This window comes from Cynocephalus volans, chromosome 16 (genome assembly GCF_027409185.1).
Source record: "Cynocephalus volans isolate mCynVol1 chromosome 16, mCynVol1.pri, whole genome shotgun sequence".
Taxonomy (NCBI): domain Eukaryota; kingdom Metazoa; phylum Chordata; class Mammalia; order Dermoptera; family Cynocephalidae; genus Cynocephalus; species Cynocephalus volans.
Genome location: NC_084475.1, coordinates 774491 through 1062848, shown reverse-complemented (window position 1 = coordinate 1062848; position 288358 = coordinate 774491). Strand labels below are relative to the sequence as shown.

Here is a 288358-nt window from a genome sequence, read left to right as displayed (position 1 = left end):
ATGCAGATGGACAGATGACCTGAGGATGGGTGCCCCTGCAGAATTTCAAGTATGTTTTCACCTGGTGAAAAGGTGGAAAAGTTAGTCTCCATTACTACGCACCTGTTTTTGTGGCAGTGGTTACAGAATAGCCACAGATATGTACAAGAGCAGAGCAGCTTCTCCATGATGGACTGGGTGAATGCAGCTGTTTGAACTGTGTGGGCAAACGCTACAGAACTGCTTGAGACTGAGTAAATAGCTGGTGTAAGCTGAGCTGATTCAAGTGATTCAAGAGCTGGGGATGGGGCAGCTAGATGCTAATGACCAAGGCAATGGGAGAAGGGCCCTGAGGGCATTTCAGAAGTTTGGAGGAGCACCCCTCCCATCATAGACCCCGAGACCTAGGAGAACTGAGTTTCTCTGGAGGACAGAACTGGGGCACTGCTGCCTTCGGGAAACTGCTCCTTGCATTCCCTCTGCTCTGGCTGGAGCAACCCTGCTCGGGCACCCCCAACTGTGGTTCATGCAGGAGCTCTGGAGAGCACAAGCCGGAAACCTTGGTGGTGTTCATATTGTGTTAAGTTTGCAGGCCAGCAGAACGTGAGAGCAGGGGAGGCGTGGCAGCCTCCACCCAGATTGTGGAAGATGTAAGAAAAAGCTGGGGGACTCAGGAAGAGACCTGCTGCAGGGGTGGAGCTGCTGCGGAGGTCATCTGCAGAGCAATGTGGAGCGGAAAAGTGGGGTCAGAGTTCCCACAGAGAACCCCCACTGGGGAAATGTCTAGTGGAGCCAGGATGGTGGGACTGCTGCCAGGAGCCCTGAACTGTGAGGCTGCTGGCAGTGTGCAACGATGGCCTGGAAAAGCCGCAGGCACCAGGGCAGCTCAATAGGCTGCACTTGGCGGAGCTGTAGGAGCGAGGTTGCCCAATGCTTTAGGGGTCCAGATGCCCCAGTGTGCCTAATGTATGTCCTGTTTGGGTTTTGGATTTGTTTGGGGCCTGTTTTTCCTTTCTATTCCTCCATTTTGGAATGGGAATGTGCACCTAGTGTCTGTCCCACTATATCTTGGGAGTAGATAAACTTGTTTTTGACTCTTTACAGGTTCACAGCTGAAAGGAGTTTTGCCTTTAGTCTCAGATGAGACTTTGGACTTTTGAGTTGGTGCTGCAACAAGCTAAAGACTTTTGGGACCGGGATGGAATATGTAGTATGTGAATGCAAGGGTCAGTTACCCTTGCTCACTAAGGGAACATTGTGGAAGATTATGAACTTGTAGGTTGTACGCCGAGGGACCCTGAAGGGGTGGATTGTTGGAAAAATATAGGAAAATGGTCAGGGCACCTCGGATGTTCAGAATCTTGCTGAGCACTTGATGTAAATATGCACGTGTGTCCAGGTGTTCCTTGGTTATTGTCTAATGTAATTGCACATGTGCACCCAGGTGTCCTGGGTTATGGACTTAAGTATAAAGGGTGAGGCTGTGGTCCATGGCACCCCCCCCCCCGAGATGCCCCTGGGGGGCCGTGGGGAGGCTGCTACTGTTGCTGGAGGGTGTTGCCGCTGCTGCCATGTCCTCGGGACCCTCTGAGAGGCTGCCAACACTGCTGCTGGAGGCTGCTGTAAGCTGCTGCTCCTGAGAACTGAGCTTGTGTCATCTGCCAGTAGCTCCCAGGATCTTTCCCAATTACCTAGAGCTTGTGGACCTGCATGTGAGGGGTCTGGTGAACCAGTCTATACAGTGGGTTTGAAGGGTCTGAGCCCTAGCCCTGACGATATAAATGGAAACTTAGTATAACTAAAATAATGAAATATTTTGGGTTTAGTTACAATTTGCCTTACTCAACAACTGGTGTATGCCACAATTATACTTTGTGTGTCACAAGCAACATGGCCAACTTCAGCCATCAGCTGGATAATTTTATCTAAATCAGTGGTTCTCACTCTTCAGCCTACATTAGAATTACCTAGAAAACAGAAGGGCCCAACTCCCAGAGTCTTGGAATCAATAGATCTGGGGTGTGGCCCCAGAATTTGCGTTTCTAACAAGTCCTGAGGATGATGGTGATGCTTCTGGTACAGGGACTACGCTTTGAGGACCACTGTTCTATCTATGCCTTTCAGCCAGGAGACTGCAGAGGTACTGAATGGTGAATTCGGTGAATGATGCAGGTGATGGTAATGAATTTGATTACCGCTGTTTTTTGCCACTTATGCCAGACCAAGAACAATTTCACCACACAGTAAACACTAACTCTTTGAGATCAGGGGTTCCCAGAACTTTGACCAGGAAGTTTGAGATTACCTGGCCCAGCCTCTGTCTTTGTGCAGAAAAGATATTATTCCCCTCTTTGTCCCGAGGATCAGAGGGGTGAGTTTTCTTGTTCATGATCATGTAGCTGATAGCAGCGCCAGCGCCAGTACCTTGGCTTCTAACCTCCCAGTGTTTTCCATTACAACAAAATTAACTTTGTGTGATAGTGACAGCTTCTCATTGCTTTCAGGACAGTCTTCCCAGTAAATGTCTGCCTGATTTCAAGTGATGGATATTCTTTGGTGGCCATTTGGCTGAGAGAATTAGAACATTTCATTAACGTCACTGCTGTTCAACCACAATGTGTCCTTATAATGCCAGTCAGCCATTTTCCAAATACGTTCAGAGTGTGAGATTAGAGAGTGTGGATATAGTAATACAAATCTGCTCATACTTTTAGAAAACAAGTGTATGTTTCACTAAATATTATCTTTGTATTCAAAAGGCAAACTATTATGTTACCTCTTCTGATCTAAATATGAAAGGGTAGAGAATAACCTGATGGAACTTGCTAGTGGTACAGGCAATGAAAATTTTGATCCCATTACCTTCAATTTGAATTATGTAGCAAGACGCCTGGTTGGATATAAAGGAAGAAACACCAGACCTCTTAGTCTCCTGCCTATCACAAGAATTTTTTTTTTTCTACCTTTTGCATCTTAAAGACAGACCAGACAGGCCTGGCATTCTACAGCCTTTTAACTAAGAGGGATGGATCATGAGCTCAACTTAAAGTAGTCAAGGTAACTACGTAGCCAGAAATCTAATCCATAATAGCTGTGTTGTGAAATAAACTTTTCAGCAACCCTCTCTGCAGTCCCCACTCCTGGAAAGAGATGACATAGCTTTGAGATTGGGTGGAATAGGGATGGTAGGTAGACTTATAGATTTCGTATATGGAGACAGTGTGGTTAAGAGTAGAGTCCCCTACCTTTTTAAAAAAAAAAAATGTCACTAGAGATCATACTTTTTAATGGGGTGTGGACCAACAATGAGCCTTACACTCACTAGAGCCCAGTGAAACTGAAATATAAGGGAGGTAAGACTCTGAAACAACAATTTTTCCTACAAACTTTTTTGGTGTTTGCTTTTTTAACCCACTAAATTTATGTACATACAATACAAAAACAACTGTTTGATTCAAGAAATCTAGGTAGATTTACTGGAAGAAAGGAAAAATAATGATCTCTTGAACTGAAAATCAAAGTAAATTATTTAGTATCATGTAGAGCTTACCATGATGTCAGTATCAAAATTTTTCACTTTTTAATGGGTTGTGTTAATATTTTATTGAGTTTGAGCCTTTTATTGACATACCTAACTACCTTCATTTTTGTCAGTTGAGTGAATTTTAGCAATTGTGGATCTGTTTTGGGGTTGTACAGACTGGCCCATGTATGATGTGGTTTTATCTGATCATCTGTGTGGTTATTGCACTGTTCTAATTTAGGAAAAAAAGAGAACAGCATCTGATTAGCCCTTGTGGGAAGCTATATTCTGTACTAGTTAGAGCTCCTAAATGATCTTCAAAGGGAGTTAAGGGGATTGTGGTGATATGGTTTGCAGGTCACCCCACTGGCTATTAAGATCAAACCATGCCTGGAGAGTTCAACTATTTTTGTTTACCCAATACTCCCAGGCTCAAACTCCCCTGCTGTCTTGGTTATTATTTTTGTTGTGTGAGCTTTCTTTTGGCTTTAGGAAAATGTTAAACTTTTGGTGGGGGGTTGCATGGGTCATGACTTTGACATATTTTTGACCAGTGCACTATTAGAAAACATTTTCAGAAATTTCCCATGCTGGGAGCAGTTACTGAAAAATTCAACTTAAAAAAAAAAAGTTGTAGGTGGATAGATAGATACATACATACATGTACATCTTTTTTAACCTTAATTTCCACTGCTGCTTAGATTGTTTTTTTCCAGTTTACAAAGATAACACTGCTTGTTGTAGAGAGATTAAACAATATAAAATGGGTTAAAGAAAAAAGAAAAGAAAACCCTAGAAATCCCATCATACTGTCAAAGAACAGCTTTGCATCTCTCTCTTCTATGTGTATGTTGTGTACACACACACAAACACAAGCATAATGAAAGCACATGCCATGCTACTTTTCCTCCCCACATCACAAATAGAAACACTGGGGCATAATCGAACATAGTAGTGGTAGAGTATCTCCGTGAGTTGGTGCTCAAAGATTATTTTTATTTTTAATTTAATTTTTATTTTAATTTAATTTTTTAATATCACAGTTGTGAAATCACAATTCACAATTTATGTATGTGAGTTCATGCTCTAACATGTTTGGGCATATCTTAATGTGTGTGTGTTTTATTACATTTAGGGTGATTATAAGATTTTCCCCCTTTAGGGCTTCTGGTTATTATATTGCTTCTTTGGAAAATATTATAAAAGAGATGAGGAAGACAGTGTGATGTGTACTTCATTTTTACTAGACAATATTTTATGGAGATCTTTCCAAGTTAGTATATACATATGTATTTCCTTATTTTACTGTTCTATACTTTATAATTAATCTTCAAATGTAAGTGTTATATTTGACTATAAAATAATATATGCTTGTTGTAAAACATTTTAAAACAGTGCAGGGCCAGCCCGTGGCTCACTCAGGAGAGTGTGGTGCTGATAACACCAAGGCCACAAGTTCGGATCCCATAGAGGGATGGCTGGTTTGCTCACTTGAGAGACCGTGGTGCTGACAACACCCAAGTCAAGGGTTATGATCCCCTTACGGGTCATCTTTTAAAAAATAAAAATAAATATAAATAAATAAATAAACAAACAAGTAAATAAATAAATAAAACCGTGCAGAAATGTACAAAGTATAAAATGTAGTTTTCTTCCCTCCATCTTCCCCACCCACTTCCAGGTGTATCTACTGTTAATAGTTTGATATGTATCCTTATACACTTTTTTCTACTTTTGATGCAAACAAAAGTAAGCAATATATAGTGATGGAGGGGGCTTCTTTGTTTTTTACAAAAACAGTGTCATAGTACGGTATAATATGATTCTGCAACTTACTTTTTTTAATGAACAATATGTCATCGTTCATATATCAAGGTATATGAGGGTTTTTTTTAAATGACCACATAGTATTCCAGTAGTATAAACCAATTCTCTATTGATTAACATTTAGATATTTTGTTCCCTAATTTTCACCTATTATTTTTTTCTTATGAACTCTTAATAATAAAGTCATAGTAGCAGGATTTATAGGCTAAAGGATAAACTTATTTAAAATGTTAATACGTGAGACAAGATTGCTCTCCAGGAAAGTTATACAATTTTATACCTTCACCCGAAGTGTAGAGAGGATCCATTGTCTGGGTATTATAATTTTTTTCTTTATCAATTTGGTAAGCAATACAATCTCATTGTTGGTATTATTGGTATTTCTTTGATTACTAATGAGGTTAAGCACATTTTCATATGTCTATTGACTGTTCAGAGTTCTTTTGTAAATTATCCATATTTATGCTCATGTTCAATAGAAGTGATTGATTTCTTCTTATTAACTTGTAAAAGTTCTTTATATATTGGAAAAATTAGTTATCATGAGGATTGCAAATACTTCCCGAATTTGCTGTTTGTCTTTCAACTTTGTTTATAGTAATTTTTGCCATACAGCACATACAGAAGTTGTTTTTATTTGCCGAATTTATCAATCTTTTCCTTTTTGGTTCCAGGCCTTCATGTCAAGCTTATAAAAATCCATCACCTCAGGATTATACAAAGTGCTGCCATATTTCCTTCTAGAACTCTGTGGTTCCATTCTTCTACATTTAATTCTTTCGTCTATCTGGAATTCATTTTGTATAAATAGTGAAATATGTGTGTAGCTTTATTTTTTTCCCAAATAGTTAGCCAATTGTTCCAGCAGCATTTATCCAACAGCCCATCTTTCCCCCACTGATTTAACTGTCTTATTTAGCATATACTAAATTCCCATAATTACTTGAACCTACTTCTGGACCTCATTCTCTTCCCTAGATCTATAATATATTGCTGAGCCACTAGCACGTTGTTTTAATTCCTGTAGGTTAAAACTAGGGCTACTCCTTTAAAAATATATTTTTTTAATTTCTGCATTTTTTTATTGAGGTAAAATTGATATAGCATAAAGTTAACCATCTTATTATTATTTTTGTGTGGTTTTGGGACCAGCCGCACCGCGGTGCCCCGGCCCGTCCTTACATAGGATCCGAACCCGCGGCGGGAACACTGCTGCGCTCCCAGCGCCCACCCTCCCGAGTGCGCCACGGGGTCGGCCCGAAGTTAACCCTTTTAAAGTGAACACTTCAGCGACATTTAGTACATTCACGTCATGCAATCATCACCTCCATCTAATTCCAATACATTTTCATGACCCCAAAAGGAAACCCTGTACCTTTTGACCAAACATTTTTAACACACACAAAATAAACTTTTATTATAAAATCGCAGGCTTCAGGTCCACTGTGTATTAGGAAAGCTAAAATTCAAGTCCTAGTTCAGAATCATAGTGAAGACTTTCCTGACTAAGGCCATCCCCAAGCATGCTTCTGCATCCCCAGTAGCCCAGCACACAACATGGATTCTGCTAACCTGCTGCTGAATTGCTTTGTGATTTTTTCTCAAGCATCTGTGACTTGTGCTATGTCTCCTTAACAACCTTGTAAACCTGCTCCTTTTTTTTTCTTTTCCTCAGTCTGCCCCTCATAGCATCTGGCACTAGCTTTATGCTGTCACATTCTCATTAAATTATTATTGACTGTTGTTATCAGACTTCTATAGTGGACTCAGCAGGGTATCAGGAGACTGTGTAGAGCACGTTTTAAATGGGAATTAAGAGGAAATTGAACACACGGTATTTTACTTTCAGATAATATGATACTACTAGATGGCATTTATTAAGTGCCTGTTAATTATCATGCCACACACATTGTCTCACTTAATTCTTACAACATTCTTCTGGGGTGGAGGTTTACTGATGATATTCAAAGAGGTTCAGTAACTTGCCTAAAGTCCCTGGACGTGTCAGATCCAGGCTGTGAACCCAGGTTTGCCTGAGTACACTGCGCTTTCTACCATGCTGTATTGTTTCCATATATTCTCTCTATCAAAGGCCATCCATCATTTTATCCCAGTTCATGTTTTTACTTCATTGTTATTGTCAAGTTTGCCTAGAGGGAGCGTCAAACCTTCCTGCTGAGGTATATGATTAGGATAATTGGGAATCTCCAAAGAATCATTGCTTCTCTCACTCATGATCTTACTTTGTGCCCTCGCCAAGCTATCAAGGATCAAGTTCATTCCTTGCTTTATTATGTTCTCAGTGCTGGATGGAGTCACCTTGGCTAGAGCTGGAGCTGGAATATGGAATTGAATCCAGGCTCAGCCTCCTTTAAGCATGGGAGACATCATTTTTTGTAGGGGGAGAATCCCACTGGGTGTCTTGGAGCTCCATCTCTTCCCAATCTGCCAATATTTGGCCTTTCCCTATTTCCTGTGTTCTAGAAAATGTATGAAGCTCCGGGATATCAGAGTACTATTAGGAGAAATTAAGTTTAAATGAATCAGAAACACATGGAGTGGCTCTCCCTCAGAAGAGACTCACATTTTAAAATGGAAGGGAAAATATGTGATCAAAGACCAGATGGGCTTTTAAGTATGGAAGCAGTGTTGGAATATTTCAGCAAATCCTAATAAGTTGGGCACACCCAGCCCAAACTCCCCCTCACAGCTGCAGAAAGACAGGCCACCTCTGGGATGGTGTAGTCCTGGATATATGTTCCCTGGATGTGGGATCAGAAGGCACGGGTTCATGATGCAATAATTCCACTTAGTAGCTCCCATGGCCTTTGCGACTGGATAAGACACTTGGCCCTTGTAAATTTCCTTATCAGTTAAAAAAAAGGAGGGGTCCCTCCTGCAACCAGGCACGCTGCCGCTGCCATCGGGCCTGTTACTCTTTCAGAAAGAGAGAAGAAATCTAGGGTTATCACAAGTGGGAGGAGGGAGGGAGAGTAGGATGGGATGAGATTGGATAAGGAGCATAAAGAATAAGTACGATTTGTAATAATATATGTGCTAATAATATTGATTTGATCAACATATGTTAATGTTGAACCCCAAACATATGTATAATCAATTATAATTCGATTAAAAAAATAAATAAAATTTAAAAAGGAGGGGAGTTTATAATGATAACATCTTTCCTATCTGCTGGTAAGGCTTTTGTGACATCATCATTCTAGTTTGCTGTAAATATTAAGCCTTTATCATCATTTAGTTGCACCATAAAGACTTTGGGCTGGTAATAAGTGATGGTAATAACAAAACTAGGTCAAATGGATTGATAATTTGTAAAATGCCTATAAGACTTCCTTCAGGCTGGCTGCTTAGCTCAGCTGGTTAGAGCATGGTGTTGGTAACACCATGGTCAAGGGTTTGGATCTTCTTACCAGCCAGCCACTAAAAAATAAAAAATAAAAAAGACTTTCCTTCAAGAGGATGTTAGATAAGACATCAATAACTGTTTTATTAGATGACCTTTTATCAGCCTGCCTCAGGCTGGACGGTTCGCTCAATTGGTTAGAGCGTGGTGCTGATAACACCAGGGTCAAGGGTTCCGATCCCAGTACCAGCTGCCAAAAAAAAAAAAAAAAAAAAAAAAATCTAAACCGTCATCCCACCACTTCCTAGGACACATAGTTATTCAATCAGTAATATAACTTTTAGATGTCTTGTGTGCAGGAACCCAGCCCCTGGTGCTATGCATGTGTGCTTTGAGGGTGGGGTAGGGGTGGGACGTGTGGAGCACTGGGCGTAGTGATGTGCTAGAAGACTAAATGCTGGAAGAAAGCTTGGGAATTATCAGTCCAGTTTCCTCATTTTCCAGATTAGAAAAATGAGGCCCAGAGAGGCAAAGTCATTTGCCTCAGGCTACACAGCTAACGGCAAAAGTAGAGCTAAAATTCATCTTGTAGTCCATATATACTTTTTAGTCCATATATACTTTTAGTCCATATATACTTTTAGAGCAGTTTTAGGTTCAAAACAAAATTGAGAGGAAGGTACAGAGAATTCCCATATACCCCCACCACATATATGCATAGCCTCCCCCATTAACAACATCCCCCACCAGAGTATTTGTTTCAGTTGATGAACCTACATTGACACATCATTATCAACCAAAGTCCGTAGTTTACATTAGGCCTTACATTTGGTGCTATACTTTCTATGGGTTTGGACAAATGTATAATGACATATGTCCTCCATTAAAGTATCATATAGTGTATCTTCACTGCCCTAAAAATCCCCTATGCTTTCACCTATTTATCCTTTCCTGCACCCCTAATCCCAAACTCCTGGAAACCACTGATCTTTTTACGATACCCATTCTGCCTTTTCCAGAATGTCCTATAGTTGGAATCATATAGTAGGCAGCCTTTTCAGATTGGCTTCTTTGACTTAGTAATTTGCATTTAAGGTTCCTCTATGTATTTCCATGGCTTTATAGCTCATTTCTTTTCATCACTGAATAATATTCCATTGTCTGGATGCACCACAGCTTATTTATCCATCACCTACTGAAGGACATCGTGGTTGCTTCCAAGTTTTTGGCAAATTTCAGTAAAGCTGCTATAAACATCCATGTGTGGGCTTTTGTGTGGACATAAGTTTTCAGCTCATTTGGGTAAATACCAAGGACCTCAATTGCTGGATCACATGGTAAGAATATGTATAGTTTTGTAAAAAACTGCCAAACTGTCTTCCAAAGTGGTTGTATCATTTTGCATTCCCACCAGCAATGAATGAGGGCTCCTATTGCTTCACATCCTCACCAGCATTTGATGTTGCTGGTGTTCTCGATTTTGGCCATTCTAACAGATGTGTAGTGATATTGTTGTTTTAGTTTGCATTTCCCTGATGACATATGATGTGGACCATCTTGTCATACGTTTACTTTCCATCTGTACATCTTCTTTGATGAGGTGTCTCTTAAGATCTTTGGCCCATTTTTATATCATGTTGTTTGTTTTCTTTTTGTTGAGTTTTAAGACTTCTTTGTATATTTTGGATAATAGTCCTTTATCAGATGTGTCTTTTACAAATATTTTCTCCTAATTTGTGGCTTGTCTTTCTCCTTCTCTTGACATTGTCTTTCTCCACGTGCCTTTTCACAAACTCATTAACAGTTTTTCAAATTGTAATTTACAATCCATTAGTAAGTTGCAAAATCAATTAGTGAGATGTTACTAGCATTAAAAAAAAAAAGAACAGAATGGAATAGAAAAGATCAGAGTGCATCACTGGTAGGAAGGATAAGTAATATCTTGAAACACGTTTTTTTCTTTTTGTATGAGACTATGTGACCAGAAACATATGTAAAATACATTGTTTACTATGGGTTATGTTTTTTAAAAGTGTAAAAACTGCTGTTGTAAGGAGAAATCAACTCTGCCCTCAAGTTCTTATATTCTAACGAGTCAATAAAAGAATAAATGTATATGAACTAATTGAAGAACCTTTTGAAAACACTATAAAATAGATCAGTTTATACCGTTTTCTTCTGTTCGCAGGGAATGCAGAGATAGCTAGGTACCTGACTGGTAAGTTAGGGAGGACTTATCTTGCACAAAATCCTCATCAGCCACCTGTAATACACTTAGTTGTCCTGCTTGGGTTCGGGCATTTCTCAGATTTCAAGCTTTCAATAATAGGGAGTACATCCCTTTGAACCGGTCATTTAGAGCATCGTGTAGTGAACCCATGAACCTGGACAACTCTGAATATTATCTCTTTCTAATTTGCCACCATTTCTCCTTGCCCTAGGAGATATGCAGGCTGATTCAATTCCTAAAGGAATGACCAATGATCCTTGGACTCAAACCAGCCTAGGGATAAATACTAGGAGTATATTCTTTGTGGGTATTTCTGTAAGCCATGAAAACATCCTGCCCAGGCACAAGGTATAATGCTATTGTAAAACCATTGTCAAATTATAAGAAACCTCCGCATACTGGCCAGCCAAAAATAAAAAAAGAAAAAGAAAAAAGAAATTATAAGGAACCCACACCCCGAGACAAGTCTGGATCTCGTTGAGAAATTGGGACTGCTCGACTTATAAAGCTTTGGGCTCCATTCTTTCTACTCATATCTGTTTGATGGACTTCTTGGCCTGAGTTGCTGACCCTTGACGTTTATCATTCTTCTTTGTGCCTCGACTGTTCCTTTCCAGTGGCTCAGGCTGGATTTCTGCTCCCTGACATTTGATTTCCTAGGCCATACTTTGATGTCTACCCATACTAAGCTACCTGCTTTTCCCTTCTGCCTTAGTGGACCCCGGATTGGACCTCTTGCTTCCTTAACCCATGGTTCATTCATGCTGCTCTTTTCATCCTTTACTTTCTTCTCAGGATCTGATTTGTCCTCCTACCCTTAACTCTGACTCCTCCTGCCACTGTGTTCTCGTTATTATTCAATTTCTGGGGATATTTTTCCCTGCCTCACCTTCATCTTACGTTCCTGATGTTTAGCTCCAAACTGACAAGAGGGTGATACAAACATTTGCCAGGTACCCTGCCTGCATTTATCACTTCCCAAGAGTCACTTGATGTCCTTACTGGGCTATGGCTGCTGCACATTGCTCAGTTCTCATGGCCTATGTTTCTTTTCCAACAGGAAGATTTTCAGACTTGAGTGCAACAAAGCTCCTCAATCTTCTCAGCTCCCCTGGACCCAGTGCTTGGCATGGGAGGAAAATGGAACCAGAACGATTCTCCTTCCTAGCCGTCCACAATGACACCAAGGAGAGCAAAGCTATAGCAAGCCGTCTTATACATTTGCAGCAATTACTTAAACTGCCCCCACCAGGAGCAGAATGTTTCAATGTCAAGCTGTCTGTGAATAGGCACCAGTGAGAGGGTTATTATAGCAACCTGAGATGTGAGGACGAGAACTTGAACTAGAGAGATGGCAGTGAACAGATAAGAGAAAGCAAGAGATAGAAATGAGAGATTTTATTGAAAAAGAGCAACAGGACTTGGAGACTAAATGGAGAGAAGGATCAATGCATGCCAAGGCCATTTTTGGAAGTAATCGAGTTATCTCCAGCTGGAGATAGCCAGCTGGGTACCTACAACCAACTAATCTAAAACTTAACAGCTTTCACCTCCAAGTCAGTACTGCTCATTTCATTCAGTGGTTCTATCACTCCTTCAGCCACCCACATTTGAAATCTTGAATGGTCTTTGACTCTACCCACATGGTCTTCCTTAAATCATGTTAAGCCACTAAATTCTGCTGAAGTTTCCTTCATAAGATCTCTTAAAATATACTCTATCCTTTTATTCCTAATTGTCCCACACTGGGTTAGGATCTCAGAGCTTCTAGCCAAGATTCTTGCCTTAGTTCTGCCTTCAGTCTTCCCTGCTTCAGTCCATGCCACACATGGCTGCCATGTAATCTTTCCAAAACACCACTTTGATCGTGCTACCTCACTGCAAAATACACCCATAACCTCTGTCATGTGGGAAACGATCTTGCTGCAGTGATAGGTTCCAACTTCATGAGCAGCTAGTTATCCCTGGGGCTGTAGAACAGAGAGCCTCCTAAATCAAGTTAAAATGCTCAAATCGTGTGGCTTATTAAGTCAATTTAAAATACACAGCAAGAATCAAGAGGAAAGCGATGGGGCGACTTAACCGACTTGGGGTAGGGTGCAAGCAGGGTGGAAGGATCGATCATACTACCTGAATCTAGGGTGTACAACTTTCATCTGTTCTGTATTTCTCTCTATTGCATCAGCCTTCTCTGCTGCAGATGTTAGAAGGGTCAGAGTTGACATTCAAGCAATGGGATCCACAGATGGAAAGTGCCCTGGGCCAATGACACACACTGGCTTTTTCAAACAGAGGAACAGGTTTGCAGGGCCATAGCTGTAGCTTGTTAATTGGCATGCTGAGCAGCCATGGAATATTTGTATATCTTGGGCAGAGGATACATGGGGCCAGAGTAAATGGCACCAAAGGGTTGAATTAAAACTTCATGAATATTGAGTGCTCATGTTTATTAATGTATCCTGAATATTAGTACCTTTGGTGTATTTAGTGCGCCATATGTCTTGCGCATGTTTAGGATCTTAGGAATATTTAGTACCTTTTGAACATTTAGTATACCATGGCTATTCAGTACCCAGGTACCTCATGAATACTGAGCATCTCTTGGTCTTTCCCATCTATGTTTAACACATGCATGCTCTACTTGCTAACCATTTAATACATCCTATGACTTCTGCCTATGTCTAACAAACATTTCGCTTAAATATCTTAAAATGTTTCACCCATGTTCTTCACACTACAAACTTATTTATCTTTTATAACAGGATTAAATATTCTCAAGACAAATTTACATTACCACCTCCTCTTTGCCCACATTGCCCTAAACTAAACTCCTGATCTACCCTCTACTGCCCCAGATCTGCTCCTCCTTCAGTCTTTCCAATCTCAGAAATGGCACTTTTTGACCTCAGAGTTAACTTTGACAACGAACTCTCCTTACCCCCTCAGACCCAACTCATCATCAACACCTCACACTTCTCCTAAAATACACTTCCACGGACTTCTTTCTGTCTCCATGACCACCCCAGTCCAAGCCATCATCAGCCTTCTGAGACGATTGAAATTTGCTTCTATCTCCACTCTTGGCCGCTTCAGTCCTGTTGCACACAGCAGCCCAGAATGCTCTTTCTCAGATATCAATCGGATCACGTCACTCCCCTGCTTAAAACCCTCCCGTGGTTTCCCACTGCACTTAGGATGACCTCCAAAGTTCTGGGGCCAGCTGGTTAGCTCAGTTGGTTAGAGCACAGTTTTATAACTCAGTTGATGAAGGATTTGGATCTCCATACCGACGAGCTGCCAAAAAAAAAAAAAAAAGAAAAAAAAAATCCAAAGTTCTTAGCGTGGTGTATGAGAATCTGCCTAGCACGGCCTGTGCTACTGCTCTAGCTAATCTCAGCAACCTTCTCGGCTTCACAACACTCCTTCACATGTTCTTCACTAGTTTCTTCCTCATAGCCTTCACACATTGTATTTCTTTCACTCGGAATGCCCCCTTGCTCAGGACTCCTCACCATACAGTCACCAAACCTACTCATTCTTCAGCTTTAGCTTAAATGTGATTTCCTCAGAGAGGCTTTTGCTGACTCCCCAATCTAGTTAGGTGCGACTTTATTCTCTCTCACAGCACCCTCTCACTTGTTTCCTTCATAGCATTTATATGGGGGTAAATTTATTTAAAATCTGTCCAGCCTTCCAAGCCATAAATCTCCATTAGGGCAGGGATCATGTCTGCTTTGCTCACCATAGCCCAGCTAATACTTAGCACGGTGCCTAGCATATAGTAAATACACAGTACATATAAGTTGAATGAATGAGAGAGTAAAATACAGATTTCCTTAGCCTGATATTTCTTTTCTTTTCTTTCTTTCTTATTTATTTATTTCTGTGGCTGGCTGGTGGTACGAGGATCTGAACTCATGACCTTGATGTTAATACTTTAATATTTCTAACTTTAGTCCCTTTTTGTGGTTTTTGTGGTCAGGGTTCTGGGTTGGAATTTTGATTCTTCCATTTACTAAGTGTAACCCTTAGCAAGTTATTTAGCCTCTTTGATTCTCAACATTTCTCATTTATAAAATGAGGGTAGAGATAAGTGCCTCACGAGTGCCATGAGGATCCAGTCAGATTAGGTGACCGACACCGAGCAGGCGCTCAGCAAACTCTTGCTCCTGCCCACTGCTTTCTCGGTCCGCACACTTCTCTGCTCTGCTCCACCTGGCCTGTACCTCATTGCTCTCAACGTGACTCGGTCCCTCAGATCATATCTTCAGGGAGCCCCCTTCAGCAGCTCAGCCCCTGCTGGGTGCTTACTCCTCAAACTCTTTACACTTGATCTTAGCCAAAAGGCCAGGAAGCAATCCTCCTCAAACTCTTTAGCTGTTCATTTCTAGTCCTTAGAATATACTATGGTGACCATTTTTTTGTTTGTTTAAATCTTTTATGCATCTATCCTGTTCCTCCAAACTAGACTTCAGACCCTTTAGCAACAGGGTTCTCATTTCAGAACTTCTGGTATCCTTTGCAGTACCTGGCTCAGTGCCCTACACAGAAATGTTCAACTTAAATTCAGCTTAAATTGTGAGTACCTACAGGATACCAGGCACTGTGCTTGGCTTTCGTATTCATTATCACCCAACTTCATTTTTCATGATAATCCTACCAGGTAAGTATTACTGTGCCTGTTGTAAAAACAGGTTCAGAAAGTTTTGTATCTGCCTAAGGACAACCAGTAAACAAATAGCAGTCTTTTAACTCTCTGTCTGTTTGGTTTATAGCCTGGCACGTAGTAGGTACTCAATAAATATTTGTTAGTGCTCATTCACTATACCACGTTGCCTTCCTTGAGAAATATTTATTCATAGTGAGGATGGTGACTATCATCATGTTCTCTGTTCCTGTCCCCCAAGATCTTTGCCCAAAATCCCCCATTCTTGATCCTCTACCCTAAAGTTCTTCCTCTACTCTAAAGCTATGGCCCTGCAAACTTGTACTTCTGTATGTCTGGAAAAGCCAGTGTGTGTCATTGGCCTGGGGCACTTTCCATCTGTGGGTCCCCTTGCTTGTACGTCAACTCTGACCCTTGTAACATCCGCAGCAGGGAAGGTTGATGCCTTAGAGAGAAATACAGAACAGATGAACATTGTGTACCCCAGGTTCAGGTAGTGCACCCCTAATTCTCAATCGGTTTCCTACTAGTGCCACATTTCTTTGCTAGATTCTCATAGATCCTGACACAGGATGCCCCCTTAATCTCCGTACAAACCTTGTCCTTCTGCCTATCTTCCTCCCCAAACTTCTCTTTCTCATGCTCCCCCTACTTCCATCCTCCATCCAGAACCTTCACTAATTGAGGTTGTAGCAGAAATACACCCCTTCCTGGGAATGCCCTCTGCACTAGAGCGCTTATGTCTCAGAGTTACCTAGGTTTTTTTGAAGGGGGAATTATTGCTACTCATTAATCCAGTGATTTGGGCAAGTCCTGTCTCTTCTCCAAGCCTCAGTTTCTTCACATATAAATGGTACTACATGCTAACACATATCAAGCACGTACATAAGGTACATAAGCATTGCATGTATTATGAGAGATTAGTAACAGCAAATGCTTACATAGTACTTACTGTGTTCCAAACACCGTACCAAGTGCTTTATATATTTACTCACTTAATCCTCACAACAACCCTATGAAATGTTATTATTAACTCTATTTCAAGATGAAAACCAGAGGTCTCTAAATTAGGTAATTAACCCTAGATCAACCCAGATGGTGGTAAAGCTGGGCTTCAAACTCTGGCAGTTCTGGCTCCAGAGTCCCTGTCTTAACTGCTGCCCTATATACTACCTCTTATTACCTCATAAAGTGAGGGGGGCTAGTTAAAATAATCCCCTAGCATTTTTACAGCACTTTTCTAATTCTAAAGCCTTGTTTACATTCTGTATCCTATTTGATCTTTACAATAACCCCAAGGGTAGGCATTATTAGTCCAATTTATGGGATAAGAACTGAGACTTATTAAGAAGGTCATGTGTCCATGGGCATGCAGCTGGCAAGGTCAGATTTGGTACTCAAACCCAGGACAGCCCATTCCCAGTGCCCCTTCTACTGTGCCTCAGATGCCACTTGGTACCTACTGTCCTTTCTAAGTCTCCTCCAGCTCCAGCATTGTATACTATTCCTTCTCCGTTTTTCTTTAAGAGGCTCCAGCATTCCTTCAAGGAATCCCCCACCCTGTCACGCCCACGCCCACTCTGCACAGTGCTCAAAACAGCAGCAGGGGGTGCTGCAGCCTAACACACAGGGACGGGCTGCCTCAGAGCCCCTGTTGGAGGAAACAGCCACGGGTTCTCTTCTTTTCAATTTGTTTATATTTTGAAAATGTTTTTAGTAAAACATAGTATAAAATCAAAGAGGGACAAATGAGTATACAATGTACCTATTCCTCAGCTACCCAGTTCCCTTTCCTGGGGGGCAAACCCAGGAAGTTTTCTAACGTTTCATTCTAGAGATAGTATAAGCAAATATGAATTTTTTTCCCCACACAGATGGTAGCATACAAACATGCACACACTGTTCTTTACTCTTCACATAAATGGTATCATACTATACACACGATTCTTGCCCTAGCTTTTTCCAGGTAATTTATCTTGCAGATCAGTCCATATCATAATTCAAAATACTTAATGGAATTAATAAAGCAGAATAAATTTTACCAGCCCCCTGCTGTTTGTTTTCTATCTTGCACAGTTACAAGCAAAGCTACATTAAATACACTCATACCTAGGTCACTTTGCACATGTGCACTTCTGCAGAATAAATTTCCAAAAGTGAAATTGCTTGCCTGCAAATTGCACACATTTGTAACGTTGATCAGTATTGCTGAATAGCCTTCCATATAGAGCTGCATCAGTGGGGCATGTAAGGGTCTGTTTCCCATACCCTTACCAACATAGAATCTTATATCAAGCTTTCTGATCTTTGCCTATCCCATAGGTGAAAGATGGTTTCCCATTGCACTTTTAATCTCATTTCTTTATAATGAGTGCTCCCTGACCTCTGAGATTCATTCATGCCATTCATAAATAATTAGCAGGTGCCTCCTGCATGCCAGGCACCATGCTGGGGCATTCTCCTCCAGCTGTCCCTGGTCTGACTTTGACTGTCATTTCCTCCCTGCCCTGTACTGTCCTGCCTTATCCTTACTGCATCCTCCAAGAAGCATTTTCATTGCTTGGCCATCCCCGCCAGCTCAAGCAGGGGTGACCTCACTTGACCTCTTCTTTAGAGGGTTAGGAGTGAGGAGAATGTGGTTTCTTGCCTTTTCTGTTTCTCAAGACTAATTCCTGTAACCCCATTAAGCAAAGCTGAGAGATGGAGACACATGTCTTCAGGTCAGAGTTAGCCCTGAGTCCTTGGGCTTCCCAGACCTACCTAGTCCAATGGCTCAGTCAGTGCTTCAATCTTCTCATGCTAACCCCTCCGGGGTGTTGGGCGGGTAGACAAAGAGCAGGTCCCTGGACACTGTCTGCGTTCAGTGGATATTGTTTGCTTCATGACTGCTTGTTGAAACTTTCTCAGATTAGGTGCCAGCTAAACAGAAAGTGTGTTTACTAGCAGTACTATTTAGATTAAATCGGGCCAGAGAAATAGTTAGGATCCATATTCTCTTCAACATGGGAAACTCCTGAACCATTTCTCAAGTCTCCCTTTCTCTGCAGCCTCAGAGCACTTCACCTCCACACAAGTGAGTCCTGACCTTCTGTTTCAGGGTCACTGCTCCGTTACCTGCCTTTTCTATAAGGCTGTGAACGAACTAGAGGCTCACCTCTTGTCATCTCTCCTCCAAATAAAGGTGGAATCACCACATGGGAATTTTGAGTGACTCTCTTCCTGCCTTCCGGTTCCCAAGAACGTCATCCTCATGGAGTCCTGCATCATTCTCTAGTAGCTTAACTACTGGGACCTCCAGTTCATCTGAAGCACACAGATTTCCTCTTAAACACACTTCTAATCCAGTCACTTATGGAGGCTCCCTGTGGCCTACTAAATGAAGTGCAAATTCCTTAGCTTGGAATTTAAGGGCCTCCATGATATGGCTTCAGTCTACCTTTCCAATCCTTTTTTCCACGGCCTCACATTCCAATCAAACCAAATGACTCAATGTTTTGCAAGCATGCCCGCATTCCCACTCCTGTGCCTGTGCCCATGCTGTGCTTCCTTTGCCTAGAACACATACCTCTTTTTTTTTTTTGGCAGCTGGCTGGTACAGGGATCAAACCCTGGACCTTGGTGTTATAAACACCATGCTCCAACCACTTAGCTAACCAGCCAGCCCCCAAACACGTTCCACTTTGCTGCCCTTTCACCACTGGTGCCTTCCTCTATCTCTCTTCCCACCCACTCTTTGTTTAGAAAGTAAGAGTAATATGTTTTTTGTTTTTTATTTGTTTAATTTTTTTTGAAAGAAGAATATAAATTTTGCATATCCTTCTGGTCCTTCTCAAAAGTAACTGCCCCCACAGATCCCTGTTCAGATTCCCAGCAGGATATACTCTTTCCCTTCTTGGCTCCCATGTCAGGCTCTGTTTATACTTCTCCCTTGTCACTGTATCTTGCATCCTCATTCCTTTCCCACCTCATAGAGTTCTGGAGAGTTGAGACGGGCAGAATCCATCTTTGTATTGCCTACTGTTGGTCAATGCTCTGAAGTGGGAGGAATGTTCCCGGCTGCCACCTTCTCTTTCCCACCTTGAGTATAAATGGGAAGAGTTCGGGACCAGTCCCTGCAACCACTACAGCCACCTATTTAGATTCTTCTCTAGGAGGGGTTCTCTCTTAGCTCAGAGCCACCCCTCTAAAGTCAGGAGATAATGTCAGCCCTGAACTCCAGCTTTTATTTTCTCACTGTACTGCTACAGAGGACAGTGGGAACCTGTGCCTGAGGCTTGGGAGAAACTGCTCTGCTGCTCCCCTCCTGAGGAAAGGTACCATGGTTATGTGTTTAACCGACTGGGAGAAGGAGCATTTGTTCACTTTGAGCTCTTGGAATGGATGCAGCCAGAAAAAGGAGAAATGGAAAGCCGACTCTCTTCCTCTGCAGCCCTGGTCCCCCCCAAGTGGGCAGAAGGGCACAGACACTTCTCTGCTAAAGGCCTCTCTGTGTTACTGGTGATGATGTGCGCACTGGTAAGGCTGGAGGAAGACAACCTGACCCTTCCCCAGGGCTTTCTTCTGGTCTCTGCTGCAGAGGAAAGAGTGGGACCTTGGAGTTAGAATACCTGAGTCTTGGTTCTTACTCTACCATTCAAGATGACCTTGACCAAGCCCCTTAATCTCTCCTAAAAACAGAAATAGCTGCACCTTCTCTACCTTTCACATGGGCTTTTCTGAGCATTGAAATAGAAAATATACATGAGAGTGTTTTGCAAATTATATATTTTTAAATGTTATTTATATCCTGCCTTGTTGTGGAATGGATTTACAGAGCTTTTTACATAAGATGTAAAAGAGCAGAAATTAAAGGTGGGAATAAAAGAAGAATAAAAAAAGAGTTAGGATATAATGGGCCAGAAATAAGGTTAAATGTATACCTTGTTTGCTATGGGTGGATCTCAAGGTTGTTGGTAAACCACAGTGTCTTCTGAATCAATAGAAGGGGTTACTTGAGGTGGTGGTGTTTCAAGGTACCTGGAATGGATATTGGAGGCTCATAGCAGGGCTGACAAATTCTCAATGAGCCTTGGATCTCCACGAGCAGGGACTGGCCCCAACCTCACCCTCTGCATAGATGTCGCTGCTTCAGTCCAAACCCAGATTCACTTGAACCTAGAGGCAGCCAGGACTTTTAACCATCTTATTCATCCCCCAACTCACCCCACACAGCCAGCATTACCTCCTTCTGGGGACAGACTCACTTGTGTTCCACTCAGAAACTCTTAAAAAAAAAAAGCTTTACCTATGTATATCTATATATCTATATGAGGGGTCTTCAAAAAGTTCATGGAAGGATTTGTATCATCTTTTAATTTAATTTTTCCATGAACTTTTTGAAGTACCCTGGTGTGTGTGTACTATACATACCTTAAAGTTCATCCTTTTAAAATGTACAATTCAATGGTTTTTAGTATATAAACACTCAAACTCTTGTGTTAAACACCATACCAATCTGGCCTACTTTACTACACAGACCTCTTCAGTTGCTTTTCCTTTGCTCCCCCCCTGCCCTAATTCTTAATTCCCTGGACTCAGATTTTGGAAAAGTTGCCCCATATTTCTGGCATTTTCCACCTCTGACCCATCTCTTTGGCTGGGCACCCCCTTTTGATTGACTATACTGAAAGTAATAACTGGAGCTGGGGATGGCAGGGAGTGCACAGAAAAGCCACCAGTATGATCCCCACATTTTGTAAGAGTAAAGAACGTCCAGTGAGAATCCAGGCTGCAAGAGGCTGTGGGCATGACCAGCCCAGGGAGCTGCAGCACTTGACAGAAACATTGTTAGACTGTGATTCACTCCCCGCCACAGTCTGGAACACTGAATCTCTTAGCTTGGACTTCAGGGGAGGGCCGCTCAGACTGAGCAACCTTCTGAGGTCCAGGTTGGGCAACACAGCTGGGGCCTCTCCGTTCTCGAGCAGGACTGTTTCATGCCCCTTTACCCCGTGTTGGGTTTCCCACATGTGAAAAAGTTATGTGTTGGGACCCTGAAGGGAGGGAAAATCTTGTCTTCTTTGTGCTTTCCAAGAAAGAAGAGGAGCCATCTGAGCTCCTGACCCTGCCCAGAGATTTGGCACCTGGAGCTCTTCTGACCTGCTGTGGAGACCCAGACCCAGGCTCCGGCGTTAGTGAGAATGAAGCAGGGCTCCCTAAGGACCCTCTCATTATTTTCTTCCCCTGTTGAGGGCTGTTCCTTGACCTTGGGGCACTCACATGCCTCTCTCTTTTCCTTCCCCTTTCCTCCCACCCGCTCTGGTTTCTCCCCATCATTCTGCTGTTTCCCACCAACATCAGCCCATCAGATCTTTCACAATACAAGGAAGAAAGTGGGGCAGGGAGTCTTCCTTTTCCATCTTACTGTATTGGCTTTGGATCTCTATTTTTAAAAAATTAATTATTTATTTATTTTTGTGTGTACAGGGATCTGACCTTGACCTTGGTGTTACAAGGTGGTGCTGTAACCAACTGAGCTAACTGGCCAGCCCTCCCTCTATTTTGAATGCCTGTTGAAGTCTGGACCTCAAAGAAGATTGTCCCACTCTGAAGGCACAGGGAGGGGCTGCTGAATTATTACATGTCATGCAGTCCTGCTGTCCTTGCATTCTCAGGCCAGGACCTGACTGGAGTAGTGAGAGGGTAACCCAGAACTCCCTGTCTGAGGGGGAGACAGAGTTTAGTCTCTGGCAACTGCCTTTCTGGTGGAGAAAGGTAGACTAAAACAATGAAAGACTACTTAACAGAGTAATATGTTCACAATTGCAAATCCTTCAAAATGCTGAAGCTACAGAGAGTGATGGGTATTATGGCAAGACTGCCCAGAAGCTAGCTCTGAATCATTCTGAATCGCAGAGGGTCCCCAAATCCTTCAAAAGCTCCTTCATTAACACCCTGGTGGGAACCATCACATGACTGTGGTCGCAATTTCGAAAACTCCCCTAAACGAAGCCAGATGGAGAGTGTGTCCCTATCGAGGGAAATTGTCCAGGGAAGTTAATGCTGGGCTGAATTAGGGGAAGTTGTGCCTTGGTCAGGTATCTTTAAGAACAGGAAAGTCCCCCCAATCCAGTGTCCTTCCACTACCCCAGGCCACTACCACCGTCTTTAGATGACAGCAGGAACGTTGGGAGTGGGCATTGGGGTGGGCAGCTGTTCAGGCACGTGAGAAAGCTGAGGATATGGTTCGCCCGCTCCATCTGATAAGGGCAGCGGGATGAAGAGCTGATCAGGTTTCTTGAAACAGTATTTTCTCTTTTGTGGGATTAGCCAAGTGCATCTGGAGGAGCAGAATGAGAACTACCTATTGGGGAGGGAGGTGAGATCAGCCACTCACACAGGTTGGGACATCATCTCCTAGCCAGCAGTGACATGGGTGTGGCCATTTTCCCTAGCTACACGAGCACAAGTCACTTACCACTCGTAACCACTCTGTAAGACATGTATTGTTACTACCCGCACTTTCTAAGTGAGGTTCCGAGAAGTGAGATCACTGGCAGCTGGCTCACTGCAGATTTGGGACCCAAGCCCAGGTCTTCTGATTGTAGGTCTGGTGGTTGTTCCACTATGCCACCTTGTCACTCCACGAGGCTGGTGTCTAGGATCATTACTGATTTTCAGGTCCCACTATACGCCCTTCCTTGACACAAGCAATTGCCCTGTTCAGTGTTTTGGGGGAAGGTGGGAAGGCTCAGCTCGTGGCTCAAGCTTTCCAGGCTCATCAAGCTGTTCTTAGGTTCGGTTTGACACCCTCCTTCCCCACCTGCTTACACTTCCCACCCACACCCCCATAGCCCCAACTGACTTAGAGATATAGTGAGGCAGGCAAGGCCAGAAAGCTTTGTTTTCCAATGATGAAGAAATGGCTGAAATCCTGGCATCTCCCACAGAAGACAGAGGCAGCTCTGGATTTCCTGTTGCTCCCAACATGGGCCGGATAATTGGAGACAGATTTTTGAGCTTGGGTTGGGAGGTGAAGCCTGAAATACAGTCATCGGGCCTCCTGTGAGTCCGCGTGTGTGTGCACGCGTGCGCTGCTTTGTTGGGGTTTCTTGCTTAGTACATACATGTGGTGTGAATGTGCACATATGTGCAGACACTTGTGTGTGAGACACTGTGTATATGTATGTATGTCTAGTGTATGCACGTGTGTTTGTGTGGCATGCCTGTGATCCTTGTACTATTTTGTTAATGTATAGGACTCTGTGCATGCATGTGTACGTGTAACAAAATGTATAAGCATGTGTCTGGGCCTCTGTGAGTGGCTCCCTTGTTTTGCTTTGTGTTTTTTCCTTTGAGAGATTCAATCCAGCTTGGAGAGACCTCACCAGCTCTTTTAGGATTTTATTACTCAAGACTTGGTGATTAAATGTAAAACAATAATAAAGATTTAAAAAAAAAAAAAAAGCAGGAAGGCAGATGGCTTTCAGGAAGACGATGTGAGGGATAGAAAACAGCCAGAGTGCAAAGCAGATAGCAAAGGGAGACCTTTGCACAGGGCACAGGGATGCTTTCAGAGGATACAAATAAAGCCCCAGTGTCCCCCACCTCTCTAATGGAGAAAGGCAACATACACTTCCAGAGTGGTTTAGCTTTCTCCACTGTTAAAAGTTGGGGCAGGGGAAGGGGTTCCTGTTGCTTTTCTGCCTGACTCTCCACCCTGGAAGGAGAATCAGTCTCCTTTCTTCTCAACCCCTCCGTGCACATTCACTACAATTGTGAATTTTGCTACAAATGACATACCGTCTAGTTATGAAGTAGGCTACAGCCTAACAATTACAGCTAGCTATTGTGTACCTGCTGCATGTTAGACCCGGACCCCAGGCTGGGCACTTTATATACATTTTTGTAACAGTGTATGTGTGTATGTGTGTGTTATATACTCATATATATATATAACCACTTATGAGCTGGGTATTACCTTTTTGCAGAGGAAACTGAGGCAGGACTTTAAACCTCCATGATTCCCCCAAGTGATGATTCATTTGTTCATTCAACAAACATGTACCGATTGCCTGTCTGCCTCAGGCATTGTGCTAGATATGGAGGGACACAGAGATGAACAGGACATAGTTTCTGCCCTCACAGAGTCCCCTCTCTAGGGAGGGAGTTGACGATGCTCCAAAGATTGAGCTTCTTCTCACTCTGACCGTTCTCAGTGCCAGCCCAAGGTGGCTGTTATGGGGCCGAGGACTTTTCAGACTAGGGCAAGATTTATTCCCCAAATTAGTTGTTCTTTATAAAGAACTTTGCAGTGAGGACTGGATGGGGAGGAGACGACATGGTGGAAGTGGAGGGCAGTGGATGTGTGTCCTGGGAGCTTGAGCGGGGAGCAGGGAGAGGACACAGCAGTGGCCTGACTGCTTACTAGGCCGCTTCATAGCCTGGCATTTGCTGGGTAGACATGGTGTCCTCAGATTGTCCGGCCCCTCTGGCAGGAGGTAGGAGGGAAGCAGGGCAGATGGACACACCCCTTATCTCTCTGGACTGCCCTCTGAGGTCCCAAGATGGCTGGTTGGATGGGAGTGGGGTGACGGTAGAGTCGCCTTTTCGCCCCTGGCAACCTGAATCAGTTCACCAGTGCCGCCGCCGCAGCACTGCTGCAGCCTTCCCTGGCCTAAATCGCTTCCAGTTTGTTTAGTCAAAATCCTTGGCCCCAACATCAAAGCCCCTTTGGAGTTTCTGGTGGTTGTTGTTCTTATATGGTGTTTATTTCAGAGATGGTTCTGCTGTTACTAGCTGTGTGGGGTGGGACAGCAGGGCCTCCTGGGGCCCTTGGGTTTCAGAGACACCAGGAGGGAAAGGTGGAGGTAAAATTTCCATGGCAACCACCCTCAGGACACTCTCTCCCCTATGCCTGCCTCTACCTGGGGCGCATGGGTACACAGAAAGGGAGGCTGCCTCTTCCCTTGCCCAGGGCCCCTCAGACGAGTCTCTATGCCCCTCAAATTTATGCTAGACCCCAGGGGTCAAGACCATGTCAGCCTCCCCCTCCCATGACAGCTCATCTTAGAAGCCATGAGCTCCCTCCAAGCAGTCAGCTCTCCACTCTGCACCTTACCGTCTTAGCTCCTCTGCGCCTCGGCCTGGTCCCCAGTGCCTTCTACACCTACACAGCCCTTCTTCAGAAGAGGCTTTCCTTCCTTTTCTTTGAACCCAATTAGCTGAACATGGACCTGGGCTGTTTGAACTTATGTTTGGCTCCATTTGGCTCTGAAATCTGCACCTTTCTTGCCTCTGAGTTTGTGCAGGTTCTAGCAGGTCCCTTCCTTCCTGCAAATTGTTCCCCAGTGCCTAGCACAGGGTAAGCACACGGAGAAGAGGGGATGCTCTGTCCAGGTGAGCTGGATGGGGCTGGTAGTGAAGAGGCAGAGCTCTGGTGGCCTCCACTCCTAGGAGGCAGAGCTACTAGGAATCTCTCTAGGAAAAAACCTGCGCTGGGTGAAGCGGAGGCCAGCTTTAGGCCACAGCCATTTGCTAGAACAGGAACAAAGGCAGGAAAGAGACATGCGGAAGGAAGGAGGCAGAGAGAGAAGAAGGGGTGAGGACATGTATGTGTAATGGGGCCAGGTCTTTGGTAACCAGTTATTGAACACAAAAGGTTACAACCATGATCTGCAGGGACAGAGTCTTTCTGGGCTGACTACCCTCTTTCCTACATTGTTCTAGGAGCCAGAGGGGTCTCTAGACTCCCCTTAGCCTCTTTACCCTTCCTCCACCACCTCCTTTGTTTCTGCTTTTTTCTCCTATCATCTTCCCAGGCTATGTCCTTTTTGCCCCTTAGCTTCCCATCTGCTCTCTCAGTGTTCCCAGACAAAGGCAACTTCTAGTGCACCGATGGCCACCTTTTAGCCTCCCCCATTGGATAATACTTCAGAGCTGCTTGCTAAAAATGGGAGCCCAGCTGGGAAAGATGGAGTTAAGACTAGGAGTGAACTCAGCTATTGTCCCTGCCGTGGGACAAAAGGAAAGCTCTGAGTCTGAATCTCCTGCACTTTTTCACACACTTCTGAGCCAAGAACTAGGTCTTTACTACAGGGAGTACCCATCTAGGAACTTGGCCAGCCACAGGTGAGCTCCCTGCTGAGTGGTCCCTCCCATGGGGAGCCTAACTGGATGTGGAATGCCTAGACATAGGCTCCCTGTCTCCAAACCAGCATCACTAATGCCCTAAGGAGCTGGTCTCCTGATTAGGAGGGAGTGCAGTTTGAGCCACCCTCTCCCAGCATAGCTCCTTTGGCTCAGTCGTACAGCAGGTGCCTCCCTCTGCACCCCAACCCCTTTCTCTATGCTCGCCCCACCTTAGCAGACTGCTCATTAGTTAGTAATGTTAATGCGGCTGCAGCTGGTGATTAAAACCATTGGTTAGACTGAGGGTTAGTGATCAACATCCCTGGCATGTTGCTAATCCCTTGGAAATATGTTTTTAATAACCATAGGGGAGGAGGTCAGGGTGGGTGGTCTTGGGAGCTGGAATCCAGTCATCTCCTGCTGCCCCAGCCCTCTGTTTCTGTGGTTTCTCCTGGGCAAGTACTCTGGGGTATGTTGGGGTAGGGGAACTGCTTGAGAAGACTGACCAACCCTGTAGCAGATGGAGGTGGTGCCTGGTACGCAGCTGCCTCTGCTAGTGGGGCAGGGACAGGGTTGTGCCAAGGGTGTGGCTGGGGAGGCCAATTGAAGTGCCTAGAGTCGAGAGGCTTTAGCTACATGTAAGGATTAATTCTGAGCCCTGTATTGCTCACAACTATGCCAAACGCCCAGGAAGGAAACTCGGGTTCCAAGGGTTCACTTGCCAAAACAACCCCATCCAGCTTCAGGCTTCCTCCAAAACAACCCCATCCAGCTTCAGGCTTCCTCTGTCTCTCTCTTTTCAGACGATCCTCAATTTGGAAGGTATCGATTTCCACTCCCTTAGGTTCCTCAGGCCTCCAAATTGTCCCGTTCAATCATTTAATTTATGTAATGCCTTTATAATATATAACTATAATGGTTATATTAATAATATAAGAGTGGGCACATAATAAATGTGAACTATACGTTAATATATTATGTGTAATAATATAATTATTATGCTTAACATTTTACTGACTGCCTACTTTGTCAGGCCCTTTATATATACCACCTCTTATGTCCAGAACACCCTGCCAAGCAAGCCTTATTATCCCATTTTATATATGAGAAATCTGAGACTCAGAGAGGTTAACTTACTCAAGGTCACAAAGCTAATAAGAGGCAGGGCCAGCATCAACCCTAGGTCTCTGGCTAACTTCAAACCCATTCTTTTCCAAGCCCATGTTCATGTAGGGAACGTGAAGAATAAAATAATACACAGTGCTTTTGAGACACTGATAATTCAGCTCCCCAGACATGGCATACACACCCTAAAAGTTAGATAACAGCACAAAATAACTTTTGTAGGGTGTTACCAGGCAGTGCAGGCAAGAGCTCGGGAGTGGTACTGGCAGTATATGTCACAGGTTTGGAGGAGGGAAAGGCCACAAAGGCAGTAGGGATCACTTTGTAGAGGAGGGAGACTTAAAGGAAGCGTTGGAGTTGCTGGTGGTGGGAAGAGCAGGAGCAAAGGTACATACTACAGGTGGCTATTCAATGGCCCTGAGCACACGGAACTGGCTTACTCCATCCTGATAACTTTTGTCCCCCACTCACAATGCCTGTAAGCAGGCCCGCCCTTCACATTTGCAGGACTTGGGACAAGAGTACAAATAAAAGGCCACAAACAAAATCTGCAAATATTTAAGAATTATAAGTCAAACAAACTGTTGAATAAAATATATCCTATCCTCTTACTGTGACAAATGTGCTTTCAGAATGACTTTGCAGTTTACACTGGAACATGGTGTCGCTGTCCCCGTCCTCTGGCCTACCTACGTCTCCTCACACCAGCAGCTCTTTTTTGCTCTGCTCCTGTGAGGACAGCTCAGTAGCCCACGCATGTATGCTCCACCACCGCCCCCACAGACAACCTTCCCTTGGCCATCTCAGTCCTAAGGGTAAGAGCACTTGCAGCTTGTTGTGCCCTCAGGAGAACTGATGGGGAAAAGGGCTCTGCAGGCCTTGGAAACAGGCTGGCTGGGGTCACTTGGGAGGAAATTCTGGGGATCAGGAGGGGACCAGGACTAGGGTGAGTCAAGCGGCCCTCACCTCAAGTGTAAAATTTGAGGGATACCAAAAAACTTAGTAATAAAGGCAAATAATAACTTTAATGCAATATTTAAAAAATCAAAATTAAGGCCAAAAAATCCATAATAAACAAAATATCAAAATTTTTAATAAAGACAGAATTGGTTTTACTGATTTCTTTTTCTATTTTTTGGTCTCAGGCTCCAATATGGCTCCACAGGACTCTGGGCCAGGAGAGCAGAGGGGGCTTTGTAAGCTCTGGGCAGGTGCCTCCCAGGGAGTCTGCTCTGTGGGGTGGGGGGCAACTGCAGGCTGTGCGAACTGGAGCAGGGGACCCTCCTGCCTGGAGCCTAAGGGTGGTGACAACTGGGAGCTCCATGAGGGCTGCAGCATCTAGCAGAGTATCTGGCACTTAGTAAGCCCTCGAGGAATCGTTCTGGAATAAATACATACATAACACTAATTTGTCCAACATCACCATCTCAGTCATCTTCATTCCATTACTGTCTAGGACAGTCACTCTCAGCACAGCCTCAGTGTCATCACGTCGCGGTGGGGAGCAGAGGCAGGGAACCTATCGAGACCTGGAGGAGACTGAGCCAGGATCCTGGAACAAGCCATATGGGGGGTTAGAAGACAGGACAAAGAGGGAGGGGATGGAGAGCAGGGAGGAGCTGGCTCAGGGAGCACTGCCGGCCGGCCAGGGGGTGAGCGCGCGGGGGCTGCGGGGCCGGGAACCGCGGGGCCGGCAGGGGGAGCGCGAGGACCCGGAGGGCGGGAGCGTGGTGCGTGGCGGGGGCGGGGGCGTGGTGCGTGGCGGGGGCGGGGGCGTGGTGCGTGGCGGGGGCGGGAGCGTGGCGCGTGGCGGGGGCGGGCGGGGGCGGGAGCGTGGTGCGGGGGCGGGAGCGTGGTGCGTGGCGGGGGCGTGGTGCGTGGCGGGGGCGTGGTGCGTGGCGGGGGCGGGGGCGTGGCGCGTGGCGGGGGCGTGGTGCGGGGGCGGGGGCGGGAGCGTGGTGCGGGGGCGGGGGCGTGGTGCGTGGCGGGGGCGGGGGCGTGGTGCGTGGCGGGGGCGGGGGCGGGAGCGTGGCGGGGGCGGGGGCGTGGTGCGTGGCGGGGGCGTGGCACGTGGCGGGGGCGGGAGCGTGGCGCGTGGCGGGGGCGGGAGCGTGGCGCGGGGGCGGGGGCGGGAGCGTGGTGCGTGGCGGGGGCGTGGTGCGTGGCGGGGGCGGGGGCGGGAGCGTGGCGCGTGGCGGGGGCGGGAGCGTGGCGCGTGGCGGGGGCGTGGTGCGTGGCGGGGGCGTGGCGGGGGCGGGAGCGTGGCGCGTGGCGGGGGCGGGGGCGGGAGCGTGGCGCGTGGCGGGGGCGGGAGCGCTGCGCAGTGCACGGGACCTGCGGGAGAGCCCGGGACCCGGAGGCACGCGCGTCCCAACAAACAGCCGCCGCCCAGCGGACTCGGGCCGCGCGGGCGTTTCCGAGTTCAGGCCCCGAGCGCTTGCGGGTTGCCCGGCCTGTCCCCTGTCCCGTGCCCCACGTTGCCCAGGGAAGGACAGACACACTCGACGCATGAGGCGCTTCCACCCAGACGCGTGGGGACCCACAGAGGCTTCGGCGTGTGCCGGCCCCTGCCCATCCCCGCCGCCCCTGCCCATCCCCGCCGCCCCTGCCCATCCCCGCCGCCCCTGCCCATCCCCGCCGCCCCTGCCCATCCCCGCCGCCCCTGCCCATCCCCGCCGCCCCTGCTCCTGCGTCTGGGAGTCTGGCAACGCCTCCTCCTGGGGTGTCACAGACGAGAGGACATGCGGCGAGGGGGACATTTCCTGTCCTCTCCAGCGCCCGACCACGGGTGGCCGAGTGTGGGTGACTGTCGGGGTGCGGAGTGATGGTGACTGGCTTCTCCGGCTTCCCGGGGGCTCGGCTGCGACACTCGCTTCTTCGCCCTCCCTGGCCGCCTTGTTCCTGGCCGCTGCGGCCCCTTCTCCCTTCTCACTGGCAGGGGGAGTGTCGCACGCTGCCCTTTTCTCCAGACGGGAATCCAAAGGACAAAGAAAACCGAATTTTCAGGTGCTCCCAACGTGCCAGGCATCGCGCTGGGCCAGTTCACAAAGTTCATCTCAGCTCTTTCCTGGAAAGCTTCGGAGGCGGGTGTTTCCACAGCTGAAGATGCAGTGAGGCAAGTGACGCTGGTGGCAGTAGGGCGCAGCGTTCAAGACCGTGGCCTTCAGTGGCAGACAGACCTGGCTCCGAATCCAGCTCTGGGCTCCGTCAGCTCTGTGCATGTGGCGAGCTTCTGCACCCCTCCCCACAAGCCCGAGTCACCCTGTCCCTAAAGGAAGAATGTAAGAGTCTTCAAGCGTTGTTAGAAGTCTTAAATAAGATATTGGGCACTGAATACCTGGCAAGTAGTACATGGTGGGTGCTGAGATTATTATTGATGGCAAGTCCTGTACCCGGTAGGGGGCCGAGCAGTCCCTGAGCACTCCCCACGAGGCCTGCCTCAGAGGGCAGGAGCCCTGGGTCCTGGGGAGTGGGCTTGGACCTGTATAGTCAGGCTAGGCTGAGGAAGTGTGTGCAGGGGACAACTCCATTCTGATTCTCAGGAGCCCTCTATGGGAGTACAGATGGCACACTTGACTCCGAAAGAGCCTGAAATCAGGTGGCCCTGAGGACACAGACATCCCATCTCCCATCCACAGGCAGTGGGAGGACCTGCTCCACCACAGTGGGTGGTCTCCCTGGCCAAGCAGCTCCCCCTCTGACTCAGGGAGAAGCTGCAGCTGGCCGTGGGCCACACCAGCCACTCACACTGCCACTCACACCACATGTGTCCATCACTCTAACTCTTTTTGCCACTAATGGTTCAGTGAAGAGGGGAAATGGGCATACTTGGGTATGTGGAATAATGTTTTATGTGTGAATGAGTGAGGTTATACGATGAGCATGCTAGTGCAGGCACCCAGGCACCCATGTGTAGGGTGTCTGCACGTTATTCTTATTCCGCATGTGGGGGTGCATGTATGCATACACAACTTTGGTCACACAACCCCCATAATTACCCTGGGGTCCCTGGGTGCATGTGCCTGCCATGTGCCAGGATATCTGCATGTGTCCACATGGGTGATTGCTTGTCAAACAAACTCCCTGGAGCTGGGGCTCTGCAGGAAGGGTCAGACAGCAGTCTGAGACACTTTTCATGGGTCAGGAAAACCAGGATCCCCTTTCAGGAAGCTTCCCAAGGAAAATAAACTAGCCCAGCTCCTGGGGCACCGGGGGAGGGAGCTGGAGGTGGAGGGAGCTGGAAGTGGGGAAAAAGAAAGAGCTGAGAGTGGAGGAGGAGGTCACAATGGAAGGCAGCCAAGTGATACCCCTTTGACACCACCCCATCAATCCCGTATTGATCTCTGGAGATCCTCTTCCCTTCACTATGTTCTAAGAGAGCTCTGTCCTCTTTCTCCTCTTCAGATTCTTCTTTCTTCTCTCAGATTCTTTTTTCTCTCCTCTCCATCTCTCTCCTCTCTCCCCAATTTCTTCCCTTCCTTCTCTTTTATCTGCCCTTCTCTCTTCCTCCCAACTCCCACTGCTCTGCAGCAGACTGCTTGCCAATCATCTCTGTCTCCTCTCTCACCTCCACTGCAGGAGACAAGGTCATGGTCCACCTATGAGAACAGGTGGTCAGTAGCAGTACAGGTTGTTTTTAACTTCTGTCCTTTGGTGCCACAAGTCCCTGGCTATTGCTTCCATCTATGGAGTTGATCTTTATTCACTGATGGGCTGCATTGTTTATCACATGCTTATTAAGCAGCTGTTTTGTGCTAGGCACTGTGGTTGGCTCTAGAGCTACAATGGTGGGCAATAAGTGAGAGAAACGAGTGGGCTCCGCCTCACAGAACTTTCAGACTAATAGAGAAGTCAGAAATTAATCAAAGCCACACACATAAATGTAAAATTAAAACAATTTAAAGGCTGCAGACAGAGGAATAAGTTATGTATATGAGAGCCTCTAATGGTGTAATTAGCATGGTAGGGAGATGGGAAAGATTCCCTAAGGAAGTGATTAGGAGAGCTTTGAGGAAAAGGTAAGACAGAGGGAAGGGAAGGCACAAGAAAAGGCCCTGAGGCCAGAGGGAGCAAAGTCTATTTGTGTAATCGAAATGAGGCTTCTGTGGTCAGAAGAGAGGGAGGTCTACAAGGCTAGAGCAATAGATTGGACCAAGCCATGCAGGTTCTCATCTTGACAAAAAGCCAGTATGTTCCAGAAGTGTGATGTATTTTATAATTTTTTTAAAAGTTAAAAAAGTATAGAGTTGGCGATTTAGCTCAGTTGGTTAGAATGCAGTGTTGTCACACCAAAGTCAAGAGTTTGAATCCCCGTGCCAGCCAGCCACCAAAAAAAAAAAAAAAAAAAAAAAAAAAAAAACGAAAAAGAAAAGAAAAGAAAAAAGAAAGTATAAATTCATTAAGACTTTTAAGTGATTTTTTGTTTTTTCACCACAACAGCCCCCACACATATTTGAAGAACAACAGAGCACAGACCTGGGAGACAATGGAAAATTGCAATCTACTGATGATGCTCGATCCGCTTATGAATTCCCAGGAGCCCCACAGGTTGAGGGTCATTGTGCTGGGGAAGAGATGAAATGGGGGAAGAGAATCATCCCAGTGTGTTGCTGTGGCCTGGGTCCGACTGAGGAAGCCTGGCTGAGCTCAGCACTCAGCTCCGTACCCGCCACGTTGGGCTTCCACATTACTCTCCCACTACAGGGTCTGATCCCAGCCTTCTGCCACCCAGCCATGTGCTTAGCCCCTAACAGCTGGGGTGGCTTGTGCTTAGGGAGAGGTGGGGGAGAGGCAGGCAGGGGCTGAAGAGGGATGAGACAGCTGAGCAGGGAGGGGAGAAAGAAGGATGAGTGCTACTCAAAGTGTGGCCTGTGGATCAGCAGCATTATGGGTTTAGCAAGTCCACCAAATGATCCTTTGGCACTGCTAAAATTTAAGAACCAGTGATGTGGAAAGCAAAAGGCAGGTGGGAAGTGCTCTAGGCTGAATCACAGAAAATGGGAGTTGTCAGTCTATTACCCCCCACTCCATATCACCCAAGGGCTTTTCATGTAAGCCTTTCTGATAGAAAGGTGCAGAGATGGAAATGGCCTGGCTTCTCTAGGCCCAGCCCCTCTCTAATCTCTCCTCAGTCTGTCTGGCCTCTTGTTCTGGATGGGAGGAGAGTACCCATCTCGTCTTAGCCCTGTGTGGGGTCAGGGAGAGGAAGCATCTCAGGATGGGGGTCAGGCAAAGCCTTCTGGCAGACACAGCTGTCCCTTCCAATCCTCTCCTCCCCCCAGCTCCCTCACAACAAGCACACCCAGCAGCTGCAGGAACCACCCAGCCTGGCCCAGCTCTAGCCCCAATGTCCCCAAGCTCAGGGGAAGTGGAGTTCAACCTGTTCTTCCATGACTGCCCCTCCCAGACCTCCACCAGTGACCAGACCCACCACAGCCCAAACCATGACATCTGAACCCTTCTCTCCCTCCCCAACAATCTTCCCTTCTGGAAGGTATGGGGAAAAGCTGCCAAAAGTCATGTCCTCACCCCAGGGCCCACCGCCTGAGCCCAAACCTGGCCATCAGCTCCTCAGGTCACAACCCACCCCCACCAAACACTGCCCCACACTGTGAGTGGGATCTCAGATCCACACAGGCCAAGCAGCTGGGTGGACCACCTGCCTCAGGAGAGACCAAATGCAAGGCCGAGAGGAAGGGCAGCAGGGGAGGAAGCTCTGACGGAGAGGAAGCAGGAGTGACAGAGCTGGGCCAGGAAGTCTAGGAGGTTAGAGCTGGAAGGTATCTTAGGGATCAGCTAGTGCAGTCTTGACATTGTAGAAGCTCAGAGAAGTTGTCTTGCCCAGTGTCACACAGCATATTGGTGTCAGAGCCCCGAACAAACCTGATCTCCCAGTCCAATGCTCTTTTCACAGCTTCTCCCAGAACAAGAGAGGTAGTCAAGGGTATCTGTGCGTAAAACAGTGCTCTCCCTTAACCCAGTGCAGCCCACTGCGTTACCTGGAGTCTTCCTTCAGGACGCTTCCTTTAGTTAACGCCTCGTTTCTTTTCCCCTATCACTCATTCCACTACTTCCAACTGCCTGTAGCTCAGTTCAGCAACTCATCTCATATTCACTCCATGTTTATGACTCTTTGTGTCTCAGGAGTGGGTGTGTGTGCATTTGCATGTACTGCCTCCACCATCAGACTAGGGGGTTTCCCCAAGGTGGAGGCTGTGTCTCTACCATCATACTAGGTGTTCCTAGAGAACAAATCATGTCTCCCTCCCATTAGAATAGGAACTTCCTTGCCCCAGGCTCTCAAGCCAGGCCGGTGGGGGGCTGAGGGCCTCGGCCATGCCCCCCCCACACCCACAACCAGACCAGAGATGACCACTGGGCAGGTGGAGGCCCCCTGGTCTCCCCTGCAGGAATAAGGGGTGTGGCACAGGCCTCAACCATGCCCCTCCTCCTCCTGCCACCCTATTTCCTTTCCCCATATTCTCTCCCCCTCCCTCCCAAATGCTCCGCAACAAAATCTTAGAATGTAACAAAAATAATATTAATAGATAAACTTACATAAAAAAAAAAGAAAAAAAGAATAGGCGCTTCCTGAGGGCAGCGGAATAGTGTCTAACAGGTCTCATAGTGTCTCACCGAAAAGACAGAAACTGAGCTTCCAGAATTTTGCTGGTCTCTTTTTCATCTCTACAGTTCTCTTCAACTGAGATAGCGCTGCTGTTAGTCCCTTGGCCATGTGGCCTGGGACTTAAGAGCAGGGAGGCCCTTGGATAAGGAGTGCCAGTTCAGAGACTATCTATGCCTGAAATGGCTGGTGGCATTTGGAGCCACCTTGAGACATGACTTGGGAATTCTGAGACAGCTGTTCCCATTCCTTGTCCATCCCAAGATTCCAATTTTTTGTCACAGTCATTACCAGCCTTGGTGTTCTGTGGTTCCTGTCCCACTAGCCCTATTAGGAAATTCTCTAAAGTTTTGAGGGGACCTCACCCTACCTAAACTGGAGACCCTCTGTACTAAGGGAGTCTTGTGGAAATAAAGGGTAAGATGAGAGGCATTTCTTCCTCCCCTTGGCTGAGAGGCCTCTGGGGATGGCTAAGGCAGGTGACTTCATCTCCAAAGCTTCCCAGGTCCTGCCCCTCCTTGGACTTCCCTCTTTCATATGCCCCAGCCCTTCCTCCTCACCATCTTCCATAAAGAGTTGGGACTGTAGTTCAGCAAAGGCCGTCAAAGCTAACCCTTTAAGAAATTGGTCATGGAGCTTTTCTCCCTGTTCTCCAAATAGAGTGCTGGGATTTTTGTCACAACTCTCAACTTTCTCAAGTCCTAGTAGGGTTTTTTTTTTTTTTTTTTGTCGTTTTTTCGTGACCGGCACTCAGCCAGTGAGTGTACCGGTCAGTCCTATATAGGATCCGAACCCGCGGCGGGAGCGTCGCCGCGCTCCCAGCACAGCACTCTACCAATTGCGCCACGGGCTCGGCCCCCTAGTAGGGTTTATTCTGGAAACTTTCTGGTATTATCACCCTGATCATCTAACAGCCCCAGCCCCCAGCTGCAGAGGTGACAGGGTCTGAGTGAGTGCTACAGGTACAAGGAGACTTCAGCTCTGTCCCAGGGGATCCTGCCACAGCTGCCTCCCACACTGTGCTGGGCTCTACAGTGTACAGGCACCTTCACAGACGTCATCCTAAGAACACATATTTAACAGGCTGGTGAGCAGTGCTTCCTCTGCCACCCTCCATAATACCAGATTAGAGCACTTTCCACATTTAAGTCTGTGTGTATGTGTCACCTACCCCACCCCACCCCACTCTATCGAGTATGAGCTCCTAATGGTCAAGGACCTTGTTCACTTGTGAATAACCAGCAGAGTGTGTGGCATATTGTAACGATTCAAGTGTGTTGGATGGACTGATAGATGGGTGCATGGTCAGACAAATGAACACGATCAGTGCAGTAGTCCTATGAGGTGCATAGGACAGACCCCACCCCATTTGCAGATAAAGGAAGAAAGACTCAGGGAGGTTAAGAAGTGGATCCAAGGTCCCACAGCTCGTCACTAGAGCTGAAACAACATTCTGGGCCCTTTTGTTTGGTTTCAGTGCCACTAACCTTTGTTCCACATCTTATAGCAGTGCCAGCTTAGAACCAAACCCAGTCCCCAGACTCCCAGCCTACGCCCAGAAGCACTGCGTGTGGTTGAGCAAGTTGTACACTGCACAGCCCCAGGAGGTGTTCCTCACACAGAGTCTCAGTAAATAGTGTTCCCTGGAATTGCTGCAGGACATAGCCCGCGTGGCTGTACTGGAGACTGCCTCCACACTCGTTCCTCCGCCCTCTCTGTGCACATATTCAAACACTTGGGGCAACAAGAATTCATCCCCTCCTTGTCCTGTTCTCCCGCTAGCCAGGGTGCCAGGCAGCAGGAGCTCTCGGGGGGCAGGTGAGGATCCCTGAGGAGTATACAGCACCCCCTCCCAGGACCACTGTGTGCCTCTTGCCTCCCCAGGTAGCAACACGTCCTGTCAAACCTCACCATGCCTCAACAGCCCCTCATGTGTGCCCACACCACCTTCTCTACACTCTTCTGCCCACTCATGTGGGTCCATACACCCACACACATGCACCAAGCAAGGTCGAGGGGCAGAGCCCCAGCTCTCCACGCTCCTGTCTGAGACTCAGCCACGCAGGGGGCTAGGGCTGGGGGCTGCCTCCCTTAGCAGAGCACCCTCCTCCCCCCTACTCGTGCGCAGGGCCCCTCCCGGGGAGCAAGGCTGGGATTAATAAGCGGCCCGGCTCCCTCCCCTAATGGGCTCCAGCTGCACAAACATTCCCAGAATTCAGAGCCGGCTCTGTCTGGGGCGGCCCAGGCCTCAGCCCCAGCATTCCTGGCCCCTTCCTCCCCCAAGCCTGGGACAGCTGCTCCGGAACTCTGGCAACTGGCTGGAGATCGAATCCCAATTCAGCTTTTCCAGAGGTGGGGGCATTGGAGCGGCTGGGGCTGGGGGTGGGGAGGGGAGGAGAGGAGAAGGGAAGAGACCGGACGAGACCGACAAACTCTGCAGGGACATCTCAGTTCCCGCGCCGCCTGCTCGCACGCCCACCCTCCCCCTGCTCGCACTGCTCCCACTCTCGTAGGTACCAGGGACCTGTCTCAGTCTTACCTGAACTGTCTCTGTAGGTTGAGCCCTTGGCTGGCAATTTCCAGGAGGAGGTAAGCAGGGCAGGGCTGGGAGAAGATATAAACATCTCCCCTTGTGTTTTAAGAGATCCAGCTGTGTCCCCCATGGAATCTATAGCCTGGCAGGAGCTTGTTCAAACAGATTCTTATTAAGAAGGGGGAAGGTGTGGCAAAGGGAGCAGGAAGAAGAAGAAAAGTAGAGTTCTCACCCTCCCATTATCCACCCAGGTAGGGACATTTAGGGACCCAGTGGCAGGAGTCCTAAGTGGACAAAGATGTGTCTGTGTTAATGATGGCTCTGAACCTGTCTCGTCTTTCCCATCTCTAGATCCAGGGCCAGAAGGGGTTGCTCGGCTGTCCTTGCCCTGTTGTCCCCAGTTATGGACAGCTGTGGACACCAAGGGCTGAGGCCAGGTGAGGAGTCCTGTGACTTGTGTTGTGGCAGGGTCCATCAATCAGAGTGGGGGACTGGTGGAGACCACAAAACCTAATAGAGGAGTGTGTGTGAATGTGTCTCAGTGCCCAAGCACATGCACCTGCTTGATGGTGTGTGCAAGTGGAAGAGCGTGTGTGCACACTCATGCACATCAGCCTCTCAAAGTTCCACACTCACTTGGAAAGGCTGCCTGCTGGCCTCGGAAAGGCTGCCCCAAGTTGGACGTGTCCCTACCATGGGGCATGTGCTAGAGAAGAGAAAGGATGGTAGAAGGAAAAGGGAGGTCGGTGAGACAAGAGCCCTGCACAAGGCTGTGTAGGCTGCAGAGGGCACCAACTTGGGAATTTAGAAATGTGCATCCTGGCCTCAGCTCTGCCATGAACCAGCTAGGGACTTTGGACAGGTCACTTCCTTGACATGAGCCTCAGTTCCCTTACCTTGAATTTGAGAAGGTTGGACAAGAGTCTCTCCTAAATCCCTTCTTAGATTCCACTCAGACAAGAGCTGGGTTGGGGGGCGTAGGGAAGATGCTCCCTCCCCTCAGAGCTGCAAGAAATAGGGCTCTGGAGAGGCCACCAAGAGAAGCCAACAAGGACTGTGGGGGGTCCCCAGGTCTCCGTGGCCCTGGAGGGGAAATTCAGAATTCATTCTCCCCCCGGGAACCCCAGTCTGCAAGGAGACCAAGTATACCATGACATGGAGACACACACACACACACACACACACACACACACACACACACACACACACACACACCCCTCTCCTCGGGCCCTGCTGACCTTCTCTCCTTCATGTACACACAGCAAACACACACACACACACACACACCCCTCCTCGGGCCCTGCTGACCTTCTCTCCTTCATGTACACACAGCAAACACACACACACACACACACACACACACACACACACACACCCCTCCTCGGGCCCTGCTGACCTTCTCTCCTTCATGTACACACAGCAAACACACACACACACACACACACACCCCTCTCCTCGGGCCCTGCTGACCTTCTCTCCTTCATGTACACACAGCAAACACACACACACACACACACACACACACACACCCCTCTCCTCGGGCCCTGCTGACCTTCTCTCCTTCATGTACACACAGCAAATACACACACACACACACACACACACACACACACACCCCTCTCCTCGGGCCCTGCTGACCTTCTCTCCTTCATGTACACACAGCAAATACACACACACACACACACACACACACACACCCCCCTCTCCTCGGGCCCGGCTGACCTTCTCTCCTTCATGTACACACAGCAAATACACACACACACACACACACACACACACCCCTCTCCTCGGGCCCTGCTGACCTTCTCTCCTTCATGTACACACAGCAAACACACACACACACACACCCCTCTCCTCGGGCCCTGCTGACCTTCTCTCCTTCATGTACACACAGCAAACACACACACACACACACACACACACACACCCCTCTTCGGGCCCTGCTGACCTTCTCTCCTTCATGTACACACAGCAAACACACACACACACACACACACACACACACACACACACCCCTCTCCTCGGGCCCTGCTGACCTTCTCTCCTTCATGTACACACAGCAAACACACACACACACACACACACACACACCCCTCCTCGGGCCCTGCTGAAGAATGCAGACAGACCTCTCTGGATATCTGTCCCCATCAATCACCGTGCCCATGCATGTCACATCACCGGCTGCCTCATGGGCCCAGCCATTTCCGTGGAGGCACAGAGGGGATGTTGTCTCACGGTGTTTGAGCTCTTTAACTCATCATCGCTATATATCTCAACCCCTGACTCCACCCCCCAACTATGGGACCAGCTCTTGAGTTGGTGGGAGAGGGTGAGGTGAGACCTTCTCCTTTGCATAAATGGAGAAACTGAAGGGCTTTGGGTAGGGACAGGAACTCAGGAACTGGACCCCATTTAGGACTCTATCCAAGTGAGCCTCATTTAGCCATTCATCTGGCATTTAGCAAACAGCTACTTAGTATTGAGCCCGGTGTTAGAAACTGAAGAATACAAAGAAATAACATTTTCCCCAGGGGTAGGAAGTTAGAAAAAAAAAAAAAAATTCCTTTCCTAAAGCCAAAGGAGGATTGGAACCAGCCCTAGGCTGACCCAAGGAAACAGAGTAATCAACATACAATTGGATTGTAGAGCTGTTTATACAGGCATCAGAGAAACAATAGACCAGGACACCTGCACCTCCTAGATAGAAGCTCTGGATTATAAAGCTGTAGGTGTTTAGCAGGGATACTTATGAAAGGAAGAAAAGCAGCAGACCATGGCTGTGGAACTCTAAGGTATAAATGGGCAAGAAACTGAGTTCAAAGCCTCTCTCCCCCACTCACCCCTCCCTCCCTCTTTGAGTTATCTGTTGAGTAACAATCCACCCCAAAACTGAATGGGCATCATTCAGGCCTGGCCGGTTAGCTCAGGTGGTTAGAGCGTGGTGCTGATAACACCAAGGTCCAGGGTTCGACTCCTGTACCAGCCAGAATTAAATAAATAAATAAACGGGCAGGGTTCAGTGTGGACAGCTTTCCTCTACGCCACGCAGTGCTGGCTGGGGCAGCTCCACTGGTCCTGGAGCATCCGAGATGGCTTCACTAACACGTCTGGCACCTTGGAAGAGATGGGGCTGGCTGGGCCTCTGTCACTCTCCTCTTTCTATGAAGCCTCTCTGTCCTCCAGAATGGCCAGACTTCTTTACATGGTCGCTGGCTTCCAAGAGGGCAAAAGCAGAAGCTGCCAGCCTCTTAAAACTTAGAACTGAACTACCGGGGTATCAGTTTTGCTGCATACTATTGGTCAAAGCAAGTGACAAAGTCACCCCAACTGTAGGAGAGGGCAAACAGGCTAAAGGAGCAGCAGGCATGCAAGGAGAAAGCACTGCTGGTGGCCGTCTTTGCAGACACCACCCACCACACTCCCCCAACTCTGCTTTCTCTTTGTTTCTCCTTGGCTGGATGAAAGGCACTATTCTCCTCCCACGTAACTCCCTCGTCCTTTGTATCCTACGTCTGATCAGTCCCCAAGTTCTGCTGTTTATGCTTTCTGCGTGTCTCTCAAATCATTTGCACAGTTACTACCACTCTCCTACCTAGAATGCCCAGCAGCTTCCTAGAAGGCCTCCTGTTTCCACTTTCCACCGTTCAGCCAGAGGGATCATTCTAAAGGCACCCCCGTGGAGAGCTGGGTGGCTGGGGGACAGGAGAGCCAGGGAGACTTGTGCTTCATTATGTGCCGTTTTGTACCATGTATATTGTAAAGAAAAATGTAACTTTAATATACGTAGTTTTGTAACAAATGCTTGCTAAAAAACATTTTAAGTAAAGCAGCTTCTAAGGGGCCATATAAAGGTCAGGCCTGAGCGCACTAAACATTCCAGGAAGGGAATGACCCCCACCCGGTTCCAGGAACTGACTAGTTCCTTATCTAAAGGCCACCTGGCCAGACCCCAGGGAAGATAAATGATTGAGAAATGCGCCGTTCCTTATCGAGGTACCAGCCTGCTAAAGCCCACCTGTAAATCTAAAGGCACTACAAATCTATTGGGGTACCAGCCTGCTAAAGTCTACCCATAAATCTAAAGGCGCTACAGATAACCAACAACTCATCCTGTCACAAGGGTCTGTCCAGAGAAACTGTATAAAAGGTGCTTGTATTGTAAACTCAGGGTTGCTTCTGTCCAGGAGACTAAGTGACCCCAGCATGCTGGAATAAAATCCCTCTTGCTTGATTGCATAGGTCTCAGTCTCACGGTCTTTGTGAAGTGAGCTGCCCCGGTCTGTGGGATTTGTGCATGGTGCACGGGTCTTACAGTATACCTTTCCAAACACTAAAATGCCTCTTAAAAATGGACTCAAACTCAAATTTCATAAAAAATAAAATAAACCAAATCCTCATTGTGTCACTCTTCTACTGAAAACTCCTCAGTGGTGGCCCATGATTCCCAGGAGAAAGTTTGGACTCCTTAATGGAGCTTACGAGGCTCTTCAAGATCTGCCCTACCTTGCACCGCAGCACTTCCCAATTTAGCACTCTATGCTCCAGCCAAGCGGAACTTCTCTGAACTTCTTGCAGTTCCTTGAAAGGACCATTTTCTCTCTTGCCTTGCAGCTTTTGCACAGGCAACTCCTCACAGCACTCTCTTCATCCTTCAGGTCTCACCTTAGATGTTGTTTCCTCCAGGAAGTCTTCCATGGTCCATAAAGTTGAGGTTTGACACCTCTTCTGCAGATTCCCATAGTGCCCTTGACTTGACTAGCATTGTGCTTATCGCACTGTATTGTAATTGCCTGGTTCTCCAACTGTCCCTCCCATTAGAGCATACGATTTCAACAGAGCAGGAACCAGGCTGCATTGTTCACTGCTGTTTTGCTAGCACCTGTGCTAGAATAGAGGGGAAAAAAGGAAGAATGGGAGGAAAAAAGAAAAGGAGGAGAGAGGAAGAGAAGCTGGTTTAAAAGCTGCAACAGCTCAGGAAACTAATCTTGGAGCATGAAGGGGGAAGTTTCACTGTAAGAAATTATGTGGGTAAATCTCACAGAAATTAGATACAGAAGAAGGCATATTTCATGATTCCATTTCTAGACATTCTATAGCAAGCAAAATTAATTAGTAGTAATAGAAGTCAGGATAGTGTTTACCTCTAGAGCAGTACTCCCTGGAAGGTGGCAGGAAGAAAATGTCCTGTATCTTGATTTAGGCAGTGTTAACGTGAGTGTAGACACGTGTAAAAATTTATTAATCTGGGGCCGAGCCCGTGGCGCACTCGGTAGAGTGCTGCGCTAGCAGCGCGGCGACGCTCCCACCGCGGGTTCGGATCCTATATAGGACTGACCGGTGCACTCCCTGGCTGAGTGCCGTTCACGAAAAAAAAAAAAAAAAAAAAAAAAAATTTATTAATCTGTACTGAAAATTAAAATGCATTTTATACAGTTTATGTTATATCTCAGTAAGTAAGTAGAAAGGAAAGAAAAAAGGAAGAAAGGAAGAAATTCTGTGGCCAGAAATTCAGGCAGACTGCCTAGTTGGGTGACAGTGATAAAGCAGTTATGATCTAGGATGGAGGCACAGAACTGGGATCTAGGCAGAAAAAGCTGCGTACATGTGTGTGTACATGTGTGCATACAAGTGAGTGAGGAAGCTGGTTTATATGGAAAGCAGGAAAGTAGTGCAAAAATTTGCTCATCCGTTCTTCATGTATCTACCTGTTCCCTCCCCAAAGCCTTCACCGTTTTTTCCCGTAAGTACAGCATAAAGCCCAGGCTGCTTGACTCAGCATTAGGACATTCCACTACCTGCCCCCCACCCCTGCCCATCCAGATTTACCTCCCGTGCTTCATGCTCGTCCTCCCCACATCCACTGTACAATGCATGCTTCCATGTGCTCTTTGCTTGTGTAGGTGCACCAGTCCACAGAGAGATCAGCTATCAAGGCTCTTTGCTTAGAAACCCCTACTCACCCTTTTATTTTCATGGCACTCTGCTCATCGCCAGATAGTATGTAACTTGCCCTCTTGTAGATCACAGCTATTTGTGTATGTTTCTGTCCCTGTCTATAACATAAGCTCTCCAGAAGGCAGTGGTAATGTCAGTGCCCAAACTTGCAGCTCTAGCTCTCAACTCTTCTCTGCATCAGAACCACATTTCTTTTCTTTCTTTCTTTTTTTTTTTTTTGGCTGGTAAGGGGATCGCAACCCTCGGCAGGGTGTCGTCCGCACCATGCCCAGCCAGTGAGCGCACCAGCCATCCCTATAGAGGATCTGAACCTGCGGCCTCGGTGCTCCCAGTGCCGCACTCTCCTGAGTGAGCCATGGGGCTGGCCCAGAACCACATTTCTAACTGCCTACTGGATATCTCCTCCTGAAATAAATGTTCAAAACTGAGTTTATGATAGAGAGACTAGAAATAAACCATTACTTATATGGTCAAATGTTTTTTGGCAAGAGTGCCAAGACCATTAAATGGGGGAAAAAATAGTCTTTTCAACAGGTGGTGCTGGGAAAGCTGGATATCCATGTACAAAAGAATGAAGTGAGACCCTATACACCATATACAAAAATTAACTCAAAATAGATCAAAGATCCAAACGTAAGACCTAAAACTAAAAAATCTTAGAAGAAAACATAGTGCAAAAGCTTCACTTCATTGGACTTGGCAATGATTTCTTGGATATGACACCAGAGACACAGGCAATGAAGAAAAAAAATAGATAAACTGGACTTTATGAAAGTTAAACATTTTTGTTAAAAAAAATCTTTAAAAAGGGCTGACCAGTTAGCACACTTAGAGTGTAGTGCTGATAACACCAAGGTCATCAGATCCCCATGCTGACCAACTGCCAAAAAAAAAAAAATAAATAAAAAATAAATAAATAAAATTTTTGTGCATTAAAAGATGATAGAAACAAAGTAAAAAGGCAATCCATAGAGTGGGAGAAAATATTTGCCAATCATGTGTCTGATAAGGGATTAATATCCAGAATGTACAGAGAACTCTAAAAGTCAACAATAAAAAAACAACCAAATTCAAAAATGGGCAAGGGAATTAAAAACACATTTTTCCAAAGAAGATATTCAAATGGCCAATAAGCACCTGAAAAGATGTTTTATAGCACTAATCACTAGAGAAATGTAAGTCAAAACTCCAATAGATAACACCTCATCCATTAGGACAGCTACTGTGACAAAAAAAAAAAAAAAAAAAGAAAAAAGTGTTGCGAGGATATGGAGAAATTGGAATCCTTGTGCACTATTGGTGGCAACATAAAATGGTATAGCTGCTGTGGAAAACAGTATGGTCATTCCTCAAAAAAAAATTTTTTTTAATTTATCATTTATCGATGATCTAGCAATTCTACTTCTGGGTATATACCCAAAAGAACTGAAAGCAGGGTCTCTGAGAAATAGTCATGCATCTATGTTCATAGCAGCATTATTCACAATAGCTAAAATGTGGAAGCAACCTAAGTGTCTGACGGATGAATGGATAAACAGAATGTGGTGTATACAGGCAATGGGATATTATTCAGCCTGCAAAAAGAAGGAAATTCTTTTTTTTTTTTTTTTTTTTTAAAGATGACTGGTAAGGGGATCATAACCCTTGACTTGGTGTTGTCAGCACCACGCTCAGCCAGTGAGCTAACCAGCCATCCCTATATGGGATCCGAACCCGTGGCCTTGGTGTTATCAGCACCGCACTCTCCAGAGTGAGCCACAGGCCAGCCCCAAAAAGAAGGAATTCTGACATAGGCTACAATGTGGATGAACCTTGAGGACAATATGCTAAGTGAAAAAAGCCATCACAAAAAGTCAAATACTGTGTGATTCCACTTATATGAGTTACTCAGAGTAGTCAAAATCATAGAGATGGAAAGTAGAATGGTGGTTGCCAGGGGCTGGGGGAGGGGGAAATGAAGAGTTATTATTTACTGGGTATAGTTTCAGGTTTACAGACAAAGAGTAACAGAGATGGATGGTGCTGACGGTTGTACTACGTTATGAATGTATTTAATACCACTGAAATGTACACTTAAAAATGGTTAAGATGGTAAATTTTATGTTATGTGTATTTTACCACACTAAAAAAAATTGGGAAAAACTGCTAGTTAATTCCTTGTGGCAGAAACAGTCAAGCTCACCCTGCACTTATTCCATGTGCTCCCCCTGCACTTTCCAACCCTCAGTAGTTAGGAGAAGCCATAGACTGATTCTGGCCAATGAAATGTGAGTGGAAGTGACATTCATCACTTCTGGGCTGGGGTAATAAAAAGCCCAAACATACTTATCTACCATCTCCCTCTTCTCGTATGTAACAGAGGAGGCAACTTGAGGAGGCCATGGATTCCAGACGGAGTAGCTACACCCTGGTGGTGCCTCTGACAGCTTGGATCCCTGAGTGACTGCATGGAGACCTCTGCTGACCACATGGGACCTGCAGTATGAGTGAGAAAGCCAATGAGATGTTGAGATGATGTGTTTCTATAGCATAATCTGTATGATCCTAATAGACTCTCCACTGCCCAGATCTGCATGTCATCCTTATTCCTTATGTTGGTGAATAGCTTATCGTCTACTCAGTCATCCCAGCTAAGAAACTACCTCAAGCTCCTTCCTCCCTCATCTTCCTCTTGATTCTGACAGACAGTGCTCGGTCCAGGCCTCATCATCCCTCCCTTAGATCAGAATTAGCATCCTAGGGGCCGGCCCGTGGCTCACTCGGTAGAGTGCGGTGCTGATAACGCCAAGGCCCCGGGTTCGGATCCCATATACGGATGGCCGGTTCGCTCACTGGCTGAGCGTGGTGCTGACAACACCAAGTCAAGGGTTAAGATCCCCTTACCGGTCATCTTTAAAAAAAAAAAAAAAAAAAAAAAAAAAAAAAAAAAGAATTAGCATCCTACCCGACCTCCTTGACTTCAGCCTCCTTTCTCTAGCCGTCCCCCACGTTGCCTCCAGAGTTCTCTTTCTAAAACAGAGTCTGATCACAACACTCATTCACTTAAAGACCTCCACCTGCTCTTCATATTCTATGGGGTAAAAGCCAAAAACATGAGGCTGGCACCAAGCACCTTCACTGCTTGGTCATCCTACCTTGCCAGGCTCCCCTGCCACCTTATGCTATCAGATCCAGCCACATGGATGACCTGTGATTCCTCAAACATTGGTCTTTGTACACGCAGCTCTTGCTACTTGTAATGTCCTTCCTCCCACTGCCGGCTTGGCAAACTCCTGCTCATTCTCCAAGCCTCCAGTTAAATGCCCTCTTTATAAGCTTTATTCATATCTCCAGGCAGAGTTATTTTCTTCCTCTTCTCTGATGTTCAGGCACCTTGAACCTTGCTCTATTAGCATTTTTCACTAAAATTTTAATAATCTGTTTACCAGTTTGCCTCTCCCACTAGACTGAAAGTGCCTCTGTGGCAGAAATGGTATCATTCTTCTTTGTACCCCTAGAGCCAAAGTAGGTAAAAGTGTGTTGAAAGAATGAGTGAATGAATAGATGAATGAATCAAAGAATTTTCTTATGTCTCTTACTTAATGTATACATGGTTTGTACCCTCACATTTCTTTAATATGCAGTGTATTAGTTTTTGCCTGCTGCATAAAAATTATCCCCAAATTTGGTGGTTTTAAACAACAAACATTTATTATTCTGCAGTTTCAATGGGTCATGAAGTTGGGCACAGTTTAGGTGAGTGCTCCTGGCCCAACATATCTCATAAAATTGCAGTTAAGCTGTCAAATGATTGTGGTCTCATCTGAAGACTTGACTAGGGTAGGGAGGCGGGGAGAAGGGAATCTGCTTCCAAGCTCACCCACCTGGGTATTGGCAGGCCTCAATTCCCTCATCACATAGGGAGGGGATTACACAATGACATTAATATCAGAAAGCAGGGATCATTGGGGGCCAACTTAGAAGCCGCCTACCACATGTAGTCATATAGTTTTTCCACTTTAAATAACACAAGGAAAGAAAAGAAAAGAGAAGGATGAGAAATTCCTAGTGCAGGACCTTGAACCAGGTTAATGTCTTTAGAAGCAAAAAAATCCTGATACCTGAGATGGTATCAACAGAAATTTTACCTGGCTCTGATGAAAATGCTGTGTGTGCACGTGTATGTGTGTCTGTATACATGCGCATATCCATTAGTCCTGAGAAGGAGCTAGTCATTTTTGTACATCTACAGAAAATGGCAGAGATTAAAACCAAGATTTTTGGTATGGTGACCTTGGGATATGAGGCAGGTATAGTGGCCTAGAAGGAAGGGGCTGTTGAGATAGAAGAATGTTCTGTTTTACGCGCAGACTAATAGTCAACAAACTTGGGGTCTGATCCTGACTCAGCACAAAGAGACTATGGGTCCAGGGGCTACTCATTCAATCCTCCTGGGTCTCCATTTTTTTATCTGTAAAATAAAGGAGTTCATTTGTGTGGTCTTTAAGATCCTTTTGATCTCTAGTATTGTACAGTCTAAGGGAGGGGTTAAGAGCATGACTCTGGCATCAGACTGCCTGGGTCCAACTTCCAAGTGGTCACACTTATAAACTGCTCTGGTTTCTACATCCTCTTCTAAGGAATAAATGAGTTAATACATGTCAAACATTTAGAACCGTGCCAGATACCTGAACTTAATAATTTTTATTACCATTTGTTTCAGTTACCTATTCCTGCATAGCAAAGTACCCCAAAACCTATTAGCTTAAAACAGTAATCATTTTATTATATCTCACAATTTTATGGGTCAGAAATTTGTGCAGGACTTGGCTGGGTGATTCTTCTGTTCCACATGGTGTCGCCGAGGATACTCAATGATATTAGGCTGGTGGTGGGCTGGCATGGAGGATTCAAGATGGTTTCACCCACATGTCTGGTGTGTTAGTGGGGATGGCTAAAAGGCTACACCCAGCTAGAACTATTAAGCAGAGCACCTACTTAAGAGACCTCTCTGGCATGGTGGCCTCAGGGTAGTCTGACATCTTACATGGCAGCTCAGGCAGCTTGAAGGGTAAGGGTTATAAGGAACAAGATTGTGTCTTCATGGGCTTTCATGACCCAGACTTGGATGTCACATAGTGTCACTTCTTAAAGAAAGTGAGCCGAAACGCTGGGTACCGATCAAGCTTTATTAAAGGAAAAGAATCTGCTGGGCTGCACTCAAAATGGAGAACAGCAGCTGGCATTGGGGTAGGAGGGCTTATATAGGCTGTAAGGAAGGCTGATGTAATCAGGAAGGGGTTTGGTGCTGTTGTGGAAGATAAGGCTGGCTGATGCCATCAGGTGGAAGGTTGCACCCATGTGGAAGTAGAGGAGTTTCTATTTCTCAGAAACCACGAGGTTTCTCGTAAGGGAAAGGCTGGTGGCCATTTGGTGCTCAGTGTGTGGAAAATGGCACAAGTCACATCTAAGATCCATCATTCCTGCCTTTTAAGCATAGGGAGAAGGGAAAAGAGGCAAAGGTCTCATTCTTCTGAAGCTACTTCCTGTTGGAGATGGGCAAAGATATGAAAAAAATAAAACAATTAGGTGGCAGGGTATTGCTTTCATGTGGGGGGGCTGTATTCCTCTGGAGAAGGGTTGGCGGTTCTCAGGGGCTGATATCCTCCTGCCAGGAACAATTCAGTGATCTTTGGTTGGTGAAAGCCTGCATCTGCTCCTGTAAGAAATTAGAAAGTCACCAAAAGAGGCAGGGACCAAAGAGAAGGATCAGTCCTTGAAGCGTTTGGAAAGTGGGGCAAAAGGGGTTAATTTAAAAGGTGCATCACCACAATGAAATTGCTAAGAAGCAGCCTACTGATAGGAAGTAAAGGAGTGCAGGAGAAATCTCTCTATATGGTTACAATCCTTTGGGGCAGCTGCCGCCAATCCTGTAGCAAGTGCTAGAACAAGTAGTACAATAGAGGTCAGGGACATGGGGTGGCATGTACTTATCACGTCCCATGATGGCAAACCCACGATAGCAGGTCAGGATAGTCTTGGAGTAGCTCTTGTGTGAGCGATGTGAAGCAGGCCTGTAAAAGTGAGAAGATGATCGCCAGGGGAAAGATTATTTTTCTTCTGGACTTGGGGGAAGAGTGGAGGTCCTGGAGATTTTCAGTTTTGTGGGTCCTAAAATGGGTGAAGTGTAAGGAGATTTGGGGTTGGGGGTTGACCAGAGGGACCCCTCTGGCTTGGTGTTAACAGATTCTTGGGGTAAAGTCTAAGGTGCGAGTTTTACCAAGGATAAGTGACACCAAGGGGCCTTTCCTAGTACCTTTACTGCCGTGGGAGTGGTGAGAAGTGCTGTATAAGGCCCTTCCCAACATGGTGAGAGGGGCTTTGAGATTTGGGTTTTAATATACACTTGTTGTCCCAGGCTCAGTTTAAAGTCTGAGGAGGTAGTGGGGAAAGGATGAGGTAATAGAAGGTTGGCCTGTTCCCAAAGAAGATCCCTAATGAGCGAAAGAGTAGGGAAATACTGGCCCAAAGGTGATGAGCTGGAAGGGAGAGGTGTGAGAGTGGAAGGGTCTGCCATACCTGAGTGAAGGGGCTGAAGCCAGTGGGTTTGCGGGGGGCAGCTCGTAGGTGAGTGAGCAGTAAAGGGAGGAGTTGTGTCCAAGGGAGGTGAAGTTCCATGGACAGTTTTGTGAGGTGTGATTTTATGAGGTGATTGGCCTTTTCTACCTTGCCCAATAAATGGGGCCGGTGTAGGTTAGGCCGTGTGATAGGGTGTGGGGAAATGTGTGGAAAGGAATTGAAAAAGAGGTCTAAAGCCTCCATGCAATTATGTTCTAAGGGTCGTGAGTGTTTTAAGATGAGAGTGGCTGGATTTAAGGGAGGGCAAGGTTTAAAGGAGAACTGGGAATTCTCAATGAAAGTAAGGTGAATAAGTTGTAAGCGAGAGGGGGAGAGAGTCAACATGGCCTTATGGCTGAGAAGATCTTGAAAATGATGCGGAGAACAAATAGTTGTTTTGTTGTCCAAAGGTCAGTTTGGAGATTTCTTGTGCTAAAAGGGCAGCTGCCGCCAAAGCCCGTAAACAGGGAGCCCATCCTCTAGCTGTGGTGTCAAATTGTTTGAAAGATATGCAACAGGGAAGAAGATATCTCCCGCCTTTTGTCCCAAAACCCCAACCACCAATCCTTGGGTTTCAGTGACAGTGATGTATAGGATAAAAGTATGAGATAGGTTTGGGAGGGATAGAGCTAGGGTTGCAAGGAGAGCGGCTTTTAATCTCTGGAAGGGAGAATAAATGGACTTTGTGGGATCTAAGGAAATGTCAGGATCCCCTTTGGCTGCCTCATAAAGTGGTTTTGCTAACACACCAAAGTTGGGAATCCACACATGGAGATATCCTGTAAGCCCCAGGAAAGAGAGAATTTCAACCTTTGCAGTAGGAGTAGGAAGTTCAGAAATTAAACTCTTGCAATCCACCGTTATTTCTCTGGTGTTGGGGGTGAGGTGGACTCCCAAATAGGTGACTGAAGGAGAAGAAATTTGGGCCTTGCTGGGGGGACACTCGATATCCCCTGGAGTTCAGGAAATTAAGGAGAGCAACAGTGTGGGCCTGTGAATCCTCATAGGAGGGGCTACAAAGGAGGAGGTCATCCACATATTGTATTAAAGTGCTAGAGGTTGGAGGAAGTTCAGATAAGTCTTGAGCTAAGGCCTGGCTGAAGAAGTGGGGGCTATCCCAAAACCCCCGAGGTAGTACTGTCCAGGGGAGTTGTTGGGAATGATGCATATCCAGATCAGTCCAAGTGAAGGCAAACAGGTTTTGACAGAAAGGGTGTAAGGGGATAGAAAAAAAGGCATCTTTGAGGTCAAGTTCAGAGAAGAAATATGTCGTTGTTGGGATTGTGGATAGAAAACTATAGGGGTTAGAAATGATTGGGGTTATGGGTAAAACAGCCACATTAATGGCCCTGACGTCTTGAACTAAATGGTATGAGCCATTAGGCTTTATAACTGGAAGGATGGGTGTATTAAAAGGCAAGTGGGTAAGCTATACAAGATGAGAAGAAAAGAGTTTGTGTTTGATGGTTTTAAGCCTATTAGGTGTTTGTTAGCAATGGGGTATTGTGAGACATTAGGGAACAAAGAAGAGTTCCACAACTTAACAAGGATAGGGGAATGGTGTGTAGCAATGGAGGGAGAAGAAGTGTTCCATACTATGGGATTAACTTTGTCCGAGGGGAAGGAGAAGGTGGAAGCCTCAGGGGCCAGGTCTGGGACAGCCTGTAACAGGAGTATTGTAGCTGGAGTTAAAGTGTTTAGGGTAAGGGTAGCTTTGAATTTTGAAAGGATGTCCTGTCCCAGTAAGGGGGCTGGTCATCAAGGCATTATTAAAAATTTGTGTGTGAATTTGGTGTGATGTAGGGTGTAGGAAAGGGGTTGTGTGATTCATGCGCAGTATTCTGATCCTGTGACCCCTACTATTGTGATAGAGGAAGGGGGTGTTGGTCCTGCATATTCAGGAAGGGCAGAGTAAGTGGCCCCTGTATCAATGACAAAAGAGGTCAGCTTACCTGCTATGAGGAGAGTTACCCTGGGCTCATGTGTAGTGATCTTCATGGGGGCTTTGGGCCCTGGGCATCATCAGTCCTCCTCCTAGGCAAAGCCAAGGAGCTCTAGTAGGGATGACCATGGAGCTAAAGGTTGTGGGTTGGGGACAAACCCCCAGTGACCTGGCTGTTTGCAGTGAGGACAGGGCCCGGGATGGGGCCTGGGACTAGGACAGGCCCGTGCCCAGTGGCCCAGATGACTACATTTTTTTTTTAAAAGATGACTGGTAAGGGGATCTTAACCCTTGACTTGGTGTTGTCAGCACCACGCTCACCCATTGAGCTAACTGGCCATCCCTGTATGGGATCCGAACCCGTGGCCTTGGTGTTATCAGCACCGCACTCTCCTGAGTGAGCCACGGGCTGGCCCAGATGACATTTGAAGCAGTTTCCTGGTGGCTTGTCCCTAGAGGCAACTGGCTTAGGAGTATGTGAGCCTCGGATGGCATTAGCCAGGAGTTGGTATTTGGCCTGATCTCTTTTGTATTGATCCTTCTTCTCCTCCTCCTCCCTGTTGTTAAAAACCTTGGGGCCAGCCCCGTGGCGCACTCAGGAGAGTGCGGTGCTTGGGAGTGCAGCGGCGCTCCTGCTGTGGGTTCGGATCCTATATAGGAATGGCCGGTGTGCTTACTGGCTGAGCGCGGTGCAGGAGACACCAAGCCAAGGGTTGCGATCCCCTTACCGGTCACAAAAAGACAAAAAAAAAACCTTGAAAGCTGCATTGAGGAGGTCTTGTTGGGTTGTATTTGGACCATCCTCAAGTTTTTTTAGTTTTTTCGAATATCAGGGGCTGATTAGGTAATGAAATGAAAGTGTAAGAGGACCATGCCTGGAGGGGAGTTTGGGTCTATATGTGTGTAGTTATGTAAAGCCTCAGAGAGGTGGGTTAGGAACTCGTGGGGATTTTCGGTGGATCTCTGTGTGATTTTTCTAAGCTTGTCATAATTGACTGACTTGTGAGTAGCCTTTTGGAGGCCACGAAGTAGCTGTGTGATCATATTATCCCAGAGATCCCAGTCCCTGTGGCTGGCTTGGTAGTCCCAATTTGGGTCCATGCGAGGGATGGCAACGGCTCCCACAGGCCGCCTATTATTTTGGGCATGTACCTCATCTGCCTGTTGTTGGGCCATTATCCAGACCTGCTCCCTGTCCTTGGGAGACAAAGTAGCAGTGAAAATCATAAAAATATCATGCCAGGTGAGATCATAAGACTGGGTGAGATATCTAAGTTTCTTAAGATGTGTCTGGGTCAGACTGGAAAGATCCCAGTCATTTGGGAGAGATTGGAAAGAGAAAAGGGGATATGGACCCAGACAGTTCCCTCTGTCCCAGCCACTTCATGGAGGGGGTATAAAGGAGCTGGAGCTGAGGCGGGGTTGTCACTTGACAAAGGGGAATAAGGAGAGGGGTTGGGTGGCTGAGGATGAGCATCTCAAGACCAGGTATGGGGAAAAGAGGGAAAAGGTGAAGGGGCTAGTGGAGGATCTGGAGCGTAAGGAGGTGGTCAGGAAGCAGAGTGATCTGATGGATCAAAAGATTGATCCGAGTCTGGATGAGGAGGTCGGGCATGACCTAGGAGATTTTGAGATGTAGGACAGTTTTGACAAAGAGAAGGATGCAATCAGAGATAGAAGAAGGCTTGAACATAAAGAATCTCTCTGTCTTTGCTGTTTCAGTGATAAAAGTTGTCTAAATCTCTAAGAGTATCCAAATCAAAAGTGCCATTTTCTGACCACTGGGATCCATTGTCTAGTTTGTATTTAGGCCAAACCTGATTGCAGTAGAAAATGAGGCATTTGGGTTTAATGTCTCCATGGAGGCCAAGAGGTTGTAAATTGGCCAGGAGACAGCCTAGGGGCATAGAGCTTGGCAGTTTGGATCATGAGGATCCCATGTAGAGGGTGAGAAAGGAAACGAGTAATCCTAGTAGAAGAAGGGTGGCAACAAGGTCTCTCTGGAGGCCGAGAGATTGTAAATCATCCAGGAGACAGCCCAGAGGCATAGAACATGGAGGTTTGGATTGTGGGGATCCCATTTAGAGGGTGAGAAAGGGGGTGATCAGTCCCAGTAGAAGAAGGGTAACACCAAAGAGCATCCTCATTGGTGTGCACCTTCTTTCGAGAGAGGAGCCACCAACTGGCTAGAGGAGCATCCTCCAATAGCTATGGGTTCCCCCAGCCAGGTGCCTGGTCTTTGGGAAGTAGACAGCAGTCATAGAAAGTAGTTGGGGAACCCATAGAAGTAGGAAAGACCCACTGACTCACCCTGAATTGAGGCTGATGGTGGATGTCTGCAGTGGCAAAAGGAGAGTCCCAGAGGTACCCGGTTTGGCAGGTCTGGGAAGGGCAACCAGGGGGGCCAATCACCCTAAGAGAGGGGATCATCTGAAGGTCCCAGTCAGGGCCCTTCCTGGTTTTTGGCACGAAAATGAAAGAAAGTGAGCCCAAATGCTGGGTACCGATCAGGCTTTATTAAAGGAAAAGAATCTGCTGGGCTGCACTCAGAATGGAGAGCAGCAGCCAGCATCGGGTGGGAGGGCTTATACAGGCTGACGTAATCAGGGAGGGGTTTGGTGCTGCTGTGGAAGGTAAGGCTGGCTGATGCCATCAGGTGGAAGGCTGCACCCATGCGGAAGCAGAGGAGTTTCTATTTCTCAGAAACCACGAGGTTTCTCATAAAGGAAAGGCTGACGGCTATTTGGTGCTCAGTGTGTGTAAAATGGTGCAGCTCACATCCAAGATCCATCAACTTCCACCATATTCAATTGGTTAAAGTAGTCCAGATTCAAGGCAAGGAGACATAGACACCACTGCTCAATAGGAGGAGCATCAAATTTGAAGTTATGTATGAAAGCCACCTCACTTCTTGTCCCCCATAAAGAAGTTTCCATATAAGTAACAGAGTTGTGTTAATGGAAGTTTATTCCTCTTTCTATGAAAAGGAATTAGGATAGCATCTCCTGAGACTTAGAGGCAACCATTTCATTCCCTTCCCCAGAGGTATGCACATATACACTCATGCATATGCATCCATATATACACATGCAGGCACAGTCACACAGATCTGGTGCATACGGGCAGTCAAGCCTGCCCCATCTCCAGCCATGTCTCAGGTCAGGAGAACCTAAGTACTGCCCTAGAGTTCTTTCCTAGGAAGTTAATTCACTGACCATTCCTCCTCCTACTGGTGTGAACAGAGGGTGTTGGTAGGGATGGAATCAGTCACTGACTGGGAGAGAGGACATATACCCAAAACCTGGTGTGTGTGTGTGTGTGTGTGTGTGTGTGTGTGTCTGTGTGTCTGTGTGTCTGTGTCTGTATGTGTGTAAATATCTCCCAGTTCTCACTGGCTCAAGTCAGTATAGAAAGGAGATCTAGAAGCCTGGCCAGTTAGCTCAATTGGTTAGAGCACAGCCTAATAACAACCCCAAAGTCATGGGTTCGGATATCTGTACCAGACAGCCGCTAAAAAGAAGAAATGAGATCAGGGCTTGAGAACAGACAAGGGTGGCTCAGGCCTGTGCTGCAGGGCCAAGGAAGCCAGTGTGGGACTTAAATTTTGCTGGGGATCAGCCCAAATCCTCACTCTCAGCCCTGCCACACTCTTCTCTGCACTCACTGTCCCAGGCACACTCTCCTTCTCGCCGTTCCCTGATCATGCCATGTTCTTCCATTTTTCCATGGCCTTGCCCATGTTGTTCCCTCTGTGGAATGCCCTTACCCCCTCTTTTTCCTGACAACGCCAGTGCCTGTCTTTTGTATCACATGATATTACAAGGATGTGTTTAGATGTCCATTTTCCTCAAGAGCAGGGACCATGCTCTATTTACTGCCATATCTCAAGTGCTTGGCACAGAATCGTTCTCAGCAAACACTGGTCAAACTGATGATTGAATTCATTCAGCAACTATTCTGATTCAGCAACTATTTCTCCTCTATGTCTCTGGGCTGTCCAACTCCACCCCAATTCCCTGAGCCCCTATGAGAAGGGGCAAAGGTCTCTAAGGCGAGGGTGGAAAGTTCGGGCTTGATTCTTGAGGCCCCAGGGAGACACTGCACTCTCCAAAAACAGGAAAGGATACAGTGCTGAGCTGTAGAGGTGTGGCCAGAAAACTCACAGGCCCTCACACCCATAGCAGGAAAAGCCAGAGAATTCTGCAAGGTTTTTCCAGTGTAGGTGAGGATGTCTTAAAATCTTCATGCCTTAATTGAAATAGTCCATAAATGCACATGGTTCTTCTGGGTTAAGTGTTAGGGTCTTTTGGGAATTTGTAGGCCTGGGTCTGAGCCAGCACCTTCCTGGTAGGAGATGATTCTGGGTGCTGAGGTGGGGGTAGATGCAGTTGAGAAAAGAGGCCCTCTAGACCAGTGCTCCTCACACTTGAATGTGCAAACAAATCCCCTAGGAATCTGGTTAAAATGCAGCTTCTGGCCCAAGATCCTGGGGTTTTTGGCGGCTGGCCCGTATGGATACCCGAACCCTTGGGCTACACTCTAACCAACTGAACTAACCAGCCAGCTCTGCATTCTGTTTTTCTAACAAGCTCCAAGGAGATGGCACTGTTGGAAGGGTGGGGCATGGCAGTCAGAAGGCAGTTGGAATCACACTTTGAGTAGCAAACACCTAGAAAACTGGCATTATGATCCAGATACTGAAGGCTTAGACCTTAAAGGCAGAAGTTGCCATCAGTCATGTCAAAAAAAAAAAAAAAAGGTTCAGGAGATGATGCAGGAGACAGTTTAGCAGTATAGCATGAGGGCAGCCTCACAAATACCTGGCATTCTTCAGTTCTGTGACTGTGGCAGACATGACTAGTGGATCCCAGCACGATCTCCCACTAAACCAAGAGGATGCCTCAGAATCCATCTCAACACAATACTCTCAGGTAGCCACCCAATTAATTATAGATGGCATGAGAAATAACCGCATTGGCTATTTCTGGTATTGTGGTTAAGAGTTTGACAGCCTTTGCTCTGCTCTGGCTAGTTTGATGCCCTTGGAACAGTAGTTTCCATGAACTTTGGTTATTTCAATATGTTGTAATTTGAGGTAAAGACAGCACTCATTTCATAGTTATTTTGAACATTAAATGATATTATGAATATATAGGGTCTGGCACACAGAAAATATTCAATAAATGGTGGCTACCAGATAGGGGGGTTAATATGTTGGCTCCACAAGTAGGGGATGTCAATGGCGGGGTGGGAAAGAGGAAGGCAAGGAAGAGAGGAACCAGAGAGCTAGGGGTGGAGACGAATAGGTGGACAAAGGCTGCGCCAGCTTGGGGATGGCTGGGGGATTTCCAGCTTTCTCTGGATGGTTCTGGGTTTCCTACTGGAACTAAAGCTCTTTGACTGAAAGGGGTGAGTGGCACTTATCGTCTTGAGATATCTGAGTTCAGAGCTTCTTGTCAAAGAAAATTGTGAGAGATTTTGAAATGGTCAATAAGATTACATGCATGTCCTTGCATGTTATCTCTGAGTTTTATTGTCCTTGAGCTGTTTGATATTAATGGAAATGATTTTTGTCCATAGAAATGCAAATTGACAGGTGGAGATGCAATTGATCATTGCCCAGTGGATATTGCCCAGTTTTGCATCTATTAAGCAGATTTATTTTGACATTCTTAATGGCTTAGATATGTCTCTGCTCTTTAGATTTTCCTTTGAACTTGTTGTTACATCTTACTGGTTCTTTCATTAATTAATGAGTTAAATGAGAATTTTGACATGTTTATTGTATATCTGTATGAAAGTAATTATTCTACCTTGCAGAAAGAACTTTTTAAAACACTCTTCTCTTTAGCAGTGGAGATTGGGGAGGAAGTTTCCAGGACTGTCTGTCCTGGGCAGGCTTTTCCACATGCTCCAAACACCGTTACATATGTCAGGTTTATAAAGGATTGTCCCCAATTTCATTGTTTGTTTTGCACCACCCAGACAGATATACCATGATTCCATATTTGGGCTGGACACATTCTCAAACACGTAGATGAGCTTGTCTAAAAATATACAACAAGGCTGGCCGGTTAGCTCAGTTGGTTAGAGCACAGCCTTACAACACCAAGGTCACGGGTTTGGATCCCCCTACTGGCCAGCCACTAAAAAAAAAAGTAAAAGACATGTAACAAATCCACAAGTACCACATGAATATTTATCCACTGATTTATTCAACAAACTAGATAGTAAGCTCCATGTGGCATATGAGGTTAGCAAGTGCCTGACTCATGGTAAGTACTAAATAAATATGCACTCACTGAGCCAACACATGAATGAATAAGCTTAACTAGCATTTATCAAGTGCTTACTACGTGCCAGGTACTGTTTCAAACACTTTGTTTAAATTAGTCTGTTTAATTCTCACACCAGTTGCAAGGTAAAGTACAGTTACTCTCCACATTTACAGATGATGCACAAAGACGTTAATTAACTTGCTCAAGGTCAACAGCTAGCAAGAGGCTGAGGCAGGATTCAAGCCCAGGTAGCCTGGCTCCAGAGCCTGTGATCTTGGGCATCTTGCTAGGTTCTGAGATACAGAAATAAAAGACTCCGCAGACTCTCCTCAAGGAGGTCACCCTCAAGAAAGGGGACAAGAAACTAATAAAAATGTGATCTGTTGTGACAAGTGAGAACCCAGTTCTGGGGATAGAGGGTGTCAGAGGATTGGACAGGGGTATGGCTGTCTGCAGAGGGGCCACCTGACCCGAGGTAAGTTCTGAGGCACTGGTAGTTAATATCCAGGCTGGAGGAAGGGAAAGGCATTTGGGCCACAGGAACAGCATGTGCAAAGCCGTGGGGCATGGCTGGTCTGAGAACATGAGTTCCAAGGGTGGAGCACAGGAACGTAGGGAAGAGCAGTGGAAAGTGAGACTGGAGAGACGGGAGCCAGGGCCAGATCTGGGAAAGCTTCATGTGCTGAGGGAGGGAGGGAGCTTGGATGCTCCTCAGAGGCCTGGTAGGATTTTAAGAAAGGGAGTTACCCAAAATTCTGCCTGCCACCACCCCTCTCAGGACACTAAACTCAGTACGCAGAATTCCCTAAAAACCACATCCCACTCCAGGGAGCTCCCTGGGAGGCCTGGACAGGAGGGAAATACTGACTGAATGTGGGACACACCCAGTGCCACCTGGGAGCAGTGGCAGGGCATTCTCTCTTCAGCCCTCCTACCCACAGTTCCTGAGGTCGCCCCCAGCCTGCCATGTCAGGCACACTCCCTCTTGTCACATTCCCTCATGAGGCCAGAGATAAGGATAAGGAACCTCCCTTCCCGCATCCCTTCCCCGCCCACCCTCCGACTCCACCATCATAAGCAGCTGCAGGGCCTGGCATATCCCGGACTCCAGCCAGAGGAAGGAGAACGGGGAAGCTGGAGCTTCCCGGGGGAGCCGTGGCTCTGGGCTGTACCCTCCCCTCCCACAGGGCTGAGGCTGGTGATTAGTTGGGTTAATTATATCCAAGCCATTTCCGATTGGCATAAGCCCACCCACCCACAGAGCCTTCCCAGAAAGCAGCAGGCCCAGCCCAGGTCAGGATGTTGGGGCGACAGTTACTCTGGGAGCGGTCTGACCCCTGTGATGGCTGAAGAGGGTGGCTGTCCTCCCCCTCCCCCAGGTCTCCTTCTCATCAGTTTCTACCCCCATCTTTCCTTTCGCTTGTCCCCACACACATCCCTTTCCCTCCCTCTCCTCCCCGCAGGTTTGGAATGAAATCATGGGGCTCTGAGTTCCGCACTAGGGCCTGACATAAACACTCTGATTGGGGCTAATTATAAGGGCCAGGTTGGGAGGCTGGAACCTTCAGAAAACTTTGGTTTTCAAAGAGCCCAGGGCTCAGCCCTCAGCCCAGGCTGGCTCCTCTCTGGGCTTCATTGGGGAAGAGGGGTCCTGGGCCATAGGCAGTCCTCTCTAAACCCAGTTGTCGGGCTGGCTGGTTAGCTCAGTTGGCTAGAGCATAGCCATAGAACCCCAAGGTCATCGGTTTGGATCCCTGTACCAGCCAGCCGAACACAAAACAAAAAATCCTAATGGTCTATGAGCTTGTTCCATGTCCTAAGTCCCATCTTATCCTTTCTCAGTTGCTTTTGCCTAGCCCTTCCAGGCCTCAAATCCTGGGGCCTTTGTGGATGGCTTGGAGGAGCCACAAGTCTGCAGTGGAAGGCAAGGCAGCTGGGACGGGGCTCTCAGGCTGTGAGGCTGGGAATGGGGCAAGAGCAGGGGGCGGCGCAGGGGAAGCCAGCTGGACAGCCCGAGCCCTAATTAGCCACTTCAAAGCCGGCTGGAGAGAGCCCGCCTGCGTCTGTGCCCTGCACACTCAGGCCAATGAGACATTTCTGTCCTAATCAGAGCAGAGAAAGGAAGAAAAACACTGCCCACCACCACGCTGAGGAGCCTCTAGACACTGGGATGGCACCCAGAGTTAGGCAGAAAAACTGAGAGCACAGGAAAGCAAACTCTCAGTAACAATAGGTTAAAAAGCCCTCAAGAAATGTATATCCTTTGATCCAGTGATTCTACTTGTAGGACTTTATCCTAAGAAATTGGAAAAATGCTACAATTTATTGAGTTCTCCTGTGTACTGGCTCTATATATGCATCCCCATAACAGAACCATCCCATAACAACCTTGCCTGACAGGTACTATCACCTTTTTATAGATAAGGACACTGGGGCTCAGCTGATACTGTCCCAAAGTCTTGCTGTCTGTACATGGTCTGTCTGTCTCCTTTTTCCCCACAACTACAAAAGTATTACACGTTCATTCCACTCTGCTGCATCTTGATAATTTGTTATCTGAGTGAAAGACAGGATTGGATAGAGTGAATAATCTGGTTCGAGGGTGCTCCTGGTTTTGCAGGCCCAGTGGTTTTTCCCTCCTGAGCCCCTTTCGTAGCAGAGGTGATTAGAGGCTGGGGGGTATTGGAGTCCGAGAAGGTAAAGGCTGCCCCTTGGAGAAAGGGAGATAGCTAGTAATCAGGACTAGAAAATGTCTAGACCAGGGATTGGAAAAGTAGTTTTGGGACAGGAAGAGGTTGGGGCGAAAAGGCACAGAGTTCCAGAAACCTCCTAAAGTTACATGCAAAATTACATGTGGGTTGGGCTATTTTTTTTTCCAGATGGAGGTCCAAAGATTTTTCAAAGTCTCAGAAGGTCAGTGGCCCCCAGAAGTTTACGATCTATTTAGAGGTGAGGAGAGTGAGTCTAGAGAAGGAAGGGACCCTGCTACAGTAAGCAGCAAGACTGCAGAAGGGACCACTTCCCTCAGGAAGTGGCAGGGATCCCTGACATGTACCCCATGGCACCCAGGACAGCATCTCCCCACTTCCAGAATACAGCCCAGATCAGGGGCCTCAACACCCTCTTGGAGAGTTTTTTGAAATAATCCAGAAGTCAGCAACTCCAGGTCCCACTGAGCCAAACCCAATCCTCACTCTTTGAGGATGTTCACAAAAATTTTGTCTTGGAAAACTTTAGTGGCCTTTTCTGGGACTGGTCTTTAAAAATCCTCTTAAAAGGGGCCGGCCCGTAGCTCGCTTGGGAGAGTGTGGTGCTGATAACACCAAGGCCTCAGGTTCGGATCCCTATATAGGGATGGCCGGTTAGCTCATTTGGGAGAGCGTGGTGCTGACAACACCAAGTCAAGGGTTAAGATCCCCTTATCAGTCATCTTTTAAAAAAAAAAAAATCTTCTTAGAGGACAAAGAGTTTATAACTAATGAAAAAAAATCAGGAGGGAAGTCTGCAGTGGGGGGAGGAAAAGCTGAAGTCTGATCAATAAGAGGGGAAGGGGCCTAAAGGAGAAACGCCTGGAACCTAGAGAACCCACAGCCATGCTTCTCTGTGGGATGGGGGTGAGGGCCTGAGACCTGCCCAGGCCCAGGGGCCTCAGGTGAGGGGATTTCCTTCTTGGTCCTGACCCTCCGCTAAACACACAGCCTCCCTCTTCCAGAGGGAGGGACCAGCCCACTTAACAGCACAGAAATGGCTTCCTGCCTATAGGATGACCTAGAAATCTGCAAAAGCAGACCTCCTAGCCCGTGTTTTTAACTGGGTTTTCAGAACAAGGAAGTAGAGACCCCCCCACTCTCCTGGAGTGACAGCAAGCTAGGTGGCTCACCTTTGGGTCTCCCTCCAGGGCCCTTTCTCCCCACTAGCCTGAATTCCTCACACTGTGGTCTAAAGCTTAAAGCCTCCCCTCCTCTAATAATTTCATTAAAGAAGTGGGAGTGGTGGGGAAGGGTCCCCGACTACTTGCGGTAAGACAATTCGGCCCTTGGCTATTACCGCCTTGGAGAAGGGGAGGGCACCTATAAGATCTATTCTTTCCGGAAGAGGCAATTATTTTATAATCTATCTTCCTCCCCAGTCATAAAACCCATTTTGGCAGTTTTTTCAGGCCCTCTTCCCCTATGCTGGCAAGAGACTTTGAGGTGGGGGGAGGGGGCTAGGAAGAAAGAAGAATAATCTTTACCAAAATTCCCACACCCACTCAGGGAAGGCGAAGGTAATTGTTGCTAGTCTACCAGTGTGAAGGCCCAGGGATAAAAGTACCCAAAGCACACAGAGCTGAGATCCTAGGGGGCTTAGAGGTGGGGGAGGCTCTCCCTAAACCTTCAGCAGAGACCACCAGTCCACTGGGCTCAGTCCCAGTAACTGGAAAATCCCATCGGATTCAAGGATTTTGCCATTATAACCAGGAGAGGCACTGACAATTTGTTTGCAATTTAACTCTTTCCTGCAGCCCTTGTGGGGTTCCTTTAGAATCTTGCAACAAATGGAGCTACCCAGCAGTGACACCTCCTCGTGCCTGCTTCTTTGATAGTTGAGGGAACCTCGGGTCAAGACTTCACTCATCATCATTTGATAAAAAGCTAGTTTTAACTAGCCACCGGCACAAATGATCTGGGGGGAGATTATATATTTGGGGAGGAGGGTTCTGCTGAAATCCCCAGGCTTCATACAATGCCAGACAAAGCCCCACATATGACTTCAATTACCACCAAACATTTGCAGTTCCCCTCCCCCAACATAAACTAACACACACAAACACTTCGAAGTAGGAGATCTAACTTTCTCCCTTGTCCCAAAGACACCAACAAAGGATGGTAAGGTACCATTTTCCCCATAGCCATATAGCTGAAAAAGCAAGGTCTGGGGCTGGGAGGCCTCTTCTCCACCGCACCCCCAACCGAGTAGGTAAGGGGGAGAAGGAAGGAGGAGGTGTGGGTTGGTCAAACTAATAAAATGTTACAACCCTGTTAAATACAATTAAAGGGCTAGATCTCTCAAAGATAATTAAATGCACTTTATTATTATGATTATTAGCTTTTAATTTGAACTATTAGCAAGAAACAGGAGATGGTGAAAATTGAGTTATGTGGCATACTTGTCTTTAAGTCAGTCCTTTGGAATTAAAATTCTAAAATATTCCAAATAGTTGAGGGAAATGGTGTGTGCTGGAAAGTGGAATTCTCATACCAGCAAAGGTACTTTATACATTACTTCTGAGGCAGCTAACTTAAGAAAAGTTTTGATTTTTATTTGTCTGGGGTAGAGGGAAGATAAGAAACATCTGTTATAAACATCCTATCAATCTTCTGATATAGAATGTCATGTAAACACTCCACCCCCGCCCCCCAGCCCCCAGCCCCAAAGAGCTTGCCCAACGCCTTCTTCTAAGTCAAAGATACCCACCTTCCCCCCACCCTGAAGTTTTTTTTTTAAGTCTTTTTCAAAGGAAAACTAAAAATCCCACCAGCCCATCCATCCCCTCCCTCCAACCTAACCCATTTTTATTGCTTTTTGAAAAAAATAAACCCCCAACAACAAGAACCCACACATAACACACAATCAACTGCTAACCTGAATGCCAGACATTTTCAGTTGGGGGACAGCAGACTTTAGAAAAAGGGGAGAGATGCGAGGAGATCTTAAATCCCCAAATTTGCAAACAAATGCTCAAAGACTAAGGCTCTCCCTGCAAATGCTGGCGGACAGGATCAGTACTCCAGGTGGTGTGTGTGGTGGGGGTTGTTTCAAAAGACACTTCACAAAGCATTTTCTGCCCACTCTAAGCGCTTGGGGCAGCGAGTTGAAAAGAAGAAAAGTCAAAGAGGAGAAAGATCTTCCTGCCTGCAGGGGAGTGGGCCTGAGGGTGGAGGCCATTCCTCGCCCGATCTCCGCCCTCTCCCCACCACCACCCCGGCTTTTTTTGTTTTTTCTTCCACGTCTTCATCTCTGTTGGGAGGTTTCCAAAGATGGAGTGAAGGAGACAGAACAAGTGAAGAGGGAGAAAAAGGAGGAAAGAGAAATAAAACAAAACGAATCCAAGTCTTGTTCAAAAACATCCAATAGCTCCCACAGGCCCAGCGTCAGTGAGGAGGCTCGTAAATTTGGCTCTTACAGAAGTTGAGTGGGACAAACTCCAGCTCGTCGCAGCCAACAGAAGCAGCGCGCAGGCCGGCGCCTCTCCTAGCAGGCCCAGCCCTGCCAGGTCACCAGAAAATTCCATCCAGAGCACAGGCGGTTTTCAAAGGGCACTTAAAAAGGAGAAACCCCCCAACTCCCCCACACCCCATTCTTCAGCCCGGGCGCCCTCACTGCCTTTATTATATTTTTTTTCCTTTTTTTCTTTTAAATAGAAAATATATAATTAAATTTACAAAGACTATTTACAGTTTTAATTACAAACCTGGTGGGGGTGTTGGGCAGAGTTCTCTTTAGAAAGCGATCTAAAAAAAAGATATGGTTTCCATTGCTCTTTATTTAAAAAAATAAAATAAGGAGTCTGCAGGCAGCGCGGGCGCAGGCGGGCGCGGCGCAGCTCCGGGTCCCGGCGACGCGGCGCAGCTCGGGGTCCCGGCGACGCGGCGCAGCTCCGGGCCTGGCCACGCGGCGCAGCTCGGGGTCCCGGCGACGCGGCGCAGCTCGGGGTCCCGGCGACGCGGCGCAGCTCGGGGTCCCGGCGACGCGGCGCAGCTCGGGGTCCCGGCGACGCGGCGCAGCTCGGGGTCCCGGCGACGCGGCGCAGCTCGGGGTCCCGGCGACGCGGCGCAGCTCGGGTCCCGGCCACGCGGCGCAGCTCGGGGTCCCGGCCACGCGGCGCAGCTCGGGGCGCGCCTTTCACACGGTGGTCTCTCCGTGCCGGCTGTGGGCGAGGCGCGTGTAGAACTTCCTCCACGAGTGCAGCGTCTTGCCCGACCAGATCCAGAAGCCCGACGTGATGCCCACGATGAGTGTCATGAGGTACTTGATCATGTAGACGGTGAAGTCGGGCGACATGCGCGGCGTGAAGTGCGCCGGGCACGGGATGGCCAGGCTCTTGCAGTGCTGGCTCACCCACGAGCGCTCCCAGTGCTCGCGGAAGGCCTGCTCGTAGAAGTAACAGGCGATGACGATGGTGGCCGGCACCGTGTAGAGCACGGAGAAGACGCCAATGCGCACCATGAGCCGCTCCAGCTTCTCCGTCTTGGTGCCGTCGTGCTTCATGATGGTGCGGATGCGGAAGAGCGACACGAACCCCGCCAGGAGGAAGGACGTGCCGATGAACAGGTACACAAAGAGCGGCGCCAGCACGAAGCCCCGCAGCGGGTCCAGGCTGTTGAGGCCCACGAAGCACACGCCGCTCAGCAGGTCGCCGTCGATCTGGCCCATGGCCAGAATAGTGATGGTCTTGACGGCCGGCACGGCCCAGGCGGCCAGGTGGAAGTACTGCGAGTTGGCCTCGATGGCCTCGTGGCCCCACTTCATGCCCGCTGCCAGGAACCAGGTGAGCGACAGGATGACCCACCAGATGGAGCTGGCCATGCTGAAGAAGTAAAGCATCATGAAAAGGATGGTGCAGCCCTCCTTCTTGGTGCCCTGTACCACCGTGCGGTACCCGTCTTCGGAGAAGCGCTCGTTGCACACCACGCGCTCCTGGAGCACGAAGCCCGCGATGTAGGCCACCGACACCATGGTGTAGCAGCCCGACAGAAAGATGATAGGCCGCTCTGGGTACCGGAAGCGCTGCATGTCCACCAAGTACGTGGTCACAGTGAAGAAGGTGGAGGCGCAGCACAGCACCGACCAGGTGAGGATCCAGAGGCGCGCGAAACGCGTCTCCTCCTGCGAGAAGAACATAGAGCCGTCGGGCCGCGCGGGTTCGCAGGGCGCTGCACAGTCGCGCTCTCCAAGAAACTTGTAGCTGAGATAGGACGGCACCTTGAGGACACGCGGGCAGTGGAACGGGTGCTCCAGCGTAGCGTAGCGCGGGGGCGCCCCGCCGCCGCCCGGGCCGCCCGGGGTGCCCCCAGCGCCCGGCTGCATTCCCGGCGGCGGCGCGGTGGTGAGCAGCGCGGGCGCTCCGTCCTCGGAGTGGTTCTGGCCCACGCAGATCTGCTCGGCGCCGTGGCGCGGGAAGTGCTCGCAGCGAAGGCGCTCGGGCCACTGGAAACCGAACTTGTTCATGAGCGCCTCGCAGCCCTGGCGCGCGCGCTCGCAGATGGAGCGGCACGGCGGGATGGCCTGCTCCAGCACCGTGCACACGGGTGCGTACATGGAGCACAGGAAGAAGCGCAGTTCGGGCGAGCACTGCACCTTCACCAGCGGATAGAACTGGTGCACCTCTAGGCCCGCGTCCTCCTGGTTCGTATGGCCCAGAAGATTGGGCATGATGGTCTGGTTGTAGGCGATGTCCGTGCACAGCGGGATGGAGATGGGCTGGCAGAAGCCGTGGTCCGGGATAGAGATGCCCTTCTCCCCGTGGAACTGGGCCGGCCCGGCGGCGGGCAGCAGTAGCAGCGGCAGCAGCAGGCGGGGCAGGGCGCTGCGGGGCCGCATGCTGGCCGCCGCCCCCCACCAGGCTCCTGGGCGCCCCCCCGCCCCCGCCCCCAACCCCGAGACGGCGAGGCTTCCCGCCGCCGCCCGGCTGCGGCCGCCGCCTCCCGCGCCTCTTAGCAAACTTTGCTCGCAGCCGCAGAGTTGGGGAGGCCGGGCGGGGGAGGGGGCGGCGCGCCTGCCGGCTGGCTCGCCAAGGTCCGACTGAGCCGCCCGAGACACCGCGCGCCGCTGCCCTCTCTCCTCCTCTTCCTCCTCCTCTCGCCTCTCAGCTGCCCCTTTCCCCTCCTTTCTCCAACCAGCGACTTCTTTGTGCCTCCTCCAGCCCTCACCTCGGCCTCTCCGATCCCAATTAGTCGGTTTCAAGGGGCCCCCGCTAGCGGCCCCGCCCTCTTCTCAGCCCCCCAAAAAGGGGATCCTTGAAACCGCCCCGTCGAGCTCTAAGGATCATCCCCAAATGTGCCCTCGGCCAATCAGATTTAAACCCGAGGACCAGCCCCGAGGGCTGGATTGGTCGACCACAACATAATGAGATCAGAAACCAGATGCCAACAAAACTTTCCCCCCCTCCTTTTGCTTTTTAAAGAGACAAGCTATTATTATATTAAGGGCTGTTTGCCCAGCCCGGGATTTCTCGGGAGTCGCCGCGGCGAGATCCGGAGACACACATTCCCCAGAGCTGCGGCGGGCCTAGGCTACTGTCCCCTGGATCACTCCTCTTCCGGGGGCCAAGGCGCCCTGCCGGGTAGGGGCTCTTTAAATTCTTGCCCCCGCCCTCGTTCTGAACCTCACCTATTCTAGTCCAGTTTTTCAAATCGTGTGAAAAAAACCCTTTAAAAATTAAAAAAGAAAAACAAGAGACTTTTTAAAAACGAACAGTTTACAAAGACTTTTCTCTCAACTCCTCGTGGATCCCAGGGAAAAGTTTCACTTCATCCTATCAGTAGACCCCTAGGAGTTTGCCTCGCCCCTCCCCCTACACACACCCTTAAATAACCCTCTGAAAAATGAGAGCCTGTCTCTTTAAGAAGCTCTTAAAGGGGCCTGGACTCCGGGGCGTAATTGCCCCGTAGCGAGCACAAAGGAGCCCATTATGGTTCTTTGTGTTCGGTGGCACCTCAAAGTGAGAAAACTCAGGAACTCAGAGGCCCGGATCTGGAGGGTTGGGGCGGGGGTGGAGGGGCGAGGTGAAGGAGAAAGGCCCGAAGCTGCGGCTTCTCCTTCCCCCGTCTTCCGAGGCAAATCTTAATTATGCAAAGTGAAGTTATTTGCCACAAGGAGGAGGTCTTAATCGAAAGTTAATGGTGGGGAGCGTGGGGGGTGACTAGCAGTTTGAGTGAAGAGACAACTCTCTTAGGCCTGACGAAAATTAGGGGGAATTTCCCTTCTCCGTCCCCACCTCTGCCTCCGCCCCCTAAAAGCTCCAAGATACCTTCTCCCGGGAGAGAAGGGAGTTTCACCCAGACCTTAAAGGATTCCGCGCCAGAGAGGAGCGGCGTGTTCAGCAGGGACGAGGCAGGGGGCTGTGGCGCATGATTTCTCCCTCCCCATCTCTCACCTGGCTGGGCACTGGGGGGTAACCAGCAGGGCTCCTACCAGTTGAGGAATGTTTTCTTTTCTTTTTTTTTTTCCCTTCTAGGATTTTAAGGGGGTCTGGGGAGGAGAGGGGGAATTGGCATGTAAATCCCCTGGGCCTGGTACTGGATGATGGGTCAATTATTTCTGTTGTCTCTCCCGAGGGAGAGGGGAGGAGGGACTTAAAAAGAAAGAAAATTGAGTTTAGAAAGCACATTTGCTTCTTAGTATGGGTCAAATCCTCCCAGTCTGGAGAGCTGTTCCTGCTCTAATCTAGAAAAGGATGGCTTTGAACAACAACAAAAAGAAGAAAGGAGTGGGGAGAAGAAAGCAAGCTCTAAGAAGATGGATACAAGGGATCCAGGTTGGACAGGATTCAAAGGTTTTTTTTCCTGATTTGAATGAATAATATAAAGATTTTCAGGTTCTTTGAGACTTGAAAATGCTCCTTGTATCCTGGGAGAATTTCCCTTTTCCTTACTCTAGGAAGAAGTCCTTCTTCAAAATTAGGAAGATCTGCCATTCCCCCCATTTCTGTCCCACTCACGAGTCCATCTTCTTCCAGAACAGTCCAGGGGTGGGAAAGTTGTGCTTTCTCTGCTCCACTGGGCCCAACCTAAGCCTGAGCTGCAGCTCCTTCAGACCCCTCTGCCTAGTCTACCTCACCAAGCCTCGGACTGAGTTGTGGAAACAAAAATGAATAAGACAGGCTCCTACCCCACTCAGGAAGCTCACAGTCTGATAGGAAATCGAGAGCAAGTCTCCAATGTAAACGCAGCATCTTCAATTTCCTTCTGCGACAAACCCATTTTCCTGCCCTAGGGCCAGGCCTGAGTGGCAGTTATCCCTTTCCCAGCCACCCCAAAGTAGAGGGGGAGCTGGAGCTAGAAAATGGAAATACAGGACATTCTTCCATCCACTCAGTCAGCCTTTCCTTCCTTCAACACCAGCACTGAGACTTTGACTTCAAACCAACCACAGTAAGTGCTGTGGAGAATGCAGAGTAAAATGGCAGCGTCCCGGTCCTTCAAGAGTTTACAGTATTTCAAAAGAAAAGTGATTCCACGAAGATTTTACACTTGTCTAGCATTTTTACACGAGATAAGGAGATATCACAATATTTCATGATTACTCTTGTCTTTCACGTAAGGGACCTGAGTGTGAACAGGACCAGAATGCACATGTTGGTATTGCAGGCCTGCCCACAGCACTTTCTGCTCTGCCAACCTGCCACTTGATCACAGGAGGCCTGTAACAAAAGGATGTCATTTGTCATTTGATAGATGTAGCACTTAGTTCTGATTTTTTAAAAAATTAGCTTGATCGTTGACCTGGACCAGATTCCTAACTCTACCACTAGCTGTGCAGCCTTGGAACAGTCACTTTACTTATCTGAATCTCAGTTTTCCCATCTGCAAAGTGGGAGTAAATCAACAGATTTTTAAATTGTGAGACTACGCATCAAAAGTAATTTCAGAATGGCAAAAATAAATTTCATAATCATAAAGCACCTTTCACAACAAGAAGTTACATGAATTAAATATTCACTCAGTAAACATCCTGGGAGACCTAGAGTAATTGCTACCATTTATTGAGCTCCTATTAAGCACTGCACATGTGTATGCCTACAAAGTGGGTATTATTTTTTGTTTATAGATGAAGAATCAACGTTGTTAGATGAGATTTGGCAATTTCTCAAGGTCTTGTAGGGACCTTCTAGGTGATAGAGCTGAGATTTAAGCCCAGGCTGGCTTGGCTTTTAGAGCTGTGTTCTCTCTCCTACACCACACAGCCCCTACTGTCTGTAAGAACTGTGTGCTTTTTATTCACTTATATATATTGAATGGCAGACCCAACCCCTGTTCCTGTGGAGCTTGTGTTCTAGTGAGAAGAGGCTCACGGTTACCACCCAGTCACATACGTGAATGTGAAATTGCTGCAGGATTCAATGCTATGAAGGGAAGGTCCATGGTGCCCTGAAAGCATAATGGGGAAGGGAATCTGACTGAGTCAAGGAGGGTAGGAGAGGCCTGCGTGGTTGGAGTGAGGAGTTAAGTAAGATGAGGTCAAGGGAGGCCAACGGGGCTCAGACCTGCAGGGCCTTGCTGACCATGTGTGAGGCTTTGCATGTAGAAATATGAGCTCACAGGGCCAGCCCGTGGCTCACTCGGGAGAGTGCGGTGCTGATAACACCAAGGCCACGGGTTCGGATCCCTATATAGGGATGGCCGGTTAGCTCACTGGGTGAGTGTGGTGCTGACAACACCAAGTCAAGGGTTGAGATCCCCTTATCGGTCATCTTTAAAAAAAAAAAATGAGCTCACAGTCTAATGGGGAAACAGACATGTAAACAGACAAGGTAGGGACAGGCATTCCAGACAGAGGGGATGGCGTGTGCAAGGACATGGGGGGGAAACAGATGGAATGGGCAGGGAGCACAAGTACTTCGGCCCTGTTAGGGCCCCGGGCGCATCTGGGAGAGTGACGGCAGAGGAGGCTTTAAGTGAGCAGGGACCTTAGATACCCTGCACGTAGTCTGGCTGCTGGAGATGGGAATACACTGGAGAGGTTAGGGAAGGAGTGATCACACTTGAGTTTTAGATTGTGCATTTGGGCAGCTTTGGGGAGCGTGATGGTGCTGGTGGGGGCAGGGATCCCAGTTAGGGATTGATGGAAATATCAGGCGAGAGGTGGTAAGGGCAGGAACCGAGATGCGAGTGGTGAGGAGAGAGAGTGAGGGAAGAGACCAGCCAAGGTCTCTGACCTAGGTGTCCTGATGCCATTAACCAGGCTAGGAAATGCCAAGAATGGGCAGGCAATGAGCATAGTCGGGCAGGGCCGCGCCTGTGGCATGTCCAGTAGAGGCTGTCCAGAAGGCAGGTGCATATTCTAACCCAGTGCCCAAGAGGCATCTCTGGGCTCTATTTTGATCTGTCCCCGTCAGCCTGTGGTTGGAGCTATGAGTGGCTGAGATGATCTAGAGAAGATAGATTGGGTGGGAAGATGAAAGCTTTGGGGGATACCAACATTTAGGGGCCATGGGGCCAGGGGCGAGGCATACTGAGGAGTGGATGGACCGAGAGAGATTGTAGCCAACACGAGAATGTCAGAAGGCTATTTTTTTCTGGGTCTGGGAGCCTCAAATCATAATTTTCATTTATCTTATGTCAGTTGTGGGAATTAAATGAGATAGTGTATGGCACTCATTTGACCTTGTGCTAGGCTAAAATCTTGGCAAATTGTAGGTATTATGTTTATCCATCAAATTATTAAGTACTTACTGTATGAAAGCAGACAGTCTGAAGAGACTTAGGCTCCAGTTTCATGGAGCCTACAGTTTAGGGGGTCATAGTCTGCTATTCCTCCCTAAGGAGCATTCCTGTTTGGTCTTAAGCTTCTGCTGTGGTCTGGGAGCCTTGGTATCCCCAATGCACAGAAGTGCCTCTTCTCCCCCAAACCCTGGGACACTACTGTCAATCATCTTGGTTTACAAATCTGATCTCCGGGATCATTGCTGGGTGCCCACTGTAAACCCACTGCACACTCCATTCTGTGGGACGGGCTCCACAGAAGGACGGGTTTACTGGAGCAGAAATCTCAACCTGACAAGAAAGCAGAGGAGATAGCTGGTGGAGAGGGGAAAAACCTGGTTTGGGGCCCAGAATGTCCAGGCTGCAGGCCAGGCTCCACTCCACGCCCTTGGCAAGTCATTTTCCCTTCCTTAGCTTCATTTCTCTCATCTGTGTAAGGGGATCATCAAACTGCGGATTGATTTTACCTTTTGGACAGATGTAGGGGGCTGTGGGAATATTACGTTTGGATCATTGAAACTGTCCTTGCTTAATGCCATCCAAACAAGATGAAAGGCCTGTATGTCACAGATAAATGAAATGACAGCCAGTCAGCAACATCCGACGTACCACAAGCCTGCTCAGAAGAAGAGAGCACAGAGGACTCCCAGCAGAGCAAACCTGGGGCCCTGCTCAGGGCTCTCCCCCTCCCCTAAAAGTCCTCTTGTCCCTGGCCTTTTACCTGGCCTCGGGGTGATTGCATTCGTCCTTGTCTCTGTGCTCCTTTTAGTCTGTCTGTTTTTCCTTCCAGAGAGGCCATCTTCTCTCTGCCTTTCATTTGCACAGCTTTTCCAAGGGATAGTGCCTGGTAAGGTGATTTTCGAGGGAATCCCCTTCTCCAAGAAGCTGTGGCAGAGGGAGGGTCCCCTCTACGTTTCTTCAATCCTAGGCCAGTGTTCTTTCCTTCCCAAGGCACTGAGGTCCCTTCACCCTAAGGGGAGAAGGGCGTGTGTATCTGGGAGGCAGAGAGAAAGGAAGAGAATGTAATTTCAGATATCTTAAAATCCTCGACGATTTTATTCTCAAAGCAAAAATATTCAGCCGTAAGGGGAGTTGGTCCGAGGCACTTTGTGGAAAACAAGTGTGAACCTTCGGCGCCTCTGGTTGGCTCTCCCTGCCCCAACCCACGCGGTTTTCTGCTTTGGGGGAATCTACCTTCATCCTCCCTCCCTGAGCCTGGCCACCAAGACCTGGAATCCACCTTCAGGTCTTACACCAAATTCCCTCTCCCTGAGTTCCGTCCTCCATTCAGCTCTCAGGAAAATGGCCCTTAGAAAGTGGCCACGGAATCATCAGGAGGTCTAGGACTGCCGGAGCTGCGCTTCCTGCCCACGTGCTGGTGCCTTCGGTGCCTTCGGTGCACCTGCCCCACCCCTGCCACGTTGCAAGGCCGCCCCCTGGCTTGGGGGCTGAGTACAGCTGTTATCCCCTTTATCTCCAACACCCTTCCGCAAGGTCTCTGGGAGGCAAACTGGGCCATAAAAGGATTAAACAGATATAACAGATGATCTATTAATTAAGGGCTTTAATTAGCCCATGTCTAGGCTGAGCAAGAGCAAGGTATGGGCTGCTCAGAGCAGACTGGGGAAAACAGAGCTGAAAACTCAGTGCCGGGTTTGGTTACTGAGGTTCTCGGGGTAGCTCTGCCTTCTAGACCTAGGAAATGAATGTCGCTGGGAATGAATGGGTTATATATTCTGTCTCCTAGAAACTTCTAGAACCGAAGGCCAGGAGGAAAGGAGCGGAGGAGGCTGAGCTATAGACTTGCAGGTGTGCCGGGTGCTGGGGGTGATGGGCGTGTGGGCGCTCACTGGGGACGGGGACCAGGACAGGCTGGCCTCCCGGTCGGGCCCCCTCTTGCCCCGGTGGACACGCTCTGCCGTCCTGGCTGCACCCCATCTCCTCACTCGCTCAGCACTTTCTTCTTCCCCTTCCTTTTTCCTCTCTCCCTTCTCCCCCTCGCTTCTCCCAGAATTTCCCTCCTTTCCCTCCACGCTGAGCCACTGCCCCCTCCCCTTCTCTTTCCTGTAACTGAAGCTGTTGTTGGGAGTTGGAGGAACTGTGCTGGGTTGGAGGGAGGCCCCGCTGCTTTTCAGGGAGGAATTGAAACCGTGGAGCTGGGGGCGAGGGGAGGCAGCAAAGGGGGAGGGGGCGGCTTGAGAAATCAAAGCGGCTGCAATTCCATCTGGGAAAGCAACTGTGATTTACTAGCAAGGACCCGGTTCTCAGCCACCCCATCCTTGCCCCCTCCCCCTCCTTCCCCGGACTTTGCTTTGTGGTGATAACTGGGGGATGGGGGGCCTGACCCCCTCCTCCAGCCTGAAAGCCTGCTCTTGTTCTGGGAGGACCAGCCTAAGGAGCAAGGCCCAGGGGACCCTGGCTTAGTCAGGTTGCAGATGCTTCTGAAGGGGGCCCAGCGTCTCAGGAACCGGGAGGAGGGCACCCCTGGAAGGTGGGAAGCCCCCCTCCCTGAGATGCGGGGCTGGGATGTGGGCTCTGAGCGGGAGGAGCCCGGGGCTTTTTCATCTATCTGTGGCTTTTCCCTCAGAACTGGGGTTGGGGGATGGGCTGTTGGAGACCAGGGGGTGAGTAGCAAGAGCCAAGAAAAGAAGATGACTGGGAAGGATAGGGAAAATCTACTTTAATAGATCATTTTGTGTTGAAATTCAGGGTGAGCGATGCATGACATTGGGTTCCAGTGGGGACTTGAGACCATTCTGGGTGGAAGTGCTACCTTTCTCTTCTCTTCCTCTCTTGTCCTCTCTGTTTCACTCCATCTCTGTCAAATCTTTAAAGCCCTCAAGGTTTAAGATGCTATTTAACCAAACCCCTGCAATCAAAATAGGATCCTAATTCCTGAAGTGCCAAAGCTGTAATGGAGAGCAAATGAGTGGTAACTCAAGGAAATGCTTGTACATGTTGTTAGCTGATCCCACCCAGTCCTCGGAGGGATGGTGGACTGTTAAACTCCTGGACTCCTGGGTTCTAGGCAGAGCCCTTTTCTCCCGAACCCCCACCTCTCCAGTATTTTTCAGGGTTCAGCATCCAGCCATCAGGACTAGCTCTGATGAGAGGAAGAGACTATTTTGGCAGGTGCACAACACGAATCAAACCTTTTCAGAGCGCACAGTGCTGTATGGGACTGCCCCTTCAGAGCTCCTGCCCCAGGACAAAGTTTCTGAAAGCCTAGAGTCCTCAGGCTTCAAAAGCATGGGAGGAGGTGCAATGGGGGGGACTGGGGTTCCTCTGTTAGGAATTCCTAGGCCCTGCCCACTGATCTGAATTTATAATCTCCAAGTGATTCTTCTACACACTCTTTTTAGAGCTATCTGCTTTCCAAACCACTCAATTAGCTCTCAGAGCCGTGATTCCTCTTGGTAGCTGCCCATTCCTGCTCTGTCCCCCACTCCAACTCATTCAAGGCCCCTCAAAATCTAACCCCAACGTGTCTTTCTAACATTAATTCCTACCACACTCTCCTCATTGTGATGGGCAAGATGAACTAGCCTTCAGCATCCATTCCCACCTCCTTTCCTGAACCGCAGAGGTTGGAAGCAAAAAACCTCATCTTCCAGCCTCCCTTGCAGCTAGAGCTCTGGATGCAAAATGTAGTCATTTAAGACTTGGCAGTTAGAAGGGTAAATAATGATCTTGCTGGTCTGGCTATTTCTGCAGGCAGGCAAGATCCTGGACATGGTGTTTCCCTACAGTAGCACACAGTGTTCAGTCTCCCTGACAGCAGTGTAAGGAGTGGTTCTGGTGGCAGCCTCCTGATTCTCCCTATCACTTGTGGCAGAGGTGACAGTTCTTACTGGGGATCATTTCCATGGCTTCATTATAAAGGCTGCTCCTCCAGTCCTTACAACAATTTTACAAGTACCTGCTTCCCTGTTGTCTTAATTCACTGGGCTGCCAAAACAAAATGCAATACACTGGGTAGCTTAAATGACAGAAATTTATTTTCTCACAGTTCTGGAGGCTGGAAGCCTGAGATCAGGGTGCCACCATGGTTGGGTTCTGGTGAGGGCTTTTTTCCTGGTTTGCAATGGCCATTTTCTCACTGTGTGCTCACGTGGCCCTTCCTTAGTGTGTGTGCTTGGAGACAGAGAGAGAGAGAGAGAGATTTCTCTCTCTTCTTCTCATAAGGCCACCAACCCTATCAGATTAGAACCCTATGACCTCAATTGACCTTACTTACCTCTTAAAAGCTCTGTCTCCAAATATAGTAACTTTGGGGGTTAGGGCTTCAACATATGAATTTTGTGAGGACAGAATTCAGTCCATATCACATGTATTAAAACTCCTTCTGCATGAAACACCTAGTTTTGGTTTCTGTTTCTTCTGAATCCTGACTTTACCCATGAACTAGGTAGAGCAGATTACTTGCTACTTTCACACTTTGTCCTTGCTACAATGGGCCCTTTCTAGAATGCCCTAATACCATGGTAAATCCTTCAAGGACCCTTCTCTGTGGTGCTTCCCTGATTTCATTCCTATTCTCCTTTCTCTGAGTTTATGTTTATTTATGTCATTTAGCATTTGGCATGTGTTATTTATGTATGTCTAACAAGCCCCAACCCCAACAAGATTGTCTCTTGAGGGCCAAGGCTGTGTCTTAGTTTTTATGCAAGCCCTAGTGCCTATCATATAGTAGGCACTCAGTAAAAATCTGTAAACGAATCAGTACTCTATAAGTAGAGCAAGGCCTAAAGAACTCCCTAGGTTAGATAGTGTAGGAGACTCAAGCATGCTGTCCTGGACAGCTAGCCCAATTCCCTTGACCTGAACATTCTATCCCATCTGTGGAACCCATACTTAGGGAGGGGAGAAGCTAAGCTCCAAGGAGGAGAAATGTGTAAGCCAGGTTTCTAGGGCCCAGATTTGCAGCCTCCAGTTTTGACAAGATTATCTAGTCCCTTGAAGCCATGTTTAACTGCAGATGTGTTGTGGTCTCCAATCTGAGAAGGAGTGAAGTAAGAAACACATTGGACACCACGGTGAGAACCCTTGAAGAGGACATAGGACACCTAAGTGCTTAGGTCCTGGCCTTGGTACTTAATAGTGCTTGGGTCCTGGCCTTGATACTTCAGTGGGTCATTTTGCTTCTCTGAGTGTCAGTTTCTGCATCTGCAGAATGGGCATAATAAATCTGTCCTGTTTCTTCTGAAGATTGAATGAGAAAATGGATCTGTAGCAATAATTGCTTTGGGAAAGGAAGTTTAGGGTGGTACATGCTGCTCTGTAACCTGGAAGGAGAATGTCAGCCAGAGGTCAGCCTGGAGGCCTGAGCACAGGCACACGAGGCAGACCTCGTCACGAGGTGGTGCTGGGGCAGCGCCCTGGACTCGGACTCCAAAGACTCAATCCTGCTTCCCTACCCCGTTCCCCTGGACAGGTCACTCAAGCTTTCTGAAGCTCAGACTCTTCATCTATAGGACGGTGATACTAATCTCCTCTCTCAAAGGGTTGGGAGGATCAGATAAAGCGGTAGTAACTTCACCTAGGGGACACTCAGGACAAGTCTTTAGTGTTCGTTTTTCCTCTCCTCCCTAGAACAGGTAGAGGCAGCTAGAGAAAGAAGTTTTCCTGGGAGTGGAGCAGGTGTCGGACTTCTAAGATTTCTAACCCTTCTAGGGGTGGAGGATCTCAGGTTGCTTTCCCCAAGGCTGGGAAAGTCTCATTAACCCCTGAGGAATTCTGTAGCCTAGGGGTTGGCTGTAGAGAGGGATAAATATGCTAATGCTGGGCTAAAGTCAAAATCTAGTCACACACACACACACACACACACACACACACACACACACACACACACACACACACACACACACATTCTAGAAACAAATTGCCAGGTTTGGAAGGTTAGAAGCTGGGGGTAACCCAGTTTCTTCCAGGCATCCCTCTTTTGACCACCCTCCCCTACTTCTTATAAACATCTCTGAGCATCCTCAAAAGAGAGAAACTGACCCATTAGGAAGCAAGGAAGAGATCAGGGCCTCAGCTCTGAATATCTCCTTTTGTTGGGAGGGGCCTTAATGTTGAGGCAGCTTCTGCGGGGGGGCTGCAAGGATGGAATTGGGAGAGGCGGGTCCTAGGGTCCTACTTTGTGGACGGGGGTCATTAAGAGAAGAAAACACACTTCCCTCCTCTCTCCAGGAAGCTGTCCTTCCCTGCAGCTGGTGCCCCAAGGATCCCCCCCCTTCCCTTAGAAAGAGCCTGCTGAGCCTGGAATGAGAAGAATCCGAACTACAAACAGACCTCCCAGAGGCACCCCCAACTCTTCTCTAACCACTCCTAGCCAGCAAAAGGCTGGCTTCCTGGATTGTAGACTGGGAGGCAGGGCTAGAGTTTGGGCTGTGGAGAAGGGGCCTAGCTGGGGGGATTTTTTTTTTCCCTGGAGAGGGAGGGGAGAGAAATTTTGAGGGCAGGGTAGGGAATAGGCCATACAAGAACCATATTTTCCAAATCAAAAATCAGAACCAGTAAGAATATATTTGCAGGTGCCATGGAATTGGAGGATTGAAATCAAGCACATCCTAGAATGATCCAAGCTGTGAGATCCCCACCGCAGGAGTAACAAGAAATCACCCAAATACAAGCCAGGAAGAGAGAAAGAACCTGTGTCCCCCCCGCCCAACTCTCCCCTCCCTCTTACTTGGCCTGTCTCTCTTCCTGTCTGAAACAGTTGTGGTGGCCTGCAGGGACCATGCTCTCCCAGTCCTCAGTCTTGGCTGCATAACTGAGTCTGAGAAGGCTGTGAATAGGCTTTAAGGAGTTGGAGGTAGGGGCTGCAATCAGAGGAAAGGTGGAGAGAGACCAGCCAAAAGGACAGATGGCACAGAGCCAGAGGGGCCCCCTCCTGCCTGCCACACTTCCCCAGACCCTGGCCTCCTGCCCACCGTCCCTTTAGCATTCCTACCCCCACATGGACCCAGTATGGGGCTTTGATGTGAGTTAGCCAGGGCTGTCAGTGCCCAGGGATGCCCAGCAGCGTACTAGAGGGGGAAGCCCTGGGGAGGGCTCCAGGGCGGACAGGCTGCTGGAGCTGGAAGCTGCTTTAGGCTTGCTGACCTCTTTGCAAGGCCACTCTCTCCAGCTTGTATAACACAGCTCCTGCCAAGGGTGGTATAGAAAGGCACAGAGCCCACAGCGGGCTGGGGAAGGCCACTGAAAAGGCAGCTTAAGGGCTTCCTGCTGGGTGAGAGGGATTAGGGGCCTGTGGGGAAGGAGCTGGGCAGTGAGAAAGGCACTGGCCCAATGCCAGAGCCCCGTGGCCAAAGGCCCTCTGGTTCCAGGAGACCCTGGCTGTCTGGCAGGGGTCAACATCTTTCACCTGGCTGAGGGGCTGGGAGAATGGGAGCCTAGCCAGGGAGACACACAGGGATGGGAAGATAGACCATGGGGCCCCCAAAACAGGGGGGAAGGAAAGGGAGGAGACATGCCTGGATGAACTAGTGGACTTCCAGAGGGAAAAGGGAGGAGGGACAGAGAGGACTACCCAGCCATCTTACCCATGTCCCCCTGCAGCCTCCCAGAGTGAAGACTTCATCTCCATGGTTCCCCAGGCGGGAGGGGAGGGGACGACACCTGCTACCCTCTAGTTGGTCCTCTGCTTTTCAGGGGACCCCAATGTGGAACAGAATGAAGGGGACCCACAGGGTCCCAAAGTTTCCACACAAGCATCCACTTAGGAGAGGAGCCCAGGTGGCCACTGAGACAAGCAGTGCAACTGAGGAACCCTGGGTGGTACCTTGGACTGTGACAGTCAGGGCTGGTTTCAGGCTGGCCCTGGGCTCCATGTGTGTAGTCTGTGAGGTGGGATCTCTGACCACACTGCAGAGTGGGATGACCACTGGGTTAGAAGTCAGGGGATCTGACTTCCATTCCTGGAATCTCGGTTTTGTCACCAGTCAAATATGGAGAAAAATCTGTTCCATTTATTATTCATCATATTGTTAAGAGATGACAACACATACATTCTGGAAAGTGTATGCCAAGGTGTCATTATCCCTGGAGTGTACGTGTATGTGTATTCATCCTTTTGATGTGTGTTCCCAGGGAGGAGAAGGAACACATTGAAAACCAGGGACTGCCCTGCGGGGTGCTTTGCATCTCTTTATATCCTCACAGGGATTTTAAGAGGATAGTATTGTTGTCCCCATTTTACAGATGGGAAAACCAAGGCTCCATAGATTATGTAACTTGCCGAGGTTTACAGAAGCTCATATAATGAGGTATCTGAATTAAACAGCAAGACTGTTATAGGGGCATTATTTATGTGCCCCTATGTTTAGAGCATGGATTTCTCTGAAGGTTTGATTCCTTCTCCCCACTTTGGTTAGGCTCCGTTAGGAAGCAGGCGTAGATCCCCGGGCATCCCCACCCCCCGCCCCGCCTGGCAGTACAAAAGGTTAGGGAGGGTTTGCTAAGTGGGTGAGAAAGTCAGAAACAAGCCCAGATGACCAGATAAGGTACACATAGACACTGGGGACATTTCCCGGGGAGAAGGGGCTCCGGAGATGGGTATTTCCACCTCCAGGGCATCCCTGGATCTGCGCTGCCCTGTCTCCCAACTCAGCTGGGCCAGCCCCCTTCTTTGTGCTGGGTTTTTTCCCACAGCCTGGCAAGGGGCATGCTGGGGTCCCAGGCCCACCCCTCCTGCTGGGCAGCACCCCATTCACCCCCACAAAAAGCTTGAGCGTGGAGAAGGAGGGGGGCGTTCTCACTCCACAGAGGCCTCGGCACCCTTCTTCCTTTCTGGGAACAAGAAACTTGCCAATGGCTTGGGCCCCTTCCCCAGCCGCTGGCCCCAGCCCTGGCTCCCCCAGACAAAAAGCTGCTTTACATGAGAAGAGAGGGCTGGCCTGGCCTTACCCGGGCACTCAAAGAGGCGGTGGCCCCTGACAGTGGAGACACTGCCCCTTCCCCCACACCGAGGCCTCCCTTGGTTGCAATTAGCAATTCTTTCCATATCCCCCATGGGGCGCAGAAGGACGCTCGCCCTCACCTCCTAAACCCAGCCATCGGCCTTCCCAAGCCTCCCCGCCCGGGCTCCCCTTCCCCCACCTCTCCCCCACCCCCAGTCCTCTCCTCACTGCCCCACCCCCAGCTCGTCCACGACCCTGTCAGCTTCCTTGGAGTTTTCCAAAGAGGGAGGCACCCAGAGGGGCCAAAGCAAGGGCTCTTGGGGTGGGGGTGGGGGTGCTGCTGGGGTCGCCCAGGCTGGGAGACACCTTCCTCAACCCACACTGCCCCCTCCCGCCTCCCTTCCTACTTGACACCCTCTCTCCAAAGCAGACTTAGACTTAGCTTTTGGATCAGTAGGAGGGGAGAGGAAAGGAAGAGGTTTTGAGAAAGAGACCTGAAGATGAGCTGGTGGTGTCTGGGCACCAGGTGCTTGGGGACAGGAGGAGGCTCTGTTTTGGATAAAGTCAGGGACTCACCTCTTCTCCTCTGGCTGGCCTGACGCTCAAAGCTGCAATTTGGGCTTCTCCTTCATTCAGAGCAGCCTCAGCGTAGGGCTGGGGACCTACAGCCTACCGATTCAACATGAGCCAGACAGGTGGCACAGGCTTGGAAAATGAAAAAGAGATAGAATCCCAGAGCCCCTTTTAGGTTCACACAAATCCACTCCTCGGTGTCTGGTCCCCAGGGGAGTAGAGGGGTGGGGACAGTGTCGGGGTGGTCTGCAAGCCCTTGACTCCCACTAGTTTCCTCGAGGGTCCTCCCCTCCCTCCCCCAGGCCTCTGGTAGGCTTTTCCTATCCCCATCAGGGGGAGCCCTTGGTACAATGGGGGCTCTGGAGCACTCGGAGTGGAGGACGTCCAGCTAGGTCTGCACTCCCTACACCCACAGGGCCTTCCTTTCCCCGTGGACCAGGGCTGAGCATTCCTGAAAGAGAAGATCTCATCCTCTAAGGGAATTCTGCCCTGGCCTTAAAGGGTCTACAGGAAGTGGGGTGAAATGTACAACACTGGTCCAGCAGGTGATTAAGGGGCAAGGCAAGATAGACGGAGTAAGGCTCCTCTGGGGACATCTTGGCCCCCTGTGCAGCTTTTCTGGAGGAGTCTGGGATTCCTGGTTGGTGTGTTGATAGTGAGGGACACCTCCTAGGGTTTATGAAAGGAACAGGGCAGGGCTGACTTCTAGAGGCAGGGCAGGAGGCTCATGGTTGAGCTGAGAGGAGCTGAGTTGTTTTGGGTGGTCCTCTCCCCATTTTAAGTATTGATAGTACACAGTCCATGCAAATGGTGGGGTGTGGCTTAGGTTTAGAAAATGAAGAAGAAAGATCTGGCTCCTTTATACAGACCTTTGGTGGGCTCTCAAAACTCTCCTTGAAGCCTGGTCTCACATCTCAGAACCTGGGAGAATATGCAGATCAGCTCTTAGAGGAAGGGTGTTGGAGGCCCCAGCTGGTTCTAGGGAAGGAATCTCTCAGGATTATTTCCTGTTTAAATTGCACAGGAATTTGCCCCCCCCTTCCCTTCAGAAATCCTCAACCTCTGTTTGGGAGGAAAAAGTGCCCTATAAATGAGTGAAAGGATGTGAGTTTGCACCTAGAGGTGAGGGGGCTGAAGGTAAACTGGCTAAAAGGAGGGAAGGAAAGTAGGGCTCTGGTCCTAACCCAAGGGAGAAAGACACAGTCTCAGGCTCCCTCCTCCAAAATCTGTCCCCAGGAGATTCAGGGCAAGTCCTAGCTTCCAGGTCCCCAGAAGGGCCCAGGAGGCTGGCATCGAGACAACCAGGATCCTGCTTCCTTCCACTTGCTAAGGAGCTTGGGTCTCTGGACCTGTGAAGCCCTCGCAGGGCCACCCAATTCCCCTGGGAGGAAGGGATCTAATGGGGGTCAAGTGTTGGGAGCTCTGGGCAGGAAGCAGTTGTGAGCAAAGGCAGGAAACGCTCCTCAAGAGCTCTCCTCCCATAGTCAGCATCCTCCGAGGAGTTTGTTCACCATGCTCTGCCCTGGGCGCAGCAGGGAGGGAGGACCTGGGAAGGGGAGGGAGACTGGGGGCAGAGGAAAGAAGAGGCAGGGGCCCTGATGCTCACTGCCCCCTTCTGTCCCATTCCTGAGCTGGAAATTTCCCCAGTCCGTCCAGGACCACCCCAACCTGAGGCATCTGGAAGCCCCGACGATCTGAAGTCCACAGGCCCTGGCTCCCTCTCCTCACCCTGGGAACACTAGACACCCCAGCCTCCTGCTTGACTTGCCATCCCCTCTCCTTTGCTGCTTTGGCGTCTGCTGTCCCCATGACTTTTCTCTCGAGGGCAGGACCCTACAGGATCCTACACGACTTTGGAAATCCAGCTGGAAACCTGCCTCCACTGAGAAAGCTTCCCTGACACCCTCTCCCCCAGGAGTTCCCGCCTCTGGGCTCCTATATCACTTTGTTCTCACTTCTCAGAACACAAACCACATTTTCTCTTGTTTTAGAATTATTTGTATTACCCTGTCTTTCCACTGAGCTGAGAGCTCCCAGAGCAGCTCTGCCCCACAGAAATAGGATGTGAGCTGAGCCACGTATGCCATTTAAAATGTTCTAGTAGGGCTGGCCAGTTAGCTCAGTTGGTTATAGCACAGCCTTATAACACCAAGGTCACGGGTTCAGATCCCTGAACTGGCCAGTGCCAAAAAAAAAAAAAAAAGTTCTAGTAGCCACATTTAAAAAACTAAAAAAAAAAAAAAAAGGTAAAATTAATTTTAATAACATTTTATTTAACCCAATGGATTTCAAATATTATTTCCACATGTAATCAATATAAAAATTATTATTGCCATATTTTACATTTTTTTCAAACTGAGTCTTTCAGATTCAGTGTTTAGTCTGCACTTATAGTACATCTCAATGTGGCTTAGTCTTGTGCTCAATAGTGAAGTGTGGGTGGCAGTTCCTATATTGGACAGTGCAGTTCTAGAGAACACGGATGGAGCCCCACATCTTTACTAAAAGTCCAGATCACATCTTGTGATCACTACTTGGGTTTGAATACTGGCTCAACCACTAGCTGTGTGACCTTAGACATGTCCCTTAACCACTCTGTGCCAAAACTATGTCATTTGTAAAATGGGCTTAACAACCTTAATAGAGTTGTTGTAAGGATTACGTGAATTGCTTAGAACAATGCCTGGCACACAGTAGGTGCTCAATGAAGTTTAGCTCTTTCTTTTTGGCTGCTGACCAGTAGCTGTCTTTATTTCTGCATGATGCTAACCTTGACCCCAAACAATTGTCTGCTGAAAGATTGAATGAAAGAAATACTCCTTTGCCCTCTAGTAGACTGAGGCAGAATTCAGCTGAGCAGGGTGAGTGAGTTTTATCTGGAGAAGTTGGAAAAGGACTGAAGAGAAGGCTGTGAGTGGCTGGCAGAAGGCTCTTTGGAGGGCGAGACCGAGGCTTACAGCTGTGTGCCATGGAATTTGGAAACAGTAACAGAGCAAGCAGCATAAGGCCTGATAATTCATTGCTACAATGAAGTTTCCGGGGTTCAAAGAAGGGAGGTTTAGAGGGCTTGGAGCCTTCAGAAAACACTTCACAGAGCAGGGTGAGGTTTGGAAAAGTGAGCAGTGAGTGATATGGAGTTTGCTGAGTGCTGATAAAAAGGGACTCATTGGAAGAAAGGGTCTGATTGGAGTCCGGCCCACTGCCCATGGCCGTAACCTCCCTCCCGGTCACAGGCCTTGTTGGAGAGAAAAAGCATCTGAGATTTGCATTTTGACGCCACAGCGCCCTCTGCTGGACATGCGGGTCAGAGAGCAACAGCAGGAGTGAGCGGTGCTGGGATTTGGGGTCTCAGTGACAAAGTTCTATGCAGGGCAAGTTCTGTGCGGGCTGTTCTTTTCCCCATTCCCCAGACACTCCTGGGGAGATCACGCAATCAGAATCCCTTAACAAGAGTAGAGGAAGCTTATGCAAGATGAACAGCCTCAGAAGTGTAATTGCCTATTGGTTCACGTTTATTTGCTTACAGTGGTGTAGATAAACATGTACTACATTAAATTGATTTCACCTCCTAATCCTTTGGAGTTGTAGGGCTGTGGGCTAGAGGCAAATAAGTAATAATAGCATCTAACACTCGTGGAGCCCTACTATGTGTCAGGTGCTATTCTTAACATTATGTTACAGATGAGGAAACTGAGGTACAGAGAGGTGTAAGTCACCTGCCTAATGTGACAAAGCTAATATATGAAAGAACCAGAATGACTGGGCAGTCTGGCTCCAGAGTGTGTGCACTGAATCACCATGCTGCCTCCTGTTTCTCTGAAATAATCAAGGCCATTTCACCCTTCCATGAGATATACTGAGTCCTGGTGCTCCATGAATCTAGACCGTCCTAGCTCTGTTTCTGATTCTCTGACCAATGCTAAATCATTTCTTAAAAAGCAGGGTTAACATTTACTGATGCATGTAAGGGAGCAAAAGTAACATCTTTTCCTCACCCATCACAGGCTTCATGGCTGACAAGGCTACAACAAATCACAGATTCACAAGAGAAAAGTATAACAAATGTCTTTAACCACAGTTTTATGTGACACAGGAGGCTTCAGAAACGAAGTCCCAAAGACCCAGGGAAAACTGTGTTTTTATGCTAAGTCTGATGAAGGAAGTCGATAGTTGTGGAGAAACGTGGCTGGACAAAAAGGGGTATGATCTAATGGTAATAAACTGGGGGTGGGAGGAGACCAAGCGAGGCGTTTCTTCAGGTTCTTTGTTTCTGTATGACATCCCCCCCAGCCCCACCTGGCATAGGGAAGGACCCCTCTCCCATGAGGGTCTATGACCTGCTTTCAGGGGAAGTAGGTCTAAGGATTCTTTTATGGACAGCTCTCACACGGAAAGGCTGGAGAAAGTCAGAGAGTAACCTCCAAGGTGCCATATTTGGGGCACTGTGTCCTGCACCCTTCTGGATTATCTCACGTAAGCTCCATAATGGCCTTGTGAAATGGCTACTGTTATTCTACTCCTTTTACTGATGGAGAAGTGTGTTAGTTTTCTATTTCTGCATAACAAATCACTGCAAACTTAATGACGTAAAACAACATACATTTATTATCTCATAGTTCCTATGGGTTAGAAGTTCAGTCATGGTTTAGCTGGATCTACTCAAGGTCTCACAAAGCTGTACTCAAGATGTCGCCCAGACTGTGTTCTCATCTGGAGGTTTGGGTATAGGAGTGAGGGTTCTGGCTTCTTGCTGGCTGTCAGCTGAAGGCAGTTCCTTTCCACATGGGCTTTGCCAGTGTATCAGTCAGGGTCCTCCAGAGAGACAGTAGGACACACATGCACATGCACACGCACACGCGCACACGCACACACACACACACACGCACACACACAGAGATACTTATTCCTAGGAATTGGCTTACACGATTGCAGAGGAGGGCAAGTCTGAAGTCCGGGCAAACCAGCAGGCTGGAACCTCTCAGACAGGATCTAACGCTGCAGTCTTATGGCAGAATTTCTTCTTTCTCAGGGAAACTTGATTTTGTTCTTAAGGCCTTTCAACTGATTGGGTGAGGCCACCCACCTTACTGAGGGTAATCTCTACTTAAAATCAACTGATGGTGAATATTAACCACATCTACAAAATACCTTCCCAGTAACATCTAGATTAGTGTTTGACTGAACAGCTGGGTGCCATAGCCTAGCCAAGCTGACACAAAAAAGGAACCGTCATGCCCAACATGGTTGCTTGCTTCACCAAGCCAGCAAGGAGAGCCTTTAGAGTGAGCTGGCTAGCAAGGGGGAGTCTTGTATAATGTAAGGAAGTCATAAGAATGACATCTCATCCACTTTGCCATATGCTACTGGTTAGAAGCAAGTCATTGGTCCTGCCCACAATCAAGGGGAGGGATACACAATGGCCGGGACACCAGGAGGTGGGAACATCTGAGAGTTTGTCTGCCATGGAAGCCAAGGCTCAGAGAGGCAAGGAGAGACCCAGGATCCTGCGGTGGTGACACCTGTGGTCTGTTCAAGGCTCTATTGGAAGTCCCCTGCTGTGATCCTTGCTGGTTCCATTTCCACGTGCGGGCTCAGGTGTGTGCCAAAGTTCTGTCTCTTTTTCACACTCTTTCCTTGGACAACTCAGCCTCTTGTAGGTTCCACTGTCACAGGCAGGCCCAAGAGGCCAAATCCCGGCCTCCTGGCTCCAGAGTGTCTGCTTCTCATCTGCCTGTTTCCACTTGGGTATTGGCGTGTCTCAAACACAGGGTTGTGGAAAGACCCTGGCCTGGTCTCAGCCTTGGCATAGCCACCAGCTCTCTGAGGGTGCTGGACCTCTGCTTCTCAGTTTCCTGGTCTTCGACCTTCTCACAGTCACATCCAGTTCTCTCTGCATCCTGTAGCATCTACCTCTTCATTCTCTCTTGCATCTGCCCACTGCGCTCCATCCTCACCGTCTCTCAGAAAGCTCTCTGGGGTAGCTGTCTGCTGCTACTCATGCCTCCTTCCAATCCATTCAGCAGCTGGAATGATCATGTCCCCCCTCCTGAAAACCTTTCAATGGCTTTCCACTGCTCCTGGCATCAGAGGTGAGCTCCTTAGTTTGACTTGCCAGTCCCTGCGTGGCTGAGCTCTGGCTCTCATCTCCAGCCTCCCCTCCTGGATATGTGGTTCCATGAAGTAGGGATTATGCACCCCTGTAGCCCCAGCACCTAACACCATGCCTGGCACCCAGGAGGAGCCAACACATACCTGATAATTTCTGAATTACAGGGACGAACCTTTGAAAAGAGTGGGCTGAATCAGGCAACCGTTAAGTTCCTGCCTGTGATTCCTGTAATCCCTGTTTCATCCAGATACATTTGTCCCAGACAGCCAGGCATTACTATAAATAGATCGACTGGTTCCCCAACTGGCCACACCAGACCTTATTGCCACTTCCATGCCTTTGTTTCTATTCTTCTAATGATTGTCCTCCAGATTACATCCTATATTTACATGTTTATATAGGGCATATTGTTTGTACCCTAAAAACTACAATGCGCATCGAAGTCTCAATTTTACTTACTTGCCTTTACTTATTTTCCTCCTAAGCCACAGAACACTTTCACTTCATTTATCATTTATGTGGTACCTTATCATGTGTTGTTCATTCTTTTAATCTCAGTGGACGTCACTGTTACTGTTTCTGTTGTCAGTAGCTGTTTAGCTTGAGGTACATATCTTCACTCCTCGTTTCTTCTTTTTAAAATTATTTCTGGTGTTCCAAGGCTGTGCTCTAACCAACTGAGCCAAAGGGCCAGACTTAACATTATGTTGGGGCTGGCGAGTTAGCTCAGTTGGTTAGAGTGCAGCATTGGAACGCCAAGGTTAAAGGTTCGGATCCCTGTACCAGCAAGCCCAGGAAAAAAAAATTGAGATTTAATTCACCATTGTAAGTGTATAATTCAGTGGTTTTTAGTATATTCACAAGATTGTGCAACCATCACCACTATCTCATTCCATAATACCTTCATCAACCTGAAAAGAAATCCTGTACCCATTGCTCCCTCCTCCCTGCAGCCCCTGACAACCCCTAACATACCTCTGTCTCTATGGATTTGCCTGTTGTGGGCACTTCATGTAAACAGAATCACACAATATGTGGCCTTTTGTGTCTGGCTTCTTTCACTTAACATAGTGTTTTCAAGGTCTGTCCATATCATAACACGTATCAGTACTTCATTCCTTTTTATGGCTGGATAATATTCCATTGTAGGAATATATCGGTTTTTTGTTTATTATTTTTGGTGGCTGGGCAGGACAGGGATCTGAACCCCTTGATCTTGGTGTTATCAATACCTCACTCTAACCAACTGAGCTAAACAGTGAGCCCCTAAATTTTATTTGTTCTTCTGTTGATGGGCATTTGGGTTGCTTCCACATTTTGGCTATTATGAATAATTCTACCATGAACATTTGTGTACAAGTCTTCGTCCCTTCTCGCATCTAAGACCTTCCATCTGGGATCAATTTCCTTTTGCCTGAATTGCATCCTTTAGAATTTCCTTTGGTGAGGCTGATGGTAAACTTTCTTAGTTTTTACTTGTTTGAAATTTTGAATTCTAGGTTGTAAGTTATTTTCATTCAGCACATTCAAGATATTCCACTGGCTTATGGCTTCCATTATTGCTGTCGAGAAGGCTGCTCTTAAGATTTTTCCCTATATTTGGCATTCCAAAGTTTCCTTGTGATGTATGTACAGGTGGATTCTGTTTTATTTATCCTACTTGGGACTCTTTGGGCTTCCAGAACTTGTGAATTGCTGCCTCATCAGTACTGAAATTTTTTCAGCCATTGTTTTTTCACATCCAGCCCTTGCCACATTCTCTTATTCTTTCTTTCTAGAACTCTGATTAAATTATGTTATTCCTTTTCAATGTCTCTCAAATTCTCTTCTTTTTTTGCCCCTCTTTTCTGCATTCTGGGTAATTTCTTCTGCTCTGTCTCCCAGTGCCTCTCTGGGATCCCACTTTCTCTAGGCTTTGGCCTGGAAATTCATCTCTTGTCAAATGTCTGTGATACTGTTGAGAAGATTTTTTAAAAAAATCCTTTATCCAGCATTTGCACTTGTTCTCAGTGGGAGGGCTGATGTGAATAACTTAGCCCATCATTTCTGGAAATGTAAGTCCCACCCTCTTCCGCATTCCCCCTGCTCGATGTGTGTTCTCCTTTCCCTGCTGATCCACGCTGGAGCCATTCTCCAGGGACTGCCTCCAGTTCCACCTCTTCCAGCAGCCCTTCCCTGTCGCATCCCTGTTGAGCTTTCCTGCCGCAGAACTAGAACTGATCATCTCTCATTCAGCAGCAGCACCTTGCGACTTCTCTTGCATTGTTTACTTATAACTTAGAGACTGATTTATTGTCTCCTACAGTGATGATCCACTCAGGGAAGGCAGGAATACCCCCCACCAGTGGCTCAAAGTCCCGGCGAATCAGGTGTGGTGGGGATGGGGAAAGATTTGGGTTCAGTAGGTTTGAAGCAGTTTTTGGTGTCTGGCCAGGCATTTTGTGGTGCAGATTAAAACCCCCTGACACATACTGTTACATTAAACCCCTATTTGGCTCCACGGGACCTCCTCCCCAGAGCTGGATGCTGCTAAAAGAGGGAGCTTGAGTCTGGAAACCCGGGGTCAGACATCTCCCTGGGGTGGTACAGGAGGCTCAAAGGCAGCTGCACTCTCCCGGCACGACGATAGGTGGCAGCACACGCATCCACATTGCAGCCCTGGGACACGTTTGCGCACTTCGGGGTTGGGCGGGAACTTAGCAAGACACGAAGGAATGTGACTGCCCCAAAGTGGACCCTCTTTCAGTCCCCAAGACTCAAAACAGGATATGGCGACCGACCTCCCCTTCAACCCTCTCCTTGTCCCTTCTCCCCCTGGGCCCCGTGCTAAGGAGGCGCCTCGCGGAATTCCAGTTTCGGATCCAGTGTTGTTTCTTGGCCTGCCTAATCTTATTTTATTTTATTTTTTCCTTTTTTCCCTATGTAAAGATGACCGGTAAGGGGATCTTAACCCTTGACGGGCTGACCCAGATCACTCACTTCTTTGAAGTGTGTTTCCTTTTGGCCCCTTGGCCACCTGAGGAATCTGTTCACTCTCTGCAGCCTTTTTCCTGCACTCTTTTTAGCATCTAGAGGAAGACATTCTTCCTTAGAATCTCCAGAAGGAAACAGCCCTGCTGACTTCTAGATTTCGGATTGCCAGCCTCCAAAACTATCAGAGAATAAATGTCTGTTGTTTTAAGCCACCCAGTTTATGGTACTTTGTTACTACTGCTCTAGCAAACTAATACAAGTTGTTTGTGTTCTTTATATATTCTGGAAACTAGACACTTATCAGATGTATGATTTGCAAATAATTTCTCCCATTCTGTGGGTTCTCTTTTCACTTTCTTGTCAGTGCCCCCTGAAGCATAAAAGCTTTAAATTTTGATGAATAGATAAAAATTTATCTATTTTTCTCTTCCATCTGCTTCTGGTGTTGTATTTAAGAAAAACCATTGCCTAAGCCAATGTCACAGAGATTTACTCCTATGTTTTCTGCTTTGTGAAAAGCTTTATGGTTTTAGCTCTTACGTTCAGGTCTATGATCCACGCTGAGTTAACCTTTGTTGAAGGTGAGTAAGGAAGGAGTGCCACTTTATCCTGTGCACGTGGATATCCAGTTGTCCCAGCGCACAGGGTTTTTTGGCCCTGCTCATAGGGCTGCAGGTGAGGGAGGTATGGCAAGAAGGATGCTGACATCCTCGCTGGACACCTCTGTCTTTCTCCCTGCTTCTGATCAGGCCCCCGGGACCCCAGGTAGCCAGGCCCTGCCCCCTCCCTTCTGAGTCTGTTTTTCACTGGCTGGGGGAAGAGGGAGGTGGTCTGGGGTCAGTGCATTGTGGGAACAGGTTCTAGTTCCTTTTTTTCACTATTTCAAGCCCTCCCTGCTTTCTGTGCTTAATCATGGAAAAATGGAGGCAAGGAAGCTGGCTGTGCCACCCTAAGTTACTGTCTACATGGAGGACATGATTCACATGAGGTGTGGGAGCAGCCCAGCTGTCTTAAGTGCCACAAACCTCACCCTGATGTTGCTATTTCCAGCCCCTAAATCAAGACTGCCCTCCCTGCTTGTAGACAAGGAAGAGGAGCTGGGCTGGGGCCACCGGGAAGGGTTGGTTTGGTTTGGACAGTTTAATCCATTCGAACGCTGAGGGATTCCTCAAGCAGAGCATGGTGAGTTCTGATTCAGGTGCCTGGGGGTGGGGGCTCACAGAACTGGGCCACCAGGGCTTTCTCTGTGGGACAATCAGAATTGGCAGGTGCTTCCTTCTGCCAGTGATGGGATGATGGGTTCATCAGGATGGCTACTGGGGACTATCGACAACACTGGATTCTCAATAAACCCTGTTTAGGTCATTAAGATCCAGGAAAACTCTCTGAGGAAAATGGGCAGGAGGAACTGCTGCCCTGCAACCAGGTGGTTGTCCTGGCAGTCACACACACCTGGGAAATCATGTGATCTCCAGCCGCTGCTAATGGCCCTGATGGGAGAGATCGCTATCCCTTAAGACTCAGCTCAGAAGTCATCCATCAGCTCCTCCTGGAAGCTTTCCTTACACATCCACAGCCTGCAGCCCCACATCCCCCAGCTGGGTTAGGGACCCCTACTGACCTCCCATAATATTCTGTGCTTACCCCTATCCTAGCATCTATAAGCTGTTTGAAGCAATAATTTTTCTTGGTATTTCCTGCAAGTGCCTGGCACAGAGTCATAAAAGGAGGGAACCTGCACCAACCAGCTGACCAAAAAAAAGGAGGGACTAAATCTTAGCTGTCCAAATGCCTCTAAGGTAAAATAACAGCTGGGTGGAGGGATCTAGATGGAGACAAATGTGAATTTTAGGGTTGTAGATGTTCACTGGTGAAGGCTTTTCTCTCCATTGAGGATATTCCTTGGTTGTGTTAACTTCTTCGGGCCATAATTATTTGAGAGCAGAGACAGCCATAACCATGGTTAGTTCGTTTTTGGTCCCCTGATGGTCAGCAGGAGCTGGATATTTGTTTAAATGTAAATGTGGCTGCCCAGCCCAGGTCTGCCCAAGTTGCTGGGGTGGGGCCAGGCCAACCAGCAGCCCCCTCAGGCTCACACCCCACACAGTCCCTTGAGGAAGCCAGCTGCCCTGAGGGATTTAACAACTACTGACTTCTACTCTCTTGCACACTCATTTAGGCAGTGGCAATGGGGAGTTACAGATACTGTTTGTCCCTGGTGTGTGTCAGGCCCTGTGCTAGGCCTTTTACACATTCTTATCCTCCATCCAAGAGGTCTGGTACTGAGTCCTAGCATGCCTAGCTGGTGTCAAAGGACACAATGACAACAGATTTAAAGATCTCTATTGCAGCAGCACTTCATTCCCTAAAACGAAATAAGTGTCCCAGTGAGCTGAGCAAAATGGGCTGATGTTATAGACAGAAGAGGGCTGAAGACAGCAAAACAACAAGAAAGTGGCTCAGTCATTTCAAAGTTGCTTTTCTTGTAAGGTGGGGACAGGAAGACAGAACAATAGAAAAATGACTGACTAGTTTACATCAGGATACTTCTGGCTGTCTCTTTTGTGTCAGGATTAAAGCAAAATGAGCTTCTGTATCACACTTATTGCAGATTTAAACTGTCCTGTTCAGGAAACTGCCTGTTATCTCTTTACCTGATTTCTCAGAATGTCAGACCACAACCTAACTGACATGGAATTTAGCAGGGGTGACTCCATTTTGAATTTTAGTCTTGACTGTCGGGGCCTAGTGCAGGAACTGAGTCCAAAACAGCGGCCTCCTATAATTTTTATTTAACATTGGTTAATGGCAAATTGCAATTAGAACCCTTGGTGGTCCCGTGTAGACATGTCCCCATCATGCTCAGGCCAGACCCTCACAGCCTGAAGGACAAGTGCGGCAGGAGGGTCCTCCCCTTTTGAAGCTGTTCCAGTTGTACTTTTCACTGCTGAGCTGGTAGACAGGGGACTGGGACAGGAGAGGGGTAGAGGGGCAGAGGGGCCGTGGCAGGGCCCAGGTCCTGAATGGGAATTGCGAGCTCCTGCTTCCTGGTCCCTGTGGGTTCTTGGCACTTTCAGCTACAGTGTCCCCATCACACCCTCAGCTCTGTATTTGAATCAGCCTTTCATTCACACCCACCTTCGGGCTCCCCAATCCCACAGGGCCCTGCCCTTCTGTGCTGCTTTTGGTGTGGAATAAACAGCCCTCACCACGCACTCTGGACCCACCTGTCACCACCTGTCACCAGGCCCAGGCCCGGCTGCCTGACCCATTCAAAAGCAGACCCTCAAAAGTCAAATGTGGGTGAACATGGGAGTTGGCTTTTATTCAAGAATACCAGTGACATGAGGAGATGTGGTAGGCTAACCTACCTCTCTGGTAAATCTGAAGGAGAATGGCCAGGCTAAAGCCATCTCCAAGACTCAGATCCACTGATGGGTTTTTAAAGAGGGCACTGAGGAAATGGAAGATGGGAAATGAAAAGCAGGAGGATGGGGGACATGAGCTGTGGGGGCTCTGTGCAAGGAGCCAGGTGCAAGGTCCCTCTGTCTTCTGTTCCCATCTTTGCTGTTATCTCAGGGTCTGGATAGTCTGTGCCTCCTGGCAAGTCTGCAGCTTTGGGCTGGCTGGAAAACTTTACATTTATGTAAATGATGTCATCTTGCCCCATAACCAAGGTTCACAATATCAAATAACTTCTGCAGCCAGTTAAACTAACTGTGTTCCTTTCTCTGTGGGGGCCCAGCATGCAGTGACTGGAAACAGCAGCCTTGGTAGGGTACACAGCCTGTTGCTTTTATGGGTTGTCCTAAGGGACCTTGGAGACAGTCCTTTCCAATGGACGTTCATGTGTCTGACCTAGTGCTGTCCCTGATCTAGGATCCCAACAGGTATGTGAAAGCCCCAGGCCACACTGGGCAGGGTTCACATTGGGATTAATTGCATCCCCAACCTTGTGCCCCTGGACAAGAGGTGGACCCTGCTCTCCTGAGGGCTTCCACTGTGCTGCCTCCTACTTACTCGTGCCCGCTACTAAATCCTACTTCCTGTCCAAAATATATATATATATATAACAACCATGAGAAAAGAGGGAACTCAGAGAAGTGCATGCTGAGAAGAAAACTGTGTCCTTTTAAAATATGCCCATAGCCCTTGCTGCTTTAGGTCCCATCATGGCTTCAGTCCTGCTCACTGCAGCACTGGGAGGGGACTCTGGCTGGCGAGTGAGGTGGAAGCTGGCTCATCTGGCCACCTTCTGTCCCTGCGGGTGTCATGTGATTCACCTCAAGAGCTGCTGCATGAGTGGAAATGCTCTCAGTGGTGGTGAATGGACTGGACCCCCGGGCTACCATCCCGGTAGGTGGGCAAGGAAGAATCATGGGTTGGGAAGGACTGCAGAGGACAGCCATTTAATTGATTTTTCTCAGTTTGAAATGAATGGTCACTGTTTGGAAAGACAGGCCTCAGGCTGAGAAAGTTATAGCAGAAGCAGACTCTTGAGTGATACCAGAGGAGAGGGTTTGGGAAGGTCGGATAGCTGACCTCAACCCACCCTGCCCTCCCCAGGTTCTTGACTCTGCCACAGAAAAGAATTCAAGAGCAGAGTTTGAACAGAAAGTGAAAAGTGAAAACAGGTTTAATGTGAAGAATAAGAAATACACACTTCACAGGGAAAGTGTGGGCTGGCTCCAGAGAGTGAGCTGCAGCTGCAGCAAGTTTGATACAAAAGTAACAAATACACACTTCACAGACAAAGTGCAGGCAAAGAGACAGTCAGCAGCAGCCGGCTAAAGGCAGGTTTAACAGAAAAAGCATGAAATACACACCTCACAGGTGAAGTGTGGGCTGGCTCCAGAGAGAGTGAGCAGCAGTCCTGCCTTCTTCCTGGATTTAACTTTTATAGTTTGACTATCTATACATATTCACACTATCTAATGAATATTCACCTAAGGGGGAGTGGTTCCCCATTATGTAACAGGTTATGTAACAAAGACTTGCACATGCTCAGTGGTCTCTTTGGAACATGCTCACTGATCAAATTCCACCAAATACACTTAAAATGTGCTAGATGCTCTCTAGCACCTGCAGTGGAAGGTCATTCATAAGATAAGCTTCTCTCTACTGAGCATGCTCAGCCACTGGAATTACATAAATCTGCCTCTTGCAGGCTCAGTCTCCATGTGCTTGTGCTGAAAATAGGTGCAACAAGGAACAGTACCTGAGAACTCAGAGGAGGGGCTTGAGTCCTAGGGGAGTGGTTTGAGACCCAGGGGAGTGGCCTGAAACCCAACCCCAGGGAAACCGAGCACCTCATATCTCATGAGGAGATCCTGCCCTTTCCAGATCACCTTATTGGTGATAAATGAGAATTTATTTTAAAAAATTGCAAATTTAAGATAGGTTACCTGAAGACCAAGGATTTCCATTCAGCCCTTCAGCCCTCTGCCCTTAGGCTGTGATTTGGTCAGTTTGGCTAATGCATCAAATTGGTCAGAAAGAGATACTCCCAGGCACTGATTTGTTGTTTCAGTAATGAGGGCAAGTAATGGTAGCTGCTGCTGCTGCTGCTGCTGCTGCTGCTTCCAATTATTATTACTATTTAGTCCTGTGCTTTTTTTTTTTTTTTTTTTTTTTTTTTTGTCGTTTTTTCGTGACCGGCACTCAGCCAGTGAGTGCACCGGTCAGTCCTATATAGGATCCGAACCCGCGGCGGGAGCGTCGCCGCGCTGCCAGCGCAGCACTCTACCAACTGCGCCACGGGCTCGGCCCTAGTCCTGTGCTTTAAACTCAGTAAATATTTCCCGGCTCACTGAAGTAACCACTTAAATACTATGTTTTTCATCCTCAGTAAGTCACTTTGGGGGGTAGTTTGGGCAGGCGTCAAGAGAACAGGTGTCTTGCCCAGCATCAGCAAGCTGATCAACCAGATGAGGAGCTGATGGGCTGTCCCCAGTGTGTCTCGCTGCTCCTCATGGGCTCCACGCCATTCTCCTGTGGCTGGCACCATCCCTCATCCATGTTACTGAACTGCCAACACTGATTTGTGTTCAGATAGGTGGATTCTAGTTCATTCAGATTTTCTTTTACTAATATGTTTAACTTTCACTGACTTACTAAATGTGATTTATTAATGACTTTTTCTTTGAAGATGGAGTGGGGGAAGCCTTTCAGCTTCTGCGAATTGTACTTGTGTTGTCACTTGGAATCATGCAGCCATGGATCTGCATGGGATGAGACAGGAAGTGGGTAGGTGTGGTGCTGGCAGAGCTGGAGGGAGCCGGGCAGCACACACATGACCCACAGGGGGTCAGGAGAGGCAAGGGCACTGCATGTGACCAGAGATGTCACCCTACCCTTATGTTTTCTGAAATAAAGGCCCATGGAGGGCAATCTTGGGAAACCACTGCTCTCACACACTCTTCTTTATCCCATCCCTCCAGCACCTCCCTGCTAGCTATACAACGGTTGGGATTTTTAAAAGGAGAAACCGAAAACCAATGTGAATTTTCTACCAGCTTGTAAGGGAGGAGAACTCCTTACCAAGGCAGGACACACATTCATGCATGAGTCTGAGGGCTTGGGACAAAAGAAAGGACGTGGCCCCTCAGCACAGGTAGGCTCAGTGATCCGAATACTCTGACAACCTCAAAGACCAAAGACCAAAGAGGGGGGCCAGAAGGCGGCTGATCCCCTGTGGGCAGGAGGTCAAGTATGTTGTAAGTGACTAGTTCTTGATAAACCAGGGGAGAGAGCACAAAGCAACTGGTATCTGATTTAAAAATCTACGCCCCTTGAGGATGACATATTTTTAAGGTTCCAAGAAACTGATTAGATTGGGAAACGAAGGAGAGAAGCCCTGTTCATCCTTTGCCTGCATTGCCTCTGTGGGACCACTGGCTCCCGTGAGAGATCCCACCTTCAATCCTGCTTTGCTTGCCCATGGCCCTGGTTATTTCTATATAAATATTTAACTATTTACATTTTAGTTTCTTACCATATGACTAGAATTGCTTCTGAATTTTATATGTTTCAGTAAAAAGTATTTTACATGCAGTGCTGAAAGGTTAGAAAATAAGATTTGCAGGTGGCCTGAGGCAGGACGGGGTCACTCTGTGTTCCCCTCGGACACCTCGCTTTCCTCTCCCTCGTCAGGCATATCTATGTACACGGAGTCCTCTGTTCGGGCTGATTCAGGGAGCGCCCTAGGATAAGAAGAACAATGTCAAGGCTTTTACTCTTGAAAACAGCAACAGGCTGGCCAGTTAACTCAGCTGCTCAGAGCGCAGCCTCACATCACCAAGGTCCTGGGTTCAGATTCCCTTACTGACCAGCCACCAAAAAAATAAAATTAAAATAAAGCTTTTCATTATCTCCTCATTGTAGATACAAATTTTAAATTGTTCCTAATCGTTTACCCTCTATTCTTGTACATTTCATCCTCATCAGAAGATGTCTTTTCATGCAGTTTTTTGGCCATGTTTTTCTGGTGGGTAGCTCTCAGCAGTTTATATATATCCCTAAGCCAAAGAGGCTTCCTTAACTGGAAAAGGCCCTTCTAGAAAATAAAAGGGGAAATTTTAATTCTGCATTTCCCCTGCTATCTCTGGGCACAGGAGTGAATCCTTCTCAAATTTACCTGACAGTGATTTTTCTTTGAGAATTTCCTATGCTGCAGAAATCTGAAAAAGCCCCTTGGGAGAAAACACATGCACAAGACAATTAGCCATGCTGTTTTCCATGTCTCTCACAATGTACATCTCTTATTAGGACTAAATGTGCACCTCAGTCCATAATCACGAGTAAATCACCACAGACCAGGGAACTTCAAAAAAGTTTCATGCATGCTGGGCTTCCAGAAGCTCTTGTCTGTCCTAAAGGTCCTCACAATGTCTCTGAGGAGAACTGTGTATGCAGCATGGGGTACAGGCAGGACTGTCAGCCCCCTGTACTCCCTTGACCAAGTGCCCTCGTGCAGTGAACGAAGTGCACAGCCACACTGGGCAGAAGTGTCTGCTGTCTCCAGAAGCATTTTACATCAGTCCCTTTCAGACTGTCTCACAAGCGTCATCTGCTGGGGGGTGGGGGATGAGGTGCCTCTGTCTTCCTAGCTGCTTTATCCTAGAAGTTGAATCACATCAAGCAAATGCCTGGGTTCAACTAGCCAGGTTATCTACTCCATTGATTTTAATACTGCAGGCTGTCACTGATGAGTGAGTGGGTGGTGGAACCAGTTTAAGGGACATGACTAGCACTAAAACACAAGATATTCTTTCTGAGTACAAACAGAATAGGAAAAATCAGAGTGCGTCATTTCAGAAACTACCTGTGTCTATATATGTGTGTACTGATTCGTGACATAAAATGTAGCTCGCAGCCCAAGCATTGTAAAATCAATGGAGAAATCCCCAGCTAGGAAAAGAATCAGCCTCTTCTGATACTCACTACAGTGTGACCATGGGGCAAGATATTTTCCCTTTCTCCTTCTCCATTTCCTTATAATAAAAGGAAGAGACAAAACTACTGCCTGAGGTCTCTCCTAGTTAAGCTCTATGAGGTTAGGATAAAAGGAATAGAGAGTGGGGCCCCAAATCCAGTAGGATAAGAAGGTAAGTTTTCCTGCCACATTAGAGGAAGGACTCATGTATTCTACCTTCTATGAGCCTTGAATTACCTCGATATCATGTGGCCTTCCCTACCCCCTCTCCAGAGCCTCCAAGAAGGCCTCTGGCCTGGCCTGGTGCCCACTCCCCAGCAGAAGGAACAGGCACCACCAAAGCCTCTCCCCCTGATCCTTTCTTGGCAGGACAGCAGGTGCATCCTTACTAGTCACTGCTAACTCAGCTCTGCCTGGGGAACTACTGTTGCTGGGGTCACGCAGAGCTCTGGGTTAAGGAAGTACTCTTCCTGCCTCTGGCAGTTTTCTCACTGCAGTTGAGGGAATTGGAATAGATAAATGTTAAGTTCTCCTCTAGTTCTAAAATTCTAGTTTAAAAACTGCCAGATTAATACTTACCTTGGGGATCCTTCTTGTACTTTTCTATGACAATAAATCTGTTTTGGAAAAAAACAGGATCGTGATTATCCATCACAGTGACCACTATCTCCAAATCTTTATTCATTCCTTTTATCTGAAGTCTTATCTACCTGGTGAGATAACTTTTTGGGGAACAGGAACTCTATCCTGTTAAATAGTTCTTTCATTCTTCTACAGTACCTAGCTTAGGGTCTTGCATGCAGTAGGAAAAAAGGAAACATCTGTAACTTGATAAAAGTATCTCCCAGAAACCTAAACAACAGATTGGTTTTAATGTCAAGAACAAGAGTAGGACACCTATTATGACAGCTACCAGTCATCATTGTTGATTTGAGGTCCCAATAAATGCAATAAGAAAAGTAAACGGGGTATAAGGATTGGAAAGGAAGAGATAAAACTATCATTATTTGCATATGAAATCATGAAAAATGTAAAAATCCCAAGAGAAACAACTAAATCTTTATTGGCAGCAACAGAATTCAGTAAGGTGGCTAGGTGCAAAATCAAGCCATCAGTACACAAACCGCAATAGCTTTCCTATGTACCCCCAATAATTAATTAGGACATGGAAGAATGATCCCATTTACAGCAGCAATAAAAGTGTAAAATACCTAGGAATAAACATTTAAAAAGGTGTGTATGATCTATGTGATGAAAACACAAACTCTTCTCAATGCTGTTAAGAAGATATAAATATGTGGCATGAGATACCATGGTCCTAGAATGTTGTAAAGATGTCAAATCTCAAATTAATCTACAAGTTCAATGCAATCCTATTCAAATCCCAAGAGAGTTTTTTACAAAATTTGTGCAGCTGACATTTGGTAGTGAAAATGGGCAAGAATAGCTATGAAATGTATGAAAAAGAAGACCAAAGACCACGAGCTTGCCCTACCAAACATATACCTCAAAATATGTTATAAAGCAACTGGAATTCTGTAGTGTGATCCTGGTACTGGCACAGGAAAAGACAACTGGATCAAAGAAGAGAAGAGTCCAGGTAAAGATGATACTTTAGATCACTAAAGAAAGAATGGACCGTACAATAAAAACTGCCTTAAAGCAATTGAATATTCATGAAGTAGACTCTCTACCAAAAACCACACTAGAACCCAAGAAATTAAACATCCCAGATGGATTGAAAAATATAAATAATATAATGCTAGAAAAGTACAAAAACAAATATCAGAGAAGATTCCATGAAGTGACAAAGGCCTCTAATAAGATTCGCACCCCGTAAGCCACAGGCCCTTTCTCCACTGGATTGTCTTCTTCTTGCTGGTTTATAAAACTCTTTATATTAAATATATTAATCCTTCCATTGGTTTTCATTGTACTTCCATGATTCAAATATTTCCCAGTGTTTCTTTTTTGTCTTTAAGGAGGCAAAACAGAGTGGCAGGGAGGTGCGCAGGCTTTGCAGTCAGGGAATCTGGGTTCTGCTTTTGGTTTTGCAATGGTGGCCTTAAATTGATGTCCTTCCTCTGTAGAGTGGGATGATAATATCCTCCTCACAGGACTGTTGTGAGGATTAAATCATATAATACATGAAAAATTCTTTGTCCTAGGCTCTCGGCATATTAACTGCTGAGTTTGCTAGTGGTGTCGCAGACAAGGCGGGCAAATCTAGCAAAGGTTTCTGCTGTGATATCAGGCTTAAAGCTCTTCTCCACTGCAAGATTATAAAATCTACTCCTTCTATTTTCTTCTTCTAATATTTTTACACTTTCTTTTTTTTACATTTGCTGAAATATGTTTAAGGTGAGAATAGGGGTCTGCCGTTATTGCTCTTTAAATAGTTAGGTATTCTGTTAGCATTTATTCATTTTCTCCCACTGCTTAGAATATTAAAAGGTGACATTTCAAAAGTCTTAGGAACACACAGGTCTGTCTATTGCTGGACTCTGCTGACCACTTCAAAGAAACACTAGGTTGCACTATTCCTCACTGTGGAATTGACGTAATGCCTCACATCTCTCTTCCTTTGCACACCTCTATTGTCTACTACAGGTGAAACACTGCGTGCTCCCTGTCTGCACATAGCTTACCATCTAAGTGAGGAAAGGAAATAATGACAACGTGTAAATAAACACAGATATAGGTTACATTGTATACAGAAATTAAAGCAATATAGGAGTTGATAGAAAGTTCAAGAACAAAAAAGGCCACATGCCACCAGGAGATGCAGAAGGTACTGACTGGGCTGATGGCCAGTGGCCATCTTCCCAGAGGCCTCTGCAAACTGACCCCAGCTGGCCCCTGCCTCCTAGGCCCTAGGCTTAGAAATCAGACTCTGTCCTCACCAAGAGAGAACTCCCTCCTTCCGCTCAGAGCAGTCTCACCTTATCGATATCACAGGGCTGACTGAAAATGACAATGCTAGATTACAACTTGACAATGAGAAATATATCTTATTCCACAGACAGAACACCCGTGTCTACACAATCAGTGAATCACCCCTCTGGAGACCAGGGCCTCCGCGGCACACCGAAGCAAAACCTGAAGGCTAATGTGAGAACAGAATCAGAAAAGGAACCGGCTGACTCCAGTGTTTAATGGAAAGGGCTGAGGTGGCCAGACTCACCCATCCCCCCAGGCGCAGCCTTGCCAGGCCGACCCCACGTCTGCCGCCTGATATGCCACCTCAACTCACGCACAATGTCAGGTGGGCACTGCCCTTGCTGGGCTCTTCCTCGCCTTGTCTGTGCTGTCACTACGGACCAGCCCTCTGTAGATGGACATGTTTCTCTTTAGATACGTTAATACGTCCAGTGCGGCTCTGCTCACGTCTGTAGACCAGGGACCTTACACCTCTGCTCTGCTCCACTATGTGTGGACCTTGGTGTTTCTCTCTTGGATAGCCATCTTTTAAAAAATTGTTTACCACACTTTTAAGTTCTCAGGGGAGGGGGAATGCCTCACTATGGACTCCAAGAAATGGTGACAAATCTCACGGAGGGACTAGGCCCAGGAGGGCTGGAGTATTCAGGGATGGCTTCGTGAAGAAAGAGGAACTTGAGGTGGCTTTCGACAGACTCACAGGACTTCCACAGGCAGAGTGACATGCGGGAATTTTAGATGGGCAAAGGCACAGACACAAGTAGGAATGGGCCTGGTGTGACGGGTGTGGTGGGGGCTGCTTTGGCTGGAATGGAGGCTGCCATGATGGCAGAAAAGGTAAATGAGGTAAATGAGGTTGGGCTGGTAGAGTCAAGACTGTCAGCTTCTTAAATCACTGTTTTCATATGCCAGGACCTGCCTGCTGGGAAAATAAGCTGTTTTGCAACTGAACAATAGGTAAACAGAGGCAAGCTCCAGGAAGGCTCCTGTGAATACCACATGCCTTAGAGTAGCCTAATGCAGGATTTGGCTGCCCGGCTTTACCTGAGCCTATTTAGACAATGCCTTACACACTGGAGAAGAAGGATGCTGTGTCAATCTAATGAACCTCCAGGACAACACTGCTATCTGTTGGCTCCTTCCTTTCTCCCCAGGGCGATGACAGCTCCATGAGGGCTAAGATTATACATCTCTTGTCATTTTAGTAACAGGGAAAGAACTCAATGGCAGAATGAGGGTGGTTGGTGTGTACATAAAATTGCTGACATACTTTTAAGTTGGCAAAATTTCACTATGGTATCAACTCTGGCTTCCTAAACTTCAGAAAATAGTCTAGTGGCTTGTTATTTTGGTTTTAATTCCACAGAGATCTCCTGGGAGTGGGTTTCCTGTAAGAGTCCCTGGACTATACTTTGCAATAAGAGAACAAAGCTTACTTCAGTCTCAGTGACGGAAGAGGAATGTCATACAGTAGTAGGTGGGAAAGTGGCTTTGATTTTCACTTTGTGGGTTTGGATTCTATTGTAAAGACAGGATGTATTCTTGAAACCTGAATCAATTGTTGTTCTTACCTCAATGAGACAGAAAATTATAATCAAAATGATCACTACGACAGTCACAGATATTGCCAAGATGAGTTTGTTGTCATGGCCATATCCTGGAACATATTTAGTGAGCTAAAAAAAAGAACGAAAATCATCTTTATAAAACAGAGATAAGATGAAAGCTGGGATGGCTGGGTAGCTCACTTGGGAGGGCATGGTGCTTATAACACCATGGTGAAGGGTTCAGATCCCTGTACTGGCCACCAACCAAAAAACAAAAAAAAAAAAAAAAAAAGGAAAGAAAGAAGGGAGGAAAGCTAACTATTCAAAACCCCATTCTTGGGCTGGCTGGTTAGCTCAGCTGGTTAGAGCATGATGTTCTTAACAGCAAGGTCAAGGATTTGGACCCTGGTAAGCTCCAGTTGCCAACCCCCACCAATAAAACCCATTCTTCTAGATGAATAGCTTACAGGTTTTTAAAGAACATACTAAATCTATTGTGTTACGTGATCTTACTCTTAAGCATTTTCTTCTACAATTTATCTTGTGTGTTAGGTCTGCTTTATTCTCTGAGCAAAGTGGGAGACCACTATCTTGGTCAAAGTTACATGAGCAAGACAAGGAATGGACTAGGAGCCTCTGGTCTTCCTGCTTGGGCACTTTAACTGCACATCCTAAATGATGGAAAATTCTGGGTCTCATGTTTCAGCAGTTGTCCTTACCTCAGGTGACTCCTGGTCTTTCTGTTCACCCTGGGCTTCTGGGCTCTCATTGATGTAGTTCTCAGTTTTCCATTGGTCTGGATCCCATTCTGCCTTGGACGCCTTTGCTTCCTGCTGCTCACTGAAAAGCTTCATCAGGAGGCCTGTTCTGGAGATGAGCTTGGCACAAGCCATTTGTGTGTGGGGCTCAGAGCAGTCCATTTTCAAAGTCCGGAGAACATGAGAAATGAGCCTTCTCATGTTATTGTTGGACATGAGGGATTGTAGGTGCTGGTTTAGCTGAAGTTCAAATTGATCACCTGGGGATGAAAGCGATGGGTGACTGAAGTCTTTGTGCTTGAGGGGTAAGTCAGTCTCCAGGCTGCCGTATTCCCATTGTGTTTCACTGGATTGTTTAGCAGTTGGCACTGACTTTAATGCAGTCACAGGAGAATCTGCAGCAGAATTCTTGTGGTGCTCTGATCCCTCTTGATGCTCTGACCCCTCAATGCTGCTCTGATCTCTCACTTGTTTGACGTGCCTGTTCTTTCTGCCTCTTCGCCCCTTGAGGACTCTGTATGCTCTCTGCAGCCTTTCTCCTACACTCTCAAGTTTTGCCAGGATGTCCTCCTGTCGTTGGGCAGTTTCTAATTTCTTTAAAAATAGTTGGTGTTTAACTTTGGGTCCTAAAGGACTAGACTGCATAAGCATGGCAGTTTTTTCTTTCTTCTTAATCTCATCAATTTTTTCTTCAGTTTCTGTATCTAACAAATTTTTGAGAAAATGGAGCTTCCCCAATTTATTTGTGTAGGGTGAATTGTTGGGATCAGGTATAAGAGAGGGGCTATTCATGTTCTTTTTCAAATAATCCAGGGGCATATCTTCATCCTGTACATTTGGAAAAAGCAGCTTAATGAATGGTAATAATGTTGATTGTATATCTTCTAGGTTTCTCTCTGATAGATAAGACAATAGGTAATTTAGTGCATGTATAATTTCATTTAGGTCTAGCTGCTCATTCATATTTGCCCAGTTTATGCCAGTTTTGTCTGAAGATGCCTTCTCTGGCTCAATCGTCAGCTCAGTGCTTGTGTTCTTCTTCCGAGCTTTTAACATCTTCATGAAAGCTCCTTTAGGATTTCTCATAGATGCCTCTTCACCTGTCAAAAGAGAAGAGACTACTTTTGATAAGGAAGACTGATGGAGCAGCTTTTTGTCAGGCCACAGCTATACATCCCAGTCAAATAAATTAGGAGTCAGCAAACATGAGTGCCATTTAGAGAGGAGGAAAATAAACCAATACTTAAATCTATGAAGTAGCAACAACAAAAGGAGAAAATGACATCATTTGAAAAAGTGGCCACCTACTCAGAACATTCCATTTAGATTATTCCATTGGTCCCCAATGGCCAATTGCCCAGTACTCATGCCCAAGGCTGGAAGACAAATATTCTCCCAGTCAGCTGGCCTCTCTGCAGACCTTCCATGTCTCCTCACATTCAGGTGCCCCATACTGTCCTCCCTCATGTGCAGAGCGAGTGCAAGTCTTCCTCTGTCCCCCTCTTTAGTGTGCTTTTGGTCTCACTACCATCACAGGTGACCATGATGAAAGACAGTCCTCTGAGGGGAAAAAGGGCAGCGACGCTAAAGCACAAACCCCACTCCTCCTGCTAACAGGCCCTCATCTGGACATCCTTCTCCACCTACCCACCCAGTTCCTTCACTTGGTCCCTGCTCCCATATAGCATAGCCTCTATAACAGAAGGCTCTACACAGGACAAAACAATATGTCTATTCTGATTCTTTCTTTAAATTTGGGCAGGGATCTGGGGTATAAGTTAAATTTCTAATTTGCCAAATTGTATGCCTTTGTGGAATGTTCAATAAATGTATGGAATAAGAGCAGTTTCTGGATAAATATTACTAGAGGTCCTAAAATGCAGAAGAAAAAAAGCAACTTTGTCAGAGGCCTAGCACTTCACTTTCTTTTCATTTCTACTATTTCCAGCTATACTTGGGGAACCACCCAAAACTTCCAACTGCATGAAGTCAAGTGTACCACTGTGGAGCTGGGTTTCTTTCCAGAATTAAAAGTATTTTTGGTGGTGGTGAGGGTCAGAAGAGGAGGGAAGGATCGTGAGAAAGGAGGAACATGGGACAGAAGACCCAGGCACTAGGGTAAGGCACGTAACACCTCTGATCTTGCTTTTTCTCATCTGTAAAAGGAAATTTAAAATGCTTGTTCTGCCAACTTGTAGGGAAGAAGGAAATAATTTAATTGGTGAAAAAAGCATTTTGAAAAACAAGCAGCACTGTCTGTATATACGTAGCAATATGTTATTATTTATTATTTACCCCAGATCACTGGTAGAGACCTGTATTCAAGCCATCTGGACATAAGAGCAGTCACATTTGGGAAGTCATATAGTTAGTGCTGATAATAGAAAAACACTTAAAAAGCACCTGAGTGTTCTGTCGATAGAAATGCTTGAGATCCAGAGCAAGTTCAGAGTTAAACAGTCTAAGAAGGGAAGAACCTTATATTCCATTAGAAGGGCCAGGTAGCAATTTCTGCTTATGGAACCAGAAACTCTAAGGCTCCAAATATAACAGCATCACTTGGGCTTTCTTATAAAATTACAAAAACAAACAAAAGAAAACCAGATCTACACCTGTCCCATAAAGCAGAGGGCACTTGAGACCTGATGCATGTAAAACCAGTTTAAAAACTGTTTTGCGGGCCGGCCCGTGGCTCACTCGGGAGAGTGCGGTGCTGATAACACCAAGGCCCCGGGTTCGGATCCCATATACGGATGGCCGGTTCGCTCACGGGCTGAGCGTGGTGCTGACAACACCAAGTCAAGGGTTAAGATCCCCTTACCGGTCATCTTTAAACAAACAAACAAACAAACAAACAAACAAAAAAACTGTTTTGCACTATATGAGTAAGTTATCATTCAGTGACTAAGCACTGAGCAGTACTTGCTCGTGACTAAGCACCAGGCCGAGAGCACAGCACACAGTGTGTGGCCATTAATGTTATTTCCTTCCCCTTCCATTCCTTTCTGCAGCAGAGAAATGGATCTTTTTGCACATGGAACAGTTACATTATTAAATTATGTAATATTAGGTGAAAACCTGAATTTCAGCAAGGGAGTAGTACAGAAATTTGGGGATTATGAACTAATGAATAAAATAAAGCAATTATATCTTTAGTGTAAAAATTTATCATCACCAACTAAAAATTAAAAAAACAAATAAAAGGGCCGAGCCCGTGGCGCACTCGGGAGAGTGCGGCGCTGGGAGCGCGGCGACGCTCCCGCCGTGGGTTCGGATCCTACATAGGAATGGCCGGTGCACTCACTGGCTGAGTACCGGTCACGAAAAAGACAAAAAAATAAAATAAAAATAAAATAAAATAAAATAAACATGATGTATCTTTAATAAATAAATAAATAAATAAAATAAAAATAAAAATGTATCATCAGGTAACTCAGACTCACGGCAATGTGTGGTGCTTGTCAGACATGTACTGTCACAATGCAGCTTGACTGTCTTGCAGACAACCTCAATATTATTTTTAAGTTTGCAGAGGCAGCAGGCCAAATGGCGAGGTAAAATCCTATAAATGGAAACACAGAGAATTAGATTAATGGTAAAGGGGTTACCTGAGTAGGTAGAAGAGGCAGGTGAAGGCTGTCACGAGGCTGTGCAAAAAGAAGTTCATGAGGTGTGTGGCCTGGACAGCTGAGTAGGAACCACATGGCCAATTGCTGCTGTTGAATATTGTAAATAAGAAGGAAGACAAGAGGTGCCCAGCAGAAAGGTAAGTATGACAGTGGACACAGAACACTGAGAATAAACATGATAGGGATCAGAATTAGGTGACACTGATCTAAAGTTTAATTCAGAATTATCTCCTCCCATCCCAGAAGTCTCCCTTTGGGATGAGAGTACACAGGGAGAAGGCAGACTTCTAAGAAGAGTCTGGATAAGCCCCTATTCTAGAGTCCCTTTCTCAATTCTTGTTGGCTGTGGTAAGTATTAGAAATTACTCTGGACATAAAAAAAACAGCTTAGTTTAAACCTGCATTATGTGGTGAAACAATAACAGAGATCACCTTGGCCAAATCTGGGCAATCTGAGCATTTAAAAGCATAACGATGAGAAGAAGGTTCAACATAGTGTGAAGGATACATTAGTTCATAATGATAATCAAAGATAAAAGGGTGGGGAGCTCTTCTCTAACAGAATAGTGCCGGCTAGTAAATGTAAAAGGAATGATAGAATTAGAAAAGTGCCATTTTGCAACCACCAATATAATAATTCATTCACACAAGGATTATCATTGATGCAAAGTTGGGTGAAAAGGCATTTGACAGTAGGATCTTAACTGATCTCAAAGTGTCACCCCACAAATTATTTATTAATTCCCAAGGGGGAAAAATAACTTTACAATGGAGAGATCTGTAAGATACCACCTTAATCAAGTGATCAACCAGCATTATAGGCCACTTAAAGTCATGAGTTAGGAAGGATACATTGCCTATGTAGTATTCTTACCAAAAATATTTAACCTTAATTAATCAGGAGGAAACAGACAAATCCAGGTTGTGGGACAACTTATAAGACAACTGTCTTAGACCCTTCAAAAGTGACACTGTCATAAAAGAGCAAAAAGAAGTAGGGAAATGCTTTAGACTAAAGGAAACAAAGACATAACATGCAATACCTGATCTTTGATTGGATCCTGGATCAAACAAAACAGATTTACAGAACATTATTCATTTCTGACCAAGATGGAGTTACAGGGACCAATTTAACCTCCCACCTGAAAGAACTGAAAAACTAGTCAAAATATACAAAACAACAATTCTCAAGACATTGGACATCAGGGAATGACAGACAGTGATCTCAAAAAGATGGGAAGTAAATGAAGTAAGCCCTGTGACTGCCTTGAGAGAGTTTCCAGGCTGTGGTGCAAGGGTGAGGGAGACACAGGCAGAGACTTGCAGACTCCTTGATTAAGGAGATGGAGCTGAGAATCCAGGAAAACTGAGGTGACTAGAATTCACAAAGTAGAGTACTAGAGAGAAAAGAAGTGCACAGAGAAGGAACTCTGGAGTTATGCAGAGGGATCTCTTGAATGTTCAGCAAAGTACTGATCAGTGCGTGTGTATGAGGAAACTACTTAAGGCCAGGAAAAGAACCACTTGAAAGTGTTAGAGAGGCACGGTGCTGATAACACCAAGGTCAAGGTTCAGATCACTGTACTGGCCAGCCATAAAAAGAAAACAAAGCAGCAACAACAAAAGTATTAGAAGAATAACTGAATTATACACAGGCTTAGGAATAGCACCTATTCCCACGACAGGCTGGTAAACCTCATGAGTCAAGGGGCATTGGGTACTCAGAAAGATCTTGCCTTAACAGCTTTGAATATTGAGCTCTACACTAAAGTTTCCTATGTGATCCACCCAGAAAGAGGGAGAGAGAGAGAGAGAGAGAGAAAAGAGTATGTTAACAATATAATCCACACAAAGGATACAAGGGTGTCCATTGTACTTATTCTTTCATCTTTCTGGTAGGTTTAAATTTTTTCAAAAGAAAAATTTGAGCAAAAAAGATACCCAAACAGGGCCAGCCCGTGGCTCACTCAGGAGAGTGCAGTGCTGATAACACCAAGGCCATGGGTTCAGATCCTATATAGGGATGGCCGGTTCGCTCACTGGCTGAGAGTGGTGTTAACAACACCAAGCCAAGGGTTAAGATCCCCTTACTGGTCATCTTTAAAAAACCCCACAAATATACCCAAACTATTGATTAGCTTATTATTATGGTTTACTGGGTGCAGTTTCAGGGATACAATAATGTGTCTGTGACTGGAGTAAATCCTCCAGGTTAACTTTAAGCAGGATAGCATGGTGATTAGGAATACAGATTCCATAACCACACGAGGCTTGAATCCCACCCAGCTCTGCTAATAATGTGACCTCGGGCAAACTGCCTAATCTCTGTTGCTCAGCCTCTCTGTTATAACAGCACCTACCTCTAATGAGTTTTTAGGAAAAAATGAGTCAATACCTGAAAAGGGCCTGACACATGGTTAAATGCTCAATAAATGTTAATTAGCTATTAACTTGCAGACGCTGCCCGGAAAGTTATCATGCTCTCCCACCTTGGGTGCTTTCTCTGAGTCCTCCAAAATGATGACTTTATTAGGATCACATTATGACTGTCAAAACAGAAGTGTGTTTCACGGGTCCATGAAGGCTGACTTGGCAGTACAATGTAAAGAGTTTTAGATTAAAACTGCATCCAATAAGTTGGCCTGACACAATTTTCAAACCCCTAGAAGGGTAATTACATGTGACTAATATTATTCCTTTGGGTCTGGTGGAAGCTTCTGATCTTCATATAGAAAGAATGGACCCAGAAGAGTAATCCAGCATTTTACATCTACGGGAACCTCAACTCTGACACAAAGTGTTTGCTGTTTCTTTCCTGTCCCAACTTTCATTTTGGAAAATTTCAAATCTACAGAAAACTTAAAAGAATGGTATAATGAACATTTGTATACCTTTCACCTGGATTCAACAATTGGTGACACTTCACCACACCTGTCTTCAGTGTGGGTATGTTTATACATTTTCTGGGCAAACCATTTGAGAGTAAGTTGCAGGCATAATGACTTGTCAGTGCTAAGCACTTCAGTGTGCATCCCATACCAACCAAGGCATTCTCCTACATACCCCAATACTATTATCACCCAGTGAAATCTAATATGAATATCTCTGTCTCCTATATAGTCCATATACAAATTTTCCCAACTGTCCCAGATATGTCATAGTTTTTATTTTAAGCCAGAATCCAATCAAACACCAGGCATTGCATTTAGTGTTCATGATTTCTTTAGTCTCCTTCAATTGAGAACTGCTTCCCATCTTTTAAAAATCTTTCATGGCACTGACATTTTTAAAGCCTTCAAGCCCATTGTTTTACAGAATGCGCCTCGATTTGGTTTTGTATGATCAATCTGAATAAAACAAGGAAACATTTTTAGCAAGAACACTTCATAGGAAATATTGTAGTTTTGTTATTCGTTAAAAAGTATGAGCTAGGAATAATACAAGTGATGACAAACTTAAATAATTGTTTTAAAGCACGCTGACCAATTTTTGAGACTGCAAATGACCTGAGGTGTAGATTATCCTTACTTAAGAATAACTATTTTTCAATACACATTAAAGATCATTACACATGAGTCAAGACTCAAATGAGCTGGCTTACTTACTTTGTATATAAATGTCTAAACTCCCGAGGACTTTCAATAATGAACTCCACTGTGACAGTTGCTTTAATCTCTTTGTGGCCTTGATGGCAAATGGCTACAGAGAACGACAGCACTTTTTTCTTATCCACTAATTGTCAAGAGAAAAGCAGATAGAACCCCACTACTGTGGATAACGAAGTGAAAAAGCCGGTGGATGACAACTTTGACTATGCAGCGAGAAGTTCATCTAGCCAACATGGGAGGGATCGACTGTGTCAGACGCTGCAGGAGGTTGAGGGCAATGAGGCTAGAGCAGTATCTGATGGATCTGCTGCCAATGTCATGAAGATAGTCAAGGAGGTGACCTGACAAATGTGACTGCAGCAGATTGCAAATGAAGGGCCTTTTTCCATACTGATCTTGTGTAATCCCCTCAACTAGCCTTAGCACAACAGCACGTTTCTGTTTAGCTTGCCATACTGGAGGGAGGATTGCAAAATGTAAGCTGCGATGAGTTGTGTAACAATCTGTCACAACAGGGCCCTATGGAAATAAAAGACTGCAAAAAATGACATACTTCACACCATACGTAAAAATTATCTCAAAATGGATCATAGACCTGAATGTGACGACACAATTTCTAGAAGAAAACATAGGAGATCTTTGTGAGTTTGGATTAAACAATGGGTTCTTAAACAAAGGTTACTTAGGTCAGACACAAAAAAGCACAAACCATTCAGGAAAAAATTGCTAAATTAGAGTTCATCGAAATGAAAACATTAAAAATTTCGGCTCTTCAAAGATACTTTAAATAGACTGATAAGCCACAACCAGAGAGAAGGTATTTACTAAACACATATCTGAGAAAAAGGACTTGTATCCACAGTATATAATAAAGCACTCTTAACACTCAGTAAGAAGATAAATATCCAATCAAAATATGGGAACAGATGTGAACAGACACTTCAGTAAAGATATTTGCACATGAATAGACACTCCATATCATCAGCTGTTAAAGAAATGCAAATTAAAACCACAATGACTCCACACCTACTAGTAGAAAGGCTAACATTTAAAAAAAAAACCTGGAATAGAAGGATCAGGTGAAGATGTGGAGCAACTGCAACTCTCAATACACTGCTGGAGGGAATGCAAAATGGTACAGCCACTGTAGGAAACAGTTCAGCAGTTTCTTAAGAAGTTAAATATGCACTTAGCATGGGATGCAGCAATCCCACCCCTAGGCATTTACCCCAAAGAACTGAAAATATACATTCACACAGAGAACTGCATGTGAGTATTTTCTGCAGCTTTATTCATAATTGCCAAAAAATTGGAAACAACTCAAATGTGCATAAAGTGATGAATGGATACACAAACTGGTATATCCACACCACTGGAATGCTGCCCAACAGTAAAAAGGAATGAACTACAGATAGATGCAACAGCATGGATGATAACATAATCTTAAATGGATTATGTACGTGAAAGAAGCAAAAGGCCACAAACTACATGGTTTCATTTACAAGACATTCTGGAAAAAGCAAACCTATAGGGACAGAAATCAGACTGGTGGTTGCCAGGGGCTGGTAGTGGGAGGAGAGGATTGACTGCAGAGACATGAGGGGACTTTTTGAGGGGAGAGAAATGTTCCATATTGGGAATGTGGTGGTGGTTACATGACATACATTTGTCAAAATTCATCAAAGTGTACTCTTAAAAAGAGTGAATTTTATTATGTGAAAATTATGCCTCAATAAACCTGACTTAAGAAAACAATAAAACAACCCAAGAACTAAGTGAAAATAAATCTAAGAAAAAAATAACTTACAGTTTTTCCAATTCAAGAGTCATCAGGATGGTGTTCTCAATTGTTGTAAGTGACACTTGTGTTGCTCCCATGTCTCTGGAGGAGAAAGCCCAAACATTCATGATAGGAACCCCAATACAAAAGTTCTGTACTTAAAAACACATTTCAAGGACATATGAGTACTTCAAATTTGGCTTCTCTATAAACAACCTTAAGAGTTTGTTGGCCATAGAAGATAATTCTAGAGAGCTCTTATTGAATAAATTTAAGTTTATCTACATCACTAAACTAATGACCTTGGCATTGAATAGACAAACTCTACCTTTTTTTTTAAAACCATTATCTTACTTCTCATATTGAATTGCATTCATCTGTCTTGATTATACTTTTTTTTTCTTTTAAAAATAACATAGAGCTCTTCCTCTTTGCTTTCTGGGATAAATGATATTCCTACATGCATCTACATGTTCCATGTCTATATGTTTTCTTCAACACTGCTCTCTTTCACTGCTGGCTGTCTTGCTCATTATACATCCTTTCTTAGTCCTTTCCTTTGCCAATAACTCCCCCCCCCCCCCCCCCCCGTAAGAACCCAAATGCCCCAAGGGATCACACCCTGATCACATAAGCCCTTCTTGGCCGCACCCCATCATGGCGCTGGTTGCCCTTCTCTCCCGCATTCTCCTTCCCGCCGGCACGAATCGCACGCCAATCAGCTCCCCCCCAAGCCCCATGCAGTATGCTAAGTAGGGATTGTATTTTAAAACAATCAGCTTTCCCTTAAAGCCCTATATATATGTGTGTGTGCTGCCTAATAAACGGGCTCTCTCCGGTGGATAGTCAACTGGTGTTGACTTGTCCTTTCACCCCCAATAACCCAGTTAAAATTAAAATTATGACTTTTTAGGTCAGGTGAAAATACTTAATCTTTGATGAAAGGAAAAAAGAAGAGCAGAAGTCATCTCGTGACTCATAACATTATTGTGATACTTACAGATATTTTAATGCTGGTAATTTAAAAAGATGTGAATCTTCAACAGTAGTCAGAGGATTATGATTGAGAATTCTGAAAAATGCAATGAAATTAAAATTATTTTCATTTTCAATATGAATGAAACTGCATGAAAATTTTATATTCATTTTTGTAGTATGGAAATTTTCATTAAAAAATCATCATTTTCTGTCTTTACATATAAACCACACATGGAATCTGTAAAGTCCTCTTTCTTTGGAAACTAAAAGGTAAAGTAGAGAAAAAGAAAAGAAAAAAATGGATAGCAAAGAAAACGTATGTCAAAAAACTTTTCAGGTTAAAAATCTTAGAAGTAACTTCAACAGTAGAAAGACCTCACTCTTCAGGAAACAGTATTTATAGTGTCCTCCATAATTCAAGGTGCTTGTCTTTCACCTTTAGAAATTAAAAAAAAAGTCATGGTTAATCCATCCAGTTAAGAAAAAAATTGGACCAGGTTGGCTGGTTGCTCAGTTGGTTGGAGCACCACCTTGTAACATCAAGGTCAAGGGTTTGGATGTACCTGCCAGCCAGCTGCAAAACAAAAGAAAACAAAACATCAAAGCCATGAGAAAAATTTGTAGAGTGTGGTGCTGAAAAAAGCCAGGAGGAAAAAAATGGGACCAATTCCTTGGCTTTGGAGCCAAAGAAAAAGGTTTACATCTAAGAGAAGGAACTGGTCAAAACCATATTCCCATCACACACACCAGCCCTTGTGTTCTTGTATCACATCACAGCCTTTGTTACATTGCATGTAATCACATGTATACTTGTCAGTCTCCTGGAATGTCAGCTGCTTGAGGGCAGGGGACACATCTTACTGTGATTGTCATCCCTGTGCCTGGCAGAGTGCCTGAAATTTACTAGGTATTTAATAAATGTTTGTTGTCTAAATAAATAACATTTTGTTTATAAATCAATAAAATGAATAAATTCATTTTTTGTCCCACATTTGTATTCCAAAATGCTGGAATAGATTTTGTTTTCAATACTTTATGGCAAAAATACCAAAGAAAAACAACAAAAAAAGAAAAGAAATAGGGAAAAAGAAAGGAAAATCTGCTTTAGGTTAACTCTACTCAAGAATCATTAGTGTACTTTTGCAGAACATTATAAAAATAATAATTATTACAGCTAATATCTATTCAGCTGCCAGGCATCTGTGATCAGCATTTCATATTTAATCCTCAGAATAACTTTATATGGTAGATATTATTATTACCCCATTTTATAAGTGAGGAGACTGAGGCACAGAGGGGTTATATGACATGTCCTAGGTAGCCAAGCTAATAAGTATCAAAGCTGGAATTTGAACTCAGTTCTGACTCCAAAGCCTGTGTTTTAACCTGTGTAAAGAAAAGGGGCTTAAAATAGCTGTTACTTTAACCTTAATTTTGAGAAGACTAAATATAGAAAAACTTTTGAAACTTCATGTACTTATCAGGGAAAGCCACTATGAGAATTACAGTTTCTCTTTTTACTCCTTTCCCCTAATCATTTTCTATGATTAAATATTTAATTAATCCATAGTCACTGAGACTAGAGATTTCAAACCATGTTGTAGGTGACATTGGTGAAAATGGTGGAGTAAGGACATCTGAAACTTCATCCTTCCATAAAGAGATGGTCAGAATCAACCTTTTCAGAACTCTGGAAATTTAACCAAGGCTTGTAGCAACCAAGGAGCATATAAATAAATATTCCAGAAAAATAGCTGAATTTCTGTAACAACAGTGCAGTTTGTATCATTTTAACTTGCCCTAGACCATTCCTCACTGTCCAGATCAGTGGTAACCTGAAAATTAGCCCATATCCCCAGTATCCAAGGGAACAGAGTGGAGCTGGTGCTCCTTCAAAACCTCATTCCCAATCAAGTGTCATTATTTAACTTGTCTGGTGGTTCCCTGGTAGATCTCACTTGAAAAGAGCTTATTTGATCTGAGTGAGAGCTACCTGGTACTAAAAGTTTCTCACCAGATGATCTTTTTGGAAAACAGTTACAGGCAATTATTTTAAAATGACAGCTGCATGAGGCAATGAATAGTGAAAAATGGCCTAATCAAAAGCTTAATAGGAAAAGCTGAGGAATAAGATGTCCTTAGGAACTTTGAAATACTCCAAAATATCCTTGCGAAACTGGAACATCATGAGATATATTCTTAAAATGTGGAAGTCCATACACGTGTAGGGCTGTGAGCATGTTCAGGAAAGACCTGAGAAGGCCCTAAACTCTCAACCCTGGCTGATCTTGAGGTTCTGCACAGCAGGAAGTGAGAGTTAAGGCAGAGCTGTAAACTGCTGGCTGAGTGCTGAAGGCATGCCCTAATATGCACACATAGCTCCTTGGCAAAAACTTGGAGACTTATTGGTTCCAGGCATTTAATGAAATCTCCACTCAATCACTAGCTGACCACTGAGATAACCAAGTAAAGACTTCAGTGGCCACACAAGACAAAGAACACAGACTTTACAAAATTACTTCAGAAAAGTCACTAAATAAACAGCAACTACTTGAACAAGCAGCAATAATAACACCAAACCCTGGGGGTGGGGATCTGATTTCCAGAAGCACTGTATTATATTATTTAAAATATCCAGTTTTCAACAAAAATTCATGAGAGATGCAAGGAAACAAAGTATGGCCCATACACAGGGGGAAAAAAAGCAATGAGTAGAAACTGTTCCTTTGGAAGCCCAGGTGTTAGACTTACTAGATAAAGATTTAATTCAGCTATTTAAAATATGTTCAAGAGATTTTAAAAAATCATTTAGTTCTATAGACTAAAGAAATAAAAGGAAGTGTGAGAACAATGTCTCATTATAGAATAACAACAGATAGACAGAAATTATAAAAAGGAGCAAAATAGAAATTCTGGGGTTGGAAAGTATTGCAACTAAGATGAAAAATTCACTAGAGGGTCTCAATAGCAGATATGAGCAGGAAGAAAAAGAATCAGGAGCTTGAAGGTCAATTGAGATTATTGAGTCTGAGAAAAAAGAAAAAAAAGAATAAATAAAAATGAATGGAGTCTCAGAGACCCGTTTGTGAGACACCATCAAGTTTACTGACATACACATAATGGGAGTCTCAGAAGGAGGAGGGAAAGACAAAGGAGCAGAAAGAATATTTGAAGAAATAATGGCCCAAACTTCCCAAACCAGATGGAAAACATTAATTTACACATTCAAGGAAGGAACTCCAAGTAGGATAAACTCAAAGAGATCCACACATAGATACATCATAATCAAACTGTCAGAAGCCAAAGAGAGACCATATTGAAAGTAGCAAAAGAAAAGCAACTTATCACACACAAGGAATCCTCAGTAAGATTAATAGCTGATTTCTCATCAGAAACAATGGAGGCTAGAAGGCAGTGAGATGGCATATTCGAAGTGCTAAAAGAAAAAAAAAAAACTGTCAACCAAGCATATTATTTGGCAAAACTATGCTAGAAGTACAAAAACTAAGAGCTTGTAGTTTCTAGAAGACATTCCCTGTAAGAAATACTAAAAGGGGTCCTTGAGACTGAACTGAAGGACAGAAGGTTGTAACTTGAATCCACATGAAGAAATAAAAAGCACCTGACTATGTAGGTAAGTATAAAAGACAGTATAATGTATTTTTAACATCTTTTATCTCCTATCTGATTTAAAAGATCAATTGCATAAAGCAATAATTATAAATCCATGTTGATGGACACAAAATGTATAAAGATGTAATATGGGACAATAACAGTAGAAAGGAGATGGTGAGAGTGGAGCTATAGAGGAGCAAATTTTATGTCTATTATTAAAACTTAGTTGGTATTAATATGAATTAGAATTACAGTAAGATGTAAATGGTAATGTCCAGGGCAACTGCTAAGAAAATAACTCAAATATATATAGCAAAAGAAATAAGACAATTGAAATGGTACCTTTGAAAATATCTATTTAACACAAAAGAAGGCAGTAATGGAGGTAGTGAGAAATGAAAAAAGACATAAGACAGTGAGAGCAAATAGCAAAGTAGCAGATATAAATTCTACTTTATCACTAATTACATTAAATTAAATGGATTAAACTCTCCAATTAAAAGGCAGAAATTGACAGAATGTATTTTAAAAACATGATCCTACTATATGCTGTATATAAGAACTTAACTTTAGGGCCGCCCCATGGCTCACTCGGGAGAGTGCAGTGCTGGGAGTGCAGCAGTGCTGGGAGCGCCCAGGCCACGGGTTCAGATCCTATATAGGGATGGCTGGTGCGCTCACTGGCTGAGCACGGTGCAGGCAACACCAAGCCAAGGGTTACAATCCCCTTACAAGTCACAAAAAGAAAAAAAAAAAAAGAACTTAACTTTAGATTCAAAGACACAAATAAGTTTAAAGTAAAAGAGAAATGGAAAAAGATATATGATGCAAACTGTAACCAAAAGAGAGATGGAATGGCTACACTAGTAACAGACAAAATAGGCTTAACACAAAAATTGTCACTAGAGACAAAGATGGACATTTGTAATGATAAAAGGCTCAATCCATTAAGAAGATAAAACAATTATAAATATATATGCATCTAACAACAGAGCCCCAAAATACATGAAATAAAAACTGACATAACTGGAGAAATAGACAATTCAACAATAGTAGCTGGAGACTGGAATATTCCACTTTCAATAATGGATAGAACAACTAAACAGAAGATCAGCAAAAAAAAAAAAAAAAAAAGATGACTTGAACAACTATAAACCAGTCAGACCTAACATATCTACATAACACTTCCCCCAAAATGCAACAAAAAATTAGTAAAAGACATGTTCTTCTCAAGTGCACATAGAACATTCTCCAGGAGAGACCATATGTTAGACCCCAAGACAAGTCTCGATGAATTCAAAATGACTAAAATCATACAAAGTATGTTTTCCAACCAAAGTGGAAGTTAGAAATCACTAACAGAAATAAATTTGGGAAATTTACAAATACATGGACATTAAACACAGTCCTAAATAAACAATGGGTCAAAGAAAAAATCACAAGGGAAATTAGAAAATACTTTGACATGAATAAAAATGAAGGTGCATAATGGGGAAAAGATCACTGGTTGCCAGTGTTTGAGGATAGGAGGATGGGAGGGATAAATAGGTGGAGCATAGAGGATTTTTTGGGCAGCAAAACTATTCTGTATGACTGCAATCATGAGTACATGACATCATGCATTTGGCAAACCCCAAAGAACTGTACAACACAAACCTAATGTAAAATTAATTAAATAATATATCAATATTGGTTCATAATTGTAACAAATGGGGGCCAGCCTGTGGCTCAATTGGGAGAGTGTGATGCTGATAACACCAAGGCCATGAGTTTGGATCCCTATATAGGGATGGCTGGTTAGCTCACTTGGGAGAGTGTGGTGCTGAAAACACCAAGGCCATGGGTTTGGATCTCTATATAGGGATGGCTGGTTAGCTCACTTCAGAGAGTGTGGTGCTGATAACACCAAGTCAAGGGTTAAGATCCCCTTACTGGTCATCTTTTAAAATAATAATAATAATAATTGTAACAAATGTGCCACACTAATATAACATGTCAATAGTCAGAGAAACTATGTGTGTGTAGAGAGGGTATGGGAACTTTCTTTTAAAAAAAAAATCAACCAACTGGGCTGACCCATGGCTCACTTAGGAGAGTGTGGTACTGGTAACACCAAGGCCATGGGTTCAGATCCCATATACAGATGGCCGGTTTGCTCACTTGGGAGAGCATGGTGCTGACAACACCAAGCCAAGTGTTAAGATCTCCTTACCAGTCATCTTAAAAATAAATAAATAAACCAACCAACCAACCAAACAAATAAATAAATACATAACATACCAACACTTCCAGGATGCACCTAGATCAGTGCTCAGAGGTACATTTATAAATGTAAATGCAAATATTAAAAAGTCTCAAGTCAGTAACCTAAATTTGCACCTGAAGAAACTAGGGGAAAAAACATCAAACTCAACCGAAAAGAAGAAGGAAGAAAATAATAAAGATTAGAGCATAAATAAATGAAATACAGAACAGAAAACAATATAGAAAACCAACATAACTAAAAGTTGGTTCTTTAAAAAGATCAACAAAACTGACAGACGTTTAGCTAGACTGATCAAGAAAAGAGAGAAGACTCAAATTATTAAAATAAAAAAGGAAAGAGGGCACACTACTACCAACCTTACAGACATAACAGGATTATAAGGGAAAGTTATGAACAACTGCATGCCAGTAAATTAGATAATCTGGATGAAACGGACACATTCCTAGAAAGAAGCAAGCTACTGAAACTAACTTGAGAAGAAATAGAACATCTAAAATAGACCTATATCAAGTAAAGAGATTGAGTTAGTGGTCCAAAAACTTCTCACAAAGAAAAGCTCAGGACCAGACAGCTTCATTGTTGAATCTACCAAATGTTTAAAGAATTAACACCAAACCTTCATGAAGTCTTCTAAGATACAGAAAAGGAGAGAACATTTCCTAAGGCTGGTATTACTGTGATACTAAAATCAAAGACATCACAAGAAAAGAAATTTACAGATCAATGTCTCTTATGAATATAAATGCAAAAATCCTCAGCAAATACTTGCAAACCAAATTCAACAGAGTATATCAAAGGACTATACACCATGACCAAGTGGGATTTATCCCAGGAATGCGAGGTTAATTCAACATATAAAAATCAATCGATGTAATACTGCATATGAATAGAATAAAAGAAAAAACACACGATGATTTCAATAGATACAGGAAAAGCATTTAAAAAATTGGAACACCTTTGCATTATGAAAACGTCAAGCAGGAATAGAAGTGAACATCCTCAACCTAACTGAGCTTGACAAACCTCTATGAAAAATCCATGGCTAACATCATACTTAATAGTTTAAAACTGAGAGTTTTCCTCCTAGGATTAAGAACAAGGCAAGAACGTCCATTCTTTCCACTTCTACTCAACATCATATTGAAGATTCTAGCCAGGGCAATTTGGCAAACAAAACAAAAAAGCATCCATATTGGAAAGTAGTAAAAAGAAGTAAAACTATCTTTACTTGCAGATGACATGATATTACATGTAGAAAACTATAAAGAATCCATACACAGAAAAAAGCTATTAGCTCTAATAAATGAGTTCAGCAAAGTTGCAGGACACAAGATCAATATGCAAAAATTAGCTTTACTTCTACACACTAGCAACGAATACTCTGAAAATGACATGAAGAAAGCAATTCCAAGTATAATAGCATTGAAAAGAATAAAACACTTAGGAATAAATTCAACCAAAGAGGTGTGATACTTGTACACTGAAAACTACAAAGATAGTTGAAAGAAATTAAAGAAGATCTAAATAAACAGAAAGACATTCTGTGTTCATGGATCAGAAGATGATACTGTTAAGATGACATAATTTTACAAATTGATCTATGGTTCAACATAATTCCTATCAAAATTCCAGCTGGCTTCTTTCCAGAAATTGATAAACTAGTTCTAAAATTTATGGGGCAATTCAAGGGACCCAGAACAGCCAAAACAATCTTGAAAAAGAAGAACAAAGTGGGAGGACTCAAACTTCCCAATTTCAAAGCCCCATTTAAATCTACAGCATCACCGTGTGGTACTAGAATAAGGACAGACATATAAATCAGTATAAAAAAATTGACAGTCCAGAAATAAACCCACACATTTGTGGTCAATTGATTTTTAACAAGGATGCCAAAACAATTCAATGTGGAAACAATAGTCTTTTCAAATGGTGCTGTAACATCTGGACATCCAAATGCAAAATAAAGTTGGACCCTGTAAGGAAAGTAGAAAAGTTTAATCAGGAACTTTCGCCTTGTGTCTGTTACAAATGGGCAAAATTCAGCACATACAGTAGAAACAAGTTATAAAAGTAGTGTAACTGCACATATGTGCCCATTTACTGATTCAGCATGATTGTTGTAATTATGTAATGCTTGGGTTGTGGCCGCTGTTGTGTACTAAGAGTATAAAGGTACCTGCTCTGAACTGCGGGACAGCACAGTATGGAATGAACGGCAGAGCAGGGAGGGTCAGTGGAGTGGAGCTTGAGCTCATATCTAGGTTAAAGCATGTCTGTGAAGCTCACATCTGAAGAATGAAGTATGTCTACCTTGCATAAAGCTGCCAGGGTCTTCTTTCAACTACCTGACTTACAGCCGGAACAGGAAGGGGCAGAAGGATCTGAGATTCCTGCTTGACAGACCCTTAAACCTCACACCTTTTATAGAAAGTAATGCAAAATATATTAAAGACCTAAATTTAAGAGACAAAACTGTAAAACTCCTAAGAAGAAATATAAGAGTAAATACTCATGACCTTGGATTAGGCAACAGTTTCTTAGATATGACACCAAAAGTACAAACAAACCAAAGGAAAAATAGACAAATGTCATTAAAATGAAAAACTTTTGTGCTTCAAAAGACACTACCAAGAGAGGGAAAAAACAACTCACAGAATGGGAAAAATATTTGCAAATAATATATCTGATAAAATTCTAGTACCCAGAATATCTGGAATATATAAAGAACTCTTACAAGTCAATAAAAAGACAGCTCAATTTTAAAATGGGGACAGGGTTTGAATACTCATTTCTTCAAAGAAGATATACAAATGACCAATATGTACCTGAAAAGATGCTGCATGTCTTAAGTCATTAGGGAAATGCAAATCAAAACCATAATGAGACATTACTACTTTACACTCACTAGGATGGCTGTAATAGAAAAGGCAGAGAATAACAAGTGTTGAGAAAAACATGGAGACATTAGAGCTCTCAATACAACATGCATGGGAATGTCAAATGGTGCAGCCACTGTGGAAAACAGTTTGTCATTTCCTTAGAAAAGTTAACTTTGTGCCAGCCAACCACCAAAAAAAAAAAAAAAAAAAAAGCTAAATATAAGTCACCATATGACCCAGCAATTCTACCAGGTATGCACCCAAGAATTAAAAATATATGTCTATAGAAAAACTTGTACATGAATGGTCATAGCAGCATTATTTATAATAGTCAGAAAGTAGAAACAATCCAAATGTCCAATAAGCGAATGCACGAACTGATATGTTATATGCATATAATGGAATATTATTCAACCTTAGAAAGGAATGAAATACTGATACATGCTACAACACAGACGAACCTTAAAAGCAACATGCTCTGTGAAAAGAGCCAGACACAAACAGCCACATGCCATATGTTTTGTTTATATGAAATGTCCAGAATAGGCCAATCTACAGTGACAGAAGTAGATTTGTAGTTGCCTGGGTGAGAGAAATGGGGAGCGATGGCTCTTTCTTTTCAGGGTGATGAAAATGTTCTGGAATTAAATAATGGTGATTGTTGTACAACCTTGTGAATGTACTAAACATCACTGAATTGTACACTTTATAGTGCTGCATTTTATGGTATGTGGATATCTCAGAGAAAAAAAGAACCATGTTGTAATACATAAAGCACCAGGTGCCAGGAGAACATATATGTTGGTAGATGGAAAAAAGAGAAGTAAAGATTCAGACTCTTCCTTCACCAAGGCCAAAATGAGTCAGTGGTAAGGCTGGGAGCCATGCAGCTGGTCCCTTGTGACCTCCCCTATTCTTCCATTTCTAGTATATTCTTCCTTTTTTTTTTAGTACCATTAACTTGACTCAAAACACTAGTTAATATTCAATAAGATAACGTTACAAAGAGAAAGATTGTGTCATGTGACTGGTTAAGGATGGTTCCTCCAACTAGGGTTTTAAGGGTTCTCTGCTTTTTTCCTTTTTGGGGTGGAGGGGGACATTAACACCTGTAAGTCACTGGTGAGCTCTGTGCAAGTGCATCTCCTCCTGCCCGCTTTCCCCAGCCATTAAAAATGACTGTAAAGCAATTTGTAGTGAAAACAATTTAGCCAAGTTTGTTATCCTTCCTCCGAAATTATCTCAGTTCTCCAACCCTTCACTCTGTCTTAGCTCATTCATGGCCTTGCATCTATCAGCTCAGTGTTTCCTCTTAAGTCAGCAATAGGATCCTTGCATTTATCCCTAGTGAAATCAACATACGGGGCCTGTCTGTATTATCCTATTTCTTCCTCCTGTTTTAGAGCATGCTTTTCTTCACTGAGGTTGTGCCTAGGCAGTGGAGAGAATGAGTATGAAGTGACTCAAAAGCTGAAATCTGGGGACTCTACAACAACTCTTTTTCTGTGAATCAAATGATATGAGCGTTTTAGATTCAGAGGGCACTGTAGTAGAGATTATTTCCATTGCTGGTTCAATTCTTGCATTTTATAGATAAACTAAGGTCCACTGACACCTAGTCCATGGCCTTAGTCACACCTTTATGGGAGTGAAATGTGACCTCAAAGACTATCTCAGAATCAAAGTTTAAAAGGAAAACACAGTATTTTTGCATAAGCCTTTTGCTGTAGAACAATGGAACAGGATTCTTAAAATAAGGGGACATTTCTAAACCTGTTGGGTTTTTTCTCTCCAAATTCTTCTATACGGGTCCAGTCAGACGGGCTACATTTCCTTTCTAGTAACTGAGGAGGCAGAGAACAATTGAGGACTGACGCATGTCATCACTATCCTGAATGTACTGAAATCCTAACAGCTTCAGCAGAAAAACTGTCCAAAGCAGGCAGTGAAAGTAAAGTTAAAACAGGACAAACTCCAAAACTATCTGTGCTAGAATCTCAAGGCAGGCGGGGAAAACTGGTTGCTTGGAGGAAGGCAGTCGAAGAAATAAGCAGTGATATTCTGATATGTGTGAAGTCTTTGGGGATGGAGTAACCGCTCTCCTTTGTTCATCGACACACACCCATGAGCCATGAGAACGTGACTGCCCACAGGAAGCTCCTCAACACAAGACCTCTGACTGCGGCACATAAACCCTTTCTCAGGGGCAAAGTCTAAAGGATCTGAAATGGTGAGCCTGTATTTTAATCAAAGTTCTCACAATAGCCTTGACACAGACTCCTGGCAGTGAGGAACACAGAAGCAGCCAGGGCTCTGAATCGGGCAGACCTGGGTTTGAATCTTGGCTCTGTCACTTTCTGGGTAAGTGACTGACTTAGTATCATTTACCTCACAGGGCAGTTTGAGGATTAAACGGAAGAGCATGTGTAAAGCACCTAGCATGGGACTGGGCACAGGGCAGGTGCTCAGCAGTAATGATGTCATATCTGTACTTGCCAGTAAGCAGAAACCCTGGGGATATCCAGAGGTGGCCTGGCCAGGAGCTCCAGAAGTGGGGAATTCTCAGTGGAAAAGGAGTTCTCTGCTCTAAAGGTCCTATTCAAGTCAGAAGCCACCTTCAAGATAAAATGCATAAAAAGCTGAATTGTCATCATTCAGCTCCTATTACAAGGGAACAAAGAGCTTCGTGACTTGTAAGTGGTTCTGTCACTTCTTAATGGTGTGAACCTAGGACAAGTTATCCAACATTTCTGAGTCTTAACTTCCTTATCTTCAAAATGAGGATAATAATGTCTACATCACAAGAGCTGCTGGAAAATCAAAATGAGATACAGGAGAGAACACGTACCGAGCATTTACCACGTGCCAAACGCTATTCTAAGAACTCACTTGCATGTTCTCTCACTTGCATAAGTATTAATATAGTGCCTGGGACATAATAAGCACCTCATAAATGTAGGTATTAAAGAAATGTTACAGGGCAGAGGAAGAATTACTAAGCTTCCAAGAGAAGAAAAGATACCTTGTTATACAGGTGGGAAGAATAACATGCAGTGGGAGAAAAAATGTAAAATAGTTACTGGGTGTGACAATCTCAAAACTTATGAACCATCACAAATTAAGCAGCCACCCTAAATTACTCCAAAGGACAGGCCCATGTTGTTATCTTCATCTTAATGTTTATGCCGCTCTGAATCTGAGAAGAAGCTGCCAGGATTCCAGTACATACCAAAAGGTGATGAGCACACCCTGAAGTGTGCAAACTTCTGTGTGTCTGCAACTATCTATAGGAAACCCATGGTTTAGGGTTAGGGACTGGGGGTGGGGGCTGGCATAAGAAGCAATAGAGTGTCTCTGTGACCACAGCTCAATTTGCTTTCGTAGTGGGGCCATATCTATCTCATTGATATTCTCAGTAGTGGGATAATAATTCAATGGGGCATCGTTTGGATTTTCCTCTTATTCTCTCAGTGCTTATGTTCTTTGGTACAATACTGATGTGCCACACACAAGCCAGAGCATGCATGTGCTCTATCTGAATAAGGTACAGTCTTTCTACATCATAGAGTCCTTCAGTTTCTAAAATCATGGAGCTTCGATTGTTAGAATGAATGAAGTGACTAAAAGAATTTTTTAAAATGAGCCATCAGTCTGGACTGTGTAGGTGAATGAAGGAGATGCAATTTAAAGTCAGGGAAAACAGTACACTTAACACTTACGATTATCAACCACTGCTGGTTTTCCATAACATATTTCATTCCTGATTTCATCTGAAGAGATTTGATTATTGCTACCATTCAAAGAGTGGTACCTTACTAATAAGCTCTTGGCACGTCTTCGAGGTGGATTTCAGATTCAAAATAGACTGACCCCACCACACTGCTGACCTGTTCCGTCAGTGCTTGTCAACAATATCACAGGGACTTCACGCAAGAGATTTACTGGATTGTCATTACCTGGAACCTACAGGTGAATCCAGGTTTTGTGGGGCCTGAACATTATCTAATTTGGGAAATCCTCTCTAATAAAACATGCAAAATTATGAATACAAAAATTGCTAGGGCCCCTCCCAGGACCTTGGAAAGGGCCTGTGCAAGTGAGGAGCCCTGAAGCTTAGGCTCCATTCAATTCATGATAAATCCATCTCAGCTGGCACATTTTTATGAACTTTTGTAATTCAGGGAAAAATAACTGTTTCAACTTGTAAACATCCAAGAACTGTGTTGTATCAGCTATAAAATTACTGACATCCTCCCTTGGCAACCTGCCTTGGGAAAGAGATGCTTATATCTAATTATGGTAAGTGTTTCCTCAAGCAAATTAGCTTTGTCTATTAGAAACACTTGACCCCAAACAAAGGAGCCCAGCCCCCAAGGTATACTTGGTGTATTATGACCATTGTGCCAATCTTTGAAAGTAATTGTCAATCAGTTTGAGGGGTACAGCTCTATTCAGATCACATGATATGAGTATTAGTTTCCAACATGAGGTTGCTCTTACTTTTTCATCACCATGAAGCAAATGCCTGTTTCTGCTGTTTAAGATGAACATAGAAACTCAAGATAAACAAGTTGGTGCCTCCTCTGTTATAAGTCCTCCCTAACCCACCACACATTCCTATGTTGTCATCTCCCTATCTTGTTACACTGCGGCACAGATCGTGGCATGGCCCTCATATGTTTTCCCACCAATATCCATCTTCCTCCTTCCAGTGTGAAAGTCTCTTGTGGACAAAGTCCCCGTCCTATTCCAATTTGGACACCCCGCACTTAGTACAGTACCTAGCACACAGTGGGCATGGCACCCAGTGAATGTTTTTTAATTAATTCATTAAGTTTTATTATTTGTGATTTTTTCCCCTGTACTACCTACATAACCACCATGAAACTTGGATTCTTTTTTTTTTTTTAAAGATGACCGGTAAGGGGATCTTAACCCTTGACTTGGTGTTGTCAGCACCACGCTCACCCATGAGCTAACTGGCCATCCCTACATGGGATCCGAACCCGTGGCCTTGGTGTTATCTGCACCACACTCTCCCAAGTGAGCCACGGGCCAGCCCGAAACTTGGATTCTTATGAGGGACTTTCAGTCGTATAGAATGCTTTGTAAAGGTGGTTTAAGACATTTGTATTGAAATTACCAAAACTTCTTAGTTAAGACATTTGTATTGACACTACCAAAACCTCTTGGTGCAGGGGCCCAAGACAGCTCTCTGATGTGCAGGTGAAAGCAAAGCATATGCCCACTGTTCTTTCCCCAAGTCAGGCATCAGCAAATTGATGAGGGGACAGAAGAGGCCACCACAGATGGACACATGCAGGAACTGGTCATCCAGCTGCAGGCACATCCTGAACCCTCCCTCTAACTCAAGATCTGTGAAACTGGGTTTCTGAACCACAAGACAGGTGGACTGTCCTTTCCAAAGTCAGGTTTAGAGGAGAATCTTCAACTGGCTGGTTAGCTCAGTTGGATAGAGTACAGAGTTGATAACACCATGGTCAAGGTTCAGATCCCCATACCAGCCAGCCACCAAAAAACAAAAAAACTTCACCTTGAGTCAAAAATCCCCTGCAGGCCATTGAACATGCCCCCTAGGATTTGCCTGTGTCACGGAGAAATCACAGACATCTTAAGCTGAAAGGGAGTAAAACCTTCAATACTTTTTCTTACAGAGGAGTCAGGAAAAAAGTATATGGAATTAGGCTAGAGCAATGCCTTTTCTTTACAGATAGTTTTCACACTGTAGCTTAACATAAATACCATCTTTTCCCACACCTCAAAGCTTCGCATTGCCCAGAGATAATTCATAAATTCAGAGGTATACAATTTTGAAAACTAATGTTCTGGGTGATTGGGGAGAGGAGTATTCTGGGAGAGGTTTCCTGAAATTCTTTCTACTTCATGATTTATAAGAAACTGGCACTGAGAAAGCATCTGCACACCTTTTGCTCCCTGGAGGACTTTGTGTTAAGCTTTGTTCTCTGCAGCTACATGTTAAACATGCTTAAGCAGTGTAGTGGATTGAATTATGTTCCCCCAAAACTCACTGAAGCTTGAATCGTGTCCCCCAAGTTTGATGTATTAGAAACTTAGCCCCACTGTGACTGTTATCAGTGTGAGAAATCCTATTACGGTAATTGAAAGGTGGAGCCTTGAGGAGGTGATTGGATTGTAGGACCCTGCTGTAGTGGACGGATTAAAAATGGTGGTAAGTGGGTGGTTCTGAGGGCTTTATGTCTTTCTCTTGTTCTCTCTGCTCTCTCAGCTTCCACCATCTTGCAATGTGAGATCCCCGAATCACTGTCACCATCACCAGATGGACTTTGGGCTTCCCAGCCTCAGAAACTGTCATTTCCTTTATCAATTACCCAGTTCCAAGTATTTTGTTATAAGCAACAAAAATGGACTAGTACAAGCAGTTAGGAACTCTGCATGTGAGCAGAAATCTAAGTTAAATTCAGCATAGTTTCAAGGACCATTCATGTATCAGGGCGGCATCATAGGGCCTCCTATAACAATACTAATTTCTTTCTTTCTTTCTTTTTGGCAGCTGGGCCATACAGGGATCCGAAGCCATGACCTTGGTGTTATTAGTGCTGTGCTCTCCCAAGTAAGCTAACTGGCCCACATACTTGCTTGGTGCCTTTTATTGCCCATGTCAAAGATCAGTACCAAGGAAGGTAGAGCATGTCATATATGTTACAAAAGCTTCTTGGCCTCTTTGTACCTTAGTTTCCCTATTTGAAAAAAATGAATGGATCTTAAGACATACTTTTCAGCATTCATAATGGCTTATACCCAGCTAACAGAGAACTGCATGGTGTTTTTATACATAAATAGTTTTTTACATTTGTATCTTCTATTTCACTTACAACTCATTTAGAAATTGAAACCTGTGCCACGCCTGAAATGTTCCAAAGCTCACTTCACTGATTAAGTTGCAACGAAGATTTCTACAAAAAAGAAAAAAAAAAAAAAAAAAGACAGAAGCCAAATGACAAGAAGAAAGATGTTCCGAAAGTAATTCTAAATTTACACACAATGAAACATAATCTCAATACTTTCTCCATACACCAAAGAAATACCACTGTGGAAGCTACTGGCTTATGATTTATACTCTCATATTTACACGTGTGGTGTATTAGATACAAAACAGTGCAATTCTCAGTAGATACTTGTGTTAAGTGATCTTCATTTCTCTAGAACAGGGTTTCACAACTTCAGTGCTATTTGACATTTTGACATTTTGAGCTGGATAGTTCTTTGTTGTGGGGGTTTGTCCTGTACATTGTAGGTTGTTCAGCAGCATTCCTGGTCTCTGCCCACTATATGCAAGCAGCACACCCACAGCTGTGACAACCCAAAATGTCTCCAGACATTGCCAAATGTCACCTGGGTGCAAAATCACACTGGCTGACAGCCATTGCTCTATCACAATTCACTCTGATCATGTAATAATGCTCACACTAATCTTTGCTAGAGATGAAAGGGGTTTGCTGTGTAATTTCAGTAACTTACTACCAGTAAAATTTTAATCATATTTCAAAATGAACAGCAAAGAGGTTTACAATTTTTATAAAAATTCCAAATATAATAAAGTTGTATCTGTAACTTACAGAGACTTCAAAAAAGGCAGCGCTTCAAATGTGCGTCTTTCAATGGCCTGTATTTTATTACAGGATAGATCTCTAGAAAAAGGAAAAGGAAAATATTGCCTTGATTGGCTATTAGGTACATAATTAGTAGAAAAAAATAGTAGAGTTTAGAGTGATAATATTGAATATGGATTTTTTTTTTTTTAAAGATGACCGGTAAGGGGATCTTAACCCTTGACTTGGTGTTGTCAGCAACACGCTCAGCCAGTGAGCGAACCGGCCATCCGTATATGGGATCCGAACCCGGGGCCTTGGTGTTATCAGCACCGCACTCTCCCGAGTGAGCCACGGGCCGGCCCTTGAATATGGATTTTTTGTCTAGACTTTAAACCTTTGGACTTGTAGCTGAACTTTCAAGAGCCCCTTACCTTGCCTGTATCTCTCCCAATAGTCTCCCCGTCATGATCCTCATAAATAAAAATACAATTATAGATTTTAACAAATTTTGGAGATAATCTTTCCTGAGCCCAGGAGAATTGACTAGATGACCTTTTATAGTCTCATCAAATTCTAGATTATCAGCTCAAAGTTTTTATCTATATGTATAATTTCTAATATTAAAAGAAATATTCTCACATTCATACACCTTCCTGTTTTAGTTCTGTTTTTCTAAGCCAGTTCAATAACTAGAAGAAATAAAAGATGTCTACTGGCCAGCCACAAAAGAAAGAAGAAAGAAGAAGAAGAAACAAAATGTCACTTGAAAGGAAGTTAATCCTCTATTCGAAATTACACTTTCCATCATATTAGTAGAAATTTATTTTTGGTTTTATATTGCCTTAATATTCCATAAAAGGAGTTTTTTGGTTACATGGTGAGACAAGAAAAATCAACATGGAACTAGGTTTTTATTAGAAAACACCCATTCTTGACCACGATGAGTATCTTATTTCTGTTGATTCCAGCTTGTCCCTCACTTTTCACCTGGATGGGTATAACTGTTGTCTGACTTGCGTCTCCATCTGTGGTCTCTCCCTTTCTAATCCATCCTGCACAGTCACCAGATGAACTGTCCAGAACTGGTTCTCAAAGACCAGCATCACCTGGGAACTTACTGAAGATGCAAATTCTAGGCCCTCCTCTAGACCAACAGACTCAGCAACTGTGGGGGTGGAATCCAGAACCTGTTCTAACCAGGCCAAGTGATTCTGATGCATGCTCAAGTTTGTCTCAGAGCACTGCTGTGACAACAGGGGCCCCCGGGGTGGCTCCCTTGCTTAGTATTCAAAGCCCTAGAAGATCTGGCTCCAATCTTCTATTCTCCCTCCTTGTACCCTACAGGTACTCATGGCATTCCTCAAATACTTTCCTGTGTTTTCCCTTTCTGCCACTTTCCCTTTGCAAGCATAGAATATTCTCTCCAAGATGTCTGTCTGATGATACCCAAAGGCCCTTCAAGGTCCTGTTCAAACAGCACTGCTCTAAGTAACATCTTCCCTGACACAACTCGAAGTATTCTCTCCTTCTTCTGTGCTCCAGAAACAATTTATACCTCTTAGTGACCATATTCATTTTTTCTTTTTAATACACTTATTTTTGCATCCCATTTCTTCAGAGCATAAACTCCTTGAAAGCACAAACTAGGTCTTGCTAATCTGCATTGCTCACCATGTTTAAAACCAACACATGGAAATAAAGCAAACTCAAATATTTATAAAGTAAATAAATAGCTGGGGAATGAGTAGAAGAAGGACAATGACTATTTTAAAAAGAAATGTAGTTCTGCTGCTTCATGGCCTCTTCTGCTGCTCTGCAGCACTGTCACCCACTTAGTGCTTGTTGTATTGTGGTTTGAGCTTATGCGTTTCTTTACCCTGAGAGATCATGATTTCCTAGAAGGTAGTGACCCTGTCTTTCTCATCTTTGTGTCTCCAATAGTGGGCACAGTGCTTGGCATAATATTCTTTTTTAGCTTTTATTTATTGACTGGCATATTTTCTAATGAATGAGAATACACATGCCAACATGGGATTATGAGCTTAACAAAGTATGTCATAGTAGAAGTAATGAAGGGCCTACTCCACTGAGCAGTTTTCTCATTTGTTTTTCTCCAGAATGTGTTTGTGCAGTTTGGGAGGCCAGATGGCAGAGGTGCCCAAGAAGACCAATATGAAAGTGGTCATCCTCGTAAGTCATAGAAGGTTTGATAGTTCAAAGGACTATTTTTAGTGTCACATGAGGCTCTTTATACCCACCTTCCCTTAAGCCTTCTACATTTGAATGAAGAATCTGTTTGCTAAAGAGCATCATTAATTAGCTTAGTAAGAATTAATGACATACACACCTCTGGATCCATGGAGAAAAGATAAAATTCAAGCTTTTACAGCAAACAACATGGTATCTCAAAACAGACAGAAATACTATACAAACATTTCTAGCTGTACCATTTAATCATCATTTTGAAACATCTATTTTTAATATGAGTATAACAATTCCTGCATTGAAATTGTTAATACCAGTCGTTCTCTTGGTTCCTTAACCATTCTTAATATTACTTGCATAATTCATCTGTTTAGTTAATTGATATTTAAATGCTAATTTAGAATAAATTATCATAAAATTCTGGGTTAATGTCATTCAAATTAACATAGGTGGTTAATATTTTCTTCTCCTTTAGGCAGCAATCTGAGGTTAACTTTAATTCCTCTCATTCTACTAAACCACCTTTTTCGGACCTTTTTAAAAGGGAAGATTGTAAATATTTTAGGCTTTGCGGGCCACATACAGTCTCTGTTACATATTCTTCTTTGTTTCTTTTCTTTTTCTATTACAGTCTGTTGAAAATGTAACAACCATTCTCAATTTATGGGCTGTTCAAGAACAGACTGTGGATCAAATTTGATCCTTGGACCACAGACTATACAAGCAGATGGCATATGAACACTTATAAAACAACGTTCACACGCATGTCAATAATTGCTCAGATCTTATTACCACTTTTGTTCTTTAACTGAAGTTTTTTCTATCTATATCCCATCTATATAATTTAACAAATTGAAAATACATAGGAGATAGTTAATGCTAGAGATGGGCTCAGACCCTACACAGACTTACAGAATTGCAGAATTTTATGGCTGAAAGAAATTTCAGAGATTATCTAATTTGAACCACTTGTTCATTTATAGATTACATAACTAAAAACTCATAAATAAATACGATTAACTAACTTACAGATGCTGGAGGGACAGCAGGCCTTCAAATGAATCCTTATGTAATTCAGTCAAATGATTTTCACTGAGAATTCTGGAAAATGAAAAAGTTATTTCTGAATCGAAATGCAAACTAACCACAACTATTTGCTACAGAGGACTAACTCCTGTATGTGGAGGAAACTAGGGCAATGGTTCCAACTAAATACCCCAATTCTTACTTAATTTCAAGATGTTGATGTCTGTTCTGTTTTTCTTCAAACCTTTTCTCCTTCTCCTTTTTGAGTCCATCTGTCTCCACCCTCCCACCCCGACACCTACCTACTCTTCCCACCAAATTGTGTATTTAATGCCTGCCCTCTAGATCACTAGGCCTTGTTAGATCCCAACTCTGGGTGGTACCAAGCTTGGCAGAACTGCCGTTTTCTCCTCTCTTTTCCCAAACCTTATTATGGAACCTCCACATGGAACTATGTCGGGGCTGCAAGTGATGCCATTTGACTCCCTGCATCCCCATTATTATTTTTTGAGAGCTATAAAATGCATATCACTGTTCAGTTTAATAATGATAAAGAAAATAGTCATGTTAACACCATCCTGTCAAGAAAAAACACTGCTAGTGCCCATGAAGCCTCCAGAATGCCCCTTTCCAATTACAACCCTCTCTCTGACCTGTAAAGGTAACCACTATCCTGACTTTTAGAATAATTTCCTTGCTTTTCAAATGTAGTTTTACCTATTATATATCAGCCATAGACAGCACAGTTTAGTTTTGCCTCTCCTTGAACTGTATATAAACGGAATAATATTATGTGTATTATTTTCTATCTTGCTTCTTTCACTCAACATTCTGTTTGTAAATTCAAGATGCATCATGTAGCTGAGACTGGGTCATTTCAGTGCCTGTGCTGCATGTCCAATAAGGTAGCCACTAGCTATGTGTGCTTTGTATTTGAGAGTGGCTAGTGTGACTGAGGAACTGAACCTTTAATTTCATTAATTTTAATTATTTTTAAATTTAAAAACTGATACCCGATGCAGGTATTAGAAAATGTTTAATACGTTTGCAACAACTTGGGTATATGATGCTACTTTTTCAACAGCAAATTTTATGAAATGTCAATACAGGCTAAGTATTTCTGATGGAAATTTAGCAACCAAATTGAAATTTCAAAGAGTTAGTGTGGATAAAGAGTGCAAACTCCCTAATTAATAATTTTATACTAATTACAAGTAGAAATAATAATTTGTTGTATGTTTTGAAGACAGTATAAAAATAGAATATCTCAGTAGGAGAGTATATAGTGATTACACATTGAAATAATATTTTGATTGTATGGGTTTAAAAAGTATATTAACATTTATTTCACCTGTTTCTTTTTACTTTTATTTTTTAAATGGCTACCTGAAAAGTTAAGGTTATGTATGTCTTGCATTATGTTACTAATGACTAATGCTGCTTTACAGTATTCCATTGTGTGACTCTACCACAATTTATTTATTCATTCTACTGTTGATGGATACTGAGATTTTTCTCTTTTTTAGTTATTGCAAACAATGCTGCTTTGAACATTCTTGTACATGTATCCAGCTAACACATGTACCTGAGCTTCTCTAGGCTGTAAGGGTACAAAATTATTTTCCTAAGGCGTTGTGCTATTTTGAGTTGGCAGATGGAGAACATGCCAAGTCTCTACCTTTCCAACCTCTACCAAATCCCTAAAAATGACAGAACAGATATAATTGAAAAACCCACAAGCTTAGCTCAAACATGGAAGCAGCTCTACAAATGCTCCCCTATCAGAGAAGCCTTGGAACTATCTACAGAGTTCTTGGTTGGGGCACTGCACGAGGAGCAGCCTGAGGCACATCAGCCCATATCCTTCCTCCTCAGACAAGGCAGCAAAGGGTGTCTTTCTCCAGGCAGGAGCAACTGGTGTTAGAGAAGCACAGGGTCCCAGACCCTGGAAGGGGTGCACTCCCTTACGAGCCACATCCCACCCCTCCCCTTCCTTATTCTCAGGAGACTCCATCTGGAACACAAGCCCCAGCATCTCATTTCACCTCTCCCCGAGAGCTGTAAGCAGCAGAATTCCAACTACAAAGATGAGTGGTACTCAGGAATGACCAAACAGGGTGAGAAAGCCAACTCCATTAAGGACAGAAAACAAACCCAAACAAACTTAAGAGCTTAAAGTCAATGAATCAGAGTTAAAAGAGAAAGCATAAGAGGACTTTGGGCGAGCAGAATTAATATCCTCAGACAGCTGTAAGCCGATAGTGCATCCATGAAAAAGAATCAACTAAAGATTATACAAATGAAAAAAATTCATCATTAATAAAAAACTCAGTATATGAAGAGCACAAAGAACAGTTGAGGAATAAATGAGAAAACAGAGATACAGCCAATGATTTCTCCAAAATGCAGAATGGAGAGGATAGAAATGATCCTCAGACGAGCCTGACAGCTGGGCCTACCCAACAACTGTTACGGCTTTTGCTTCCCTTAGTCTTGCAGTCAAGACTGGGAACGTGCTGGGGGAGAGGGTGTTGCACTCTTGGGGCCCTGAGAATACATCAAAGACCCCGACCTCAATTTGAAATTCACCACTTTAGAAGGAACAGCAGTGATGGTCAGAATGTGTGATGGGGACACCAGGTGATGTTGGGATTGATTTGTCTTCTCACCTCGGTTAGCTAATGGTTTCTTATTTTCATGGAAATGATCCAAAAAGGAAAAATGAATCAACATGCCCGACAATGTTTATAGTAACCCTCTTCATAACTATAAAAGGTTGGACAAAACCCTACCTTCCTAAATGACTTAACAAAACTGTATATACTATGGATGTTGTACAAAAAAAGACACAGGAAGTGATGACAAAGTCAAGACAAAAATGAAACTTGTATACACATTTTATAACTTTAAAAAATATAAACAGTGACAAGGATTCAGTAAGGACAGAGAAAGATGGGGGTGACCCGCAGCTGTTTATGGTCCATGTCTTTTATGACTGGCTTGTGCCCATGTCAGACTGTTTGGTTGAAGAGTTCAATATCATGCTAGGACTGGGAGTGACTAAAAAGTATTTTAAATTAGTGGGTTTTCTCTCTGTTTCGATGAAAAGTTGTTTGGATGACAGGATAGTAAAAATTTAAAATAATAATAGTAATAAATTCAACCGAGAAGAAAAGTTTAGACTGAGAAATGAGTCAGTCACCAAAAAATTACTCCAAAAAAGCAACACCAAATAAGTGACTGGAATGAGATACATTAACCTGCTGAACTCCAAATATTCATTTTGATTGAAGCAAAAAAATTAATACTATAGGGAATCAGTTAAACCCAGATCTAAAATTTTCTCAAACCACAGAAATATCAAAACAAGGCCACCTTAACTAAAATTTAAGAAACATCCATGTTTAAATTCTCACCAAGGCAATCTTGTAAACTTCATAATATTCATTCTTGGTTTTATATAATGACAATTATTCTTCTTTCTGCTTCTGTAACTTCTAGGACATCGAGAGGGCTCAGCGGGCTTTTCTGGCCTTAGTTATACATACAATGCAAGCAGCAGGCCGTCCTGGAATTGACTTACTCTCCTTCCCCTGCTTCCTCTCTCTCAAAATCACTTACCAGGACTTGAGATTATAACTACTATATTTATAAGTTATTTGCATATTACATATTTATAGCCCTTTGAGAGCTGGATGTTTGGTCTGTTTGTTCCTTCCTGGGCCTGTATGCCTGGCACCTAGAACAGTTTCTGGCACATCAATTCTCAGATATGCTACTTTTATTTAAAACAAAGCATCCATGTATTATCACTCATGAGGCTAAGTACAGCTTTGCAGGAAAAGAAATTTCTTTCTTCTCCCCTACATTTTTTGGTTCTTAGTGTTTTATGAGACAAAATCATTGGAGAATCTCCCCCTCAAAAAACTGTACATTCTTGAATACAAGCAAAGATGTTTAGGCAATTTCCATTTGTGTATCATCCCTTTAGGGCAGAGGTCTGTGAGAGGAATGAGTTGGATTCAGGAGGCCAAACTTGGATGAGAAATAAAATTACATCTCTCTTTTCACAAACCTCTACTGAAATGAACATTTTCTTCCATCATGAATGTATGCAACAAACCACAGGAGATCAGTATTACACTTAATTTGCTCCCCAATAGAAATGACAGATATTTTCATGTCACACATTGGCTGACATATCACAAAATATCATTAATTCTCATCAGTACCTTGAAAATATAATAGTTATTAGACATACCACTATGTCTTGTTATTTAATGCATTGAGACATGATATCCTGTCATTAATCTTTTTTAAAAAATATTTTGAAAACTGTATTTCAATATCAGTTTCTTTGTTTCCCTAGATGTTTTATCTTATGCATTTAAAAACATTATCCCAAGAATACAGGCTTCTGCAGATCGCCAAAGAGATACATGCCAACAAAAAATAGTTTTGAGAAACTCTGCCTCAGGAATCCGTAGATCACAAGCTAAGAACCTTTGTCTCACAAGGCAAAAATCTCAAGCTGACTTATAATGTACAAACTTCTAAATTCATGTTTTAATAATTAATTTTTAAATTTAATATTTTTTAAAAGTATGTAATATATATTTACATGGCTCAAAATTCAAAAGGTATATAGGAAACAATCAAAGGTTTTTCTCCCACCCCTATACCTCAGCCTTCCTCTTTCTACAGCCCCCACAAGAAATTAGTGTTATTTATTTCTTGTGCCAGGGAACTTTCATTTTTCTTACAAGTTTGGGAAATAAAATCTACAAGTCAGATACTATCGTGGTAAAGATAAACTATATATAGTATTTAAGAAATTAATAGATTAAAAAACACAACTGCCTGGTTCTAGCATTTCTCAGACTATAGGGGGAGTCTATTTTAAGGTGGCCTTAATCCTCCTTTTCTTAAATTACTATAACTGTTAAGCGTTTTATTTTTAATTCAGAAATCATTTATGACTTTTCTACACAAGTTGAACTAATGTTATGACACACAAACTGTTGTGAAAAATGCCAATTTACTTTGAATTTAAGTATTTCTTCCAAAATCATTTGTGTCCTAACCGATTCCTTCTACAAATCAATAAGAAAATGATAAAACAATTCAACAGAAATATGAACAAAGGACAGAAAACTCAGAGAAGAAACACATTCAAATGCTCAATAAACATTTAGAAATTTAAATTTATGAGTAATCAAAAAATTCAAATTCAGGGCCGAGCCCGTGGCGCACTCGGTAGAGTGCGGTGCTGGGAGCGCAGCGATGCTCCCGCCGCGGGTTCGGATCCTATATAGGAATGGCCGGTGGCTGAGTGCCGGTCACGAAAAAGACAAAAAAAAAAAAAAATTCAAATTCAGATGTGACCCCTTTTTATTCACCAATCGTATCAGCAAAAGATGGAGAATACCCAGCAGTGAAAGGGGTGGGGGTGAGTGCCGTCATATTCTGTTGACCGGAGTGTAAGTCGGCAAATCTCCTGTGAGGGCAACTAAGATTTCATATCTGCATAGCCATCACCCCGACAATTCCATTCCAGGTATCTACTCTACGGAAATACTTGCCGATGTCCGCAAAGAAGCACGGACAAGGACGTTCAGTGCAGCAATGCGTGTAACAAGAAAACTGACCGTAATCTACGCATCTATCAATAAGGGAATCACTAAACTGTGATACATCCACACTATGGAACATATGTACATATATGTACGGTTTTTTTCTAGTTCATGCAAGCTTTTAAATGTCTTTTGGCAGCTCTCGGTGTCACAGCACAAAGGGAGAGTTGGCACTTAGCAGCACACTTTGACATAACTGTAGGCAGGTCCCAGCTGATACCTTCAGTAATGCGGCTGGTTTGCTCTTCAGGAGCGTTTCAGCGGATCAGAGGGGTGTCCCCTCCTCTTCCTCCTCTCCTGCCACCGCCCCCCTGCTGCCCCTCCCACGTGCAGCGCATGCAAACACCCCTAAATCACACATTAGTGACCGCATCAGATTAATAGGATTCTGCGGGTGCAACATACGCTTAGCCCCATAACATCCAAAGGAGCAGAGAAAAGCGATGCACAGAAGACAGGGAGCAAAGAAGAAGCGGAAGGAAGGGAATCAAAGCAGTGCGCTCCAGAGCCGTTCCCAAGCTTCGCCAGGAGGCTGCGCCCTGCTTTGCCACCGCTGCACTCAGAATTTTAAATAAAGCAGATACCACCATCTTGCTTCCTGTTCTCCACGCTTTAAACTTATTCATGGCTTGGCCACACACCCCCTCCCTGGTGGCACAGGAACCCAGCTTGCTCCACTTATCTCCGTGCCCTGTCGCGACGCTTCTGAGGGCCAATAGCTAAGAAAGGAGTTTGCAAGGGCCGGCCCGTGGCTCACTCGGGAGAGTGCGGTGCTGTTAACACCAAGGCCACGGGTTCGGACCCTGTCTAGGGATGGCCGGTTCACTCACTGGCTGAGCGTGGTGCTGTTAACACCAAGCTAAGGGTTAAGATCCCCTTACCAGTCATCTTTTAAAAAAAAGAAAAGAAAGGAGTTTGCAGAAGCACTCCCCAAGCACAGGAAGCTGTCCCACAACTTTCTGTGATCCCTCTGCCCAGGAGAGGCATCCTTGTCTGGTGGATCCAGGAGCCTTGCTGGGGCTGGAAATGGTCTTCTCTAAGACCCCACGGCACAGATGGGCATGTGGGCAGAGGAGGAGCCAAAGATGACATCAGGGACATGGAAAGGGGAAGCGGTGGGGTAGACACTGCCAAGGCTGAGCTGCGGGGGACAGAGATGTTTAGACGAGGAGGGGGAAGCATCACTTCTCTGGTCTCAGCTCCCAGTGATTCCACCCACAGCACATTTTCTTTGTGCATCCCTCCAAGTGCTGGCGCTGGTTGTCTGCAGGATGCCCTTGGAGGAAGCCACGTGGAAGGCGCAGAGAGAGGAGCCATGGGGATTATCAAAGATGACGATGGGCTCCCATCTGCTGGTGTATTCATTTGCTAGGGCTGCAGTAACAACAATGTGACTTACACAACAGACACATATTGTCTCATGCTTCTGAAGGCAATGAGTCCCAGACTAAGGTGTCCACAGAGCTGGTTCCTTCTGTGGACTGTGAGGGAGAATCTGTTCCAGGCCTCCCTCCTAGCTGCTGGGGTTTGCTGGCAATCTTTGCCTTTCCTTGGCTTGTAGAAGCATCAACTCAGTCTCTGCCTTCATCTTCACATGGTGTTCTCCCTGTGTGTGTCTCGGTGTCCAAATTTCCCCTTTTTTATAAGGACACCAATCAGATTAGATTAGGGGTCCATCCTATTCTAATATGACATCATCTTAACTAATTATATCGACAATGACCCTATCTCCAAATAAGTTGCATTCTCAGGTCCTGGGTGTTAGGACTTCAACATACAAATGAGGGTGGGGAATAATTCAGTCTATAACAGTTTGGTACCTACTATGTACCAGGCACTGTGTGCATACTTTTCAGTATTACTTCTAATGCTTTAACAGTCCTGTGAGGTGGGTGTTTTCATACCCATGTTACAGAGGATGAGAGCACGGCTCAGAAAAGTAGAGGGTCTTGCCTGATGTTAGGCAACAGCAAGGCCATCTGAATGCATCACTCAACGCGTGCTGAGAACCTGGGAGCTGGCCACTGCAGCACTTCTCCCCTAGGATCCCAGACAGGAAACTGTCTCTCCATCAACTTTCTCCATATGTGCCACCCTGTTTAGAGTAGACTGGCCGAAGATCACTTAGTTCTGTCAGATTTCAACATGAATCACTCATGAACTATGATTCTCCAGAGTCAACGTGGCAGATGGTCTGTGGGTGTGGAGCCTCAGATGGACGGGGGACGCAGGGTGTGTTGGGCTGGAGCTTGGCCCTCTTCTGCACACGCTGCCTTGCTTGGCAAGATTCTTCTTCTTCTGAGCTAGTTTGGATGCTGGGAATTCCAAGGTCTACGGGCCACATCTGGTGAGGGCCTTCTTCATGGTCACCAGCTTATCACATGGCAAGAATGGCACATAGTATGGCACATAACGTAGGAGTTTAAGTGAATGGAGTAACCATGTTAAGTATTAGGAAGGAAAAATATCTAAGGCATATCATGAAGTGAAAGAATTAAGTTGTAGGATGTTACCATTTATGTAAAAAAAAAGATAAAACTACACAACAAAGCTATTTTGCTATGTGTACATATATGTATGCAAATGCATGGGGAAAGGTCTGGAAGGACATATACCAAACTCAGAGTAGTGCTTACCTCAGGGGTGAGGGATTAGTGCATGAAGAGGCTTTCCACTATACCTGTTACTTCATTTTTACACATAAGAATATAGTCAAGTATAACTTATATAACAAAAAATAAATTTAAATTGCCTGTTATTTTAAAGAGGCCACCAAATTTAATTTTAAATAACCATAAGGCTGCAATCAATAGAGGTTGATTTGGGATATGGAAGGGGAAATACCTTTTCTCAGAGGTACTGACCTCAAAATTCTGGACCAAGAAAGGACTTACACTGCATGTAGTATTTTGTATTCCTATCTGGAGAGAATATACTCACAGTTTCTCAGTCCAGCGGTATGCTTCCCACGCATGCTTATCAATGGAAGATATAGCGTTTCCTTGGAAATTTCTGTGAAGAAACACAGTTCACATCCTTGAATAGGTAGGAAAAGAATGAACAGAAAAAGTAAAAGAGTCATGGCAACCTCGTGGGGGATATTCAAACACGGAAAACACTAGCTTCTAATTTCCAGAGCTATCAGCTTCCCAGTTTGCACAATTAATAAAGAAATAATGTGGGGTCACAGGCACAAACCATGAGGCATCTCCTCAGAATCTTAACTTCCTATCTGACCAATCTTTTGGAAAGATAATGCCAGTTAATTACTCTTTTTTCTAAAAATCACTATGTGTCTAAACTGACTCCTACAAATTAATGAGAAAATGGTAAATAATTCAATAGAAAAATGGGTAAAAATACATCATCATAAGCCAAGAAGAATAAAGAATCCCCATGCCAAATGACACCAAAGCTTTGGCTAAGAGCTCTCTGCAGGAACCTTTCCAGGTACTGGAAGGGTGAGGGCAATTAGAAATTAAAGGGTCTAATGTGCTGAGATGGAAAGAACTCTTAGACATACTGTATAGGGAAAAAGCACAAATCACTGAGCAAGAAATAAAGCATCAACTCATTAGGGAAAAAACGGGAAGGAAAGAGATCGGAAGGAAGGACGTACACCAAAAAGTCAGGGTTATCTTATGGGAGGGAGTGATGGAGTAGGGTCCAGGGGCCCCGTAGTCAGCCTCAACCTGCCCAGTCCTCTTACCAGGTTCTTGACTCTGCCACAGGAAAGAATTCAAGGGCAGAGTCACAGTAGACAGTGAGAACAAGTTTAATATAACATAAGAAATACAGGTTCCATGGAGAGACTGTGGCACAGCCCAGAGACTGAGCAGGGCCCACACCAAGTTTAACACAAAAGTTAAGTGCAGTACAGACATCAAGTCTAACACAAAAGCTACAAAAACATACTTAAAGTTCAGTACAAAGTGCAGGATGGCTCCAGAGGATGAGCAGCGCTTGCTGAAAGCAAGATAGATACAAAGTAAAACATACACACCTCAGCCAAGTGCAGCCACCTCCAGAGAATGAGCAGCTGCTTGCTGAAACCAAGTTAGATACAAAGTAAAACATACACACCTCAGCCAAGTGCAGGCGCCTCCAGGAAAGTGAGCAGCAACAACCAAGCCTTCAGCTGGGATTCGGCTTTTATAGTTTCTCTATCTAATGGATATTCAATTAAGGAGGTAGTTCCCAATTACATGCACCAGAAGGTTCTGTGGTCTCAACTGAGCACAACCAGCCACTGGATTGCATCAGCCAGTCCTCTGTGGTCTCATTTTCCCCCTGTTGGTGCTAAAAATAGGTCTAAGTGGCAACAGTAGCTTTCCTCCAGGGGAGAGCCCAGAGGAGGGGTCTGAGACCTCAGCAAGTGGCTGGAAACCCAGAGGCACGGCCTGAAACCCGAGCCCAGGGAAACTGAGCACATCCTGTATCAGTCAGGTGCAGGGTGGGGGGGGGCGATAAGAGGTATGGGGGTTCAGATTTTCACATTTTATCCTATATACTTTCATGGCTCTTAAAAAAAGGGGGAGTGTCTCCATGAATGACATATGTTTAAGGGAAGCTGTTAGATTCCTTATATTCACTTTCAACTCTGTGGATGACTGAATCCTCACCTTTAACTCTGTCCCCGTCCCGCAGCAACAACTTACTTAGTTTATATACACGATTTCCCCTGGGGAGGGGCAGAAACAAGTCAAAAGAAATACCCGTCTGCTCATGTGCCTAGTGGACACTTGCACTCAGCCAGAAGCCTTCTGGTTGCTTTATGCTCACCGATAATAAAAGATGCCTAAAGCTGAACTCATCTCCCTCAAACTGGCTCTCCTTCCCACCTGTCACGTTTCCACCTGTCATACCACCATCCTTCTCCTCATTTTCCAGGACAGAAACTTTGAAGTTATATTTGATTCTTCTCTTTCCTGTACACTCCATCCCCCAACTCTTTAGTCAGTTACTAAGTCCCATCTGTTCTTTTTTGAGGTGCTCGCAGGATTTTCTTTGCACTCTTACCACAACCACTCTGATTCAGACCCTTTCCACACACTCCTAGATTTTGCTACAGCTTTCTATTTAGTCTCCCTCTATTAAGCTTCCCCCTCTAGATCACTCTAAATATGTATTCTACGTTAATCCTCCTGTTTTAATCATTTATCTGTTTTGCTTAAAAATTTCAATGGCTCTCCATCTCTCTTTGTGTAACTTTCAAAGCCCTGTAGCTGATATTCAAGTTTTTTTGTAATCATTGCTTCTTAACCCAATTCTTTGCAGCCAATTCATCTACTAAATTTTGACCATTCCTGCAGCCATGGCTTTGCCTAGGCCGTACTCACTATTTTTTCTCTTTTTAACAAATTATAGCCACTCTTTAAATCCCTGGTAAAGTTTTAGCTTACCCAGGCAACTTTCCCTGATCCCTACACCTCAGTAATTACAAATTCCGGTGAATTACAGCTACTGTCTGCATCTAATTTAGCATTTAATTATATGTCACCTCCCTTTTTATGCCTAGTCCGTTTCTTCCCACCTATTATGGTCACATTCTGGAGACAATGTCATACTTCTGTGGCTCCCACAGTACTTAGCCCTGGATTGGGTACAAAATGGCTGTTATCTATAGAAAGCCAGGGACAAAGATGTATTCTCAACATAACTTAGGGACTGAACAATAATAATAATATTAATGGCTACCACTCATACGTATGCTAGGCACTGATATTATATATTGACTCATGTAAATCTCACAACAATTCTATGAAATGGTAACTATCATAATCCCCATTTTACAGATGAGGAAACTGAGTCACAGAACTAAATAACTCACCCAAGTTCACAAAGCTAATAAATGACAAAGCCAGGCAGTCTGGCTCCAGAATTTACTCTTAACCACTTTGTTGTCTCATCACTAATGAGATGGGGAGAGACACCCTGCTGTAAAGAGTGTGGCTCAAAAATGGGAGGAGAGGAGAGGTTAAGAAATGTTATTGCGGAGATAAAGAAAAACAGAATTAAAAAAGAGTCAGGGCAATCACAAGTGAAAGCCTGGAAAGTGGGCACAACCGTAAGGAGAGTGAGGATAAGGGGAAGTTGACAAGCAAAAGGTAAAATCAGAAAGTCAGTCAAAGTGGACTGGGAAGATGAGAAAGGCCAAGAAGACCTGAAGGAAAAGGCTGCCGTGCCAAGCAGGAGGGAGGGAACGAATGAGGAAAGGCGATCCTTACACGATGGCGAAGGTGCTGTTGTAGGTCTTGGGCTCTAGCACAGGCACTCGGCGGAGCCTCTGCTCTGGGCTGAGACCAGTACAGGACAGTGTCTCGTCTCTGCAGACACAGAGCTCACAGAGGTTGATGCTCTCCATGGCATTCTTTTCTGGGGTGTAGTTTTCAGAAGACACCAATGGATGCTGAGTTGTAGTAAGTTCCACATCCAAAGGTTGGGCTGTGACTGGAGTCAGGTTCGGATGCTGAGTCTGCACCTGCTGTGGATGTGGAGCTGTGCTCTTCTCCAGGGCTGTAGAGTACTCAGCCTCTGTAGTAGATACTGAAGTTACAGTAAGCTCCAGGTCTAAAGGCCAAACTGCAACACTGGGTGATGTTGGTTGCTGAGCTTGATCCTGTCCTGGTTTTGAAACTGTCACCTCCTGGTACACTGGAGGTTGAGTTGCAACCTCCTTAGGTGTTTCTGGAGGCTGAGCTGTGGTCTCCTGCCTGGTGGGAGAAGGTTTCAGCTCTGTGGTATGTTCTGTAGTTGTGGTAAGTTCCAGGTCCAAAGGTTTAACTGTGACTTGCGTCAACTTTGGATGCTGAGTCTGGGCCTGGTGTGGATGTGGAGCTGTAGTCTTCTTCAGTGCTGTAGAATGTTCAGCCTCCACACTGAGTTCTGGAGTTATGGTAACCTCCACATCCGAAGGTTGAACTGTGATACTGGACGTTGGATTCGGACCTTGATCCTGACTTGGTGCTGGAACCGTCATCTCATAATTCATTGGAGGTTGACCTACAACTTCCTTAGATGGCTCTGGAGGCTGAGCTGGGGCCAACTGCTGTGTCGGGGAGGATTCCACCACCACAGAGGGCTCTGCAGCCTGAGCTGGGACCTCCTGCAGAACTGGAGAAGGTTCTGCCTCCTCTGGGGGACCTGGAGGCTGAGGAAGGGCCTCGTGATAGACTGGAGATGGTTCTACCTTCTCAGGGAGTTCTGCAGGTTGAGATGGGGCCACCTGCTGAGCTGGAGAAGGTTCTACCTCCTTAGGTGGCTCTGAGGGTGGAGCTGCAGCCTCCTGGGGGACTGGAGAAGGTTCGGCCTCTTTAGGGGGTTCTAGTTGCAGACCTGGAGTCTCCTGGTGGGATGGTTCAACCTCCTTAGAGGGCTCTGGTGGCCCAGCAGGGGCCTCCTGTTGCACTGGAGAAAGGCCTACCTCCTTAAGAGGATCTGGACTCTGAGCTGTGGCCTCTTGCTGGGCTACATCAAATTCAATGTTTTCAAGGGAATCTGGAGTTTGGGAATAAGGATGGGATTGGATTGGATAAAATTCAACCTGCTCAATGGGAACTGAAGGCTTAGCAGGGCCCTCCTGCTGGAGTGGAGAAGGTTCAACCTCTGCACTAGGCTCTGGAGTAGTCATGGTGAGCTCCACATCCACATGTGTAACTGTTGTACTAGGCAGTGTTGAATCATGACTTCTGAATATATAAGGGAGATCTAGAGGTGAAAATGTCATCTCATCATCCAATGGAAGATGAATTGAGTCTTCCACAGAGGGTGCTAGAGGCTGGGTTGGGTGCTCCTGCTGGACTGTTGGAGGTTCAGCACCCACAGGGGGCTCTGGAGGCAGAGCTGGGGCCTCCTGCTGCACTGCAGAAGGTTCTGCCTCCTCGGTGGTCTGTGCATGCTCAGCCGCAGCCTCCTGCTGGGCCGCAGAAGGTTCTTCCTCCTCGTTGGTCTGTGCATGCTCAGCCGCAGCCTCCTGCTGCACTGCAGAAGGTTCTGCCTCCTCGGTGGTCTGTTCATGCTCAGCCGCAGCCTCCTGCTGGGCTGCAGAAGGTTCTGCCTCCTCGGTGGTCTGTGCATGCTCAGCTGCAGCCTCCTGCTGGGCCACAGAAGGTTCTTCCTCCTCGTTGGTCTGTGCATGCTCAGCCGCAGCCTCCTGCTGCACTGCAGAAGGTTCTGCCTCCTCGGTGGTCTGTTCATGCTCAGCCGCAGCCTCCTGCTGGGCCGCAGAAGGTTCTGCCTCCTCGGTGGTCTGTGCATGCTCAGCTGCAGCCTCCTGCTGGGCCGCAGAAGGTTCTTCCTCCTCGTTGGTCTGTGCATGCTCAGCCGCAGCCTCCTGCTGCACTGCAGAAGGTTCTGCCTCCTCGGTGGTCTGTTCATGCTCAGCCGCAGCCTCCTGCTGGGCCGCAGAAGGTTCTGCCTCCTCGGTGGTCTGTGCATGCTCAGCTGCAGCCTCCTGCTGGGCCGCAGAAGTTTCTTCCTCCTCGTTGGTCTGTGCATGCTCAGCCGCAGCCTCCTGCTGCACTGCAGAAGGTTCTGCCTCCTCGGTGGTCTGTTCATGCTCAGCCGCAGCCTCCTGCTGGGCCGCAGAAGGTTCTGCCTCCTCGGTGGTCTGTTCATGCTCAGCCGCAGCCTCCTGCTGGGCTGGAGAGGGCTCCTCATCCTTCATAGGTTCTTGAGATTGACCTGAAGCCTCTTGTTGAGATGGCAAAGGTTCAACCTCTTCGGGAGGCCCTGGAGGCAGAGTTGGGGCCTCCTGCTGGGTTGTAGAAGGTTCCACATCATGAGTTGGCACTGAGGGCTGAGCAGTAGACTCGTGGTAAGTTGGAAAAGTTCCCACCTCTGCAGCAGGTTCTGCTGTTATGGTAATCTGCAGATCTGGAGGTTTAGTAGTGGTACCAGGCAAGCTTGAATGCTGACTTTGTTGGTGACCTAGAGGTAAAACCGTCATTTCATGATGCTCTGGAGACTGAGCTGGTTGCTCCTGCTGGGTTTGAGAAAGTTCACTCTCCTCAGGAGACTCAGAAGTCTGAGCTGCCTGCTCCTGCTCACTGGGAAAAGGTTTGGCCTCCACAGCAGGGCCTGGAGGCTGAGCTAGGGCCTCCTGTTGGGTTGAAGCTTCTTCCTGCTCAGGAGGCTGTGGAGGCTGAGCTGGGTCTTGCTGGGGTGGAGAGGATTGGATCTCTTCAGGAAGCTCTAGGTTTTGAGATAGAGCCTCTTGCTGTAATTGATTAGTTTCAACTGGCTCGGGGGCCTCTAGATGCTCATCTGGGTCCCTCTGGGATTCTCGAGGAAATTCAGGATAATCTATATCCGTACTTGAAAATCCATTATCATCCTGCAAGATTTGTTTCGGATGCTTAGGTTTTGATGCAAATGTGTCTGGAATTCCAAGAATCTTGGCAAGCCGCGGATGCTGAGTGAGATCTCTCTTGCGGGGTGAAACAACAAACTTGGTTGCTTTTGAATTCTCACTGTCTACGGTTTGAATCTTACTTTTCAGTCTAAGAGGCAGAACCAGGGCCTGATTCTGTTGCCAGTCTTGCACTGGAACCATGTCTGGGAGCCTTTGTGGCCGAGCCAGATTGTCACGCAGATCCCGATGCAGAACCGCAAACCGATCCGGCTCTGGGGGCAGTTCTTGAGCTGAATCCGGGCCCAGCGATGGAATCAGCTTCTTGGCCAATTCCCGAAACCAGACCAACATCTGGAAGGCAGCGGAGGATCCCAGGTAACCAAAGCTCCCTGCGGCTGCCGGGCGTTTAAACGCATGGGGTGATCCAGGTGGCAGTTCAGAGGAGCGCAAAGACCAAGTCTCAGTCAGCTCTGGGGGGATGGAGGTCAGTGGGACAGGGCGCCTGGCCCACTCCGGAAGGGGAGCTACCTGAACTAGCATCCATAAGGGTGCAAACGTCAGAAGCCAGAGGGCCCAAAAGCGCAACTGGGACATCATATAAATAAATAGAAGCTCTGGGGCACAGTGACCCAGACCAATCGGGTAACTGTTGCTCGCTGGGCGGCAACAGAACCCTTATGGCAGCCCCTGCCATGAGCACGCCCTGAGCAGCTGTAGCCACACCCCTGGCCCACCCTTCATTTATGACATCACTATCACTGACAGCCTTTACTAGGCTCTGGCCCACAAGGGTGAGAGCCTTGTCCTGTAATCAAGGGGCTCAAGCCTCCCTGCCCCCTGCAGAGGTGACAGTTACCTCCTGCTGGAACAGCCCCTCACTTCCTTAGCGAGGCAGGATTTGGGTCACAGACCCAGATAGCAACCCCAAGGGGGCTAAAGGGCATCCAAGGGAGTCACAGTGCCTCTCCTCTCGGGATATTCAGAAGTGCTGCTGTGCTTCTGACAGACTGGACTCCGCCTCTTCCAAGCTGAAACATGAGAGACCTTCTTCCCCTTGGCCGTATGGCTTCCAAGAAAATGTCAATGTGAATGCCAAGATTAAGCATTAGCCCTGGTCTACATTACCAGGTAGCTGGATTATCCTACCAGTTTGTATGTCCCTCTAACTCCTGTCCCTTCCCTCTTTCCCAATAACACCAGATTAATATTCCCAAAGTGGTGCTTTCATTACTTTGTTCTGCTCAAAAACTCTTCTGCTCATATAAAGTCTATTCATTACCAACACATTAAATTTAAACTTCTCAGCCTGGATGTTAATCTCCCTACAACCTGCTTCTGCCTGGCTCGTAAACCTTCTCTCTTCTTCCTGTCAATCCCATTCTGGCCACTGCTATAATATTCTACTGTCCTCTTTGTTCTCTTCTCCCTAAACCCCATTCTCAACTCTGGTCTTTGGCTCATGCCATTCCATGCCAAGAACATTCTTTCTCTTCTCTGTCAATTCAAACTCTTCCCATCTTCTACGGCTTTAAATTGTACTTCTTCAACAAGCCTTTCCCATTTTTCTAGCCTGCAAGGATCTCTCTTTCCTGAATTCCTTTATTATTACAAGGGTACTTGGAAAACTTCATGGAAAAATATAATTAAAAGATAATATGAACCTTTCCACAAACTTTTTAAAGTACCCTCATATCTGCACCATCACATACATATTGACTTGCCACATTATCCAATTTTTCCTGTTAAGCATTATTTTCTCAATGAGATTAGACTCCTCCAAAGATTAGGGGTTATGTCTTTGTTCCTCAGTTATGCCACTTGAAAATGCCGTGTCTTACCTGCCAGGACCCTGAATGATACAGTCTCCTTTCTTGTCTTACTCTTAAATGTCTTGCTCTCTTTTCCTCTTAATCAGGCACATGAAACCAAAATATATCTTACTGGTTTTTCAGAGAACTGGCTTTTGGATTCATTGATCACTGTCTTGCACTATGTTTTCTCTTTTGTTAATTTTTATTTTTACCTATATTAATTTCCACCTCATAGATTTTTGTTTATTCCTTTGTGGTTGCTCCTCCCCCCACCCCACCTAGGGAGGGGTGCTTGGTTTCTTTCTGGCTTTCTGCTTTAATAATGAAGAAGTTTAATGCATCCTTTTAGTTTCATTATGAGGAGTTCTCTATTACTTTCTACTAGAAAGCTTGTAATTGATGCCAGGATTATTTAGGAGTATATTTCTTAATTTTCTTTTCTTTTTTATTACATATAAATTTTAGAGTTATGATCACATGTGTCCTCTAAGATGTTAAAGAGAATCTTTATCTTTTTAAAGTTTTTATTATGATCTTATCATATTTTTGTAAATCTGTAGGTATATGAAAAATGTCTAGTCTCTAGAGAACTCACTGAGTTCTATATATATTAGGAAACCAAGTTTATTAGTTGTATTATTTAATTCCTTTATGTCTTTAATTGTATTTTGTCTACTAGATCTTCCCATTTTTAAAAGATCTAAAGTCTGAGGTTTATAAAATTGCATTTTTATAAAATTCTTCTCACATAATATTCTTTGCTTTATGTTTAACTGTGTGGTATTTACAGGTTTATGACTGTTATAACATTCTTCATAAGTTTTGCCTTTTGATATCCCTCTTATTTACATCCTTTTGATGCTTTAAATCTTACTTTGTTCAATATTACTGTTGTCAGTATTGATTTCTTGTTTGCATTTGCCTTGTATATCATTGCCCATTCCTTATTTTCAATCATCTTTATTATTTGACTGAAGTATATTTCCTGAAAACGTCATATAGCTGGATGTTTGAAAACCCATCTGACAAATTTTCCCTTTAATTGGGAAATTTCAGTTTGTTCAGACTTGGTATAATACTGCATATACTTAATTATATATGTTTCAATTTATTTTATGTTTATTATTTGTTTTCCACTATTGTTTTATCTTTTTTTCCTCATGCTTAGTATTACTGGTTTGTGCAATTGTCACTCATTATATTTGGTTTCTTCCTAATTCACTTTGAAGTTCCAGAAGGGTTTCTCATTCCTGTAATTCTTCCATTCCCTTTCCTCTCATTCACTATCATACTTACATATGACAACTACAACTGGCAACAAAATACTGCTTTATTCCCCCTGAAGATATCCTTTCTCATCAGATACTTTATTTCACCTCATCTCTTCCCCACCACACACACACAATCCCAGGAGGCCGAAACTGTGGGAAAACTCTTACTCCTTTCACCACTTCCCCCGATCTCCAGCACGAGATTTTTGGAATATCTTTACTTCCCCAAAAATACGTTCCCAAATTTCACAAACAATCAGCTCCCAGGTTTTCCTGAGGTAATTTAATACATATTAGAATTTCTCTTATATCATCTCTCTTCTATTTCAAGAGTTGTTATTTACCACTTAATATTCCATATTCTACAGCAGATTACTTTTGAACATATAGAGAGGAAGGAAGCTTCTGTTCTGGCATCCCTGCACCTTCACCACCTCAGGAGCACGGACATTTCTGTTTTCCTCCTTCGTGGCCTTTTAAGAGTCATGGAAACTGGGAACACCCTCATGCTGGCCTTTACTGACCTTCATCAGGGTCTTCAGGATTTCAAGTGCCAAGCTCTTTCCAGCTGCTTTCCAGCTCTGTTCCCACGCTCTGACACTTCTCTGGTGTTTCCTAGTCCATGTGGGACAGAGTCCCATGACCATTTTTCCTCTAGGGCAAAATCAGAGCCCACGGTTTGACATATCCCTAGCAGCCTGTAGAAAACAGTATGTTCAACTATCAAAATGCAAAGAGCCTGGAGATGGTAGGAAAAGGGACATGAGCCATATTCACGTCTTCCTATTGCAGAAGCCCTTCCAAAATTTTGATTAAAGTAAACATAAAAGAACAAGAATAACATTATAGGTAAAGGAAATTTTCTGTTGTCACACAGAATGTTTTAATTCCTGCTAATAGATTCCTCCTCTGTCGAGGTGAATTTGGGATAATTTAATGGAAGAGAACTCCCTGAGGGCCTAGTTCTCAGTGGAAGTCCCCAATTAAATGCCCTATGGTAGCGAGCCCTTTCATCTTGAGTCAGAATTTTCCCAGTTATAAACCAGCTGGGCAAACAAAACAACAGAAGGATAAAGTTGAATCCTCACCCTAGCAACCCATATACAAAGCCAGACTAAAAAACAGTAATCCCCTTCAAAGATCCTATCTTTTCTTCCACGATGAGCTTGGTTACCAATAATAGTCCAGTGGAATCAACACACATTTTCCATACTGTCCTGTCCTACAGCTGGTGTTGACACAGAAATTATTAGATGCCAGGAATACTTTAAGTGATACAGATTAAAAGTCTACAAATTCTTCTCACCACAGAGTTAGCAACATTACTGACATTTGATATACTTTTCTGGCCATTCTACTGGTACTTTGTGGGTACTCAAAAAGAAGTTTGTTGATTTGCAGCAAAAAAAAAAAAAAAAACAAGTGACAATTAAAAAATGGGCAAAGGAGCTAAATAGGCATTTCTCTTTAAAAAAATTTTTTTAAAATAAATATAAACCACATTTGTTACAGTGAATAATAAATGAGAGGCAATAATTCAAGAGGGCCACAGAAAGCTTTTTCACCCACAAAATAACAAAGGATAAACACCTTCACCACCAAGCCTTTGGGTAATTTTCTCTCTTTTTTTTTTTTTTTTTTTTTTGTCTTTTTGTGACCGGCCGCACTGTGCTCAGCCAGTGAGCAGCGCACCGGCCATCCTTATATAGGATCCGAACCTGCGGGCCGGAGCACTGCTGCGCTCCCAGCACCGCACTCTCCCAAGTGCGCCACGGGGTCGGCCCTTAATTTTCTCTTTTGATCTCTGCTCTCTCACCCACATTAGCATGCTGCTTCCAGAATGGAACTCTGCTTTCAAATTTTATACTAGTTAGAAGAGTAGTCTATCAGCTTTCCTTAATAATATAATGGAGGTCCCTAACTTAGCTAAGGAACCTGAACAAGTCTTCCTTGATTTCAGCTTCATCCCAAAGCCCATGAATGTTTTCTTTAAGGGCTGGCCCCGTGGCTCACTGGGGAGAGTGTGGTGCTGGTAGTGCTGAGGCCGCGGGTTCAGATCCTATTTAGGGATGGCCAGTGCGCTCACCGGCTGAGCGTGGTGCAGACAGCACCATGCCGAGGGTTGCCATCCCCTTACCAGTCAAAAAAAAAAAAAAAAAAAGCTGCAGGCAAATGAGGTAGAAAGGGCAAAGACATGAAATGGAAACCAGCAGAAGGGCAAAGAGTGTAGTTCCCACAGCACTAGTGGACAGCAGGCCTCCCAAGGCTGAGAATGCAAAAGGCAGTGTGACCCCCACACAGCTGCAAGGAGTACATGCCTTCAGTTTCTTCTGCAACATGGGCAACTATCTGGATGGCAAATGTCACCATGATGAAGGCATGCAGGGACGGGGGAAGCCATGAAGCCAGGCAGACAAGCAAAGATGGCCATATTCAAGGACAGTGTGCTGGATATAATGGCAGCATTGCACTATAGTCGAAGAAGATGAGGTGGCCTGATAGCATGAAGACTGACACAGCATAGATGGGGTCAGTGCTAACAGACTCTGTCAGGGTCTTTAGCAGTGGTGAAAACCATAAGTGAAAGTAATGAAGACTAGGGCACTCTTCAAGTCAGCCCACCGGGTCTACCTGCTCTTCTTCCGCCCTTCACCTCCATCAATGAGATCAAACAAAACATACCCAATCACTGAAGAAGCCAGGCCAGTCCCAAAAGCCAGCGGGGGGCCAGAGACCCTCATCCGTATACCATCATATAACCACAAACACACAGATGCTGCACAGCTGCTGTATCACCACACTGGATACAAATACCACAGCCCGATATTGGTATTTCTGGGCACAGGTGGTTGTCCGGAGCTCCTCCAGGAACCTCCGGTCCACGTAGTTATCAGGGAAGGGCTGTCGCTCATACAAGACCTTCTGCCACTTGGCCTCCTTGGTGTTAGTTACAGGTTCGGCACACGTTCCCCTCGCCTTCAAACTCAGGCCAGTTCAACCTCCCTTGAAGAAGTCCATGTGGCTCTCATTCCTCATGAAGTTTTGAAATAAGACCTCTCTGGAAATTCTATGCTGTGCTGCGTTGATATTCTACCAGCCTGTCCTTGTTTTCAAAGGCAGCAGTCCAGGCTAGGCCTGCAATAGATGAGTTTGTTCTTTGAGGCAGGACAACACAGCCACGTTCCTCATTTCTTCCACGGAGACCACGATGGGTTTTGTTTCACCAACCAGCCACCCTGAGAAGCCCTCTCATTGCAGCAGGGACCCCAGCTCACCATCTCATGGCCACAGCTGGCACTGGAGGACTCGTGGCGCCGAAAAAGTCAACACTCGCCTGCAGGGTCAGGAACAAGGGACGGGGCTGGACGGGGGTAAGTCAGGGTGTCCCCAGCACGCCCTACTCACCCTCCTGGCCTCCCCTGCCCGCCACCGCCCCTCACCCAGCCTTTGGGCTGCCGGGGACAGCTGAGGAGAAGGCCAGGAAACACTGACTCTCACACGGAACCCACCAGCCAGCGAGCTCCCGGGGTGCACAGCTGGGGGAGGGTGGCCGCCCGCCTCCTAAATAGGCATTTCTCAAAGGAAGATATACAAATGGCCAAGAGACACATGAAAAAATGCTCAACGTCACTCAGCATCCGGGAAATGCAAATCAAGACCACTTTGAGATACCATCTCACTCCAGTTAGGATGGCTAACACCCAAAAACTGATGGGGCACCAGGTTCTTCCAATTCCTGAGCTTTCTCATGCCCTTCAGCATTAATTAACATCCTTCCTGTCTTCCCTTACTCCATGACTTAGTTTTCTCCACTGTACTAAAGCTATTTCCATATATCTATAACCTGTAGCTTCCAAAATGTTGTTGACATCTCTTGTCTGCTGTTGTCCCTTCTCCACGTCTCTTTGTTCGTGTGAGTTTATGCCCTTCTAATTCCTTTACTGTCATTTTAGCGGGGTTTTGAGAGGGAGAAGAGGTGTGGTGTATATCCATGTGATTCAATCTGCCACATTTACCCTAAAGTCTCTTTACAATGTTTGAATTGTGTGCCCTGTCTCCCTGTATTAGTCTCTTTTGTGTTGCTAAAACAGAATATCTGAGACTGGGTAATTTATAAAGAAAATGAAATTTATTGCTTACAGTTTCTGAGGCCGCGAAGTCCAAAGTCCATGTGGTGGTGGTGACAGTGATTCAGGGATCTCACATTGCAAGATGGTGGAAGCAGATAGAGCAGAGAGAGAGAGAGAGACAGACTCTCTTCCTCTTTTAAAGCCCTCTGAACCATGCCCTTGACCACCATTTTTAATCCATTCACTACTGCACTGTCCTACAATTGAATCACCTCTTTAAGCCTCCACCTTTCAATTACTATAATAGGATTTCCCACCCTTTCAACAGTCACAGTGGGGGCCAAGTTTCTAATACATAAAACTTGGAACACAATCCAAGCTTCAATGAGTTTGGGGGGGCATAATTCAATGCACTACACTCCCCTTAGTTAGGGAGCTCTTACTGTATTCTGCTTAGGCTAAGGGTAGGGTGGAGGGTAACAAAAGATTAGAAAATACACACCCTTCCTCCATAAAAGTACACCTCATTTGACTCAGGGTAGGGTAAAGGCTATTTTTCCATTGTGATTTCTATCACCTCCTCTTTTCAAAAGCAGGGAAGCCCTGCCACCCTTCCCATGTGTTTTATGTATTTTGGCTAAGGGTGCTGAAGGGTTGGGTGAGGTTCTCAGAAAGGTCATAGGATGGAAAAATCCAATTTTTCTTTTTAATTTAAATTTTTTGGGTTTTTGGTTGCTGGCCAGTATGTAGATCTGAACCCTTGACCTCAAAAATCTGACTCTGGACCTACACAAAGTCAGTGCTGGGCAGGAGCAGGAGAGATTATTAAATTCAATTTCCTTATTTCATTAAAAGTAAACTGAAGCCCAGGTAGATGTACTTGATTTGGATCAACTTCGGGACAAAGGATTGCTCGAAAATAGGCTCTTTGCAGTCATTGGGCATGTGTCTAACGTTCCCTCTGCTCCAAGGCTGTAGGCTTCTTGCTGTGCCTCAGGTCAAAAGTCGTTTTAGGGGCCGGACCGTGGCTCACTTGGGAAAGTGTGGTGCTGATAACACCAAGGCCACGGGTTCGGATCCCATGTAGGGAAGGCCGGTTCGCTCACTGGCTGAGCGTGGTGCGGACCACACCAAGCCAAGGGTTGCGATCCCCTTACCGGTCAAAAAAAAAAAAAAAAGGTGACCGGTAAGGGGATCGCAACCCTTGGCTTGGTGTCGCCCGCACCGCTCTCAGCCAGTGAGCGCACCGGCCATCCCTATATAGGATCCGAACCCGCGGCCTCGGCGCCATCAGCACCGCGTTCTCCCTACTGAGCCACGGGGCCGGCCGTTTACCGGTCATCTTTAAAAAAAAAAAAAAAAAAAGTCGTTTTAGAGGTTGTACCTCTCACCCTCACCTGCACCCAGTTTTATTTTTTTGTGGTAGTCGTTAACACTAAAATTATATAATTATTTTATTAGTTATCTGACATCTCCCCTATGAGATAAGGGCCCTTTCCTGTCTCGTTCACCGTTTAATCCGCAGGGTGAACCGAGATTCGATACTAAATAGTCTGGCTGTAAAGTCCGCGTTTTCAAGCACTACATTAGGCTGCTATTTAGCGAATAAAGTAGACGATGGACTTCTGCCTACACAGGGACGCAATGGTGAGAAAGGATCCTGCGCACGGGTTAAGCGAAAAACACGCAGAGCCGTCCACACAGCGGCCCCTCCGGGAGCGCTTGACCCCCCCTCCGGCGAGTGCGCACGCGCGGCCGCAGGGTTCGCTCTGGGCCGCCCGCGGAGCCGGGACGTGAGGGAGGGTTCCGCCTCCGGGGCTGGAAGGCGCCTGCGCCGGCGGGGTCCCGGTCCTGACGCGCATTCTCGCTCACTCCCTCCCTTGGCTGCGCGCGCCCGGTGGGCGTGGGAGGAGGCGGAGAACGGGGGAGGGGGCGGCTGTCGCGGGAGGAAAGGAGCGAACCGGAGCGCGTCGTCCTGAGAGGAGCGGAGGCGGCAAAATGGCGGATCGCTTCTCCCGCTTTAACGAGGACCGAGACTTTCAGGTAAACACGGGCGTCGCTGCAGATCCGGGGAAGGCGTTGGCTGAGCCCGGAACTTCCTTGATCCCCGGCTCCCAGCTCTCTTTCCTTCCACGCTCTGCTCCGGCTCGCGAACCGGCTGGCTCTTCTCCCGCCTCGGATTTCTGAGGGGCCTCCCAGCTTGAGGCGAGGCCGCATCTCCTCTCGCCTCTTAACCTCAGGAGGCCGGGCTTGCGGCTGCGGCCTGTTCGGCCTCGCGGTTTGGAAGCCCAGCCTGGGTGCTCGTGAGGGCTGTGCTCTCCTCGGGTCCGCGGCCTGTGCGGGCGTGGGGCTGGCTCCCCGGGGAAAAGAGGGTCGGGCTGGGAGGGCTGGGGCGAGTGTCATTGGGAGGCCGGCGCTTCTGAAGCCCTGGATTTTGCCCGCAGGGACCTTCTTGGGATCCTCCCGCGTTTCCTCACTGTGCTAATCAATGTCCTTTCATCCTCTGTTTTCCCTTTTCCTCACCTGGGGAAAGGGTGCCTTCGTTATCAGACGCCTTTTTGGCTGGTCAAACATGGAGATTTTCCCCGGCATAAATGTTGCTGTTGTTATTAGGCTGTTAACTGGGCTTGGCAAACAGCAAGTTACGGGATGGTGGTCCGACGTAAACTTAACTTCAGATCCTACCTGGAACGAAGGTTTATAAGGAGCCTCATGATACGGGCTTTCCGAGCGTGTGATGACTAGTGTCAAAAGCTCGCTTTTTCTTTCTTCAGTTGCAGATGTTGATGTGCAAAAATGTCTTTGTGATAGCAAGCATTATTGAGGAGTACGTAAAGGCCAACTTAAGTAGCTCCTCTTTCGGCTCTTTAAAATCCCTGGCCGTGGAGCACTGTTACCGCGGAAATCTGGGAGACTGAAAGGGGGTTAGTAGAGATTGGCTATTTCTAGGTAAGATACATCCTCAGAGTCTCAAAGAAACCGCCGCATACTACGGCATCTCCTGGCAACAGCAATTTGGGTCAGCGGATGAACCCTGTTGTTGTCCCGCTGCAGATCTTCCTTAAAGCAACGCGGGACACTCTAGATATGTTTCAGAAGCCAGTTTGAAGAATTTGAATTCCCTGAAGTGATTGGGTTGGTAAATAAACAGGTAAAGCAGTTTAACAGTTTTAAACGAACACTGTTAACAATCTAGTACACAGTATTTATGAGAAGTTTTTGCAGCAGTGAGGCTGTTGAAAAGCCTGTGATCATGCGCCTGCTGTGTGGCTGCAGCACTGTGCAAAATCTCAAGGTGTTTAAAGGGTATAATGCAGACCCACCAAAGTTTGAAACAGTTCATATTAACCATTTGATCCCCGAGAAAGATTGTTTAGCAAGCACCATAAAACTTGAGTAGGCTTGAAGAGTGTGAGCTTTACTGGTAACCTTTAAAGAGAAATATTGATAAAAACCCTCGAGTGCTTTCTACAGGAGAGAATTTCAGGGTGACCTAATAAAATTACAAGTAGGTAATATGGATAATTTTGAGGAAAAAATGGCTGTCGACCACAGAATTCCAGCAGGCTTAACAAACAGTATTTGCAGTGACTTGAATGAAGATTTTGAAAACTGTGGATAGCAGAGTGAATGCTGTCCCCTGAAAATACTTGAGGTTAGCTTCTACCTTTTCAATACCCGTTTTCTAAGTAAGATGACCCTCTGTTCTGAAGTTTTAGTTGCATTAATGTGAAAACTAATTTTGGCTGCTTGGTAGTCCTTTGAAGATACTACATACATTTTAACTTTATTTTCTGCTTTTGTGTTGAAATATCCAACTTCTGCTGTATTGGGTCAGCCAGGAAAATGTTGGTTTTTTTTTTTTTTTTTTTTTTAAAGATGACCGGTAAGGGGATCTCAACCCTTGGCTTGGTGTTGTCAGCACCACGCTCAGCCAGTGAGCAAACCGGCCATCCCTATATAGGATCCGAACCCGTGGCCTTGGTGTTATCAGCACCGCACTCTACCGAGTGAGCCACGGGCCGGACCTAAAATGTTGGTTTTTTAAGAATTCAGATGTCCTAGCATTTGGGGTAAATAGGGTATTGGGAGTAAAACCTTTTACACAGTTATAAGATGTTACAACTTTTGTAAATGATTGTGTTAACATTTCTAAAAGCATTTTTAAAAAAATACTTGAAGTGGTAATTTTTCTGGATGTTTTAATAAAGGGAAAAATACAGTTGACTTTCATTAATGACTTTCTTTGATTTAAAGGTTTTGGAGAGAGTGTAATGTAACAGGGTGCTCCTGTGAATAGTATATCTGAAACATTTTTCAAGCTCAGGTTATTCAGAATTAAACGTGGCCTCCTTTTAAGGTTTAAGTGATAAATGAGGTACGAAGCTACTAACTGCAGTTGAAAACAAATCCCAAGTAGGTTTCCAGACACAGTGGACAGATCTGTTGCTTTAAACAGATCATCTTGTAGCACTGGAACTTTCTCTGTTTATCTTCTTTGGTAAGTTCTAGATGGCTGTCATTTTCCTTGCCTTTAATCTGGCAAGATAATTTGAAAGAGTAGAATTTCACTCTTTTTTTTTTTTTTTTTGGCAGCTGGCTGGTACAGGGATCTGATAGAATTTCACTCTTTTGCAGTTTATCACTAAGTGCAGGTTTTGGAGAATTTGAATGTTGTCTCTTGAACTGAGCTTTGAGTCAGGGATTATAGGGTCTCCCTCTCATCTCTTGTCTCTTAGGCACGCAATTCTCTCAGTTAACTTCTACTACCAGCTTCTTATATATCCTAGAGCTGTTATATGCATGTATTATAGTTTGTTTTATTTTTATTTAATTAAAATATCATATAATAGTGTTGACTTTTTATTTATTTACTTATTTTGGTGGCTGGCTGATGTAGGATCAAACCCTGGACCTTGGCGTTACCAGCACCATGCTCTAGCCAGCTGAGCTAACCATCCACCTGACTTATTATTTTAATTTTTTAATTTTTTTAAAACGTTTTTTAAAATTTATTTTAATTGACATAATTGTACATATTTATGGGGTACAATCTGATGTTTTGATACCTTTATATGTTTTATAATAATGAAGTCAGGATAGTTTGTATATCTGTCACCTCATGCATTTATCATTTATTTGTGTCAAGAACATTCCTCTAGCTATTATGTAATATACAAAACTTTTAAGTATTAACTTTTATTTTGATGTGCAGGTCTATGAATTTTAACACATGTATAGATTCACATAACCACAACCCTAAGCTGCTTACAGAGCAGGATTTGTACTTTTTAAATGTTTAAAATATATTTTTAGGGGGGAGATGTAGATATAATGCCTTTTCCTGCCCTTTTTAAAAAAACTAAAGTATGATTAAGATATAGTAAAATTTACCCCCTTTAATTTACAGTTTGAGTTTTGACAGAACGTGCCATAACGTCACCACCATCACAATCAGTATATAGCCACTGGTAACCACTGATCTTTCTTTTCTTTAGTTTTCCTTTTTCCATGTAAAGGGAAAGCCTTTTGAGTGTGGCTTCTTTTACTTAGCATAATGAATTTGAGATCATCTGTGTTATTGCTTGTGTGAATAATTCCTTTTTATTGCTGAGTAATATTCCATTGTATAGGTATGTCATAGTTTTTCACATCCATTTCCCAGAACAGACATTTGGGTCATTTCCATTGTACAAATAAAGCTATTACAGTGTAATCATTCACAGACAGGGTTTTGTGTGAAAATAGGTTTTTGTTTCACTTGGGTAAATACCTAGGGTTGTTGAGTTGTGTGATAACTGTATGATTAATTTATAATAAACTGTCAAATTGTTTTTCAGAGTTGACTGTACCATTTTACATTCCCACTAGCAATGTATGAGAGTTCTTGTTCCTCAGTTTTATCAGATGTTGATATTGTCAGTTTTTTTAAAAAAGCCATTTTAATAGGCATGTAGTGGTATTGTCTTGTGGTTTTAGTTTGTATTTCACTAATGATTTATGATGTTGAGTGTGCATGTCTTTATTTGCTGTATCATGCACATGTGCTCACGTGCTGTATGTCTTCTTTGATTAAATGTCTGTTTAAATCTTTTGCATTATTTTAAAATTGGGTTGCTTTTTTACTCTGTTTTGAGAGTTCTTTATATATTCTGGATACAAGTGTTGTTTTGTTTTGTTTCTTTTAAGTAAGGTAAGAGATTTGTAAAAATTTTCTCCTAGTCCAGTTTATCAATTTTTTCTCTTAGAGGTTGTGCTTTTGGGTCATGTCTAAGAAATCTTTGTCTAGCCTGAAGCCAGAAAGATTTTCTCCTATATATTTTCTTATAGAATCTTTATTTTTTTAGACTTTACATTTAGGTATGCAAATGCATTTTAATTTTTTATCATTTAAAGTATGGATTGAGGCTCATTTTTTTTTAGCACCATTTATTGAAAATTCTATCATTTTTCTATTGAATTATCTTTGCGCCTTTGTTGGAGATCAGTTAATCATAAACGTGTGGGTCTTTTTGTGGACTCAAACTATATATGTAGTTGTGTGTTTTCTCTTGTTTTTTTGGCAGTTGGCTGGTATGGGGATAGTAACCCTTGACCTTGGTTTTATCAACACTGTGCTCTAACCAGTCAAACTATATTATTAATCCTGATTTATAGTAATAGATCCAGAATGATTTGAAACTTTTAATTAGCTATCTGTGTTTAGAAACATGTTAAGCATCTTATTTGGAACCTGGTGTTTGCTGATAGTAGTTTGTAATCTACAGAAGGATTTTCTTTTTTTTTTTTTTTAAAGATGACCTGTAAGGGGATCTTAACCCTTTACTTGGTGTTGTCAGCACCACGTTCTCCCAAGTGAGCTAACCGGCCATCCCCATATAGGGATCCGAACCTCAGTCTCCCAAGTGAGCCACGGGCCAGCCCTTCCAGAAGGATTTTCTAAAACAACTTTAAAGTCTAAGATTAAGAGAAGATTTTGGTAGTAGTTCATTAAGTAGTGATATTTCATCCAGCAAGGATGAACTGGAATGGCTTTTCCTAGAAGATGCCTTTTTTTTTTTTTGTAGAATTACTTGGTAATTCTCTAATATCTGTAAATGTGCTCTTATTATATCATCTTTGATAGTGATAAATTTGGGTGCAATTCTCTTTATTTAAAATAATCACATGGTTATCCTAAGTTAAATACTCTAAAGGCTTAATTACTTTAAAAGTAGTGTACAATTATTGTTGATAGGTTGAGATTATTCTTTTATCATTATGGAGCTATTGAGTGAAATTATGTGACTTGGCTGTACGTCAGTTTTCTATGAGGTTTCAGTTAATCTAAGTGTTGGGATGTTTGTTTATTTTTGGCAGCTGGCCAGTGTTGCGATCTGAACCCTTGACCTTGATGTTACAAGGCTGTGCTCTAACCCTCTGAGCTAACCAGCCAGCCTGGGATGTTTGTTATCTAAGAATTTAGAAGTATTTTGCAATTAACACCTTTTAATTAACTGTTAAATTTTAAAATTTTAAAGTAGAAATTAAAATGCCAAGAAGCAGGTGTTAAATTTTTAATTTTTAAGTTTTGTTTTTGTGTTTGGAAAACTCATTCCTATCCCCTGTTATTTCTTTTTTCTTTTGGATAGACTCTACCATACAATTTAGTTTTCTTATTTTTATTTGGATAAAATACACATAACATAAAATTTATCATTTTAACCATTTTAAAGTGTACAGTTCAGTGGCATTAGTATATTAACAATGTTGTACACCGTAATCACCACCACTATCTAGTTCTAGAACTTGTTAATTACTACCACACAATTTTAGCACCTAATTGTTCTCTAATGTTTAACTACCATATTAAGTGTTTGGGTTGTAAGAGATAAACAAGACTTAGTTCTTGTTCTTAAGGACATCACAATCTGGTGAGGGGAACCTAATATTTATAATACAATATGGCAGACTACATGATAGAGCTCTCCATCATCAAGTTTTATTTATTAAACTAGAATTTTAATTTTACCTTGAAAAAGCAAAGTAACTTTTTGTTAGGTTAACAATCAAGTTGTCGTATCATTCTACACACTGAATTAATTTAGGCTATACTGAAATCTTTAGTCTTTTGATGTAGGTCAGTTCAGGACTCAGAAATCCTCCTGCCCTCTACTTTGGAACAAGAAGGGAACCAGGAAATTGATATTTTGATATAAAGTCAAATTATGAGCTATTCCTTCATACTGTAACAGGGAGATATGAGAAAACCCTGTTGGAGAGAATTTCCTAGTTGTCTGCACCTATCCTTAGTTGAACTGTTTAGCAGTGACAGCTTGCTTGATTATGATCAAACTTGGCATTATACAAGCATGTTTATCTCTCTTGGCAGGTCATCTTGAGGAATAGTTGCATTTGGAAACTGTGTCAAGAGATTGTGTTTTTGAATTCTTTGAAAATCTGGGAGGTAGCAATTGATGATTTAAAGTTTAATGTCTTAGTAGTTTTATTTAAAAGTAATGTTATCAGCATTGAACAGTATTATAATATAGATTTTATTTGCATTCTTCTGATTTTTTTCTTTAGTATTAAAAATTTAATACAATGTTATTTATGAAAGAAATGGCATTGCCCTTTGTTTTTAAGATTCTGCAGTCTTCATAATATAGTCAATTTAAGAAAGAGCTGATGTTCCAAATGGTTGATAGTGTTTTAGTTTACAATTTCAGCACTTATCAGAAGAAGTAGAGTTCAGATTGCCAGGCCTAGACTCCTAGTAAGTTGTTGTTATAGGTTTTTTAAAAGTCTGAATTTGCAGTATGAAAAAGAATGGAGAATTAGAAATGCCTAGTTTTATTAGTTTTGACATTTATTACTTTTGAAATATAACTGTAGTCCTCTTTTTTCAGGGTAATCACTTTGATCAGTTTGAAGAAGGACACTTGGAAATTGAACAAGCATCGCTCGACAAGCCTATAGAATCGGTAAGGTAATCAGTGCTTAATTTTGGGTTTTAGCCAGTTAGGTAGTGTTCGTGTGACACTTGATGTGCATGAAGTTAAACTTATTAATAACTGATAGTACAGTTTAGAGCTGTTTTCTTGCATGCCCGACAATAAACAAATAGAGTTTGGGAAGTAATCTAATAAGTAATATGTTAGGAAATAAGTCCCCAAAATCTAGAAACAAATTAGAATTTTGCTGGAAAAATATTATTTTGGCCTATACTGATAATCTGTTAAAGATAGCAAGTTAAAATTTAGTGTGTGTATAAATTTAATAAAGGAGTAAAATGCATTTTGATCCTTTAATAGCTTAACCTTTCCTGGGCAGCATAATCATGTGTGAAATGTTCCATTAGAAACAGTTAAAAAGTAATATGTTTTTTTTTACCAGACCTGTGAAACATGTTAAACTTGGTCTCTGTAGCTTAAGATATATCTGGTTTTTATCAAAAGTCAATTATTTCTATCTTTTTACACTGCTTAGTTTCAAACATTCATGATACCAAACAATAGAAGTAGATATATTTTCCTGACTCTTAATTTTAAAAAACTTCTTAATTTTTGAACATCATTTTCATTTTTTTTTTGTCTTTTTCCTGACCGGCACTCAGCCAGTGAGTACACCGGCCATTCCTATATAGGATCCGAACCCACGGCGGGAGCGTCGCTGGCTCCCAGCGCCGCACTCTTCCGAGTGTGCCACGGGCTCGGCCCCATCATTTTCATTTTGAAAAACCTGCTGTTTTAAAATAACATGGTCCGTTGTTAAACTGTCTAAACTTGTCATTATTGTCAGCATTTAATACTTGTGCTTAAGTGTACATATTTAATAAGGGTTTTATTGAGTTACTGGTAAAACTCAAGTAGGGGAAGAAAATCAAAGAGGGAATCTTAATCTTTATTAGCAGTCAAGACAGGGCCCCTTCACCTCTTAAGAAACACTAACTTCTCCTCAGGAAAATAAGAAGGCAATTTAGAGAGCACAGATATTTTAATTTTAGCATTTATTTTCAAAACTGTAACATAGTAAAGGATCAACATATATTTATGTTCCTAATTAGGTTGATGTTGTGTGTGTTTGTGTGTATGTTTAGATGTTTACAGAAACAACATGGGGTGTTTGACATTTTTCTTCCAGAGCAATTGGCCTGTATTAGCTAAGCAGCCATGATCTGGTTTGTTTTGCACGGTCTGCCTTTTAAAATATTTCTTCTCTAGGGTTTCTTTCTCCCTCCCTCCCCTTCTTATTTCTGTCCTTTTGGTCCAGTGAACACTGCATATAGTACCTTCTGTCTTAATGTGCTGGCATGATGCTAGACTTAGGCATGGCAGTAATTGATGACGCATGTGATAATGCTGCAGAGGGAGAATTCATATCTGATGTGCTGCAAGTCAAGTCTTGTGTTTTGACATGGGGGTAAAATGCCAAGCCCACTTTGCCAAGTTAAAAATCACTGAAGTTTGTGCCTTGTTCCATATCATCTTGGGTTTTATCACAAGGCAGAATTTGTAGGCTAGATCAGTATTTTAAACTTCGAAAATAATTTAATTTTTCAATTTTAATTTAAACATGTTTCTTTGGGTCAAAGTTTAAGAACAGAAAACCATCTGAAGCAAGGCCCCAGTAGCATATTCTACAAAGTGCATGTTTGATTAATATTCTTATATAAGCTATAATTAATTCTGTGGGTACTCTGACTCGACAGTAGTAGGAAATTTAATTAGATTAAATTTGCTGCCTAGTATTCATTATTGCTATACCAAACAAAAATTTTTAAAAAGCACTAAATTAAATGGTATTTAACATTTTTTAAGTCTTCATTTATGGCTACATTGTAAGATTTTTGGAAAACTCATTCCTGTGGCACGTGAGGTTAATGCTGTTCTACCTCTCACAATGTCCAGAGATTTTTCCAGCATATGTCATAGAGAGAACACTAGCAGAAGACAGTCTGACTGAGTAATCATTGTTGAGTAATCTCAGTGAGTAGTAGTAGAATTGATATATGCCTTATTTATTAAATAGTGTTATCTTCTTCACTTAAAATAGCAAATGGTATAGTATCCAGACTGGATATTTAATTTTTTAATAAATAAATTTATGTTCAGAGATGTATATTATATTAATAAATTATACTTCAAATGAAAATTTACTCCTGAAACACATAAGTATATGCATTATTTGTGATGTAGTAGTTTAGGTAGTACAGTAGGAGGAGGAGCTTCACAGCCTACATTGTGTTAGATAGAAGTGGGACACACAAGATAGGAGGGATCTTATTTCTGCTTCCTAATCATTTGTGAGTAAAATTTAAAAGTTTTAAAAGAAACTCCTGCAATGATTGACATCAAAGTAGTGCTCCCTCCTCTCCCCCCGAAACAAGAAGTCCCCTATCACCTATTTGGTGGGAATGCCAAATAATAAGTATATGTTAAGTTATCTGGCTGGCTGGCTATATTTAGCTGTTTTGTTCTTAGGGGAAAATGGCATTGCTCCTGACACACAAAGAGTCTGCTGAATTAAAATCTTTGTCTGCAGGGCCGGCCCGTGGCTCACTCGGTAGAGTGCGGTGCTGATAACACCAAGGCCCCGGGTTCGGATCCCATATACGGATGGCCGGTTCGCTCACTGGCTGAGTGTGGTGCTGATAACACCAAGTCAAGGGTTAAGATCCCCTTACCGGTCATCTTTAAAAAAAAAAAAAAAATCTTTGTCTGCAGCAATATCTATTGAGAGGTGCTGACTGTTTTGCTACAGCATGCAACTCAGGAGTGGCTGGAAATATGCAGTTTAGGGAGTCTACAGATCATTGCAGGAGCTAAAGGCCTAGTCATTTTTTTTTTTTATAACAAAGGTAATCTGCAGAAGCTGGTAACCATGGAAGTCTGCACAGGTTTATGCCAAGAATATGCCCGTTTGAAGGGTTATTGTGACTATAGGATTAAGGTCTTTTTGTTTTGTAATAGGGTAAATTTGATGCAAACCAGTAAGATGAGAAATGAAATACAGAGATGTAATAGTGCATTATGCTTTTATTGAACTTCTTGAAGCCTAGATTTTTTTAGTGAGATGATACAGGTATTTCAGTTTCAATAGGCAAATGTCGAAAACACTTAAAAAATCAGCACTTGTAAAGTATTTAATAATATTTGTTATGAAGGGTTTTTTTCGTCTTCTTTATAACCAACCAGATATCTTTTGATGAAATTTCTGGTCAAGAATAAAACACCTTTCTAAGAAAATTATGAAAGAATTGCTAGATAACTTCATTATTTAAATTAATCAGAAGGTGGAAAGTATTAACGTTTTATCATTATTATAACAAACTTTTTTGAACTTAAATTTTAAAAGTCGTTATTGTTTTATGAGATTTTTAGGTCCCAGCCATTATAATTATGACTGCCACAATACCTTAAAGAAAAATATTTAGAAAACAAATAACACTTGATCTAAAGCCATAGACCAGGCTAGTATTTTATCAGTTATATGAATTAGTTGTTGTGATTTAGGATTTATGGTTGTTTATGACCTTTATCATAGTTAGAAGATGAGAAATCAGTTGAGAGAATGATTTTAAGCTATACAGAAGGCAAAATGCCTGCATCATAGACTTAAAATATGTTGTCATTGGTGCAATTGGAAGTGTAACTGCCTGTCAGCCATTAGTTGGCCTTTGCACTACCTGACTGATTAAACTGTCTTTATAGTTGTCAGGTTGACCAACCAGGTTTAAAAAATTAGTGTAAGTTTGAAACTCCGATTACAAGTGTTTAGTTTGCTCATCTAGGGATTTAGAAGTACATGTGTAATTGGGTTTTGTCATGTTTCATATCTGTTTAGATCTGTGGACTCCACTAGTTCCAAACTATAACTCTGTAAGATTGCTGACTTGACATTTAGCAGTGACCATATGTGGACTACACTATAAATAATGTGCTTCTTGGAGCTGAATGGTGTAGCATTACTATATGGCTTTTCTCTCTGGTCTTCATTGTGTCATCTGTAGTGAGCTATAGATTTTTTTGTTTGGGGATTTTTTACAACTTGTGGTTTGCATGGGTTCACCTAGTAGCATTTGGTTCTTGCTTACAGAGTCTTTGATACACAATCAGCAAAGCTTACAATCCACTCAAGAGACTTAGCATTTTTGTCACTGTTGAAAATGGGCTAAATGGTGTAAATTGAATGTGGCTGTCAACTAAAAGAAAATTCAGTGTAGAATTAATATATTCATCCAGTCACTGACATACGTGTAGTATAGTTTTCTTTTGAGAGATGATATTATTTCAGAAACTTGGAGTCAGCCCTATACAATAGGTGAATTTTTATCTGTGTTTTGGCAGGCTCCCATCATACACATTGGTGGTGCTCTTGCTAAAATGATCATTGTTACTGTGGTGGTATACAGCTTCATGGAGCAGAGATAAGTTCCTGGGAACGTTTTCTACTTAATATTTAATTAATAAATAAAAGTGTAGAGTAAGGGCTGGGACAGTTAATAATGAGTGTTTTGGTTTTTGTTTTTATTGCTGGTATTGCATTTTCAGAATAATGGTGGTGGTTAATAATACACATTTCTTGCCTTCAAAGATCTTCCCATTTTAAAAATTATATTCCTCTTTCTCACATGTATAATAGAGCAGAATGAAGGAGAAGGGTATAGCATTTTAGTTAGACATTTAAGTTTAGAAATAGAAAAAGAAAAAGACCAGCTGAGGTAATCTTGGTGAAAAAATTGGGTTTTTAGTTCAACTTTATGGTTGAACCAGAATTAGAAGAACTTTGTTTCCAACCAAAGAACATGCCACACTGCCACCATTTTGTGGTTTTGAGCGCAGAGCGTAATAAATAGGTTGTGTGAACTCTTTATGAATCACTTGGAAAATAAGCTTTTTTCCAGTTGCCTTATTAATTACTTTAAAATTAGGATTTCCTCACAGTTCTTCATGTACATTTAAAGTATGAACAGCTTACCATTTATCATGCATCTTTGTTAGCTGAAACCAGGCTATTTTAAAGAATTTTTTCTACGATTTATTTTTTGTTCTATGAGATTATAATTAAGCCACAAATTATATATTTTATTTAAGGAACAAAAACAAAGATTTTTAGTCACTATTACAGGTTGAGTATCCCTAATCTGAAAACCCAAAGTGCTCCCCAAAACTTTTTGAGCACTGACATGATGCCACAGTGGAAAATTCCACACTGTTTCATACACAAAATTAGTAAAAATATTTTGTAAAATTACCTTCAAGCTATGTGTATACGGTGTACATGAAAAATATATGAATTTCATGTTCAGACTTGGGTCCCATCCCCAAGATATCTCATTATGTATACATGCAAATATTCCAAAATCCAAGAAAATGCAAAATCTGAAACACGTTTGGTCCCAAGCATTTCAGATAAGGGATACTCAACCAGTTTAGTGCCTGAAATAGTAAAGAGTTACTATTTTATTAAAAATTTTTTTTCCCTAATAGTTACTATTTTAGAAATAAATTTCATCCTCATTGCCCTTGTTCTGTCTAGATTATCTGTTTGAGCTTATAAATTACTCGTGCCAGCATAGTGTTATAGATAGTATCCATGGGCACAACTGGCAAAGCCACAACCCTAAACAGAGAAAATACATTATTTATTTTCTGCAGGCTGGTGATTGATTGAGACCCTTGTTCTTTTATAGTGAGAGTTTTGATCATTTCAGAGATAGACAGATCTGCTTTGTTCTACTTTGCTATAAAGTATTTTGGTTTGCCTTCCAGTGTTAACTATCATCCTTTTGGATTTTTTACAGTGTTTATAAAACCTTTTTTCTTTTTTTCTGGTAGGAAGAGGGATCATACTGAATACTAGCTCTTTCTGCTGAGTCACAGAGCTGCTTTTTTCCCTCCAAAAGCAGGTAGTTTGAAATGATAGGAAAGGTTCAGTTTTTTCTGTATTAGTCATTCATTTACTCTAGGAAGGGGAAGAGGTTCTGAGAGATGTGTCCATAGTTCCTGTTGCCTTTGTTATAATTGCAAGGACTTAGAGTGGTTAAATATTTTAATACAGCCCCCAGCATTTCATTCTCTATTCATACCTGGGAAAGTGGATTTAATTAAGGAACAGTTTTAACCTAAAGTTTTAAAAAGAAATGCCACTACCATCTTGTATTAATAGCTTTTTGAGGTGACAGGCGTCCTCCTGAGTGGTTTTGTAAAAGTCATGCTAATGTATATAATCTAAATTTTTCTTTTTTCTCCCTCTCCCTTTAACATTTGCTTTTCCTTTCACTGTTGTCAGTCACAACATGCTGCTGTTGAATCTCTCAGCTGATCTTGACTCATGAATTTACTTATGCTTTCACTCTTCTTTAATAAATACATTACTTGCAAGCAGTGAATTGAAAACAAGACAAAAAACGAACAAACAAAAAAAACCCGACCGTTAGTGATTGGACAGTTTCTCACTTTGTGTTATATTTAACTGTTCTTTTGACAACCCAGTTTTTAAAGCCAGATTCGTATGGCTTTCACTCCACTTGCACTGCTTTTGGAAATAGCATACTGCTTCATCTGTCTGTTTATTTAAGTGCATTCATAATACAACACAATCAGCATAATGTCTCATCTCTGCTTACGCAAAGATTTGAGTTTTCTCTTAAAAAAAATAATACAACAACAAAAAACAAAATAGGGGGCAACAATTTTTGTCAGCGTTGTTTAATACCTAAATCTTGGTGCCAGGTATAGTTACAACAGTAGTCTATTAAGATATCAAACAATAATTTAATCAACTACATAGTCTTGGAGTCATTCTGTTATCTTTGTCCTTTCCAGAGTTATTCAGTTGTAGGAATTATTATATGAAATAAGGGTTTATATACAGGTAAGTTTGTTTTCACAATAGTAAAATAAGGGCCCCTTTACCTTTTCCATTTTCTGCTAACAATGCTTATATGGAGACTTTTAATCTTTTTTTTTTAATAATAAAGTTATAAATAATTAAACCCTGAGTACTGAGTAAGGGAATACATTAACTTACAATTCAGTTGAGAGGGGAAAAGGGAAGACATTGTAGCAGCAGCAGCAGTAGTAGTGTTAGGTTATGTTTTTGTGATGTCTAATAATGTGGAAGTCATCACTTGAGATTATACACTCGATAGCCTTTTCTAATTCTTTCAGTTCTTAGCAAAAATAATTTCTCGTGACCTTTTGTGTACCATAATGATTATTTATATATATACATATATATTTAAAACAATAGCCTCTTTTGCTTTAGAAATAAGTTTCTGATTATAGTTTGCCTCCACTTTTTAATTTTTTTTAATTTTTTTTTTCACTTTTTGTTTTTTAAAAAGTATCCTTATCTTTCTTCCCATAAACAAAATAATCAGCTGCTCAACCCAGTTTTTCAGTTTGCATTCTCTCATAAATTTATAGGAAATTGTCATTAAAAAAAAAACAAAAACAGCATTGGGGAAGCTTAATCTTCTTCTAACTTCCTATCAGAGAAGGTAAGAGTAAAATAATGTTTTCTTTCCCACCTCTATGATTTCAAAGAGCGTTTTATCATTGAATATGGAGCTGGAAGATACATGATTTAATATGAAATGTTTGGTTTTAATGCAGAGATTTGTGTTTTTGTTAGCTTTATAAATTGATTTCATGAAATATGAGATTATTTTCAAATGGTGATACCAGATTAATTCTATAAATTACATTTTAATACATATAGAACACTTTGCGTTTATGATTTTTAAATGTTTCCTTTGGACAAGTACCATCATTTTTTCTGATACACAGTCAATGGTTATTTTAGCTTTATGTTGGTATTTCACAATAACTGTAAAAAGCAAAGAATTGGACAAAGTGCTGCAGAAGTTTCTGATATCTTGACCACTTACACAAAAGCTGACACTTAGTTGTTTCTGGTGTCTTTTCATACAACTTAATTGAAATATATATTTCACCTTTTCCAGTGTGCACCTAGGAAGATGACACGTTATGTATGTTGAGTTTTTTCCCCCTACATGCACTAGTGGTTCTTTACTGTTAACTTATTGCTAGGCTTGTTTCATTCTAACATCTTAACATTTTTATTAGACCACATGTTGAAATGCATCAGTCAGTCTGCGCTTGAGCTCATTTTGTTTTTCTGTTTAATCAATTTAATTTCTTGTTTTACTAACCTCACTGTTTTTTCAGTTTAATATTGGCTGCATGCTAGTTAAATATTTATATTTTTTATATGTATTAAAAAACCAATCAAGTCTAGCCTGGATTTTGCTCTGATTGTTGGTTTTTGTTGTTGTTGTTGTTTTTTCATTTCTAGTGGTGGGGCAGTCTTACACTTATAATTTACTTTGTATCATGAAAGCCTGACATGAATAAAATAACTAAACACAATGTAGATTTTCTTTAAGAAACAAATCTTAAAGTGGTGCTGTCTAGGTGATGGATATGATTGTTCTTCTCATATAAAATACTAGCCAGCATTTCTTTTTACATTAATGTCCCTTTTATTGGGCACATGTCCTCTATTATTAGCACATTTTTGCATGCATATATGCAGAACTATCTCTTGCTCAACACCTGTTTAAAATGTCACTAGGAAGGGAAGAATATATTATTGGAATACTTTCAGTTTGTTTCTCTGTTCTGTCTGTCAGAACAGAATATTGGACACTGCTGACTCCAGAAACATGGGTGGAAGCTGGGCCAGGGATTTGGAAAATCTCTTCAGGGTAAGTTTTAAAAATTTACCAAAAAGAAAAGAAAGAAAACAATGTTTTTGATGCAGATCTTGTACCTGAAAATATTTGCTGTCTTTTTAAAAAAGTGTTTAGGTTTTTCCCCCTACAGTTCCCCCCAAGAATAATCTATTTTTCCTATAACTGTATGTTAAGTCACTGTTAAGCCTCCATATTTGCCAGTAATTTGCGAGAGTAACTGCTGTGTTATTAAAACTTTCAGTCAGACATACTGTGTATAGCTCAACCTGTTTTAATTTTTTTTTGGTGGAGGTGATGGGTGGGTGGAATAAAAGGAGTGCCACAGTGTGCTTTCTTTGTGCCATCTAGTGATGTTGTATTGTGGCTTTGGTATTATAAAGAGAATCATTCAGTGGAGTTTAACTTTTGTCCTTCCAAATTCTCCCTGAAGCTGGTGATTGCCTTGGCTCTTTTGTTCTGCATTCAGAATCCATGCACTGGTGGAGTGAAAAATTAACCCTCAAAAAACATAAAATGAGAGTAGAGGTTTTCCTAGGGTTCTCTCAGCAGGGCTGTCATTTCCCAGGTTCAGATCAGGTTCTGGAAAGTGTATAGCTTAAAAGTTTCCATTGCGTCTGTTTTTCCTTTTAACTATGCTGATCATTTGGGTCAAAACAAAATACTAACATTTCTGCTTCTGAGTTCTTGCTAGTTGGAAACTAACCAACTGCATTCAATTTTTAGCTTTCTCAGATTCAAGAAATACTGTTTGTTCTTTGCAGATTGTGATGTGAATGCTGCGTCAGAAATGATGGGAATCATTTTGCTTCTACATCTGGTCATGGAGGGGCTCATTGTGTAAAGGGATCTTTGGAGAGAGGTGTGCTACTGTTGACTAATTCTTTGAATTTTAGAAATGGATTTTCACAGTTTGAATGTGGAAGTCTACAGCTCAAGTGTGTTAAGAACAAGAAAGAGGACTGGGCATGAAATAGGACATTTCAATCATTAACACCTTTGCTTTTTAAATTCTACTTCTGCAAATTCTTTTCAGTGGTAACACATAGGAGATGCAAATAAATATATTTTGATACAGTATTTATTTCTAAGCACTGACCTGTTCTTTTGGGGACATAGATTTGATTACTATTAAACTTGTTTTTCAAGTGGCACAAGAATTCTTTGCAAACAATGCAAAGAATATTCTACAATTAAGAGAAACTTGTATGGCATAGACCATAGATTATATGAGTCCAGAAGAGAGATGGGGCAATCAGTACCGAAATAGAAATGCCTTTTTGATAGAATTTGTCCCGGAGGTTTGCACAGTTGTAAGCGTTGGGTTGAATTGAATGGAAGTGATTGCACATAAGGTCCAGAGACTAGATTTGGGCTTTCCCTCCAATTAGAGACATGTCTTCTTCTTCAGGATGCTCAGGATCATTGTTGATTGTTATTCTCTGGCAGATCTGTTTGAATCTCAGAATTTTTCATTTCAAGCATCAGAGACTTTAAAGTACAACTAGAACTTGCAGCAGGGCGGGGTGGGGTGGGGCGGGGGGACCCATGGAGAGAGATTGAGAGAGAGAGTTTAAGAAAGGATAGTTTAAGAATGGATACTCACTTGCTTTGGATGAACCAAAATTATTTCATTTTTTTGGTTTTAAGAACACTTTAGAATTTTGGTTTTTTTCAAACTTTGAGCCCCTTAAAAAGAATTAGGTTTTATCCATATTTTGCGTCCATCTCCACAGTAACAGACATATAGTAAGTACTCTGTAACTTATAAATCTATTATTATTTTTAAAGTACAAGGGAAATTTGAAGCCTGTTTGAACTTTTTTCCTTTTTACTTGTGGTAAAACAAAACAAAACAAAACACAAAATTATCTTAACCATTTTTAAGTGTACAGTTTAGGGGTGTTAAGTATATTGATATTGTTGGTGCAAAGCCCATCTGTTTTAAATGGCTAGTACAGTGCCTTTACCCTTCAAAAAGAATGGAACCTTATTCTGTTTTAACATTAAGGGCTGAGGTTAATTGTTTCGTAAATGACTCCTGTTTCCTAGTGTTAGATTCAATAGTGTGCAGGCATTATGCTGGTTTCTCACACATAGCTCTTTCTGTAATACCCACATGATTTGACCTAGAGTATAACCACATTTATGGCATATTGAGGCAATTCGTAGCAGATTTTTTTTCACCATACCAAAGCTTTGCTATAAATAACCATTGAAGAAAGTCTTGTTGCTCTAGTGAAAGTGATTAATGCCTCTTTGGTATTGTATAGACCAGTCACCACACGTAATTTCTAGGCTCACACTTTATAAGTTCTTTGCATTTACTACTTTATTGTCAGCTTTCAGTTCTCTTCTTGAGTTTAGGACTCTAACATATCTAACATGAAACCACCCACTAAGATTTAAACCTGGTATCTTTGGGCTTTTTTGCCAAAGGTTTAAAAGTTATTTTGACCCATGCAGGACCTTTATAGATAGTGCCAGTTGTTTTGGCGCCAATACAGTTATCTTGTCACGGGACAGGTTGGGGAATAGGGCATGCTAACTCTGGAGTGAAGTTATCTGTGGATATAAAATTGTACTTTGTGAACTGGTTTTATTTTTGTATTTTAATTTTCTTATTATTCACCCTTTGTTCTCTCTTAGTATTTATTAAAATATTTCAAAAGTTAAAAAAAACCCAAAAACTTTTATTGTCTGTGGCAAATAAGTGATTGTTAGTATTAAAAAATTAAAGACTTGTAGAAAGGATATATTGGCAAGGTTGAAGGAAACAGCACAAAGAAAGCCCTGTTGATGAGAAATAGTATAGGAATTGCTTATTGTAGAGGCAGAGGATGTATTTAGTATGGAAAAAAGCAATAGTGAATGACAGCTGTATTTTGTGGCAGTTGGACAGTATTTGGTTCTGGAAATTGTTTGATAACCTTTTGACAGCTTTGAAATGTAGCAGAGTGTAGCTCAAAATCTTTATTTCACTGTGAAGTGTGTTTACTCAGTAGGTGTAGCCCAGAAATGGTGCCTGAACTTCCTCTGTTTCATTGTCTAAGAGCTATTTGATGATTTAGCTGGTTCTTTGGTAACAACCAAAAGTTCAGCTCCTGGGAAAAATGAGTGGGGTCTGATATTTTATGTTTCACCCTGTGTAGAAGGTTCAACCAATACATTTAAACAACCCACAGATATTTACCGAGCTAATAACATATTCTAGTTATACCTGTTGTAAGTAGCATAAGACATGGACAAAGTAGATAGGACATGGTTTCTGCTCTTCAGGTTTATTTTCCAGTTCTCAAAATGCTACTTTTTAAACTACTGTAGGGCTTTGACGGTTTCTTGAGGAAAGTGACTATGTTTTATACTTCTGTGTACTCCTTCCATGCTTAGAATTAAGTGTATGATCAGTTTGAATATTTGATTGATAAATTACTTCAAGCTCCTTGAGCATAGGGATTCTTATTTATTTTTGTGTGAAAGTACTTGGTGTGGGGTACGATGGCATTGTGTTAATAACATTTGGAAGCATAAGATCTAGGTTTGAGTGTAGCACTGCCATTTCCTGTAGGTAAAGGGACAAGTTACCATCACTGAATTATTTTCCTCAGCAGTAAATGGGAATCAAAATATCTGTCCATCTTCTCATAAAGTAGTAATGGGGACAAAGTAAACTAATGTAAGTGAAGTCACTTTATAAAAACTGTAAAATGCTGTATAAATGCCTATTGTTATTAACACCTCCATTGTATAGTGTATATTCTAACCGAATTAGCGATAATCCATCTTTACGTGTTAATCAGAAACCTAAATGTCATAAAAATCATAAATAGAAACTTCTGTCTTGTTACTCTCTATTTCCCAAAATTAACAACAATAGTAACTAATATGCTTTACATGTGTTAGATAGTGGACTCCAGGATCTGTGCTTTTATATGTAACACCACACTCTACCCATCTGAGCTAACTGTCAGCTGTGTTTTTAATGTTATATGTTTTTAGGGCTCCTAAACTCCTAATTTTGTTTTTTTTCCCTCCATTCCAAGCTCACTCGTCATCTCTACTTCTGAATCTAATTTACATCCTCTAAGGGGAGCCTCAGTCACTCAATAGTGTTGTTGGGACAACTGGGTGACAACCTAGAAGAAAAAAACTTGGATCCCTATTGTCATATTTTACCCCAAAATAGATTCCAGGTGGATAAAAGATTTAAATGTGAAAAATGAAATTACAAAATTATTAGGATGAACAATAGGAGAATTATTTTTTAAATCATCTTTGAATAAGAAACCTACATGCTACTAAAAAAAGGATAAATTTGGCCATATTTCATCATAAACAAAGTCAACAAACAAGTAAACTGGGGAAAATATCTATAATATCTCATAGGCAAAGGACCAATTTCCTTCATGTATTTATCAGTATGAAAAAGACATTACCTAAATAGAAAGGGAAATGACATGAACACTGTACAGAAAAATAATGCAGATGGCTTTTAAACATGTGAAAGTATTCTCAACCCTTCTCATAATAAGAGATGTTCATATTAAACTACAGCAAGATACCATTTTTCACTTGGACTAGAAACAGTTAAAAAAAAAACTACTGAAAACAGATACGTCATAGTCGTGAGAGTATAAATTGGTAAAACTACTACAGAGAGCAGTTTGGAATATTTAAAGATTAAAATGCATGTGTCCTTGAATCTAGCAATTCTTATTTCTGATTATCCTGAACTAATTCTTGTAATGCACAAAATAAGGTATGTTGAGGTTATTCATTATATCACTGTATGAACAAAAGATTGGAAGCAATCCACCATATTTCATTCATTCTAAGATGCATTTTTTCATATTTTAATAAAACTAAAATCAGATACAGCTTATCAGTGGCATTGTAATTGGCAGCTTTTTAATTTCTTAGTGGCACATAAAATAATAATGTGTTTTATGGTTAATGGCATTTTAGATTTGAAGAAATAGAATACTAAAATGGTATAAAGGAAGACCATGCAGCTTTAAAAAGATTGAAGTAGTTTACTATTGTACCCAATATGTGTAGAACAGTTTCTGAGATATAGTAAGTGAAAAAGCAAGGCACAGAACAGTGTGTATTATGGAATAGATACATATGTACCTCCTGCTTAAAATCATTATTTTGTTCCTGAAAGTCAGATTTCCTGTGTGAAAACCCTACCTGGAAACCTGTTTCTCATTATAAATGGACCACATGTCAACCCCAATCTTTAACGAGTTTCTAAAACCTAATGGAAACACAGAAAGCTGCCTATTCATGAAATTTTAAAAAAATTTTAGGATATATGATTCTTCCTTATTACCAAATAATTAATATGGTGGTTAAACATACCATTGCTTCCTGTACATCCCTTTTATTGATACTGAAGCAGCTTTTCCAAAGTTCTGCTAGGTTTATTGGGAATGTATCTCCAGATTTCTCACACATCTTTTTTAAAAGAATGTTGTATTAAATTTTTGAGATGGAAACATAAAAATTTTTACTATATAAAATCATTGGCCAAAAAATGTGTCAAGAGAGGTGAACATCCTTTATAGTTTGGGTATTAAAAATAAGGCATTCTACTGCAGAATATTAAAAGGGTACATTCTGTGAGTATACAGGATCATGTCTGTATATTTGTGTTCACATTTGCTTGACTGCAGAGAGAAAAATCTTTGTAAAGGTAGACTCTGGGAAGGGAAACCGAGTTGCTTTTTACCGGGGTTTTTTTTGGAATTTGATAGGTACTTGTATTACTGCTCAAAACAAATATAGAAAATAATTGTTTTGGAAAAGACTAGAGTGGGGAAACTCAAAGCAGAGTAGGGTTGGGGGTGTTTCAGTTAGGAAATGAATGGCAAATGTAGTAGGGTAAGGCCTGCATCAGATAAGTCCCAAAAATGTTTATACTACATTTTATAACTGAAGGAAAACTACACTGGAATTCAGTACAATAGAATAGAAATAAGTAGTGTTACAATTTAGCCTTTATTATTAAATTAAATTGTTCTTAAGAAAAGTCTTCACTAACTTCTTAAGAAAAATCCTTCTTTGGTTGAGAAAAAATAGTTTCCCCCTAATATAATGACATAGATACGTTTTTCTGCATAAGGTCTTTGGAAAAGCTAAGTGTCCTTCTACCTTATTTTCTCTTTGAAATTCATGTTTTCCTTTAGAAAAAGGGAATAAAGCTTACTTAGTACATATTATGTGCCAAATATTGATCTAGAATCTAGATGTTTTACACTGTCCCATTTAATGAAATAGGTATTAGTATACTCATTTTATAAAGTGAAACAGGTTTGGAAAGGTCATACAGCTACTGAGTGTCTGCCATTCAAATATAAACTGACTTTGAAATCAGCGTTTCTACCTTTATAACTTTTCCCTTCTCAGAAAAAAATGACACTGAAAATAGGAGTACATTGAGGGAAGACAGCAGACATGTAGCTCCCCAAGTCACAAAGCAAGGTATGGATTGTCAGAGAGGCTTAGTTATACATGGAGCTGGTCTAGCCAAGGCCTCTGCTCCCCACTAATTAAATGGGCCTTGGAATCTGTATGCAGTTGCCAAAGGCAAGCATAATTTTAGTAATTGACAAATTACTAAAATTTATTAAGGTATAGATTCTATAGGGCCTTTGACCTTAATGGAACTTAGTATATAAACAAAAGAGGTGAAGCCCAGATAGTAAACAGAATTAGTCAGAATTGGCGGTCTATAGTAATAGGTCTAGGTTTTAGGGCTAAAATAAAAAGGGAGAGGGATTGGGGGAGAGGAGAAGGAAAGGCGGGATGGTGAACTCAGATGCTGTATAGAAAGAGACTGCCTGTTTCTCAGTACAGAGATGATCACATTTAAAGGATAAATCAGAAGATATTAAATATATGTTAAGTTCATGGCAAAATAACAATCAGAAAAGAAGGGCAAAATTTTCAGATAAAGATTTAGAACAGATAAGTGAAGGCTATTTTATCGTTCTCGCACCTATTTTTATTTATTTCCTTTTTAAAAATTATATTCTTTTTTACATTCTATGATGTTGTGGAGCAGTTGGGAGGGAGGGGGAGAGGGGAAAGGGGAAGGAAATGGGACGGAAGGAGGAAGGGCTGGATTGAGGCCTGTGGCACCCCCCTCATTCCCGCAGGGGAGACCAGGGGGCTTCCAGCAGTGGCTGGGTCATTGCCGGGCTGGGTGCAGATGTCGGGGGTGTGGCAAAAGCCCTCGCCCCCACCACTCCAGCTCGGGAACCTAGGGCCTTTCATCCTGCAGCTCGGTGGTCATCGCTGGGCTGGTTGCTTGGGGGTGGGGGTTAGGGGGTACCTGTTTTTAGTTAGAAAAGATAGAGTGAACCAGTTAGAGAAGCAGATTAGACATTTATCAAGGTAGATTACTTTAGAAGAGGCATTCACTGGTAAAGAATTAAATGGAATCAGTTGCACATTTATTAAATACTTACTATGTCCAAAAGACTACAATAAAGGGGATAATAAGATACTGCTCTTACTCAGAGAATTTGTCATTATTTTAGGAGGTAAGACTTGAAAATCTTAAGAGTAAAAAGAGGAGGGTTTGGGTTGAAGTAGAGTTCTTGGTCTTCAAGAACAGTTTGAAAACCATAAGTAGAAGGCAGTAATGGGAGATTGGTTAGAATAGGCACAAATCTCATACTTAGTGTTTATTATGTGCAAAACACGTAGCAAATATCTTATTTAATTCTAATTAACAAGCCTGAGAGATAATTACTTTATTCCCATTTTGTAAGAAAAACTGAGGTTTAGAGAAGTTTAGTAAGTTGCCCAAGGACAAGCAGCCTGTAAACTACAGAATTAGCATTCAAACCTTGGTCTTTCTGGCTCCAAAATTCGCTCTTAACTACGACACTAGATGTGGAAGTCTTTAATGCTGATCCAATTTGGAATTTTATTTTGTAAGCCAAAGACAATTTTTGATAGGGGAGAGGTGTAGACTTTTATAGCAAGAAGATACATTAAAGATAATAAATCTAAAACTCATTTTATAGACGAAGAGATTTAGGTTTAGGTTTCCAAAATGCCTTGGTGATAGTGCTGCAACCCAAACCCAAATTCTCTGATTTGTAATCTAATGCTCTTTTCATTACACCAGCCAGACATTTGTGGTGTAAGTAAGTACTAGTTTGGACAAAGTATGTCTGAGGATGGAGATGGGAAACCCTTCAGAAAGTTGCCTGGATATGAGTAGATCAGAGCTTGGAATATAGTGATAGCAAAGGAAAGGAAGGAATAGATACGAAGGATGATAAGACAAGTCAGCTATGAAGCACAATGTATAATCAGTTCATGCATGTGTCCAAATAGCAAGCGTCTGTTCACTGGGTTTAGGGTTATCCTTTATAATAACTGAGTGCTTGCATATGGATTATTTAATTTAAATCCTCTTGAGGTAGATATGATTCCCATTTTGCAGAGGAGGAAATTGACATTCTGAGCAATAATTTGCCCAATATTTTACAGAAAATAAGTGGTAGAATCTGGTGCCAAAACGTATGCTTTTTTTTTTTTTTTTTTTTTGGAAATAATATGAAACATTTATTTAATATACTGGATGAGAACAGACCTAAGTAATCCAACTCTACTGCAGGATTACAAAAAAATCATCCCTTCACCACAGTGTAAGATTTAAATGCAACCTGCACAAGGGTGCATGTTATATAAAACATAGTAAGATTGCTGCTACCCTGCCAAGTACTTCCAGTCCCTACACAGGTTCTACTGAAAAACTGGTGGTCCCTATAATTTTATGGAAATAAATCATTTTTTAAAAAATAAAGCATTTAAAAAGACAAATCAAAATGCTTCTGTAACCATATATCCAACTCAAACATTACCTATTTAAGTGAGTTATATTTGCCTCCCACTAATAAAACTTTATTTCACGCAAACGAGCAATAAATCTTCCATACTTAAGTACCTTCCTTGCCCAATAATTCAAAGGAAAAAACCCAAAATGATAAGTGAAAGAAAATGTAGGAATCAACACAACACTCCTTTGTTTTAAATATTTTTAGGTTTAAAAAGTGTTTAAGGTTTTCCTAGAAGGAAAACATTATCTGAATGAATACCCTAATGGCAAACCACTGTAAAATGCTTCAAGCTGCATTTGCAGCAGAGGGGTAGGGATTATCTTCAAAGCACCCCAGCTCTCTTGATGAGCTCAGAGGTACACTGGTTTGTATTATTGCGACATCCATTAGGTGATCTAGGTTATTTTTCCTTCATCAAGGGCTTTATTTGTCAGAAGGGCATTATGCTTGACCTTCAAATTTGCCTTACAATTTACTGATGAGATTCATAACCTTTGGGTTGCTCTGATATTTTGACATATTTGCTGGGTTCTGGGCCACATCCTGGAAGGCCACCATAACTTCTGGATCCTGCATGGCTGCAAGAACCTCTGTATCACTAAGAATTTCATTGAGCCCAGGCATTCCTGCCATTCCAGGCATGCCCCCTCCCATTCCAGGCATTCCCCCAGGAAAGCCACCTGGAAAAGAGTAGTACTGAGCTCCTGATGGTCATCTGGTTTCTTCCTCCCTCTGGGCTCTCTCATGTTCATCTGGAGCCTTCTTAACCCTTTCTATTCTTTCTTTGATCTCTCGCTCTTCACGTTTTCGCTCATACTTTCTCCGATGTTCTGCAATTTTCTGGGCCCTTGGTTGAACTTCTTTCAGCATTGCACTAGCATCTTCATCATAATCCAGTTTACAGGCAAGGGCAAGACCATGGGCTGCTTCTTTCCAGTGGCTCAGAAGTCTGTGTGCTTTCCCTCACCACTTGTAAGGCTGAGCTGAGTCAGGATTTATTTCAATGGCTCTGTCACAGTCTCTGATAGCAGCATTTGGCTTCTGTAATTTGATGAAGACACTGGCTCTCTTGGCATACAGAATGGCCAAGCGAGGATTCAGCTTGATGGCATCTGTGAACAAATCAATGGCTTTCTATGGTTAACCACCATCACTTAGGGCTTCAATGGCAGCCACTTTCTTATCATTCGCCTGATCCATCATCTCCTCTGTTATCTCTACATTTTCATCTCCCATTTCTTGAGGGGCTTCAGTGTCTGGTTCAATCACACCTTCATTGTCAATTTCTAGATCACTCTCCTCACTCGATAGGTCATCTGTCTTTATGTCTTCCTCCGCCTTCTTACTATCTGTTTTTTCTTCCTTGATATTTTCTTCGGATTTAGCTTTATGAGTAGCAGGTGGTACTTTACCCCCATGCTCTCCACCCACTCCCTCAGGAAGCGCATTTGCTCGGTGTGGCGAATGCTCGGATCCTGCTTTCACCAGTTCATGAAGGCCCGAAGCTCGCTCACTTTTCCGGGATCTATAGCCGGGAGGCAGCGGGGCAGCGGGAGGTGGAGGGCATGGCTGAGGCTGCAGCGGCTCCAGGCCTGGGCGCTGTCTCAGCGTGAGCGCCTAGAAGCCAAACGTGTGCTTTTAATCAGTATTCTGTAATGTACCCAGGACTGTAGGTGTTGGTTCACTTCTGTCTCCTGGAGAGAGACAGGATGGTGGTAAGAAATACCACTACTATAGAATTGAAATATACAGTAGTTCTTCTGGCTAAAAACATTGGAGATAGCTCTGAATGTGGTTTTCTCAGGGTATTTTAAGTGGTCATATGTATTCTTCATGATTAGGACAAATTCACTAGAAATTTGAGGCTAAATTGGTAAGAATCTTGGCTAGATATTTAGGAATGGTCTTCAGGGAAAAAGAAAATACTGTAACATCTGTCTCATACTATAATTTCCTCCTTGATTTCTTCTTATACTTTATATTTCACTCCTGTGACATTTTAAATATTCTATCTTGTATAATTTTTGTTTATGCATCTCTTTGGCCATCATTAGACTATAAGCTCCTAAAGGATAGTAATTACTATGCATTTATGTGTTCTCTTTTGTTGGTTTTCATGTTTTTATTCTTCATGTGTTCATTAAATCCTTAGAATGTGCCAGATCTGTACTAACTAATAAATGTAATGCAGTATAATGAGTATTGTAATTAGGAGATTTAAAAGGAGAGTGGGGGCTTAATAGCGAATTGAACAATTTTAACTTAGAATTACAGTTTATTTCCTTAATGATTTAACAGTGAAAGATACTCAGATTGTGAGAATCAGGAAGCAAGCAAGTATTTCACATCTTCCCAACCATACTTGCTGTTGATACATGGAGCACAGGTACCTGTGGGTTAGTGGAATCTCTTCATTCTTCCATGAAAATCGCTGGTATTTTAAAGTAGGATGAAATGTGAAAATGACAAGAACACAAAATAAACAGTGTGTTTTATAAGAAATCTATTTTGTTAAAGAAAAAAGCTTTAGAAAGTTTATTAAAAATTCAAAATAAAGGGACTCATACATTTAGAAAAGAGAACAAAGTAATATTATCTTCCATGTATAAATGTATTTTATTAGTTTTAAATCCAGTCTTTCCTCTCTCACTAAATCTTCCCAAGCCTGTAGAGTAGATAGCTACCAAGTGGGAGTTACAGAGAAAATCCAATGGGAGCTCAGGAGGAGGGAGCAAAGAATGTAGACCTTGAAGTAGGAATTGGGTCAGGTGGTAACATGTGCAGTTGAAGCCCTTTAAGTGTGAGACAATAGGAAGTGGTGTGAGCTGTGCCATGTTTAGGGAAAAATAAATGCCACTCAGCTCCTGCTGATTGTTCCTATGTGGGAGTATAGTCTCAGTGTTGCCAGGTCTTCTGAATTTTTTAAAGGAAACTAGAAATCCAGACTTTTCTATGAAATTTTCTAATTGATGAATGCTGGCTCAAAGTGTAAAATAATGTAGGAAAGACAAAACATATTGATAAATTCCTAATTGATGAATGTTGGCTCAAAATGTAAAATAACGTAGGAAAGACATTGAAATCTGACCTGGGTTTAAATTCCAGCTTTCCAACTGTAATAAGAAGTGTGACCTTGCTATACCCTCAGTATACTCATTTTTAAAAGATTTGGGGGTTGTTTCAGAAATTAAATATGATAGTATATGTATTTTATATACATGTGGCAATCTCATTTTCCTCTCTGGTTATAGAGTGGGACATAATGTCACTTAAGAGATTGAGGTCAAACAGCTAAGGATAGGAGGGTGTTTACCACACAAATCTTCTGACCTCTACTTCCATTAGATTTATGGTTCTCAGCAGAATCGCCTTGGCTACTTGCTGAAAACATAGATTCCCAACCAGCACAACTCACCAGGTCTGGGGTGGGGTTCAGGAAATTAAGTTTTTTTTTTTTTTTTTTTTTTTTAAAGATGACCGGTAAGGGGATCTTAACCCTTGGCTTGGTGTTGTCAGCACCATGCTCAGCCAGTGAGCAAACCGGCCATCCCTATATAGGATCCGAACCCGTGGCCTTGGTGTTATCAGCACCACACTCTCCCGAGTGAGCCACGGGCCGGCCCAGGAAATTAAATTTTAAATAAGCTGCCCCCAAAATTTTAATGCAAATGGAATGGACTATAGCTGGAAAAACATTGCTTTGGACCATGTGAATGAAATAGGCTTCTAAGAAAATGACCTTCTTTACAGCAAGTAGGGTGGCCAGTTGGTTTTTTTACCCAAAATGTGTTAGTGATTTTAGATCTGAAGTAGTATAATATATTTATTTTTCTTTTTAGTTGTATCTTTAGCCTGATTTACATTGTTTCCTACCTTATTACTTACAGACTTCTTGCCCTGTTAATTTGCATGATTAAAATGAAACTGGCTTAGTAAGATACTTAGGCAAGAAAGTGGAGTGTCCAAGAAACTTTTTAAAGTGAACAATATAGAGTGATAGTGGTTTCTTTGTAAGTAGAATAGTCCAATCAGATGGAAATAGTTCAAAATATAAAAATTTATTAATCAGTATTTGATAAATAGGAACTAAGAGGAACAAAACTGCTTTCAAAGGTGTATGTAATCATAGAGTTTTTAGAACTAGAAAGGAAAATTTTGGGGGATGACCTAAGATCTCTGGGTGCTTAGCAAAGGAAATAAGGGGAATTTTTTTTTTTTTAGTAATTTAAATCTACTGGACTTTCTTAATTTACATACTCTTATATTCTGCATGGACTTCATCTATTACAAATTTGATGTACCATGGATTAATATCTTTTGCCACTCACTACACATACATATGTGCTATTGTCTCCCTCCAGGTGATGGTAATAGTAAATAATAGGCATTTCAATAATGTTTAATTTATGTTACTTAAATTTATTTCTTAGGTGATCCGTATTATATGTTTAATTTCGAGAAGGTCTTGCTAAAATTATGCTTTTATAAATTAATTCTTTTGGCACTAATTTGGTTAATGGAATGATATATGGGAAGGACTGTTGGGCAAAACTTGAATTATTGATCCTAGATAATAATTTTGTTCGTCTGTAAGTGGGGTTGTTTCATCACCACCAAATCATATGTGAAACTTTAGCATTTATCACAGCTTCTGTTTTAGAGTATCTTTTATTTTAAGTTCATTTTCAAAACTACCAAGTTTGAAAATAAAAGGAAGACTATATTTTACTTTCTGAAGCCTTGAGATAATGATTGTGTTAGAATTTAACAGTTTTCTGTATAGCGATTTATAGTTTACAAAGCGTCTTCCATTTGTTCTCTCTTTTGATCTATATGCCAGTTCTGAAGTCTTCATTTTGCAGGTTGGCTACTGAGACTTCTTAGGCTCTGGTTGTCAAAAGTCACACAGGTGTTTAGATAGTATCTCTTATTGCATAACTGAGATTTTGTAGCCTAGCTTTTTTTTAGGGACAACCTAGGAAGATATAGAAAGAAATTAATTAAAGATGAAATGGCGGCTGTGGGTGCTGGTGGTGGTGGTGGTGGTGGTTACTGTGGAAAGTAAAGGAGAAGCAGTTTAAATGAAGCTGGAAAGTCTTTTTGGGTTATAGAGTGATCCTGGAATAATAAAAAATTCTCAGTGTAGTTATGAAAAACTTAACCGATAGTAAGAGAATACAACTTTAAGAAGGCAGTGGATTGTTGAATTATTACAATACCGTAGGATTGGCCACCATCTGTATAAGTGCCCTGGAATATTTTCTATTCCAATATTTTCCACTCTTCAAACTTTAGAATTGAAGTGAACCTTATGGACTATTAAGTCTAACTCCTTTATTTTTGTATCATGAAACTAACGTAACTAATATGTCTCATGTCCAATTAGTGGTAGAACTAGTTCAGATCCCCTGAGTTCCAGCACATTCCTTTGTAATTCTTTAATTAAGAGCTATCCACATAGACTGTAATCCACCAGTAATTTTTGGCCCACCTGCGTATGCCTAGGCGTATACTAGGTACTTGAGTTTAGGCAGCAATTAATTTTCTCTTGGAGCTGTTTTTTAAAAAGAGGAAACATGTTTTCAGAATTTCTGATAGACCACTTGCCATAAACTAATTTCCTGCAAAACACCATTATTATAAGGGCTAAAGTGAGGTTTTTTTCATCACTTAAACTGGTTATGGCAACTTTCCTGTTTCCCCTCGACTGCTAATGAGTGAGAACTGATAAAACAAATTGAGTAAGCCTCTAATGAACAGTAATGCAAAACTGAAATATTTCATTATAACAGCTTGCATACTTTTTGATATAGAAAACTGTGTAAATAGTCATAGGCTCTAGTTGATAAAATAAGTCCTTGATTATGAGAAAGTTATATCATCAGTGTCTTGTGGTATTGAGAAAGCACCATGATGACTAAATATTTACACCTGCACAAGTTTTAGATACACTGTGAACATGTTCATTCTCTGAGTCAACACATGCTTTTTAAATAAATGTTATTCTGTCCCATGTTCTGTTTGAGGTATTCAGGATACAAACATAAGTAAAACTCAGGGTGCAAAAGTACTACTGCCCCCCCTTTTAAACTGGAGACCTTTTATTGTTTTCCGTAAGCCCCTTATTATAGCCTACTTTACCCCAAAATTGAATTTATTAAGTTGGTTTTCACATTGAAGAAATAAATTGATCTTATCTTAGCATAGTGGTTAGCATGAGACAGCCTTCAGTGAGTCAATATAATTTTAGCCAAAATAGTCTTATCCAGGATAAAAGTATTTCCTTTAGGTGATTTTTTTTTAAAACACCTCATGAATTCTCTTTATTACCTCTTTCTAAGGATTTAAGGATCTCATGTCATACCTGGGTGAGAAATCCTTTCCAGGGTTAATGTTATGATTCCATAACACTTTTTTTTTTTTTAAAAAGATGACCAGTAAGGGGATCTCAACCCTTGGCTTGGTGTTGTCAGCACCATGCTCAGCCAGTGAGCAAACCGGCCATCCCTGTATAGGATCCGAATCCGTGGCCTTGATGTTATCAGCACCGCACTCTACCGAGTGAGCCACGGGCCGGCCCCCATAACACTTTTACTAAAGCCTTTTTATCTCACCTTTGTCCCTATTTATCAATATATTAGGTTATATGATTAAAATTGAACTATTTTATCTTAGAAAGCCAGCTCTGCTACTTTAGGAAGTATCAGATGGAGATTCTTTGAGATCAGAGTTAAATTTCTATAATTGAAAATCAAATTAATCTGATTGTTATAGAGGTCACTACGTAGGCTATGGCAAGATTATAGTTAGCTCTTGTAGTACTGGATAATTAGAACTCTATTTTGAGTAGGAAGTCCTCTTTTGTTTTTAACCTTAAAAATTCTGTGGGGAATAATTAATGTGCTAAATGTTTCCTGTTAGTGTTTTCTGAGAGGTAGCACATATCATACGCATATGTTATAGTTACTAAGAAAAATATCTAAGTGATGCTGAAAGTAGTCATCGTTTTTATGTCACTGAAGACTAGCATTTTCAGGAGAAATTTGCAGAAGTGAAGCTTTGGTTTGAAAATAGATGTACCATTTTTTACTTAGAGTTTCTGAAAATTGTATATGATCACTGTTTTAGCAAATGGAATGATATTTAAATGCACTAATAGCTTATTTTAGAATCCTATTTTGAATACTTTTGCAAATCAGAGAATAGTCATATTCCTAATTTTGTATTATTCTTAATTTTTACATATGTATTTGAGTTGCTTAAAGTAAAAAATAAATAGCTTTAAAGATGTCAGGGTAGGTTCTTGGCCTTTATCAGTTTAATGGTCTTTTGGAAGTGGGTTTTGTGACTTTTTTATTTACTTCTGCTTTATTAGGGTCCGCCTATAAAGACAACTTTAGACATCTTTAAAAAATAACTTTAAACATTTTAAAGCTTTTTGAACTGCTTATGCATTAGCTCTATGAATGTTCTGTTTTCTTCCCCCCTCATGCCAGAAGTTCAAGCTGGTAAGATTATTTTGCCTAAATATAGGTAATTCATGGGGCACTTTTTTTTTTTTTTATCACTGGTATATATCCAATGCCTAGAACTGTGCCCGGTATGTAGTAGGAAATAAATAAGTATTTGTAATAAATATTTGTATTGAATGACTCTCTGTAAGGGAAAAGGCAGCAAAGATAAATCGTGGTGTTCTTATGTCTGTTGACAATCCAGCCAGTGTTTTAATCACTTTAGAAGCTTCTTCATTTCTAATTTATTTCTATAGGGAAGTCATATGTCATCTGTTTCTAAAGTGTGGTTGATTACCATATTGTGGTTGTCCTTTAATATTTTCTGCCCACTTTTTCTATTCCTAGAGTTGTCTCTTTAAAAGTAGTGTTTCTCAAAAAAAAAAACAAAAAAAACAAAAAAAACCTCCATAATCAAGTTCTTTGGGCCAGTTTTGTAGACAAGAAAACATAATCAATGACAACTATAAACGCAAAAAAAAAAAAAAAAAAAGTGCTGGTACATCTGTATATCCACATCCACCATACACAAAAATTAACTCAAAATGGATCACAGACCTAAATGTAAGAGCTAAAACTATAAAGCTCTTAGCAGAAAACAGGAGTAAATCTTCATGACCTTAGATTAGGCAGTGAGTAGTTAGAAACAACACCAAAAGCACAAGTGACAAAAGAAAAAATAGATAAAATTGGACTACATCAAAATTAAATGCTTTTAAGCTGCAAAGGACACCATTAAGAAAGTGAAAAGACAACCCATAGAATGGGAGAAAATATTTGCAAATCATATATCTGATAAGGTTTAGTATCCAGAATATATATAAAGAACTATTAAAGCTCAGTGATAAAAAGACAACCCAATTTAAAAATTGGCAAAAGTTTGAAAGGACATTTCTCCAAAGAAGATACACAAATGGCCAATAAACACATGAAGAGATGCTTAACACTATTAGCCATCAGGGAAATGCAAATTAAAACCACCATGAGCTACCACTTCTCAACCACTAGGATGGCTATAATAATTTTTTATTTTTATTTTATTTTATTTTTTATTTTATTTATTTATTTATTTATTTTAAAAGATGACCGGTAAGGGGATCTCAACCCTTGGCTTGGTGTTGTCAGCACCACGCTCAGCCAGTGAGCAAACCGGCCATCCCTATATAAGATCCGAACCCGTGGCCTTGGTGTTATCAGCACCACACTCTACCGAGTGAGCCACAGGCCGGCCTTATAATAATTTTTTAAAAACTGGATAGAACAACCTTGTTGGTGAGGATATAGAGGAATAAATTACTGGTGGTGCAGCTGCTTTGTAAAACAGTTTGGCAGTTCCTCAATAAGTTCAATATAGTTGCCATGTGATCCAAAAGTTCTACTCCTACTTAAGCATCCAAAAGAATTAAAAACATACGTCTATTCTGATCCCCATACAGGCCAGGTGCCAAAAAATGATAAAAACATATGTCCACACTAAAACTTATAAATAAATGTTGTAGCAGCATTATTTATAACAGTCCCAAAGTGGAAATAAGCCAAATGTTCAGTTGATGAATGCATAAATAAGATGCGATACAGTCATACAATGCAATATACAATGTAACATTACTCATCAATAAAAAGAAATGAAGTCCTGATACATGCTACAACATGGATGAACCTTTAAAACATTACACTAGGGAAAAGAAGCCCGACACAAAAGGTCACATATTATATGAATCCATTTATATAAAATGTTCAGGCCGAGCCCGTGGCGCACTCGGGAGAGTGCGGCGCTGGGAGCGCGGCGACGCTCCCGCCACGGGTTCGGATCCTATATAGGAATGGCCGGTGCACTCACTGGCTGAGTGCCGGTCACGAAAAAGACAAAAATAAATAAATAAATAAATAAATAAAAAATAAAATGTTCAGAACAGGCACAACTAGAGACAGAAAGTAGACTGGTGATTGCACAGGTTGAGGAGGGTGAGGTAGGGCAAGGGGAGAAAGGTAGGGAGTGACTGCTAATGGGTAGGGGGTTTCTTTTATGGGGGATAAAAATTCTAAAATTAGATCATGGTGGTGGGTACACAGCCCCATGAATATACTAAAAAACAGTGAATTATACTTTAATTAAGTGAATCGTACGGTATGTAAATTATATCTCAATAAAGCCCTCTATAAAAAAATGAGGGGATGTGCCTCTGCCCATCTATTTCATGGCTCTGGCCCCATCCTGAATTATACAGTATAGAAGCTACCACCCAAAGGAGAGATGAGCACAGATGGATTTGAAAAAGCAAGACTATATCCCACTGTGAGCCCCAGCCCACAGCTGGGATAAACGCTGGCATTGTGTGTCCTGTGCACATGAGCATACAAATTCCCACTTCTACTCTCCTTGACCCTCCTTGGTACAGTGTAACTGTGAAACCCAGAGAGATAAGGAGTCAGAGGCACCCAAACCTATAAAGGTATTCATTCTCTCTCCCTTCAGCTTGGCACGAACCTTGACCCACACTCTCGCCTTCCCTCCTGTGCACTTTCTCTGTAGGTCTCCCTGCCCTGGCTAGGCAGGTGGGGCTCCAATTACAGAAGGGGTGGATACCGCACACGTACCTTTCCTACTGACACTCAATAAAAGTCAATAACTTTGTCGGAGAAACTTCAAAGGCCACACAAGCATAAATGAAAAAGGTAAAGAGCTGGAGTTCACAGCCTTTGACTGCCACTTCATTGGGCTAAGAGTTCTCAAGCCTCTCCAACCATGGCTCTCTCAAGGAGATGCCCAGGACTGGCTTCCTGGGGTTTTCAACAGACTGTATTGGCTTATTCTAGAACAGTTCTGTCCAACAGAAATACAATGCCAGCCACATATGTAATTTTTAATGTTCTAGTAGCCACATTAAAAAAACTAAAAAGATGGGCTTGCTGGTTAGCTCAGATAGAGTGCTGTGTTGGTAACACCAAGGTCAAGGGTTTGCATTCTGGTACCAGCCAGTGACCAAAAAACAAAAATAAAGTAAAAAGAAACAGGTGAAATTAATTTTAATAATACATTTTATCTAACTCAATATATCAAAAATATTTTCATTTTAACATGTGATCAATAAAAAATTATTAATGAGATTTAACATTCTTTTTTTCACACTAAGTTGTCAAAACCCAGTGCTTATTTTACACAGCACATCTCAATTAATTTGGACTAGCCACATTTTAAGTGCTCAATAGCCAAGTATAGCTAGTAGCTGCCACACCAGACAGAGCAGTTCTAAAACCCAGTTCATGTCATAAAGTGAGTATTTTCAAAGCCTGGTATTTTTGAAAATATTAATTTAATAATAAGTACTAAGGAGGAAACTGAGGCAGAGAGAGGTGAAGTGACTTGCCTAAGGCCTTATATGTTGGTGACTGAGATTAGTTAAGGGCCAAGACTGCGGTCAGATGGGACTGACCTTCTTCACAGGGTCAATGTGAAGACGACAGGAGACTATGGGAAGTGACCAGCAAAGTGCCTGGCTTATTTCCACTACTCACCCACCAAGACACATCAGCACCATCGTTTCAATGCTATTAACACTCCCCCACACAAGGATGGGAAGGCTATGGGGAGAAGGCAGAGACCACTCGGGGTCACTAGCTGGAGAAACCCTGCATCAGCTTGGAGACATTTCTCCATGACGAACAGCTTGCCCCACTCACCGGGCTGGTGGGTGAGGAAACCACAAGCTTCGGCCCAGCTCTGTCATCCTCCAGGGCCTTCTGCAGGCCACTCCGTTGACTCTCCTGGTACTAGAAGGCTGCTGGCCTGGCTCCCTGCAGGGACAGCTGGGGCAGTGCCTGGCTGCTGCAAATCCAGAGTGCCAGGCACCTGGGAAAGCAGCTGCTGCTTGTGGCCACCATCGCGAGGCCCAGAGGATGCTTGGGCAGGAAGGAGCTCTGCCGGTGTGTGTTGGTGTGTGTTGGTGTCGAGGCCGTGGTGGGACAGCAAGGTTTGGAGAGTGGGAAGCTCCAATTCTTGGCTCAGTCTGTTGGTTGGCACAGAGTTTACCTGGGCTTTGCTGAATTCCGACAACACCCTAGAAATTTTTAAACAAAGAAACCTGTGTGACAGGATGTCAGGCTACAATGCCCAAGGAAATTGGGGCAGGAGTAAGAATGGAAAACTGCTGTTTTATGATTTAAAACAAACAAACAAACAAACAAACACCACCCTCTTAATGCACACACAGCTTTCCTCTAACACTCCCACCAATGGTTCTTCCTGGCTGGGACTAGCACAGATGAGGAAGACAGTGAGTTGTGGAGCCCAGGATGTCAGGTGGAAAAGCTCACAAAGCAGAGACAGAGGACTTGGTGTGAATGGGAACTGAATGCCATTCTGAACAGGCTAACTGTGGGCCTGGAGAGTCTACTCAGCCAAAAAAATGGTTGTCTGGGCAATATTTACCAAAACACTGTCTGCAGGGCCGGCCCATGGCTCACTCAGGAGAGTGTGGTGCTGATAACACTAAAGCCACAGGTTTGGATCCCATATACGGATGGCTGGTTAGCTCACTGGGTGAGCGTGGTGCTGACAACACCAAGTCCAGGGTTAAGATCCCCTTATCAGTCATCTTAAAAAAAAAAAAAAAAACCCTCTGTCTGCAGCAGAGCCTCCATGAACAGAGCATCTCAGGCCAGGGCTCCCCAACAGCACAAGCAAGGTGTGCAAGGGTGTATACAAGTATACATGGGCTCTCCACGTACTCCTCCCAGTGGGACTGTCACTCCCTGTCCCCCCTGGTGCTTCCTGGGGCCACCGGGAAACAGTGTTACTTTGAACACATACATGCTGCACACACACACCGCACAGAAACATATCTCTGGGCTTTCTGGAATGTGCACTGGCTAGTGACTGCTTCTCCATCTCCTGACTCTTTTGAGAATCTAAGTTCCATTTCTAAAATAAACCCATTTGTTGTTTCATCTTCTGCTTATAAAGAAGTGAAGTCTGTCATGGACAAATGCAGGTTCAGGTGGCAACAAAGCTGTCTGAAGCCTAAGAGACTGCACACATCTGCCCTAATGGCTTAAAGTAGGTCCAGAAGATACATAAGTTCCCCTTAACTTGGGTTTATGGAAATGAGGATTTTAGAACTCAAGTTGCTAACCTGATTGTCTTCTCACTGAGCTCTGCTCTTACTCATAACCCCAAACATTAAGACATTAATTATAGTCAAGAACAACCCATAAAATTATGAGCAATTAATTTTCAACATGGACACCAAGACATTTCAATGGAGAAAGAACAGTTTTTTCAACAAACATTGCTGGGATAAGTGCACAGTCACATGCAAAAGAATAAAGTTGGACCGCTGTCTCACACCATATACAAAAATTAACTCAAAATGGATGAAAGATGCAAATATAAGTGTGAAAACTATAACACTCTTAGAAGGAAATATAGGTATAGACTTCATGTCTTTGGATTAGGCAATGGTTTCCTAGATATAACATCTAAACCATAAGCAACCAATTAAAAAATAGATAAATTGAACTTCATCAAAATTAAAAACTTTTGTGCTTCAAAGGATACTATCAAGAAAGTGAAAAGACAACCCACAGAATGGGGGGAAATATTTGTAAATCACATATAAAGGTCTAGTATCCAGAATATATAAAGAACTCTTACAACTCAATAATAAAAAAGACAAATAACCAAATTTTAAAATGGGCAAAAGATTTGAATAGACATTTCTCCAAAGAACATACACAAATGGCCAGTAAGCACTTCAAAAAATGCCCAACATCAACAGTCATCAGGGAAATGCGAATCAACTGCAGTGAGACACCGCTAACCCACCAGGATGGCTGTAATAAAAAGACAGAGAATGACAGCTGTTGGCACTTTTTTATGTGGAGAAGTTAAATCTCTTATACAACACATTAGAGATGGGAACATAAAATGGCACAGCTGCTGTGGAGAACAGTTTGGTAGTTCCTCAAGAAGTTAAACATAGTACACTAGGGTCAAAGGTTCAGATCCCTACACCTGCCAGCCATCAAAAAAAAAAAAAAGAAGTTAAACATAGTTAACAGATGACCCAGCAATTCTACCTCTACATGTACACCTAAGAGAATTAAAAACATGTGTCCACACAAAAATTTGTTCGTGAATGTTCATAGCAAAATTACTCATAATGGACAAAAAGTGGTGGGAAATTGTCCATTAACTGATGAACGGAGAAACAAATTGTGGAATACCCATACAACGAAATATTACTCAGCCACGATACATGCTACAACATGAATGAACCTTGAAAATATTATACTAGGTGAAGGAAACCAGTCACAAAAAGCCATGTACTGTATCATTCCATTTATATGAAATGTCCCGAATAGGCAAATCCATAGCAAAAGTAAGGGGTTTCCTTACAGGGTGATAAAAATGTTCTTAAATTAGATAGTAGCAATGTTGCACAACCTCGTGGTTATACTAAATACCACTGAATTATACACTTCAAGATGGTGAATTTTATGAGATGTGAATCCTATCTTGATTAAAAAAAAAAAAGGTAACCAATCAGAAAAGGTGGAAAGGTGTTTGTGGAAAGGTGTTTGTGGAATAGTTATGGCGGGGAGGCAGGCCCATGCTGGTTCTTGCTGAAAGGTCTCACTCTAAACACAGACCGATGAATACGCAAGAGTGCAACTTTCAGGGAGTGAGCAACGTTGAATTCTAGAAACAAAGAGGTCGTTTTCACAGGCAGAGAAGGAAAGGACATTTGCTAACCAATTGGATGTGTCCAAACCACTGTGACAGAATGCGGCCACTTTCAGAAATAAACTAGGGAGGCAGATTTTTGACAAATGTCCTGTGAGGTCCCAGTTCCTCAAGGGCATCTGTGAGGCAGTGTAGTAAATGATTAAGAGCCAGGGCTCCTGAGTCCATCTAGGTTCTTAAAGATCATGGACTTTGGTTCTCTTATCTATAAAACAGGAATAGTAATAGCACCCACCTTTTATGGCTGTGACAGAGACCTAATGAGATAATATAGGCAAAATGCTTAGTAGAGTGGCACAAAATAAGTAATAAATGTTAACCTCAACTTGTTAAGGTAGCTGTTTTTATTATCATTGATAACATTGCTTAGTTTCTATGTACACAAGTACAAAACTTTAGGTAAAAAAGCCAAATTTATGGAAATGCTCATTAGCATTATCAAAATGATGATCAATTATAAATGAATCCTAATCTATAAGAAAGATCTTAATAACAAAGAAGACTGGGTGTTAGAATGAGTGACACTGCCTAAAGAAATGCCCCCAAGCAGCAAGAAGCTTGTGTGATAACTTGGAGCTTCCAGCAAGTCAGAACTCAGGTCAAGGTGAAATCAAGTTCATAAAGCTTCACCAGAATCAGTACTGGTCTTTAGGGTCCGATGAAAATAAGAGACATGTGCATCAAGTGGAAAAAAGTGCAAGTGATGAGATTCTGAATGAAAAGCAAAAGAAAGAAAAGTCAGAAGACAATGCAACATAGAAAGGAAACTGTGAAATGGCTACAATCCTCCCTCTTGTTTGGCTCAGGGCAGTGTTTTTTAAAAACTTTCTATTCAAAAATTTTAAAACACTGTAGTTTCATTTAGAAAACAATCTGAGAAAAAGTATATGTCCTATAGACACATGTGTATATGTGTACATACATGGGTGTGCAATAACTAAAAAGCTTGGCCTGGAGAATCTGGAGGCCACTTTATAAAGTAGTCATGCCAAGTGAGTTGGAGCCTGCAGTTTTCCCGAACAACTATTTTGGCACACAAGGGCCACTGCAAAAAGCACAGAGGTGGGCTACATATGCTAAGAATCATTTTCCCCCAGAGAAGGATTCATGACGATGATATCTGACAAATATTAACAACCAAAGGCTTTGCAGCAGTTCATATAGGGCTGGCTGGTTAGCTCACTTGGATAGAGCATAGTGTTCTAACACCAAGGTCAAGAGTTCAGACCCCCTTACTGGCCAGCCCTATACAAACAAAATGGGCAAAAGCAGTTTATATAGAGACTAATAGTAGAACTGATGTCACAGGTACCCAGTAATAAAATGACAATACCACCTATTGAGCACAATTGATATCTATGTGTCAGGGACTTTACACATCTTCACTCAATTAATCCTCCCAGCATTCCTCTGAAGAATTATCTTACAGATGGGGACATCAGATCAGAAAGGCTTAGCAACTTGCCCAAGGTCGCAAAGCTGGTAAATGGAAGACTCAGGCAGTGCTGTCTCCTGAGTCAACTTTTTTTTTTTTTTTTTTTTAATGCTGGCTGGTACAGGGATTGAATCCCAGACCCTGGTGTTACGAGCACCACATTCTCACCAACTGATCTAACCAGCCAACTCTGAGTCCACATTCTTAACCACTAGACTCTACTTATGCCCCTTGGCGATACTTATAATACAGCCCCAATGAATGCAAAAGCAGCTACTCAGAATAGCCAATCATCTAGTCACAAGGCAAACTGCAATTTGGTTTCCGCAAAACAGAACCCCTTATATTAAATTAATAAATTTCATTTAATAAATTTCATTTTGAATGTTATGTATTTTATAATTTATGCCTAATTTGTAGATGTTTTGATTTTATACTTGAAACAATAAGCACAAGGTATTTATACCTAATTTCAAGCTACAAATATTTAAGCAATATAATAATAACTTAAGTAAACTCTTAAGTGTTAGTGAGAATCTTTTACCCTTAAAATATACGCTCCAAGAAATGCTGGTCTCTGTGGATGCTCAAAGACCAGCTTCGAGGCCCAGCTCTAACAATGATGCCACTGGACGTGTGGTTGTGCATCTGTGTTTCATGTTTGCCAGTTCCTCACCTCACTGTACAGTATTCATCTATACATCCTCTTGCCCCTTGAGCTCCCCCGTAACACCCAGGATAACACTTCCCACATAGGGTGGATGGTTACTGATTCAATGACCTTAAGCTGGAATTTTCCAATCATAAGACTCGAGACATAAAGGCAAGGCACATGACAAAGAGAAGGCTGGCTGGTCTGTGAAGGAGACAGAGATACATTAAGAGCTAAGACAGGTGAGTGAGCCTAAGTTACACCATGCGCCTAAGTCATGCCACAGGCTAGCTATCTTTGAAGGCAAGGACTGCTCCTCTCCAGTGTGTTCTATCTAAATTCCTCCATTTGACATCTGAAAACTCCATCTAATGTGCTTAGTGCTCAGAAGCCATTTCTGGGGCCTACCAATCTCATGTGTGCAACTGACAGGCATTTGATTTGATTCTCAGACAGCCCTATGAGGGAATCTCCATATTAGAGATGAAGAAACAGAGCTTCAGAAAGAGTTAGCAATTTGCCTGACACTACTGGACTTGCAAGTGGTGGAACAGGACTCAAAAACAGGTCTGCTCCAAGCCCAGCCTGTAATAGCACCCAATCCTGGTGCTATTCTCACGCTGTGTGGGAAACCTGGAAGGAACTGAACGTGGGCGGAGAGGTGAGGGGGGCAGCAGGAATGGAAAAGAAGGTCTTAAACTCAGGCTGATGGAACATGGGCCTGACTGAAGGAGGCTCTTAATAAAAGGTTATCATTTTTCACCTATCAGATAAGCAGGTATCCAAAAGTTTGATAATACCTTCTGTTGGCAAGGCTGAGAGGACATAGGTATATTCCCGTGGAGTGTGAATAGGCAGCACAGGTTAAATATTCCTTCTCACAAATGCTTGGGACCAGAAGTGTTTTCACATTATTATTTATTTTGGACTTTGGAATATTGGCAGATCCTTAATGGTAGAGCATCTGTAATCCAAAAATCTGAAATCTGAAATGGTCCGATGAGCATTTTGTCTGAGTGTCATATTGGCACTCAAAAAGTTTTGGATTTGGGAACATTGCAGATTTTGGATTTTGGGGTGAGGGATGTTCAATCTATGTCTGTGAAAATTACAAATTAACTTTTCCTTGGGCCCAGCAATTTTGCTTCTGGGTTTAATGAACAGAAATACTTGCATAGAACTAGGAGACTATATACACAAGATTATTTAGGGAAACAATGAACTACATTGTCCATTAAATACAGGGCCAATTAAAAAAACTAAGGTACAGCAGCCAGTTGCAAAAATAATGCCAAAAAACTAAGGTACATTCATACAGTGAAACAATGTGCAAGGGGGGGGGGGGGAAGAAGCTCTGATATGAACAGATCTCCAAAACAAGCTACAGAACAGTGTATACGTACTACTTTTTGTGGAAAAGATTGGGGTGGGAGTAAGAAATAAGGAAGAAGTATTTAAATCTGTATATGGGTATTTGTTGTGGATGCATTTAGAAATTCTGAAAGAAGATGCAAAAAATTAACCATTACAGTCAAGGGGATGCAAGGGAAAAAGAAGACACTGGATGGGGGACATGAATGGGAAAGACCTCTCACTGTACATGTGTCATTTTTTTTTTTAACCATAAAGATTATTCAAAAAAAATTTTTTTTTTAGTTCAGTGGCTGGCCTGTACCTTTGACCTTGGTGTCACCAGCACCATGCTGTATCAAGTGACCTAACTGGCCAGCCACCAAAAATTAATTTTTGAGGAAGGCTGTGTATAGAAGGCTCTGCCCAGCCTCCCTGTCCAGTCGAGTTAGTCTGCTGCACATACTCTTGCACACACTCGCTTGTCCCCAGTATATACCACCCCTCCAAGCATCACTCAGGTTTTAGCTATCCCAGGTCTTCTGTGAAGTCACACCTGCATGCATTATGCTTTACTGCATTTGTCAGAAGTTGTACATATGCTCTGAACCATTAGTCTCCTTCCCCCTGGATGAAGAAGACAGTAGTATCTTCTTCAGAGACTAAGTGGCTTGTCAAAGGCCACCCAGGGGCAGAGCTGCAGCGTGAGCCAGCTTGAGCCCTTCTAAATCCTTCCTTCCTGCTGTGTCCATGCTGCCTCCATTGCAGCTCCCAGCAACTCCAGTCTCCAAAGAGAAACACAGTCTGCTTTGACTTTCTTTATACGCTGATGGAGTTCAGTGGCAGACAATCATGTGCAACAGAAAGGAAGGGAGTAGAGAGGGAGGGCAGGGGGGGTGGGAGGAACACTCACTCTTGAAGAGATCGGTCTGAATCATCAGCATTGGCTATACCCAGGTCTGAGTCATAGGACATGGGCTCCTCGGAATGGTCTGGACTCTTGGAGCCATTCTCTTGGAGTAGGCAGCTATCAGAGTTTAGGCTGCAGAACAGCTGTGACGAACCGGCTGTGTCCAGGCTGAGCGAGGAGGCAGTGAGCTTCCTACTCTGCTGGATCTTATGGCCCGAGTGCTGGACTTCTATGTCCTCTGAACCTGAGGAATGGGAAACTGAATCCAGAGACTCCTTTCGCTGTAGTTCCGCGCCAGAGGTAGTGAGAGGGTCAAGCTCAGAGAGTGGGCAAAGCCCAGAGAGGGCCAATGGGGTGAGCGTCCACTCATTTAAGATGACAGACTTGCAGGAGAGTTCAAAGGACAAGGAAGCCCCTGCAGGAAGCTGAGGAGGAACTCACCCTCCTCGGCGTCTCGAAGCAGGGCTGTGGGCTGATAGTACTCGCACAGCTGGGCCTGCTCGTGGAGGAGCAGTTTCAGGTAGCACTCCATCAGGCCGTCGTTGAGGGCCAGCCGCAGCCACGCCCGGCAGCGGCCCACGTCTGTGTTGACAAAGATCAGATGCTCCAATTCTGAGATGATGTGTCTGGGAAGGCAAAGAACAGACTCGTTTCAAAAAACTACCTCAAATCACTGAAATCACTGAGATATTGTTTTATCCACTGGGTAGCAAGAACCAATAATAACTACTACAAATATATATACAAGCATGAAAAATTCTTGGATGATAGTGTTTTAAGGGGAATACTGAAATATTAAACTATAACTCCCAATTTTTGAGGTTATGTCATGAAGGATAATTTCCATATTCATTAAAACTACCCCTTGCCGGGCCGGCCCGTGGCTCACTCGGGAGAGTGTGGTGCTGATAAGACCAAGGCCATGGGTTCGGATCCTATATTGGGATGGCCGGTTAGCTCACTGGCTGAGCGTGGTGCTGACAACACCAAGTCAGGGGTTAAGATCCCCTTACCGGTCATCTTGAAAAAAAAAAACTACCCCTTGGACCCCTGCCATCACTTGCTCATTCAATACATGTTTGCTGAACCCCTAGGTACAAGCTCCTGGGAGCTGTGATAAAGAGATGGTCCCTGCCCTCAGTCCAAGTAACTGCCTTTCAAGGACACATTGAGGCGAGCCCTTCTGTTGGTAGAGATGGAGTGGCGGGTTGGGTAGTCATTTCTGGGTGGGAATAAGAAAAATGCCATAGAAAGGGCAATATCTGAGCCAGGCCCTGAGGGATTTCAAGAGGCAAAGATGGAAGGAGATCCTACTAGGAATAAGAAATAGACAGAAAAAAGGCATAAAGGGTAGGAGAGCAACTGGCCTGCAGCAGGAGTGGGGAGCACTCCAATTACCACACGTGGAGGAAGAGTGGGTGATTCGGTTGCAAGGTCAGGTAATGGAGGGTCTCGAATATCAACAGCTGGGGCAATGCACGACAATGGTTCCCACGCCTGGCTGTGCATGAATCCCCTGGGGAACTTGATCAGGATACAGATTCTGGGGAATCAGACCCCAGGCTAGCATTTGGGAGCCTGTGGGCTGGAGGTTTTTGCACAGAACCACAACTATGTTTAAGGTAGATTACTCCAGATAACGAGATCAGACCCCAGGTGCACCAAACTCGGTTCCTGAATCCCTCAGTCTAATGTAAATGCCCCTCTGAACTACCACAGTCCCCTGTGCCTGTTCCTCCGTGGGAGTACAGACCACACTCTACTGGACTTGGGCTGAGCTCCAGGTAGCTTAAACTCAGTAAATGTTGACTAGCTGACTGACCTAAGGAAAGAGAGTGAGATAAGGGGAACAATAAGAAAGCCATTGTCACCCAGGAGAGACGTATGAACCTGAGACAGGGCAGTGGCAGTAGGCATGGAAAGGAAGACCAGAGACTGTCAAGGCACCTTTGGGATGAGGGTGGCATTTATTAGCTCTTAGAGGCACAGTGCCAGGTAATTGCTCAAAAGCCTGGGTAGTTAAGGGCAAGGCCAAAAAGACAAGTGTCCCAGAGTGAGTATTCAGATGCTCTACCAAAATCCCACTTTTACTTAAAAACAAAAACAAAAACCCATACCTCATTATGAATACAATATTTAGAAAACAGATGTTCAAATATTCTAGGGCAGGATCAGCAAACTTTTTCTGTAAAGTGCCAGATATAGCAAATATTTTAGGCTTTACAGGCCATACAACCTCTGTTGCAACACCTAACTCTACCACAGTGTGGCAAGAAAGGCTGCTCCTACTAAAGGCAACCCAGCCCAGGGGCTGAAAGCAGCCACAAGCTCTTGCCTGAGGACCGAGGGTCTCAAGATCTGCACGCACAGCAGCTGGGAAGCCTGGGCTAGAGGTGCACCTTTCTATGAGACACTCTCCACCCCACCTCAGCCTGTGTCTGCACTAGAACACAGGGTATGTCTGCTGGCTTCCCACACAGCTGGAGAGGAATAGCCAACTGTCCCACACCCTGAAACTCCCAACTGCACCCACAAGCCCCACCTCTCACCAACTGCACTCACAGGACAAGCCCCCAAAAACGTGAACCCACGGGCCCCGTTCCCACCCAACTGCGTCAACAGGTCCAGGCCCTAGCGACTGCAGCCACATTTCTAGCCCCCACCAGAGTGCACCCATGGGGCCAGCACCCACCAAAGGGCATCCACAAACCCAACCCACACCAAACTGCACCCACAGGCAACAGCACCATCGGACCTAGCCCCCGCCAAAGAAACCCCACAGGCCCAGCCCCTCCCAACGTACTCCCATGGGCCCAAGCCCCACCAACTACCCACACGCACCTAGCCCCCACCCAGGTGCACGCAGGAGACCAGGCCCCACCCCCCCCTACATACCTGAGTCCAACCATCCTAACCGCACCCACGGGCCCAGTCCCCCACAGTTACATCCTTGGTGACAGGCCCCTCATTGCCCAGCCCTCTCCAACTGCACCCAAGGTCCCAGCCGCCACCAACTGCACACACGGGACACGCGCACAGCAAAGTGCCCCCTCTGACCCCATCGCACACCCAACTTGCCCTCACAGCCCAAAGCCCCAACAACTGCTCCCACAGGCCCAGCCCCCACCAACTGTCCCCATGGGCCCCGCCCCCACGGGCTGTCCCTCCACCAACTGCATCCAAGGCCCCCCACCCCCATTAACTGCACCCACGGACTCCGCCCCCAGCCAAACCGCACCTACGGCCCCTGTCCCAAACCAAAGGGCACCCATGGGCTCAGCTCCCCACAACTGCGCCCTCGGGCACAGCCGCCTCCCCAACTCCACCCAAGGGCCTGGCCGCACCCCAGCTCCAACCATGGGCACAACCCCACAAAACTACACCCACCGGACCAGCCCACCACCCAACGCACCCACGGGTCCAGCCTCCTCAAAGTACCCCCAAGGACAAAACCCCCTGTAGTGGGTGGAATTATGTTCCCCCCAAGACTGCGTGAAGCTTGAATTGTGTCCCCCAGGTTTGATGTATTAGCCACTCAGCCCCCACTATGACTGTTAAGAGGGTGGGAAATCCTACTTTGGTCATTGAAAGGTGGATCCCTGAACAGGTGATTGGATTGCAGGACCTCGCAGTAGTGAACGGATTAAAAATGGTGCTCGGGGCGGGACTCTAAGGGCGTTCAATGAAGACGAGAGTCTGCCTTTTGCTCTCTGTTTCCATCACCTTCCAGTGTGAGAGCCCTGGGTCACTGTCACCAACACCAGATGGACTTTGGACTTCTCAGCCTCAGAAACTGCAAGCAATAACTTTTGTTTCCTTTAGAAATTACCCAATTCCAAGTATTTTCTGCGAAGCAAGAAAAATGGACTAATTCACCACCCTCTAAACTACACCCAAGGTCCCAGCCCCCACCAACTGCACACACGGGACACGCGCACAGCAAAGTGCCCCCTCTGACCCCATCGCACACCCAACTTGCCCTCACAGCCCAAAGCCCCAACAACTGCTCCCACAGGCCCAGCCCCCACCAACTGTCCCCATGGGCCCCGCCCCCACAGGCTGTCCCTCCACCAACTGCATCCAAGGCCCCCCACCCCCATTAACTGCACCCACGGACTCCGCCCCCAGCCAAACCGCACCTACGGCCCCTGTCCCAAACCAAAGGGCACCCATGGGCTCAGCTCCCCACAACTGCGCCCTCGGGCACAGCCGCCCCCCCAACTCCACCCAAGGGCCTGGCCGCACCCCAGCTCCAACCATGGGCACAACCCCACAAAACTACACCCACCGGACCAGCCCACCACCCAACGCACCCACGGGTCCAGCCTCCTCAAAGTACCCCCAAGGACAAAACCCCCTGTAGTGGGTGGAATTATGTTCCCCCCAAGACTGCGTGAAGCTTGAATTGTGTCCCCCAGGTTTGATGTATTAGCCACTCAGCCCCCACTATGACTGTTAAGAGGGTGGGAAATCCTACTTTGGTCATTGAAAGGTGGATCCCTGAACAGGTGACTGGATTGCAGGACCTCGCAGTAGTGAACGGATTAAAAATGGTGCTCGGGGCGGGACTCTAAGGGCGTTCAATGAAGACGAGAGTCTGCCTTTTGCTCTCTGTTTCCATCACCTTCCAGTGTGAGAGCCCTGGGTCACTGTCACCAACACCAGATGGACTTTGGACTTCTCAGCCTCAGAAACTGCAAGCAATAACTTTTGTTTCCTTTAGAAATTACCCAATTCCAAGTATTTTCTGCGAAGCAAGAAAAATGGACTAATTCACCACCCTCTAAAGTACACCCAAGGTCCCAGCCCCCACCAACTGCACACACGGGACACGCGCACAGCAAAGTGCCCCCTCTGACCCCATCGCACACCCAACTTGCCCTCACAGCCCAAAGCCCCAACAACTGCTCCCACAGGCCCAGCCCCCACCAACTGTCCCCATGGGCCCCGCCCCCACGGGCTGTCCCTCCACCAACTGCATCCAAGGCCCCCCACCCCCATTAACTGCACCCACGGACTCCGCCCCCAGCCAAACCGCACCTACGGCCCCTGTCCCAAACCAAAGGGCACCCATGGGCTCAGCTCCCCACAACTGCGCCCTCGGGCACAGCCGCCCCCCCAACTCCACCCAAGGGCCTGGCCGCACCCCAGCTCCAACCATGGGCACAACCCCACAAAACTACACCCACCGGACCAGCCCACCACCCAACGCACCCACGGGTCCAGCCTCCTCAAAGTACCCCCAAGGACAAAACCCCCTGTAGTGGGTGGAATTATGTTCCCCCCAAGACTGCGTGAAGCTTGAATTGTGTCCCCCAGGTTTGATGTATTAGCCACTCAGCCCCCACTATGACTGTTAAGAGGGTGGGAAATCCTACTTTGGTCATTGAAAGGTGGATCCCTGAACAGGTGATTGGATTGCAGGACCTCGCAGTAGTGAACGGATTAAAAATGGTGCTCGGGGCGGGACTCTAAGGGCGTTCAATGAAGACGAGAGTCTGCCTTTTGCTCTCTGTTTCCATCACCTTCCAGTGTGAGAGCCCTGGGTCACTGTCACCAACACCAGATGGACTTTGGACTTCTCAGCCTCAGAAACTGCAAGCAATAACTTTTGTTTCCTTTAGAAATTACCCAATTCCAAGTATTTTCTGCGAAGCAAGAAAAATGGACTAATTCACCACCCTCTAAACTACACCCAAGGTCCCAGCCCCCACCAACTGCACACACGGGACACGCGCACAGCAAAGTGCCCCCTCTGACCCCATCGCACACCCAACTTGCCCTCACAGCCCAAAGCCCCAACAACTGCTCCCACAGGCCCAGCCCCCACCAACTGTCCCCATGGGCCCCGCCCCCACAGGCTGTCCCTCCACCAACTGCATCCAAGGCCCCCCACCCCCATTAACTGCACCCACGGACTCCGCCCCCAGCCAAACCGCACCTACGGCCCCTGTCCCAAACCAAAGGGCACCCATGGGCTCAGCTCCCCACAACTGCGCCCTCGGGCACAGCCGCCCCCCCAACTCCACCCAAGGGCCTGGCCGCACCCCAGCTCCAACCATGGGCACAACCCCACAAAACTACACCCACCGGACCAGCCCACCACCCAACGCACCCACGGGTCCAGCCTCCTCAAAGTACCCCCAAGGACAAAACCCCCTGTAGTGGGTGGAATTATGTTCCCCCCAAGACTGCGTGAAGCTTGAATTGTGTCCCCCAGGTTTGATGTATTAGCCACTCAGCCCCCACTATGACTGTTAAGAGGGTGGGAAATCCTACTTTGGTCATTGAAAGGTGGATCCCTGAACAGGTGATTGGATTGCAGGACCTCGCAGTAGTGAACGGATTAAAAATGGTGCTCGGGGCGGGACTCTAAGGGCGTTCAATGAAGACGAGAGTCTGCCTTTTGCTCTCTGTTTCCATCACCTTCCAGTGTGAGAGCCCTGGGTCACTGTCACCAACACCAGATGGACTTTGGACTTCTCAGCCTCAGAAACTGCAAGCAATAACTTTTGTTTCCTTTAGAAATTATCCAATTCCAAGTATTTTCTTCGAAGCAAGAAAAATGGACTAATTCACCACCCTCTAAAGTACACCCAAGGTCCCAGCCCCCACCAACTGCACACACGGGACACGCGCACAGCAAAGTGCCCCCTCTGACCCCATCGCACACCCAACTTGCCCTCACAGCCCAAAGCCCCAACAACTGCTCCCACAGGCCCAGCCCCCACCAACTGTCCCCATGGGCCCCGCCCCCACGGGCTGTCCCTCCACCAACTGCATCCAAGGCCCCCCACCCCCATTAACTGCACCCACGGACTCCGCCCCCAGCCAAACCGCACCTACGGCCCCTGTCCCAAACCAAAGGGCACCCATGGGCTCAGCTCCCCACAACTGCGCCCTCGGGCACAGCCGCCCCCCCAACTCCACCCAAGGGCCTGGCCGCACCCCAGCTCCAACCATGGGCACAACCCCACAAAACTACACCCACCGGACCAGCCCACCACCCAACGCACCCACGGGTCCAGCCTCCTCAAAGTACCCCCAAGGACAAAACCCCCTGTAGTGGGTGGAATTATGTTCCCCCCAAGACTGCGTGAAGCTTGAATTGTGTCCCCCAGGTTTGATGTATTAGCCACTCAGCCCCCACTATGACTGTTAAGAGGGTGGGAAATCCTACTTTGGTCATTGAAAGGTGGATCCCTGAACAGGTGATTGGATTGCAGGACCTCGCAGTAGTGAACGGATTAAAAATGGTGCTCGGGGCGGGACTCTAAGGGCGTTCAATGAAGACGAGAGTCTGCCTTTTGCTCTCTGTTTCCATCACCTTCCAGTGTGAGAGCCCTGGGTCACTGTCACCAACACCAGATGGACTTTGGACTTCTCAGCCTCAGAAACTGCAAGCAATAACTTTTGTTTCCTTTAGAAATTACCCAATTCCAAGTATTTTCTGCGAAGCAAGAAAAATGGACTAATTCACCACCCTCTAAAGTACACCCAAGGTCCCAGCCCCCACCTACTGCACACACGGGACACGCGCACAGCAAAGTGCCCCCTCTGACCCCATCGCACACCCAACTTGCCCTCACAGCCCAAAGCCCCAACAACTGCTCCCACAGGCCCAGCCCCCACCAACTGTCCCCATGGGCCCCGCCCCCACGGGCTGTCCCTCCACCAACTGCATCCAAGGCCCCCCACCCCCATTAACTGCACCCACGGACTCCGCCCCCAGCCAAACCGCACCTACGGCCCCTGTCCCAAACCAAAGGGCACCCATGGGCTCAGCTCCCCACAACTGCGCCCTCGGGCACAGCCGCCCCCCCAACTCCACCCAAGGGCCTGGCCGCACCCCAGCTCCAACCATGGGCACAACCCCACAAAACTACACCCACCGGACCAGCCCACCACCCAACGCACCCACGGGTCCAGCCTCCTCAAAGTACCCCCAAGGACAAAACCCCCTGTAGTGGGTGGAATTATGTTCCCCCCAAGACTGCGTGAAGCTTGAATTGTGTCCCCCAGGTTTGATGTATTAGCCACTCAGCCCCCACTATGACTGTTAAGAGGGTGGGAAATCCTACTTTGGTCATTGAAAGGTGGATCCCTGAACAGGTGATTGGATTGCAGGACCTCGCAGTAGTGAACGGATTAAAAATGGTGCTCGGGGCGGGACTCTAAGGGCGTTCAATGAAGACGAGAGTCTGCCTTTTGCTCTCTGTTTCCATCACCTTCCAGTGTGAGAGCCCTGGGTCACTGTCACCAACACCAGATGGACTTTGGACTTCTCAGCCTCAGAAACTGCAAGCAATAACTTTTGTTTCCTTTAGAAATTACCCAATTCCAAGTATTTTCTGCGAAGCAAGAAAAATGGACTAATTCACCACCCTCTAAAGTACACCCAAGGTCCCAGCCCCCACCTACTGCACACACGGGACACGCGCACAGCAAAGTGCCCCCTCTGACCCCATCGCACACCCAACTTGCCCTCACAGCCCAAAGCCCCAACAACTGCTCCCACAGGCCCAGCCCCCACCAACTGTCCCCATGGGCCCCGCCCCCACGGGCTGTCCCTCCACCAACTGCATCCAAGGCCCCCCACCCCCATTAACTGCACCCACGGACTCCGCCCCCAGCCAAACCGCACCTACGGCCCCTGTCCCAAACCAAAGGGCACCCATGGGCTCAGCTCCCCACAACTGCGCCCTCGGGCACAGCCGCCCCCCCAACTCCACCCAAGGGCCTGGCCGCACCCCAGCTCCAACCATGGGCACAACCCCACAAAACTACACCCACCGGACCAGCCCACCACCCAACGCACCCACGGGTCCAGCCTCCTCAAAGTACCCCCAAGGACAAAACCCCCTGTAGTGGGTGGAATTATGTTCCCCCCAAGACTGCGTGAAGCTTGAATTGTGTCCCCCAGGTTTGATGTATTAGCCACTCAGCCCCCACTATGACTGTTAAGAGGGTGGGAAATCCTACTTTGGTCATTGAAAGGTGGATCCCTGAACAGGTGATTGGATTGCAGGACCTCGCAGTAGTGAACGGATTAAAAATGGTGCTCGGGGCGGGACTCTAAGGGCGTTCAATGAAGACGAGAGTCTGCCTTTTGCTCTCTGTTTCCATCACCTTCCAGTGTGAGAGCCCTGGGTCACTGTCACCAACACCAGATGGACTTTGGACTTCTCAGCCTCAGAAACTGCAAGCAATAACTTTTGTTTCCTTTAGAAATTACCCAATTCCAAGTATTTTCTGCGAAGCAAGAAAAATGGACTAATTCACCACCCTCTAAAGTACACCCAAGGGCCCAGCCCCCACCCAACTATACCCACGGGCCAGCCAGCCCCAACTGCAACCACGGGCACAAAACCCTCTGGCCCAACCCTCCTGGAAATGCACCTATGGACCCAGCACCCGCCAAACTACCCCCACGGGCCCAGCTCCCAAGTTACCTCCATGGGCCCAGCAATGCTAAAAGGACACTCACCGGCCCAGGCCTAACCAACTACAACCGTGGCCTTGACCCACACACAACTGCACCCACGGGCCCAGCCCCACCCCACAGCACCCTCGGGCCAGCCAGCCCCATCTGTACCCACAGGCACAGAACCCTCTGGCCCAGCCCTCTCCAAAATGCAACCACAGGCCCAATACCCGCCAAAGCCCCCCACGGGCCCAGTACCGCCCCCCCCCAAGGTACCCCCACGAACCTGGACCCCCAGGACTACAACCACGGACCCAGGCCAACTCAACTGCACCTACAGGCCCAGCCCCCACCCAACTGCACCCACGGCCCCAGCCCCACCAACTACCCACACGGGCCCAGTCACCACCCAGGTGCATGCATGGGACCAGGACCCCCCCCCACCCAGCTACACACCTCAGCCCAACCATCCGAACTGCACCCATGGGCCCAGCCCCATCTGCACCCACAGGCACAGAACCCTCTGACCCAGTCCTCCCCCAAATACACCCATGGACCCAGAACCCGCCAAACTATCCCCACGGACCCAACCCCTCCCAAGGTACCTCCATGAGCCGAGCAACCCAAAAAGGACACCCACAGGCCCAGGCCAAAGCAACTACACCCATGGCCTTTACCCCCACAGAACTGCACCCACGGGCGAGGTCCAACCCAACAGCACCCACAGGCACAGAACCCGCTGGCCCAGCCCTCTCCAACATGCAACCACAGGCCCAGTACCCTCCAAAGTCCCCCATGGGCCCAGCACACTCCCCACAATGTACCCCCACGAACCCAGCCCGCCCAGAACTACAACCACGGGCCCAGGCCAACTGAACTGCACCTACGGGCCCATCCCCCACCCAACAGCACCCACAGGCCCAGCACCACCCAACCGCATCCACCGGCCCAGCCGCCCCAGAATTATACCCACGGACCCAGGCCAACTCAACCACACCTACGGGCCCAACCCCCACCAAACTGTACCCACGAGTCCAGCCCCACTAACTACCCACACGGACCCAGCCCCCACCCAACTGTACCCATGGGCCCAGCCCCACCCAACAGTATCCACGGGCCCAGCCCCCACAGAATTACACCCACGGACCCAGGCCAACTCAACTGCACCTACAGGTCCAGCACACACCCAACTGTACCCACAGGCCCAGCCCCAGCAACTACCCACACGGGCTCAGCCCCCACCCAGGTGCATACGTGGGACCAGGACCCCCACCTGCCCGAGCTACACAGCTCAGTCCAAACATCCAAACTGCACCCAACGGCCCAGCCCCACCCAACTGCACCCTCGGGCCATCCAGCCCCATCTGCACCCACAGTCACAGAACCCTCTGGCCCAGCCCTCCCCGAAATGCAACCAAGGGCCCAGTACCTGCCAAAGTTCCCCATCGGAACAGCCAACCCCAAGGTACCCCCATGGACCAAGCACCCCCAAAAGTACACTCAGTGACCGACGCCTACTCAACTGCACCTACGGGCCCAGACCCCACCCAACTGCCCCCATGGGCCCAGACCCACCAGCTACCCACACGGGCCCAGCCCCCACCCAGGTGCACGCATGGGACCAGGACCCCCCACCCCCGGGTACACACCTGAGCCCAACCATCCTAACTGCACCCATGTGCCCAGACCACAGCAAAGTGCACCCATGGTCAGCCATCCCCAACTGCACCCACGGCCACAACACCCTCTGGCGCAGCCCTCCCCCAACTGCACTCACAACCTTGGTCTGGTTTTCTTTTTTTGTCATCTAACATGTCGTCTTTCGTCACTTACTGATCAAATTCTACCCCATCTTGAAGATTCGACTCACATGTCACCCCACTCGAGGCATCCGTACTCACCTTCTCTCACCTGGCTTCTGTCCTGGGACTTCTCTTTTTACATTCACAGTCTCCAATCAACGATGCTGACACAGAAGGTGTTCGGTTTCCCTGGCTCTGGGTTCCAGGACACGTCTCTGGCTTTCCAGCCACTCCCTGAGGTCTCAGGCCCCCTCCTCTGGGTTCTTCCCTGGAGGAAAGTTACAGTTGCCACTTAGACTTATTTTTAGCATCAACATGGGGAAAACGTGACCACAAGCTGCAGGCTCATGCCAATCCAGTGGCTGGGCGTGCTCTGGAGAGAGGACAGGAAATTCTTGAATGTATGTACCTGCTGCGTGCAATAGGGTCTGACCAACGAACACGCTCCAGGAAGAGACGGACTCAGCGTGTCCAAGACTAATGTTCCATAACTGGGGGCCACCCCCTTCACTGAATGTTCCTTATGCAAAGAACCCACAGACGCCAAATCGGGGTCATTGCTGACTGTCCTGGAGGCAGCCTGCGCTGCCCTGGCTGAGGTGTGTTTGCTTAACTGTGCACAGAACTTACCTTCACCAGGTACCTGCTCGCACTCTTGAGCCAACCTGCGCTCTCTGCTGAACTCGCTTAATTCTCATTTTGGAGTTAAACCGCATGTCTGTACTGAACTTACATGTATATTACACTTGGTCCGAGCCATGCTCTGGTCTCTGGAGCTAGGCTGCACTCTCTCTATGGAACCAATATTTCTTCTCTGTTCTATTAAACTGGTTCTTTCTACCTTGAGTCTGCCCGTGAATTCTTTCCTCTGGTGGGGTCAAGAACCTGACAAGACGGGCCGAGCCCGTGGCGCACTTGGTAGAGTGCGGCGCTGGGAGCGCTGCAACGCTCCCGCCGCGGGTTCGGATCCTATATAGGACTGGCCGGTGCACTCACTGGCTGAGTGCCGGTCACGAAAAGGACAAAAAAAAAAAAAAAAAAAAAAAAAAAAAAAAAAAAAAGAACCTGACAAGAGGACTGAGGCGGTTGAGGAGGACTATCTACCCCCCACCAGTCAGGTCAGACCCTACCTCTGACATCAGCTTCATTTAGTCTCATAGCTTTAAGTACCCGCTATATGACAATGACCCCCAAATTTATATCAATAGTCTTAACACAGACCCCCACTAAACTGCACCCACAGGCCAAGCCCCCACTGAATTGCACCCACGGGGCCAGTCCCCACCAAAGTACCCCCACAGGCCAAGCCTCCCTCAAAGTAAACCCAAGGACACGTCCTCTCCAATGTACATCCAAGTGCTCAGCCCCTACACGACTGCACCCATGGCCAGTGCCTCCCCCACTGCACCCAGAAGCGCCACCTCCCACCAACTGCACTAACGGGACAAGCCCCCAACATAGTGAACCCACGGGCCCTGTCCCCACCCAACTGCATGCACAGGTCAGGCCCCAATGACTGCAGCCACATTTCCAGTCCCCACCAAAGTGCAACCATGGGCCCAGCCCCCACCAAAGTGCATCCACAGGCCCAGCCCCACCCAAAGCACGCCCATGCGCCCTGCCCCCACCCACATGCACACAGGGGCCCAGCTCAAACCCGACTCTACGTACGTATCCAGCCCCCACAAAGTACACCTGCGGGTTCAGCACTCCGCATTTGCACTCGCGAATCCACCCCCCACCAACCGCACCCACAGGTCCAGTCCCCCTCAAAGCACACACACGGGCCCTGCCCCCGCAAAGCACTACCGTGTGCTCAGCCCCCACCAAAGCACTACCACTGGCCCAGCTGCCCCCAAGTGCAACCACGGGCCTAGCCCTCAGAAAAGTGCACCAATGGGCCCAACTCGCACCAAACTGTACCCACGGACTCATACCGCTGAAAATGGAGCCATGGGTCCAGGCCCCCTGAAAATGCACCCATCAACCCAGCCCCACCCTATCTGTACCCACAACACGAGCCCACACCACCTGCTCCCACCGGTCCTGCACTCACCTCGCCAGGGGTTCTGTGTCTTTCAGAGAGCTGCCTGGCTGCTGGGCCAATGCCCTTCTTGAGAGGCATTTCCTAAAGGACTACTCTGATTACAAGGAAGAGGAGATGGACATGGCGAAGCTCCTACAAGAGGCAGCCCCTCCCTGGTCCTGCGGTTCCCTGCTCAGGACAGCTGACCCGGCTTAGGCCACTCCTACCTCTCCAAGAGCCCCCAGACCTCTGCTTCTACACGTGCCTCCCTATGTGTCTGTCCCTAGGAATCTTTAACCAAGAACCAAACTGGGGTCTCAATAAGGAAAAAAAATTTCTATCAAGCAGAAGAGACGCTTTCTTACTTTTCTCCTGGGAAAATATACCCCAGTCCATTTTCCCACAACCAGTCTCTATACCACGTGTGCCCTCCCTCAAAACATGGTCCAGTCCTGTGCACAGCACTGAGACCCAGAGGCCATGGGAGTCTGCTAAAAACAGCTCTCCACATTCCCTGCTCTGAACTGGGTGCCCAAGGCGACCTCACTGTGACCTTGAAAAACCTCAACTCCCCTCCCGGGCCTCAGTTTCCCCACTTGAAAAAGGATGAGGGTGCCATCTTATCCTGTGTCCCCAAATGAGACAAAATCAGAGAGCAATATGCATCAAACTCTGGGATCTCCCACCTGCCCGCGCAGCCAGGGCCCTTCACTGGAGCCTAACACGGGCTTCGCGTTGTGGACGGAACACAGGGGGCAGGTGCATACTGGGGCAAGACGCTAGAGCTAAATCCTGCAAAGAATGACAATCCGGTCCAGGCCCCAGCCAGGCCTGACCCTTTCGGGGGCTGTTTACACACACTTGGTCCCAGTGCCCAGTGGAGGACAATGGCCCACTCTTCAAACAGGACCAACCATGCAGGGCCCCAGGGAGTCCTGGGGTTGGGGGAGAGTCTCTCGCTCTGACACCCCACAGGCAGGGCGTGCCACCCCTCGTTATCCCTCTCTCAGGTCTCCTCCCCAGGCTCTGCAGGACCCAGTCCCCAGGAGGGTGGGTTGAGCAGGTGCTAGACAGGCCTCTGACCCCTGGCTCCAGTCCAAAAGGAAAGTCCAAGGACCCAGGCATGGGGCCTCCCTCCCACCAGCCGCAAAGACGGGCAGGTGGGCCGCCTGCATATGCCCTCGCCCAGGGGTCAGGTTAGTTCCTCGACCTCCACCTCAGCCAGGGACCCCCACCCCACCAGCAAACCCAGGGCTTCACACTTACAGACACCAGGACAGAAGCACCTCTGGGACACCTGGGGGACAGCTCTGCTTGAGAACCCACAGAGCCCTCCGATACCTCGGGGACTTCACTCCCAAGCACTGCCGCCAACCCCACGAACTCCAGGCTTTCCTCTCACCTCCAGCGCCGTCCCTGCCAAGAAGGCGCCCCCTGGTCAGGGGCTGCTCACCCCCAGGACCCTCCAAGTCCAGGGCTTCCATCCCACGGCCTTTGCTCCAGACTCTACAAACCATGGCCTCAACCCCTCATCCCCCGACACCCTGCTCCCCGGCTCCTGGTCCACCCGGGCCCCCCGACCCCCTGCTCCCCAGTGCCCCCGACCCTGTACTCCCTGGCTCCCGACTCCCAGTCCACCCGGGCGCTGGCTCCCTGGTACCCCCGTCCCTCTGTTCCCTGGCTCCCGACTCGCCCCCGACACTCGACTCCACGGTCCCCCAATCCCCGGCTCCCCGGAGCCCGGCTCCCGGCTTCCGGGTCCACCCTGTCCCCCGGCTCCGGCTCCGCGGTCCCCCCGACCCCTGGCTCCCCGGTCCCCGCGACCTCCCGCTCCCCGGCTCCCGGTTCCCCGGTGCCCCGAACCTCGGCTCCCGGCTCCCCCGATTCACAGCTCCCCGGAGCCCGGCTCCCGGCTCCCCTTTCCCCCGAACTCCGGCTCCTCTGTCCCCCCGAACTCCGTCTACCCGGCTCCCCGGTCCCCCCGACCACCGGCTCCCGGCTTTCCTGTGCCCCCGACCCCCGGCTCCCGGCTTCCCTGTGCCCCCGAACCTCGGCTCCCGGCTCCTCTTTCCCCCGAACTCCGGCTACCCGGCTCCCGGCTCCCCAGTTCCCCCGACCTCCGGATACCCGGCTCCCGGCTCCCCTTTTCCCCGAACTCCGGCTCCCCTTTCCCCCGGACCTCAGGGTCCCCGGCTCCCGGCTTCTCGGTGACCGGACCCTCGGCTCCCTGGTATCCCCCGACCCCCGGCCTCTCCTCACCGGTCGCGGAGTCTCCTCAGCCACCGAACAGCGAAAGAGCCAGCAGCACGACCAGTGCAGCCGCCATGTCGGAAGAATCGGCGGGGGCCCGGCCGGGAGCGCGCACGCAGGGCGACGTCGCGGGGCGGGGCCCGCCTGGGGCAAGCAGGTCGGCGCGCCTGCGCACTAGCTCCCGGCCTGCAGAGGCGCGTCAGGCATTGCTGGGAGACGGGGGCCGGGCCTGCCGGGATGGGCGGGAGCCTGGTGTGAAAGAAAAATAAAACGTGATCAAAAAGTGGTTGAGGGCCGACCCCGTGGCTCACTCGGGAGAGTGCGGTGCTGATAACACCAAGGCCACGGGTTCGGATCCTATATAGGGATGGCCGGTTCGCTCACTGGCTGGGCGTGGTGCTGACAACACCAAGCCAACGGTTGAGATCCCCTTACCGGTCATCTTTAAAAAAAGAAACTTAGCCTCCACTGTGACTGTTAAGAGGGTGGGAAATCCTATAAGTGTAATGGAAAGGTGGAGCCTTGAAGAGGTGATTGGATTGCAGGACCGTGCAGTAGTGAATGGGTTAAAAATGGTGGTCAGGGGCGTGGTTCTGAGGGCTTTAAAAGAAGAGGAGAGTCTGTCTGTTGCTCTCTCTGCTTCCACCATCTTGCAAGTGAGACCCCGGGTTGCTGTCGCCACCACCAGATGGACTTTCAACGTCCCAGCCTCAGAAACTGCAAGCAATAAATTTCATTTTTCTTTATAAATCACCCAGTTCTGTGTATTCTGTTATAAGCAACACAAACAGACTAATACAGGGTGCTCTGGCATAGAGTGGGCAGAGGCCAGGGACGCTGCTCAGCACCTGCAGTGCCCAGGACACCCACCACATAGAAGGAGCTGGCCCAAATGTCGATGGTGCCAGGCGGGAGAGAGGCTGCTCTGAATGAACAGGCTGACAGGATCGCACCGGAGACCCCGGGTGGGGACGCTCTTGCAGATGACAGGCTTGGGGTGGGGGAAGCTCACGCTCTCCTGAGGCCGGCTTAGTGCTGGGTGGTTCACTGGTGCCTGTGTGCCCTCCAAGGACAGCTGGGGGGCACCATGCCCTCCTGTGCCCTGTCCTAAATGAGTGTCTTGTCTGCAACAATTCACGGAGATGGAGCCTGAGAAGATGGTCATGGAGACCACTGTGCCCGTGTACTTTGCCATGGAAGACGAGGCCCTGCTGTCCATCTATGAGTAGACCCAGGCCACCTCTGCCTCCCAGGGCTCTGCCTCAGCCACAGAAGGTGGGCTGCAGGGACAGGGTGGTGGGTGTCAGGGAGATTTCCTGTCCCAAGAGCCATAGTCACCCAGTGTCCCAAAAGCCATGTCTCACGGTGTCACTCAGACTGAGTGTGTGGCATCCCATCACCCGTATTTCACGGTGGAGATTGCTGGGCCCTGCCTTGGACCTGCTGTGTCATGGTGTCAGGCTGGGGGCTGGGACCTGGAACTCTGCATTTTTACAGCTCTTGCCCCTCCACCCTGCCGCTGATTTCTGTGCACACAAAGTTCAGAACCACTAATTTAGAGGAGGCATTTCCCAGATTCTCATGTGGTTTATGAAAAACAAAAGCATCTATCCATTTTTCTCTCTTGTCCGTTTTACCTGCCAAGTAAATTCTGTGTCCCCAGCTTGCTCGAGCCCTCAGGGAGGATCAGCAACATTCTGAGGGAAAAGGACCAAACATTTCCTCCCCCAGTGAATGCAGGGGTGGGCTTGCAGTGTGAGCTTGGAGCAGGAGCCCAGAACCTCCAGTTTGTCAAGGGGAAAAATGGTAAGTGGGCCAGGAGGAGCCCCCACCTCTGATCAGCCTCGAACACCCTGTGGCCTGCTGGGGCGTTCCCCAAATCTCAGAGCCTGAGCTTTGAGGCTCCAAGTGAGGTCTGGTGGCAGCTGGTGACAGCTGTTGTTTGAGCGGCAGACATTCCCTTTTGCTATCAGAGGCGCATCCAAAAATGGAGTTCGTGAAGGATTCAGCATCCCTGTAAACCTCAGTTTCCTCACCTGCAAAAGGAAGCTCAGGGAGGTTCTGAGATGTCTTCCCCACCTCACAGAGTGATTAAGCAATCAGGGGACACAATGTCACTGAGAGCCGGAGTGAATCACCATGATTATCAGGAGATGAGACAGCCCCCCCTTGTGGTGGTCAGCTGTCACACGATTTAAATCACCCACAAGGGGGTCAGCTGTCCCAAGGCCTTCCTCTCTCAGTAGCTACTTTTTCATTGTCACATAACATACATTTCACCATTTTAACCGTGTTTAAGCGCACAGTTCAGCAGCATTAAGCACATCTACATTGTCGTGTGACCATCACACCATCATTTCCAGAACTTTCTCATCTTCCCAAACTGATACCCTGTTCCCATTAAACACTCACTCCCATTTCGTTTAAAGTACCCGCTAACCCACCCTCCATGTCTGTGGATTCGCCTGTTCTGGACGTTTCATGTAAGTGGAATCACACGCTATGTGGCCTTTTGTGCCTGGGTGATTATGCCGAGTGTGGGTGGCCTCCTTCTACCTTAGCATTTGGTCTGTATAGAAGTACATGCGTGTCCTGTACCTGGGAGTGACAGTGTCCTAACATGATGGACACCCACAGCCCACCCCTCAGCTTAAGCACAAGAGCCTCCCCAGTCTGTTACATCCACCTCTGGGGCCAGAGCGAATCCAAAATGCAATGTGACATCTGAACCCGTGACCTTGGTGTTTCAACACCACACTCTGCCCAGCTGAGCCAGCCGCCAGCCCTGATGCAGCAAATCCTGAAAAGGAAAATCTCTGAGCCATGGAGCTGTCATAACTCATGAGGCGTAAGGAGAGGATGGGTATGCCTGCTGTCCAGTGACCTGATGTGTTCCACTGACTGGGCAGCTCTGCACGAAAGGCCAGTGTCCTTTCCCACCGACCGGCATTGGCACCTCTTAGATGTATCGCATGGTGTCTCATTTCATCCCAGCAAGTGCCTCTGACTTGCAAAGTGGGCTTGGTCCCATTTTACAGATGAGGAAATCAAGTCACAGAGGCTGCTCCACAAATTGCCAGGGTCCCTGCAGCTTGTGAGTGGAGCGGCCAGAGTACCCAGCCTCCCTTCCCTGATGGCTTTGTCTGTACAGCGGCGTTGCCCCTTGGCCCAGATCCTGAAGGGCATCATGTGGGTCGGCATCCCGGTGGAAGGCCGCCTGCTGCGGGGGGACAGGAACATGCACCTGGCCCTGCTGTGCTCCCAGAAGCCCACTCATGCCCTGCTGTGGAGGATAGCCCAGCAGCTGGCCCTGCAGCTCCCGGTAAAGTCCCCTTGGTGTCAGGCCACCAACTGCTCCCAAGAGCCCCTTGGGCTCTGAGATGGGGGTAACTTTGTTTCTATGCAACTTTAAGAAACAAGAGACATCACTTTTAGAAACCAACCAGAGTTTATAGTCACAAAGAGAGAGGGCTAGCAACTTTAGGGTCCCTTTATGAAGAGAGTTCAGTTTAAGACTTAAAAACAAGCAGCCTTATAACCCCAAGGTCACGGATTCAGATCCCCATATCTGGCCAGCTGCTGAAAAAAAAGAAACTTGAAAACAATCTAAATGTCCCTCCACTGAGGAATCACAACTCATGGGACATCCACCCAACAGAAATGTAACCTGCCATTAGAAAAGGTAAATGGGGGCTGGCCGGTTAGCTCAGTTGGTTGGAATGCGGCGTCATAACACCAAGGTCAAGGGCTCAGATCCTCATACCAGCCAGCCACACACACACACACACACAAATTAAGTCGACCACCTTAGGTTCAAAATGTCTAAATTCAACATTGCTTCTCTTACATGTCCACTGGGCACTGGGTGCGGGGGGCCAGACAGGCCCTGGTCAGGGAGACAGAATAAATTGGCACAGGAGCCAGCTAATTTCAGTTCATCTTCTGCGAGGAAATAAAAATTGGGCACCAGTTAGACAGCAGCTGGGGAGAGTGGGGGCTCCTTCACACAGGATCGGGGGACGCATGTGTCCCTGACAGGATGGGACACATGAGGCAAGACCTGAACAAAGAGGTGTTGGATTGTCTGGGGTGGGGGTGGGGGTATTCCACATACAATACCCAGCACCAGCAGAGGCCACAGGCAGGAGGCCCGGGGACAGGAGAGGTGGGTGTGAGGGGACAAGAGCCTGGATCAAGCCAGGCCTGAAGTCCATGCAGGGAGGTGGGATTGCATTCTCAGGAAAGTGGGGAGACTGGAGGGTTTTCAGCAGGGGACTGGTGTGCTGTGACTTCACTGACTTAATCTCCCATTTCCTGAACACTGGTGACATGACATTTTTCTGCTAACTGCCATGGAGGTGTAAAGGTTGCTCAGATGCAGGCCCTGCTTTCTGGAAACTCACAGCCCAGTTGCACAGACAGGTCCTAAGCTGCATAAAGATGGCTAAGGTCGCAGGAAAGCCGGCAGCGCACCCGTGCCTGTGGTGGAAGCAGTGACCCCAGGCGCCACCTCACAGCAGGGAGCCTGATGTGGAGGGGCTCGGGATGGGAAGGAAGGTACGTTTCAGGTGGGAGGCTGGGCTCAGGTGAATGCAGGTGACTTTGAGGCTGGTGATGATGGACAGGGAGGCTGGGCTGCTACAGAAACCACTGGAACTTTGTCCTTCACACAGTTGACAGTGGCAACTCATAGTTTTAATCTGCTTCTCTCTGACTATGGGGGTGATTTGTGTCATTGTGTAAAAGGGGTCATTTGTGTTTTCTCTACTGACTCTGTTATTTCATTGGGCAGTTTTTTATTGGATTGCTGGTCTTGTCCTTATTGGGTTATGAGAGCTTATTGAGTTATGGGATACAGGGGTTCATGGGGGACTTGAAGCCAGATTTGCAGCACCAGGGAGAGTGGAGACGGTGTTGGGAGGCCAGAGGGCCACAAGGGCCTTGGTCATCGACTGCAGTGAAGGCTGGTGCCAGGAAAAACCCTGCACGCTTGAACTCCCTGGAGTCTCAGCCACCGTGGAACCTCCTGGAATAGTCTTTAGGAATATTCTCCAAACTCCAGTAATTGCTAGGAATTGCTAGTGTCATGGGATGACATTAAGTGAAAAAAGAGGATAAAGCATTGGGCCCCTCACAGGAGCCGTGTATCTATGCACACATGGGCACATGTACACACATGCACACAAAGGCACATGGCCAGAAGGAGCCCTGGCCAGAGTGTCTAGTGGGGCCATGGGGGACTCCCACATGCCCCCAGGTGGGACCTTGTGCTGGCCGAGGGGGTGGGCTGGCTCAGTGTGGCCCATCAGTCAGGGGTGCCGTGGGCACAGGAGCAGACCCCCTGGGGTCCCCTGGCACGGCAGAATGGCTGTGTCATCGGCATTCTTTCACAAGGGTGTTCTCTTGTTCTTTGCTGCCCCCACCTCCACCCATGAAGACGGGCCCAGACTCCTGGATCCCTGCGAGACAGACCAGATGGACGCCCTCAAGCCTGTGACCTCCAGGAGCAGGAGGAAATGACAGCCAGTGCCCAGGTAGGAAGGCCGGGCCCCAAGGCCACCTGTCTCCAGGTGGGGGTGGCACCTGGGTCCCAACCCTGTTTGCAGCTGAGCACCACCCCCTTAAGTAGTCTAGGACTCCCCTTCCCTCCTTGCAGAGCTGTGTGGGGACAGGAGGGTGGCCGTGGGTGTCAGTGTCAGCCTGGCCTTAAGCCAGTGCTCAGAGCCATCTCAGAGGGTCACACTGGCTGGGACTGTCCTGGGAGTCCCCCACCCACTCTGGTCCATAAATACTTGGCATAGCCCAGCCTGGCCAGTCTCGAGCACCAGGGCAGGGCACGGCCAGCATCCCCTGTGGGTTCCTTGTCTGCAAATTTGTGGATAAGGAAAGCATCCGGGTGGTACAAAAATCAAATCATGTTGCATCTGACGTTTGTGAATTGGCCTTAATGGACGAGTAGACTTGCTCGCACTGCAGGATCTGGGTCCCTCTGGTGAGGCGGGAAGAGCTGGTGCTCTGAGGGGCATCAGGGCATCGAGCGGCTCACAGTGAAACTCCTCTCATCCTGGGGTGACTGGAGCTCGGCATTTGCAAGAAGGGTTGTCCCGAAGGACCCAGAACAGGCCCAGCTGGACCTCCTGTGGCCCCATTTGCGAGGCCCCTTGGGTGCTCCGCAGCCCCGGGAGTGGCCAGGAGGGTTGTCCTGATGGCCACGTCTCCAGCAGTATGTCCAGCACATGCTGGCCTTCTGGCAGGTCCATAGGATCCTGGGCATGGGCCCCCTGCCACCGTCCAGGAGTAGGCCTGGGGCCCGCTTCTGCAAGCGGCCCCAAATCCAGCCTGTTCCAAACAGACCCCCACCCACCTGCCAGCTCCAAAGCCTGTGAAGGGTCACAGAGCCAGGCAGACCGTGGTGGACCACGACCTAGACACATCTGTGACCCCGCAGTCTAACCCTGACCCCAGAGACCCCAACCCACGGCACCCCATTCCACTGAGTGCCTTCTACAGAGAGGAGATGCTTTGTGACTGTCAATAAGACCTGGATTTTGTCATTCACCCGCCCTCCCACCCTCCCTCCCTGATGTAGGTCTTGGCCAGGCTGGGGCAAGGGGTCCCGGTGCCCTCCCTCGTGGGTGCAGGGTCCAGGATGGGCAGGCACCTCCTGGCACAGGTGGACATGGGGGACCCCTGCCTGGCCCCCGTTGCATTTTGCCCTAATCTCTCCCTTTGTGAGGAGTTTTTCTTGACAAAGAAAAGTCCATCCTTGGACAGATGTGATCTGTGGTTACTCGATTCATTCTGTTCCATTTTTACATGTTTCAAGGACACCCGTGTGTGGCCAGCATCTGAATGTCTTTGTAGAACTACCTGGAAATGGAGAGGTGGGGAATCCAGGAGATCTGCTTGTCCTCTGGCATGGGCCATGCAGTCCTTCACTCGGAGGGGGCATGTGACCCTGGACACTGAGCCCTCCGCCTCCTTCTGGTCCTGGGTAGGGGGCTCAAGCCAGCAGGCCTCACTCCCGGAGGCTCTGCAGCCTGAGCACTGGCAGGAAGGGGGTCCGAGGGGTTAGGGCTGCCCAGTGGCTGCTCCCCAGATATGGGCACTCTCAGGCCATCCCCACACAGGGGTCCCCCGTGGGCGCAGAGAAATCTGGCCGAGAGGCGCTGTCTCAATGAATCCCACAACCCCGGACTTGGCCTCACTGTCCAGGACCGTCCCTGGGCTGTTCCAGGAGATTTGTGGCCACCCACGCACAGCGAGAGAGTCAGGAGGCCCCCGAAGGCTTCCCGGAGGGGGGGGTGGCAAGGCTGAGTTTGCACCTCCCCCACAGTGTCCCCAAAGTCTCATGGCAAACCTCAGAGGGTGGAAGGGGTACAGATGGACATCTGCTGGGTCACAGTGGGGGGGTGGAGGGGGGGGTGGGGGAGGTGGGCAGGGACAGGGTGGTCGTGGCCCCGGCACCTATCATGGGCACAGAGCACGGGCTGGTTGCAGAGGGATTGGGACAGGGAGACCACTGGGACCCCCTTCTCAGGCCCAGGCCAAAGGGAGGACCCGCCTTCCTCGGGCCTCTGTTCCTCAGTCCCTAGGCCAAAACATTTCTTTCAGGCAGGCACATTATCTGTCAAAATAGGAAACAGCTCCCTGGGGCCTGACCGCTCAGACCCCCCAGGTGGGCAGGCCGCTCTTCCCTGCCATGGGGCCCCTTCCTGGTGGAGTGGGCACCTGTACAACACTGACAGGCAGAGCCAGCCCCTCAGCTGGTCCCGGCCACAGCCACAGCCTGGGCATGGGGACGAGTGCAGGTCCCTCTGCCCCACCCCCTCCCCCGCACGGCCTCTCTCCTGCTGTCCCCCATTCTCTGCACCTCATGCAGGGAACTCCCCAAATTCCCTAACCCTCAGCCCCCACACACGGCCACGCACCCAGCAGCTGCCCAGGCTGGCCACCGCCACCGCCACCACCACCAGGGAGTCCTCCTGGATCCCTTTGCAGTCGCAGCCGATCTGTCTAGAAATCCTGTCGCTTCCACTACGGTTCTCTCCAGCCCCAGCGGCACTCGCTGCTCACGCCCTCGAGAGGCCCCACTGCACTGCGTGCAAAACCCCAGATCCAAACCAGGCCCCACAAGAACCAGTCTGCGGGCTGGCCGGTTGCTCAGGTGGCCAGAGTGCGGTGCCGACACCACCAAGGTCCAGGCTTCCGTGCCTGCGCTGGCCAGCCACAGAAATAATAACGATAAATAAAATGTTGACTGGAGAGGTTCAGATATTAAAACAACAACAACAACAACAGCAACACAACCACAGAGCCCATCTGCCGCCCTCTCCCTTGACCCCTCCACTTCAGACCTGCTGTCTCTGCTGAGCTAGCCCAGGGCCTTTGTATGTGTGGTTCCCTCTGGCTGGTGAGCTCTTCCCCTGACCTGCTGGTCTGCTCCTCCTCCTGTCCTTCAGGTCTCAGCTGAAATGTCACCTCCCCAGAGAGGCCTCCCTGACTGCCTCAGCCTGTCACGTAATCCTATTTGCTGTCGTTATGCCACATATCGCCAATTAAAATGACCTGTCTGCCTTCCTCTCGAGGACATGACTTCTCTATGGGAAGGAAGCGAGTCTGCCTTGTTCGCCCTTGTATCTGCAGGTGTGGAGCAGGCCAGGCACACACCAGCAGCTGGGTACATCTGGGTTTGAGATGCTTCGAGCCCTTCTCTGACCCTCAGAGAGTCCCTTCCCAGCAGTGAAGAGGACACTGTTTCTTTCCGTCTTGACCCAGGAGAGAGACTCCAGCTAGGACAGTGGGAAGAAAGGAAAGGGAAGGGAGGAGGGGCTTGCCTTGGTGACAAGGAGGGACACGGCAGGTGCAGCAGAACTGTGGGCTGCGTTCACAGACTGACTCCCTCCCTCACATCCTGGTGGGGCAGCTCTCAGAAGCCTCCCTGCCCCTGTCCACGTTCCTGTCTCTGGCTCCCAGGCAAGGCAGATGCTCTCCTTCCTCCCCACCAGGTGGCTGAAAACCAACCAAGTGACAAAGAGTTAAGTCAGCCCTCCTAGCAACTCCAAAAAGCTGAGTTTCGGTAACACAATAGCAAAACCAAGCAGCTAGTTAGGAAAGATCTGGCCCAGATGAGTGAGCCGTCTGGGCAGTGCCACTCACTAAAGGCCTAAAGAGCAGTCACTCTGGCCATCTCCCCTCCCCCCCGCCACAGCCCTTGTCCCACCAGGCAGCAGACCCAAGGGCTGACCAGTGGTGGCAGGAGGACACCAGACTGCTGGGGCTGGAGAAACCCCCCAGAGAACCCGAGCCAATGGGGACCTCAGGCTGCAGGATGCAGGTGGCGAGCTGGTTGCTAGGAGATGTCGGTGAGTGTGGGAGGGGTGATGTGGCCATGTGGGCAGAGCTGGAGCTGAATCTGGCAGGAGACATGGAAAGGAAAGGGCAGATCTGTCATCTTCATCTGCAAGATCACTGATAGCATGGAAAGGTGGCTGCCTAGATGCACCACGTGCCCCGGGCCTGGCTGGTCCCAATCCGTGGTCCAGGGAGCATCCCCAAGGCCCGGCCAGTTCCCCGGCTTGCTAGGGGAAGTGTTGGCTCCATGCTTTCCCTGGTGGCCTCCTTAGCTGGGCTTCTGGGGCTGAAAGATGTCTCAGGAAAGCAGATTGAGGCTCTGCTGAGTGAACAAGCCAGAGCACCCATGTTTTTTGTTAAGGTGGAGGAGATATCTGGGGGATGCCTTCCTGTTCATGTCTGTCCAAGTTTTGAAAATAAAATGTATCGGGAAATAGATACTTGTGCATCCATGTTGGTAGCAGCATGATTCACAGTAGCCAGAAGGTGGAACAACCCAGGTGTCCCTCAGGGGATGGATAAACACAATGTGGCCATCACACACTGGAATACTATTCAGCCTTAAAAAGGAAGGAAGTTCTGACACACTCTACAACAGGGATGGACCGTGAGGACACTGTACTCAGTGACAGACGCCAGACACAAAAGGACAAACACTGTGTGATTCCACTCAGGAGGTCCCTAGAGTCGTCGGATCCACAGAGACAGAAAGTAGAATGGGGGGTGCCAAGGGCTGGGGAGGGGGACGGGGAGTGAGTGTTTAATAGGGACAGGGTTTCAGTTTGGGAAGATGAGAAAGTTCTGGAGATGACAGTGGCGATGGCTGCACAGCCATGTGAATGTGCTTAATGCCACTGAGCTGTGCACTAAACATGGCTGAGAAGGTGAATTTTATGCTACGTGTTTTTTACCACAATAAACTTTTAAAAATGTATTGGTTTCTCCCCTTATAAAAAACTTAGAAAATTCAGAAAAATTAAAAAAGGAAAACAAAACACTCAACTGCTATTAACACTCTATCTCCCTTCAGCTGTTTTTGTTTGTTTGTTTGTTTTTAATGCACTCTTGGTTATGGATGGACCGTTTATACCATTTGGATTCCTGCTTTTCTTCACTTGACATTATAACAACTTTGATTTATCACCTGTTTACTGTGTGCTTTGCATTTATACTTTATTTGCTCCTCATCCCCTCCCCCAGCCCCCGGCAACCACAAATCCACTTTCTGTCTCTGTGGATTGGCTTGCTCTGGACATTTCATAGAAATGGAATCACACATTATGTGGCCATTTGTGTCTGGCATCTGTCACTGAGCGTGACATGTTCAAGGTTCATCCATGTTGTAGCATGTGTCAGATCCTCATTCCTTTTCATGGCTGAGTGATATTCCAATATGTGGATACACATTGCTTTTACCCATTCATGAGTTGATGGACACTTGAATTGTTTCTACTTTTCAGCTATTATGGAGAGATATAGAGTTTTTGATAGCTGCATAAAATCAAATGAATGTTTTGGGGGACGTTGCTTTACTATTCCCCTACTAGTGGACATTTAGATTGCTTTTGTATTATAAATTACACAACAGATTGTTCCTAAGCAGTTGGGATTCTATCCCTCCAATAGATGCCCAAGAATGGAATTTCTTGACCAAAGGGCATGGACATATTAAGGCATATGAAACTTACACGCAACAAATTGCCTTCCAAATGAGCCTTGCCAGTGTCCCTGTCATTGTAAATGAAGGGCCCTCATTCTCTGCTCCCAGGTTAGGACTGTGCTCATTTTAAAAATGCTTTTCTGCACATGGATACAAGTTTAACAGGCTTCATTCTGGGATGTCTTCTCTCCTCGACCTCTCTTTCATCTACTCATTCATTTAATGAGTATTAAATGTATTCAATAGACAATCAGCAAACACTCACCATCTGAAAACAGTCATGCACCGGCTGGTTAGCTCACTTGGTTAGAGCATGGTGTTGATAACACCGAGGTCAAAGGTACAGATCTGTGTGCTAGCCAGCTGCCAAAAATAAAATAAAATAAAATAAATATGAAATGAAAGTCATCTACAGGATGGTGAGCCCAGATGCCATCCCTCTCTAGGCTTCCAGAGCACTGGCCACCAGGCTGTGAGAAAAGCCCTACAGAGGCTGTCGATGTTTGGGGATTCCTCTACAGTGGCTGGCTCCCCCATAATGGCCCAGAGGGGAGCTGCCTTTGAGGCAAGGAGCTTTCTGTCACCTCTGTAGCACTCCACTCATAAATGTCAGCCAACGAAGAGACCAAAACCCACAAAGAGAAAATAAAAGTAACTTGGAGGAGAGAGAACATTTCTAGAAAAAACTCTTATGTATATTATCCTCAAAGAGATAATAGAAGATACAATAGCCAGGAAACAAGTATAAGTTGGCCTTTTAAAGAGGAACAATCAAAAAACGAGAGCAAGCCCTTGGAAATAAAAAATCTGATAGTCAAAATGCCAATAGAACATTTGGAAGAAAAAGCAAAGGAAATTTCCCAAAAAGTAGAATGAAATGACAAAAAGGAGAAAAAAAGGCAAGAAAATGAGAGTATCTACACAGGAAATGCAACGTATGACAAGAAAGTGTTCCAGAAAGAGAACAGAGAAACCAAAGTGGGAGAAATCACCAATTATATCATTCAAAGAAGTCTGCCAGGAAGAGAACGCACGACTGAGCCCACCAAGGGCGCAGCACAGTGGGTTAAAATAGCCCCATACAAAGCTCAAGACCATAAGAGTGCAGGATGTGGGTAAGAAGATTCTACAAACTTCCAGAGAGAGAGAGAGAGAGAGAGAACATGTGACAAGCAGAGGATGAAAGGGCAGGACAGTTTCAGAACACTCAGCTGCCCAAGACTGGAAGCTGAAAGACATGGGGCAAAGGAAATTATCTACTTCCCAGAATACTGTTCTCAGCCAAACCACCAATTTTACACAGGAGGGTAGGAGGAACATGCTCTCTCTGGAAACCCTAGGGGGCACACATTCCCCGCCCCCCAAAAGGGAGCAAACCAAGAAACAGGGAAACGTGGACCCAAGAAATAGGAGCTACATCCCAGGAATCCCCATGGAGTGAAGAAGAGAGAGGCCAGGACCACAGCTGGGTGGCAGCAGCCACAGGAGTGGAGAAGTCAGCTCTGCTGGGGAGGTTCTGGGAGAAAAGGAGTCGCAGACGCAAAAACTCCAGGTGATTACCAACTCTAGGGAAATCAAAAAGCATGTCCTAGAAAATCAGTGTTCCTGCGGCGTGGTTCTCACAGCCTGGCCCCACCAGCAACCTGGACATCCCCCCAGAGCTGTCAGTGGCTGGCCACAGGCTGCCCGCAGTGGCTCAGTGACTTACAGGAAGAGGTTCTCCAAGAGGGCAAGTGACTTACAGGAAGAGGTTCTCCACTACTTACAGGTAGTGGTAGTTGGGAGAGCTGCTGTCCAGGAGACAAAAGCAGGCAGCAAAGACAATGATGGCATTGAGACCTTCAGTGGAGTACCCCAGGAAGAGGTGGCCAGTGAGTGGTCTCCTGCCCTGAGCCCTGAGCCATGCTGTGCATTATCTCCCAAGTCCACCTCATCTCTGACCAGCCCCTTCACGCTGCCCACATGCTCAGGAGGGTACATTTCTGAGACACAGCAGCCTGGAAGGGGGCATGACAGCTACCATCAGAGGCACCCCTGTGTGGGCACCCAACACAATCCCAACTTGCATCCCTTGTCTTTCCATACTTTTTATAAGTACCCCCAGCAATGACACCCTAACACAAGCAATGATCAGAATATCAACAGGCAATCTAGCACGTTCTGCAACAAAAGTGACAAAAGAGATCCCCAGAAAACTCTCTCTGTTTCTTATCCCCAAATAAGAGTTGATAAAGAAGCATCAGCAAGCAACGTTCTCATACAAATGAGGAGGGAGGCCCAGATGCAAATCCTCAAATCTTTCCCAAAATGAGATGACTGCCTCTGCGGTGACCCCTCGTCCCAAACACAAGGAACAACCTGTGCCCCAACAGGCAACTCTTCAGCCACCCCTTGCAATACAGATATCTCTGTTCCCAAGTTACAGATGGATAAGAGCCGTTAAACCGAATATCCTCTTCCCCAAGGAATGTTGGGGACCCCACGCAGAACATGAAAGACGACAGTAGCATTGACAAGACAGAAGACACCCCCCACCCCGTAGTGCAGCAGGTGATGAGGGACCAGCAATCAAACCTTCTCAGAATATTTCCTGCACTCAGCAGACCCCTCTTATTTGCCGCGTCCCCAGCTGACTCTCAGAACATCTACTGGTCAGGGGTGCTAGAGGAAAGGAAGGAGAGAGGTGAGGGTCAGGCTGAGAGGTGCAGAGAGAGGTAAGTAGTATAAGGAAAAAAAGAAAAAGATGGAAGAGGCTGGCCAGTTAGTTCAGCTGATTAGAGCACGGCGTATAACACCAAGGTCAAGAGCTCAGACTGGCCATCCGCAAAAAAAAAAAGAGAGAGAAATGGAAAAAGGAGACCTCCCATGTTGTCCCAAACCAGGCGATGAATTCCCAAGGCCCTAAACAGCAACAACAAAACCAGGCTCTCGAGGACAAGCTGAAGCAGAAGAAAAGGAATTCGGGGCTCATGAGAAAAGGCAGTCTGGAGAAAGAGTAGGCGTGTTAGATAGCCTGTAAGTTGGCCACCAAGAATCCTTGCCACTTGGTATTCATGTTCTGTGTAGTCCCCTCCTACACTGAATCAGACATGACCCAGGTGATCAATACAGTGCTTCAAAACGACAGCGTGTGACATCTGACATAGCATCATAGAACACACTGAAGCTTCCTGGTCGGTCTCTCACAATGTTCCCTCTAGGGGAAGCCACCTGCCACAACATGGTGATACCCAGGCAGCCTGGTGGAGAGGATCCCACTTGCCAGCACCTAATTGCTAGCCATGACAATGAGCCACCTTGGAAGGAGGTCTCTGGCCCCAAATTCTAATTAACGATATGTATGCTAAAATGTTCAGAGGCAAAGCCTGCTGCTGTCTGCATGGGGAAGCAGCGGCTCACGCCAGCCCCTCTCCACCCTGCAGGCCCCACTGGCTGCCCCCGTGACCTCCTCAGCCTCGCCCACCTCCCGCCGCCTTGTAGACCAAGGGTGATGCCCTGTGTACCAGAATACTCATTGAAACCTTTACAAAATAGCGACAAAACAAAAGCAAAAAATGGGAATACTCAGTATAGGTATGGATATGAGAGACGTGAATTCGCATTTGTTCCAATAACAGGTGATGCTAATGGACCCGTGGTGCCTAAGAAGAAACTGGATCACAGCATGGTGTCAACGAGCCTTAAAAACTGGTCACAGTCTGGCTGGCTAGACTGGGTGGTTAGAGCACAGCTTTGTAACTCCAAGGTCAAGGGTTTGCTTTCCCATATCAGCCAGCTGCCAAAAAAAAAAAAAAAAGAAAGAAAGAAAGAAAAAGAAAACGTTACAGTATACGAGAGGACTTCCAAAAGTTCATGGAAAGATTCGTACATCTTTTAATTCCATTTTTCCACGCACTTTTTGAAGTACCCTTGTATTGGAGTTAAGTGAAAGAAAAGCATCTACCTTCCAGGCTTGCTTAGTTGCTCACAACATGACAACACAGCAAAACTTAATCACTGCAGCATGCTGTCTGCTAGCTCCGACCAGCAGAGTAATCTCTGTTTTATTTCTCCACGGCTCTAAGCCCTTTTCAAAATGATTCCCTGACAGTTAACGTATGTTCATCTTTTGAAAACAATAATCATCAATTAGACATTTGAGCCAATTAGCATTTGGTTCTTCTCATCCTCCCATTAAGAGCAATAAGTTGATCACTTAGAATCCAACTATAAAATTAATCACTTCGCACAAGGGAAATTTCTTTAACTTTGGAGACATTACAGCCTCTCCATTTGTGATCACTGATCACAGTGAGCAATGGAAATTTTGTAACTGATTATTTTAGGCACTTTGGGCATCACTTTCTTTGTAATACAGGGAACATTTCAGTCAGCTGGGAAGAAGTCCACAAAATAATTAACATAAGATAGGGAGACTTCTGTATATGGCAACATGGAAGGCTAATTACTCAGGTAAATACTCCCACTACAGAACACGTAAAAAGGCTATAAATATAATGGTAAGAAAAAAATGTTTTTTCAATGAAGTAACAAGAATGAAAGGCAAATCGATCAAAAAAAAAAAAAAAAACACAGCAATGCAGAGAGATAAACTAGTAAAGATTGCAACCTCCCTAAGGAATCCTACCAATCTTCATTGATCTAGGATTTTGTTTCAATTGGGGACAATAAAGCTAGATACTGAAAGATCTAGCAAAAAGTTAAATTGAAAAAACACCCACTCCCTTAAAAGGAACCAGCCAGTATATTGCATTCCTTAGCTTCTCTGGGTAGTAGGGAAAAGTCTTCCCTGAAAATTCAAAACTACAAGCAAATACCAACGTGGAATTAGGGTCTGAATTTTCACTACCTGTAAGGCCCCAAAGACCTAAGACAAGAATTCCGTTTCAAGTGTCCCCGGGTCAGCAGTGCCCACACGTGCCTAAACAAAAGCAAATAACACTCTCAAAGAAATCTAAGACTACAAAAAAAAGAAAGAAAGAAAAGAAAAAGAAAAACCAAAAACTTACAAATAAAGTTTCAGTGAACAGAAGCTCACTATCAAACACTGCAATAGAGTTGAGGAAAAAAGATTATGAAATCAAAAGTGGAATCAGACCCACAAAGAGAGAGAAACAACTGTCCGAGTAGACCCAGAGAGTCTTCAGATATTGGAATGATCAGATATAGAATGCATCCAATACACCAGCAAAACCATCATCCCTCACCGAGATTATTCCTGTAGCCTCCAAACAGGTCCATTACCTTCTCCCTTGCACTTCTTTAGTCTGTTCTCAGCACAACACATCAAGAGGTTCTTTTAAAATGTAAATGACATTATGTGTAAAAGCTGACATTCTCAAAGTGGCCAGTGAGACCCTCCACCGTCTAGCCTGCAATCAGATCTCTGAACTGATGTGGTACAGATGGTCCCCAAGTTCCAATGGTTCTACATATGATTATTAAATTTTATGATGGTGCGAAAGCTATAGGTATTCAGTAAAAATTGTACTTCAACCATACAACCATTCTGTTGTTCACTTTTAGTTCCACGTTCAATAAATTACGTGAGATAGTCAATACTTTATTATAAAAAAGGCTTTGCATTAGATGGCTTTGCCCAACTGTAGGCTAACATCAGTGTTTTGAGTACAGTTAAGGTAGGCTAAGATAAGCTATGATGTTCACCAGGTTAGGTATACTAAATGCATTTTTGACTTAAAATATTTTCAACTTACAATGAGTTTATGGGCTTCTGGTGCCTGAAGAAAACGGGGCAAGGAGCTCAGAACCCATGTCTTCTGCTTGTCACAGTTCCCACAGCTGTGGCGCTGGTTGATGGAGTTTGGATGTGTTGTCCCCTCCAAAACTCACGTGGAAGTTTGATCCCCAGGGTGGCAGTGTTGGAAACTGATTGAGTCAGGGGGCAGATCCCTCACGAACAGATTAGTGCTCTCCCTGGAGGAGAAGGGACAGTGAGTGAGTTCTCGCTCTATTAGTTCCCGAGAGAGCTGATTGTTTAAAGGACCCTGGCACCTGCTCTCTCTCTCTCTCTCTTGCCTCCTCTTGCCATGTGATCTGCTTGTACCCGCCGGCTGCCTGTCTCTTTCTGCCATGAGTAGAAGCAGCCTGAGGCCAGTGCCAGGTGCAGCTGTCCCCAAATCATAAGCCCAATAAACCTCTTTTCCTTATAAATTACCCAGTCTCAGGTATTTCTGTTATAGTAACACAAAACGGACTAACAGAGTCAAAGCCAGCCTGTTGTCTTATATTAACATACACAGATACTTCTTCCTTTTCACACAAAATGTTCCATTGATCGTAACAAAATGAAAACCACCACTGAGCCCAGCCGGCAAAGATGGCCACCGTCCACATGCTGGTGTTTTTCATCCTCTTTATTTTCCCGAGGTATGTGGGTTCTGTGCGTGTGTCCAAGCCATCTAAGTTTGAAAATAGGATGGTAGAATTCATTCGACTCTACATAAAAAGTTTTAAGTATGTTTCTTTGTGAACATCACTCTCCAGGCATCACTGTCATGCAAAGTAAAAGGCACATGTCTAAAGTGCACAGTGTCTCTGAGTGACAAGTTTCCATGTCTGTACTTGTACACACCCGTGAAACCATCACCACAGTCAAGGGTGAATACATACATCCGCCTTGAAGGGTTCCTCCAGCCCCACCTGGCCCCCAGGCGACCACTGATTCTGTCACTGTAGATTAGTTCTATTCAACTATGATCTCAACCCATATCTGGAAATCTGCCACGTGCCAGGTACTGTGGTGGGCTTGGGATACAGCGTGTATGAGAGACACCTCAGCCACCGTGAGGTGTGCAGTCCACTGGGGAAGATGGGTACGAAGTCATCAGATGGAGAGGACCACTTTGAGATTGTGACCAACACCAGGGACAGAATTTTACAGGGTAGGTGGAAGAAGGGCTTTGGGTAGACGGTGAAGGCTCCCTGAGGAGGAGCCTTTGAGTGAAATCAGAATGCCAGGGATTAAGTCATGTGGAAATCTGGGGAGAGTGATTCAGGCAGCAAGAACCACCCATGCAAAGGCCCTGAGGCAGGACTGTGCCTGGTGTGTGGGAGGAGCAGCCGTGTGGCCAGAGCAGAGAAAGCAAGGGGGCAGTAGGAGGGGGCCCCTTGGGCTTTGCTGAAGCATTTGCATTTCATTCTCAATGTGCTGGGGACACAGGGGGACAGCGGGTAAAGAGAGGAGGGACGTGGCCTGAACTTCATTGAATCTGGAAAGGTCGCCAGCTGCTGGAGGGCAGTTATCAAGATGAAACGAGATCATGCAGCTGGTGCTAGGGACACCTGAGGGCTCAAGCTGTAGCTCCCTCGGGGCCCTCGGGCATCACCTTGAGTCTCCATCAACTTTGGACTGCAGCAGGCGATGTGGACAAAGACGTCCTCTGGCAACGACATCGCACCCTCTCTCAGGAACCCAGAGAGACTAGATTCAGTGGCTTTGGTCTCTTCCTGGGGACTTTTTGTTTCTTAATTGATGAAACATAAGCAAATGTCCCTTGAAACCATCATGGTTTCTCCCCAGAGGCCTCATCCATTGGTACGTGTCCTCACTCTTTGATCCTGTATAGGAATGGCCGGTGCATTCACTGGCTGAGTGCCGGTCACGAAAAAGACCAAAAAAAAAAAAAAAAAAAAAAAAAAAAGTAAAATAAAATAAAATAAAATAAAATAAAAAACATTTTTCTGTAGACTCTTCAGTATTGTGTGTTCGCCTTCAGTGTTTTATGCAGATAGCATCCTGCTGTCCCTGTCTTGCTTCTACACTTTTTTCACTTAGCCTCAAGTCTGGGATCTACAAGGCCACATTCCCCTTTTCACAGTTGTATGATACTCTATCCTCAGGGCATACCAGGAGTTAGTCACTCAGTCCCCTGCTGAGGGACACATAGCTTGTTGCCAGCCTTCCACTGTCCCAAGCCATAGGAGCATGGGGGAAATGTGTTCAACCAGGGGTTAGCAAACTCTGACCCCCAGGCTGAGTCCAGCCCACTGCCTGTTATTGTAAATAAAGTTTCATTGGCACATGGCCATGCCTATTCATTCATGTCTCATCCACAAGGGCTCTCCCACTGCACTGGCAGAGCTGAGCAGCTGTAACCAAGCCCAGGTGGCTGCAAAACCTGAAAATTTCACCATCCAGATCTTTACAGAAAAAGTTTGCTATCCTCAACCTACTCTCTGTTTGTTTTTTTTTTTTTTTTTCTCTTTCACAGTGGAAAAACTTTGGCCACTACTAGAGAACTAAATGGATCTTTGGTCATATTGCAGTGGACATACAATCTTGGCTTCTTTTGACATTTCAACCCTAATTTTGAGAGTTACCAATGGAAACTGAGGCCCAGAGAGTTGGTGGAGGCAGGATGTGAATACCCAGGCTGGCTGAATCCCCCACCCCTGAAACTCCAGGCTAGGGGTGGTAGCGGTGACTTCCTGCTGATGCTAACTCCATGCGGCTCCTAGGGTACCAGGGTAACCAAGCCCCTACTTTGAATTCTTCCTGTAGAGAACTCCAGGCGGCTCCTGATTTACCTCATCAGATGCACACTCCCTGCAGCCTTCCAGCCCCCTGCATACAGTCTGTCTCCTAACACATGCTCAGGCTCCCAGATGTGCTCCTCAAGGGGCCTGGCTTTGGGAGAGGGAAAGGAGGAAGCATGCAGGCAGAATTTGCTGAGCAAATGAACTCAGCATTTGACATCTAGGTTCACGTCTTTAGGTACCTGTTGTCCGTTTGACAGTGACAGTCATTATTTTCCCCTTTAGCACTGGCCCAGGCCAGTGGAGCTGGATGATGTTGGGGACAGACAGGGGGCAGGAGGGGAGGGACATCATGAGGGCAGCCGATTGTCCAAGAGGGGCAAGTGAAAGAAGGGGTGTTGTGCCCACCTTGGGTAGGTGCTCTTATGGTGCCCATTTCACAGATGAGAAAGCAGAGGCCTGGCATGAAGGATTCAAATGGGTCTGATGAACCCATGGGCTATGTATGCCCTTAGCCACGTGCTAAGTGGGGTGGATGAAAGGAGCCTAGCTTTGGGCCACCGGGGAAATCAGGGCCCAGAGAGGAAGAGACTTGCCCGAGGTCACACAGCAGGTTGTCAGAGCATGTGACCACTGAACCATCCTGCCTTCTGGACTGGGGAGAGGACAGCAGAGGAACCAGCTGGACAGGAGGAGCCCGGCCCTCCTTCTTGAGTCCCAAGCTGGAAATGGTGGGCAAGTCGCTTCTCCTCCTCGCTGAGCTCAGTTTCCTCTCCTGGAAAATGGGGATCAGAACAACCCCGGCCTGGTTACCGTGAAGATGCGATGATGTGGGACCCGTGCACTCGGCAGGACACTCGCTCCTGATCACACTTCCCAGTGTGCCAGTTACAGCCCGTGTTTGAGCCTTCGAGGTCCTCGGCCAGTGCTTGAAAGACACCCAGCCCAGGGGGGGACTCAAGGCTGTCTGTTGCCTTTGGGTGCTTTGGGGGGGGAGGGGGGCTCTGCATTGTGCTCGGGGCTGTAGCGAGACCACAAGAATGTTACCATTTGGTGACAACGTGTGCCAGAGCGTTCACCCTGTGATATGCTTTTGTGGACCTATGACTGACTGTAGGGGCAGCGAGTAGGGAGGGAGATGTGGAATTTGTGCTCTGGAGCCGGCCCACCTGGGTGTTCAAGTCCCAGCTCCACCACCTCTCTGGACCTCAGTTTCCTCATCTGTAAAATGGGCTATAAGGAGTGCCTACCTCCTAGGATTATTGTGAGGATTAAGTGAGTTTATTCCTATAGAATGCCTGGCACATGGCAAGTGCTAGAGGCAGACACATCCTTAGGTGACCCCAATGAGTCACCCCCCCCACCATGGTCACTCTTCCCTTTAAGTTCAGCAGAAGCTAAGATTTGCTTCCAGCCAGCAGGATACTGGGGGGAGGGAAGATCCATGCATTTAAAAATTTTTTAAATACATATTTAAATTGAAAAATTGGCAAAAGTGATAGATGTCAGTCCTATGACTAGACTACATTATATATTAAGACTCCATCATAGCCCACTGGAGCAAGAAAATCTCCCACTGTCCTGTAGGAAGGAAACAGCCCAGTTGGTAACTGTCTGGAGAGGGATCCACATGGCAGCCAGTGAGAAAACAGGGACGACAAACACGCAAGCTTGGGAAAAGATCCTGAGCTCTGGAAAAGGAAAAACATAGGCTTCATCCTGGGAACTTCCGGGTGCCTCGATGTGCCCCTCTGAGAAATGGGGATAACGGTCATCCCCGCCGTGCACCTGACAGTGCCCAACAAATGGCAAATGGTCTATCGTTGCCACCATTTACCAGCCTGCACGGGGGTCTGGGATGCCCCGCGAGGCAGGGACAGCGTGGCACCTGCTGGCATGTGTTTGAGGCCCGGCAGCCAGGGAGCCTAGCTGCTTTCAGAAGCTCTTGGTTCTCTTGGGCACAGAACTGAAAAGAATAAACCCAGCCCGTATTGGCTTCGGTGTGCGAATCCTCCATCTGATGGTCGTGACTGCTAAATCGGCCGTTTCCTTTCCTGTTTTGAAGTTTTAGACTTTCTTGATTTCAAAATGATTCACGATCATTTTGTGAATGATGGAAAGAAGAGAAAATTCCAAAGAAGAAAAAAAAAATTTAAAGGAAGGAAAAACACAAAGGCTTGCCAGTCACTGTAACTGTGACGTTCGTGTACTGCCCGCAGGTATTTGTGGAGCAGGTGCTGGGTGCTGTCCCTGGGCTGGGCAGGCAGATGCCGTGGGGAGTGAACCAGTGCCAGCCCCTGCCCTGGCCGCCCTCCTGGGCAAAGCCGAGGCTACAGGTCATGGAGGTCAGGGTGGGTAGACACATAGGCACTGTAGGAGCCACAAGGAGTTACTTGGCCCAGGCTGGCACATCAAGGAGGACTTCCTGGAGGAGGCGATGCCTCAGGCAAGTCCTGGAGGTGAAGCTGGGAGTATAAAGAAAAATGGCAGGATAACCAGGTAGAGGTGACCAGCACGGGGACAGGTGTCCTTGAGATGGGCAAGCAGGGAGGGTGTGGATACCTGGGGGAAAGGCATTGTAGGACAGTGAGTCTCAACCAGGGGTGATTTGCTCCCCAGGTGACATTTGGCGATGTCTGGGGACATTTGTTGTTGTCACAACTGGGGAGTGCTCCTTGGGTGGAGTAGCTGAGGGCCAGGGACACTGGTCAGCACCTGCAGTGCCCAGGACACCCCACCACAGAGAGTGACCCAGCTCCAAATGCCCACAGTGCTGAGGCTGAGAGATTGTGGTCTAGATCCATCCATTCTCATGAGAAACCCAGGAGATGCAGACCCAGCAAGTGCAAAGGTCCTGGGGCAGGTCTCTAAAGATGCAGAAGCCAGAGAGCCAGTGACTTGCCAGAAGCCTCCAGCCCCCGACAGCCCCATAGGCCCTGCTCCCACCCTGTTTATTTCTTCATGAACAGCCCCTGTCCTGGGCCTCCTGCAGGTACACCAGTTGTGACCCAACTTCCTCCAGCTGATAATCAATCAGAGATTTGGCTTAGCAGGCTCTGGAGGCTTCCAGGTGCACAGCCTCATGTTTCTGTGCCCCGACCCATCCCCTGATGTGGCTGAGGTATGCCAGCTGTGTCAGGGAGTAGATTCCAGGGACAAGTGCCTTTTGGGAGGTGAATGCTGGATTTAAGTTCCTGGAGGCCAGATCCCAGATACATTGGGTTCCTCCGCATCCCTTCCCCATAACTTGTTTTGGGAGGAAGAAAGAGGAGGAAGTGGCTGGGGAAAGTGCCTCTCTGGCTCCTGGGAGAGTTGGTGGGTTTTCCTTTTGATTCTGTCACCGACTCACCCTGCACAGCCGAGGCCCAGGGCGCTCTGAGCTTCCTGCTCAAGTCTCCACGGAGACGGAGGCTGTCTCCAGCCTCAGCTGAGCCCAAGCTCCAGGGCCTGGGCAGGGCCAGGGTTCAAAATGTTGAGGGGGGACTGCTGACCCCTCTCCATGGCGCTCTGCCGTGTCTAGGGGTGCTGGTCACAACAATGATCACAGCCACTGATTGAGTGCAAAGGATGTCCTGGGCACCACGCGACACTCACATTTTAGCTCATTGCATGCACAACAGGGACTTGACCCTGTTCTCTCTTTAGTCCCACCTGGCAAATAGGGGAACTGGGGCTCAGCTGCCTGAAGCGTGGGGAAGACAGTATAGGATTGTGGGAGGTGTGTGGGCTTCTGAGTCAGCCTCCCTGGGTTTAGATTTCACAACTTTTTTTTAACGGGGATCGAACCCTGGACCGTGGTTCGATCCAATAGCACCAGCTCGAACCAATTGAGCTACCTGGCCAGCCCTAGTTTCCATCATTCTTGCTGTGTGACCCTGTGTGAGTGACTTGACCTCTCTGGGCCTCAATTCCCCCATCTGTAAAATGGGTGTAGGAACAGTACTTACTCCTAAGGTTGCTCTGAGAACTGGTTGGGGACGGGGTGAACGCATCTGGGGAACAAAACTTAACGGGGCACCGAAAAACATCAGTCATTAAGATAACTAATATTCTAAAGCAATATTTTTTTACAATCAGAATTAATGCCCCCCGAATCCATGATAAACAGTGTCAACATTTTATTTATTTATTTATTTGTGTGTGTGTGTGTGTGTGTGTTTGTGTGTGTGTGTGTGTGTGTGTACATTTTAAATACAGATAGCATCGGCATTACCGACACGTCCTCTTGGCTCGCTGTGACATGATTACTGATCCTATATTAAACCTAGAACAGGGTCTGGCCAGTTAGCTCGACTGGTTAGAGCACGATGTTGATAACACCAAGGCCCAGAGTTCGGGTCCCTTTACCGGCTAGCGCCTGTTCCTGAGGCAGCTGTCATTGCTGTGCACGAGTGACACGCTCACACGTGCCAGAGACACTTATGGAGGCGCCACACACAACTGTGCGCGGCTCTGGGTGTTTTTCCTGTTGTTATCAGTGGGAACCTGCGTTCCTTCTAGTCGCTCATATGATCACTGATGACTTCGCTCCTCCAATGCCGAGCTCGCCTCCTCCAGGAAAGCGCCTCCACAGTCGGGATCCGGCGGTGCTGCCTCAGTTTCCCCGCACGCCCGGGCGCGGCCGCTGGGGGCGCTGCGGAGCTGCCTTTGTGGCGGCCACCGGGGCGGGGGCGCGGGCCGGGCCTGGGGGTGCGGTTGCGTCCGCCGCTGCAGCTGCAAGTCGCCGCCGGTCCCGCGCGCGCCATGGCCCGTGGGTGGCAGCGAAGGGCCCGAGCCCCCCGGGGCCCAGACCGAGGGCAGGAAGGACCTGGACACCATCAAGCTCTTCCTGGGTACAGGATTCCTTTGGGGGCTGATGAAGATGCTCCGGAATTAGAAAGTCGTGATGACTTCACCACTTTGTGAATATTCTAAAAACCGCTGACTTGTTCATTTGAAAGGGTAAAGGTTATGATGTGTCCATGATATCTCAATAAAGTGGTTATTTTAAAAGGAGAACGTGTGGATAAAAGAAGGGGGTCTGGAAAAAGAAAAGGGACAGTGCGATAGCAGATCCAGTTCCTGTTCTATCCCCTTTTATTCCTCTTCCGAATTCTGTCCCCTTCCCTGGACCCCCCCCACCCACGTTGACAGCCGATTTGAAGTTCCCGACCCACTGGTGAGGGCGTGGCCATGACTCGCTATGGCCAATGGGATGATTGCAGAGGTGATGGGCAGAAGATGCTCCAATAAGGCTCGGCTGCCTGCAGGGCGCGTTTCTGTGAGCCGAGCTCGGCCTCTGCTGGCTTCCTGGTCCCTTAGAACAGAATACCTGAAACTGGGGAAAGTATTAAGAAATGACATTTATTTCTCACCATTTTGGAGGCTGGGAAGTCCGCCGTCCAGGGTGCGCATCTGGTCAGGGCCTTCCTTCTTCTGGGAGGGGGCTCTGTACGAGGTCCAGGGACCACCCTGGTGTCATGGCGAGGATGACCTGAGCAAGAGCTCACCTGTTCACCTGCTCTCCTCACAGAGCTGACTCAGTCAGCAAACACCAGCTGAGCTGCTTCTGTGGGTCCAGCTCTGGGAACAGGAAGAGCCCCCCCATCACAGATCTGGGGGAGACATGGCAGGCGGGGAGGAAGAGAGGGAGGGAATGAGGGAGGGGTGCTGGGTGCTTAGTTAGGGGGATGGGGGGCTGTGGGGGAGCCCAGGAATGGAGCTGTGACGTGGCTCACCCTGAAGGAGGTGGGGAGCCTGGAGGTGACACTTGCGTAGAGACGTGAATGCGGAGCCAGCCAGGGTGGAATCTCCAGGCGGAGGACACAGCCTGTGCAAAGGCCCTGGGGCAGGACTGAGCCTGACATGTGGGAGGAAGAGCGAGGAGGCCCATGTTCCTCTAGTCGCTGATTTTATCGCTATGATTGTCATTCTTATTGATGAGTTCCCTACTCAAGTGCCAAGCACGCCTCCTCGTGGAAGGCGCCTCCAGAAGCGGGATCCGGCCACGCGGCCTGTTTCCCCGCGCGCCGGCGGGCGGGCGGGGCGTGGTCGGGCGCGGCCGCTGGGGGCGCTGCGGAGCTGCCTTAGTGGCGGCCGGCGGGGCGGGGGGCGGGCCCGGCGCGGGCTCCCTGGACAGCTGACAGTCTAGAAAGCAGACAAGCTAGGATCAGAGGCTGCTCTGCTCTCCCTGAGCATCATAGAGGCCAACAGCCTGCCCCGTTTTCCTGCATCCCTTTCCCAGTGTGTGTGGTGCGTATGTGCCTGCCTCTACCTTCGTCCTTCAATTTGGCTCAGTCCGGATCATTCCATCAATTTATCCCTCTGCAGGGGCATCCAGCAGGACCTGGGATCCCCCAAGGGTGGGACTATTAGCAGTCGGGCCACCCGCTGACTGCCGGCCAAATCCGATTCTGTGCCCAGTCATGGGTTCCCCATAGGGCATATACTTGGGCATCGCCTGGCTCAGTCACCTGAGTGGCTCTGCGGGGCTGACTCATCCTTTAGGCACTGTGCCCAGGGCTATCAGGTTTGGAATGTGTATGGTGCAGGCCTTTGGAGGCAACATTACAAGTCGAGTATGAGAAGATTCCTTTAAAACCTCTGAGGAAAAGAGTCCGAGAAGCTTCCCCCTTTAGAATCCAGCATAACTTAGTGAAATGAAGAAGCGGTCGTTAGAACTCACGTAGAGCTCAAAAGAGTTTCGTTTTGAATACTATACACGAAATCACTTTGGAAGGGGCATTCACACAGGGTTCGAAAACTGTGTTGGATATCTCTGTCACAAGCACTAACTGGAGGTTGCCCAGTTAGAAGCAAGTTTAACTTTAAGGAAACAAGCACCAGAATGTGCATCTGACATCTAGCTGGCAGGAATTCAGGTTTGGAACTTGTATGGTGCAGGCCTTTGGAGGCAATATTCCAAGTCAAGTCAGAAGATTCCTTGAAAGCCTCTGAGAAAAAGAGTCCGAGAAGCTTCCTCCTTTAGAATTCAGCATAACTCAGTGAACTGAAGAAGCATTAGTTAGAACTCTTGTAGAGCTCAAAGGAGTTTTGTTCTGCAAACTCTATGGGAAATCACATTGGAACGGGCATTCACACAGGATTCGAAAACCGTGTTGGATATTTCTGTCACAAACACTCACTGGAGGTTTCCCAGTTAGAAGCAAGTTTAACATTAAGGAAAAAAGCACAAGAAAGTGTATGTCACATCTAGGTGGCAGGAATTCAGGTTTGGAAGTCGTATGGTTCAGGCCTTTGGAAGCAATATTCAAAGTCGATTTTGAGAAGTTTCCTTGGAAACCTATGGGAAAAGAGTCCGAGAAGCCCCCCCCTTTAGAATCCAGCATAACTCGGTGAACTGAAGAAGTGGTAGATAGACCTCTCATACAGCTCAAAGGAGATTCATTTTGCAACCTATAGATGAATTAACATTGAAACGAGCATACACGTATGGAGAGAAAACACTGTTGCATATCCCTGAAGCAAACAGTCACCGGATGTTTCCCAGTCAGAAACAAGTTTAACTTTAAGGAAACAAGCACCAGAATGTTCATCTCCAATCTAGCTTGCAGGAATTAAGGTTATGAAGGTGTATGTTTTCGGATTTCCATGGCAATATTGGTACAAGAGTCTGAGATGTTTCCTGGAAAATCGATACGAAAGATAGTCCCAAAGCTTCCCCCATTAGAATACAGCATAACTCAGTGAACTGAAGAAGTGTTGAAAAGCCTTCGCATACAGCTTAAAGGAGTTTGGTTTTGCATCCTCTAGGCGAAATAACATTGGAATGGGCATTCACTACGGAGAAAAAAACACTGTTGCATATCTCTAAAGCAAGTAGTCTCTGGAGGTTTCCCAGTTAGAAGCAAGTTTAACTTTAAGGAAACAAGCACCAGAAAGTGCATCTTCGATCTAGCTGGCAGGAATGAGACACCGGAAGTTTTATGTTTAAGGCCTATGGGGGCAATACAGGAATTAGTTTCTGAGATGTTTCCTTGAAAATCTCGGCGAAAGAGAGTCCCAGAAGTGGATATTTAGAGCAGGGATGTGGAACGGGGGCTTGCTCCATCCAGTCCACGCATCGGCCTGGCATTGCATGTGCCTCCAGGCGCGGCGCGCCCCTCCTCCCCCTCGCCCCCACCCCCACCGCCCGCTTTCTTCAGCAGAGGTCGGGCCACTCTGCGCCGACAGTCTCCCTCCCGGCCCGCAGCTCAGATCCCCTTCGCTCAGTCTTTAAGGCAGGTCGGTACAGACCAGGAGCCGGGCCCCGGCACCCAGCTTCCGCGGCAGCGCGTCAAGGCGGTCCTGAGGGTGGAGTCCGTGGCAGTGGCCACGCCTCCCAGAGGCAGAATGGGCGGGGCATGGAAATGAGAACGGGGCTTCAGCCGGGGAACCGCCGTAGGAGAAAGGGATGTAAAAGGTGTCTTTTCCAAGGCAGAGCATCAGATATGCGCGGAGGGGCGCAGCGTTCTGCACAGGCCTGTGACAAAGCGAAGGAGGCAGACGGCGACGGTGTGGTTGGTCACCGTGAGCTAAAGATGGGTAAGGGAGAGGCGGCAGGTGGCGAGGGGCGGCGGGGCGGGCATCGCTTCTCGGCCTTTTGGCTAAGATCAAGTGTAGTATCTGTTCTTATCAGTTTAATATCTGATACGTCCTCTATTCGAGGACAATATATTAAGTGGATTTTTGGAGCAGGGACGTGAAACGGGAGCTTGCTCCGCCCAGTCCACGCATCGGCCTGGTATTGCAGTGCCTCCAGGTGCGGTGCGCCCCTCCGGGGGCAAGAGCGTTAGTGACCCAAGATGAGAGATGGCGGGGACGGGTTGCGGAGTGTTGAGGGGCTGATAGCTGCGGAGGCCTCCGCCCTGTTACCCGCCCGCCCGGCGAGCGGGGACCAGGGCCGCGGGGCGCTGCCGCTTGGCGTGGTCGGCGCTTCGGCCCGCTCTTTGCGTGCGCCGGGAGAGGGAAGCTGCTGCCGAGGTCCCGCCCGGCGCTGCGCTCCCACCTAGGACCTGGGGCGGGTGGGGGGGCTCCGACCTGCTGCCGTCGCCGTCGCCAGGCTCGACACGTCCCTCGTTCCCATCTTTTCTTTCATCAACTGGGGAGGTCCCGTCTGTCCTCTCTCTGCCTCTTCTCCACATGCTCTCTTCCTATTGCTGCGCACACCTGCCTATCCCTACTGCTCTCCTCGGGGGCTTGTCTGTGTCTCTTCTCTCCCACATCGCCTCAGCCTGTACTACCTGGGTGGCGGGAGCACGTGGACTTGCTGCTGATTTCGGCTTGCAGACCCTTCTCCTACCACCCTTAAAAGCCAAACGACAACGCTGGCTCTGCGTCTCCTGGCTTCGGGCTCTACTCCCCCCTCCCCCCCCACGGCCCTTCCCGTTGCACTCGGGACGGATTCTGGCTTCTCGGGGTTTCTCTAACGGTACGCCTGTCCTCACGTTTCCTGATTTCAACGTCCACGTACAAAGTACGAGCCCAGCAGGCAGTTCGGTGCCAAGAGCCATGAAGATCCACCCGGACGGAACGCGGGCAAAAATGATGAGCCGGCTGTTCCCGGCGTTATGTTCCACGGCGTGAAAGCCAAAACACGATTCGTGACACCTGTTAACGACGGCCGGGTAGACTTGAACAAAAACTCAACGGGGGCCACGGTGATAGGTTATAGGGACGCTGCAACGGGATCGTGCAGTGTGGGAAACAGGTTGGACCCTAACCCTAACTCCAACGAGGACGAGGACGAGTGGTTACAGCCAAGGAAGTGGGGTGGGGGTGGGGGTGGGGGGGGCTGGGGGGGTGTCAGTGGTTGAAAAAGTACTAAGAGGAAAGAAACATCGGGGGGGGGGGGCGGTAAGAGGGATTTCTGCTAGACGGACTCCGACTCCGTAGAATTGTTGCGGAAGGCAAGCCAGGGTGATAAGAGACCAGGAGGGAGGATTTTCACTGAACTGGTTTGGCGGGTTTCTTGCTCAAACTGGATCCTACGAGGACAGAGCGGGAAACCCAAGGTCAAGCCTACTCAGAATGGACCCAGAGGAGCCTGATTCAAGTTTTGGTCAAAGGACAGAGGCTTGGTGGACAGTTCCCAAAAGGAGGGGGCCCATCGCACCACACGGGGCCACGTGGGGAGGCACGTGGGTCAGTCGGGAGTCAGAAGAAGTAAAGGAGAAACGATGTCTCAGGGCCTTTATCGTGGGTAGGGCGTGTGTGGGGGACGGGAGTGGGGGTGGCACGGGAGGTCGGAGGAACGATTGGGTGAGAGCCAGGGTAGGCAAGTCCGAGCAATTTATTTGATTGGTTGGTTTGCATAGGATGGGCCCATTGCAGGCAAGTCGTCTGCTGTCTCCAGAAATGAGCTGGCCTTGGGAAGGGAAGGCTCTCCCTTGGCCAGCCAGGCAGGCCCCCGACATACGACAGCATCATAAAATACAGAAAATAAGAGAGAGAGACTACGGAACAACAATTTGTCGCGTGATTTCAAATAGCTCATAGAGAGGACTTGAAGTGTTCCCGACACAAAGAAATGACGAATGTTTGAGATGATGGGTATGCCCGTTACCCTGATTCGATGGGTGCACGTTGTACGCATGTACCCAAATATCACAACATACCCCATGGATGTACACAATCATTACGTGTCGATTAAGAAAACTAAATTTGGTAAGATGGCGGGGGGGGGGTGGAGAGAGAGAGAGAGAGAGAGAGAGAGAGAGAGAGAGAAGACAGAAAATTAAATACATGATCCATACAGTTGGTAATAATTTTATGTGTGACCTTTTTGACTCGGGAAGAGAGCAGGGACATGTACCTCTGAGAGCAAAGCATCTCTCCCCTCCCCCCCAGGTCAGATCCAAATGAGTGTTATCAATTAGGGTTTATTCCTTCAATAAACACTTATTGGATCACGACTATGTGCTAAGACCGAGTGACAGGTGCACAGGTAGAACAAAGACAAGACAGGCCCTACCCTGAGAGAGTTTACTGTCACGGTGGGTCCACACGCCTAGGCCGAGATCCCTCGTTCCTGAAAACGATTTCTTCTCATGACTTGTCGTCAGCAGAATATAACCTCAACTGAGAGCGGGCATTAATGAACATTTCTCCTGCTTCTTGCAAATATTCACATAATGGGATGCAGAAGTACTAACGTTTGATTCTAGGGTGCGGCTGTGGGCCCCGTGGGGGTGTTTCATAGTCCACAGTCCATATTTCTAGAATCTGGAAAAGTCTGAAATCCAAAATATATCTGGCCCTGAGGATCCAGCGTGGGGGTGAGGGAGGATAAACTGTGAGACCTTGTGGAGTGCCTGAGGGAGGCCGAGGAAAAACAAGACTTTGGGAAGAAAACTTGAGGGGCCCTCAGCTCTGGCGGCCGAGGAGAGGAATGTCCAGGGAATGGCTCAAGAGAGGGCCTGGTTGGGTCCGCCCGGCCTCACCTCTTGCCGCACTGTTGGGAGGCACCCTCCCACAAGAAACGCACTTACACGCCACTCGTGCGGAAAAGGGCACTTTTCTTTATGCACTCCAGCTGGCCAGCGTCCGTCTCCCGACGTGCAACCAAGGAAGAACGGCAATTGGAGCCTTGGTCTTCGGGGTTTTGAAAGAGGCACAAACTACATCCCGTTGGCACACGGGTTTGTCCAGGTGCCCAGAGCAAGCTAGGGAACTAGGTCACAGAAGCCGAGAAGGAGCCGTCAGAGCACCCGAGCGTACAACTTTTCACCGTGTGAAACAAAAGACAACTGCATGGGAACAGGAGCCACACACAGTGAACTGTTCCCGTGTAATAGTTCACTGTGTGTGGCTCCTGTTCCCATGCAGTTGTCTTTTGTCCCGCGCTACCGTCTCGCCAGCAAGAACGACGCGGCACACAAAGGATCCTTCTGCAGATCAGCTTTAATGCATCTTGAGAGGGAGAGCATAAGCTTGCCAAAAATGGAGACCCCGAGCGAGGGAACCCGCGCCCTTTATATAGAGACTGCTCCTCGCCTCGGACGTGCTCCTACCTTATCGGTGGCTGCCTAATCGGCCCAGGCGTGTTACCGAGCAGCCCTGCCCTCCACCGGAAATCAGCGCCATCTTGTAATGGCGATTTCGGGCAGCTCCTCACAGTCCGTAGCCAAGTCTTACTTATAATCTCTTCAACCAAAGGTGTTTCTGGCTTCCTTAAGACGAGAGTGTGTCGAAGGTAGGTCTGAAGTTAGGGAAGGCAAGTTGTTTCTCAGAACTGTGATCTCTTTTTGTCAGAAATCACTCTGTTCTTGCAGTGTCCATGGCCTCTGTGGGTGGCCTGAGCAACTAACTCCCCAGGAGGGGCAAAATCTATTACATTAGAACCTGTGTATTTTCATTTACACTTAGAAATAAGATGACAACATAAAAGGACCATTTTGTCATCATTTTACTGAACTTCTTCACTCAGTCAAGTAATCCTGACATTTCAGAGCTGGAAGGAACCTTGGAGAAGGGCCTAGTGAACATTAGGGCAGTATTTCTCAGCCTGTGAGCCGAGGACAGCGGCCAAAAGGACCTTCGGGGCATGTAAAACATGCTGATTCCTTGGTCCCACATCAGACCACTGAGGTAGACTCTCTGGGGTTGGGGCCTGGGACTCTGCCTTTACGTAAGCTTTCCAGGGGATTTTATGCTGAGTAAGTGTGACAGCCAGCCCTCTAGTGAACCTCATCCCTCTATTTTTATGTATGTGTCACTTCCTCTTAAGTTCTTTGGCCTCACCCCAGCATCTCCTGGGAACTATTGCTTTCACCCCTCTGCTTTGAAAGCCCTTTATTCCATTGTGTCCCTTTATGGTATTATTACCTGTGGCACGTGAGTCTCCTCCAGGAAGCTCCTTGGGGATCAGGACCTGTTGCCCTCATCTTGTGTCCCCAGCACCTGGCACAGTGCCTGGCACATGGTGAAGTTCATTAAAGTTCATTGTGGAATGAAGGAATAAACCAGCCTTATAGCCAAGGGAGCTGTTGATTGGCTGTGGTGGCAAAGCCAGCATGAGAGCCTGGGTCTCCTGAGCCCTCTAGATTGCAATTTCTACGTGGTGCTGCTGCTCACAGAGACTAATTTAACTGCAGGAGCTTTTGTCAGTTTGTTTACTAGTTTGATTTTTTTTTTTTAACTTCTCTGAATTGTGTTTGCATGATAAAGCATAAGGCTATATACTCTTCTGATAGTGCTGCATTCACCAAAAACACAGAGCGTTTATAAAGGAAAAACGATGCACATGTAAATGGATACAACACTCACCACCATTGCCTGGCCAATTCCTCGCAATTCCAGAGTTCTAGGTTTTCTGCCATTTATCATCAAGGCCATACTTATTGAGGCTCAAGTCTTGACAAAACAGGATTGAGAAGCGTAATTCATAACGCTTTGTAATCCGCAAATTGTTTTTTCTCCATGAAGGAAAAGAGAGTAGAAGATAAGGAAAACTGTCATTTCCAGGGCACCTTGGGCAGCCAGTCCCTGTGTTAAGAGCTCACGTACTTGATCTGTTTGCCTGTGCTCTGACAGGAGGTCTTCTTATCCCTGTTTGACGTATGAGGGAATTGAGGTCGCAGAGCAAGTGAGAGCAGAGGCAGGATCTGAACCCCTGCTTTCCAGCAGGCTGTGTTAGCCTCAGAACTTCTTCAGCGCATACAGAGATGACATGGTCACAGCCTCCATTGAAGCCACTGTGGAACATTCAAGTGCTTGTCCTCTCTACTGCCTGTCAGCAGATGCCTGTCAGCAGGCTCAACCCTTCACTTCACAGAGACTTCTTTAGCAGCCTAAAGAAAGTTCCCTCATAGGGACTTTCCCAGCCCCTGAGACTCCATCCTCAAGAACACTCTGTTGACATTGTCAAAGGATCTACTCCAATATTGGCCTTTTTCCAGCAGAAAGACAATTTATCATTTATGTTTGATTTGTGGAATTGCTTTCCAAGACCCCAGAAGAGAAATATGGAAGTGTGGTAGAAGAAAGCTCTCAGTAGCCAAGATTATATGATGGGATTCCCTTAGTGGGTCCATCCCTGCTCAGCTTCTGTGCAGTGCTGAAGGGTCACGAAGGGCGTCATGCTCCAGGCGCGGGGTCAGTCCCCTGGCCACACTGTCTCCGAGAAGCTCAGGCTCCCTGGCTCTCTCAGAACTGAGTGTAATCACCATAATCAGAGTAAGGGGTGCTTCAGTCTGGGCAAGGTCAGGACAAGTACCAGGAAGAGAGTGTATCCCCAGCTACAATTCTGGCACCAGAACAGCACTTGGCTGTGCGAGGCTTATAGCCTGGAAGGTTACCCGTTGGGAGGTTGTTGCTCATGGAAAATGGTCTTTGTTTGTCCTTCACTACCCTTTTCCCCCACCTTTGTGTCTGTGTCTTTCCTGAGGCATATTGCTCCACCTGCATTTTCCTCTTTTATTGTCTTTCTTTTTGTCTCTTCTCTTCTCTCATCTCTCTAATCCCTGTTATCCAGACTAGAGCCTAGGGTGGCTACAGACTTTCTGTAGAACCAAAGAATCTCTGTTAGGTTGTTTTTTAAGAAAAATTTTATTAGCTAAAAATTATTAGCTAAAATCTGTTGCTAAATGTAGGAAATAGTCTCTCTTCTTAATTAAAAAAATTTTAGATGAATAGACTACGTAGTTTTTAAAATTCAAGGCAAAGTCCTTCATTGATCTTAATTCTATTTTATTTTATTTTTTTTTAGTATTACCATTTAATGGTGACAGAACACTAGGTTTTACTTACATTCCATGGGGAGAAAAAATTCCAGCATAAACAATGAATGGAAGCAGCACTTAACTGGCAAGGCTACCATGCTTCTCATCTGGACCATACGCAAAACCCTAGTGCATGCATTCCTGTGTGCAGTAACACAGCACCAAAAGCAACACAGCTGCATACATAAACACAGGTTATTCTTTTCAGCCCTACATGGAGATGTAATTAACAGTATCAAGCACTCAAAGAAAATCAATCTGCAGGTTTATATATACTACACGGAGATCATAGCCTGTAGAGTAATAAGAGCTACATCCTCAAGAGGCATACGTATAGACACACAATTTTTGTTTAATAATCTTTAAAACAAAGATCAAAGTTCATTTATTTAAGTCCTGTTGCATTAACAAAAAAATAAAAATAAAATGGAACCAAATAATCATTTAAAGTTTAAAATTCCTAAATAATCCAATTTATACAACTGTGGGAGACTTCATCAAGGTTTCTGAGAAGCTTAGGGCTGTTTCAGCTAAACCATAGGGTTCATTGCCCTTAATTTTAAAAAAAGGAAAATTATGGTCACTAATACAGGGGGAAGTTTTCTCACCTTTGATATAAGTAAATATTTTAAAATATAGGCAAGAAAAAAAGACTTTTGGCCCAGTCATAACATGTACAATGGCAGTTTCCATTTTTCCTCACTTGAGTTTTATGCTAAAGGGTTTCTTTAGGAGGGTCCATGTTATTGTAAGTTTTTGCAATATCACCATTTAGGGCCTTCACTTATTTAAATCTATAAAAGGTGATTGTTGGACAGTTGCCAGCTGACTCATGTTTCCATAGTATGAAAGCTGAATACAGAGTCTTAGAATGGTAATCAGCTTTTTATTTTACAGAGACCCCTATGTTCAAAGAGTAAATATATAAAAAATTTTAAATCACACACACATACACAAATGTTAAGTGCTGAAGGCTTTCTGAGTACTTATTTTAGAAAATACTCCTCTTTTACCCTCTGTGATCCCAACATGTAGCATCTCTTGAGGATAGTTTCTGATTTCACGTTCTTTTTGTCAGACACCCTTCCTTTTTTTCTTTAATTTCTTCACAAAGACAGAATGATCTTGAGCGTTTCAAATTCATCATCTGATATGCTTTTTTCAGAGTTCAACTTAAATGAAAAACAAATATTGTTCACATGCAAACAATGATGATGATTTGGGGCCACATAGGCTTGTTGCTTTTTTTAAAAAAGGAGTTCTAGCTTAAAATTTTATTTCGTACTTGATACTTCAGGTACCTATCGTGAGTCTTTATTAATACCCCTGCAATGGTGATTCTAAACCTTTTGGTCACTGGCCCCTCTGAAAATATGAGAAAAGTCCTGCATCTTTTCTTCAGGAAAATACATGCACAAAACCCCACACCCATTTCAGGGGGGTTACAGCTCCCCTGGGCCAACAGGATAAGACTCTCCTAAGTTATTAATTTTCTCCTCTGTGAAGACTGGATGCTACTTTTGAGGGTGGAGTAAGGAGAGAGGAAAGGGGTTGGACAGCATTCCTGCTCTTTCATTTGTTAAGAGAAATTATTTTTCAAAAATAAATACAGTGGTCTTAAAGTCTTTTTTGTTTTGAAACACTGCAGTTCAGGTGCCAAGCCCAGAAAAGAAAGCAAAACGACAACAAGTGTGCATTAGTGGTAATGGACGTAATTTGCAATGGCTTTGCCTTAACAGAGTCCTGCAGGGTTAAATCCATCTTCCAGCAGATGGGACATTTGAACTAAGCTTCTTGTGTTTTAAAAACTGTATTGATGTTATGAGTAAACGTTATGGGTCAGCATTCACTCATTTTCAAAGAATTTTAGTTGAAAAGTTTCTATTGTTGATTTGTCACCCAAGGAAAGAGATTCACCTGGCAAGTCAGTAGCGCACATTCATAAGACTGTCCTTGGGTTTTACTAGCTTCGTTTATTTCCCCAAATATTAATTGAAAAATATTTGAGTATTCACTTGGCATATTGGAAAGAAGAGACATTTCCTCGTTGTCTGAGATGGATGGCAGGAGTTGTTCAGATTTGAAGATTTATTGCAAGAATTCTCCCAGTGAGGCCAGGCTCCAGGCTTTGTACTATAATTATGTTTAGAAAATCATTTCGTGATCAAATATTAATTTGTGAAGAGGCTTGTGTCACAAAGTATATTTTTTATGAATAAGAGCAATTTTCATGATTGTTGAGAGCTATTTTTTGTTAGGTTAAATTTCAGCAAGATGTTGGTGTCAGTCTGTTCTCCTACTAACCTTCTCTCCCCGTCATTGTTTTTTTTGTTTTTTTTTTTCTTTTAAGTGAAAATAACTTGACCCCAGCTTTCTGTGCCCTTAGTCATGGGCATTTTCCAGTTTTCAAACCAGCACTGTATCATCCCTGATTCCACCCCCACCTCCAGAAAACAGTTCTGTGTGGTTAATGGGGGGTAAGGTGACAATGGGATTATGTATGCTATCCATTTAACACTCAGAAGCATACTGTGTGTTTCCACATTAGAAAATAGACCACATTTAGAAAATAACTTCACTGTCTGCTTCTAATAATGTTCAGCCATTTGTTTTGGTAAGTAATTAAAGCGCCATCTCTTCTCCTGCCTAGTTGTCAGGTAACAATCTAGATTTAGAGAGAGTGAGCTAACAAGTTGCTGTTAGAGTTGATTTGTTCCCTAACCCATCCTGTGAATATCAATGCTAACAACAGTGTCTTGTGTTTTTTCTTTCTTTCTTTTTTTTTTTTTTCTTTAAATAAATGTGCTTTTTCCTATGTGAATAATTATATGTCTAGAAACAGCCATGGAGTGATTTTGCTGTTCTGAATGGGGGAAAGATTAATAGTGACATTTGGAAGGCAAGTATATTGTCAAGATTTTAGATCATTTAATATTTTTTCTTTCTGCATGGCTGTGGCTGTATATTTTTCTTCTTCGTGAATATCCATGCATTCTGCAGGGACAAAGTGATTGGGCTTCTTGCTAGGGGCATTAGCTCACACTCATGTTGCCTTTTTTTGATGTGTCCTGTTGTGAATGATGAAGCCAATTGCCCAGGTTTGTTTTGTAAGAGCAGGCGCTTGCACCGGTCAGCATCCAGCAGTCCTTCCTTGCATGCCTTTTTCTGCCTAAGCTCACATACACTCTCTGCCTCTTGCCGGGAGGACTTCCCTACCCTTTGATTTTGGGGCAATGTGTTGGACTCCTCTCCCATTGTACATTAACAGGGATCTATTTTCCTCTAGGATTTGCATGCAGCCACAGTTAACCCGGACCCCAGTTTAAAAGAGTTTGAAGGAGCAACACTACGCTATGCATCTTTGAAACTCAGGTAGGACATTGGAAGGATCTGCTCTAAAGCATGGCTTTGTGCAGCTAGAGTTTGCAGTAGAATTCTAAGCTCGGTTTTCTGTTTTTCTTTCTAGAAACGCCCCACATGCTGATGATGACGATTCTTGTAGTATCAACAGTGACCCCGAAGCCAAGGTTTGTGAGAAACATGCTTTCAGCAACCAGGTTATATTCTTACATCACAGTAATGACTTTGGATAATGGCTTAGTTTTTAAAAACCATCAACCCAGAGTCACTTAATAAGTAGTTATCCCTCAATCCTCTCTCTTTTCTAATGTCCCCAACATTTTAAGAAAATTCCTAGGCCAAGTTAGGTTTCAGGGAATTTCTACAACCATCGAGACTCTGCCCAAGTCTCACCACATCAGCTCTTTGTGCAATGTAATAAGTTAAAATTATAGTTCAAATGGGTGGCTTCAGAAACCTTTGAAGATACACCAGGCTCTGCCTTTCAGAGCAGTGGGAGTTGAACAAGTGGAGTGTGAGACCCCTCACGCCCACCTCCTCCAGAGCAGCCTCATACTTGTGCAAGGTGAAATCTCTCTGCCATGCCTGTCATCACAGGTTAGAGGCGTACGCTTTATGATAGAAAGTGAGGGCAAGCTTGTGTCAGTTGTGTTTCTGGGTTCCTGGTGGTATACCAGCAGGGCCATCTTTAGGGCACGTGCCAGGGCCCCATGCATGGGGTTCAGTGCTCAAGGTTGCTGTCTTGAAATTCTTAATCAGTGAGTCTGAATTTCTAGTTTTTAAGTGAAGTTCGGCAGGACAATGGAGCATGCACCAGAGGGCTGGGGCTTGGCTTGCACACAGTCCTGCCACCTTCCTACCTCCCTGGGTGGTTTTGGCTGCCTGCTCCCCTGGCCTCCCTGGCCCTGCCAGACCTCCCCAGCTCTGCCAGACCTCCCTATCTCTCCCCACCCAGAGACTCCTACTGCTCTCCACCCTCAGCAGGAGCCCAGGGTATAGCATGTGGAGGTCTGGGGTCGGGCATACATGCCCCATGGTGTGTCAGGATGGGGCATGGGTGATGGCAGCACTGCAGTGTATTCAGCAGGCCACTCAGTGGGGATGAGCCTCTGCATACCCCCAATCCGGTACCTAGCATGTCCTGGCACTAACGTTGCAATACACTTATGGGTCACCCATCTGCCATGGGTTAAGGTGGTGGATCCATGGGAAGGGGGGATTCCTGGCTTGACTTCCCCACCCCTGGTCACAGCACAGTGCATCTGTCTGGCAGCTAGTGGGAGGGGGAACCCAGAAGCCGATGGTCTATGTGTGTGCACCAAGACATAGACAGGGCCCTGGGCACCTGTGAGGGTTGGCACTCACCCTGCAAGTATCCCCATGCCTGAGAGAGCGTGGCATTAAATAGCAATTTAAAAACACCTTAACAAACCATGAGAGAAAATGAAGAAGAAAGGAAAAAGCTTTCTGTTTTAGTACTTTCTATAGCATTTTCCCCCCGCTTTTTGAACAAGGGGCCCTGCATTTTCATTCTGCATCTTGTGTTTTCATTTACAAGTTACTTAGCTGGTCCTCATAGTGACCACTGTGGAATGTCACCATGTCCACTTCAACAACTTCCCCTCCCCTCCCCTCTACCCACAATGCCATGGAGAGGAAAGTAGCTTTCCAGATCCTTTTTTATTTGTTCTGAAACCCAAAGCAGATCTGTGTCTATGAATAAAATGGCAAATAGGTTTCCTTAGTAGTAGTTAAGTGGGGAACACCATGCAGGTTCTAAACCTTGACTCCTTTGCTGGAAACTGACATATTGCCAGTTGATCCTATAAGAATCTCAGGGCTCCCATTAAAATCTCCTCTGCTCCTAGTTGAGTCATCTTCATTCTAAGCACAGCCTGATAAGATGATGGCAGCTCTAGAGCCAGTGGCATTCTGTACAAGTCCTTCAGCTGCTGCTAACATGCTGGCCTTTAAAGATAAATTTTATGGCAAGGAATGGATGCAGTAAAGCAGGAAGGTGGGCTGTGAATAATTTGCTTTACTACCAGGTGTTTTACAAGGTCTTTCAGCAAAGGCTGGAAGAGGAGGGGTGAGCGGCGTATCTGTCTCCAGCACTGAGGGCTGGGGCAGTGATAATCTGGGAAGCCCTCCTGTGAAATTGACAAGTGGGCGGGGAGGGCAGTGCATGGAAGGGAGATAGAACTGGTCATAGGAATAGGAGGACTGGTGAAATTATTCTTCAGTGAGTGTGTTGGGCTTTCTCTTTTCTTCCCTCCCGGGGAAGGAAGTATTGCTTGCCAAATTCTTTATCTGCTACCTTTCTATTGCCAGTGTGTCTATTCCAACACTTATTATGAATTTGTTGATGTTAATAAGGACGTTTAGCTTTGTCATAAGTCACTGAAGCTGTGCTTAGTTCTAAACAAATATACATGTGTTGTTTTATTTGTTTTTATCCTACTTTGTTCCATAAAAGATCTGAGAAGACGTATAAGAACAAATGCTTTTCTTTAAAGGCAAAGAAGATATGAGGGTATAATCAGTCTGGCCTGGAACAATGTATAGAGTAAGGAAAGGTCAGGCTGGGGAGAAGAATGGGAACACAGCTTTTCAGATCATAGGATTTGCACAGTTGCTAAAATTGACTCAGTTGGGGTTTTTGTGCCTCCTGGTGATTAATTACGTCGAGGATTCTTACGGTGACTGGGACAAATCCCTAGAAGGGCAAATCAGAATCTTGAAAGGACTTTGCAACCTACATGTGCTTCTAACTACCCCTGCCCCACCCTACATTCTGAGGGAGCCCCCTGCTGCAGAATGTCACTGTCAGTGTTGAGGACCACGAGCATGCTGGGAAGAGAAAAGGGCTTCAGAGCCTGCTTTATATGAATCACACTGCACATACGGCAAAGCCTCCCAGTTCCTTATGCAATGTAAAGATTTTTCTACTGCTTCATTATAAAATAGTTGTAATAATGAATATTTATTGAGTGCTAACTTTTTGCCAGCTATGGTCCTACAAGCTTTAATTCTATTAATCCTCATTCTCAGAAAAAATTCAGTGGGCTAAGTAACATTTTCTTGACATGAGGAAACTAAGTCATAGAAGATTAAACAGCTACTATGTTGTAGAGCCGGGACTTGAATCTAGGCTGTTTGGCTTAAGAGCCCATGCTCAGTAGACTTGTCTAAAAGAAAATTCTCACTAGAGTTCCATTCAGGGGCTACCACCAAATGGGATTAATGTCCTCAACAATATTCCAAATATATATATATATATATATATATATAAATTTTGGTTTTGCCAGTTAGTCTTTTGTAGCCTTACTCACTGGGAACGAAGGGCAAACACCCCAGCAGAACTCATTTCAAGTAAATTGGTGGAGATTGTGACAGTGTGGACCAGCTTTCTGGTCTGATTTCAGGGGAAGATGAACTCTAGATTCTTTGAGAAAAATGCATGGGCCACAGGTTTTTTCAGGCCATTCCTCAGTAGTATAATTTCAGCGTGGCTTATGGTAAAAGTTGGACCTGGAACGGGAGGAAGTGGGGGCTGGAGTGGAGAGAATCTGCTGCTGATGACTGGCAGATCTGCACACTGTCAACTCACCGTGCAGAGGACAGGGAAATCGAGGAGCCTCCGGGCACATGATCACCCACCTACTAATGCGAGTGAGCCAGGGAAGGCCAAGATGTTCTTTCAGAATTGTGAGATATTTCAAAATCCAACAGCCTGAAATGAAATTATATTTTTTTTTTTACAAATTTTGAATTCAGTGAGTTTAGAACTGTTTTAATGAAGCCCCTTTGGAGGAGCTTCTCTCCCCTGTCATCTCCCATTCACATTCTTAATCACTCCTCCCGTGTTTAGTGCTGCCTGGGGTCCAGAGCCAGTGCCTAGCACCTAAATTCGCTGCATATTCAAGCTCCTTTGTAGAAATAACTTACTTTAGGTAACCCTTTACATTCTCTCAGTCTGCCAAGGACCATGGGACTGAGTGCCCCCAAGATAAGCAGAAAATATCCTTTCCTTAAAAATAATATTTAATTTCATGTTAATTTCTAAATATGAAGTCTGTGAGGAATGATTACCAGAAAGGTTATTATGGAAAATGTCTTCCTTACTCCTACATAAAGCTGACATGCTGAAAAAATAAACATCACTTTCAGGCCTTTGGGGTGGGGGCACTTCTCAGTCCACTCTAAGCACTCTGAATCTGGGCATCTTGATATCAGTTCAGTGAAACCTCTAAGTAGCAAAGGCATCTTGAAATGACCACAGACAGACAGACACACATACACACTCTCCCGAAGAACAAAGTATTTTTAAAACTCTGAAAATGTTTTTCAAGGCTACCTAATTTTTTATACAATAAATATTTTTGTAGTTGATAGCAGTATGTGTATGTTTGAATTTAATTCTGAGTTCTCTATTTTAACTTTTTATTTTGAAATAATTATAGATTTATAGAAAATTTGCAAAGATTGAGTTCCCATATACCCTTCACTTAGTTTTCTCTCATATTCTCCATCATCATGGTACAGTGATCAAAGATAAGAAAGTAATATTGATACCATATTACTAAACTATAGACTTCAGTCCCATTTTCTCATTTTTTCCACTAACAACCTTTTTCTGTTCCAGGACCCAATCTAGGATACTGTGTTGCATGTAGTGCGCTCTTTAAAAATTACTTCACATATTCCTTTTCACAGTTCTCAGATTGGTAGTTTGTAATTTTATTATAATATTCCATTTAATTAATAGCACCATAATCTGTCTAGGTACCAGGAGCCATAGGAGCAGCTTCCATACTGTAGAGCAGAACTACAACTTTATAAAAATAGATGACTTTTTTTCCTTTTAAATTATTGCTTTGGTATTGGTTGCTAAAACTGGTATTTCCAGGGCAAAGGCCATCAGTTTTATAGCTTCTGTCACTTACTGCAAAATTACTTTCCAGAAAGCCTACAGTAGCATGCAATCTCATCAGTAATGTCCTAGAATACAGTCTTTGTCCACAGCCCAGTTTATTCTAGGCTTTGTCATTTTTATTTGTCTAAGTTTTATTGCATGTGAGCTACTACCCCCTAGTTTTATAATTTCCTCTTTTTAAATTATCATTGAAACAGGACATTTCTTATGAAACTCTGTTTCTGTCCATTCTTAGCTGTTTTTCTCTCATTTTTTCATGCATTTTTTAAATAAAATCTTCATTTTGGAATCATTTTAGATTTATAAAGGAGTTGCAAAGATAGTACAGAGTTCCCATATCCCCTTTACTCAGTTTCCTCTAATGTTGTATCTTACATAACCATAGCACATTTATCAAAAATCAGAAATTAACATTAGTACAAAACTATTAACTAAACACTTTATTCTGGTTTTACCAGTTTTCCTTCTAATGTCCTTTTTCTGTTCCAGGACATTGCATTTAGTCCCTATGCATTTTTAAATTCAAAACTATCTGCTATTGTAACCTTAAATGTTTTTCCCTAATCATTTTTTTTTCTCTTTGTCTATTTTGTGTCACTTTTCCACATGAAAATGTTTTTAAAATTTCTATGTATTTAAACCTTTTGTAGATGATTGCCTCTGATGTCTCATTTGTCAAGAAGGCAATTCCTTGACATTTGGGTGGCCAGGGAGCTTGCACTTCCAAATTCCCATTATTTTACAATCTGTCCTCTGTGTTCATCCTACTTTTAATACTTTAGAATCTGAATTTAGCCTTTTTTCATGACATATGGCACATTGCTTGCCAAATGCTTGAATAACAGTAAAATAAAAACCAGTTACAATCAAATTTTAGAAAAGTTTTATGCTTTGAAAAATACATACTAGTTCCTTAGAGTTTTTTCCTATTTTGTGTAACTCCACTGACTTCTGTGAAGGAGATGTTCTGCCACTTTGTGGACAATATTGAAAGATATAGCTTTAAAGGAATATGCTACATTTCACTTGGAACCATAGAATTGTTTATAACTGGAAGTGACACTAGAGATGCTCTAACAGGCCCCCTTTTACAGGAGAAAAAAGTGAGTCCTAGGGTTGCAATTTAGTTAGTGGTGGAGATGGCATTCAAAGGTATATCTCCTGAGCCTCTGACCACCCCATTCTGTCTTTGTCTAAGTGTATAACAAATCACTTTCAGGATATTTTTGAGGAGGGATCTTTAGAACCTCTTCTAGAAGATTGTTCTTTAAAACACATACTAAAAGACATGAGTAAGTAAGATTCTATTGTTGCAAGCATTAAATTCTATGGGTTTCAGCCTCTTCATCTGTAAAATGAATGTGTCATTATATTAGAAGTCACTTCTGGTTCTGAGAAATTTCAGGATTCCCAATGAGATGAAACAGTCCTGATCTATGCCAACTGGATATGAAATGGTTCAGTCTGATCTGTATTCAAGCCTGGAGAAAAAAAGAGGGATTCCCCCTCATTCCCACCCTCATCCAGACTCATGTGGTCATATCCTCTGCAGTGCTTTTCAAACTTTACTGTACATGTGGGCGAATTCTGGTTCAGTTGCTCTGGGGCAGGACAAGGGATTGCATTTCTACTAAGCTCTCAGGTGATGCTCATGCTGCTGGCCTACAGACAACACTGAGTAACAACGCTGTAAAGTTTGAAGCCTGATAAAAATAAGGCATTGTTTTTGTGCATCTTCTGTGGGAAAGCAGACGTAGTCTTTCTATATAGTAGCTTACAGTTCTGTTAGGGTTATTTGCAACCAATTCTCAGGTGCTCAGGGATTTTTTTGTCCAGGCACTGAATTTTGTGAAAGCTTTGCTTGTTTCCTTGCCCTTTTGTTATAACCTGCCCCAGATGGAGAGAAAGGAGAAGGAATGATACGAATCAGTCAGTCAGTAGGTTTGACAGAGGAACCTTGTGAAATGAATGGTACATGAGCATAAGATTCTAATGTTTATCTGTGAGCTTTATTTATCTGTGCCCTCCCTTGGTTCCTATTAGCATAGATTTTCATGAAGTAATTATATTAGTGGCTGCTGACTAAATTAGCACTAATAGATAAACAGGAAATGGTAGGGAATATCTTTTCTCATTCAGATTTATTTCTGGTCTGTATAGCAAATTCATTATTACGTAGCATTTATGAGAGATTTTATAGCTGCATGTAGTTCTTATAATTGATTTTGATTCATCTGGTACAGGTTTTTTCTTTTAGAAATCTTAATCTGTGTGAGAAGTTTGGATTTGACTTGCATTGTTGATTCATTAATTGAGTCAAAAACATTTATTGAATACTTAATGCTAAAGAAGCATACATGCTTAGTATATGGTGTAATGGTTAAGACTATGGATTTTGGACCCAGACTGCCTGGGTTCAAAACCAGGCTCTGCTGCTTATTAGCTGGATGACTTTGGGCAAGTTAATTAGCCTCTCTACCACAGTTTCCCCATCTATAGAACGAAGGTAATAATAATACCCATCTCACATGGCTATTGTAAGCATTGAGTTGATATAAACACAAGATGTAGGAGGCCACTTCAAAGTTTATGGAAAGATTTATATTATCTTTGAATTACATTTTACCACAACCTTTTCTTTTCTTTCTTTTTTTTTTTTTTTGGTGGCTGACTGGTTCTGGGATCCAAACTCATGACCTTGGTGTTATAAGGCCACACTGTAACCAACTGAGCTAACCAGCCAGCCCTTTCCATGAACTTTTTGAGGTACCCTTGTATGTCAAGCGCTTGGAACAGTCCCTAGCATATAATAAGCATTCTTTATACATTAGCCATTATTACTAAGAACTATTAGTTCTTGCTACAAGGAGGAGTAGATATGGTCCCTGTCTTCAAGGAAAAGACAGCAAACAGGCAAATTCAATGCGTTGTGCTAAGAGCTGACTGCTGACTTTTGCATCATGAATGGAGGCTGTGCCAGGTCACCTACCCTGGCTGGGTAGAAGGGGTGGCTCATGGTTTCCCAGAAGGAGATGGCACCTAAGCTAATGAATGTGCTTGAATTGTAACTGGATTTAGTGATTCTCCCTCTCCTAGCCCCTATTCTTTTAAATAAATGTAAGTGCAGAAGCTTTGAAAATGATTTTATATGTAAATTTATGTTCATTTTCAGCAAATGCTTTTAGGCACATATCTATTAAGATGAGGTCCATCTGTATTTGTCCAATACTGTGGATGACATTGTTTCTGTTATTTATTCACATTATTGTTTCTGTTATTTATTCCTATGTACTTTGTAACAAACTGTGCCAAAACCTGGTAGCTTAAAACCATCATTTATTTTGCTCACGTTTTTATGGCTTAGGGAATTTGGGGAGGGTTCAGCAGTGCAGTTCCTCTCTGATCCACATGGGGGCAGCAGGGCAGTTCCTCTCTGATCCACATGGGGTTAGATAGCTTCTTCACCAATGTGCCTGGTGGCTCAGTGCTCCTCCTCTTCATGTGGCATCTCAGCCTCCAGGGCCTCTCTATGGGGCTTGGACTTCTCACAGAGATAGTGTCCAGGTAGGCAGTTATACTTCTTACCTGGTGTCTGGCTTCCAAGAAGCAGGAAGCTGAAGCCACCAGGTGAGAAAAGGCTCTTCCTGGAAATGGCACATGTCACTTTCACCAGGAGCTGTTGTTCAAGACAGTCACAGCCCAGATCCAAGGGATGGAGAAAAGGACTCAGTCACATTACAGGGAGCATGTAGGGTGGGAGGATTTAATGCAGTCATCTTTGGGAGTCACAGTCGAAACAAACGTTGTTCTCAGATTAGAGTCAGTCAAAGTAAATACCCTGAGTGAGTGACAAGCAGTGAATATCAGTGTGGTTGAATCAAGAAACCAAGGCCCAGAGCCAACGATGAACGTACAGCAGTCCCCCTGTATCCATGGTTTCACTATCTGTGATTTCAGTTACCCACGGTCAGCTGAGGTCCAAAAATATTAAACAGAAGATTCTAGAAATAATTCATAAGTTTTAAATTGCAACATTCTGAGTAGCGTGATAAAATCACGTCCTGCCCAGGGTGTGAATCTTCCCTCTCTCCAGTGTATCCACTCTGTAGATACTCCCCACCCATTAGTCACTTGGTAGCCATCTGGGTTATCAGATCAAAAACTCCTAATATATATAGGGTTTGGTACTATCAGCGGTTTCAGGCATCCACTGGGACTCTTGCAGCATATCCCTCATGGATAAGAGGGGACTAGTGTGTGAAGTTCTGGCAGAATGAAATTCATCTTGTCATGTGAGGCTTTTAGGTTGGCATTCACAAAGAGAGAATAGGCACCATCTCATTCAAGGCTTAGGAGAAGTGGGAGGACTGAAGAGAAGCAAAGCGATCTGCCCAAGCATGCGTAGCTGGTCGCAGAAGAGCAGGACTCGAAGCCAGGCCTCCCAGCCAAGCCCAGCGTGGCTTTCAGTGAGCAGTGCTGACCCTCACTGCCTCTGTCCTTGTATGCTCATTTTGCCTCCTAGACCAGAGGACAGCTTTTGTGTTTCTAAAATTGTTTTCCTGTATTTGCTAACACAGCCAAGCATAATGCCATGTTTCTGGCAGAACCACAGCTTCCTTTCCCTTAACTTCTGGGCACTGTGTTTGCATGAATGAGCGGTCGGGAAGTGGCAGCTGTGTGTGAGCCCTGAGTTTTCAAGGGCGCTGTTGATACAAGACTCACTGTTATCTGACTGTTGGCAGCTGCGCCCTGTCGTGGGCAGATGCCTGGAAAGGCTCACTACAGAAAGGCAGACTTCCCTCTTCCCCTGGAAGAACAAGGCAGGAAACAGGAGAGGCAATGGCCAGCAGCCTGTGGCAGTGGCAGCAATTGCCATCCCAAGAGTGCTGGGGCAGCAGTGCAAGAACCTGGCCCCGTGGGATCCTGGCAGAGAATTCTAGGCCATGAATATTCACAGAACTGAGCAGCCTGAGGCAGAGGCAGCAGCGCTATGTCCATCCAGCAGGTCTGGGTTCTCCAGGAAGGGCCAGCTGGTCAAGACCCTGGGGGTCCTGAAGCTGGCGTGCCAAGGCTACCAGGAAAGAACCAATGGTCAGTTTGAACAGCAAGTGATCCCTGTCACTAGCAAAGCTGGAAAGTTGGCCCATGTAAATGACACGTGGAACCTAGAGCCAATATCATATGATTTCTTAAGAAGCCCTTCTCCTAAGAACCATGATTTTTTTCAAAGCTGTGAGTTCAGGTGACATCTATAGCAACCTAGAGCTTATTTGTAGAAAATGCTCCATTTTTTTTTTCTCTTTATCAGTGCGATAGGCCAGTGTCACTTAGCAAATGAAGCAAAATGCTGTGTCAGGCTCATCTCTTCTGCTTCAGATGTTGTTGTGCCCCTCTGCCATGTTTTGGTAGAAATCTAGAAACAGTGGAATGAATGGACGTCCAGTGTAGACCGTCGTTCAGCAACGATAGAGGGTAGAGGGAGGAGGATACTAACATTTCTCCAATTCCAACCATATGCTGGGCCCTCTGCTGCAGGGGTCATCAGTCTGATTCTCGGAACAACCCTGGGTGGGAGATGAAGTTATTATTCCCATTGTACAGATGAGAAAACTGAGACTCAAAGAACCTAAGTAACTATCCTACAATCACAGATCTATTATGTGGACAAGCTGAAATTTGAACCCCCAGAAGGCAGTCTCTGAAGCGGTGTTCTTCCCAGTAATAAAACAACGATGACGGTGGCTAACGCTCATCGAGCATTTGGTATATATGGGCACAAGTACACAACGGTGGCTTAGGGCCATCATTGACAAGCTACATTTTCTGCCTTTCAGTTTCATCTACTTCTGTAGGTGGTAGTAGTCAACACCCACATGGGGCTGCCATGAGCCACACACTGTTCTGTTCTCCTGCAAGCCCCGTGAGGTATGTTTTCTTATTTTTAGCTGAGGGAGCTGAGACATGGAGGGTTATGAGGTGCTCATGGTTGCGCACCTGGTGAATGGCAGAGCCGAGATTTGAACCCAGGGCATCCTGTTCCAGCGCCCAAGCTTTTAATCCCTGGGCCATCTTTCCTCTCAGGGTAGGTCAGCCTTTCCGTGGCCTTTAAAGCATGCTTTGGGTTTGGTCCTCTTATTCCCCGTGGGATTGTTGTGGTGGGAGTTCTATACTATAAGCTCAGGTTCACCTGAGGACATATAACTGTTGTAAAGATTGAGAGGAAAAATATGTTTTTCTTTTGTGGTTTTTTTTTTTTTTTTTTTTTTTTTAGTGGCATACTCACACAGTTAACTCCCAGTGAATGACAAAAGAGAAAAAACCGCCAGAGCATTTGTCCCTCATGCAGGGCCATGCTCCAAGGAGAAGGAACATGAAGTAGGAGCTAGAATACCTGGGTTCTAGCCCCAGTTCTGTCAGTGATGAGCTGCGTGACTTTTCATAAGTCACTTAACCTCTCTAGGCTTTGCTTTTCTCATCTGTAGAATGTGCTAATGCTGATGCCTAGTCTGGGAACCTCACAGTGTTATTGTGGGGACCAAATATGATGTGTGTAGAGATGCTTTGATAACTCAGCATCCCTATCTAAGCATAAAATATGATTTTTGTCTTCCAAAATGTCCTTCAAAATATTCTGATGTAGTGGTTCCCAGCAGTCCTGTAAGTCATGGTGAGTTAGCACATTTGGCTGCTGTGTGGATAATGTCACCTGGAGGCAGTTTGGGGTCCCAGTCCCAGTGAATGCCACCTCTAAAGCCACCCTCCTCCCTCTCTAATTTCTGAGCCTAGGAATCACTTTATCTGTTAGAGTTTTACAATGTCATAGTGTTAGTTTAGCAGCATAAATTTCCTTTTTCTAGACCTTAGAAAAAAATTAAAATGAGAAATGTCTGATAGTCTACTGGTTATTAATGAAAATGCAGACAGTACCTGCTTACCTAAGTGACATGAGAAGTTTTAATCTAACCTCCAGAAAGGAGACAGTGAGGATAAGTGTGAAGAATTGTCTATATGTTAATGGGATTGAGTGTTTGTTGCCTCATCTCACAGACAAGACCAGCCTTGAAACAGTTTTTGACTGGTCACATTTAGTGAGTGAGTGAGCACCTGTGTGTGTGCGTGTGCGTGTGTGTGTGTGTCTCTGCGTGTCTGTGTGTCTGTGATTTTTCACTTCACACAGAACAAATCACTCTCCCCCCTTCCTTTAAGTCAGAGCACGTTTCTGTAAAGCACGCATTGTTCAGACTTCCGTGGTGGCTCGGCAGGAACGGGAATGAGGCCCTGCGTTCTGTGACACAGGCTTTCCTCCCCTCGTTCCCCAGTTAAAGCCCGGTCTGCTCTCAGCTGCCAGAGTCCTGGGTGAAAAGATTTGGGCTTTAGTCACCAGAGACCTTATATTAGCTTTAAAAAAGATGTACTGCAAGGTTCAATATAAATATTAATCAAAATGAAAGTTGCCCATTTACTGGAAAACGTGGAGGCTGCTCTGCACTTCTCCCCAGCGCTTGCGTTAATTTTCAGAGTGACAAGGACTGCCTAAAACACAAGATCGCAGCAGAATCTGGCCTGCTGCCATTAACAGCATTAAAGCTCTCTTACTGTCGAAGAGATAGGCTGTTGATAAATAATGTAACACCTAGAAAACATTTTCCCAAAAATCTTTTTTCCTAGTTTAATAAAAAGTTAACATCGGAAGAAAATTGACACAGAAAGCTGAGAGACTCCCATGTGGCACCCAAGCATATTTTGGTGTCACATTATATGTAAGACACATTCACATTCCTCCTTTAGACTTCTTTGCTAACCTTCCTCTGCAAAAGACATCAAGTCTGTAGGGACGTGCATAGCCAGCACTCAGTGACTGTATTAGCCAGGGTGTGGCGCACTCGGTAGCGTGCTGCGCTAGCAGCGCGGCGTCACTCCCGCCGCCGCGGGTTCGGATCCTATATAAGGATGACCGGTGCACTCACTGGCTGAGCGCCGGTCACGGGAAAAAAAAAAAAAAAAAAAAAAAAAAAGCCAGGGTGTGGATGTGCTGGTCTAGACTTGTCCCTTTCCCACTAGATTAAGCTGCATAGAATTAAGATAATGTGGTTTAGGTGGCACATCAAGTTGTTATTAAGTGAAGATATTCTGAAGACATAAAATGAATATTTGTGTCCTGTTTTACGTGCTAAAGTGTGAACTGTGCTGTTATGTAAACACTCTTCCCAAAGCAATTCGAGATATGGGATGGTTGAGGCCCTAATAATGCACTGTTCTGGAATGAGTTTCGTAGAGATGGCATTTGCATACAGAATCATAATCTAGATACAGAGTAAACCTAGTGCCTCTCTGGTCCGGTCATCTCCGTTGAAACAGGGAAGTTCACTAGGGAGAGTTAACTGATTGACCTGTTTTAAACTTTGCTCCAGGGATAAAGAGCCCACAGCCTCCATGGGTAGGAGATTCCTTGTTTTAGTATGTCCTCTCCTTAAGAAGGGCACCATGACTGTTCTCCAAAGCATCTACCTCTTGCTTGATACCCTGTGTAGAAGGACAGCTTTTGGTTGGCGTTTTCCCCGCACTCATTCAGGTACTTTAAGACGCCCATCTCATCCTTCTCTGAGAAAAGTGATCTTGACTCCCTCTGCCTTTCTTTATGATCCACAGCACTCATGTTGCTTTAATTATTTTTGATGATTTTTGTCTGGGTATTCTGAGTTTGCTCAGTAGAAGATAAAATTAATTAACAAATGTTAAGTGCTAATTATGTGCTTGGCACTTAAAAATGGAAAACATAACATGGGGCCCTTGACCTCAAGTTGCTTGTCGGGGAGGCCGGAGGGACTAGTGCAGGGATTGCTGTGTTGAGAACCAAGAGACCCTGCTGCTCACAGGCTGTGAAAACTGTGGCAAGTCACTTCCCCTGAATAGGCCTCATTGACCAAGCAAAGAGGAAAGGAAAAGCTTTGAGTTCAGCTCTGAAAACAAGGTTCTAAGGCCAGTTGGGGAGCTGGGATTAACTCAGAGCAGAGCAGAGCACACAGAGATTGCAATAGGAGTTTGGCAGAAAGGGCCAATGAGTTTGGGAATAAGGCTTCTCAACGAATCGCTAGACCCACCCCAAGCCCATTCAGGGGACAGAATCTCAGTTGTCCCACAGGTGGCAGTCATGAGCTGCAGGCAACACAGTCATTCCTCTGATTTGATCCCCTTTTGAGAGCCCTGACTTCACAGGGAGCCTGCCAAAGTCTGCAGTGTGTCACAGCCCAGGGACGTGGCGCCGCAGACTGCCAGCTGTGTAGACCGTGTAACATGAATTTCTGCCTCCTTCCCTCCCATGGGCTCCTCACCCAGGGCTTCTCCTCGCTGCCCTGTCTACAAGTCTTTGTCAAGTCTTGCTCCTGTTAACTGCTTTCGTCTTTATGCCTCATTACCAACTCAGGCTTTGTAATGGGATCAAATCTGCAGCAGCCCTTTACTTGGAATTTTGAGAATTTATCACCTTGCAACATTCTCTTTGTCCGTCCTTCTCCTTGTTTTTGTGTGATCACCAAGGTTCTTCGGTCATGCTTGCTCTTTGAATAGTTTGTAGATCCTTCAGCTACTGGGCTTCCTTAGAGTTCCCTCAGTTTATCATTCTCAGTGTTGACACACACAGGGTGAGAGATGATTATGCTGAGACACAGGTGTACCACCTACTTGGAACAAAAACCAACACATAAGTCTACATGGGCGAAAGCTATTTCATTCAAATGGAAACACATCTTCCTGCATTTTGAAAACCACAGCTCAGCCAATACAGGGTACAAGTTGCCAGTCTCGATGTGGAGAACAAAGTGGAAAGTGACTATCTTAGGGACTTGACGCTTATTTCTAAAACAGGCTTACCAGTGGCAGGATTTGCTTTATGCCTTCTTAGAAGAGAAGCCACAGTGGGTCTCTTCATGTTGTCTGTCTGTCTTCAGGGAAATTCTGAGCTATTCTGTTACTCGGGTACCTTCTCAGCTCTGGGATTAGGTTTTTAGCCTTTATTCTAGTCTGTTTCTGAATATCTCAATTCACCCGAGACCTTTTTACTCTCTCAGCTTTGTGTACATACATCCCTACCCTTAAGAATTCAACATATCTAATTTAAAGCAAATTCTTTAGCACAACTGCTTAAAATTCTTTTTTCTTCTTGAACTGCCATAAATTCTTGGCAGAGAGATTAATCATATTTACTTCATTTTTTGCATTGCACAGTAAGTACCTGTTGGTCAAGGCCCGTTCCAGTGAGTGTTTGGAAGTTCCTGAGGGAACCTTTGAAGATAGACTTCCACTCACACAAGGCCCCATGGCACTCACTCCGCTCACTCAGGCAGATACTCATTCTCGTTAGCGGCAACTCTGGGTAATGCTCTCAGGACGTGGGCTCACTCATCGGTGAAATGAGGTGGTCAGGCTCCAGGGTCCCCAGAGCCCTTGTTTTCTGGGTCTCTGTGCTGTGATTAAATGCTCTTCCCGGGTGAGTACAGTGTAGAATTCTAGGAGTCAGCTTCGAGAAAGCACACATCGTAAATGCTTTCTTCAGGGTTGCTAACAGCCATGCTTTTAATTGAGGTCTTTGTAGATCTTTGCACACTGTGAGCTCCTTGAGTTCACTTCAGACACTTTGTAAGAAGTTGCAGATTTTTCATTTCTTGGTGAGTAGTGCAATAAAACCTTTCTTGTCAAACAACAGTAAAAAGCAAAATTAGTGCTGCTGTTGCTGATGCTGATAGCTAACTTTTACCAAGTACCAGGTAATGTTCTAAGCCTAGCTTTGCATGTATGAACTCATTGAACCCTCGTGACAATCAGGCTCTCACTTAGAGGCTGGGGATACGACAGACCAAATCCTTGCCTTCAAGTAATTTTCACTCCAGGGTGGGGAGAGAGATACCAAACACATAAGTGGAATATAAATACATTAGGTGAAAATACTTGCTGAGAAGAAAAAGCAGGGAAGAGAGCTAGGGAGTTGGGGGTGGTAGCAGCTTTCAGCAGTCAGGAAAGGCCTGGTGAGAAAGTGACATGAGTAGGAGGTGAGAGAGGAGACCAGGTAGACAAGGGGGGAAGCCCATGGCAAGTACATGCCTGTGGATGAGGGATCAGCCTGGGGACCAGTGTGCCTGGAGTCCAGTCAGTGACTAGTGGAGACAGAAACAGGGTAAAATGTTGGAGAGACAATGTATAATTGGAAATATCCTGAGAGATCTTTTAGCCCAAATTCTTCTCCCTCTTCAACTGCTCCCTTCTCTGCCATCATTTGTCAGATGAGGAAAACGAGGCCTAAGTAAATCAGATGACATCCTGAGAGTCACTAGTTAGTGTCAACACCAGAACAGGAACCCAGGGATTCATGGTTCCTAGGCCTGCCTGTACCCCACTACACCAAGATCCAGAAACCTGAAGAGTAATTAAGTGCCCCCCCCAACTACCTTACACCCCTCCATCCTTGCTCTGCGAGGAAGGGCAGATATCATCGATTCTCACCATTCACGGTAGTTTTGTTCTATAAAGTTGCTGCCTACACTGAATCAGTGGATACGGAAATGTTGCTCCTAGAGGAAATACAGGGTTAGGTTCCTGTGAACCTCTGGCCACCATGTTTTCACCAACTGATCAGTACATAACCTTGTTTTATGTGTTTTACCTTAGTTCATCTATGTGATTGATTCATTAACATTGAACTCGTGGCCAACAGTACTGTAACTCATGCCTGAACTACTTATCTAACACACATATTTCACCATGAGGCACATCACAGCCTTCTTGCACTTAGGAGCACTTTAACACTATTCTTGGGGGCCATTTTAAACATCAGAATCACCACCAAAAGGCACAAAAATGCAGGAAATACTGCACCAAATGAACTGCAAAAAGGACACTTGTTGACGGTATGAGAGCTGAAACAGTAAGGCAGAGTGTCCCTCTGCTTGACCACAGATGGGAAGGTGTGTGTTGGGTGAATCAAATGTTTCACCACTCCATGTGTGTCCACAGGTGACCACAAACACCCTGTGAGTATAGATTTTAATTTACAAATAAATTTTAGCAAGTAGGTGAATTTGCACATATGGAATCTGAACATAATAAGGATTAACTGTGCTTGAGCTGTTCAGAGGAAGGATTTTATTCAAGACCCAGTGGCATCCAACTTAATGTAGTCATCTACTAGGGTACATTTTAGGGGAGAGAATCAACTAGTTCTGAATAGCCTCAGATACTGCCCCGAGAGCATGCTTATGGCAAAGTGTTGTTAAAAATGGCACTCGTGTGTGTTCGAGTATTGCATTTTCCATATTGCAGATACACTTGCTACTCTGAGATTGAGCTATATAACTTCCCCATCTGTCCAGAGTCCCAGCTCGGACCATTCCCTGCTTCCCCAGGCTGGAGGGTACATCATGGCCCCTGCTCCAGGCTCTCTCTGCTCTTTTCTTTTGATCAGCATCTCCCTGGAGCTAAAGTGGCCATTTTGCTTTTCCCACAAAATAAAATATTCTACTTTACGTGCAGTGCTCCTGTATGCATTATGGTTTTACTCTATGCTTACTCTGCAAATAGCATTTCTCAGCTTTGCAGCGGCATAATCTGTAGTATAAATCAGCCATGTGGACCTTAGAACTTGCCTCTCAGTCTTTTCCAAGACTCCCGCAGGAGAAAACTAAAATACCATTCACACTTTCAGGGAGTAAGAATGGTTTCCCAGTAGCGCAGACATCTGCTGCCTATTGGCAGGAATAGAAGCAGGATTCCATCAACACAGCTTCTTGGCCTCGACTTCCAAGGGCTCTTACTCAAAATCTGAGAGGGTGGGATGTGAATCTGATGTTTACTGCCACAAACTTGGCTTATGATGGCATTCAAGTGTCTCCAGCTGCAGATTTGATTAAGTTCCCTTGTGTGTAACATGTTCACTGTCCCACAGGAGAAGTTCCATGGTCAGTTTCAGATCATGATTTCTGGAGATGCTTCATGGTGACTTTGAGCTGTTCTTCTGGACCTTGGGCTGCCATGGGTTAGGGCTGTCTGGGAGGGGTTGTGATTGGGACTTTGGCCAGGAAGAACTGACAGGTGCCGTATGTCAGACTGTGAGGCTCTGGGTTTAAAAAGTCTCTTCCATACACCCCATCCCATCCCATCATAAGAGAGCCACCATTTCATATTATATAAGAAAGAGTATTTTTCAGAAACTTTTGGATTTTTGAACAGATAAACGAAGTATTATTGAGTTCTATACTTGTCCCACATTGCTTGAGTGGGTACAGAAATAGTCCCAGCCATACTCTTGCAAAGCCTCAGTGGGCTGCTCTGCATCCAAAGGTCCCATCCAATGAGCGGGCCCTGGTAGCACAAGCATCTCAGTGGTCTGAAGCATAGAGTCAGTGTTGGGGTGGAGGAAGGAGATATCATGACAATGAGTTGTCTAGAGCCCGCTGGCACCTAGAGAGGAAATTAGCACAAAGCTCTACTTGGGGACTCAGCTCCAGGACAGGACTCTGGGTCCAGCTGGTTCCCCAGAGTTTTGGTCAAGAACCAACTGGAAGACCAGATATAAGGACTGCAAACACAAAAAGAGCTCAGGCTGCTCTTCTATCTAGGTGTCAGGACCCACGAACGTGGGCTCCCATCTGCAGGCCTGTTTCAAGCCCCATCAGCTAGTGAAGATGGAGCCCCTGATCAGCCAGATGAGGTTTGGATTTGGGTATTGGGCAAGGATAAGCTCATGCACAACAAAGAGTGGTGGGACAAAGACTCGGGTTGGGATTCCTCTGTTCCTCAGCTGTGTCACTTTGCTGAACTTCACTGAGCTGGTTTCCTCTTCTGTAAAATCAAGATAATAATCCACCCTGAGGATTAAACCTCAGATCACACTCTAGCTCCGCTGCTTATTTACTGTGTGACCTTGAGCAATTCAACAAAGCTCTCTGAACCTCAGTTTCTCATTTTGAAAATAAGAAACGTAGCACCTACTTTGTAGCGTTGTCGTGGGAACACGTTGTGCTACATGTTGCAAAGCACGTATCGTTTGGAAAGTGATCTGTAAATGTCAGTCCCCACCTTCATGCTTTCCCCACCGAGTCCAGACTCTTAATTTTATACATAGAATGAGCCCAGCACAGAGTATGCCCTCTGTTAATGGTCACTGGTCATGTGATGATGACAATTATACGTGATCATCAGATTACGTATGTCTAATGCAATATGCCTGCAAGTTTATGTTAAAATATGCACATAGACATAATTTGTTCTATGACATTCTGGAAACATTGGACTACGTCTCTCAGTTGAACCCACCTCTTCTCAAAATTTCCATTGATAAAAATAGTCCTCATAAGAGCCTGGTTCCTGGTCAGGAAATGACTAATACAATTAATTACTTCTATACTAAATTACAACCCGAGGCCTGTCTCTGGCACAAGCAGAGAATCTCCAATGACCCTGGCCATCGATGTTGACTCAGGCTCCTCTGATTGCGTCTTTGCTCGTCAGTCTGCAGTGGCTGGTGATTATAAACTGGAGTCAGTTTCCTCCAGAGAGTAAATCCTCTTGTTAGCCAGGTCTAGTGTCCGGCCAGACTGATACGTGCATTTCTCTGTGTAAGTTAATAAGTTGACATTCTAGTTATTTTTAAATTTGTGTCACTTGCTCACGATGTGATGATTAAACCCATTCCACAGATTAGCGAGAGTTGCAGTGGACTAGGCATTGTAAATGAATGTGTCATTGCCACAGCGCTCTGGCTTTTCTTTAACAGCAGAATCGTTTCTGTGTGAGAGCAAGAGCAGGGCTGCTGTGACTGAGGCCCAGGCGCCTTGGTCCCACACTGGGCTGCCTTTGGGCTCCTCTGCAGGTTGCCCCGAGCCTAATAATCTTAGGCCACCACCTCTGAGTAATAATAGCAGCGCGATGAATGGCCCAGAGGGCCGAGGATTCAGCTCTCGGGCAGTTGGTTGCAGTTGTACAAGGGAACTTCAGAAAGTTTGTGATAAATAGAATTCAAAGATGCTGTGAATCTTTCCATGAACTTTTTGAAGTACCCTCCTACTTCCTTTGCCTCCTGTGCTGTTACCAGGTGTTGGGTGCTGGCGCCCCCTAGGGAACAGTGTGTGCAAGAGCACCCAAGCCACTTCAGGGCTAGTTAGTGTCTGTGGTGGAGGCTCCTCAGACAATGGGCTCAGATACACCTCTGAGAAGTCTCAGGACCAGCCTGAAGCTGTGCATCTAGACCTGGTGGGCTTTGAAGTACTCATTCCCTGTTCAGGGAGCACACCTCTCCTCGGTAAGCCCCTGGCCTTGGATTCTCTGGGACCTCTTTAGAATGGGAAAAAGCCTCCCTGACCTCTGGTGTGGGCCTTGTCTAGCCATTGGGTTCCTAAGACTGTGGGGAGGGGAGGAAGGCGTGTTGTGCACGTATCAGGGCGAGAAGTTGTTAGGTCCTCTCTGAGGTCCCTCAATGTAGAGTGAGGCAATGCCTCTCTCTCTAAACCAGCATTTTTGCCACTCCTAGGAGGCAGCAAGGCCCCGGGACAGGAATTTGTCAGCACGTAAACTTGGGTTTGAATGCCAGCTCCACCATGTGCTCGCCAGTTGCCTTAAGTTTATATACCATTGTGTGTTAGTCATAGCAAAATACCACAGACTGGGTGGCTTCAACAACGTAAATATATTTTCTCACCGTTCTGGAGACTAGAAGTCCAGGATCAGGTGTCAGCAGGTTTGGTTTCTCCTGAGGCCTCTCTCCTTGATTTGTGGACGGCCGCCTTTTTGCTGTGTCCTCACCTGGCCCTTCTCTGTGTGACACGTCCCTGGTGTCTTCCTCTTCTTATAAGAAAACCAGTCATCTTGGATTAGGCCCCACTGTTATGTCCTCCTTTAACTTAATTGCCTCTTTAAAGGCCCTTTTTCCAAATACAGTCACATTGGGGGTTAAAGCTTCAACATACAAATTTGGCAGGACACAGTTCGACCCATAGCAACCACCCTGTGCCTTAGTGTTCTCATCTGTAAAATGAGAATAATAATAATAATATCTGCCTCACACGAGTATGTTGTCATGTGGATTAAGTTGATTAAATAAGTAAAAGAAAGTATTTGAACACCTTGCACATGTATCTATATCTGTATACACACACATTCATACATGTACATATATACTTATATATACACATATACATATATACACGAATACATATATATGTGTATAAATGTTCCTCAACTTACAGGGGTGTATATCCCAATCAACCTATCATAAGTTGAAAATATCGTTTAAGTCCAAAATGTATTTGCTACATCTAACTTCCCGAACATCACAGCCTAGTGTACCTTAAATGTGCTTACAACACTTAGCCTACAGTTGGGCAAAATCATCTAACACAAAGCCTATTTTATAATAAAATTTTGAATATCTTATGTAATTTATTGAACTCTGTACCGAAAAGGAAAAACAGAATGGTTGTATGGGTACTCAAAATACACTTTCTACTGAATGTGTATCACTTTTGCACCATCATAAAGTCAAAAAATCTTAAGTCAAACCACTGTATGTCAATGACCTTCTGTATATGCATTCATACTCATGTATACATGTACTTATATATACACATACTTGTATATACATATACACACCTACATACATATATACACACATACACATATACTCATGTGCACATACATACCTGCATATATATGCATATGCATACTCTCTTTCTCTCGGTAAATGCATGTGTGTGACAGACAGTCCTATCTGCTGCCTTGGTCTTTCCTCTATCCCCACCTCCCACCTCATCACCCCAGTCACAAAAGTTAGGATTGAGTAAGACCACCACTGTACCCAGAGGCAGACTTTTCAGAATGTCTTAGGAAACCTTAAACTTGGCAGAACTCCTTTAGGAGTCTGTTTCCTTTTCTCAAAAATGGGAGAATACCTCTTTCACGGGGATGTGAGAATTAACCTGAATTAAATAGATAGCTAATAATAAAGAACTTGTAATGTAGAAACTCAGTAAATGGAAATTCCCTTTTTCCTCATTTGAACTCCAAAATCCCCTCTCCTAAGTACTAGTGTGAATGCTTTTAAGGTAATGAGCAATACTTAGAAACTGTGTTTAAGATATACTGAAGTCGTGGTTTCACTGCTGTGCAAAAATGTGCATCTTGTGTCTTAAAAGCAAAACATGTTGATGTCACGATTTTAGTGCTGCACAATCCAGGCCTCTCCAGTACAGTGGCACTGTCCCTCTCCCTGGTATGGCCTCAGACAATTGACCTTTGTCAATCTCGTCCTTGCCCGCTGTGGCCACATGAGGGGACAGATAGGCATCTGGGCCACTGCTCTGCCCAGGTGCACCATCTTCTTACCAAAGTGACTTCTCCGTGAGGAGTCTTTGCATCCCCTGAATCAGAGTGGGGAAGCAGACTCCCCAGCAACAGTTAAGTATCTAAAGTAGATGCAGGATCTCACCTCAGTCCCACCCAAGTGAGACAACCCCATGCATGCTCTTTATTCAGCGCATCAGTGTCCCAGCCTCGGGTCCCACACAACTCAGGACCATTGCTTTTCCCAGCACTGCGTAGTGAGAGTCAACCAGCGCTTTATGTGCAGCAGCGGGAGGCATTTAGGAGTAGGCGTCGCAGGCAGGAGCTGACTCAGGAATGGCACAGAGCGGGGTTGGAAATAAAGACATGCCTGCTTTGAAAGAGTCCTTACATTTTCATTAAAGCATGGAAAAATCAGCGAGGCTTTAAAGATCACAGACTTGCAGGGCTCCATGTTGTGCATGAAGGTGGATTGTGAGCGCTGCTTCTTAATTGTGCTGCCTCTTCCCCCTTCCTTGGGTTAGATAACTTAGCTTTGGCTCTGAGGCATTTCCCACATGTAGGGAATGTGGTAGTGTTGCTGGCCCCATGGGGAGACACAGAGGTGACCCAGGCTGGGAACCACCCTGCAGGAATGGACCAGCCCATCATGGGCAACTAGGTAGGCAAGGACGTGGACATCGTAGACGGTGTTTCAATTACAGATCAACCCGCAGTGCCTGGCACATTGTAAGTGCTCCATGGGTCTTAGCAGTTATTATGACCATCCTCTTTGTAGAGGGGCTTGTCAGACGTCACCATAGGGTGAACTCTTCCAGTAGCATTGTCTTGCTCTGAAAAATAGGAGGGAGGAAAGTTAAGTAAATGGCAGTGGCAGGCCCAGGGCCCCAAAGGACCGTGTGTCCTGTTTTCTGCCCGAATGCTCACTGTGTTGCAGATGGTCTGGGAAAAACAGCAGGAACAGAAGCGCTCATTGGAGCCAGTGTAGAAGTGCTCTCTGGGCCCTCCCTGGCCACTGAGGTCATTGCCATGCTGAATAATTAATCAGGCTGATTCCTTGCTTCAGCCGGATGGAGAACTGGGTCAAGCTCCACTCCAGAGAATCCCCAGACACCTCTCTGGCAGATCCCACAGACATCCTGGATTTGGAAAGGATTTCAGTATTAAAAAAAAAAGCAATAACAGAGACTAATTTTATTTAAAAGTGTGTACATAAGGACAGTGATCTATGTTCCTATCAGCAATGACCACAAACACCAATTTGCTAAAGACTTCCCTGTTATGGAGGCAACATTTAAGAATGACTTTTTTTTTATTGAAACATGATTGATTATACATATTTGTGGGGAATAGAGTTGAGTATCAATACCTGTGTACAGTATGTGATGATCAAAACAGGATAATTAGCATGTTCTTCATTATAAAATGTAATCGTTCTTTGTGACCAATAACCAATTTCTCACTGATCACCCCCTGTTCCCACCTCTGGTAACCACAATTCTGTTCTGTCCTTTTGAAAGTTCAGCATATTATTGTGATTGTTGGTTCTTTCTTTCCTTCTTTCTTTAATCCTTTCTTTCATATTTATTTATTTGTTTATACTTTTAGCTCCCACTTATGAGTGAGGACATGCGGTATTTCTCTTTCTATATCTGGCTTATTTCACTAAACATAATTTTCTCCAAGCTCATCCATGTTGCTGCAAATGGGAGAATTTCATTCTTTTTTATGGATTAGTATTCCGTTGTGTATATATACCACATTCTCCTTACCCAGTCATCCACCAATGGACATTTAGGTTGGTTCCATATCTTCGCTATTGTAAATAGAGCTGTAATAAACACAGGACTGCAGGTATCCCTTGAACATGATGATTTCCATTCTTTTGGGTATATACCCAGTAGTGGGATTGCTGGATCGTATGGTAGTTCTATCCGTAGTTGTTTGAGGAATCTCCATACTGTTTTCCATAATGGCTGTACTAATTCACAGTCCCATCAACAGTGTAGGAGGGTTCCCCTTTTCTCCACATCCTTGCCAGCATTTGTTATGTCTCTGTCTTTTTTATAATTGACAGTCTAATTGGAGTAAGGTGATATCTCATTGTGGTTGTAACTTGCATTTCCCTGATGCTTAGTGATGTTGAACATTTTTTCATGTCTCTATTGGCCATTCGTATGTCTTCCTTTGAGAAATGTCTGTTCAGCTCATTTGCCCATTTTTTAAATCAAATTATTTGTGTTTTTTGTTACTATTAAGTTCTTTGAATGCAAGGAAGATATTTTGAACCTTGAAAAGCCTGTGCAGTTTTAGAATGGACTCTCTGAAGGTTGTTTTAAGTCACAGCTCTTTTGTTTACTGGCTACTTTATTTCTCCGTGAAATCTGTATGGTCAAAAGACTCTGGATTCTGGGCCAAAATCAGACCCGTTGCTGTCTCTAATGCTTGCAGTAACTGTGGGAAATGAAAGGGCAGAGGGCTGGACTTAACTCTTAGGGAAACATCATAGAACAGAGTACATCAAATATAATGAATGTACCCTACATGTACATTATTCTGGCCACCGGTATGAAATAAATCGTAGGTGGGCTATATAATAATTTAAAAGACCCTTCTTCATAGTCACATACAACAAAAATACATGTTTTTTTTTTTCCATCTGACCACAAGAGCATAGATGTAAAAGGATTGTACAGAGTAGCTCTGCGTGACTCTGGTGGTAGCTGGGATCACCACACTCTTAGGATCTAGCAAGACAGGCCTGAGTCCAGTCCCATGTCCTGCACTAGTCCATGTATCTTCCAGAAGTTCTGCCAGTTCCCTGGGGCTCATGTTTCTCTCATGCTGAATTCCTCGTCTCCACTCTGAAGCTTTTACATGTTCCTTTTCTGCCAAGCATCTCCCCAGTGGAGGGAACACCACCTCTCCTTTAATTCCCCCTGGCCACATCAGCCATCTCTTTGTTACAAGCTTTTGTTGGAGCATCAAGGGTAATATCGAGGGGGCTCACATCAAAAAAAGTTACTTGTATGATAAATTGGGTTTTGGGCTTCCCTCCCTTTACGAGTCATTTGGGCATATCTGCCAGTGTAAGCTCCAGCTCCCCCAGCGGGTATGGCCATTTCTTGCTCTCTGTTTCCTTACACCCATTTCTTCTGTTCACCCCTGAATTCCTGATCATTTCTTATGGAGAGCCATTTAACCATTTTGCTCATCCACTAATCAAAAAAGCACTCTGATGCCAACTAGCAAACTTTTTCTACCCCTACTACATGTACTTTAGTTGATGTCTTATAAATGAGTACTCTGATACTCCACCTTTCTTGGAATTCTTTTAAAGTACTTTGTATTCTCATAGCCTTTGGAAAACTGGTGAGAGCTTCGGCCCCTCTTTCCATATTATGCATACACACATACAAGTTTGGATATATTTTCAGGGGGGGTTAGAACTTCCTGAACCCATCCATGGATATCCCAAGTCCATGGCCCCTAGTTAAAACCCCTGAAGTCAGCCGATGAGATGTACCTGCCCTTCTGAGGAGCACAGAGCACCCCCCACCTCCTCACCAGGACCTGTGTCCCCCACCCCGCAAGATGTATCCTTAGGATGCTTTATCATTGGTTGGAAAGACAAAGCAGGATCACCATAGCTGCTTTTTGCCGGTATTCCCTAATCCTGACACATTTGGCAGGGATCAGATATCTTGAGAAAATAGTGGCCACTTTTTCTCAACCATTCCCTTTGGACCAGGCCCTATGCAAGATACTTAACATAAGCCATCCCATTTCATCATGCCGGCACCCCGTGAGGGCCATACTGGTATCCTCACTGCAACAGATGAGGAAACTGAGGCTCACCAAGATTAAGTAACTTAGGTGGCATTGCTCATAAGGGGCCGACCTGGGATTTGATCCCAAGATCAGTGACTTGAAAACCTGGGTTCTAAACCACTACACTCACTGCCCCTTCTCCTCATACTGTTATACCTTACGCGTCTCGGTCTATGTTGATACAGCTGTGTGACCTTTGGTGTGGCAGCCAAATGACTGTGCCCTTCCAGTTTTATGAAATGCTACTCAGAGCAGGGTGTTTGGTCTGTTTGGTTTATTGATGAGTGGCTGGCATATAGCCAGTATCATAAATATTTGTTGAATGAATGAATCCATCCTTCCCACAAGGCTCAGCTCAATATCACATCCTTTAAGAAGCTATCCATAACTCCCTCTCTGAATTACTCCTCCCATGAGCTCCCAACACATGCTCATACCTCTGTGTGCCCTTATCTCATGGTGCCATGCTGTAATTCCTGCTATGTGTCTCCTCCATCACAAGCTTCTCGAGGGTAGAGACTGTGTCTGACTCATCTCTGTAAGTCTGCAGGAACTAATAGGCCACTCAATAAGTGTTTATTGACTTGAATACACAGTTGTTATTGTGCTACAGGATTATTAGGCTTAAATGATAAGTAATTCCTATAAATGAGTGTTAATTAGGATTGTGTTTATAGTGTTAGGTCAAATTTTAACTATGTGAACTTTTTTAGTTTTTTAAAGATCTATAATTAAGTGGTGCTACCGATTTACCTTTTACCGTGTGCCTTTTCGACATCCTCCCTCAACAGTTACAGAGCAGTGACCGTGCTCTGGCATTGGATGTGCTGTTTTGTGGACATCTGCTCATGTAACCACCATCGTCTTTGGTACTGTACACCGAAGCTGGCTTACCTGGCTCCAGTTCCCTGGTCTCACTCCTCACCCTGCTCCCTGCCATACCTTGTGGTCCAAGGAGGAGTTCCCCCAGTTTTCTGCCAGCAGGCTCTCATCTTGCTAAAAGGACAGAGACCTGGAAATTCCTCTAGGTAAAGGAGAAATGGAAGGCTTTGGGGAAAGCAAAAAATGAAATGTTGGTCTTCTGGAGCCAGAGTGAGAAGGAAGGGCCTGCAATGTGCCAACCATTTCATCTTCATTCCCTTGGAATTTCCTGGCAGCTCTGTGAACTTAGTGTTGTTATAACTTTTCAACGGAGTCAACTTAGATGCGTGGAGGCTGAGCACTGTCTGATTGGAATATAGGAATTCACACCCAGGACCGTCTGGCCGTAGCAACCAAGGCTTTGCACTGCGTTCTACCCCACTGAGGATGTTTTAGGAAGAGGTTCTCTCCAGGCAGATGCCCCTGTTAATATAGGACTCAAAGAGATAGAAGTTGCCAACAGGATAAGTGTTCCAACTATGACACGATGACTTGATTCCATGTTGGAGAAGGGACAACAAATGGGAGAGAAGGAATCACAGGCCAAGAGCTGTGTCCCCTCTGATTTAGCCATAATCCTGATCACTTTAAATGCCTGTAACAATTAACAATAAACAGGAGCAGCAACAAACTCTAATTTAGCCCAGTTAATCCTCATAGCATTTGATAGGTTGTTGAGAAACAGGTATTTTTAGTATCCACATTTTACAGATGAGAAAACTGAGGCACAGAGAGGTTAACTAACTTGCCCATGATCACAAATAGTAAGCGACAGTCCTGGGATTCGAACCCAGATTTTACTTCAGGACCAGTCTTAGAAACAGCATAACTTTGGGTAAAGAAAGGGGCCGTCTGTGTACAACAGTGGTTCTCAAAGTGTGGTGTCCAGATCAGCAGCTTCAGCATTATCTGGGACCTTGTTAGAAATGCGTATTCTTGGGTCCTACCCAGACCTGCTGCATCAGACACTCTGGGGATGGGGCCTAGTTTTCTGTCTTTTAAGAAAGCCCTCCAGGTGATACAATCACATGTATCATGGCCTATAGTACATCTCCTCCAAATGCTTGCGTTGGCTGAAATCTGTTAAACTAGAGAAATCTTTAAAGTCCACTCATAGAAAAGAGTAAAAATTTATCAATAATAATAACATTGTTATTATATAATAACATCTCCCTATATGCCAGATACTTTACCTGCATTGTCTCCTTTAGTCTTCACATATACTATAAATTACTATTTATATTTTTATTATATTATATCAAATATAATTTTTATATAATATAATTTTTATATTTATGTAAAATAGTAATATTTATAATATTATGCATTATATTTATAACATACTTTATATTTTATTATATATTACTATTATTATTCCCATTTTACAGATGAGGAAACTGAAACTTAGAGACCTGAAGTGACTTACCCTAACTCACCAGCTAGTAATAGCAAAGTCATTACTTGAATCCAGATCCATCTGATGACACAGTCACACCCTGAGCCCTTACCCTTTTTTGCCCTTCTGGTTAAATGCTATTGAAGGATGAACATCAGTCAGAGTGACTTGGGAAAAGCGTTTTAAAAATCACATGATTTTATTAAATATTTTGAGCTCTTCCCACACTCTAAAATGAGCATTTTATTCCCAGATTGAAAACACCAAGCCTCATTTCCTGAGTTTAAGGAAAAGTGGTGGTGGTTATAAGCCTTCTTGGCCACACGGGGGCAGCACCAAACAGCGCAGGTGGCTCTTTTCCGCTCTGTTCTTTGGGAAGAAGCCAAGTTGGCTCCCTGGTGGAGCTCAGTATTCCCTATAAACCTATTTCCTTTTACTCTGGCCACGTGGAATGGTGGTGAAGCTTTTCCGATGAGAAACTAAGTTAAAACAACAGCAGGTTTGTGCAAGGAAAATGATTTTAGATAAATTCATTATAGTAATATAGTTTGGGCTCCTGTTTCCTTTTTATCAGCATGATAGAACAGTATTCTTATGCGCTGTGGTGGGGTTGAGTGATTGTATTTCTTAACGGAGAAAGATACTCTTGATTTTTAGTGAGCTTGTTTAGATTGAAATTCATGTATTCTTGGACTCAAGGGACAAAAAGCAGCCAGGATTCTTTTTCACCTTCCTTATTGCTAGTGAATTGTTTTGAGTATTCATAGGTTTGTAGGATTTTGTAGGAGGCTTGCTAGAGACAGTGGGAAAATGTGTTCCTGACTTCCAGGTTTAAGAGTATATGACCATCCCACAGCAATACTGGTGTCTTAGGGGTCCCCCAGGACAAGATCACTGAAATGTTGTAGTGATAACCCCTTCTTTTGCTTTTGAACCCCATTTCCACTTGGGCATATCACAGTAGCCCTGTCCAAGCCTCAGTTTCCATGCCAGAGTCTAAATTCACTAGAATTTTGACAAGGGTGACCATAAAATTTATTATCCAACTTGGGGCACTTGTTTTGAGAGTAAAAGGGGCTGCTCTTAATAATTTTGCTAGAACAACAAACATAAGAACAATCATAGGGAAAATTGGGACATGTGGTCACCCTAATTACTAATCTTCTGTTCCTTTCGATTTTTCCCCTTTGATGACTCCTGTTAAGATTTATGTGGCATTGTATTCATTTGCTCATTCATTCAACAAATCTCCATTGAATGCTTTCTATGTGCTAAGTTCTCCACGTATGTGATATTGTTTCCTCCTCATGAAAACCCTCTGAGGTAACTATTATCATTATCATTATTATTATTCCCATTTTAACAAATGAAAAAAATGGGGACTTAGTAAATGACTCGCCCAGGGTCATTGTGTCAGTAAATCAGAGAGCTGAAACTGGAATCCAGGCTACCCCTCCTCCTGAGCCGTATACACTCAAAACTGTGTTAATGTCACTGATTTTTTGTTCCTTTTGTGTGGGCCTAGCCCCATCAGACACTGTCCCTCCAGTAAATTCTCAGAGGCTTATAGCAGAGTGGTTAAGAATGGGAGCCCAGAAGCCAAATTGCCTGGGTCTGAATCCTATGGCCACCACTTAGCAGCTTTGTGCTTCCCTCAGTTTCCTCATCTACAAAATGGGTACAATAACTTATACCCCTAGTATGGACCTCAAAGGTTGAGATGAGGATGAAATGAGTTAATAATTTTGACACTTGAGCAACACCTGGAGGCACTAGAGGTGGTAGGTAGCAAGGTCGAAATGGCAGGCAAGGGGAGTAGGTTGCAACATTGTGATTTTACTGACAAGGGCCTGCACTGGGAACCATCACAGAGGAGAGGTTAGTGGGCTGCACAGAACTCCCTGGAGAAACAGCAGGCGTGGCTACTTATGGGCTCAGACCTGTGAAGTGGTGGGTTTTAAAAAACAGGATGCTTGGTGGTGTGCCCCTGTGGCCTACTAATGTATCTACCTGGAGAACACCATTTGGTCTGGGGGCCAAGAAATCGGAGCTGCAGAGGGACAGGCAGACTGGCCAAGGAACGTCTTAGCTCCTGACCAGAGGCTGGCCGTGAATTTGTCACAAGCCAACCCGCGTGTGGTGACATCCTCTTCACCACTCAGCAGTTTCTCTGCAGCGTGTACATGTGTGCACATGAAATGGGAGGGTCTCTCCAGAACCTCTCCCCAGGAGACAGGGTCCTCAGTAGGTTCTGTGGCTGTCACAGGGACTGCCTTCTCTTTGGTTTATTTGTAAAAAGTACCGTGTGTATTGTGGGTGGAGTGGCAGCCTTCCCCTTTAGAACTCAAGGATCAGTGTGTTCTTTGCTTAGATGGGCTGCTTTTGTCTCTGGTATTTTGGTGGGTTTTTTCCACCAAAGAAGTGTGGTTAGCAACCCAGGAAGAAGGCGCCCAGTCTAATCGTGGTGGCAGGAACAGGGAAGGTTGAAGGAGACTGAATGTGTTCGCTTCGGGGCAGTTTGCTTCATTTCTTCATTTTGTTAGGAAGTTCACATTTGGAAACTTTACAAGCTGCTCTTGAGAGCCCAACTGTTGGCTCCCAAGGAAATGCTGCTCCTCGTCTGCCCTTCCTGCCTGGGAAGGTGGTCTCTTCAACTGATGCACAACTTGGGTGGGACCCCGGGCCACAGGGAGGAATGAGGGGCCCCAGCTCAGGCCACCTAGCAGCCCCGGAGATCAACAGCAAGGCAGATGCTGCTGCCAAGTCGCGCTCACTTGTATGTGAATTTTTTCTTTATACGTCTTTGGATGTTTTACTTGTTACAATAAGCATGTAAAGCTTTTTTAAATTAAAGGAAAAAATTGAACAACAGAACTTTAAAAAAGAAGACAAGGGGCATGATCTCAAATAAAATATCTCTAAATGATAAAAGAATAATTTTTATTTATGCTTTAAGATATCTCACAAGTCTGTCAATTCTGCATGCATTTCAGGATTTGGTGCTAATCAGGAATGCTATAGCACCTGAGTCCTATTTGTTACCATGAGTGTGGATTCCCCCCCCCCACCATTTTCCCCTCTTTCTGGGTGTTAAAGTAAACATTTTGCTTTGTTGCTATTAGAAATAAATGCCTAACTCGAAGGGGGGGGGGAGATTGGGAGGGGCAGGCAGCTGGCCAGTATTGGGATCCAAACCCTTGTCCTTGGTGTTATATCACTGCACTCTAACCAACTGTGCTAACCAGCCAGCCCTCTAACATGTATTTAATTCATTCTGTCAACTATTTTCTTTTTCTAGGTGCTTAACATGTAACAGATCTCATGGGGTTGCATTTTTTACTTAAAAAAAAACGCCTTTTGGGCCGAGCCCGTGGCGCACTTGGTAGAGTGCTGCGCTGGCAGCGCGGCGACGCTCCCGCCGCGGGTTCGGATCCTATATAGGACTGACCGGTGCACTCACTGGCTGAGTGCCGGTCACGAAAAAACGACAAAAAAAAAAAAAACAAAAAAAAACGCCTTTTAATAGATAACAGAAGCTTAGAAATTTTTGTACTCATTAGCCCTATATAATTGCACTGGAAATCTATTCTAAAGAAAAAATCTGAACACACATATTCAAGTTAGGCAAGAAGATATTCATCACTACCTTTTTTTTTAAATAGCAAAAAATACATAGTTACAATTTAATTCTCCAACAATAGAGGATTTATTAACTAAATTAGATGATTGAACGTAATGAGGCAATTAGAGGTGCATTAAGCATACCTGGTAATTGCCCAAGGAGTGTAGCATAAAATTGATACCCAGAGCAGTGAGTAATTTCACGTCCTCTGGCTTTGTCTTCCAGTGTTTTGCTGTGCGCTCTCTGGGGTGGGTAGAAATGGCAGAAGAGGACCTCGCCCCTGGTAAAAGTAGTGTTGCTGTCAACAACTGCATCAGGCAGCTTTCTTACTGCAAAAACGACATCAGAGACACAGTCGGCATTTGGGGAGAGGTAAGTAGCACATGGAAATAATCAATGGCAGACTTCTTTATGCTCCACTGCGTTTCATGAAACCCCAGAGCTCAGTGAGAAAAGAAACTGTGGGCCTCTGAGGGATTTATCAGGTGCCTTTCTCATAAAGGCAGGCAGTGTAGGCCTGGTGTACCAGGTGATTTACCGCTTAGCACTGCCAGATTCCAGTGAGGACTGGGCCCTGGGAGAGAGTGTTTCTCAAGTGGCTGACAGGGTCAAACTGGGGATCCCCAAGTCCCAAAGAATTCATGGGTAAGCTTTAGGGGCCCAAACTCTGCCTAAATTTGCATGCAAAATTGGGTGTGCCAATCTGTAAGAACAATTTTCCAAGAAGAAGACCCGTAATGTGACTCCCACCTGTACAACACAAAGATGTTGATGACCCAGCTCTAAAAGTTGACAGATTATTCTTTTATAACAGTTTTCTTCATTTACAGTCTGAAAGTCAACATTATATGAGTTGTGGAATTGATACCTATATATTTCTTCTCACTTTCAACAAAGTGGTTCTATTTTGAAATATTAGTTGAGATAATTTCAGAAAGGAAAGTAATAAGTAAAAATACTAAATTTGTGTAAAAATTACATCAAAGAGGAAAAGCCATATTCCTCCTTTTTTTCTGAGACCTGTAGAACAAACATATTGGGAACATTTTGGAAAAGTGCTTGCTTTGTGGATATACTCCAGTCCATCTGTCCTCAGTTGAAAGAGCACTGGTAGAAAAAGTTGGCTTTTGGATTGGGCTGTTTAGAACTCCACTCACATTTTCTTCTAGGAGCATGTCACAATGGAAAGTAGGTTCCTAAGCCTTCCCATGGTGGAGTCTGTCTACCTTACAGTGGAGCTAAACTGCATTGCCAACCAGACTTTTGGATCCTAGGCATGGAGGGAAAGTTGGAAGAATTTTCTCCTATCCAAGAAAAGCTGTTTATACTGTTTTGGTGCCTGACTTTATCATCCTTTCACTGCATTATCTCCCACCCACATCCCCAGGCCTGTCTTTCCCACGAAATTGTCTACTTGTCTTCTCTCTCCTTTAGACAAAATGCCATTCTTCCAAAAGAGCAATCCTCAGCTAGGATTTAGAAGGAAATGTGTTGTGGTTTTTACTAACATGTGAATGACTGGCATTTGGAGGTCTGAGACAACTTGCAACTGTTGTTCCAGGCTCTGTAGAATCTGTTCAGCCACAACAGTCTGCACAAGTTGTGTTTTTCTGCCAGAGCTTTCATCTGTAAATGGCTTAGCTGCTCTTTGGGGAAGATTTGAGATGATTCTGGATGTCAGCTGTAGACACTAGCCACAGCTTAAACACTTGCCGGCAGAGGCTCTGATATACTCATTTCTACCACCCTGATCATCAGAGCTGCATTCACTCTGAGAACCTTTGATGGAAACCTAAAACATCCCTCTCAGAAACTATACCAAAGAGCAATTTATCTGTCTCACTTTGGGCTTTGAAGACCTGCGAAGAAGTCTCACTGTTCTGAGCAGCTGTAGTTCCCTACCTTCAGTTCCACA

At 45.2% G+C, this 288358-nt stretch overlaps 5 protein-coding genes, 1 long non-coding RNA gene, 2 other non-coding genes and 2 pseudogenes across 15 annotated transcripts; 3 read left to right on the top strand and 7 right to left on the bottom strand.

Annotated features, from left to right (window-relative positions):
* Positions 1-65637: 65637 nt before the first annotated feature.
* FZD2 (frizzled class receptor 2) lies at positions 65638-67373 on the bottom strand. Its single transcript, XM_063081322.1, has one exon. The coding sequence runs from the start codon at positions 67333-67335 to the stop codon at positions 65638-65640; it is 1698 nt and encodes a 565-aa protein (XP_062937392.1). The 5' UTR covers positions 67336-67373.
* Positions 67374-94474: 27101 nt separating this feature from the next.
* On the top strand, positions 94475-94606 carry LOC134365317 (small nucleolar RNA SNORA70). The gene has a single exon (XR_010022023.1). It is a non-coding gene; the product is annotated as a small nucleolar RNA SNORA70 (small nucleolar RNA).
* A 3275-nt stretch (positions 94607-97881) lies between these two features.
* On the bottom strand, positions 97882-148334 carry LOC134365066 (leucine-rich repeat-containing protein 37A2-like). Its single transcript, XM_063081258.1, has 14 exons — positions 146359-148334; positions 145897-146241; positions 142610-142681; positions 134040-134111; positions 130830-130901; positions 130086-130166; positions 114473-114544; positions 113500-113574; positions 107899-108017; positions 105413-105555; positions 104417-104716; positions 103722-103826; positions 99790-99827; positions 97882-97978 (listed from the first exon to the last, which is right to left on the bottom strand). Exons 1-14 carry the CDS (start codon positions 148332-148334, stop codon positions 97882-97884), a joined length of 3567 nt encoding a protein of 1188 aa, XP_062937328.1.
* On the bottom strand, positions 148331-149615 carry LOC134365065 (leucine-rich repeat-containing protein 37B-like). The gene is made up of 3 exons (XM_063081257.1): positions 148740-149615; positions 148419-148652; positions 148331-148360 (listed from the first exon to the last, which is right to left on the bottom strand). Exons 1-3 carry the CDS (start codon positions 149613-149615, stop codon positions 148331-148333), a joined length of 1140 nt encoding a protein of 379 aa, XP_062937327.1.
* A 4289-nt stretch (positions 149616-153904) lies between these two features.
* Positions 153905-155097, bottom strand: LOC134365064 (phosphatidylinositol N-acetylglucosaminyltransferase subunit C-like; annotated as a pseudogene).
* Positions 155098-158022: 2925 nt separating this feature from the next.
* On the top strand, positions 158023-174954 carry LOC134364833 (G patch domain-containing protein 8-like). 5 transcript variants are annotated; one of them, XR_010021892.1, is made up of 5 exons: positions 158023-158216; positions 165062-165136; positions 173125-173151; positions 173820-173889; positions 174639-174954. XR_010021892.1 is itself a non-coding variant. In XM_063081006.1 (5 exons), the coding sequence occupies exons 1-5, from the start codon at positions 158172-158174 to the stop codon at positions 174648-174650; spliced, it is 234 nt and encodes a 77-aa protein (XP_062937076.1). In that variant the 5' UTR covers positions 158038-158171; the 3' UTR covers positions 174651-174954. The 5 variants fall into 5 exon arrangements, 1 of the variants encoding a protein (XP_062937076.1); XM_063081006.1 differs by having other exon boundaries at positions 158038-158216; positions 173815-173889; XR_010021894.1 differs by lacking the exon at positions 173125-173151 and having other exon boundaries at positions 158026-158216; positions 165062-165141; positions 173815-173889.
* Positions 174955-183441: 8487 nt separating this feature from the next.
* Positions 183442-193785, bottom strand: LOC134365061 (hsc70-interacting protein-like; annotated as a pseudogene).
* LOC134364566 (pleckstrin homology domain-containing family M member 1-like) lies at positions 185119-216933 on the bottom strand. 4 transcript variants are annotated; one of them, XM_063080471.1, is made up of 6 exons: positions 216850-216933; positions 212664-212832; positions 201780-201964; positions 201342-201582; positions 193928-194304; positions 185119-185166 (listed from the first exon to the last, which is right to left on the bottom strand). In XM_063080471.1, exons 3-5 carry the CDS (start codon positions 201868-201870, stop codon positions 193971-193973), a joined length of 666 nt encoding a protein of 221 aa, XP_062936541.1. In that variant the 5' UTR covers positions 201871-201964; positions 212664-212832; positions 216850-216933; the 3' UTR covers positions 185119-185166; positions 193928-193970. The 4 variants fall into 4 exon arrangements, with proteins under 4 accessions (XP_062936541.1, XP_062936542.1, XP_062936540.1 ...); XM_063080472.1 differs by lacking the exon at positions 185119-185166 and adding an exon at positions 215857-216006 and having other exon boundaries at positions 192479-194304; positions 216850-216915; XM_063080470.1 differs by lacking the exon at positions 185119-185166 and having other exon boundaries at positions 192479-194304.
* Positions 216934-226140: 9207 nt separating this feature from the next.
* On the bottom strand, positions 226141-233795 carry LOC134365220 (uncharacterized). Its single transcript, XR_010021962.1, has 3 exons — positions 233572-233795; positions 228120-228217; positions 226141-226255 (listed from the first exon to the last, which is right to left on the bottom strand). It is a non-coding gene; the product is annotated as an uncharacterized LOC134365220 (long non-coding RNA).
* Positions 233796-244918: 11123 nt separating this feature from the next.
* LOC134365269 (U2 spliceosomal RNA) lies at positions 244919-245109 on the top strand. Its single transcript, XR_010021981.1, has one exon. It is a non-coding gene; the product is annotated as a U2 spliceosomal RNA (small nuclear RNA).
* The last annotated feature ends 43249 nt before the right edge of the window (positions 245110-288358 follow it).

Excerpts from the sequence above, each read along its gene's own strand:
- FZD2 (XM_063081322.1), bottom strand. The coding sequence starts at position 67,335 with ATGCGGCCCCGCAGCGCCCTGCCCCGCCTGCTGCTGCCGCTGCTACTG.
- LOC134365066 (XM_063081258.1), bottom strand. The coding sequence starts at position 148,334 with ATGAAGGATGAGGAGCCCTCTCCAGCCCAGCAGGAGGCTGCGGCTGAG. Across the intron at positions 113,575-114,472 it reads TTACCAGCATTAAAATATCT|AGACATGGGAGCAACACAAG; the intron begins GTAAGTATCACA and ends TTTCTCCTCCAG. Across the intron at positions 105,556-107,898 it reads GACAAGCACCACACATTGCC|GTGAAGAGGCATCTATGAGA; the intron begins GTGAGTCTGAGT and ends CTCTTTTGACAG.
- LOC134365065 (XM_063081257.1), bottom strand. The coding sequence starts at position 149,615 with ATGTCCCAGTTGCGCTTTTGGGCCCTCTGGCTTCTGACGTTTGCACCC. Across the intron at positions 148,653-148,739 it reads CTCAGCCTCCAGGCCCTGCT|CAGGAGCAACCAGCTCAGTC; the intron begins GTGGAGGCCAAA and ends TCTCAAACCCAG. Across the intron at positions 148,361-148,418 it reads CTTCTACAACCCAGCAGGAG|AGGCTTCAGGTCAATCTCAA; the intron begins GCCCCAACTCTG and ends CATCTCAACAAG.
- LOC134364833 (XM_063081006.1), top strand. The coding sequence starts at position 158,172 with ATGGCGGATCGCTTCTCCCGCTTTAACGAGGACCGAGACTTTCAG. Across the intron at positions 158,217-165,061 it reads ACGAGGACCGAGACTTTCAG|GGTAATCACTTTGATCAGTT; the intron begins GTAAACACGGGC and ends CTCTTTTTTCAG. Across the intron at positions 165,137-173,124 it reads TCGACAAGCCTATAGAATCG|TGTGCACCTAGGAAGATGAC; the intron begins GTAAGGTAATCA and ends CACCTTTTCCAG.
- LOC134364566 (XM_063080471.1), bottom strand. The coding sequence starts at position 201,870 with ATGGAGTGCTACCTGAAACTGCTCCTCCACGAGCAGGCCCAGCTGTGC. Across the intron at positions 201,583-201,779 it reads GCTTCGAGACGCCGAGGAGG|GTTCAGAGGACATAGAAGTC; the intron begins GTGAGTTCCTCC and ends CCCATTCCTCAG. Across the intron at positions 194,305-201,341 it reads TCAGACCGATCTCTTCAAGA|GGTGTTGTCGGAATTCAGCA; the intron begins GTGAGTGTTCCT and ends AAAAATTTCTAG.